General features: G+C 45.7%; 6 protein-coding genes across 14 annotated transcripts; 2 read left to right on the top strand and 4 right to left on the bottom strand.

Moving 5' to 3' along the window:
* Nucleotides 1–52,494: 52,494 nt before the first annotated feature.
* PPARA (peroxisome proliferator activated receptor alpha) lies at nucleotides 52,495–92,483 on the top strand. 3 transcript variants are annotated; one of them, XM_055000307.1, is made up of 8 exons: nucleotides 52,495–52,697; nucleotides 57,457–57,571; nucleotides 76,223–76,471; nucleotides 78,244–78,404; nucleotides 80,509–80,647; nucleotides 82,838–83,040; nucleotides 84,795–85,242; nucleotides 87,818–92,483. In XM_055000307.1, exons 3-8 carry the CDS (start codon nucleotides 76,234–76,236, stop codon nucleotides 88,063–88,065), a joined length of 1,437 nt encoding a protein of 478 aa, XP_054856282.1. In that variant the 5' UTR covers nucleotides 52,495–52,697; nucleotides 57,457–57,571; nucleotides 76,223–76,233; the 3' UTR covers nucleotides 88,066–92,483. The 3 variants fall into 3 exon arrangements, with proteins under 3 accessions (XP_054856282.1, XP_054856284.1, XP_054856283.1); XM_055000309.1 differs by lacking the exon at nucleotides 52,495–52,697 and adding an exon at nucleotides 55,785–55,812; XM_055000308.1 differs by lacking the exons at nucleotides 52,495–52,697; nucleotides 57,457–57,571 and adding an exon at nucleotides 64,173–64,262.
* Nucleotides 92,484–99,992: 7,509 nt separating this feature from the next.
* CDPF1 (cysteine rich DPF motif domain containing 1) lies at nucleotides 99,993–144,265 on the bottom strand. Of its 5 annotated transcripts, none has more exons than XM_055000325.1 (4): nucleotides 144,170–144,265; nucleotides 108,165–108,286; nucleotides 104,038–104,149; nucleotides 99,993–100,726 (listed from the first exon to the last, which is right to left on the bottom strand). In XM_055000325.1, exons 2-4 carry the CDS (start codon nucleotides 108,275–108,277, stop codon nucleotides 100,568–100,570), a joined length of 384 nt encoding a protein of 127 aa, XP_054856300.1. In that variant the 5' UTR covers nucleotides 108,278–108,286; nucleotides 144,170–144,265; the 3' UTR covers nucleotides 99,993–100,567. The 5 variants fall into 5 exon arrangements, with proteins under 5 accessions (XP_054856300.1, XP_054856302.1, XP_054856298.1 ...); XM_055000327.1 differs by lacking the exon at nucleotides 144,170–144,265 and adding an exon at nucleotides 143,961–144,001; XM_055000323.1 differs by lacking the exon at nucleotides 144,170–144,265 and adding an exon at nucleotides 112,954–113,187.
* PKDREJ (polycystin family receptor for egg jelly) lies at nucleotides 119,705–126,940 on the bottom strand. Its single transcript, XM_055000817.1, has 3 exons — nucleotides 126,709–126,940; nucleotides 126,043–126,135; nucleotides 119,705–125,592 (listed from the first exon to the last, which is right to left on the bottom strand). Exons 1-3 carry the CDS (start codon nucleotides 126,938–126,940, stop codon nucleotides 119,705–119,707), a joined length of 6,213 nt encoding a protein of 2,070 aa, XP_054856792.1.
* LOC129344254 (polycystin family receptor for egg jelly-like) lies at nucleotides 132,635–144,386 on the bottom strand. The gene is made up of 3 exons (XM_055000818.1): nucleotides 144,170–144,386; nucleotides 134,733–140,289; nucleotides 132,635–134,696 (listed from the first exon to the last, which is right to left on the bottom strand). Exons 1-3 carry the CDS (start codon nucleotides 144,384–144,386, stop codon nucleotides 132,635–132,637), a joined length of 7,836 nt encoding a protein of 2,611 aa, XP_054856793.1.
* On the top strand, nucleotides 144,346–178,878 carry TTC38 (tetratricopeptide repeat domain 38). Its single transcript, XM_055000321.1, has 14 exons — nucleotides 144,346–144,408; nucleotides 147,620–147,697; nucleotides 148,393–148,474; nucleotides 157,114–157,285; nucleotides 161,293–161,466; nucleotides 162,460–162,535; nucleotides 163,333–163,452; nucleotides 165,514–165,573; nucleotides 167,717–167,755; nucleotides 168,611–168,692; nucleotides 172,894–173,059; nucleotides 173,251–173,410; nucleotides 176,292–176,365; nucleotides 177,738–178,878. The coding sequence occupies exons 1-14, from the start codon at nucleotides 144,385–144,387 to the stop codon at nucleotides 177,829–177,831; spliced, it is 1,401 nt and encodes a 466-aa protein (XP_054856296.1). The 5' UTR covers nucleotides 144,346–144,384; the 3' UTR covers nucleotides 177,832–178,878.
* Nucleotides 178,879–180,239: 1,361 nt separating this feature from the next.
* Nucleotides 180,240–227,571, bottom strand: LOC129343921 (zinc finger CCCH-type antiviral protein 1-like). Of its 3 annotated transcripts, none has more exons than XM_055000318.1 (14): nucleotides 227,219–227,571; nucleotides 218,029–218,161; nucleotides 215,350–215,599; nucleotides 215,098–215,229; nucleotides 214,204–214,341; nucleotides 213,616–213,726; nucleotides 209,026–209,149; nucleotides 202,134–202,302; nucleotides 200,260–200,380; nucleotides 199,755–199,848; nucleotides 197,255–197,342; nucleotides 188,766–188,896; nucleotides 186,140–186,291; nucleotides 180,240–181,457 (listed from the first exon to the last, which is right to left on the bottom strand). In XM_055000318.1, the coding sequence occupies exons 1-14, from the start codon at nucleotides 227,533–227,535 to the stop codon at nucleotides 181,177–181,179; spliced, it is 2,241 nt and encodes a 746-aa protein (XP_054856293.1). In that variant the 5' UTR covers nucleotides 227,536–227,571; the 3' UTR covers nucleotides 180,240–181,176. The 3 variants fall into 3 exon arrangements, with proteins under 3 accessions (XP_054856293.1, XP_054856294.1, XP_054856295.1); XM_055000319.1 differs by lacking the exon at nucleotides 227,219–227,571 and adding an exon at nucleotides 221,906–222,320; XM_055000320.1 differs by lacking the exon at nucleotides 214,204–214,341.
* Nucleotides 227,572–287,766: the final 60,195 nt, after the last annotated feature.

A 287,766-nucleotide genomic window follows, 5' to 3' on the forward strand; every position in this document is an offset into this window, starting at 1 on the left:
GAGATGTGGTAGTGCAATGACTCAGAGACTGGCCTGCAAATCAGGAAAGGAACTCTCGGTTCTCATTCTATCCCAGCCCCCACCCCAATATGAAGGCTAATAATAACCTGCCAACTTTGCTGGTTGCAAAGATTGCCAAGATAAATATGAATTGCTTGGAAATGTTTGAATGTGCTGTAGGTATTTTACCTGAATTGGTCTCCTTGTGAGTAAGAGAATGAGGGGGGAATTATTTATTTTATTACACTTCTAGACCACCCTCCCCGTCAGACAGGCTCAGGGCGGCCTGTGGCAAGGAAGACAGCTATACAGGAGGGGTAACTGTGGGATATCTCCACCAGTGTTTACGAGGTCCTTTCCCCAAGGTAGCAGATGAGACTGGTGCTTTTAGGTTCAAAGAGCAATCTTTTATTAAAAGAGGAAAATGCACATGCACACAGGAGTAAATAAAATGGTTACACACAGAGAGAGTCCTAGGAAGCGAGGCAGAAGGTGGAATAGAGTGAGGGGAGGGGAAGTATATTTACCGATCCTAGAGAGGAGAGTAGTCCATGGAGGAAGAGAGTAGCTTCAAACGTCCTGCGTTCTCAGCCAGGAGAGAGAGGCTTAGGGAAGTGACCCCAAGGGTACAACACTCAGATCTGGAGGCGTAGCATGCACAGTTTGAATGGGGCAAGAGTCCTGGTTCTTATAGGGCAAAACATGTCCTGAGGCAGGAGAGCCCTTCAGCTGTGTCAGTCTCAGGGAATTACAAAGGTTTGATTACCTTGATTACTTGCTGCTGGGGTGTGTGAAAGAAAATGCAAAGTGTCTCCTGGAACTGCACAAACGGGGCAGTTTGCTAATGAAGGCCACTGGAGCTGAGTTGATGAGTTTAGATATGAAAAGTATGGGTTCCAAGAGAGAAATTAACTTATTGATGCTGATTGATTGCTCACAAGCTTGGGGTGGGAAATATAATCATGGGAAGAGGACATCGGAATGTGCGAATGGGGTGACGCAGCGAGACCCTTGATTGTCATTATCTCATGCCAGTTGCTGGGAGGACAGTAAATTCAATCATTCCAGTCCTCTGCATTGTATCTGAGTCAATCTGCATGTGACTCAGTCTCCTGGGCGGGTCTTTGCAGTGCTTTGCCCAGCTGGCTTGGAATTCTCTCGATGTAGATCAAGCTGCATTAATTCAGAGGCCCTGTGATTTTTATATCACAGGCCTGTATTAAAGGTATATTAAATATGGCAGAGGCCAGAGCCGACCGCTTACATGTATATACAGTTCTATTATTCTACGTCCTATAACTCTTCAGATTTTAAGAGGCTCAGGGAGGAATATTAGACTGTTCTGATACTTCTAGAAAATCTTTAGTAAATTTGCAAGTGTCACACTTGTTTCCATTACCAGTATAGACAAAGGACTTTGATCATGCCTTAGAAGTTAACAGCGCATCCCAAACATTTCTGACATCCCTTGTCATGCCTCATATTACACTTTGTTCCTAGTGTGAAGAAGTAAGTGGACTGTTTGCTGGAATATTGGCCTTTAAAAAGTATTATTTATATGCAGCAATCAGGTTACATAGCACTTCACAGGTTAAAATAAGAAACCAAAAAGACCGGCACCTATTTGGGTGTTTATTTATTTGCTACATTTTTATCCCCTTCTTCCTGCAGTGACCCTCAGGACAGTATGCATCATCAATCTGCCTTCATTTAAATTTTACAACAACCCCGTGAGGTAGGTTAGTTTGATTCTGTGACTGGCCCATGATCATCTGGTTAGTTTCCATGGGAGAATGTGATGTTTAACCTGAGTCTTCCAGTTCCAGTCTGACAGTGCGACTGCTGTCTGAGGGCCAAATGAGATGTGCTTTGGGAGACTTGCGTTCAGGACTTCCCACATCTTTTCTCTTTGTTTTTGCTCATCATCAGCTTCTTGCAATTGCTCTAAAAGTGGTTTAGTGGTGTAGTGGGGGACTGTTTTCTCTTCTGATGTCTCCCCAATCTAAACCACCCCCTCCTGAAAACTGCAGATACTTGGTGAGGAAAGGGAGCTGGTACCTGTCTTTTCTGAGAACTGGTGTAGCGTAGTGGTTAAAATGTGCAACTAGGATCTGGGAGACCCCAGTTCAAATTTCCACTGTGCCACAGAACCTCAAGGGGTGACCTTGAGCTAGCCACGCCCTCTAAGCCTGACCCACCTCACAGGGTTGCTTTGTTGTGGTGAGGCTAAAATGAAAGGGGGGAATGATGTTGTAAGCCACTTTGGATCCCCATGAAGAGAAAAATGGTTAAAAATATGTGAATAAATTAAAATTAAAATAAAATCCCACCCCCTGGAGCTAATTGCTATCTGAAGGAGAGAGGAGACCAGGGTGATATAATTGGGAAGGCTAAAAGCCATGATCTTTACAAGGGCATCCAGAAGAGGAGGTAGAACTGTTGAAGCAGAGGCTCCACTTCCAGAAAACGCCACCATACAGGTGACACTCAGCTGGAGTTGCCAGCTTCAGATTGGGAAATTCTTGGAGATTTGGGGACACAGCCTGCAGAAGGCAGTGTTTGGGGAGAAGAGGAACCTCAGCAGAGAATAATGCCACAGAGTCCACCCTCCAAAGCAGCTATTTTTTTCAGGGAAACTGATCTCTCTGGCCTGAAGATCAGATGTAATTCTAGGTCATTTCCAGCCACCATCTGGAAGTTGGTAGCAGGGAGCTGGAGCCTTCCAGGAGCCCAGAGAGGGCCAAGGGCCTCTTACCTGAAACTGTTCTTGGATTACTTTCCCAAGCCATTGTTACTCTGCTGCATCCTTTTCCACTGCAGTTGATGTGAGTCTTTTAATGTTGCTCATTTTTGTTGCTGATCTTCCCAGTTAGTTTTTAAGTCATTTATATGCAGGGCTTTTTTTCAGCTGGGACACGGTGGAACGGAGTTCCGGCACCTCTTGAAAATGGTCACATGGCTGGTGGCCCCGCCCCCTGATCTCCAGACAGAGGGGAGTTGAGATCACCGGTGCAGAGGGCGATCTAAACTCCCCTCTGTCTGGAGATCAGGGGGCGGGGCCACCAGCCATGTGACCATTTTCACAAAGGACGATTTAAACTTTAAAAAACTCCCCCCTTGTTCCAGCTGACCCAAAGTGACGTCATTGTGCCTGGGAGCGTGGGAGCGTGCGCGCACTTTGCACACCTGCATGTGGTACCAGGGGCACTACCTCCCGCCAAGAGTTGCCTCCTGTGCTGGCAACCCACTGAGTTCCACCACTTCTTTTCCCAGAAAAAAACCTCCTGCTTATATGTATGCATTTCATAGAAGACATTTGACACAGGGCAAAAGAGTACAGCACAAAAATAAAGTTGACTTGGGGTCTGACTCGTGCAATGGAGAAGCGAGATTGAAAGAAGGGTTTGGGAGTCAAAACAGCCTGGTTGCAAAATCCAGTTGTAGCACCCTTACTCTGCTTGTGCAGAAAGGCCTGGAAAGAGGCTGAAGTAGCAATTCTTGCCACAAGACCACCTCAGGGCTGTGTATTCAGATCCGTAGTCAGGAAACCAGATGCTTAGGATTGGCAGTGGGCGGGATATACTTAGTTTCCACCCTCCATCATTCCTTTCTGCATCTGAGCATCTGAATACTCTTGCAAGTGATTTGATCAGAGCTTTCCACACAGCCCCATCTAGGAAGGAGGGAGGAGCTTTGGGAGAGGGAGTAACTTCAGCAAAAAGCCTCCATTTTTCTGTGCGTTTCATAGCTGACTGCCATAACAGTTTCCGTGTTGCTTCCACTGATGTAAAATTAGAGCCTTCAGCAACGGCATCATGAATAATTGACTCTAAGAATAGCAAGCTGTTGAATACCTTAGCAGCAGCAGCAGTGAGCAACTTTCTTTCTCCCACCTTGAAGCCTTTATTTCACCCCATTAATGAAGATTTCAACTATGTAAAAGCTTCATACTGTGATGGTTGTTGGGGGTTTTCCGGGCTGTATTGCCGTGGTCTTGGCATTGTAGTTCCTGACGTTTCGCCAGCAGCTGTGGCTGGCATCTTCAGAGGTGTAGCACCAAAAGACAGAGATCTCTTAGTGTAGCACCAAAAGACAGAGATCTCTTACAATGCCAAGACCACGGCAATACAGCCCGGAAAACCCCCAACAACCATCGTTCTCTGGCCGTGAAAGCCTTCGACAATACATCGAACACCTCTACGGGGAGGAAACATTCCAACAGACACTAAGAGATCTCTGTCTTTTGGTGCTACACCTCTGAAGATGCCAGCCACAGCTGCTGGCGAAACGTCAGGAACTACAATGCCAAGACCACGGCAATACAGCCCGGAAAACCCCCAACAACCATCGTTCTCTGGCCGTGAAAGCCTTCGACAATACATTCATACTGTGAGTTAAACACACACAATGTCCACTTAAAAGTAAACAGAGCATTACAAAACACATACTTAAAGCAGCATCCGATGTGTGTTGTATTCCATGGAGTGTGTTGCTCTTCTTTTCCTCCAGAGGAATGAGTGTCAAAAGTTCTGGCACAACTTGAAAAGACCACACTCGTCTCCTTGAGCCAGTCCACTCCTGTGGTCCAGCTCCTCTTACGTCATGGTTGTGGTGCTGCAGCGATATTTTGCCAGCCACTAAGAGGATGGTGGTGTGTTATTTAAGAACTGTTGTCTGATGAGAGCTGGAGAGATTTGGAAATAGCAACCATACAGCTAATAGTTCGAAGACTGCATTCTCAAGTCAGTTACTAAGTAAATATGCGTAGGATTGTGCTGTGAATTTGAACACTTCTCTATCTCTTTGTTAACCCCAAGACCAAACTGATTCTGAAGGCAAAAAATGTCCAGAGGATTATATAATTTCCTGAATCTTTCTGCTCTGAATTCCATTTCCCCCCATCCCTCCCCAGCTCAGGCTTTGCTTTGAATTGTTGTTTAAGGAAATTGTTTTTCATCCTCAGCGTGATTTCCCTCTTTCCTTCTCACCAGGATCCTCATCCATACCAAAAGTTGGCTTAGTGCTGACTTCCGAGCTCAAAATATCTGGTAGCCTCCTGTTGAGATTACGGAAACAGAGGCCAGCGGGAACTGGTTCTGCAACTCCCTGCCTGAGCTGTGCAAGTCATTTTTGGCTGCCATGTTAGATGTGGGCCGAAAGCCCATTGGCATGAAGACAGCAGTGCGGCAGAGAAATACAGGTAAAAGGAATGCTGGGAAACCATGACAGCCCTCTTCAGAGGTCTTGTTCACACAGAGGAATGAATGGGAAATTAAAAGTGCTTAGCTTGGGCAGGAAGCAGCCTGTCTAAACCTACTCGCTTTTTGGTTGGCATCCCTCCACCTTCAGTTAGATGGTAAATTTGTAGGTTTCCTCTGAAGAGGGGCTTTTCTGTGGCCTGCTGCAAAAGCCTGGGCAACATCGAGATTCACACATGCCCACCATCTGAATTCACAGTTGGGTGATATGTTGCATATGTACCATGCGTAAAAGAGCTCGGCCTCTCCAGGGCTCCAAAGCCTGCCTTCTTACAGGCAAGGAAAGCCAGTGCAGTTTGGGATTAAGTTCACAAGAATAGGACGGTGACTGGCTATGTTTATGTTATCGTATTTACTTTATATAAGAGCCCTGCTAGCTCAGACTTGTGGTCTATATAATCACACAGTGGCCAAACAGGAAGGGCAAGAACAGGGCATAGAGGCGGAGACCTTCTCCAGATGTTGCCTCCTGGCACCTGTATCCAAAAGCTGACTGCCTCTGAATGTGGAGGCTCCCTTTAGTCACCATGGCTAGTAGCCGCTGGTAGATTTATCTTCCATGTATCTGCCCAGTCCCCTTTTAAAGGTATCTATGCCTGCAGCCATTGCTACATCCTCGGGCAGTTAATTCCACATCTTAATCACTCATTGAATAAAGAAGTATTTCTTTTTGTCTGTGCTGCATCAGTTTCATTGGATGCTCTTGAGTTCTAGTATTATGGGAGAGGAAGGAAAAGTTCTCTGTCCACCCTCTCTGCCCTGTGCATAATTTTATACAGCTCTATCATATCCCCTCTTGGTCGTCTCTAGAAAAGGGTTGAGGACTTTTCAGTTTAGAAAAAACTCTTCAGCCTTTCCTCATATCCCTCATCCTCTTGACTGCCCTCTGCTGTCCTTTTTCCAGCTCTGCAGTGTCCTTTTTGAGATGCAGTAACCAGAGCTGCACACTGTATTTCAAACGAGGCCACACCATAGATCTATAGAGGGGAATTATAACATGGGCTGTTTTATGTTCAATCTCTTTTCTAATAATCCCTAGCAAAGTGTTTGTATAGAGTTTATAGTCCACCTTTTCCACAGAGATTCAAGGTGCATTACACAGTAAATATGATCAACAGCTATTAAGTTTCTAATCCTGACCGTTGTGAACTCTGGGGTTTTATCTCCCTATTTTAAAATATTTCCTATTATATAACAGAAACCTCTGGCTTTCTGCCTTTTAAGAAAAGGCTGCTGAGGTATTTATGAGCATGAGTTCCAAGGACTCCAGGCATTGTCCACTTACTGCAGAAACGGGGTGGGGGGATTGGCAGAGGGATATCAGCTCTCCTGCTGTGGAACAGACCTCAGATGGGGTCTTTACATGCCATTCTGGTTTACTAAGTAACATTTTAACAACTTGGAATAAAATTACAAGCTCTTATAAAAACTAAAAAGTAATTGGTTTTCACCCTTGAGCAAAACGTTTCATAACAGGCACATAAAGCATTAATGTAACCAACTCTTTTTACTGTTAACAACCGCAGGACCATCAGGGTTAAAACTAACAGTTTGTCATTAATATTTATGATGGAGCTTATGACTCACCTGTGAGGCAATTAAGTGCTACTTTTGCAGAGAGAGAATCCAAGATAAAAGAGCCTTCCTCTGAACACCCATTTGAATCTCCTGTGATTAAGTGCGTCTTTGTTTAAACACTGGAAATAAATATATTTGGAATTGCTAAGATTGTGGGGAGGGGGGCGTGGGTTAAGACTGCTATAGTAGGATGTCTGTAGGCAGCATCTATACATCCACAAGGATCCAGATTAGCTAAAGCTGATAGATAATATAACATTCAATTTATATACTGCCCTTCAGGACAACTTAAGGCCCACTCAGAGTGGTTTACAAAGTATGTCGTTATTATCCCCACAACAAAACAACCTGTGAGGTGGGTGGGGCTGAGAGAGCTCTGACGGAGCTGTGACTGACCCAGGGTCACCCAGCTGGCTTCAAGTGGAGGAGCGGGGAATCAAACCCAGTTCTCCAGATTAGAGTCCTGCAGCTCTTAACTAGAGATGGGCATGAACAGGGGGGAAAATGAACATGATATTCGTTGTTCATTGTCATCCACAAATAGGGACTCACGAACAACCACGAACATGGCCCCCTTCACAAACATGTTCGTGGATGGCTGTTCTTGTGGGCCAGCAGGCTCTCCTCCAGCAATCATCCAAGTTTGGTCAAGATCCCTACTGCACCACTCCCAGAAACCTTACCTGAGCAGGCAGCAAGAAAGGTACCAATAATAAATAATAGCTTGGCCCAGAGCCTGTCAGCAGCCCTGGAACTTGAAGGGGTAGATCCCTCTCCCACCACACACAAAGAAAATTCAAGCTCCAATGCACTTTATCAAAATGCCAACAGCAACTGTTTCTCTCCCTCTCCACTGTCTGGAAAGTCAGAGCTGGGAGCCCCTTTCCTCCTTGCTCTTTGCTCCCTTGTTGTAACAAATTTGGAGCACCACACTTGAAAGGAAGACCTGCCTATCAAGCTAAACTGGGCTTAGATTGGGGTTTCCAGGGCAACAGCAGGAGTTCAGACAGAGTTCAGACAATCCCTGCCTAAGTTGCCAAGGGAATTGATTGCAGGTGCCAGACTGTCTGGCTTGATGAGCAGCAACGAACGAGGCTTGCAATGACCACCTGTTCGTTTAGAAAGGGGCCCCAAGAACTGCTTGTTCGCAAACAGAAGATTGGGCTGTTAGTGGCTTTTTTTTGGTTCATATTGCTGTTCATGCCCATCTCTACTCTTAACCACTGCACCAAGCTGAAAAAGTTTATAAACACATATGTGACGCTACATGCTTTCTGCAAACCTGGAGCTGCCAACAATTTGTCCCCCTTTCCCCCCAGAAACATGTAATCTTATTGAGCTCATTCCACAGAGTACTTCCCTGCCCTGCCCCCAACATGGGCTACCACACTAATAAAGTCAGTTCAGTTGGAAGAGGTCAGGGTGGCTGAAGACAAGGTCAGTGTTTGGGGTTGTCATGTTTTTTACAACATGTAATCTGCCCTGTAGATTACCCAGTAGACCATGCCATCTTATTGAGGCATCTGGAGGCAAAAGCCGGTATCATAGGATGTGCTTTGGGCTGATCTAAATCGTTTCTCGTGGAACAGACTCAAAGGGCCGCTGCTGGAGGCCAGAGTGGGGATTATCTCCAGAGTGGGGATTATCTTGGGGGCTTCACCGTGCACAGTATTATCCCCAATGATATTCAACCTCTATGTAAAGCTGTTAGGAGAACTCATTCATAGCTATGGAATTGGATGCCGTCAATATAATGATGACACCCAATTCTCTATCTCACTGTCCAAATTACTAGAAGGTGCAGTAGAAAAACAGGGTTGCACCAACCTGTAACTGTTGTTCATCGAGTGTCCTGTGCAGGTACACGTGGGAGCTGCAGGCCTGTGCAGTTCCCATGTAGGACTGCAGAGAAGTGATGACGATGACAGCCGTGGTCAAGTGGCTGAAGGTAAACACGTTGAAATTGAATCCAAACAAAATGGAAGGGATGCTCATTGGGAAGGCAGAGACCTTGAAGGACATGGTACTTCACTTTCAGTGGAGTTTGTCTGACCCTTGCAGGCTCAGTTAAGAGCCTCAGGGTTATACTGCTATTGCTAGAAAAGCAAGTTAAGGCAACTTCAAAAAATGCTTTCTACAATCTCAGTCTAGCCTGGACGATGGCCCTCGACCTTGACGCAGCCCATCTGGCCACCTAGATTCATGCCATGGTAACACTGAGACTTGGTTACTGTAATGCACCATACACAGATCATCCCTCTAAGCTAACTTGTGGACTCCACTTGGTTCAGAACACTGCAGCTTGGTCATTATCAGGAGCTAGGAGAAGAATGAATATTACTCCCATTCCGCAGTCACTCCACTGGCTGCCTATCAGTTACTGGGTCCAATTCAAGGTATTGACTATTACACACAAAACTCTTCATAGCCTTGATCTGGCCATACCTATGGGATCACCTGCCTCCCTATATTCCACCATGGCAGCTTCACTCATCTGTACAGGTCCTTCTGCCGGTCCCACCTTGCAGTGGGGCAAAATTAACGGCTGCCTGTACATGTGCATTCACTGTAGCGGTCCCCACTTTATGGAACAGGCTACCTGAAGAGGTCAGCAGAGCCCCCACTCTCCTGGCTTTCTGCAAGCTGTGCGAAACTGAATTGTTCAAGAGGTCCTTTTAACTCAGGTATAGGAGGGCTGTACTGTAAGGAAGTGGTCTCAGAGGGATGCATCAGCAGAGGGATAAGGACCATAGACTTTACTACTATGTGCTACTGGGTGCTGTCTGCTGCTTTGGATTTGATCCTACTGGATAGTTCTATGTTGTTTAATGTATTCGTCTTAGAATTGCTTATGTTCTGTCTCAGCATTTTTTCAACTTGGTATTAGATTTCTGCTGGTTTTAAATCCTTGCAAATTTGCATTTATAGACCTATTACATTGTTTATTTAAATGTCCTTGAAACTGACTGTAACTCATACTGTGTCAGTCAGTCAATCTTTATTACGGTCATAGACCACACAATAATAGCATACAACCCAGTCATGGTAAGTCATATTATTTACAAATCTATTCACTAAAATTTCAGGGTACAGAGTCTTAAATATTTAAAACCTTAAAACCTGAGTGCCTAAGACCAAATTATTAAATATTAAAATCCTTAACATTATAAAATATTTAAATATTTCCCCCTGTAAAATACTTCCTAATCCGTATGGCTTGCACAGCAAAATTTGCCACCTTTAATGTAATTTCATGGTCCTTATCGGCTAAAAGCTTATCTAGATAGAATCTGTCATTTCTACCTGGGAACCGATTACAAATTGGAGTTATAAAGATTGCCCTAATATTTTGATAAAGCTCACACTGGAAGAGTACGTGTCCCCTAGTTTCTATCTTTCCAGCCCCACATATACATACTCTTTTCTCGAGTGGTTGTTTTGCATATCTGCCCTCCATGACCGCTGATGGTAACGTGTCCATTCTGAGTGAGGGCGATCTGGCTGCGACATCTGTCACCCCATTGATCGCCAGGGTTGATTCGACTCGTACTGTGTAATCCACCGCGATTCTCAGTGTGAAAGGTGAACTATAAAACTGCAGTTTTATTGTGGTTGGTGACTAGGCAGTTTAAGTTGCTTATAGATTTACATCTCTTAACTTTTCTTAACTGCTATTTATTTACATTTTCCTTCGCAGATGAGGTCTCCAATTTCTATTGTATCTTTCTTGCTCTACGAAGAAACATCAATAAGGAATATGTACCCCTCTCTCAGAATATACATTGCCAAAATGAGGAATAAATCCAAGGCAACAAATCTCCAAAGCGGTAAAGTAACAAGTCATAAAACCATTGGAAAGACCGGATCCTTGGATGCATTTCATGGGGTGGGCGGTATTGGTAGTCCGGTAGGCTTTGGAGTTACATAGAAGACGGCCCATGCATACTGGCCTGGTGTCTCCAGTTCTGGGATCTGAGACCCTCCGAGCCAGATGTCAGTAAAGATTGACAGATGTTGGGGCCCAACACGTATGCACTGTTTTTGTCTTTATGTACTTCTGGGCTCTTTTTCAGACTGTCTCATTGTTTTGGGCCCAGGGTGAACCTCACAGGAATGGAGAACCTTTAGATGATCTTTCTTAGAACTTATTAATTGGGGAGGTTTGCATGGTAGGAGAGTTTTCTGAAGATACATAAAGATCTTCTGTTGTAGCATCTCAGTTGGAAGCACCATTAGGCCAGTGGCTGGCTGACTGACGGGCGGACTGTAGATGGGGGGGGATCTCAGACATAGTGGGCGTTAGGGGTGGGATAGAGACCTGAGAATCCAGCAGAGCCACAGCCCAGCCCAGTTGGAAGCCTACTTTCTAGACCCTGGGCCTGGCTCAGTGTAGCACATCCCACAACTGTGTTACCACAAGGGGAAATGTGCTGTGGCAAGCAGCCACCTCTGTTTCCTCAACTTTCCATTAGCCCCTTTGGGGAACAGACCCGTTTGGTCCTCTAGGGGTGCCATTTGGGGCATTCAGGTGCAGAGCCTTTTCCTAATGCACACCTCATAGCCACGGGCCCCTTGGGCTCTTTCCAACATTCAGCATTTGCTGCCCTCTCTGCTATGTTAGCTGACTCCATTCCCATTTCCTGCACTGACACAGTCACTCCCAGTGGATCCAGAGGAGTTAGCCATATTAGTCTGTAGTTGCAAAATAGTGAAGAGTCCAGTGGCACCTTTAAGGCTAACCAACTGTATTGTAACATAAGCTTTCAAGAACCACAGCTCTCGCAGCTCTCCACTACACTATCTCGGGCTCTTACAGCTGCTCATTCTCCAACATAATATATGCTGTCATGTGCCAACAATGCCCATCTACTCTGTACATAGCCAACCAGCCAACCCCTGCACAAAAGAATAAATGGACACAAATCTGACATAAAAAATGGCAATATCCAGAAACCAGTGGGAGAACACTTCAATCTACCAGGACATTCCATCAAGGACTTAAAGGTCACCATAGTTCAACAGAAATATTTCAAAAGCAGAATCCAAGGGGAAGCTGCTGAATTGGAATTCATATGTAAATTTGACTCGGTCCGACTTGGGTTGAATAGAGACTCTGGGTGGTTGTCTCATTACCAGAAGTAACTGCCTTCAGGCATTCCATTCCATTCCATTCCATTCCATTCCATTCCATTCCATTCCATTCATTCATGCACCTGACAAAGAGAGCTGTGGTTCTTGAAACCACACACACAGACACACACACACACTCCCACAGCCTCCTAGCAGTGCCCTACCATGTCTTGCCCTGCCTGCAGAAGTAGAGCTTAGGACCATCGTCACTGGTTTTTACACTCCTTGGGTTGAATCCAGTACTTCCCTTCCTCTCAGCAAGGAGCCTTCCCTTCAAGAATGACTCCTGTTGAAGGAAGGACTCAGGCCTACCTTGCAAGGCATCTTCCTGCAAGAGACGCTTCCTCACTTAAAGAGAGGAGTGTGTGGGATCCAGTCCCTTAGCCCGAGTGTAAGCCTCTCTTGGGGGTAAAGAGCAATAAAAGACAGAACACAGCCAGCACTGAATGAGTTTTGGCCAACATTCCTTAATGTTCGTGTCATGTCTAAAGGAGTATCATGCTGATTGGCTGATGCCATGTGAGGTATCCAGTTCAGAACCGCTCACTGATTTCTCTAGAGACTTTTTGTCTTTCAGGTCACTGAGCAGCAGCCCCGAGAACTGTGGACCTACTCAGAGACAGACTGCCCTTTGGGGTGAGGTAGTAGGTTGTATTGTTTTAGGGTGATCCCCTGCCTGTCAGATAACTATACAATCTACTGTCTTTCCTGAAGTGGCTGTGAGAGCGGCGCTGGACAGACTGCCCACCCCTGGAACAGGAAGCGGCACCTAACTGTTGTTACCGCAATACCATTGCATAGAGGTCTTGCCCCGTCAGCAGTGTGGCCATTGACTTTGGGTGAACTGTTTAAACTTTGATTAAACAAAGCCCCAGTTTGAAACAATCAGGCGGCTTCTTTGACCCAAGCAAGCACTCTCCCCTTGTATTTTGCCGGCAGGTCTCTAAGTCCGGAAGTGCATGTTTTGATGACAACAGAATGAACTTTTTTATTCTTTTGGAGGAAAAGTAATTCTTGTAAAAAAAAGATTTAGAAGAAGAAGTTCATTAGCTGTCAGAGATTTATAACGTGGGGGGGGGTAGACCCACTGGATAGAAAGTCACAAGCACTGGGTGGCTTCTGCTGTGACTTGTGGGTTTCAATTTACGCAGGTGGGGAGGGGGTGCCAGCACTGGGCGCCTGCATTCAGTTGAGTGTTGCCTTTTGGCTGCTGGGAGAGATTGGAGCGCTAAAGGAGGTGGCTGTTTAATTAAGTTTATCCTTGCTTTAATGCGAGGCCTTTTTTGTGGGGGGTGTCAGTGGCTGGATATGCAAGCAAGCCACCCGGGCAACAGTGGCCAGAAGCAGGGCGTGGCTAAGATTACCACTCTAGCTTTTGGAGTGCCAAAATACACAGAATGGGGGCTACTGAGGATTTAACGTTCCCAGACTACAATGCAGGGTTCCCATGAATCGTTTCCATGAATCATTAAAAGTGGAATACATCCAAGAGCTGTCATATCTGCATGGGCCCCAGCCCCAATCAATGAGAAATACCTGCATTTGCTTTACAATTCAATCAATGTCTCTCATGAGAAGCTGTTAATTTTACCCTTCAGGCTGGAGGTGGAGGCATCCAAATTAACCATGAAGGCCCATTTCCAGACAGTGGAATGGCGAGTGGGCGGCAGGGGGCGGGTCTTTGCTTCTGCCACTTACTGCCAGTGGAGGGAGGCAGGATGGGGAGCCTATGAGCTGGAGCTGCAGAGTGACAGAGTTGCACACCACTAATACACAGTGGTGGTTCCTGAAGGGTCGCATGGTGCACTGAGGCTTTGATGCTTCCTCCACTGGAGGGTGGACAGTGGCCAAGGGGCCATCCAAGAGGGCTTCTGGCCAGCAGGAAGGAGAGCTGGAACCAGCATGCCGTGGTGCCTGGCCAACATGTGGGCCAGTGACATCAGCCCCCATAGAGTGTCCCCAAAATACTGCATTGTGGCTTCTGGACCCAGACCCCCCCCCAAGTCAACACCCTGGTGATTGCTGTCTCTGTCCCCCTCCCGCGCTGCCACAAACCACCTGCATTGTGGGATTCTGAGTTGAAGAAGCAGGTTCCAGCAACATGTGATTGTTTGGCAGGGTGAGGTAGTAGGTTGTGTGGTTTCAGGGTAGTGATTTTACCCCCGTCAGGAGATAACTATACAACCTACTGCCTTCCCTGAGAAGCAGCTTCACAGCATGTCCAGAAAGCCAAGATCCGGGTGCAGCAGAGAGCAGCTCTCCACTAAAAGCTTGTGTGGGTTCTAGAGCATGGCAGTGTCGTCGTGTGTCCCGAACTCTCCTGGGAATTCTACTTTGCTGAGTATAAGAAACGTTCTTGGGGAACGAGTTAAGAATTGTTTGCACACACACTTCACTCCATAGTTCAGAAACGCCTATAGAGGATTTTAATGTTCTCATGAACACCAAAGTAAACTTATCTGTAAGTATGTCTATCAAAGCCTTTATATGTGTGTATGTGTGTGCAATTGTGTGCATGCTGTGTATGTATGTGTATAAGTGTGTGTGTGTGTGTATCTTAATGCTCATTTATCTCAAAACTTCAATAAAACATGTTGCCTTTTGACAAGTTTGGCTTTTGTATTATTTGAACAGCGCAAAATTGTCATGATCTGCAATTGGATGTTCATTTTTGCACAGCCGCTACCCAGCTTTTAACACCGTCTTCGCTGTTCCTGGAATCCCTGCAGTACACAGAAATTAACAAGCAACAGAAGACTTGATGCAATTTTGAGTTTTTGGCACACAGAGAGATGATTCTGAAGGGGGTTTGATTTGGTTTTTGATGTTTTGTATGTTGCACTGTGGTAGAAAGTTTACAAATGGAACATTCTTTAATCAAGCAACTCTCTTAGTTTTAAAAATACATGATAATTCTTGAAGAAAAACTTCCCTGTTCAAAACATTCTTTTTTCTTGCTGGAAGACAAATGCAGCAGAACCCGAGGCCAACTGGAACTGAGGGAATCTGCTCACAGACTGTAAACACAGCTCTTGACTCCTTCCAAATGGCCACAAAAAGCATACCCACCTCCTTGTCTGTATTGTTTCACTTTAAATGTGGCATGCTCCCTCCTTGCAAAGAGGGTTGGGGATTATCATTTGCTGAAGGTGCTGAAAATGCTGTTAGCAAAGCCATACCTCCTTGGCCATATTAGAGTTCCTTGGGTGGAAGGGAGTGATGGTCAAATGGATCCAAGTCTGTAGGTTAAGTAACAACCCCAGAAAACTTGAGCTCTCTTTTAATAAAAAAAATGGATTCCCCCCCCCTTAAACAGGTGAAGCAACTCTTGGGTCTACCACTTCAGGTTTCACTACTTAGCTCCCTACCATGCCCTTGGGCCATCTCAGAGCCAAGCTACAAGTGATGAATTACACTTGCCTGGCAAGTGAACAGACTCACGTGTATTCCTCCCTGTTCACTTGTCCTCCACTTGCGCTCTACTTGATCAAGTAGAGGGCAAGTGAACAGGGAGGAATACACGTGAGTCTGTTCACTTGCCAGGCAAGTGTAATTCGTCACTTGTAGCTTGGCTCCCACTCTGCCCCCATTTTGTAGAAGCACGAGTGGCTTTCATTTAAAAGATGTGCGAATTGATTTTTTTTTTTAAGGATGTGCTTAATTAACCCCCGCAAATGCAGGCCGATTTTGCAGGACCTGAACATCTCCCTGCCTTACCAGAGTCCTGCAGGTACACAAAATACTACAGATGGCCTACCAGATTAGTGAGAAGAAAGAAACGTTAGTGCAAGCAGCACCCAAGTACATTTCTAAGGGCAGTTTAAAGCCTTTGCCTCCAAGCCCTATTTGAAGCTTGTCCATTTACCTTGTATAAAAGCTGAAGCCAGGCCTGGAAATCTTGCCTGCCTTTAAAAGAATGTTTGTAAAGAGCCTTGGTCACTTCATAGCAACTTACTCTACAGGGTGGGAGAATAGCCCTTGGTCCACCACGACCCCTCACACTTGGCCTCTATTATTAGTGCATTATAAGGATGAAAAGGTTACTCCTGCTCCCCCACCCCCACCAAGCTGACTGCGGTTCACCTGCTATCTCTGGCAACCAAGCAGGGCTCCAGTTCGAACACTTCTGCTGTCCACCTGCCTGAGATGGCCCCATTGGAGTGATCAAGTCCTGCCAGTTAGGGACTGAATTCGTCTGGAGCAGCTCTGCAATATCCCAAACTGATCCCAGGAGTCCTCGAACATTCAATGAAGTTTCTAGTTCCCAGCAAGTCATATGATATTCAGATGAAATTGCAAATTGAAAACACCAAGAGGCTTCCAAAAAGCAGCAAATGACACCAGCCGCACTCTCTGAAAGAAAGAAAGAAAAATAGGAGACTCAAAAGCAGGAAAATGCGTAGTTTCAAAAGTATTCATTTACAGCAGAAATCTCTTCTTTGCATTGTGATGTGCTTTTTTTTAAATATTCGATTTATATTACGCCCTCCCCACACCAGCAGGCTCAAGGCGGATCACAACCAACATACCATTTAAAATTACATTAAACAATGAGTACAGTTTAAAACCATAAACAATCAATTTACATAGTTAAAATACATATACACATATATAGCGGCACAATAATCCAAACGACCACCCTTTAACCCTCTTCAGAGCATCGTTGCAGGGAATATTTAACAGATGGGGGATGAGACTAGTAGGGACGGCATGTTCTATACTCAGCCGGCCAGGGGGCTCCACCTAGCATCGCCCGTACGCCTGGCGGAACAGCTCCATCTTGCAGGCCCAGTGGGGAGAGAAGTCCCACTGAGCCCTAGTCTCATTGGACAGAGCGTTCCACCAGGCTGGGGCCAGGACCAAGAAGGCCCTGTCCCTGGTCAATGCCAGGCAGGCCTCCCTGGGGCCAGGGACCTTTAACAGATGTTTATCACTAGAACAAGGAGTCCTCTGGGGTTCATGTGGGGAGAGGCGGCCCCGCAGATATGCCAGTCCCAGTCTGCATAGGGCTTTATAGGTTAATACCAGAACCTTGAACCTGATTCGGTACTCCACTGGTAATACAGCTGACGCAGTATTTATGGCACATTACTTTTGTGGTAAGAAATGTGGGTGTAAAAGCTTTCTCAATAAATATAAATGTTTTCCAGCTCAGCGTGCTCTGGAGAATGCAATATAATCCAAACAGCACATCCATGTATAACATGAGCCATGGATAGTGTTCTTGGAGCCAATAATGTCCCAAATACTTGTGTGAGGCTACCAAATATGAATGCCCCCCCCAACCGACCATTCCTGGCAGCTTCCTTCCAAAAGCAAGACCAGTGTCACTTCTGTCCAGTGTGGGGGGCAGTGTCAAATTTTGCCTGAGCAGGGGCAGAGGTGCCCTGTGAGGCTGCTGAGAAGGCAGCAGCTCCTTTCTCCTCCGAGTGCAGGATGGCTGATCCACTGGGCCCATCTCCTGTTTGGAAAGGAGACCTGTTTGGAAAGGGGGCCTCGTCCCACTGGGCTTCATGTGAAGGAAGGTGCTGGACATGAGAAAACCTTAATCCACCCTCTTCCAGTTGGGTGGCATGTCCAGAGTCCAGTGCTTCCTTCTGCACCAGCAGTAAGCAAATGCACTCCATGAGCCCAAGCAGAGGAGTAGGGAAGGTGCAAAGCAGCTTCATGGGCAGAGTTGCTCTTAAAGCAGCCAGAAGAAGACAGCAGCTTGCCTGTGCAGACAGGCAACGAGCATGCATGGCTCTGCAATACCAGGATTTTCAAGGTAAGCATCCGGCTGCTAAGATAATTCTCCCACAAGGTCATTAACCGCACACCTAAGTGCTGGCACTGTTGTTATTCACAGAAAGGTGCTCTCCCATCATCCTCCCACATTCTATCACTACCACACTCATGTGACCAAGAAAAAGAACCCCAAAGATGCCTGGAGAGAGGCTGGCTTGGCTCCCTCAGTACAGCAAGCAAGTTGACCTGCCAGTGGTTTCTTGGAGGGCCCCTTTGGAGTGAATTCAGTCCTGCAAAGAAGACTCGGGTGCTGAGGTGCCTGCCTGCTCTATCCTCACCGAACACACCCACCCAGATGGTAATTGGCACGTGGCTTGTGTTATGCAACTGCTTGCAGGTGATGACGTTTTATTCCAAGTCTACAGCCATTGTTTCTCTGCTGATTTCCACCTACTCCTCACACATGCTAAATATAATGAATCCCATCTGTGTAAGGAATACAGCCAGGGATAGACGCAACAGTGACAGGTGCCACTAGCAGGGGAAGAGTTAACTATCCCATTTTTCTCCTGTCCATTTTCTAGTTTTCATTTATTTGTTTACATTTATTTATAGTCAACCTTTCTCATTAGAAACTCAATATAGACTCAAGTAGGGCTTTTTTTCAGCAGGAACGCAGAGGAACGGAGTTCCAGAACCTCTTGAAAACGGTCACATTGAGCGGCCACCGAGCGGCGCGGAGGGCCATCTCAACTCCCCTCTGCCTGGAGATCGGGGGGCGGGGCCACCAGCCACGTGACCATTTTCTCCGAGGGCAACCCACTGAGTTCCACCACCTCTTTTCCCAGAAAAAAAGCCCTGGACTCAAGCCCTGGATACAATCCAAAGCTAGGACATTGGATAAGCCGTACAAAAGAGTAAAGACTGCAGAAATTTGAAATCAAGCAGAATTCCAATAACAGAGCGGAAACAAAATATAAGCAATTTAACATGACACATTAAACAACCCAGAAACTACCCAGTAGGAGCATATTTACAGCAACTGATGGTACTCAGTAGTATAGTCTGCAGCCCCTTTACCAGAGGATCTATCTGAATCATTTCCTTACAGCACAGTCATATATTGCCTGTGTAGAAAAGCCTTCCTGAATAATTTTCTAGTGCAGAGACCACCCCTCCCAAGGTGCTTTGCAATGTTGGTGGGGCTGTGACGCTGTCTGCGGACAGCTGCTTGGACCTGAAGTGTCACCAATCCAAAGGAGCTTTGTTAGGAATAATGGCACCAAAAGCCCTGCTGGATCAAACTGCAAGGGCCTTTCTCTTTCCACTGCGTCCCACTAGAGGCTTTCTGGAAGCTCCCAAGCAGGCCCTTGACCACTCTTTATCTCCCAGCCTCTGGACACGCAACATCCACTTTGCTCTCCGTCCCTGGTGAATAGCCATTGCTTGTAGAAAATGGCAGCAAAAATCTGAGGGGGTCCAAGTCTTTTGTTCCTCTCTGTTGCACTTGGGCAGTACCTTATCCAGCTAAATAAACTTCAGATTGGCTTTGTGCAATGCAAGTGAGAACAGATTGTGGGGAGGGTGGCCAGCAGACCCTCTGACATTCCACTGCAGGCACCCGAAAACGCAAAGGCTCTGTGACCCATGAAGCCACATGCTGGAAAGGCAGCCGACGCCTGGCTTATGCACTGGGCCCCAGGATACTTCTGCATGAGCACCAGCCCCAGATGACTCCCTGGCCCTGTTCTCACTGATACAGCGCTGGGAGGAGGGTTGCACGACTTGCAGTGTTTCCCTGTAAAGAAAAACCCCTCCCCACAGAGAGTTAGCATGTTAGGAAGAGGGGATCTAGACTCCACTGAGGCTGTTTTCTGCCTGCGGAGTGCAGGTTGTCTACGGGAGCATCCCGTCACGTCACGTGGTCCCTGGCCGGCAGCCTCAAGCTGTTGCCCACGGACAGGCCCGCCTCCTCCGTGCTGACTAGGCCATTGCCGAAAGCTGCTCACTGCCAGTTCTTATTTATTCTTCCAGCCTTGCCTGGTACTGGCTCCTGAATTAGAGCTTGTTAGTAGATTAATAATAGAAGTTTCTTAATGTTTATTATTTAAATCTTCCAGTGGATCTGGCAAGTTGCAGCAACTATGAACCAACCCCTTCAGCAGCCTGCGCTTACCTGCCTCAGGCAATGATGACACAGGGAATGAAGGGGAAGTCCTGAACTAGCATTTGGTCAGGTTAGGTGATTTACAAGCAGGAGGCATTCGTGGGATCGAGGTGGGGCAGCTGCCTGAGGCGCAGGGGCCGGAGCTGTGCTGAGGTCTGATACAAAGATCCAAACAGCTACGTGCAAACAGAGAGGCTTGGATGTAAGCAGAGGCCTTTCTTATATTGGGCACAAACTTGGTCCACCTGCAAAGAGCTTCCCGAAGCGCTATCTTAAGATGTCACATCCGACATCACATCCTTTCACATCTTCTTCCCAATCCTCCCCCCTTTAAATGTCACACCCAGCCAGAAGAAGAGTTCTGAGAACCTCAAAAGCTAGCTTACAGCTTTGGGACTGTGGTGAATATAGCTAGAACTATAGGGGACCATTGCTGCATATGACCAAGGAAGTTATTCAAGACACCTCTGTGTGTGTGATGCCCTCAAGTCATAGCTAACTGATGGTGACCCCTGGTGGGGTTTTCATGGCAAGAGGCTATCCTCTGGTTTACCATTGCCTGCCTCTGCAACCCTGGTTGCCTTCAGAGGAAAGGTGTGCAGCCACCCAGAGGCAGGGCTTTGTCAGTAGCGGCCCCTCACTTTTGAAATGCCCTTTGTTTTGAGGTTCGCCTGGAGCCTACTTTGCTTTATTTTAAACTGTCCATGGCCTTTGTTTTTTATGCTGGGCTATTCCTCCCTGAATTTTTTAAAAATCAATTTATTTTAACGTTCTGTTTTTATTATTTTTACTTCGTAAGGCACCTCGGGCAGGTTCCTGGAGAGGCGGCATTAAAAAAATTTCTAAATAAATAAATAATATAAAATAAATACAATGTCAGTGTACACCCAACATGGCACAACTTGTTCCCTGTGAATGCAGCCCTTTTGGTGTGGCATGATGGCTCCCTAGGGCTTGGCAAACCCATTTTTTCCTATCTGCCTGGACTGGTTTGGCTACCTGGCAAAGCCATAATCCATGCTTAGTGGGCAGCATTCATCTTCAAAAGGGCCAAGACGACACCTCTGCCACTGTTTCAGTGCCTCTCACAGCAGCCCATCGCACAGAATGGTGCAGGTGAAGTTTTCCCAAGAGCCATTCCAGGAAAAACTTCACTTCCTAACTAGCAGCACCCCGGAGAAGAAGGGTAGGTGCATGCCTCATGCAGAAACGATTGATGGCAGGACTATGCCTTCCACTTGACGTGTGCACAGAGACACCTGCTGGTTGATGGCTGGGAGCTGCTTTTAGAATATCATTGCTTTGCAAAAAACATGACGCAGGATTTAGGGACAGGAATATGTGGATCAGAATCTCTGCATCTGGGGGGGAAATATTTATTTTATCATTCAATTACTCACATTTCAACTTTAAAAGCTGTCAATGTGACTTACAAAACTTTAAATGACAACATTAATTAATTCAAAAATTTAAAATGCTGGGACAGAGACAAAAACACAAAACAGCCATCAATATTGTTAGCAGAGGGAAATATATATTTTTTCTTTTGTAGGCGCCAGGAGAACAAGTGGCTGGGAGTTCCAAACCCACAACTGAAGACAGCCTGTTCCCCACACCCGAACCAATCTCATTTCTGAGATCTGCTGTTCAGATCTTAAGGGTCAGGGAGGGGTTTGGGAGGGAAGGCGTTCCCTAGTGAAGTTATTTAGATAGGTGGCTTATATCCAGAAGATATCAAAGTTACATGTACAGAAACTAGTTTTGGAATTTGCTTAGAGACTTTTAGGTACCTTAACACATTTTTTTTTCTTTTGCATTTAGTCTGTTTCTTCTTCCAGTAATACTTTGTTTTGTTGATTTAGGATGTTTATTGCCTAATGATTTCACTTGGTGAATTTCTAGGGCCCCCTCCCTCACTAGTACAATCAGCTGAATCTGCCTCCTCTGTTATTCTACAGATTTACAGTGGTTTTTAAGGCAGGAAGGACATGAGGAAATACAACCCTGAAGGGCTCAAAGACATAGGCTGAATCCACATTACAGGTTTTTTCCCGCGTTTTGCCCACCTTTCTTTCGTATTTCTGAGCACCATTCACACCACCGTCATAAAGTTCCGGTTTTCTCTCGCATTCCTCACGGTTTCCCCTTAACAGATTATTTGCGGGTTTTTCACGGGGGACATGAACGCCTCGAAGCGGATATTTCGCGCCTTTTTTTCAAACCTTCCTTACCTCCGTATCTCCGGACGATCCCTGCATTCCGATTGGCCAAGTCCGCTAACAAGCGCTCCATAAACGCCGATTTACCATCCACTGTCCAATTCCTCTGCAATCCAAAATCGTACGCTTCCGTAACTGTGATCATTTCACGTCTTGACTCATGATTAAAATAATTGTTTCGGTTTGTTTCTGTAAACTTTTTAAATTTTTTTTTTGGAAAATTAAATGTCATATCGAAATTTCACCATTATGTTCTATCGGAATAAAGATTTCAACGACAGCTACTGTGCCTTTTCGTGTTGTTCGGGGGGGAGGGGTGGGGTGTTTTCAAGTTTTTTTTGACTCGATAATTTGGTATAACGATAATATGATAAATAGAAAAAAAACAGAAAAAAATGGTTCCCCCTCAGACTGCGGCTTTCCTGCAATTTAACAACGCCTGTCCAGAAGAAAAAGTTAACATTGCCATATCACGTTTGAGACATGTTGCAGTTTTGAGGCACCATGCTTTGAAAAAAATCACGGCCCTTACATGAATGCCCAGCCTAGATACAGTGAGCTCGCCTAATCCTTCTCTCAGCCTATCAATGGTTTGATGGTACACCGCGCTGCAGCAACATGCTCATTCTTCAAAAGTGCATTTGATGTTTGGAGACCTGTCCCTGTGGGGGCAAAAACATGAATCCAGCTCTGAAATAGTGTGTGTTTAATTGATGAAAACACAGCAAATTAGTTCTGGGCATAATCCTGCAATCCTGCACATGGACAACAATGTGCAGAGTTACTCATGTTGGGCTCAATTGGGAGCCCAACACTGGTTTTCCATGATGCGCAGCTCCCATTATGATTGTGCTGTGGCTTGACTTAGCTGTCATCCAAAGCTTGTTTGTATGTTTCAGCATGAGGACTCAACAGCAAGATAAGTGGAATAAAAGGTGTTTTTTTTTAAAAGATGAAGCTTTCCACCCAAACATAAAGCCCAGCACATGGATTATATTGCCATGTGTTAACCTTTCCAAGTATGTTGATGTAATGCTAGTGACCATGCTCTGATTCCTGTAAACAAATGATCTGGAGATTAAACTTTGTGATTGTGGTTTGTCTTTTCAGAGGTGCATTGAAAATTGGATAAAGAAATGTGAACTCAGGTTTAACATGAAATGTCCTCTAAGAGCACCTCAATGATACCCCACCTCCTAAAAATGTCCAGGATAGTTGAATATATAAATGCTCAGCGTTCAACCCAATAATTGTATGGATTCACCGACATGTATGAATTGTGCAAACCCACATATGCACACCAATCATGAGATATGATCTTCTCTAAGCCTGTTTTGGGGGTGTTATTGGCTGTCCTCTGCAGCCCTCGAAAACAAGCTCGTTGTTAGGTCTGAGAGGCTAACCAGGGTCAGCAATTGTGCATCACTTTATGTAAGACCTCCACCCAAGATCAGGATTGCAGAGGCGGGACATGATCAACCACCACCATTAACCCAGTGACATGCAAACTATGCCAGGGATCGCCATAAGAGGGCTATGAGTTGAGTTGACTCTCAATTGCCAGTAGCTATGCTTCAGGCGGCTTTACCGGTGAGGCGGAAACAGCAGAAAACATCCACTTGTTTCTAATTTTTCATTGACAAGTTGTGGAAAAATGGCCCCAACTCACAAACTCCTTCTTTCCGAATTAACAGATGAAAACTATAAACAATCCTCAAACAAACTAATGACAGTAAGATGTGCGGCTGTGAAATTAAAGGCATCCAAGGCACTGCTCAAATTAGGGTGAGTCAGATGGGGGGTGGGTCTCTGAGCCCAGATTGAACGTCATTGCCACTTGTCTATGGGGGCCCGCTTCTTCCAGAGAGAAGTCTGACCAGGTGCTTCAAATTTTTACATTAGGATCAATTTTTTTTTAAAAAAAATGATCTTCAAACAGCACAGCAACCTTTGCATGAAGAACATCCCGCTTGAAGGCCAGAATTGACACACTATGTGAGATGCTTATGTGATTCTTTCCCTACAGGGTTGTGTCATGCTGGCACATTCTGATTCAATGGATGTTTGAACCACATGTCCTGGGGGATGTGTCCTGTTTGTGGAGTGATGTGAACACCTGGGAAGGGGTCCACAAACAGCTGCTCATTTGTTTACATGACTGCCAACCCTTTTTTACTTGGATTTCGATTGTGGTTGCAAAATGAAGAGGTGATGGGCAAGAGGTGGTCCACATCCAAGAAATGAATTTTTATTTTTTTTACAAACTGGTTAAATTCTCAACAATCTTTACAAATGAGCTATGGAAAATCAAAGGATTTATTTTCTCAACTTTTTTGAAATTTGAAAAAACCACCTTCGGAAAAGATTTTTATATGTGACTCTTTGAGGCATGCCCCGAGGCGGATGCACGCTCATGCTGCCGCTCCCGACGTTCCATGGCCGTCATTCGTCTTCCAAGCCTGCTAAGACGACCCTCAGTGCGTGAAACCCTCTCCTGAAGGCTGTTAACTGTGTGTGAAAGGGGGGAAAAAAATTATGAGCTCCAAGGGATTCTCTGCCAGTGGTGGATCCACATGTTATGCACTTACTTGAGGATCCCAGTCTCTCTTCCATCCCCTCCATTGCCACCAAAATATCATCCACTGTTTTCCTTGGGGCTCGGGCTGGAGGGGTTTCCTGCCTGCTGGTGGATGGAACCTCCCCAGCGTGTTGTCGTTGGCTTGTTGTTTCACCTGTTGAAAAAAAGGGGGGGAAATAATCGTTCTCTATATGAGAAATACAGACGGTTTGCTGCAGAGATGGGTGCCCTTTTCGCATATGGTCCCACAAAGATTCTCTGATGTTAAGTTAAAATTTTAAAAATACTTGTTATTGCCAAAAGACTGATGGTTGCCACTTTTTCGTGTCCTTCTTTCCAATGATGGCAAGGTCTATCTCCAATACTCAATGGCAGAAATAGGCCTTCCTCTTCCTCAATTCCCCCCCCCACAAGGTTACTGAATACGGGCCCCCATGGTTGCAAAATCTACTGGCGTTCTCTGTATGTCGATTAATGGGATGAGGGGAGATTTCATGGGGGCATGCATGGCGCTCCTCAGGAGTTGTCCGCTGGACAATGAAGGACTACCTGCTCTCGCTTGCTCACTATTGGGACTTGAAAGGAGAGGGACAAAGAATCACTCACGACTCACCGGAGGGAGAGTACCCCGAGTCTTGCACGGTATCCTCGGCCATTGCTTGCTCCTCTGATCCTGCGGGCTGCACATGAGAGGGCCCAGGCTCTCCCTCCTCTGCACGGGCACCGGTCTCTCGGCCACGCATGAGTGCTGTTTGGAAAAGGAAAAAATATTTCGCTGTTTTGCCCCTCTGGAGATGATCCTTACATTTTACACACAATTTCTCCATTCAAATCGATTAGATGCGTTTTCAAGAGGAGAGGGACGATGGCTTTTTACATTTAAAGTATATCTTCTGTTTGGGTGAATGGCACAGGTGGCAAAACTATGTTATTTTGATAACGTTCTATAGAGTCATTAATTCTTTGTGGCCATAACGTTCAGTCGGACCATAGAAGTGTTTCCCAGACATTAATAAGAGGAATTCACCGTTAGCCAATGTCTCAGTGCTTTCAGATTGGGATTTTTTAACAAAAAATAAAAAATTTTAAAAACTAAAGCAACAGCTTACCTGCATGTCGCCTGGCTTCCCAGCTGGGTTTCCCGGCGAGATCCCAGAGGCGCATCATCGAGGCAAAATAAGGGGGCTTCCCACTTTGGCGAGGGATGCCCTGCCATGCCTCCAGTGCTCCGTAAAATGCCGCCTTAACCCTTTTGAATTTTGAGCGGCACTGCTCCGGGCTCCTGCTGAACCCGCGATCACACATCTGCCTTGAAAGTCGATGAAAAATCAGCTTGGTGGGCAGATGTGTGCTCTTCATCACACGCTCCGCTTTACCGGAGCGTGCGACCAGGTCCAGCAGGGTCTCCACCTCTTCATCTCGCCAGAAAACTCCTTTGGCTTTGGAGGCCATCCTATCAAAAAACCGGGATACCGAAAATGTGATCGGCAAGGGATGAGCACGCTCTGTTAACTGCCCAGGAAATTGAACAGCAAAATCGTCTGTGATTGGACAAATTCAAACTTTGTGTCCAATGGCTGTTAAGGTTTTGTTATTGGCGGGAAACTAATTTTCCTCCCGGTATTTTTTCCTCGTTCTTGATAAAACGTCCAATTCCTAAACGTAAAGATATTGACCACGCTTTTAATGGCTCGACTCTATTTAACATGCCTAAATTGTGTCACATAGTGACGGAGAAAGGGGCTGGGTGAAAGCTTGAATCAATTATATGTTGGTTAACCCGGGATGGGGCATTAACACTCCGATTCGCCTCTTGGACGCATAACTTCACTTTCTGGTACTCCTGAAAATCAGACCCATCATTGTCCTTCCACCTGTGCCCCGTGTCAATCAATCGCCTGGAGAACATTAAAACATCGATGTTATGGTTCAATATTTTTTTGCTATAACGAAATTTTGATATTTAAAAAAATTACTTGAGAACGGTTTGCAAGTTGTGCGCATGCCACTTACCACTCCAAACCTCCGGCAGGATTTATTTGCGCGCTGCCATTTGAATTTGGTCCGGACGCAGAACGCGGAGGACTTTCAGGACTTGCTTCCAGTTGCGTTTACCCACGAAGCGTGGAAAAAGGCAGAGACAATTCTTTTCAAAGGTCGGTAGAGGAAATTTTCAACGCATTTCACTGTTGAGAGATGGCAGGCGTCGTTCACTGTGTTCCTCGCTCTGCAACATGGAGGGAACGCGAGGTGCTAGACCTGCTATCTTTCTGGGGGGAGGAGAAAATCCAAGAAGCCCTTCGAAGTTCCCACAGAAACTTGGATAACTTTGAAAAGATTGCAAGACAGATGGTCTCCCGAGGGCATCGTAGGACAGCTGTTGAGTGCCGCAATAAAACGAAGTCCATGAGACTGGAGTACAAGCGTGTGATTGCACATAATGCAACCTCCGGAAATGCTCCCATGACATGCCCATATTTCCGAGAGCTGGACAGTATTCTCAGAGGGGACGCAAGTGTGAGACCAAAACGGATTGCGAGAAGCATAAGCATTGATTTCTGCCGCCCACAGAATGACGGTAGAGCAATGGTGATGGAAGGATCTGAGGAGCTCTTTACTCATGAGTATGTCACCATAGATCTCGCCCAAGTGAGGAGCTCCTCACCTGCGCCCATGGGAGAGCGTGAGTCAATTTATGAACTTTAAATTTTCATATCTACATAATGAGCTCTCTTTCCTTCTCTCAAAGGAAGCCTTTTAAACAGCCCTAATTTGTTTTTTTTTTCTTTACAGAGAACAACTCGTCCTCATCAACAGACACTACGGTGGAAGACCTTGACCGTACTATTGATGGCCTTGAGGACAAGGGTGAGCATAGATTGTCATTAATACCAAGCCCACTTGACGCGCAAGTATTTGCGCTTGCAACAATCAAGCCTTAGTTAACATGGCAATGTAAAAAAAATATTTTGTGTATTTCGACTGGATCTTAGGATGAAGGCTTTCCAGTGTACAGCACCCTATGCAAGCTTTTACATATGCAAATTCATGTTGCGCAAGTAGGATTTGTTTTGCACGACAACTCACATGAACCTTCCCCCCCCCAGAAAACGACGGCGCACGTGCCAACATGGAGGAGGATGCTGACAGTGACTCCGATCTCCCATTGCACCTTCGCAACAGAGGCGGTGCAGGTACGTGCTTTGAATATCTTTGACTTTCGAAACAAGTTGTAGAATAAATAGGAAATAGACTGGCATCAATTTCCTCTCCCTCTGATTGAAGAGGGAGTTGCCCCCCCTCTTTCTTAAAATTGGCGCCTTGATTTATGGGAATATCCGACTTTTTTTTCCAGGACAGAAGGAATGGATGTTTGTTCCGGATCAGGGCATGCGTTCTGATTCTATTACTTCAAAGCCCTGTGGTGTCCTTTCAGGGATATTTTTTAAAAAAATTTTTTCAAAATGCACACAGATGGAGTGAAAGTCATGTTTCCAATGCCTCAAAATTTATGACTAAATTGCAGAATGCCTCTAATTTTGATTTCCAATCAATTTTGCAAACCCATGTTACACTTTATGCCCCGTTGAGAGTGGCATGAAAATAGATTTTGCAAGCGTGGACACACCATTATAGTGCCAAGTAATCACCATTGCAGCATAAATGTTGTAAATTACAAGAGGTGCACAACAACCTGTCAAGCGACTGGCAGTAGAATTTGTGGTTTTAACATTTCCCCCCCCCAAAACATTCATGCGTGGCATGGACCAACCAGTTTTTAAATTGAGTGGATCACCTTTTCTTTCCTCTTGGCATGCAGGAAGAAGCAACACTTGCCTTGCAGAGCTTTCTCCCGGGACAAGGCTAAGCAACATAAAGAACAGGAAGCGCAGGAACGCAGCACTTTATGGTGTGGCGGATCAGATGATGAGCCGCTCCAGGGAGGAACATGAAGCGCACCTTGCTCAATGGCACGTTGACCGTGAACTCATGTGTGGTTGGAAGGCAGAGGAAAAGAACATTCAAAAGGAGTTTTTGGAGGAGACGAGGAAGGAAAGGGAAAATTTCTCCCAAGCATGGAAACAGAATTTTGAGGTCATGAGTGATGCAGTTAAAACACTAAGAGCACTTGGAGAAATGCTTGCCCAGCAGCGACAACAGAATGCTGTTCACACCAATGATGTCCAGAGTGCTCCATCCAACACACCAGTTGTTTCCAAGTCTGCTTCTGCCCGGCGCTCATGTGTTGGAAAAGCAAGGGATAGGCTGACACTGTGATTACAAACCGTAAATCTTGGTTTATCAAAATGCTTGATCCAATTGTGCAGAGAACCAGTTCTACATAAATCGCTTGTTTTTCCACGTTAGTTCCTTGACCATACTGTGATTCTCCGTCTAGTCTTTTCATGTTAAATTACCAGTTTCAATTACCACATTACAATTGTTTTTTGTGACAACCACTTTTGAATGATGTTTGCAACATCACATGTATAAGCAGAATTCATACTTTTTTAAGCTGTCATAATTTTCGCACATCTGCTGAAAAAATGCCATGCCAGAGACCTTGTAAATGATCGCTTTTGGAATAAACCTGTTCTCGTTAACGATGAATTTACTTGATTTGTACGTGTCATCTCAATGTTGCAATGACATTACAAATGTGAAAATTTTGATTTGAGTCAAATTTCAATTGGTGTTTCAAATCATGCCCGAACGCGCAATTCTTATTTTTCCCAATCACAATTTAATAATTTCTATGCCTTTTTTTTTAAATCGGATGTCTGTTGTTTCCAGGAAATCATCGAAAAAAAATTAAAAATAAGGGAAGACATCCACAAACCAACAGCAATCGTGAGTTGATGAACACGCAGACTAACAAACAATTCTGCACACCATTATTTGAGATCTCAGAGTTGATAACTGTGCCAATCACATGTCCTCCCCATGCTATCCACCCCCTTAGCTTATGACTGTGTGGAATAACGGGTGATGCAGAGCTACTGTACTCCCAAGATTACTGGCTGCATCTTCAAACAAAAGATGCAGCCCACGGGAGGACCCAAAACACAAGTCCTTTGTCAGGACTCAAACGCACCAATTTTTTTTTATGGTTTTTCATAAATGTAGGCTTTGGGTGATGAGCGGTGATAGACGGGCTCATAATAAATTCCCATCACAGACCGCCAGACCCTTGGGCAGCGGTGCCTGTAGTCTGTGACTTGCATGGCTGCTTTTGGACATGGACCCTTACCACGAAATTCATGCTTAAAAAAACCATCAGAGCTTTGCAATGGTTGTGGAAATGGTTGTTGTGGGTTTTCCGGGCTGTGTTGCCGTGGTCTTGGCATTGTACAATGCCAAGACCACGGCAGTACAGCCCGGAAAACCCACAACAACCATCGTTCTCCGTCCCTGAAAGCCTTTGACAATGGTTGTGGAAATGTCAGACTATTTCCAACTTGATATTGACTGCTGCCCTTCTCGAAATGACGACCCTTTAGCAAAGTGTCAAGGAATGAAAAGTCAAAGGAATCATTGTTGTGCTGGGGTGGTGTAGCACAAATTAGAAACTGAAACTGAAAATAAAAGAGAACAATTCCCTCAGGTTCATCTCTATGAGGTGTCGATGATTTTTTTTTTCCTGAATCAGCGAAGTCCAGTTTCCTCACCACACCAGCACACTATGCTCTGAATCTTTGTAAAAAAAAGGAACACTGTGTCTTACATAAGGCACCCATTCGATAAAACATGCTTGATGATGGGTTCCTTTAAAGACTGGAGAAGCGGTATTTTATCTTGTGGAAAAAAATTTTTTTTATTAACATCACAGTAGTGGAAAACAAAATAATGCACACTAAAAGCAATTGGAGGTATGTTATCTAGACAATCAATGCCCAACCACCACATGACAGTAATCCTTTTCCAATGCAGGGTACTTCAGATCTAGTGCAATACATTGGTGCCATGCATGAATTTTGCAAGTGCATCACGCACCATCTTTCCCTCTTCCAAATGGTGGCGGTCGGTGGTGCTCTGTGGCTCCTCGAGCTGAGATAATAGAATGGGCGCCGGACTTGATCCTCTTCCAATTATTGGGTGCCCTTTGGTTTCACAAAGATTGTGCAGCACCACACACGCTGTCACAATGGTCACCACGTTTTGTTCCCTGACCTGCAGTCTGTGACCCAGGGACCTCCATCTGGCCTTCAGCCGGCCGAAACTACATTCGACCACGTTCCTTGCCCGTGATAACCTGCTATCAAAGTGACGGTGGACTGTGGTTGTGGCTGAACGACCATAAGGCTTCATTAGCCACTTCCGCATTGGGTAGGCACCGTCGGCAATTACCACTGGCGGAATGCGTACCCCATCCACCACAATGCATGGGTTCCCTGGTACCAGTGTTCCTGAGTCCATTGCTGCGCAGAATGCGGAGTGGGCAAACACGAAGGCATCGTGGTTTTTCCCACTCCAGCCCACCTCCGCATCCACAAATCTGCCCTTGTGATCCACTGTGCCCTGCAGTAAAATCGAAGAAAAATTCTTTCTGTTGCCATACTGGTCAGGACGACCACCTGGAGCACAGATCGGGATGTGTGTGCCGTCGATGGCACCCACACAATGTGGAAAGCCAAGCCTTGAAAAGCCATCCATTATCTGTTGAGGAGAAAAAAAGGGGAGATTATCAGATAACAGGTTTTCAATTTATCAGCACAATTGTCATTTACACAACCTCCACATGCACCAACTGGTCATCCCTTTGGAAAACAGTTGAAATGATGTCAATTCAACTCACAACAGAAGGTTTTGTTAATGTAGGCACCATTTAATGCTTTGTGTTATTGATTGTATTGTATTTTAATGGAAGGCCTGTGAGCTGCCTAATGCTGTTGAGAAATAGGGTGAAAATATCTTAAGCAGCAGGTAAATCTGTTTCTGTTCCTGATGCTTCCTTTTTTTTTGTTAGGTCCAGGAAAAATAGTTAAATGCATTTAATAGAGGCACATTGTGTGGAAAATGAGCAACCGAAAATTTTCATTTCACGTGGGCAAATTGCATCCCATTGCACCTCTATTAAAGGGATAGCACATTTTTTTCTTGAAGTAGATGTTGACCTTGTGCATAACATCCCTTGGCAACATATGCGCAGAACGCCCCCCCCCCGCATTTTTTTAACTACCAGGAAAAAAAAATTGTGATCCCCCTGGACTCAAATTATTCTGCACCAAACATTGCAATAGACAGCTGATGGTTCATTCACATGTATCCTAAACCTTTACTTGCAGGGCAAAAAGCAAATAAAAGTCCACACTGACATGACACACAGAACCAATGACGAATGCATTGAAAGAGGCTTTTCCCATAAGCATGGCAACCTGCATGAACAGATTCTCTAGCAAAGCATTATTGTGTTTGACAGAACAATGCAGTGTTATAACGATTTTATGCTTCATCTGTGTTAAACATACCTCGCCGATAGCACCTCCGAAGGTAACGGTCCTTGAAAGGAGCTCCATCTCTACCGCGAGGCAGAACTCCACTACTGCCGATGCAACGGTGGATTTCCCAATACCGAAGAGATCACTAGCCACCTGGTAGCTGGTCCCACTTGCTAGCCACCAAATTGCCACTGCGACTCTTCGCTCGACTGATATTGGCCTACGAAGGCACGTTGTTTGTCGCTGAAGCCTCGGTCGTAGAGCCTCAACAAGTTCTAGAAAGGTGGTTTTGGACATCCTAAACCGACGCATCCATCTACGGTCGTCCCAGTGCACAAGAACAATGTTTTCCCACCAGTCTGTGCTGCGTGGGTACACCCAGTGCTCCCTCGGCTCTTCTATCTCTGCCAGCAGAAACCAACGATGCATGCGCTTGCGCCTCCACCTTCTGAAACGTGCCAAGGAATAGGTATTATCGGCAGTAGAAAACAGGATTCTGGCAGCGACACGACGCCTCTGAATATAGTATCGCCTGTAGGCGAGCATCATCTGTGCAGTGCACTGCATCATGATCCAAATCACATTAGCCATCAGAGAAATGATAGGATCCATGACTCTCGAAACACCCACTGCCACCAACAACTCCAAAACCAACCAGCCACAAACACCCACAAAATGAATAGTCGCACAAGCACCCATTTTTATAGGCATTTTAAAAACCCCGCCAGAAAACGCGAGCCAATCGTAATGAGAGCGAGCACGTGGTATATCGCTTCAATTATCTTCCCCTTTATGGTTAAATCGAAATTACGGAAAACTTCCCCTTTAAAAATTTTTTTCAAATAAGGGCGGGAACTGATCCGCCCGGTGGAATGCTTTGGCTAATAGTTTAGATGGAATTCTTTATATGGCTGAATCGAAATAACGGAAATCTGGACAGGAAAAAAAAGGGGGGGCGGGGAATAACGGATCCACCCACTTAAACGGCTCTTCCGGAGGTAATGTGAACGGTGGATGGCACAAGATAAACGCATTTCTGGACTGAATGTGAACGGGGAGGAGAAAGTTGCGGATGAGAAACACACGGATGTTTTCCGTTTAAAAAGCGGAACATTGGTGAGTGTGGATTCAACCATAGTTGTGGTGAGAGCTGAACACTGTACGATGATACAGGATTTCCCTTTCTGTACAAATTCCAGTCTCTGATGAGGTTCATTTGTTTTTGCCAGCCCTAGTCAATATACTGAAGCACATGGATCTAATCTTTCTAGCTGAAAAATGAGAAAGGAAGAAGATTTTCTGTCCCATTCCTCAATGACCATTACTCACTGGCATAAAATCGAGGAGGGTGAATCTCCCGCCCCTCGACCTCCCTTCGACCACCCCACAGTCACCCTCTCCTGGTCACAGAGGAAACAAACTTAGAGATAGAAGATTTGTTATTTGTTTAGATTGTTGTACCCTGCTGGATATAGCTATAGATAGACCAAGGCTTATCTGCTAAAGGTGTACATTACATAGAGCATGAAGAAAGACAGGATCAGGACCCTTGATAACAGATGAGGGAGTGTTCCCACTCTTTCTGAGGAGCTTTCCAAACTGCCAGAAATCTATAGCAACCCTAAGAGGCGGCGTAACTGTGAGAGGTGAACTTTGGTCTTGTTCACAGGGATGGATTTGAATGGGGAACCCAGCATAGAACCTGCTGCGAGGAACTGTTGTGACAGTTCTACTTGAGGCTGAACGCGGGAAAGGGATCAGTTAAGCAGTGCAAAAGAGCCGTAGGGTGGAAGTCGTGTGAGAGGCCAAGACTTCTGACAGGTACACCCAGGGCTTTTTTTCTGGGAAAAGAGGTGGTGGAACTCAGTGGGTTGTCCTTGGAGAAAATGGTCACATGGCTGGCGGCCCCGCCCCCTGAGCTCCAGACAGAGGGGAGTTGAGATTGCCCTCCGCGCCGCTCGGTGGCGCGGAGGGCAATCTCAACTCCCCTCTGTCTGGAGCTCAGGGGGCGGGGCCGCCAGCCATGTGACCATTTTCAAGAGGTTCCAGAACTCTGTTCCACCACGCCTAGGGTACGCCTAGTCTGTGGGGTAGTGGAACACAAGCTCCACTGAAGTTAAGTCTCTTGTGTGCTGGCTTAGCATTGCTGGAGCACTCTGATTCTGCTCCACAGCTTTCCACCACAGTCCATTTTTCAGGCTGTTTTTTGCTAATGTGGGTTAACTTCTCCTCTCCAGTGCCAGGTTCTTTCCCCTTCTGTGGAAATCAGTGTTGAAAATGCACTGGGGTGAAATACTGCTGAGAAAACACTGTCAACAGGACAACAAGGTTAATTTATGCACTTCCAATTGAAAGGTATGCTATTATCCTTGCTTCAAAGGATATAAATACAGATACTTTTGTCATGCAAGGCAAACATCAACCAAGGGGCTGAGGATGAGATGTGTGGCTGCTGAAGGAGGTCGGATTCCAGAGGCTCTGCAAACCTTGGGGAACAGATCTGTGGGACGGCCAAGGTTTGTTTTCAAATGATGTTTGGGCTGGGTCTGGTATTGCCGGGGAGACCTAGATAAGGATTTTCTTTCTGGGGGCCTGTCATGACTCTTGGTAGTCTTGGTGGGGAGGAAACATGGAAACATAAAGGGGGCAGGGGGCCAAGGGTCATCTAGTCCTACGCCCCGCACGATGCAGGAAATTCACAGCTATTCCCCCCACCCTTTAACTACCCTAGTAACCCCTGGTGTATGCCCAGAGGAAGGCAAAAAACCTTCAGGATCCCCAAACAATCTGGCCTGGAGGAAAATTCTTTCCTGACCCCACAGTGGCACTCAGCATTATCCTGGGCATATAAGAAAGCGTCACAAGAGCGTAGCGCCGGCTCATCCCTTCCTGCCCTCCCTCTCTTGATCTCTATACATTCATATTGAGTCATAGAATCATGATGGCAGTCAGGGGGCATCTAGTCTTTTCTTAAATGCCTACGAGAGAGGAGAGCCCACCACCTCCCGAGGAAGCCTGTTCCACTGATGGAACGCTCTAGCTGTCAGGAAGTTCTTCCTAATGTTTAGCGGAAAACTATTTTGATTTAATTTCAACCCATAGGTTCTGGTCTGACACTCTGGTGCAATAGAAAACAACTCCCCTCCGTCCTGTATGTGACAGCCTTTCAAATACTTGAAGAGGGTTATCATATCATTTCTCAGTCGCCTCCTCTCCGGGTTAAACATACCCAGCTCTTTCAACCTTTTCTCATAGGACTTGATCTCCAGACCTCTCACCATCTTTCCTTGCCCTCCTTTGGACACATTCCAGCGTGTCAACATCCTTCTTGTGCCCAAAACTGAACACAGGACTCAAATGGGGTCTAATCGAACACAATAAAGCAATACCATACTTTGAGTGATCTGGATACAACCTAAAATCACATTTGCCTTTTCAGTTACCACATCACACTGGTGACTCATGTTCAGTGTATGACCTACTAAAACCCCTAGATCCTTTTCACACATACTACTGCCAAGACAAGTTTCCCTATCCTATAATTATGCCTTTGATTTTTTTCCTACCTAAATGCAGAACTTTACATATATCTCTGTTGAAATTCATTTTGTTAGTTTTAGCCCAGTTTTCCAGTCTGCCAAGATCACCTTGAATTTTGATTTTTCAGTCAATTTAGTATAGGGTTTCCAGCCTATACTGGAGATCTCCCAGACTTACAACTGATCTCAAGGCAACAGAGACCACCTTCCCCTGGAGAAAATGGCTGCTCTGAAGGGTAAATTCTATGGCATTATACCCACTGAGGCCCCTCCCCTTCCCAAACCCCGCCCACTCCAGGCTCTAAACTCACCCCCAATCTCCAGAACTGTCTTAGCATCCCCTCTATTCCTTCATCTAAATCATGTATAAAGATGTTGAACAACACAGGGCCCAGGACAGGTCCCTGGGGCACTCCACTTGTCACTCCTCTCCAAGAGAATGAGGAACTGTTTACAAGTACTCTTTGGGTAGAATCTGTCAACCAGTTACAAGTCCACCTAACACTGGTAGGATCCAAACCACAGGAGCCATGTTTTGCCTAATAAAATGCAAAAGCCAGCACCACCAAGCAAGCAGAACAGCATGTAGCTGGTCCCATAGACTCTGCTGTGGGAGCTCTTCTTCCAAAGATCAGCTGCTGCTTGAGATGGCTCCATGTTGCGAGGAGGCGCTTTGCCTGTGGCCATTACTACATTTCTTTATCTCTTCTCTTACTGAACCCTGGTGCTGACAAAGGTTCTGGAGCTCTTCAGCATCCCAGGAGCAGCTTGCCAGATGCAGTTTTTAAATCAACTTTATTTAGCAGGCGTCTGCATTTTTGACATCCTGTATGTATGGTGCTTGTGTGTAAAGCACATTGCGGAAAAAATGCAGCGCAAGTCTGGACGTATCCCAACCCAAACCTCAGGTAATGACTTACAGTGCAATCCCAAACAGAGGCAAATGCTTCTAACCCCAAGGTAACTCTTACCTGTAACTCTGTTCGAATTGCACTGTTAGTGAATCTAAAGAGTCTTCCTCTGGCTAAACTTAAGTATTTGAAAACCCATTTTATAAACAAAAGTTTAGTTAGCAATCAAAAGCAGTGAACCCTGCTCTTGCTGTAATTTTGTGTTATACACACAACTCCCAAAACATCACTCTTTGTGTTTCCCTGATGGTTAGCACAGTTTTAAAATAACAAGAACAGAAGTCTTTTTCATTTTTTCTTACAGTGTGATCATTTTATATAAAAATTATACTTAATAAAATCAGTTCCTTTTCCCCTTGGCAGTTGTAAATATTTCTGTTTTAACTTATTCTCCTTTCCCCTTAAGAATTGGATTGCAGCACAGTTCATTTTCATTTTCTGGAGTCCTATTTGTATCAGCTTTGATGTAAGCACCGAACCACTTGGTTTATTCTTAACTCTACAACGGAAGAGCATAAATGAATTATGCCGTTTGAAATCTCAGAAGAAAGATTTGGCTAACATTCTGGGACAAACTCCATAATATTTTCTTTCACAGAAGTGGCTTTCCCCTCCAAATCTCTCTAGCAGAGAGAGAATTTTGTACCATCGAAAAATAAGCACAAACTAAAATATGTTCCGTTCTGTCAGGCAATGAGCATTTCACATTGTCACTGAAAGCAGAACGCTACTGTGTGATAAGCTGAAAAACTTCCATCACTAACCAAGATCCCCTAGTGGAATCAGCTGCCTAGGGAGGTGGTGAGCTCCCCCTCAGTGGCAGTTTTCAAGAAGTGGCTGGATGAATACTTGTCAGAGATGCTTTAGGCTGATCGTGCACTGGGCAGGGGGTTGGACTAGATGGTCTGTATGGCCCCTTCCCACTCTATGATTCTATGATTCTATGATCTTTTCAGTGCCAGTCATTACAGCCCGTGTGGTGTAGTGCAAATAAACTCAAAGATCAAGGAGAAGAGTAGTGTTTATTTAAATATTTTGCCCCACTTTCCCTCACATATTCAAAGTATAAAAACTACTCCTAAATCTACTTACCTGTTGGGGAAATAGGAAGTGCAAAATACTGCTGTAAAGACATTTCTTTTGCAGTAGTTTGTAGCATAGTGGCTTGTCACAACAAATTCAGTCACAAAGAATTGTTCTACAGAGACATCCATTATCTGTATTTTATAGTTTGAATTTACTGCTTTTTCTACGAGGCACCATATCTCATGGGAAATGCTACCAATTAGGATTATTCAAGGACCATTCTAAATATTGTAAATCTAACCCTTGATTAAGGTACGAATTTTTAAGATACAAATGCAACTGACTCTATACAACCTATAGCCAGTAAACTTTGAGTGTGTATGCACTATGGAACTACTTTGCTGCCGCCATCAAATATCTTTGAATTTGCAACTTCTGTTTGCTCTTCCTTCATGTGACCAGATGCTAGTTGCTCTAGGTGGTTTATTTGGCAAAGTGATAAGATCATATGGGAAGACTCACGAAGCCCACATGAACAGACACGAATGAATCAGGCACACATCTTTCTCGTGCTGCAATGAAACAGGTTACAAAAGTAAGGCAATGAACGCTTAGGGGTGCCACAGCCATGATCTGAATTGGGCCCAGTGTGTGGGAATGGAGAAGAGCCCATGCATCATGCCTGATTGGTACATGGGTAGGGTTGCCAGCTCTAGGCTGGGAAATTCCTGGAGATTTGGAGGGTAGAGCCTAGAGAGGGTGGGGTTTGGGGAGGGGAGGGGCCTCAGCAGGGTATAATGCCATAGAGTTCCCCATTCAGAGCAGCCATTTTCTCCAGGGGAACTGATCTCTGTGACCTAGAGATCCATTGTAATTCCAGGAGATCTCCAGCTACTACCTGGAGACTGGCAACCCTATATATTGGGGACACGGTGGGGGACTTGGAACCCAGAGTGTGTGCTCCACACTGTGTAAAGTTGTTCAAGAGGACACTCAAGCCTGGATAAGGCAACTGGCCTTTGGGGAGATGGCTCTCTGTTTTTCCTGGCTATGATTAGGGTCATGGATTCCATTTAGTTGTAATTTTTCTCTGCTTGATTTAATATTGGGAGACACTTTGAGTTCCATTTGAGTCTTGAACCTTCCACACTTGACCTGTCTTCATTAAGAAACACAATTTCAGCAGAACAGTCTATGGAACCTATTATTGCCAGTTTGGTGTAATGGTTAAGAGTGATGGGACTGTAATCTGGAGAACTGGGTTTGATTCCCCACTCCTCCACTTGAAGCCAGCTGGGTGACCTTGGGTCAGTCACAGCTCTTTCATAGCTCTCTCAGCCCCTCCTACCTCACAGGGTGATTATTGTGAGGATAATAATGACACAATTTGTAAACTGCTCTGAGTGTGGCATTATCCTGAAGGGCGGCATATAAATTGAATGTTGCTGTTGTTGTTGTTGTTGTTATAAAACTCCTTTGCTGACCTCTGTTTCTTTATCATGTCCAGTTTCATGTGGCAGCTCTAAGCATACCTACAGGAGTTGCATGGAACTCAATGGGATTTACTTCAGAATAGACAAGATTGCTTTGTTCCTTGGACACTATTTTTCATCTTGTCTTCTTTCCAATACTTTTTTGCTAACTTTCTTATATAACTCTGATCAGGGCTTTTTTTCTGCGGAAAGAGGTGGTGGAACTCAGTGGGTTGCCCTAGGAGAAAATGGTCACGTGGCTGGTGGCCCCGCCCCCTGATCTCCAGACAGAGGGGAGTTGAGATGGCCCTCCGTGCCGCTTGGCAATCTCAACTCCCCTCTGTCTGGAGATCAGGGGGCGGGGCCACCAGCCACGTGACCATTTTCAAGATGTTCCAGAACTCCGTTCCTCCGTGTTCCCGCTGAAAAAAAGCCCTGACTCTGATAAACAACATGGTCCTAGACACCTACACAGGTTATCTGCCCCGAGTACAATGCTGTTGGGGGCTTTTCCTGCATGCTCACAGCATCATGGTGCATTTGGGTACCTCCTGGCTTTCCTCTGATCTTTGCTCTGAACTTGCTTTGCTCTGAAGTTTTGGAAAAGATCACGGGACAGCCCGGATGGCTGCTAGCTGGGTGGGGAAATTCAGATTTTGAGCCCTTATCCCTGACGTCATCCTTGCAGTGGCCATATCCTACCCACCACCACTAGAGGGCAATTACTATCTTTATATCCATAAATTGTTACCACAATATGTGTAATGAACCTAAATTCCCAGCTATCTTTTTTTTTAAAGGCATGTTTTTAGACCCTTCATTGCAGAAATTTAAGTGGAAAGGCCTTCAAAAAAGAGGAGCTAGAGATTTACTTTTTTTTTTTTAAATGAAAGCTAGAATTCAGATTGTAAAGTCTTCAGAAATGAGGCTGCTTCCAAAGGGGTGAACAAAGATTTATTGTAACTTCCTGGTTAACAGGAAAAACAACAACTGCAGTTGCAGAGAGAAAAAGCAAAAACCACAGAGAGGGCCTAGTAGAGCGGCTCAGCCTAACTGAAACCTGAGCTCCAGCCCACCACCTAGGGTTCCCAGGTGTCCGCTGGGGGAGGGCAAACTCCCAGGAATTTGCCCCCTCATCTGCCGATCGCTGGGTGATTGGCAGGAGGGGCAAACTCCCAGAGCTTGCCTGCCACTGGCAGGCACCTCAGGAGCACGTGCTGCATGCGTGCTCCCACCTGGTGCAGCGATGTCACTTCCGTAAGTGACGTTGTTGCACCAGCTGCGGGAGCATTCTCACACTTGGTTTGGGGCTGATTTGGGCCTCAAATGGGCTGGATTGTCCCTGCGCAGAGTATGGGAGCACTCTTGCCTCCAGCGTGACAATGTCACTCATGGAAATGACATCACCATGTACCTGGTGTGGTGATGTCACTTCTGTGAGTGACATCATCACGCTGGCTCCAGAGCGCGTGCTTTGCGCGTGCACAGGGAGTAAATGAGAGCTGGCAGGAGGTAAGCGCCAGGTCCCACTCCTCCTGCTGGGAGGATAGAGGGACTTGGCAACCCTACCACCACCTATGGTGAGCCAAGAGGGCCAATACACTCCCCCCTTTCCCCCTAGCTGACACAATCCTGCAGATACCTTGGGCGAACCCAAGGAGAAACTCTGGTAGAGGACAGAGAAAAAGCAGACAGGCTTAATGACTTTTTTGCCTCGGTTTTCTCCCTGAAGAACTCGAGCCTATCTAGAGATAGTAGTAGACATGACAGGACACCTGGGGGGCTAGTTGACATTGACATTGACACCTGGCTGCACTGGATGAATACAAATCCCCTGGGCCGGATGGGGTGCACCCAAGAGTGCTGAAAGAACTTTCTAGAGAACTTGCAGAACCCCTGTCCATCATCTTCAAGGCCTCCTGGAGGACTGGGGATGTGCCACAAGATTGGAGAAGAGCGAATGTTATCCCAATCTTTAAGAAAGGGAGGAAGAATGACCCGGGAAACTACAGGCCAGTCAGTCTGACTTCTGTGGCTGGGAAGATATTAGAGCAGATTTTAAAGGGATCGATCTGGAAGCATCTGAAGGACTTACTGGATCGTGGGAACTCTGTTGACGTGATTTACCTGGATCTCAGTAACGCTTTTGATAAGGTCCCCCATAACATTCTAATAGGTAAACTGGAAAACTGTGAACTGGACTACAGGACAGTCCGGTAGATAGGGAACTGGTTAGAGGACCGCATCCAAAGAGTGGAGGTCAATGGCGTTTCATCACATTGGAGGGAGGTGTCCAGTGGTGTGTCACAGGGCTCGGTTTTGGGCCCGGTACTTCTCAATATTTTTATCAATGATCTGGATGAAGTGGTAAATGGGCTACTCATTAAATTTGGTGATGGCAAACACTCGATAGAATTAAAATTCAACATGACCTGAATACTCTGGAGAAGTGGGTGGTTGTGAACAGGAGCAATTAAACATAAATAAGTGCACAGTATTACATCTGGGCCACAAAAATGTGAAGCAGAAATACAGGATGGGGGATACACTTCTGGGTAGTAATGTATGCGAATGTGAGGATCCTCCCTCACTGGCGCCCTCTCCTGACGGCCTGCCATCCTACCAGCTCTCCAGGCAGGTGTCCTCTGGCCTCAGATGGGCAGGGAAGGGGGTAGCACCACCTTGTTCCTTCTCCTGCCCTGGGAGTAGCAGCATGCTCCAGCTGCCTCTCCCTGCAAAATCCTCCTCGGCCTTCACAGGAACCTGGATATAGCCTCCCCTGGCCCCACCTCCCTGGCTCTGCCCCCAGTCGTCACCCCGTCTCCCTGACTGGCCCTGCTCTCAGCCTATCTGATAGGAGGGCTGGGTAGACTCTGCAGTCTCCTGGCCCCACCCGCTCCATCCCCGCCTAGGGTGTGGTCTGCATTTGGTCTGCTCTCTGCCTGGGTCAGCCCTGCTGCCTCTGAACCCTCCCCAGTGGTTCCCTTGGCATCTTGGGGCCTGCGCCTGGCTGGCTTGTGCTGATGGCAACCTCCTGTGAGCCTGGATGAAGTGGAGCCACCTGGGCAACTGCAGGAGACAGGTGAGTCTGCTGAGTGGCTGCAGGCTGTTCCCCAGGGTTGTGCCTGGGCGTCGGCTGCAACTGGCCTAAGGGTGAGAGAGGCCTGGAGGCCTGAAGAGGCTTCTGCAACTGTGCTGCAGGACCTAAAGGGGGTGCCTGCTGCTGCAGGGCTGGTGGTGAGGGTGGACAAAAGGCCGGCGTTGCCGGACAGCGAAAGAGATCTTGGAGTAAGAGTGGACTGTAAACTAAATATGAGCTGTCAGTGTGATGCGGTGGCAAAAAAGGCAAACTCAGTCTTGGGTTGTATCAAAAGGGCCATTGCATTGAAATCGCAGGAGGTCATAGCCCCTCTCTATACTGCCTTGGTCAGGCCGCACCTGGAGTACTGTGTGCAGTTCTGGAGGCCTCACTTCAAAAAGGACGTGGACAAAATCGAGAGGGTGCAGAGGAGAGCGACTAGGATGATCAGGGGTCTGGAGACTGAGCCCTACGAGGAAAGGCTGAGGGCCTTGGGAATGTTTAGTTTGGAGAAGAGGAGGTTGAGGGGGGACACATGATCACTCTCTTTAAGTATTTGAAAGGCTCTCATTTGGAGGAGGGCAGGGAGCTGTTCCAGTTGGCAGCAGAGGGTAGGACCCGAAGCAACGGGCTTAAATTACATGCACAAAGGTACCGGCTGGATCTTAGGAAAAACTTTTTCATGGTCAGAGTAGTTCAAAGGTGGAATCAGCTGCCTAGGGAGGTGGTGAGCTCCCCCTCACTGGCAGTTTTCAAGAAGAGGCTGGGCAAATATTGTCAGAGATGCTTTAGGCTCATCCTGCATTGGGCAGGGGGTTGGACTAGATGGTCTGTATGGCCCCTTCCAACTCTGTGGTTCTGTGAACCCTAAAATGCTGTGGGTGACCCTGGTTCTGTTCATGGGATGGTGTAGCCTCTGCTGTCCCCTCTGATGTTCCTGTAGCCCCTGGTTCATGTTGCAGTTTAGGCTCCACAACAACATGTCCTTATACCATCTTCTGAGCAGGATTCAACTCAATCTCCCCTGCTGTGGGAGCATCATTAGCAATTCCAATGGGAACAGACGCCCGAGGCACATGACCCCTCATTTGGTCCACATGTCATCACAGCACACAGCTGTCTGGTGTCTCTGTCCGGTATGATACTGGCCCTGTAGCTTGCGTCACCATAGCAGAGATGCATGCTGACCCTGAACTGTAGTTCTTGACATAAACAGCATCATCTGGAACAAACATAGGGACAGGCCTTTGAACTCCATCCACGTCATCTGGTCAATCCTCAGTTAAATCGGGGTGCAAACGATCTAAAAGAGTTGTTAGCCACCTGTTCATTAACATCTCCACAGGACTGCTGCCTGTGGTCGTACACGGAGTAATGTGCTGTGTCAACAGAAAACTTGCCAGGCGACAATCCGAGTCACCCTCGACAATTCATTTTATTGCATCTTTGGTTGTTCTTACCATTCTCTCAGCCTGTCCATTAGTTGCTAGATGAAAAGGAGCTGAGGCTACATGACGAATCAGACCCTTAGCAAGGAATGTATGAAATTCCTCTGATGTAAACTGGGGCACCTGTAAAATTCTGGACTCTAAACGAGGAGTATTGTATTATCTCATCCAGTGGAAGTATTTTCCTAAAAGCCAAGCTGAGTGAGTCAAATCAACTAACGTCCAAGCTCCTAAATTAGTAAGGAACTTCCACAAGAAATATCCGGAGAAATCGCAGGGAGGTCAAATTTTAGGGGGGCAGGATGTCAAATACCAGCAGCACCTGCCACCCTCCTGCCTGAGGGCTGGGGGCTGGGCCTGGATATTATGATCATCTGTACAGTCAAGTTGTGCTGTAGGCTGTTCCTTCACGCTTGCAGGATATGAATCTGTTTGTTCCTGAACTTCTCTGTCCTGGACTATGCTTGCTCCTAGCCTCTGAGACAGGAGCCCACGTAACCTTGAAACCCTGTGGGTCATCCTCTGCATAGATGTTTCCCAGCAGAATTAGCCAGCCTCTAGGGAAGGGGGCGTGGGGGGAATGCTAGCCTGTTAATGATATATGTTCTTGATACTTGCTTGTACCCCATTCCTAACAAAGAATCCAGTAAGATCATGATATTAGCAACTTGTCAAGAAAGCTTTACTAACCACAGTGGAGTCTTTTGGGAAGTCACTTGGCAGATCCTTACAGCACCATTATCTGAGAAAATAATGTCTGGCAATCCATGTGTTACAAAAAGTCGATACAGTATGTCCATCCCCACTGAGTCTGCCTTGCTGGTTTGGCGCTCCACCGTGGCACCCTCAGCCCCGCCCAGGGTAAGGCAGCCTCCCTCTGCCTCAGAATTGGGTCAGGGAAGGTGGTTGCTCCACCTGATTCCTTCTTCTGCCCGGTTGAACGTGCCTCTCCTCCACCCAGACCACGCCAACCACACTCCTCCCTGACTTCACGAGGAGGCTTGCCCTTATAACCATCAGTGCTATTGCCCCCTCTGTCCCTTCATCAACCCTCACCCTCCTGAGGGCCCTTCCCTTTCCTCCACCAATCACCTCCTGCCTTCCAGTAGGTCCCTGGTTTCCTCCTCTGGACAGGTAGGCTTCCCCAATATCCGTGGGATGCCACTCAACTGAGTCAGGCCCCTCCCCTAGCTCCAAATCCACCTCCGGCTTCTGCATCTTGCCCTCCCAGCCGGCGCCTGCTGTCCAGGTAGCTGTCCTGGCATGTCCCGCCCTCACCGCCAAGGGCCCCGTGCTCTGCAGCTGTGCTAGGTCCTGGGAGCCCGGCTCTGTCCACCCAGGCCCCATGGCCTGGGATGCTCCTGCTCCTGTGGGCGAGCGGGACTCCTCTGGTGGCTTCCTCCATTTCGGCTGCATGCCCACAGCTCCCGGCACTGCCTCAGCTGATTGGCGGCAGGGCAAGGCAGCGGCTGCCCTCTGTGGCATTCCTGTGGCCCTGGCTTTCCACCTCCCCACCTGCCTGGGTAAGAAGGTTGCTGGGGCAGGAGAGGAGAGGGGGGGGGGTCTGTGGGATTGAGTGGGTGAACAGCGGCTTCTGCAAGTCCGGCGTGGAACCCCACACCAGACACAGTGCTTTAATAACAACACGAGACATCACTGATGGCACAGGAATAACTTCCAACCATTTGGAATATGAATATCAATCACTATCGGAAAACTCTGGCCCTGAAAAGGACCAGCAAAGTCAATATGAAGCTGTGACCTTGGGTTTTTTGTTGACTCCCATGGAGCATGTGGTGGAGCCACTTTCCTAAGTGACATAAGTGACGTCATCGCACCAGCCGTGGGAGCATCTCCACGCTTCATTTGGGGCCGAATTGGGCCCCAAATGGGCTTAATCACCTCTGCGGCCTGCCCAATGACCTCACTTACAGAAGTGGCTTTGGTGTGTGGTCAGCATGGTGATGTCGCTTACGAAAGTAACGCCATCACGTTGGCACTGGAGCATGTGCGTGCACACAAAGAATTTTTTTAAAAAAGGAAGAGGCAAGTGCCAGGTCCCAACCCTCCCAGCAGGAGGATAGGGGGACTTGGCAACCCCAGGGATCCCCCACCCCCAGCAGGGGAATTGCATTGATAAGTGGGTGTGAGGTGGCTGCCGCAGGGGGGCTGATGCAGAGAAATCTGCCATGTGGATGCCCTGTTGGTGCCACACTGTATCAGCAGCCATACCAGAATCCGAGAAACCACTGGAGTCTGTTCCCATGTGGAAAACACCTGGATCAAAAAATCAGTACAATGCAGCCAGTTATAGTTTCTACAAATTTGCGGAGTGAGTGAGATCCAGGTTTGTAGGAAAATATTAAACTAAAAAAAAGAAGGGAATAAAATACAATTTAAATTGTAAAAATCTCGCAAGATGGCCTCACAAGATCTCAGTAGCCATTTTGGATTTCCTAGGTAATTAAAAATGGCTGCTGCAGTTTTATTTTGAAATATGAATTTTGGTGGGAAGAGGAGTAGGCAGGCAGGAAATACAAGGAGGATCAAGCTGAGAGGGTAGAAAGTGAACCTAGAGTGGAGAAATGTGGGAGGAAACAAAAGTGTAACACAACGGAGGAGATTAGACCTGGAGGGAGGGAAGGAAGGATTGGAGGGCAATTGGCAGTTACGGGTGGACTGAGGTAACAAGGAAGGAAACTCCCATTGTCACGCCCATCAAGGCCAACAGGACAGTATGTATCTGCGCGGACTATAAGTGCACCCTTAATAAGGCACTGCAACAGCATGCTTATCCCCCGCCGGTAGTGAGTCACCTCCTGGCATCATTAGCAGGGGGCAAAATATTTGCTAAAATCGACCTGGGACAAACGTACCCAGCAGCTTCCAGTAGATGATGCCACCACAGAAGCACAGACCATCGTGACTCATCGAGGCACATTAAAGGTAAAGCGGCTACAGTTTGGGGTCAGTGTGACACCTGGAATTTTGCAAGGACTTATGGAGGGACTGCTCAAGGGCATTCCTGGTGTCATTCCATACTTTGATGACGTCCTGATCGTGGGAACATCCGCTACAGAACTCGCCGGCTGTCTGCGACAGGTACTTCATCGCCTGCAGGATGCTGGACTCAAGGTTAAGAAGGAAAAGTGTCAGTTCAGGGTGGCTCATGTAGAATTACTGGGATTCATAACTGACGCCGACAGCATCCACCCTACAGCCAGCAAGGTGCAGGCAATCTGCAGTGCACCAGTACCTCGTTCCAAGAAAGAACTCCAAGCATTACTCGGGCTCCTGAATTTCTACCACTCTTTCCTGCCGCACAAATCATCACTGGGGGGAAGTGACCATGTCCTCCTTGAATTCCAGTTGCTGTGGGGGGCCAAGGAAGTTCGTCGCCAGACTCGTAGATTAGATTTTCGTAGGGCCGACTTCGATGAACTCAGAGGCTTGATGAGAGTCATTCCGTGGGGGAGTGTGCTGGAAGGGAAAGGAGCAAGTGAAGGGTGGGCCCTTCTCAAACACGAGCTTTCGCAAGCTCAAGCCCTCACTGTCCCAGCAAGACGGAAACATGGTAAGGGCTCTAAGAAAAGGATGTGGATGTACAGAGAGCTCCAGAATAAGCTAAGGGAGAAAAAGGAAATGTTCAGGAAATGGAGAGAAGGACAGGCCTCTAAAGAGGAGTATATGAGGGTTACTAGGCACTGCAGATCAGCCATCAGAGAGGCCAAAGCTCAGTATGAGCTGGGTCTGGCCAGGAGGGCTCGCTACAATAAGAAAAACTTCTCCAGATATGTGAGAAGCAAATGCAAGGTAAAAGAGGCAATTAGACCACTGTTGGGAGTAGATGGAGAAACTCTAATGCAGGACAGAGAAAAAGCAGACAGGCTTAATGACTTTTTTGCCTCTGTTTTCTCCCTGAAGAACTTGAGTCCATCTAGAGATGGTAGAAGATAGGAAAGGACACCTGGGGGGCTAATTGACATTGACAGAGAGGTTGTGGAGAGGCATCTGGCTGCACTGGATGAATACAAATCCCCTGGGCCGGATGATGTGCACCCAAGAGTGCTCAAAGAACTTTCTAGAGAACTTGCAGAACCCCTGTCCATCATCTTCAAGGCCTCCTGGAGGACTGGGGATGTGCCACAAGATTGGAGAAGAGCAAATGTTATCCCAATCTTTAAGAAAGGGAAGAAGGATGTGCCGGGAAACTACAGGCCGGTCAGTCTGACTTCTGTGGCTGGGAAGTTATTAGAGCAGATTTTAAAGGGATCTGTAAGCATCTGAAGGACCACTTAGTGATCCAAGGAAGTCAACATGGTTTTGTCCCCAACAGATCTTGTCAGACCAACCTGATTTCCTTCTTTGATTGAGTGACGAGCTTACTGGATCGTGGAAACTCTGTCGACATGATTTACCTGGATTTCAGTAAAGGTTTTGATAAGGTCCCCCATGACATTCTGATGGGCAAACTGGAAGACTGTGGAGTGGACTATAGGACAGTTCGGTGAATAGGGAACTGGTTAGAGGACCGCACTCAAAGAGTGGTGGTCAAAGGCATTTCATCAGATTGGAGGGAGGTGTCCAGTGGGGTGCCGCAGGGCTCAGTTTTGGGCCCGGTACTTTTCAATATTTTTATCAATGATCTGGATGAAGGAGTGGAAGGGCTGCTCATTAAATTTGCTGATGATACCAAATTGGGAGGAGTCGTAAACACCCAAGAAGATAGAATTAAAATTCAACAAGACCTGAATACTCTGGAGAAGTGGGCAGCTGTGAACAGGATGCAATTCAACATAGATAAGTGCACAGTATTACATCTGGGCCACAATAATATGAAATACAAATACAGGATGGGGGATACACTTCTGGGTAGTAGTGTATGCGAAAGAGATCTTGGAGTAAAAGTGGACTGTAAACTAAATATGAGCAGTCAGTGTGATGCGGTGGCAAAAAAGGCAAACTCAGTCTTGGGTTGTATCAAAAGGGCCATTGCATTGAAATCACAGGAGGTCATAGCCCCTCTCTATACTGCCTTGGTCAGGTCGCACCTGGAGTATTGTGTGCAGTTCTGGAGGCCTCACTTCAAAAAGGATGTGGACAAAATCAAAAGGGTGCAGAGGAGAGAGACGAGGATGATCAGGGGTCTGGAGATTGAGCCCTACAAGGAAAGGCTGAGGGCCTTGGCAATGTTTAGTTTGGAGGAGACTGAGGGGGGACATGATGGCTCTCTTTAAATATTTGAAAGGCTTTCATTTCGAGGAAGGCAAGGAGCTCTTCCAGTTGGCAGCAGAGGATAGGACTCGAAGCAACGGGCTTAAATTACATGCACAAAGGTACCGACTGGATCTTAGGAAAAACTTTTTCATGGTCAGAGTAGTTCAAAGGTGGAATCAGCTGCCTAGGGAGGTGGTGAGCTCCCCCTCACTGGCAGTTTTCAAGAAGAGGCTGGATGAATATTTGTCAGGGATGCTTTAGGCTCATCCTGCATTGGGCAGGGGGTTGGACTAGAAGGTCTGTATGGCCCAACTCTGTGATTCTGTGAAGAGCACTGGAACTGACGGGGTCCAAGCATGTGTCTGAGTTGGAATGGTGGTGGGCGTTGGAACCAACAGAGTCCAAAAGGTGTGGCTTGTCCCGAAAGACCTGAAGCCGAGGGAGCCAACAGTGTCGGAACCGAGGTAGGTTGCGTTGGTTCCATATCAGATATGCCAAAAGAGGGGTCAAAATCCCCAAAGGCTGTTGCCCTTGTCTTCATGATGGAGCCTCGGAGTGGGCGGAGGAGAGGGAGGAGGCGGTGCAGCAATTTTCTCCTCAGGGATCAGTGACGGGGTAGAAGGCACGGAACGCTGCTTGTGATGGGAAGATGTAGAAGAAAGTCTTTTAGGATGTTTGGATTTAGTCTTAGCCTTCTTAGCTGGCGGTTCAGAAGAAGCTCGTTCTGACCGGCCTGGGTCTAGGGAGCATCTCTTGGTAGATTCGGTCTTGTGGGACCAATGCTTGGACAAATATTGTCCAAGCTGGATGAATATTTGTCAGGGATGCTTTAGGCTCATCCTGCACTGGGCAGGTGGTTGGACTAGAAGGTCTGCATGGCCCCTTCCAACTCCGTGATTCTGATTCTGTGACAACTTCATCTTCCAGAAGGTAGAAAAAGAAACAAGAGAGACCTGATTCTCACCAACAGGAAAGCGCTAATGGCTGAGGTGAAAGTAGCAGGCACCCTGGGAAGTAACGACTATGTAATTTTGGAGTTTAAGATCTTGGGTAAGGGAAAAGCTGAACGTAGTCAAACACATAGGCTGGATTTTAGAAAGGCTAATTTTAAGAAGCTCAAACTTATGCTGGGTAGAATCATATAGTTACTCAAGAAGCAGAGAGTTCAAGATGGGTGGGAGTGTTTCTAGAAGTGAGATGTTGAAGGCACAAGCACAAATTATTCCAATTAAAAGGAAAAATAGGAGGAACCTAAACAAGCCAGGATGGTTCCATAAATACCTTTTGAAAGATCTGAGAATTTAAAAAGACACATTTAAGATATGGGAAAAGGCTGGGTAACCATAAATGAATGTAAACATGTTGCCAGTACTTGTAGAGTTAGAAAGGCTAAAGCTCAGTACAAGCTTAGTATGAGCTTTAGCAGGAGATGCTAAAAACAGCAATAAAGGGTTCTTTGGTTATATTCAGAGCAAGAAAAAGACCAAGGAAGTGATAGGCCCACTGGAGGGAGAGGGAAGTGGAATTTTAACAGGTGATAAAGACAAAAACCAAAACTAAGGCTATCATACTTTGGTCACATCATGAGAAGATAAGAGTCTCTGGAAAAGTCAATAATGCTAGGAAGAGAGGGAGACCTAAAATGAGATGGCTTGACTCAATAAAAGAAGCCACGCCCTCCAGTTTGCAGGATCTGAGCAAGTCTGTTAATGATAGGACATTTTGGAGGTCTCTCATTCATAGGGTCACCATAGGGTCAGAGGCGACTTGACAGCACATAACACACATAAAGAGAGGGGCAGAACTGCTCGATTCCTACTTTGCCTTGGTCTTCTCTTGCAAGAGACACTGTGTTCAACCTGGTAAAAAGAGAAAACATGAAAGAAAGCACACTCTGCTTAGCTCCTGATAGTAAATGAGCTGGAGTCTCCACGCTGTTTTTTGAGGGGAGACTTATGCAGAGTGCATTACAGTAGTCTAGTCTCAATGTTACCAAGGCCCATCATTTCCAGCTTCGCTGGATTCAGTTTCAATATCTTTGCTTTCAGCCATTTGACCACAACCATCAGGCGGTGATTCAGGACTAGAGTTATCCCAGAAGACCTGGACTGCTGCTTTCTCAATAACTTTGCCCAGAAAGAGCAGATCAGAGACTGGGCAATAATTGGCCACATCATTTTTGTCTAGGGATGTTTTTTAATTAGTGGGCAGATAACCACTTGTTTGAGCCGCAGGGGCGGGGAAAGGTGCCCGAGTTAGTGACGGGTTTATGATAGACCTCAAGGGCTAATTTACATGTCTGCTGAAATGGGGGGCCAGCGAAGAAAAGGCCAGATTCATATTCATAAGCCCACATCATTTTCTGACATCATAGAAAGGGCTCATTTTTAGCCCTCCTGGCCAGAGCAAATTTTCTTCTTCTTTTTTCTGGCCTTGCCCAGCTGCATGAGGCCCAAAAGAATTCGACAGGGGGAGCTGCCAGTTTTCCACCTTTCCTGGTGAAGCCCATGCAGGTGTTTTCACTCTGGGAACGGAAGTGCCATGGGTTGAATTTTATTTTATTTATGTATGTATGTTATTTATAGCCCGCATTTCTCACTGAGACTCAAAGTGGATTACACAGAGTGAGATTAGTGCAGTCAGTATCAAGGACATTTCCATGAGCAATGCCTTAGGGTAAATAAATGCAAGTTTACAAAGACTTACAAAGACATAGCATTAGCAGGAATCCAATACAGAGTTGAAGAAATGCTGAAACAGAACATAAGCAATTCTAGGGTTGGCATTAATTAAGATTAACAAATTAAGGAGAATTTATATTTTTATCATAAGTAGTGAAGAAGATATACTGAAGAAGATACATAGACCCACACACGTGTACCGTTTGTTGCGGATTATTGTAATTTTTTATATTCTGTTCAGATTTTATTGTGATTCTCCTTATATTGTGGGTACAAACAGAAGGTCTATGGTCCCTAACTCATTAGCAATGCATCTGAGACCCCCTCCCTGCAAATGGCACAATTTGCCCTTAACACAGATGCGCAGGAATCATTTCTATCCTTACACATTTTCTCCTTTGACAGCTATTAATAGCACTGAGGCTGGAGGGGGTGTGTGTTTTCCGGATATTTTTGCTAAATGGGGCCAATTTACTTTGGTGGTGAAGAGCGGGACTCTAATCTGGAGGACTGGGTTTGATTCCCCGCTCCTCCTCTTGAAGCCAACTTGGGTGACCTTCGATCAGTCACAGCTCTCTCAGAGCTCTCTCAGCCCCACCCACCCCACAGGGTGATTGTTGTGGGGATACAAACATTGTAAACAGCTCTGAGAGGGTGTTAAGTTGCTCTAAAGGGCGGAATATAAACCGAATGTTGTTGTTGTCCCCACTGCCCGGGCAGGCAGCAGGAGGCTTGCTCCCTCCCACCACCGCGAGGCAGCCCCGCTGGCTCCCCTGCCCTAGCCGGGGACAAGCGAGGCGGGCGCCCGCCGGATCAGTGTGCCGCCCAGGGGGCGTGGCCCGGAGGAGGCGCGCCCCTCCCCTCCCCCGCTACCGCCCAATGGGCTGCCGGCGCCGCGGGGGTGTGTCGGGAGTGGGCGGGGCAACGGCGCGCCCTCCCTCGGCGGTGCTTCACTTCCGGTTACCTGTCAGCGGGCGCGCAGCCTGAGGGCGCTCCGTGTCGTTTCCCTCCCCTGCGGCCGGCGGGGGATGCGCGCGCAGCCCCGCGACTCCTCAGCCGCGGCGGGCCTCGACGGCCCCCCGACCCCGCGCGGAGGGATTTCGGCGCGGCCGGAGCCGCTTCTGCGTCGACCTCCCGGGGCCCGGCCGAGCAGGTGCGCGCGCCGCCGCCCCGCGCCCGCCCCGCGCCCCGGTGGGGCTTTCCCCGGGAGCGGCTCGGCTACCCTCAGGTGCGTCGCCCGCCGGCCGGGGCCCCACGCTGGGAGGGCGGGAGGACTGCGCCGGACGGCCGCCTGCGTCTGCTCTGGCGAGGGGGAAGCGCCGCCGCGGGAGGGCTGTGCCGTCGGCTCTGCAGGTCGCCCGGGCGGGGTCCGCCTCTCTCGGCTGGGGGCTGCCCGGCGGGGCGGCGGCTTGTGGCCCCGGGGCGCCTCGGCGGGGGCGGCGGAACCGGCAGGAGGGGCGCGGCGCCCCTGCCTCCGTCCCGCTCCCCGGCGCGGACTTCGTGCCGAGGCAGGTCAAGGCGGGGAGGAGCCGGGCCAGGCTGCCCGAGCCCCGGGGCGCCCGTCGGACTGAGCAGCGCCGGGGCGAGGGAGGCGCTCGCGGGACCCCCGCCCGCGTCTTCAGGCGCTGCTGGGCTCGGGCTCTTCTCCGCTGCCGCAGGCGAACAGGGCGGCCCGCCGGCGCTTTCCTGAGCCTGGGCTCGCCGCTTCCGAGGCAGCTAGAATGGGAGTCCGTCTGGCCTTATCGCGCTACCTGAAGAAGCGAGCTGTGACTGAGGCAAGCGCCTGCCCGGCCAGAAATGTTGGTAGTCTCAGAGCCAAGCTACAAGTGAGGAATGACACTTGAAGGGCAAGCGGACAGACTCACACGTGTTCACTTGCTCTCCACCTGATCTCGCAGTGAATAAATCACAGCTTTAGAAGCTCCACTTGATCACTTAGCGATCAAGTGGCGCACAAGTGAACAGGGAGGAATACACGTGTGAGTCTGTTCACTTGCCCTTCAAGTGTCATTCCTCACTTGTAGCTTGGTGCTTAAAGGTGCTACTGGACTTTTGCTCTTTTGTACCGAGGGGTTGTGGCAAAAAGACCCCCCCCCAGCAAAGGGGCCAGATCCAAGTGGTGCCCAGTGGTAGGAAGAGGAATCGCGAGCAGCCTGGGGGGCACTGGAGTCGCTGAAGGAACTCTGCAGATGGCGATTCGTGCCCGGTGCCCGGGACCGTCTTTCTTTGGCGTTGCGTCGTCGTGGACGGGGGTTAAGTCAAGTGAGCAGCGGGGGAGGCCCGTTTCCCCTCGCGATGCTGGTTGGGGTCAAGGAGGCTTCAGCCCTGCTAGGAACCGTTGCAGCCGCCTGTCGGTGGTTCGGGAAGCTACTAACGCTGGGATTTATTTCGATGCCTTGACCAGAAGAGTGGGGTTTTTTTCTTCTTAGCAGACACGTGTTCTGAAAAATGCCTTCAAGGAAAAGTATCTTCAAGAGGATACTTGATTCAGAATTACTTGGTACTCCTGCAATTCTCGTGTGACTTCAGAATGGTCAGCTGTTGAGTTGTGTTCCAGTTACTGTTTGTGTGTTGGCTGGGAATGGTGGTGGAAACCACAACGGACATGCCGTCCTTGTCAGGCGGCGTGCTTCTGGTTTTTCCGTTTAGCTGCTGGTTGTGGCCATCCTTGTAGGTGGCTCCTCCCCAGAAATTGGTCTCAGGCTGCTGAGCTGTTCTGGGCATGCCAGCTGAGATGAACTTGTAGCTAAACGTGCAGGATTGGGCTGTGAAAGTATCTGCTTACAAATGTGCGTATGTGGCTGCACCCCTGCTGGTTCTTGGTGGTCTCCCTTCCCTCTGTGGCTTTCTCATCCCACTTTTCCTACTGGGGGTCTGATGTCGACCTTGGTCTCTGTTCTTGCTTCCCATGATGTAAGTGCAGTGGGGGCCCCTTCCATTTCCGGGATATGTAGCACAGTTTGGGGGCAAGGATGTGGAGCAGGGAAGTATCTGGCCAGGCTACTGTTGCCCTGCATTACATCTTATCCCTTGCTGTAATAAGATTGAAAAAGGATTTGGGAATTGAGGATTTGCAGGGATACAGGCAGCTTGCCTTGCCTTTAAAAGTTAACTCTTTGTTCCCCTTTTACCCTTACTTTTCCTTTTCCCTCCAAATAATTAGAGTGAGTATTGGAAAGCTTATGCTTTTAATTTCATAATGTGGCTTAATAAAGTTCTTGTTGTGTTCAAATCTGGGCTCCTAAATAGAAAATGTTTTGTTTTTCCAGTTGTGTGTCAGTCATCCCCATCCCTCTGGGGACAGGGTTTCATCAGCCAGAGATAGGTGTGTGTTGGTACAATTCCAAGTGGAATACTTTGCTACAAAATTACACTTTATTTATTCATCTATTTTCTTTTAACTGCTGAGATTTAGATCCAATGTGAAGAAAATTATTTAGAGGGAATGGCAAAACCCTTAACATGTTGTAGCAAGTAAAGAAAATAAAGTTTCAAATATACTTCTTTAACATGTACTTGGAATGGAATTAAATGTAATCATCTTTCTGTTGCTAATTTAGGATCTTATAGCTTATAGCTTTTGCTCCCTTGTCTTTTAAGCCTCTGTTTCCATTTGTTTTTCCCTTTGGGGTGGGTGTGTAAGGGAGTAGATTTAATCAGGTCATTATTTACTTTAACATAATCTTTTGTGAGTAGGGTGTGTGTTCATCTTAAAAGGAGCGTTTTAATGTATGGAAATGAAATGCCTACCTTAGAGGTGTGACTGAAACTGCAAACAGAAGTTATGACACTGCTTTATTTGCGTGCAGAACACCAACAGAGATGTGGAATGCACTTATTAATCTTTTGACTGCATTTGTGAGGAACAGTTTTTGGATATGGAAAAATATTGGTATTTCCATAAAGACAGTTTTGAGAAGTAAAACTGTAAAGGATTAAGTGGAAGTCATACTGCATTGTATATAGAATAGTTCAGGAGAAATACTCATGTCATGTTTTATTTTTCATAGCTTCTGGAATTATGAAACAAAATGATATTTTCAGCAAATTAATCTGTTTTGCATAGAGTTATCCTTTCTGTTGTAGCGGTATCTAAAGCTTCATGCAGCTCTGTGGTATGTTTTTGCCCTGCTCTCCCTTCCAAGGAGCTCTGCATGATACATACAATCCTCACCTCTTCTGTTTTATCCTACCACAGCCCTTTGAGGTGGGTTAGGCTGAGAGTGTGTGGTTGCCTCAATGACACCCAGCAAGCTTCTATGGCAGAATGGAAATTCAAACCGGAGTCTCCCAGCTCCTGATCTGACACTATAAACACTACACCACATGGTCTGTCAAGTCAGGTGTGACTTTGTTAAAAGGAATGATTGCTGCGATGTAGATACAACAGAGAAACATACAGAGTGAAACAGAGAAATTAAGTAGTACCTTTAAGTAGTACATCCGATGCATCTGACGAAGAGAACTGTGGTTCTCGAAACCTTATAAAGTTGGTTAGTCTCAGGGCTTTTTTCAGGGCGAATGCGGGGGAACGGAACCTCTTGAAAACGGCCGAGCAGTGCGGAGGGCAATCTCAACCCCCCTCTGTCTGGAGATCAGGGGGCGGGGCCACCAGCCATGTGACCATTTTCTCCGAGGGCAACCCACTCAGTTCCACCACCTCTTTTCCCAGAAAAAAAGCCCTGGTTAGTCTTAAAGGTGCTATTGGACTCTTTACTATTTTGCTACAACAGACTAACACAGCCAACTCCTCTGGATCTATGACCAGAGAAATGAAGTGTATTGTATAGAAGTAGTCACCATTTTCCGAATTGCAAGGAATAACACCGTATGGCGCAAATAAAAGATTACAATAGTTCCACATGCATGATTTCGGCTTTAACTATCTAATTATGTCAGTCGTTAACCTCTCCTTAAGCTTTGGAGCAAGCCATGGCATAATAATTGGGTGTTTTGTTTTTTAAGCATTGTCTGACAGAGGCTGCAACCCTATGTCACATGTAAACTCCATACAGCCACGCACTGGTCTCTGAAATGGTTAGCATTCCATTAGTTGCACTGCCACTGTGTTGTTCTTGCTCAATGCAAGAGCTGCTCATCTCTTCCCTCCATCTTGTCTCTCCTGTGTGCAGTTTGCTCAAGCTGCCACCTTTCCTTTCTGACTGTGCTGCTCTGCCTTTAACAGTTAAGCAAACAAAATTTGTCCTTTGTATAGAAGTGAAGTTCCTAGTGACCTGCTTAACGTCTGTATGTCAAGTTATTGTTGGAGGCACAAGAGCAGGGCTAGGCAGAGGGGGAGGGGGAGTTTGCTTCATTTTGGACACCAATATCTGTTAGGAACAACCGAATACTTGCTTATTCTTCCTAAATGTTACGCAGCTTGTAGACTCGGCCATGGTCATAATTGTCGTTTGACATTGTGGCTGGGGGAACAGCAACTGTGACTTGTGCAGGAAAAAAACTTTCTGAGGCTACCTTAAAAAGAGGGGAAGAAAGGATGGTGAACAGTTGTCTCCTGTGTATACATCTTGTAGGCACTGAGTGCAAAGGAAGAAAAAACGACTGCTTCCAAGTTATGTTTTAAATGATTAGAATATAGAAATGGTACTTAAATGCCTAGTTCTTTAAAAAAAATCTGTAAAATATTACTGCAAAGCTTTTAAGTATCCAAACTTTGCAAAGGCATCTGACACAAAGATAGATAAACCAATACTATAGCCTTGAACAAATGAATAAAAATGGACTGGCCCTTGATATCTGCCATTGAGATCTAAATGAAAGGAGCAATTCATTTACTTACTGATTTACTTACTGATCTAATCTACATAGGCTTGTTAGGTTGGTGCTAATCTACATAGTTTGCCAAAGGATCTTGGGAGGAGAAGCAACAGCCATGAAGAAGTTTTAATGTAGCTTTTCTTAGCATTTGAAAAATCTCTCTCCAAGCTCTGTTGTGCTGATTTCTATTAATTTGGTTTTTTTTAAAGTAAAAATACCAGCAGTCCAGAATTCTTGGTGAATCTGGTCATCGGAAATGAAGGTGTCTATGCAAAGGAATGCAAGCATATTTTGGTCCAGATTTCACTTCCAAGATCAGAAATGGTAAGTAAAATTTTGTATATTCAACTAGGCTCTTGGAACAGTAAGGAGGGAGGGGGCGGACACTCTTGAGAAGAAACTTGAAAGGAATGAAACTGTGAACCAGCAGGGCGTAAATTAGCCAAGTATCATCTCTGTATCTATCATAACTTGTCTCAGTCAGTTCATCGCATAAGTACAAGGTTTTGAATCTAATTTATGTATATGTTATTAAGCCAAGGGACAGTGGCAAAATCCAAGGAAGCAAAGGCAGGCTTTGATACGAACCATGAAGGTCAGATGTCTGGGATGCCAATTCTTGCTTCAGAAGCTGCCATCTGTCCTTATACCTTGAGACTGTTCCCTGGGACTTCTTGTCACTGAATCAGCAGATTTGCTGCTGGGTATCTGAGATCGCAGAGGGCCTGTTGCTCGTTTCCCAGACTGGGCTTTTGTAGCACAACCCTCCATGTCAGCAAGCAGGTTGTGGTCCTACTTGAATTATCATGGGCAGGAGGGTGTGGGGTAGCAGAGTGAGAATCTCCACTCTGCAACATGGCACCCAGGCAGTTCAGGCACAGGGCATTCTCAATCCTCGTTGAAATTGAGAAGAACATTTCCTGCAGGTTAGATTGACCCTGGCCTTGGGGTGTGTGTTTTGCCTTCCTGTGCAGCATACGGCTTGGCTTGTTTGTGTGAGCGATGTGCATGGTGAGCAGCTTGCTGTAGTGCCTCTGCTGTCTTGCTTCTTACACCTCATATTGTGTCGAGAGCCAGGGTGGTATAGTGGTTGGAGTGCCAGACTGGGATATTGGGAGACTTGGTTCAAATGTCCACTCTGCCATTAAGCTTGAGCAGTCACTGCTGCTCAGCAGAATCTCCCCCGCAGAGTTCTTGTGAGGATAAAATGGGGAAGAAACCATGCACACCGCCCTGAGCTGCTAGGAGGAAGCAGGAAAATGTGCTGGGTGGATTTTATAAGAGTTGGCGGTTGGATACTCTTGATACAGTGTCTGGAGGGATAGATGGTCTTTTTTCTGTGCTGGACAGCAGTTCTTGAAAATTGGCTGTGCCCGCTTTAGAAGTGGCATGATGACCCTAGGGTTGCTGTGATATTTCTCAAAGGCTTGAATTCAGAGGGGAATAGGAGTGCCCTAATAGGCTCAGGTGGGAATGAGATCCTGAGCTTTTCCAAAGCCAATTTCCACATCCTACTCTTTCTGTTTGAAAGAGCACCTCATCACTGTTAGGAAGGAAGCTACAGTTCAGTATGAAGTCTTAATGAAAAATGTCCCCACATATTCTCTTCTAGATCCTGTGTGTATAAAAGTCCTGATTAGATGGGGTTAGATAATACATATTTAAAGCAGCAGATAATATGTAAAGCAATATAGTGATGAAGTCTGTGGTCCCTAACTCATTAGCGAAGCATCTTCCCTACAATGCAGCCCTCCCATTTGAGTAAAAAGCCTTTTTGAATAGTTCGGTTTTGCTTTGTTTACGAAATGCCAGGAGAGGGGGGGCTCTTCTGACTTCCTCAGGCAGGTCATTCCACAGGATAGGGGCAACCACAGAGACAGCCCGTGTACGGGCAGCTGCTGACTTCACCCGTGTGCAGCCTGGCGCCTGCAGGAGACCCTGTTCAGATGAGCGAAGCTGCCGTGGAGGAACATAGGGAGGGAGGCAGTCAGGTAGGTAGGCCGGACCAAAGCCAAGAACTTTGTATGTAATAATTAATGCCTTGAACTGAGCACGGTAACTGATGGGTAATAATCAAGTTGCTCTTGATTATTAGCAATTGCGAAGGAAGGAAACATTTCTGCTATGTAGAAATATATAAATGAAAACATAAACCAGCTATAAAGTTTCTAGAGTTAGAAGCCCCTAATATAATTAATGGATGACAAGCTAGTCTAGATAAGATGGTTTCTGTGCCACATTTACTTCATTACCTGAAAAGTGACTAAAATGTAGAGCTCACTGCCAGAGGACATAGTGCTGGCCACAGGCACAGGTGGCTTTAAAAGGGGGTTAGACTAGATTATAGGTCGATCAGAGGCTGCTCGCCATGGCGACTAAAGGGAACCTCCCCATTTAGAGGAAGTGAACCTCTGGATCCCACTGCCAGGAGAAAACTTCAGGGGAAGGCCTCGGTCTCTATGCATTCTGGTTGGCCTTCCACAGTAACTTTTTGGCCACTGTGTGAGACAAGATGCTGGAGCAGATGATCCAGGTCTGATCCAGCCGGGCTCTTCTTCTTTTTGTGTGTGTGTGCAACTAACTTCTGTTCACCCTGCCGATGCAAAGAGTACATAACAATACAACGTGTCAGACTTAGAAGATTTCATACTTCTGCAGTTTATATTGTAGACGCTTTAAGTGTTCCAATAGCCTTTTTTTCATCTATCCTTGTTGGCCTAATGGAGAGGCAGAGAATTCCCTTTTTAAGGACTGGAAATTGAGCCTATGAACATGTAAACATGTTCACGGAAACCAGAAGACAGTAGCACTTAATCTGGTAGACAGTGGGGCTGTAGTCACTGTTATACTGGAGGCTGTTTCAGCAGCTAGGAGATGGAGCATACTTTCCTCCATTTTCTTCAGGGCCTGTCTTGAGGTAAGGGGAAAAGAAAAAGGATGAGAGAGGCAGTTAAATGCATTTGTAGATTATTCACTGACTTTTGTTCATGGTGAACAGTTTTATGTGAGAGCGTGATCTGTGTCATTTTACATTGTAAGTTGCCATCAGCAAATTAAAGTGGTATTTATTTGCATGACGATCAGAAGTCACAATTCTTCATAAATTACTTAAATCACTTTTTAAATTTCCAGCTTTTCTTTAGTGATAGGATCTGCTGCTCTGCGTTGACTTCTTCCTGCTTTTAAGGCCTTAATTACGCCACCCCTGCAACTTTCTAGTACTGGGTGCATCACAAATCTTCTGGAGATGAAATGTGATTGTTTATTGAAGGAACGATATGTTGAGTCAGTGAGGTGCCTGCACTGCCTTGGAAGTTTTTATAAGGTTTTTTTAACTTCCACCAAAACAAATACTGTGATACAGAGTGACCTTGTGAATTAAGAATAGGGAGAAAGGTCAGACTCCTGATCCTTCCTCCTCTCTTGCCAACTGAGAATGTGTAGCTACAAGGCAAGAGAGTGTGTGTGGGGGGGGGGGGGCGGGGAGTAAGTGTACCTTACCAGGGTTTAGGGGCATGTGGCTCTGGCTATATGGTTTTTATTTTAATATGGTGCTTTATGCCTTTTTGGAAACAAAATATTTTAATGACTTCTGAAAGAGCTATATTTGTTATAGGACTGCAGGGGGGCTGTGTTACAAACTTGAACTGGGCCCATATTCATGGCTCTTAACCATCAAGTACTGGCTGCAAATACGCTATAATCCCAACCCCGCCCCCCCCCCCCCCAGTCTTATTTTCCATGTGCTGTTGGAATCCAGATCTTCTCATTGCAATTGGAATCTAGATCTTCTCATTGCAATTGGAATCCAGATCTTCTCATTGCCTGCACTGAGAAAAAGCTCAGTACCATTGGCCTATCCTCAGACGCACTATCTATGCTTTCGCAAGCAGAGGCTTTTAGAATGATCAAATGCAGAGTTCTGGATGTTGAATTACAAAACCTTCATAGTGCTGCTAACAAAACTTACTCTCCCCTGAGGCTAGGGATTTCATTTAAAATAGGGCACGTGGCTCCTCGCTTTTGTTATTTGCGCAGCCCCCAGCAGCGCAGCGCCTTCCCTCTGGCTAGATTCAGCGTCATGCCTTCAGCATTCTTACATGGCAGATTCCAAAAAATAGCCGACTCTGCTAGATTCTGTCAGTGTGAATTGAAATGTATCGAAAGAGTCCCACATATCCTCTTTTATTGTCCCTTTTATGCAAATATTTGTTTAAGTATCTTGACCCTATTCTTGGAAATAAGATGGGCCTGTCTGAGCATATTAAAGCCCACTATTATATCTTGAAGGACACCTCTCCTGGTCCAACCGAGAAGGTTGCTTTGTTGCTCCAATATGCCATCAAGATCTATCATGATAGGACAGCGTGATGATCCGATGTTATACTTGAATTTTGACTGTACACATCTGCAGTGAAGAAACAGATATGTAGCAGAATACATATTCTGGCATATTCAAGAACGAAGCATTGTATGGCGGTGCCATTTTATGGGCTAGAACCTACTTAAATAGCTGCAAGTGCTGATCTGGAAATGTGCAGGTGTTTGTGTAATACATATGCATTGTTTTCAAGAAAAATTATTTTCAAAATGTAGTAAAGAAAATGCCGATTGTGGTACATTTTCCACCAGAGGGCATTTGCTGTTCGTTCTGCGTAACACACACAACTGATGCCTTGGCTTGTGTACCTATTGGCGCAATAATGGGTTTTTGACTGTATATTGTTTTGAGCTTGGTTTTATGATCAAGGGATATGTACACTTTGTAAATAAGCAAGGAAGAAGAGACTGTCCTGTGAATTATTTTTTGAAATGTGCAATTTCTTGCCCTCCAAGGTTGTAAGTTCATTGTCAGGAAAAGCAATGCCCATCAAAGGACAAAATAGTAAAGAGTCCAGTAGCACTTTTAAGGCCGATTCCAGATGACTAACCTTAAGGCGCTTCATGCCGCCCTCTTCCGGATCGCGATGGGGAAAATGCGAAATATCGCGTTTCCTCGCGCGAGTTTTGTGCGACGACGTGCAAAACTCGCGCGAGGAAACACGATATTTCGCATTTTCCCCGTCGCAATCCGGAAGAGGGCGGCATGAAGCGCCTTAAGGTTAGTCATCTGGAATCGGCCTAAGACTAACCAACTTTATAGTAGCATAAGCTACTGTTTTGCAACTACAGACTAACATGGCTAACTCCTCTGGATCTATGACCATCAAAGGACACTGTACCATTTTCCTCTTGGATAGAGAAAAACTACATATTCAGTTTTTTCCTGAAACAGATATCGATTCTGTCATAGTTTTTCAACTTATAAATAATTGTGTTTTGTTTAGATCATATAATGAATCCTGCAGGATGCTGCAGCTGTGCAGATGCAGGAAGGGCTGGGAGCACAGAGGTGGGGGTGAATTCAAGATTGCTCTGCAGGAGCAGGAGAAAGTGGCTGAGAGGAAAGACAGAAATAAATAAATGGACAGACAGAAATAAATAAATTTCTCCTTGGCAGAAATAAATAAATGGAGCTGAATATTGGGGCTAGGAAAGAGTGGATATTTTGGACATTGAAGAAACTAGGTTGAATAATACATATGAAGATGCAATGAACTATGGGCAGGAAAAAATCATAACAATGGCTTCTCTCCCTTTCAGTTCTGAATCTCCCCCCCCTCCCCCCCACACACACCTGATATACTTGAGGAGTTGGGGGGACAGGGTGGGATGCTGCTTGAGAGGAAATTTGCAAAAATCACCTTCCTTTCATCTTGCACAAACTCATCCAGAAAAGGCACGTGTGTGTGTGTGTGTGTGTGTGTGTGTGTGTGTGTGTGTGTGTGTGTGTAGGGGGGCGTGGTCTGCTAGGTCCGTTTCCTGCTGCTGCACCCATGCTGCATCCCATTCTGTTCTTGAGGAACTGCAGCTCTTTGAGAGGGGGGTGTAGGAGGTTGCGGTGAGTAAGTAAGTAGGAGGTTGACACAGTTTGTCAGATCCCACCGAACCTGCCTGCTGCATTTCTTGAAATGATGGTCACTCGCAGGCCAGATAAGCAGCATGCAGGGAGAGCACCTCTCCCTATAGATTCATTTATTTTTCTGGCTGCAGCATCACCTCTGATCAAGAGGCAGGCCACTATTGTGTAGTAGTTACAGTGCCAGACTAAGCTCTGGTAGATCTGGGTTCAAGCCCAAACACTGCCGGAAAAGCTCCCAGGGGCAACCTTGGGCTAGTCACGTACTCTAAGCCTAACCTATCTCACAGGTTTGTTGTTCTGAGGATAAGATGGAAGAAAGGAGAAGGGTGCCAGCCGCTTCGGGTAGGAAGAAGCAGGGCCGTTTTAAAGACAGCTTCTCTCTTCGGCAGCCGGAGCTTCTGTGGTGGCAGCAGCTGCTGAGGTTCTGTTCACGTGTTCAGCTCTTGCCTGTGCTTGCAAGCCCTTTGGATTATAATTTATCCTGTATAACCACACTTCAGAAACTGACACAGTTAAAGCACTAATGGATAATTATCAGCTGGTTGGAAATTGGTGAGGCAAAACCAGAACTGCATTACTGAACTATTTTTGAGAGTGAGAGAGAACCAGAACTGTACTAGATACATCAATAGGATGAGCTTAATAACCCATTTCTAGATGGGTAGAAGATATTTCTATATGGAGTATCTGAGGAAACCTGAGTCTCAGAGTAGTGTGGAGGCTGAAGCATAAAGCTCCTCGTTTCTTGCAGTTACATAAAAATAAAAAAGTGGTGGTGGGGGGGAACCCTGCCTCTGTGTGATTTCATACAGAATGCTGCAGTTCAATCTTTGTTAGTGGGACTGTTTTGTCTTAAGGTCAAAAGTCCCAGGCTACAGGTGAATGTTTAACTACTCTTCCAAGGACAGCGTGCAATCTTTCTTTAATAGGACATGAGATTAGAGTGACAAAAACAACAACTCCAGGGAGCTACAACTCCTGGCATTCAGTTGGCCAATACGCAGCCTGGAAGTTTAGCAGATGGTAATAAATGGAACGCACTCTGAAAAGCGGGTGAGCATATTTGCAACTTTTCTTGGATGTAGACCGTTCCTTTTGAAATGTTAGCACTGGAATGATTGTCCTGAGTGTGGAGAGACAAAGTATCTGCTTAAAAAAACACTTATGAGTGTTAGGAATGAAGCAGCATGTGCAGTCTCAATATTAGTGATGTTAGAGCAATAATTCTTGACGGTGGAATCAAAGACATAGGAGGGTTGTGGGCTGCCCTTCAGAGGGGGTGGTCCTCAAGCAAAGGCCCTGACAACCACTTGTCAGAAATGCTTGCCTTAGATTTATTGCCCTGAGGAGGGGGTTGGACTAGATGGTCCGTTTCAGCGCTAGCAGACTTAATTTCTGCTGTTAACTGTAGCAGTGCCAGACAGTACATGCTTCCTTGTCCTAAAATTTTACAACTTGAGAGCTACTTCTTATGTACCCCCTTTTCTGGTGTGCACCCAAAGATATTTGTAAGTGAGCATCTGAACATGTTAAGTTTGAATGTAGTCAGTATTTTTGCAAGTTTGTGTGTCAAAGAAGCATGTTTGTTAAAGAGCCAGGATCGCCCGAGGATCTCTGTTGGATGTATTCTGGCAGGCAGTCTTTGATCAAGAGATCATTAGAACAACCAAAGAAACTGCTTGTGGTGAGGGATTTTCAGTAAGTGCTGTGCTGGAGGTCCTGACCGAGGTAGTTCTGAACCTGTGAGATCTACTTTGAGAACTTAAAGGTGAAGGTAGTCCCCTGTGCAAGCACCGAGTCGTTGCTGACCCATGGGGGGATATTGCATCACAAAGTTTTCTTGGCAGACTTTTTGTTATGGGGTGGTTTGCCATTGCCCCCCCCCCCCTCAGGTGCAAATTATCTTTGCCTCTTCTTTAATTTCTCCTTGCAAAAGTAGGAATGAAAGCAAACTAACTTGCAGAGTTTGGGTTGAAAAGAAAAACCTGGGTTTTTTTGAAAAAAGAAAATACATTAATAGCGTTGAATGGTTTTTGTAATCAGCTGATTGGCTGAATAGTTCTGTCATTCTTGTGATCTGGCTTGAGATTCGGTGAGAAAAAAGGCAGATTGTAAACAAAAATAAATACGGAAACATAAAAAGAAATCTTACATTTTTGTGAGTGTATTTTAAAATGCTAGTGGTGATGTGATCTTAACAATCGTACTAATTGGCAACAGTAAACAACTTAACATTGCAGTTCTTTATGAAATAGGCCTTTAGAATAAATAAGAGCTCATTTATTTTGTTTATTTACATTATTTATAATCCACCTTCATTAAGACTCAAAGTGGATTGCGCAGTGTGAGTCAGCGCAGTTTCAGAGACATTTCAACAAGTAATGAAATAGGGTTTATAAAATGCAAGTTATTTGCCAGTTTGCTGATTGGAATATTTAACATTCTCGTGTCTCTGGACTGGCACAATGAAGAGTAACTTTCAGGACAGAATCAAGAAGCTACATTTATATTTTTGTTGGTTTTAATTCTAATAAAGCTCACTGGGTTTTCACGTTCTGGTGTGCTGTTATATTCACCTTCTCTCTGAGAATGCTTTCTGAAACATGTTGCGTGAACATACAGGGTTTCTTCACAATCCATTACAAATTTTGGCTAAGAATGGGCTTGTGGCTGCCATTTTAACTCCCTTTGTAGGAGAACATAAGTCCAACTATCTGGCAAGGCTGTTAGTGTTGTTTAGATGCTTAGTAATTTTGACAGCTTTAAGACATAGTTTTGAAATAATGTAGTAGCAAATGACTGCATTACCACTTTGCAAAATGGAAGCTTTTCCGTTCACAGTGGAATTTCCCAGCTGTATTCTGTGATGTTTTGGTTCACGTTGATTATTTTGCATCTTGCTTATACACATTTTCTTAGTCCTGGTTTCTGTATGAATTGCATTATGTCAGTGTACGCTGTGCCTCTAGTTGTATGGCTGGGTTTACTTATTTGACATCTGACTAGGTCAGTTTCTGCTCCCTACCATTAACATTTTTCTTATTGCTAAAATTATGCTGTTTCAGAAGTCTTGAAATCATTGATTTATTCAGTAGTTTACGTTAGTAGTACATGATCTTTCAGTTTGATCTTGGTATTGGAGGCAATATGTACCAAACTGATACTGAGATTGTTTATAATGTCACACACAGTCTCACCAATTTATGTTTTGCTTTAAAAAGATACAGTTACCAATGTCGAGCCAGCACCAGTTTTGGTCAGTAACGATGACTGTTTCAGGATATCCGTGCACATAAATTAAGAACACTCTTTCACTGATATGTTTTCTTTATTCTGGATCACACGGAGAGGTCTTCTTGCAGTCACAATGAAGGAATTCATCACAAGAGCATCATCTCTTCTTAGAGGGATGTCAGATAAGGTTGCCAGCTACTGTAGTGTCTCTCACCCTGGCCCCTTTCACTTAGGCTAGTTAACTGTGGACGCATGACTTGTGTATGTCCTCCAGTAGTTTCCGCTCAATAGGCTTCCCTACTGCAGCGCTGAAAGAATACTGCTTGGGTTGAGTGGTAAAGGATCTGCACCTTTTTTTCTTTAGTAAACAGCTGCTGCCTTTCATTGTTGACACTGGTGGCATTGCAGCAACAGAAAAAATTGTCTTACTAATTTAGCAAAGCCGTCCATTGGGATTGCTTCTAGTGCTTTTGCTAGATATGTAGATGCAGAAATAGTATTCCTAGCCTGCCTTTCTACCTGTCCCAATAAAAGTGGCTGTATATGTGGTGAAGAAGTGCCTTTTCAGGAGCAAGAATATTGGCAGTCATGTAGACGGCTATAATCAGTGGACATGCCAAAAACGATCTGAAGTCCCACAATTCCAGCATTTTGATCAGTGAGAATTGTGCCACTGTCCGAAGACAGGTTCAGAATTTTCTGATATGAGGGGACAAGGACCAGGCCTCCCAGATAATTCTTGCCTTCTAGCCATGAAAGCAGGGATTTTGTAGCCCAGTAGGCCACAGAAAGTTAGACATTTTTTCCTAGGCATTTAACCACCACAATTTATGGGGCAAAGGTCCCTCCCTCACCAAGGCAGCTGAATAATTTTACCTTGGAATAACCACCTCGGATGTACATTCTATGAGGAAGCAGTTAATCCCCGGAGGTCATCTAGCTGCTGGGCCTTTGTTCTCCATTCCTGTGTGGTTGACAGAACATGATGATATAAATGAGTGTTTTTGCAACTTTTCCAAACCCAGGATTCAACTTTAACCCAGAGGCAGCTGCATGAGTTCCACTGGGCATGTGGCAGGAAACCACAGGACATCAAAGTCCAGTAGCGCATAGTTACACATCTCCATTGGCAGCAGGGCTTCCAAAAAGCAGCAGAAAAATGGCAGCAGCTCACTTGGTGGTTCTCGCCCTGGGTTGAAGACCACTGATCTAAGTGACAATGATGGCAATAAATGTTACCTTTATAAACCTCTCACATATTTCTAACAAGTTTAAAAATATGGACCAAGAATATAAAATGAACAAAGCATGTTTGACACATTGATACTTTTGCTATAGTGTTTCTACTATTTCATTACATGTTTGTACAATAAGATTTATGGGTGAAACTAAATATGTAGCCTTACTGATAGAAGTTGCTTTACTTGTAAGAGTGGGGAAACATACAGGGAAACATACAAATTCATTCAAATGTATAATAAAAATGAGTTTTTCTCCTTTTTAGCGTGAAGTCATCAAATCTTTTGGGCTTGTGACATATATAAATGCAGGGCTCATTTCAAGGGGGAACACGCCGGAACACCATTCCGGCAGTTCTCCAAAGAGGTCACTTGTCTGGTGGCCCCACCCACCTGATTTTCAGCCATTCTGGACCCGTTTCAGCCTGGATTTGGGCCGAAACGGCCTGAATGGGGGCCAAAAGGGCCTGGATCAGGTCCGTGCTGGGCACGGGAACCCTCCCCTGCCTGGCACCAACCTGGTCCCAGCCGTTTTGGTCCTGATCCTGGCCCAAACGGACCCAAAATGATGGGCTCATTTTGGCCTGGATTGGAGCCAAAATGGCCCGGATTGGGGCCAAAATGGCCTGGATCGGGTTGCTGCCAAGCAAGGGATGGTTCCCCCACCCGGCACCGACCCAATCTGGGCCGTTTCAGCCCCGATCGAGGCCCAAAAGGGCCCAAAATGGCCACTTTCAGGTGTTTGGGCCCATTTCTGCCAAGATCGGGGCTGAAACGGCCTGGGTCGGTGCCGGGCGGGGGAAGCTAATGTTATGCTAATGAGTTCTTGCAGCTCTTTTTCTACAAAATGACTCCTGTATAAATGTATCTTAATGCACACTAAGCACTAAGTAACTTTACAGACCTAGTATTTCCACCTATACCAATTCTTTATTCCTTACATGTATGCTAGTTTGCTAAACCCTATATACTTTTCAGTTAGAGAGCAACACAAATACAATGAACAAATACAATAGGGTTTGGGATGCAGAAGTTTGAAAACAAGAGATGGGACATTGCTGAAGCAAGGCATAACATGACATCTTTAATGATGCAGAAACTACCCAATAGGAGCATATCTACATTAACAAACAGTGCCCTGTCCCTTACCAAGGCATCTCTCAGGGCCATTTCTTACAGCACAACCTTACTACCTGAATAAAAAAGCCTTCCTGAATAATTCAGATTTGCATAGTTTGTAGAAAGCCAGGAAAATGAGAAATCTCCCACCTTTCTCGTTCCATAAGGTGGGGGCTGCCACAAAGAAAGTATGTGTACAGGCAGCTATTGATCTTGCCCAACTGCAAGGTAGTATCTGCAGATGACCCTGTTCAGATGAGCAAAGCTATTGTGGAGAAACATAGGGGGAGAGGCGGACTTGCAGATGTGATAGATTGAGGCCACGAAGAGCTTTGTATGTGATAATCAAAACCTTGAATTGACCCCAGTAACTGCTGGGTAAGCAGTGGAGGGTCTGTAGAATGGGATTAATATGTATGCTCTCCCTAGTTCTTGATAATAAATGAGCTTCAGCATTCTGTACCAGCTGGAGTCTCCAAGTCAACTTTGAAGGGAGACCTATGCATTACAGTGATCTAGTCTAGGGGTGTGCACTTCAGGTATCTGATTTGGGTAAAATACCCGAATCGGGCCTGATTCTGAAAGCTTTGATATTCCGAATCGGGGCCAGCATGCACAGCCCTTTGGAAACAAAGTGGCAGAGAAACAGCAGCAGCTTCCCTGCCACTTTGTTTCCAAAGCGCTGTGCAAAACCTTGGATTTTTTTTTCTCTTTGCAAAGCCTGAAACATGCCTTGGAGGAAGAGGAAAGCAGCTATCCTTTCCTGGGTTTTAAAGCCAGGAAGAAAAAGTGCAGTGATGTTGCAATGTTGCTATGCTACCATGTTACAACGTTGCTACACTTTCTTGCCTTTGGGGGGAAAAAGAGTGTGTGCATATCCCAAAGGAGGGAGGGAAAACCAGACATTTAGTCCTTCCTGGCTTTTAAAGCCTGCAGGGAATAAGCAAACTTCTGCAAATATGGGAAGCAGAACAGCTGGCAGCTTTTTTCAGCTGATAGGGATTCCCCTCCCATCAGCTGAAAAGCGGCTGGCTTTAAAAGGGGGAAACCCGAAGTGCACACCCCTCTTCTGCAGACCTTCTGCTGCTCCGGAAGTGACATTTTCACGAGCCACATGAACTGGTTTGGGAACCGGAGCAAGTTCATGAAAGTTCATGAAACTGTACGAACCTCGAACCTCCCGCTTCATTTATTTTCGGTTTGTGCCCTTGTCTACTAGGCACTGACAAAGTAGTAAGTTTACCAGTGTTATATTTGCAGTGCAATCCTAAGCAGAGTTACTCCAATCTAAGCCCATTGCTTTCATCATTGTCAGTGCCTTGGGTGTGGGAGGAATACAGAATCTATCCATTAGCTTCAAAGAAATATAATTTAGCATGTGTCTTGAATACATGTATATAAATGGATACGTGTGTGTTCTTAGTGGTGGCAAGATATTGTTCACGAGCTGTAAATAACTGAAGCCTGACTTTATGTCTTTTGGGCCATTCAGAAATCATTGTTGCTAAGTGTGCACACATTGCGCACAAGACAAAGACATGTTAACATTATTAATTTTCTGAGCAGGAGGTCTGTAATGTGTGTATGCATATTGGTTGGAGGATTTAAAAATGTATTGCAAATTTATATCTAAGTTGTAACTTTGGGGATCAGGCAGGGTAGAAAAATGGGCTGTTGAATAACAAATGTGCACCCGTCAGATCACTTGCACTTCTTTGGTCTTCCTTCCCCCCCCCCCCCCACAGTGTTATTTGTTTATTAGCTGCATACGGCAACAATTTGGGCATGGTACCTACAGGCTGGGAGAAATTTAACCTGTACAAGTATAAAGTCAAACAAGTATTTCTAAAAAAATGTCAAGGAGGGTTCTAAGGAGGGTTAGTAGCAGCTTTTGTAATATTGACCTATGTATTTGTCTATTCTGGGGATAATAATTATTTTCATCTTCCAAATCTTATGGATGCTACCATAGCCATTTAAGAACTAAAGCAATATATTATTTGCATAGAGGTGAAAAAGTGTATGGTACTTTAAGAGGTCAGGATGGAATATAGATCAAGATGAGTAGCCGTGTTAGTCTGTCTGTAACAGTAGAAAAGAGCAAGAGTCCAGCAGCACCTATAGGACTAACAAAGTTTGTGGTAGGGTATGAGCTTTCATTGAGTCACAGCTTACTTCTTCAGATACAGCTAAAATGTGAGTCCATCTGTCCTTATATCACTCAACTCTTCAGGATATAAGGACAGATAGGCTCACATTCTAGCTGTATCTGAAGAAGTGAGCTGTGACTCAATGAAAGCTCAAATTTTGACTAACAAATTTTGTTAGTTACATTTTGTTAGTCTTATAGGTGCTACAGGATGGAATATGTATTCCTATAAAGCCATTGGTCCATCTAGACCATGTACCTCAAATTCATTTCACTACAGATGCCAGGAATTAAGCCATGGGTGGGGGGCTTCTGCATGCATTCAGCGCGTAAACACATGATTTGAATGTGCCCGCTATATATCTTTCTATAAAGCACGGAATTTGATGAGAATCTCTGGATAAAGGATATAGAAAGAGAATATGTGATCCAGACAACCTTGGTGCCTCAAAAACAAACCAAGAGATGTGTTTCACTGATGGTTGAATGTATACTTTGATCTAATGACTTGTAGCAGAAGCATTTGAACAGTCGCTGAGTTTCCCTCCTTCCCTCCCTTTGGCCTCCTGTCCCCGGGAAAACTCTCTCTGAATTGTGAGGTGCTGGCCACCAGGCCAAGTTGCACGGTGGGGAACCTGGAAGGACTTGTGGTGCCTCATTTACCCTGTCTCATCCTCCCCACCTTTTTCCTCTTTCCCTTACCCTGGCAACTCCAATATCAATCAGCTTTCCTTCTTTGATTCTCATCCACCATCTTTGATTCTCATCTACCAACCACCCTTCCATTTTCCTGCCCCCATTTCTGCCACATTTATTATTTATTTACTTTCTCCACAATGGGGACCCAAACCAGCTCACATCATCATCTATTTTATCCTTACAACAACCCTGTGAGGTAGGTTAGGCTGAGAGTGTGTGATAGGTCAAGGCCACTCAGTGAGAGACCTAGTTCTCCGAGATCCTCGTCTGAAACTCTAACCCAGTGTTTCCCAACCTTTTTTTCATGACGGAAACACTAAATTAATTTTTCAAATCCCAAGGAGCCCCTGCCTATGAAAACATCTACAAGCCAGGAAAAGTTGATGTTAGGAAGTGCAGTTCAATTACTGCTAACTTGCTTTTTAGAAAATTGATTTGTAAAGAGCTATTATATAACCTTAACCTTAATAACCATGATATTTCAGGAGTTTTCATATTTCAAAAAATTTATTTATTCACAAATTCTTTTTTAAATTTTTTTTATTTTATTCATAGAATTAAAAGCCCAATAAAAAGGGCAGAAAGCAAAAATAAAAAAGGATAATAAAAAGCTTACAAGAGAAAGAGGAAAAGACAGAACTTAGAAATAAAAGAAAACAATATGTATTTCATTTCCGTTCTTCTCTACAACACTTATCTTTTTTTAACAAACATCATACTTAAAATTTAATCTCTCCAAAATTTTCTTTTCCACTACTGCCTCCCTTCTGTTTGTTTTTTCCCAGATTTATCTTCTTAAAAATCAAAGCCAAAAATCATCAAATCATTTTTTCCTTATTTCACGCAGAAAGTCAGTAAGGGGATTCCAGTTAGCCAAAAAGTAGACAATGTGTTATCTCTGATCAAAGCTGTAAATTTAGCCATCTCCGCTAACTCCGTCATTTTCACATAGTCTAATCTTCAGTTGAAGGCAATTCTGTGCTTTTCTATTTTTGCGCATATAAAAGCCTAGCTGCTGTAGTCGTATACAAAAATAAAACCCCATGCTGATTTTCCAACTGTTTGTCCATTAATCCCAACAAAAACAGTCAGTTTATGTCAATGGTTTTCCTGTGGGGCTTTGAACATGACAAGAATGAGTTTGAAAAAGAGCTATGCTTAAATGATGAACATGTTATTTCTAAAATGTATTTAAAATGTATTTAAATGTCTTTAAATTTTTTTGTATTATCATATGGATTTGAATCCAAAATTTTCTAGCCTTACGGCAAGCACACCAGAGATGATAGAATGTTCCTTCTTTTTTCTTACATTTCCAACATTTATTCGACATACCTGTACTCATTTTAGCTAATTTGTCAGGGGACATATACCAGCGATACATCATTTTATAAATATTTTCTTTAAGTCTAACACTCAAAGTAAATTTAAGCCCCTTTATCCACATACCTTCCCACTGATCCATCATTATATTATACCCAACCTTTTTAGCCCATTTTACCATACAATCTTTCATAGATTCTTCTTCTGTTTCAAATTTCAGTAACATTTTAGAAATAACATGTTCATCATTTAAGCATAGCTCTTTTTCAAACTCATTCTTGTCATGTTCAAAGCCCCATAATTTTTTTATCTAATTTGAATCTTTCTAAAAGTTGAGCATAGGAAAACCATTGACATTTATAACCTTTAGCTATTCCTCCCTTTTTCTTCAATTTACAATCTCCCTGTGAGAATTCTAGTAAATCTCCATAAGTCAACCATCCCTGTTTGAAAATCCTCTCTCTTCTATAAAATGCTTCTTGTGTTGAAATCCAAAGTGGTGTCTTCTATGTTAGTGTCAGTTTATATTTGGTCCAGATTCTCAAAATGGCTCTCCTGATATAATTTTTTAAAGTCTGCATTGACCTTTACTTTGTCGTACCACAAATAGGCATGCCATCTAGATCTCAGGTCATGACCTTCCAATGTTAGGAGTCTCTCATTTCTCAAAAGCTTTTGGTGCATTTATTCATGAATTCTTGCGGAACCCCTTCCAATGTCCTGCAGAGCACCAGGGTTCCACGGAACTGTGGCTGAGAAATACTGCTCTAATCACCGCTAGATTTTTGTGAGGTGCCTGGGTCAGTTATACAAGTTATGTAATGTCAAGTCAATTTTAAGCCAGACTGTGACCTATTAAAAATCAAGAGCATCTTAAGAACTTAATTCTTCAAGTATGTTTCTCTGAGTTAGATTGTTTGCTCTATTCTGTAAATTAAGAGTATGTATTTTAAGCAAAGGGGTCTGTAAGTCCATATCTGATTCTTTGCCTTGTCTTAGGAACATGTGTCTTTAAGGAAAGGTGTTTGGGAACAAAAGCTCCATCGCTGCAAGGATATTTGCTATCTAAGAGGAGAGATGAGCACAGAACAAAAAAAAAAAACAACGAACCAGGAGGTTCGTGGGTTTCACGAACCATGATCCACGGAACTGGACCAGTTACGAACCAGTTTGTGGTTCGTGGGGTTTAAATGCCCCTTTCCGGCCTTAACAGCGGCAGGGAAAGGGGCATTTAACCGTTTAAAGGGCCCTTTCTTGCCTTGCAAGCGGCAGGTCCCTTTAAACTATCAGCTGTCAGGCAGCGGGGGGGGGTATCCCAACCTCACCGCCTGCCAGCTGATAATTTAAAGGGACCTGCCAGTGGCAGGGCCCTTTAAACTGCCCAAACCCCAGCCCCCCAGTCCCAGCCCCACACTTACCTTCCCCTATGGCGCAGTGTTCTTCCTCTCCTCCCGGGAGGGGCGGGAAGGCCGTTTTCAGCCTCTTCTGTTGCCCTGGGGGCCCGTAGGGCAGCAGAAGAGGCCGAAAACGGCATCCCTGCCCCTCAAATGGTTGCTGCGGCAGACATTTGAGGGGCAGGGATGCCGTTTTTGGCCTCCTCCACTGCCTTGCAGGCCCACAGGGCGGCGGAAGAGGCCATTTTCAGCCTCCCTGCCCTTCAGATGGCCGCCGCGGTGGCTATTTGAGGGGCAAGAAGGCCAAAAACAGCCTCCCTGTCCCTCAAATGGCCACCCCGGTAGCCATTTGAGGGGCAGGGAGGCTGTTTTTGGCCTCTTCCACCACCCTGTGGGCCCCCAGGGTGGCAGAAGAGGCCAAAAACGGCCTTCCTGCCCCTCCTAGTAGGAGAGGAAGGACGCCGCGCCGCAGGGGAAGCTAGTGTGGAGGTAGGGGGTAGGGGGGCTGGGGTTTGGGCAGTTTAAAGGGACCTGCCCTTGCAAGTCCCTTAAAGGAGCAGTTTAAATAGGCATTTAAACTGCCCCTGTAAATACGACCCAACGAACCAGTATACAGTTCGTGGAAGTTCCGTGGAAAGGAGCTTCCACTAACCCTGGTTCGCAAACCCCGAACCGGCCTGGTTTTTTGGGGTCACATTTAGGTTCGTGCCCATCTCTATTCAAGAGCTCTGAAGCTTGGGCTCTTGAGCTAAGAAACTTGATAAGAATAAAATTTGAAGCCTTAGATGTCGTGCGGAGGGCAATCTAAACTCCTCTCTGTCTGGAGATCAGGGGGCGGGGCCACCAGCCATGTGACCATTTTTAAGAGGTGCCAGAACTCTGTTCTACTGCATTCCCACTGAAAAAAAGCCCTGGTGGTGGCACTTCTTTGAGCAACTACCATGGTGGGAATTGGGTTCCTAGTATAAATCCCACTCCTACAGAGGCTGTGGTTGATGCAAATGCCTCCACAAAAGCCAGTCCCAGCCAGAATCATCGTAGCAACCACATGTAATCTCAGGATAGTCATTTGGGCGCTCCTGTGATAACTAGCTGACTTTCACCCATTTCTTTATACAAATTAAATTAAATATTAAATTGATATACTCTTGATTCTCAATTTTATATTTGTTTAGGCGCCAGGACAAATGCATCTTTTAACCCAAGTGTTTAATAACAACAACAAGAACATTCGATTTATATACTGCCCTTCAGGATAACTTAACGCGCCACTCAGAGTGGTTTATAAAGTATGTTATTATTACCCCCACAACAATCACTCTGTGAAGTGGGTGGAGTTGAGAGAGCTCCGAAAGAGCTGTGACTGACCCAAAGTCACCCAGCTGGCTTCAAGTGGAGGAGTGGGGAATCAAACCCGGTTCTCCAGATTAGAGTCCTGCCACTCTTAACCACTACACCAAAGGTGTTTCAATCTTCCAGCTTTTTTTAACAGTCTGCTGTGGTCAGAGGTCTTGTTTTATGGATGGTTGTGTGAGGTTTCTGTCCCGTGATTTGCTAAAATGGCTTGTTGTTTTATATATTTTTATTATTTTAATCACAAGACTCCTCAAGTGACAAGGCCTCATAAATAATAAACAAAGAAGGTAGGACAACCCAGGTTCCAATCCCTACTCAAGCCATGTAGCAGGAGGGGAGTCGGGGTGGGCACGTCAGAGGGGAAGGGAGTCAAAGTGGGGAGTCAGAGGGGAGGGGAGTCGGGGTGGGCAGCACTTTGCGCTTGTTGGAAAAGAGAAGCAATACAGATGTGAGAGATAAATTGCTACCTTTGCCTTGCTAACAGAGCGGTCTTGCTTTCAGAGATCTCATGAATGCCAACTGACATACCCTGCCTGACCAACATGGTGGAGACAGAAGGCTCACTTTGTCCCCTCATTCCCTTGGAGGAGGAGGATCTTGAAAGTCCTTTATCTGGAGAATTTTTACAAGATATGGAGAACATAAAGGAGCTCTCTCAGTCAATAAGTGGGGATAGCTCAGGAGCATTGAGCATTACAGATTTTCACTCTCTGGGAAATGGACCTGGATCTGATGGGTCAGTCATTACAGGTGAGAATTCTGTTATCCAGAATGGATAAGTCCTTATGGCATTTATTCAGATTTTTATATTGGTTTTTGGCCGTTATCTTTTCTTTTGTGTTTGTTATATATCTGGTTTAGAATATTTCTAAATTTGTAATTTGACACTGTCCACTATGTAAAACTAATGATAGTGTAGAATTGGACTCTACTGACTACGCAAAACAAATGATGTTAATGCGGTAAATAAGCTCATTAGATGCTTCAGTTTGATTCAAAATTCTTGTGTGAAATTTACATTTGACCATTTGACACCAGTTCTTAATTCAACAGTACACTGCAGCTTGAAGAACATTTTGGATTCCCTTAGACTGTATGTCTGCTCCTGACAACTATATCTCTAATTGTCCAATGCTTGGAATTTTTTGGAAACAATTTGATGATGGTGGCAATGTACAATAGAGAGTACAATAAATATACAAGGATATAAATATATAAGGATAGGAAATTCATTAACTTGTTTGTGGGTGTCGCAAGCTGGTCAAAACCATTATTAGGGTAGCAAAAAAGTTGCTGAGCACAATAAACTCATACACTATGGAAAGAAGGTAAATAAGATACATTCTTTTAATGTAGATTTCTAGGATTTAGGGACTCCTACTGTGTGGGCTAGAAATGAGTAGCAAGCAGATGACCTTGCACCAGTGGGTCAGTGCCTAATTTCTTTTGGACTGCCTAGCACCAATCAAGGTTGAGATTCTGACAAAGAATGCTGGACTCAGTCCAGCAAACCACTTAAACGAGACCTGCTCACTTGGAATCATTTAAATGCTTTAAGTTAAGTTTAAAGAATTCCATAATTCTTAATAAACATAATCAAAATACTGGCTACAAGGACGTTTCCGAGGGATAACAGCCACGCCCCCAAGGTATTTCCTGTTACCCCTTTGATCCCCCCAAATTTAGTAAAGTAAGGACAAGTGAATTCCTGAAGATGTGTCTAATTAATCGTTTGGTCCCTTTCTGCGACAGAAGATTTGGTTTTGAAGGAGTGCCACCGAAATTTGAGAATGTCAAGCAGGACCCCAGGAATAGGGAAGGGGGGGTGGGATGTCTCTTCCCCTTCTCTTGCTCTCCACAGCCAGGATCTTCTTTCTCTTTTGTCCTTTTGTATTGTGTTATTACAAATGTGCACACTTCCCAGACTTCCAGTTCATGTTCCTAATCTCCAAGCTGCTCCAGCAAGTGAACTAATTCACTGTATACTGTCCTGGCACCATATATTGAAAATGACATTGACTTAGCCTTTCAGCAGCTAAGAAAGCCTCAGTCTGTTTTATTTTTAATGCACTGGGAGAGTGCTCAGTGTATTAAGCATGGTAGAACATAATGCAAGGTTTGTCATACTGCTCATCAGAATCCAATCCAGCAAGGAGTCCAGAAAGGAGGAGAGCTAAACCCAGTGATAAAATGAGATAATGTTGGATTCTGAGGCTGTTGCTAATATGATGGTGTTATAGCATGGCTCAAAATTATTTTTCCTGAGATTGCCCCTCCCCCTCCCTCCCTTATAGGTTTCTGCTTCAGTTCTCCTTTTCTCACTAGGAACGGTGCTTCTAAGGCTATCCTTTTAAAGTATGCTACACTTAAATATTTTATTTCTCAAAAGGATATCACATGATGATTTTGTAACCTCTGAAAAGTAAGGTTTTCAATGCACTTATTTGGATAACCTCTGGAATACTGGTAATTAAGAAATTGCATTCTGTAGTATTTGCTAATATTTCCATCTTCCCTGTCAGATTCTCTCTCACCAGCATCAAGCCCTTCGTCTGTAAATCTTCTGACAGTTCCAGGTAGCAAAGACGAACCTCCCGGTACAACATTAAACATTGAATGTAGAATATGTGGCGATAAAGCTTCAGGCTACCATTATGGAGTACATGCTTGTGAAGGTTGCAAGGTACTATCAGCAACATTCAGAAGCTGAGACATGTTGGAGAATAACAGCTGGTTTCAGTGTGCTTGGAGTGAGTAATTCTGGGCCGATTCCAGACGACTAACCTGAAGGCGCTGCATGCCGCCATGTTCCGGATCGCGATGCGTCGCGATCCGGAACATGGCGGCATGCAGCGCCTTCAGGTTAGTCGTCTGGAATCGGCCCAGCTTTGGATTGTCCCACGTTTGTGGGCTTCACAAGTGTGTTTCTCTTAAAGAAGGTCTAGCTGCCTGATTTTTAGAAAGTACTGTCTTTTGCTTGCTTTTTACAGAAACAACGTGTAACCAGAGTAAGAACCAAAGTAAGCCAGGGTGGGTGGGTGGGGGGGCGGGATTCTAAGAATCAGCTGTCCAGGCCCAGATCAAGAGAAGCATGTTTGCGAAGACCAGCTGTGCAGTCCTATGCAGAGTTACTCTAATGGGAACTCACTCCAGTCAAGGGTGTGGCTTTGCATAGGATTGCACTGTTAGGTGTCTAACATTTTACTTGGAGAATGGAAATCAATAAATGTGGTTGGAGTTGTAGCAAAGGATTTTTGTACGTGTCTCTTCGCTTCATTAAAACTTGATAATAGGACATGATTTACCTGGATTTTTGTTCCTGAAATGTGGTATAAGGTTGTATTGCTGTGCTTAGTTTTATTTGTAAACTGTAAATTAGAAAATGAAAACAGCCTTCCTGCAAATACTCATTCTGGAATAGATATAGAGGGAATTAGTTGGGAAGCCAGACTTGTGTATGTTCCTATATCTGAAAATGCCTCTCTTGGATGTGTCTGCAATTTGCACAATGGTTTCAATGTGAATAAAGCAATTTTTGGCTTTTTTTTCAGTGTGTTCACATTTTGCTGCTGTTGTTATGAGTGACTGTGGATACATTCAGTTCAATTATCAAGTTCTTAAATGAGTGTTGGGAGAGTTTTGTTGACAAAACTGGTTACAAGAATTGGCCTAGGGCAAAATAACAAGGTCACTCCCTGGAGCAAAGCCCTGATAGATAAAGACTGGGAATTGGAGGTCCTTGCAGATCCATTGCTAATAAAAACATTGGGAAAGATGAGAGACGAGTCCTGTCTTTATCTCATGATGAGTTCCTGCCACTCATTCCTTCTGTGAGCATTGAGATCAAGCTACTGAGAATCAAATTAAAAATTTTAACTTTACATTGTCAAAATTTGTTGCATGAGGCTTGGTTGTAATTGGATGTGGATTCACCTATATAAAGCTGGAAAGCAGCTCTTTTGATGGCACTTAATAATGTGGACTCCCCATACAGGTGTCCAACATCCCAGTAATATCAGTTAATACAGGCCTTGACAAACTTTCTTAATATAACCCCCCCCCAGTACAATCTTAAAGAATATGATGAATCACAAGGACCCCCTTGTGACCCAGGGCCACAGATTGTGAGCCGCAGGCCTTAGGTCTAAGGGAAGAGAAAAGGAACCCTTTGGCTTGTGGCTCTAAGCAAACTTTGATTTCAAATTCCTGCAACAGAAGGGAGGGAAACTATAAGAAAAGCCCATGGAACCTATTTACCAGATGTGATAAATATAAACGAGCAATGATCCACCTTTCAGTCTGCCTTGAACTATTGGGTGGGGGGCGGAAATTGTGTGTTTACAGTTTGAAATATAGTAGCACTCCAGAATAGCATCTCTACAAGAATTTGGATTTTGAGAACTGTGACATGCTAGATTTTCTTGCTGCTAAGTGTGTTTCAACCAAAACCTCTGTCTGCCAGAGGAAGTTCACATGTGGTCCTTTTTGGACAGCGCTCACAGCCTTACTGGGAAAGGTGTACTTTAAACTTCAGGACTGTTTTATCAAATCACACTTGTTATGTAATAGGTATTATGAGGATACATGATCACATACCCAAGAAATAATCACTATAGTCTTTCATGACATATTTATACTTATATTTTGCATAAGATTTCTTACTGCTACTGTAATTTCATGTAGATAAATGGTGCATCAAAGAAAAGCAACTTGTCTAGATAAAGTTTAATAATAAGCTTTTAATATTGAGTAGTGTTCACTAAATTTATTTCTTCAAATTTTCATAGGGCTTTTTTAGGCGAACAATCAGACTAAAGCTAGTCTATGATACATGTGACCGCAACTGTAAAATTCAGAAAAAAAATCGCAACAAGTGCCAATACTGTCGTTTTCAAAAGTGCCTTTCCGTTGGAATGTCTCATAATGGTAGGTAAGAGTGACTTTTTTTTTTAACCTCTACCATTATCCAGTTGGAGATGGTGGGACAAAATAATTTATGGATTGTCTTTAAAAACAATATTGGTGCCCACTTAAGTATAGTGCTAAAGCATATTTGGTTGGATCCCAAGATGTCCTTCCACCTGAAGGTGTCTTCCATGTGTAGAAATACTGTCATTCTTTCCAGTCTGTTGCCTGAGAAAAGCTGAAAATTAAATTCCAAAATGGTCTTCCACTTCCCAAACCTTTCAAGCAGGGCCGGATCGGGGGGGGGCAAGGGAGGTAGTCTGTCCCTGGTGCCACCAAGGAGGGGGCGCCGGGCACAGCTGCCAGCCGCCGGGAGCGTGCAGGCGGCAGCGCGGTGGCCTCCCAGCCCCCTGCGCTGCCTTTCGCCTGCCCCACAGGACAGGGGGCAGCTGGCTTGCTGCACACCCCCTGTCCTGCGGGGCAGGCAAAAGGCAGCGAGGGGGGGGCAGGGAGGCCACCCACACCATTCGCTTGCCCTGCAGGACGGGGTGGCCAGCTTGCCACGCGCCCCCTGTCCTGCACAGCAGGCAAAAGGCAGCGCAGGGGGGCTGGGAGGCCACCCATGCCATTCGCCTGCCCCGCAGGACAGGGCACCCAGCTTGCTGCGTGGGCAGCACATTCCGCTCTGTGCTGAGGGTGCGCACACTAACAGCCAGACTTGGGTTGCCCAGGGCGCCGGCAACCCTAGATCTGGCCCTGCTTTCAAGTGAAAGATAGCTTCATATGAAGTGTTGCACACATTTGTGTACAAGGGCTCACACAACAGCACTAGTGGCTGTCATCCTCCTGCTCTCTGTTTTCCATTATTAGGAAGATTTGAATTTCAGGGGTAAAGATAAGCCACATTATTTTTGTTTATTGAGCAAACCCAGCCCTTAGTGAGCAGCATAGATGCCTCAATTCCTTGGTATGGCAGGAGAAAACAAAAGGAACAGAATAATGATATGAGACTTGGAACATAAAAGTGTTAAGACAAAACCATCATGAAAAGGGAACCCCTTTCCATCTCCTATTTCTAAACACTTGTACAAATGGGAAGGTCTTACTAATTCTGCGGGACACCTGGGTTTCGGCTTTGCTGCAGTTCAGGGGCAAGGGGCTTCCAGAGCTGGGGACGGCCTTCGCTGCACGGCTGCTGCCTTCATTGTTCTAGGAACCATTTTCAACAGACTGGAGATCACAGTGAAACTTTTAGGCTACAGGTAGTCTCAAATTTAGGATACGTCCAAGCTGTTTTTACCGGTTAAAAACTGCATGTTATTCCAAAATTCTTGCGCAGATATCAAGCTCAGGAAAAAACCCCCACAGAATCCACGCTACTGAAGGAGTCTCTGATACAGGCGTTCTGTGCCGTGTGTGCCGGCTACACCAGATTAGGAAAACTGGTACAATTTCTACCATGTGCCTAAATCTTGAGAACAATTCTAGCTTGCATTTATTTATTTAGAAAATGTTGGTGCCACCTCTCAAGGAACCTGCCTGAGGCAAGTTATAAAATACAACTAATAAAAACAAAACATTAAAAGGTATTAATTAAAATCCATCAGTAAAAAGCCCAGCCCAGCATAAGGACATACGGCATAAAAACAGACTACTGACAGCTAAAAATAACAGACTAAAGTTGGCTTTAAGAATCAACCCCTTAATTAAAAACCTGGACAAACAGAAAAGCGTTGGCCTGGCACCTAAAAATGCATTCCACAAGCAACGGAAAAGAGACTGGGAAAAACCCTGTCTCTGGTTGCCATCTTCAAGATCTTAAGTGGCAGGCTGGATTGTACAAGAGTGGACAGTCCTTCAGGTACATTTTGGGCCTGATGTTATGTTGACTGGGCTAGGAACCTGCTGTGTTCTCACAACGTTACATAATATTAATAAAGAGTCCAGTAGCACCTTTAAGACTAACCAACTTTATTGTAGCATAAGCTTTCAAGAACCACAGCTCTCTTCGTCAGATGCATCTGATGAAGAGAGCTGTGGTTCTCGAAAGCTTATGCTACAATAAAGTTGGTTAGTCTTAAAGGTGCTATTGGACTCTACTGTTTTGCAACAGCAGACTAACAGGGCTAACTCCTCTGGATCTATAATATTAATGTTTTAGTTGAAGAACAAAAATATACTGTACAGTTTGTGTATCTGTTTTCCCCTCAGCCATCCGATTTGGACGTATGCCAAGATCAGAGAAGGCAAAATTGAAGGCTGAAGTTCTGACAGGTGAACACTGCGTAGAAAATTCTGAAATGGCAGATCTGAAATCACTTGCCAAGAACATTTATGAAGCTTATTTGAAGAACTTTAATATGAACAAGGTGAAAGCCAGACTCATCCTTGCGGGAAAAACCAGTAACAATCCAGTAAGTATGGGAAACTGCGGGTGAACTGAAATACATCTAAGACAAGAAATAAAATTCTGTTTTCTGCTAGAGAGACATTGTGCTCTTCTTGCTGTTGACGGCAAATCAGAGCAGATTTGTAACAAGTAGAATGTTCAGTAAGGTTAACCATTCTCATCTGTAGCAGCTTGTCAACCGTTTTGTACCCGGTACAAAAGCCCGTCCGTAGTAGTTGTGGACAATAAAGGGAGTGTGTGTTGCAAAACAGAAGAAACCCATTTATCAGAAAACTAGGCCTTAACCACAGGGTTTGACTAACTGGTCCAATTAATTGCAGGAAACAACAATATATATATATATGTCCTTTAACTATAAGTACTTTCGAAACAGCAGAACTCAGCTGCCCTTAGAGGTGTTTTGCCGTGTCTCACAAGGAAGGAATGCCTCGTTTAACACATGGTGCCCTTTTAACATGTTTTCAAGATTAGTGTTTCATTCATGTGTGCCTTATTGTAGATTTAAGCAAATAAACTATTATGCAATTTATCTGCTGGCTGCCCTGTTTAAAAAAAATAGGCAAAAATAGAAGGTTTTCTGGGCACTTGTGCTATAAGCTTTTCTTAGGACTGACTGTATGTGAAGTTTGGTGACACTGGCAATGTGAGCAAATGTGCAGATTAATTGATTACCACAAAGCTGGATGTTTGCAGAAAAGTCACCTGCTGTAATTGGGAAATCTCGCAGCACCTATTTTGCCAAGGTCCCATTAAGACAGACTTGGAAAGAGTGTCCTTTACATGCCTGCAATTTCCTAATTCCTCCACTAAGTTTCCTGGCATCTAGTTCAGAATGGGATGAAACGATATTTCTGCTTTGTCGTGTTCCTCTGTACTCTTAACTGTACTTACTTCAAAACCATAACAGGAGTGGGTTGGAACTGTCTTGGAATTGTTGTAAATTTTTCCAGTGATTCTGTTTTCTTATCTGTAATATAGCCTTAAAGATTATTGGTCTTTAAAAAAGAAAAGATTAAAATACATCATATTCATGGTAATTCAAATGCATGTATATCTATGAAATTATTCAGGCAACAATTAACTATAATCCAATCAATGTATAAGTGTTCTGTGGCTGCTTCCCCCGCAGTTGGACCACAAGTGCAGCATTGTGGCTGGATAGTGGCCTGGCTGCAAAGATGTGCCGTTAGCTCCATGAGCCCCAGGGGGTCTAGAGATGTGTGTTCTAAGAGCAGCCCCCTTCTCAATGCCAGACGGTGAGCTTGTTTGGAAACAGAAGGGGGTAGCTTGTGGCTTTGTTACATCTGTTCAAAGTATGAAAAAGCCTGGCTTCTGCTGACTGAAGGGTGCAAGCAGGTTGGGTGAGCCTGAGCCAGCTCCTCTGGTCCCATCCGCTATCTCCTTTGACTTCTTAGCAGTCAAGAAGTTTTAAGGAATGTGGAAGAAATGGTTTCCCCAGTTAGCCAAGCTATAAAATGCAAAGTACATTCCCACCTTCAATAGCAAGCAGGTAAGACTGTGTTCAATAAGATTGTGTGAGTATGTCTGCAAGCAAATGCATGAGTTAAAAAAAATGCACTGGAGGTGTCACTTCTGTTTCTTAACACTATTGAAATTCTAGATGTTTCTTGCACAGTTAATGTTATGAGTCCCCATCATATTAAGTTCTGTAGAGAACTCTTTTAAGAAGGGATTTGATGCGTATTAATAATAATGAAAGTACAGTCTTAAAACATTTACAAGCATCTTTCTTTGTAGCCATTTGTTATACATGACATGGACACGTTGTGTATGGCAGAGAAGACACTGGTGGCAAAGCTGGTGGCCAATGGAATCCAGAACAAGGAGGCAGAAGTTAGAATCTTTCATTGCTGCCAGTGCACCTCGGTTGAGGCTGTAACGGAACTTACTGAATTTGCCAAATCTATCCCTGGCTTCTCAAACCTAGACTTGAATGATCAGGTGACGCTGTTAAAATACGGAGTTTATGAAGCCATTTTTGCCATGTTAGCTTCTGTAATGAACAAAGATGGGATGCTAGTAGCCTATGGAAATGGTTTTATAACTCGAGAATTCCTCAAAAGTTTAAGGAAGCCATTTTGTGACATTATGGAACCGAAGTTTGATTTTGCAATGAAATTCAATGCAATGGAGCTAGACGATAGCGACATCTCTCTCTTTGTGGCTGCTATAATTTGTTGTGGAGGTAAGATTTAAATAATAATAACTTTTAAAAACTTTTAAAACTTTTTATATCCTTCTCTGTCCACCAAAGGAACTCAAAGTAGTTTACAGAGAATTCAAAAGCAACATAAACCACCACCACCTTTGCACAGCCCCAGATGGTCCTCGGGTGAGTCGATGCCCTTCTGAGCTGGCACCAGGAGCTTTGCACCCTCGGTGCCAGCCACGTCCAGCCTTTTGCCTCTTCTGATGAGGTCATACGCCTTCCACTTTCAAACTTTTTTACTTATCTTAAACAGTGCAAGAACAATTGGCTTCTGTCCTCATGATCGTGTTAGCTCTCTGCTTGTAATATAACTATCTTCAAACTTAAAACTTTCTGTTTAGTATGGTTAAGCGTTACAATCTAAACAAAAGTATAGCAATAAGTGGCAATAGGGGATAGGTGGTAAGAGGATGAAAAACATATATTGTGGGTTAAAAGCTTATTTGTGTTAATATTGGTTTTGTGTTGTATTTCCCATTTTAACGTGTTACATTGGACAGAATTTGTTCATTTTTTAAAGTTGTTATAATGTGGGAGAATAGGCACTTACGTGGCTCCAGATCAGGAGTAGGCAACTTTTTTGACCCAAGTGCCAAACAAAATTGCTGTCTACCTGTGAATACATTGGTATGCTGGTAAATAAAACAGGGAGAATGCAGGTTGCACATGGCCAAATGCGTGGAGCAAGCCAAGCCCCAGAGATCCTGCAGCATCGCAGGACCTGGCTGATAGCTATGCAGGCTTGTAGCGGGTATGAGCCATGCCCTGTTGCCTTCTCTTGTACTACTGGCCCCTGCAGTGCTTGGGCAGAGATCTGGCCCTGGACTCCAAGCAGAATGGCCTGGTGTGCCACATTGCCCACCTTTGCACTAGACTGTGGGGCATAATTCAACATTATCTTACCAAAATGTCCACTGAAGACTATGTGTGTTTGATATAGTGATCTCCTATTAAGGCACTGCAATTAAGAGGTTATGTAGAGTGATTTGTTTATACAGCGCCCACCAGCTAACATTTTCCTCTTTTTGGTCACTCTCCTTCGCCTAATTAACTTGTATTTAAAACACCGTTCTTGTTTCGGCAGGCGGCTGATCTCTTATCATTAAGTCATTTTGGCTCTCAGCAGCACAGCAACCTTTATTGGCATAAAAATTATTAGGCTATTATCTGTCCAGGGCCCCAGAGCTGTGTTTATACTAGTGAGCATCTGAGTTCACTGCAGACTTCAATGATGTTTGACTACATTGTTAAAACAATTACAGTTCTCTTGAAGTTGGGAGGATATTCTAGTAAAAAAATTCACTTTAGCTGGATTATGCCCATTCTCAGAATATTTTGGTGCCATTGACTTCATTGAGAAAGATAAGGCGGTGCTTAAATCTCTCCCACTCAAACAAAGAGGACAAAAAGTGTGCAATTGTATCCATTGTAGATACTTTGGGTCAGGTCCTCTAAGCCTTCCTCCCCATCCTCGGATCTCCCTAACACACCCAATGGACAGAGTGGCACAAGGCCACTCTGGAGCAGCAGTACGGAGGAGAATTGGGAAATGCCTCCCTTCCCATTCTGTCTGTTGATCCAGAGGAGTTAGCTGTGTTAGTCTATAGTTGCAAAATAGTAAAGAATCCAGTAGTATCTTTAAGACTTACCAATTTATTTGTAGCAAAAGCTACAAATATGCATCTGACGAAGAGAGCTGTGGTTCTCGAAAGCTTATGCTACAATAAAGTTGGTTAGTCTTCAAGGTGCTACCGGACTTTTTACCATTCTGGCTGTGTTGGTGAAGGAAGCTCTGCAGGTGAAGAGGGGTCTTTTGCCCAGCTCCCCCTTCTTACTTGCAGCCAGTAGTGGTCTGAGAGGGGGACAGCATCTTTTTGCATCAAGGGGCTAATAATGGAGTGATTAAAGAGAAGTGAGGTAAGAGATTGGATGGACTGTGCCCAGAATTATTTAAGGGATTTAAAATCACTGCAGTAAGCAGTTAAAGACCCAGCCAGGGACAAACTTGCTGAAAAGTAATTGCCATGGGATGTTAGTCTGGAAATAATTCCTTTGCAGATGATGCAGAATGAGCCTGCATTTCCCTGTTCTTCTGTGATATTTGCAGGGGGGGTTTTCTGGGAAAAGAGGTGGTGAAACTCAGTGGGTTGTCAGCACAGGGGGCAACTCTTGGCAGGAGGTGGTGCCCCTGGTACCACATGCACGTGCGCAAAGTGCACGCTCCCAGGACTACACAATGATGTCACTTTGGGTCAGCTGGAACGAGGGGGGAGTTTTTTAAAGTTTAAATTGCCCTCGGTGAAAATGGTCACATGGCCGGTGGCCCCGCCCCTGATCTCCAGACAGAGGGGAGTTTAGATTGCCCTCTGTGCCATTTTTAAGAGGTGCTGGAACTCTGTTCCACTGCATTCCAGCTGAAAAAAAGCCCTGGATATTTGTATGTTGAGGCTACAAGCCCTCAGAGCAAGCGGGGGGGGGGGCTTTTATGATTCCTTGTTGCGAATGAACAGTTATACACTCATGTGATGTGTGTTTTTGTTTTTGAAAACAGATCGCCCGGGCCTTGTAAACATCGGACACATAGAAAAGATGCAGGAGAGCATTGTGCATGTACTGAAACTTCACTTGCAAAACAACCATCCTGACGACATCTTCCTTTTTCCAAAACTTCTGCAGAAAATGGCAGACCTCAGGCAGCTTGTCACAGAGCATGCTCAGCTTGTTCAGATAATCAAAAAGACTGAATCTGATGCCCATTTACATCCTTTGCTACAAGAAATCTACAAGGATATGTATTAAGGCTTTGGGGTTTTATATGATATATAAAGACATTAGCAATATTGATGGGTGGGAACAAACTACTTTGCACAATTACTTCTGCTGTGCTTTGATCTCAAAACACAAGTGAAGCTAAAATTGAGTTAACTGGAATTTATCTTGCCAGAGGTTATTTTCGTATTGAAGATTGATTGTAGAGTGCTTATGAATACGGCAGTAATCTGGTCTGACTTTAAATTTGGGTGGCAGTGAGTCATTAATTCTGTTGAATCTGGAACCTGCCAACAAAGTGGTCTTCAACCTCTCCAGATCCACGTGGCAGCGTGGGCCTCACTGGTCACATGTCATAACAGCAATGTGACATGTCATATGATAGGAAGAGGAAGAGCCAGCCAGTATCAAGGTCAGAGCCATGGGTAGCACTTCCATCCCCACAAGGTACTCTGTAGTAAAGAACAAGTCAGCACCGGTGGGTTCAGAGAGAGACACACCCCTAACATTATCCCTTGCCTTCTCCCCCACCCCACCCCCATCCAGCTAGGTGACCTTTCACTCCAGGTGCTCCTCCTTTCGGCCTCTGGCATGGAGTCCCTTCCCCCCCCCCCCCCGCCCCCGTGAAAGATCAGTTTGATTGGGGAGAGGAGGTTCTACCGGGTGCAGAGCGTCAGAGGACTGACGGGTGGGAATGACAGGGGAAAGAGAAAGAAAAGGCAAGGGGAAACTTTTGTGGGGAGGGGGGCTCTCTGAACCTGCTTTAACTAAAGATGAATCTTTGCCAGCATGGCATGCATCCAAGCATGGGCAGGGGGGTGGTGCTTCTGCTGTGTCTTTGTGAGCACTAATAGAGGGGCCCTCCAATCAGATCTACAAAAAAGCAGCTCTGTGGGGACTTGTGGCCCAGTGGGTGGGGCCTCCTCTGAGGGTTGAATGCCACTCTATCATCAAAGAGTTCTTTTGAAATTTTCTGCTGTTTAAAGCCTTCAGCCCTTAATGTTTGCTTCTGCAGGAAGGCTAGTGATTCTGGTTAGGGATACCCAAGAGGGCATTGGACGTACGTTTCTATAGCAGCAGTACCCCACACTGCATGGCAAACTACACTTGAAACTTGCTCAGAAGTGGATCTAACATGATGGGATGCTTAAAAAGTCAAATATGCCATGGGTCACACGCAATTTGCTAGGTGCACCTACAGTAGTTTTTTGGATCTTGGCTTCTATCTCTGTCTGAAACCTATGCATTTGACACTAGACCTAGTGTTAATAGATGCTACTTTTTAAGCTTTTCAGCCCTGCTGATGCTGTCACATAAGATATATTTATGCTGCCTATATCTATGAAGTTGCTTAATAGTCCTCCTCTCCCCTATGAAGAACCCTAGAAACTAATTCTGTGAGAGTGCCTTTGAATTTCTAAGAGAGTATTCGGCTCTCTGACCATACTACAACTTCCAGTATTCTTTGGGGAAGACATGAAAGTGACCTTTAAAATGTAGGTATGCCTCTCGATCTCCTTGTGCCAAACGTGCCCTCTGTCCACTCAATTATTTTTCAAAAGGGCTACATCATGCATTATATTTTTGATTGGTCCATATTGGAAGTGCATGGTGTATAGCCCTCAATGCTGTAATATTTGAAGCAGCTACATGGTGGTTGTGAGTGTGTTTTTAGTGCTCATTACTGTTACAAACCAGGGTGTTTTTTTAAGATAGGACAAGTAGTTGTTCCAGATGGTACTGCTCTAGCAGAACACATGTACTACAATCTTCACTTTGGAAGTTCTTTATCTTCAAGGCCGACCTGGTCACCATCTTCTGTAAGTGTCTGTACAACTGTGTTGAAAAGAATTGTGAAACTTATTTATTTTGTAAAGTGTCTTACAGAATCACAGTTTAAATTATTGCAGATTGTAAATCAATATTGATTTACCTTCAGTTGGCTATGCCGATCTGATCTTTCATTGTCTTTCAGTAAGATATCTGTGTGTTGGGGGGCAGGGGCGGGGGCTTAATTTGGTTAAAGAAAAGAGTGGTGGGTTTTTGCAAGATAGCCCTCCCCTTTAATAAATCAATGTGCCTTCTTGATTGATTATTTAGACAATAACCACTATATACCAAAAATAAACTTGTTTTCTCTAGAGCCCCCCAAAAGATTTGGTAATTCAAAAGCTCCATTGCCATTGATGTATTGTGGTTAAGACAATTTGAACTTATGTCTGGAAATTGTTGGCTCGGCATGTTTGCTCAAGATACTTACTTTGATCCAGACTTAAAGACCAGTGTTTTTTTCAACCATTTAATGCCACATTTATTTTTTAAAATCTCCATGTTCTATCAGATTCTAATTGACTGGGCTTTCTTCTAGTGCTTTGCTGCCTCATGTGCCCTTCTCTGCGGTGCCCTTGTTTGCAGCCCAAAATAACCTAGAATGATATGGAATGCAATCTGCAGAGTGTCCACCTACTTTTGGTTGGCTGTCAGTCCAGCATCTTGCAGTTCTTAGTTTTGAGAGCTTGTAGAAACTTCAGTGATAGGTTAGTGGGTTTTAGTAGATGTGCTGGAAAAGCGGTTTGTACTATCATACAAAATAATCAGTTTGGGGCAATAATTCAAGCACCAATATTGAACAAAAGTTGTATTTCTCAATTATGTTTTCCAAAAATGAAATCTTCTACCTCTATAGATCATGGGAATAGAATTCTGCAGATTAGATTCTTCAAGAAATGTACAGCTTATATGAAAGGGTCAACGTGGCAAGCCATAATGAACCGCAAAGAGGTTCTTGCACTGATTTTTGTAATGCAAAAGGAGTTCTGAGATGAAATAATTTTATTGTTTAGTAGTTTAGAAAAAACACTTTTTTGCACATTTTAGCCAATATTAATGGCTGCAGATTTTAGTGATTAATTTCCTGAACATACTTTAATTGAAACATCTTCCAATATGAATTTGAATTCATTAAGTGTTCACCTTTGTAAGTGGAAACAACCCCAAATGTCATTCAGATGAGACGTGGTAACTAAAACTTCCCCAAGCTTGGTGGGCCATTTTGCACACCACCTTTTATAACTTAGGGTATCCTTGCTTTAACCAAGACTCCCCCATGTGTGTCCACGTCCCCATTAATATATCCAGAGGATTTGCACTGAGCTTCATTTTGGATTTGCACTGAGCTTCAGCTTTCTATTTAGCCACACAATTACTACACTTCACAATCCTGAATGGCTAATCGTTACACCGAACCCCATATTGTGAGAGGGAGCGCTCCTGTATTGCAGGGACGCCTTGCATAAGACCTGAATTTTATGGCCTCTCCCCCCCCCCCGCCCCCCATACCTCAGCAGGGGGTCATCAAATTCAACTTGTAGCTATGGGCAAAGTCTCACTCCCAGCTTTTATTCCTTTGTTTCATTTCCTCTGGTGCATTCTGGGAGTTGTAGTTCCCAGAATATATTGGGGAGGAAGAATGCATTCTTCATGCATTCTGGGAATGTAGTTAGTTAATGTCAGTTCTTGGAATTAACAGTTCTCAGAATATACTATCAAAAAGAAGTAGAGAAATAAAGATGGAGAGTGGCACTGGAAGAACTTCCTTCTCAGTGGCTATTGCATTGCTTCCCATCGACAGGGCGGAGGAAATTAAGCTTCTACTCAAATATGTGCTCTGAGAAAGAAAAGAAATGGGTAGCAAGGAATCTTAGCTGAGCATCCAAGCCAAAGAAACGTTTTCAGTATCTCTCAAGGGGGGAGGAGAATTCAGACCCTGCAGTGCAGAATCTCTCTCTCTCTCTCGACGTGTGCCTGCGCTGTCTTCTGCAGCCGGGCTGCCTCCCCCCCCCCCGCCCCCCCTGAAGTCCTGTCTAGCTGGTCACCATCACCTGGGAACAGAACGTGTGCACGGGATTCATTTGGCTAATGCACTTTCTACGGCTCATAGCGTGTAACATATTCCACACAGCAGAGAGAATAGAAGGTATAAAACTAGGTTACAAATAGCTGGGTAACAAGCAACCTTCTTAATAGACCACTTATGTTGATTTCCCTACAAAAGACAGAAAAGGCAGGGCAGGTACTGCCAAGTAACCTGAGCAGTTACAGTTCCTCTTCCAGTTGATGCCTGCTTTTGAGGGAAGGCCTGCTTCTGGTGAGACCAAGGAAGCTGCCTTTTGAGAGCTGTCAGTATGCCTGCTTGCCTTACTGAACGTCTTAACTTCGACCCTCAGCAGTCTGGGCAGAAATTGCATCACCTCAGGGCTTCAGCTGTGGGAAGGGGTAAGGTGTCCCCCTCCCCAACCCAGTCGCCAATAGCTACTTTTCCACAGAAGCTGAAAAGAGCCATTGAAGGCGAGCCCACTTTTGCCTGTATAATCATATGGACTTTGTTTGCAGAGTCTTCTTTTGGATTTCATTTCTTGGCATTTCCGTGTAACACGCCCTCCTCTCTCTCTCTCTCTCTCTCTCTCTCTCTCTCTCTCTCTCTCTCTCTCTCTCTCATATGAGATGGGTAAAAGATAAACTGACAGCATGCTGCTACTGTGTAGTCAAATGTAACAGGGTATTTCATCCATTTTTTTGTTTCATAAAATATCACCTGGAACAAATATGTAGAGAGTCTAAAACAATACAACTATGATAACCATATATTCAAATATTGTCAATCATGTGGGCCACCTTAACAGGTGCAAAAAAAATCTTAGGGGGAAATCAGAAGTGTATGATTGATGGCTGGCTTTAGAGCAGCAGTCTGCAGCCCTTCAAGACTTTGGGGGGGGGGCACCTTTAACCACGAAGCTCCTGACTGCTTGCCCCGTGACATCAATGTTGAGAAAGAGCCAAATTCTCAGAACCTGCCTGTGCTACAGACAAATTTTCTCCACTGTTGCATGGCCTCACCCTGCCCCCCTCCTGCTGCTTGTACATGTGCTAGAAGAGGCAAGAGATGGTGCGCCCCTTCTAGCCGCACAAGAGCTCTAGGAGCAGGTCTTCCCCCCCCCCAAAAAAGGTGCTTCTGTGGAATGGTCGGGCCTCTCTTGACTGAGCTGAGGGCCTGGACCTACGGGGGGAATATCACTGCTTTAGAGAAACATTTGCCATTGAAGTGAACTACGGGTACTCAGAGTAGTAAATGCTACTGTAATGAAATTGTTTACAATTGTTCAAAACCTTATAGGCTTGAGAAGATTTGGTCTCTAGATTAATAGGAATTGTTTGACCTACCAGGTGACTTTCGTCACTGTACATCTAAGTTATTTATGCACAGAATTCACACTGTGTTTGTGGGGTTCTGCCCCAAACACCACAGTACAGAAAGGGGGTTGCAAAGCACCAGGCCTGGGTGGGTTTGAGCCCTTTAATGATAACCTTCAAGAGTGGCGCATGTGTAGAGTCACTTTGCTGAGCACGGAAGTGGCAAGAGCCATCCAGGGGCTTGGCTGTGGAAACAGACCTCATTGAGATGGCAATTTGAAGGTTTGATTTGGAAGCATTCTGAAAAGATGGGCAGTGTACACTACTACTTTTACCCATGGATGATTGTAACCAGGGCTTTTTTTCAGCAGGAATGCAGTGGAACAGAGTTCCGGAACCTCTTGAAAATGGTCACATGGCCGGTGGCCCCGCCCCCTGATCTCCAGATAGAGGGGAGTTTAGATTGCCCTCCGTGCTGCTCGGTGGTGCGGAGGGCAATCTCAACTCCCCTCTGTCTGGAGATCAGGGGGCGGGGCCACTGGCCATGTGACCATTTTCTCCTAGGACAACCCACTGAGTTCCACCACCTCTTTTCCCAGAAAAAAAGCCCTGATTGTAACATATGGTTACATCTTGAGTTTATCACTAGAGCAATTTTAAAGCTGCAGAACAGGTTACTTGGCTGAAGAGAGCCTGTAAGTTTATTTTTCTGCACTGTTCTTTTTCTGTTCTGAGGCAACAATAACACTAGACCTGAGAAGAACAGTCAGATGTATCATACTGCCCTGTTAGCGTGTTTCCTGTTGCTTTGCCTCTGACTCTGTTGTGGCCCTGAGTCATCTTACATTTCTTGCAATGTTTGTTGGATCACAGTTGGGAATTTTGCAAAGCAAGACTTCTGTGGACTCCAGGCTGAAATGTCACCTCTGCCTAGTACATGCTTAGAGCAGTTTCCACAGACTGTGGCTCTAGTTTGAGGGATTGTATGTGATCTAAACGTTTAACGTGAGGACTTAATCATCATTTTAGTCCTGTAGACTCATTAAGACGCGTGTGCAAGCTCAGTGCAGTCATGGTAACCCCGAGTGTGTAATCTCAGTCTTTTCCGGTGCAGTGATTTACATAAATTTGGAAATCCTCATTGGCCATATGTTGCAAAATGTTACATGAGTCATCTGAATGACATCAACATGTTAATTCTCCCGAGACAGAAAGAATGTAGAACTGGGAAAATGTTGATTTAAAACATTACAGCATGCTAATTGTATAACAGATCCTGGATCAGGATCCAGAAGCTGATTGGAATGACCCTTGTTTTTAAGGTGCGAGGCTTAATGAACGGCGCGTGTCTTTGGGCTCCGCCTTACCCCTTGCAGCACGGTTGTGTCTTTCACTTGGAAGGAAGCAGAAGGCCCTCCAATTCAGCCGGCCGCCTTGCACTTCAGTGTACTCTTTGGCAAGGCAGCCTTTGAGGAACTTTACGGCCGGTAGTCCAAGAAGCAACTCCAGCCCCAGTTTCATATGGCTGGTTCATATGTGCAGTCACTTTGGGGACATGGAGATGGGCTGGCATGGCCTGGCGGGTCACGTGGAGGAACTGATGATGTAAAGGCATTACAATTTTAGACTAAAAAGGAATATATAAAATGCAAATGACAGAAAACAATGGTAAAAATAACAAAAACTAGTTTAAAGGAATGGAGTCAAAATATGAAAGGAGAATTTTAGGCATTCAGATACGTGTTTTTGAACTCAATCGGTACCTCCTGATGCTGCGTGTCCCTAAGTTTCTTGAAGAGGAATGAGAGGTCTATTTTTCAGGCCAGCTTTCTGCACTCACACTTGGAGGGAGTGAAAACCAAACCGTCTGCTCTTTTCAGAGTTTGGAGCACTTACGTCCACGATAGGTGGAGATGGATAGAACCACTTGGAGATAGGAATTAATTGGCTAGTAGTATAGGTTCCCTTGATTGTGCTGGAGAAACCTTTGTCTTCTGTATAGAGAAGAAACATTAACTCAGGTTACGTTTATTGAAACAGCATCGATATTTAGTAGTGTTATACATGAGGGTGAAATTGCTCAGGTAAACAGAATTTCTAGAAGGGTGTAAAAGTTGAACTTCCTTCTCATTTTCAAAAAGAAAGGTGATAACATTTTTAACAAAGTAATCTGATCTATGCATGTTCTAATGACCATTAACTGTCAATGTATTTTTCTAACTTTTGATTTCACATTAATTTTCCTAATCAAATAATAAGGGATTAGATAATAAAATGTATTTAATGACTGGGATCTTGTGAGAACCTTTGTGCACTTCAAACTCTTCTGTAAGACTGATGAATGTATGTAAAGATGGGTAATTTCACAATGTGATTTTTGCCTTAATGTGTTCAAATAAAGTATTTCTAAAAAACTGTATTTTTAATAGAGTAGCAATATATGGTTTGTCTCTTGTAATACAAAGAGAAATCATGAGAAGTTCAAATAAGGAAGTTTTAAAATATATATACACCATTTGTTACCCTCTGGTGGCAACATTTAACAATATAATAGGATATTTTGGTTCAATAAGTGTCAAACTAGCTTGCTCAGAAATTATTGCAAACTTTCACTTAACTACTTTTAACATGTTGCTAGCATCTCAGCTGAGGTCTTTGCCTAGTGCAGACTCTCTCTGAGTAGGCATAGATTCACCACCCAGCATTCCCACTGGCAAGATTATGCTTTACACTCATCTTCTTAAGCATTACATTTACAGTAGAGTTGGTTTAAATTAGTTCTTTTAAAAACCTATTTCTGTTCCACACCTCACCCCCAAATAAACCACTGTTTAATTACAACTTTGCATTGTGAGTGACTCAGAGTGACACAATGCCAATAGGATTTGCATTGTGTGTGACTCAGGTTTGTGTTCCCTGTGATACAATACGGGAACTAAAAAGACAAGGCATATGGACCCTCTTGAAGCCTTTGCACACAAGACCCAGGGAAATGAATGGGTAGCCGTAACAGACAATTTCAGTTCACTGGAGTTACTTCATCTACAATTTACTTAGAAAACTAAGTCCAAAGTTCAGCAATATGATCTTATTTTGCAGTACTGTTATCAGAACTTCGTGAATGTTTTTTCAACAGCTTTGTTTATGATGTCTGATCACTTAGGACTAACCACCTTAATTATTCCCTTAAAACCATACTGAACCACAACTTCCTTAAAGGAAACTTGTAATGATCCAACTGTCACCAAGGTCTTCAGTGTCGTAACAGCCCATCCTGAAAGTTGGTACTTGCAGACCTGGACTCCACCCGTTCACCGCCCCTCAGACTAGGCCTGAAGGCTGTTACTAACCGAACAGCAGTATAACTTGCATTTTATTGTAAGTCTATTTAAAATCCAAAGGCTGAAGTGTGCGGGATGCATGTCTCCCCCTTCCCATTCTCAGCAGTTGGTTGTGGATATGTTTGGGAGGTGGCCATGTGATGTTCTGGCTAGAGCATCATGCTTGGATTCGGGAGACCAAATCCCTTCTCTGCCGCAGAGCTATGGGGCCTTGGGGTGTGAGCGTCTCTCATCCTAACCTAAATAAAAGGGGGAAGGGAGAACTGTATATGGTGTTCTGAGATTCTTGGAGAAAAGGAAAAGAATTACTGGACAGCAAGAGGCAGGAGTGTGTGTGGTTTTTTTTTTTTAATAAGGCTGATTTTTGTGTGTATAGAAAGAAAGATGGGAAAGAGGAAAATACTGGCCTAAATCTGGATTTTGAGATGACTAAAAAGAAAAGGAAAACACAATTTTAAGAAAATACATAAACCATTTAGCAATTCCTTTTCCCTTGAAACCTATACCGGAAAAGCAAATCAGTTTAATTTACCCACAACTGGAATGTGAGTGATAATCTGTATAAATGGTAAATTAGCACCTGTTTAATATTTTTTGATAGATTGATTTTGATGTATGCATATTTTACATTCAAAGGAAATGAGATTTCTTTGAACAGTTAGCCCCACCCCACATCAGGATAATTTTTCAAGTGAACACGAAAACAGTTTGGAAACAGATTGTAATAATCTAATAGAACCATATAATTACAAGACGGCATGTTTGTATTCTGTCCCTTTCCAAGCAGCTTGCCTGCTCCAAGAAAACTGGAACAACAATTGCAAAAGTCTTGCTCCTGGCGGACGCCAGTTTTTTATCTTCCTGTGATGGTATTCGGAGCACTCCATGGCCAAGCCTAATGTTGGAATATTCATAGAGAAGCACTTGTGCACGGCAGTTAGTTAAAAATTAAGCAGCAAGTTTTTTTTTAAAAAAAAAAGGCCTGCCAAGTGATCTTTCCCAAGAGGATCTTCCTTAACAACAACATTAGATTTATATACCGCACTTCAGGACAACTTAATGCCCACTCAGAGCGGTTTACAAAGTATGCTATTATCCCCACAACAAACACCTTGTGAGGTGGGTGGAGCTGAGAGAGCTCCGAGAGAGCTGTGACTGACCCAAGGTCACCCAGCTGGCTTCAAGTGGAGGAGTGCGGAATCAAACCCGGCTCTCCAGATTGGAGTCCCGCACTCTTAACCACTACACCAAACTGGCTCTTAATTCAGGTGCTGTTGCTGAGACAAAGCTGTATTTCTGTCCGAGGAGCTGACCTCGACGTGGTCACTGAAGCAGATTCCCAATTCTGTAGAGAGCAAGGATACATGTAGAGCTTGGGGTGGAGCAAAGCAACTACTTAATTTGCATGCTGCGAGGAGTGTATGTAGCTAGAGTCTCTCTACGCAAGACATCTTACACAGGGACACTCAAGTGTAGGGAGATGCAATGTTAGCAAGAAAGGGTAGTTTAAAAAGACAGAGCTGGCTGAGATCAGTGCTCAGAGAACTTGTTAATTTCATCTGCCTCCCGAAACGCTCTGTCAATTTCACCTCCCCTTCTGGGAGGCAAAGATGAAATTATAAAACCCTCTGAGGAGCAATTTCTGCCTTCTGTCTTTTTAAACTACCCTTCCCAGCTAACATTGTCTCTCCCTACACTGGAGCATCCCTGTGTAAGATGTTCTGTGTAGAGAGAGACTGTGTTCACTGTAACAGCAATGGGTTGTGGAGTATGAGGGCTGTTTTGAACAGAGAAAGGAGAACAAGGGAAGCTTTTTGAAGCTCTTGTGCTTGCTCCAAGCAACTGTAATATTGCTGGAAAAGCCTCAGTAGAAGTAGCTGCAGGCAGGAGCCAGGAAAAGAACAAGTTTGACAGGATCCTTCAGGATTTTGATGCTGAACTCATTTATTCTAGTACAGGCCTTTTCTCCAAGCCTCTCTTTGCTGAACTCACTTCCTGGGTGGGGTGCTGAGCCTCAGACTAGGGGTTTTTGTTGGGGGGTTTTGGGATGAGAGTTGGTTGCGTCTGGTGTGCCCTCCTAGTCTGCTGGCTAAATTCACCCCTTGGGAAGAAATTGGCCCTGGAACTCAGGACATGTAGCGTGGTTCAGATTCTGCAAGGAAACCTGTGCTTTTAGGATTGTAAGGCCCTGGTTTGATGGGGCTTTCATCCTGGGACTCTGGGCCTTCGGCGGGGGTTTTCCATATCCAGCTTTACATGTTCTGTTTATTTATCATAGTTATTTATCTCTCATAATAAAAACAGTTGCACTTATACCAAAGTACGTGAGCACAAAGCAGTGTATTTTAAGAAAGGAGACCCGGCCTAGACGAACTCACCTTGGATTACAACTGGGTTTCATATACACATTCCAGGATGAAGAAATTGCATTATTAGCTTTTATGTTTTTTGGATGTGCCCTGAAGTAACTTGCACGAATTCTACTTGGTGCAAGGCTGGTTATTTGATCATGCCAAAAAAAAAAAAATCTGGCCAACTGCCTGGTTGGCTAATAGGCTTGTATTTTAAACATTTTTTTAGTTAATAAATGCTAATTACAAAAACAATTTTGTTAACTGTCCTTGTAAAGTGAAGCAAATTCATTTTCAATGGAAATAATTATAAAACAGCAACTAACTGGATGGCATTTTTTTCTCCTTGGATTGTGTTCTACATCCCCAGGGCTAGCTTGCAGTTTAAAATCAAAACAAAGTGATTTTAGAACATTTTTAAAGGCAGTGGAGCCAAGCAAAATCGCAGGCCAATTCTTCCCCCAGGTGACAGCTGCAACTCCACTAGATGGCCTGTAGGAGGCTGCTCAATCTGCCCCAGAATGCAATGGGGCTGGGGGGGCAGTCGTTCTCGCCCCTGCCCCTGCCCCCCCAGAGGCCCACAACAACATACCAAGGAGAAGCTGCCAGCTAAGTTTTGTTGTTCTTGGCATCTGAGAATACAACTGAAGCCAAACAGGCGGTCAGCATGCCAAATGCAACAGGAGGGAGGGATCTACTTGGGAGCCATTTGTAGATATGAGATCTTCTTTCGGATCAAGAGAAAGCAGGTTCTTTCCAAGTGCCTCTGACTAACGGCTGCTGATGCTCAAAATGCAAGAGGGCCTGTATGTTTCTTCACTTGTCAAACATGACTGCAGTGGAGAAGCTCAAAAACACTAGATCAGCCGGTGTCAAACTTCGGGGAAAACTGGCATCCCTTCCCTGCCACAAAGCCCAAGGAGCAATATGTGGGCCAACTGCAGCCAACCCGCCCTCATAATGTTGCTGTGAATATATTGGGGAGGGGGCATGTGCCACCCTGAGCATGGGGAATGGAGTTTGGTAAAAATGCAGCCAGTGGCAGCTGTCTCAATAAGCCTTCAACAACTCTGGCTGTGTTAACCATTTCCTACTTTATTCAATAAGGCTAACAGACAGCAATTCATCAATCATTGAAACAAACAAGGTCAGTACGTTGTACGACAAGAAATACCTTGAAAGAAATGTTCTTTCCAAACCTTGACAAGCTCAATCCCGTAATATTCATCAAAATGCTGCATACACAGAAAAAAGGGCTCTTTTTGTGAACTAAATTCAGATTTCTGGGAATCTGAGTTACCACTAGAAAGCCATGTATGACTGCAAAAATGTGGGTAAGATGTAAGAGGAAGGGCTGCAACTCGCTCTGTGGTGCATTTTGGACTGTCCCAAGACCTCTGTGCAGACACATCAAAGCCGCCAGAGCCTGGCCTTGAACGGTCAAGGTGTGGGCAGAAGGGCTGTTGCCCGAGGCAGCGACAGCACAGGCAGCTGCCAGGAGGTTTCCGGGCACAACTCCAGGTGCCAGTTTTGATCTGTAATTCAAATTTTGTTAAGGGAACACAAATGAAGCAAGTTTCCGTCGTTCTGCTTTGCTTCCCTCGCTATCTTCTGCCCTCTCGGTAGACTCTGGTTCGGGCTACAGCAATTCTACTTTTTCTTTGCTTCCCTGGAATCTCCTTTCTGTGAAGACTTGGATTTGGACTGAGTTTTCTTCAACAGTTCTTGCTTTATTTCCGGAGGAAACTCATCTAAGTGTGAGTTAGCACATGGGAGGCAGAATCGTTTTGTGTAGAAAAGACTACAGTCCTGAAAGATAAAAAGGTTCTTAATCTACATACTTGTAAGTTGTAGGCATATGTCAGATGACGCCCTCTCTCAGTGGCACACCTGGACAAAAAGCTCCATCTTCATTTTGGGCAGGGCTTTTTTTTCCGCAGGAACGCGGTGGAACGGAGTTCTGGCACCACTTAAAAATGGTCACATGGCCGGTGGCCCCGCCCCCTGATCTCCAGACAGAGGGGAGTTTAGATTGCCCTCTGGGCTGCTCTAGTGGCATGGAGGGCAATCTCAACTCCCCTCTGTCTGGAGATCAGGGGGCGGGGCCACCAGCCATGTGACCATTTCTCTGAGGGCAACCCACTGAGTTCCACCACCTCTTTTCCCAGAAAAAAAGCCCTGATTTTGGGTAAATTTATGGTTCTGCATTGCCTGACCTCTTCCAATACAATTCAATCCTATGCAGCATTACTCCAGTCTAAGCCTGCTGAAATCCATGAGTGACCCCAGAATAATCCTGCACAGCATTGCACATTGCATCCCACAGAAAACAGCAGAGGAACCAGCTACTTACGGGTCACTTAAGTCCCCTTACTTTCAATGCAGGTCAGTCACACAACTAATTTCAGCTGAATGTATATAACTGATCTGGGTTACAAGTGCCACGCTCTGACCTCATCACTTTTTAAAAAGGGTCCCGCATCTTCCATCTGCTGCCCCAACAAGAGATGGAGGGGAGGGGAGAGTGCAATGTTTCAACTGCCCCTCCCAAACTGAGAGGCTCTTCCCCTCCACCGGTAGAATTAAAGGTGCGGATCCAGACTAAACTGGCAATTTTCACCAATTCCCCCTTCCTACTGCAGACCGCCCCCATCTCATTCCTCACCCCATAAGCCACACTTCATGGGGATCAGTGGACTGCAGGGGGAAGGGGGGAGGAAGGGAGGCTCCATGCTGCCGATAGAAAACCCCGTCCACATCCAATGCTCTATGCTGAGAGCAGGGGTGTTTCCCCCCCTTCAAGCGGTGGCTCTCCGCCCCTGGCCCCAGCACTCCTCTCTCGTCACACTCAGGCCCGAGGAGTGCTTCTTTACTGGCCACCCGGACTTTGCCTGGTGCTCTAAGATGAAGCATCAGACAGCGACGGGGAAAATGGAGCAATTTGCCCCACTAACAACCGCAGCAGCCACCTGGAATTGTTTGGACTCTGTTTCCAAGCTGTTCTCAGGTTCCAAGCAATATTCAAAAGGACTTTGAGACTGGCCAAAGGCAAATTTATTGTTTTTCTTTGGATGCCTCCTTTGACACTTACAGCAATGAAATACAATTGGGGATGCTGCTTGGAGGAAAGGTTCTCAGCTGTGTCTGAATCCCAACCTGAGGGGCAGGATACTGACTGCCTGTCTCAAATTACCCCCGTGACAGCAGTGGACAGCAGGGCGTGTGTATGCGTCTGTCCCTCCCCCCCCCAGATGGAGCTGGGTTTGCAGACCCATGATGAGCCCCGAAAAGGAACACACACACACCCCGCCACCATGTTCCCAGGCCGCAGATGTGTGGCTCCCAAAAGAGGGCTCTAGCCTTCAAATGTTGCTAATGCACGGAACGCATTATGACCTCCCCAGAGGCCTGGATTTGGCCACTGTGGGAAGTGGTCTGGTCTGACCCAACGACACTCAGCCTGTAAGCACAGATGCTGCAGGAGCCGAAAAGGGCTCTGGGGCCACATCCCCATTCCAGCGGGACTGGGTGTGAAAGCAAAGAGTTGTGAGTCCAGCTCGGTGGCTGCCCGCTTTGCCCAGAAAATCCCATGGGATGCGATGAAAGAACCTCTCCACGGCACAAGCTGGTGAAACCCGTCCTTTCCTCCAGCCCCTGTTCAGACTGTCATGATTCAAGCTGCAGAGCTGTTGGCTGTGTGTGGCTTCATCAGAACAGAAGCAAAGAAGAACACCTGGCAGGGACTCAAAGGGGGGAAAGAGCTTTGCTGGGCTGTGCCTGAACAGACAACAATCTTGGCGCTGGCCTTACGTACACTCCCCCTCCAGTGGCAAGCAAGTGCTTGGCTGAGGCAGTCATGAGAAGGCACCCAACCCTCAGGCACACGCGTACCACAAACCAGTTTGATTAGAGTCAGTTTGAGAGCCAGTCTGGTGTAGGGGTTTGTGTGCTGGACTGGGATTTGGGAGGCTCCACTGGGACTTTGGGAGACATGGAATCCTTGCTCTGCCATGGAAGCTTGCTGGCAGCCCTTGGGCCAATCACACACTCTCGGCCCAACCTACCTCCCAGGGGTGTTGTGAGGTTAAAATGCAGGAGAAGAGAACCATGTGAGCTGCTTTGGGTCTCCACTGGGGAGAAAGGTGGGTTATAAATTAAGTAAATAAATAAATGTAAATGTTCCCATTCTCCAAGAAACAGCAGTTTAGGGATGGGTGCCGAACATCAATGACACAGAATTCACAGTACAAGCTGCATTTCCTAGAATCAGAGGAGGAAGTCAGGGAAGTTAAACTGGTATTATCAGTTTTTAATGCAGATATGTCTTTTATGGCTCAGGTTAACTGATATGTGGGTTTGCATAAAAGGACCTTGTTCTATTCCGTGTCCAAGCATCCAAAAAGTTACCAGATAGTCCAGATCACTCGTGACCTATATACAGCACATCTCCTGAACGAATTGAGTACTAAAAGCATATTACAACTGAGCTCCCAGGCTACATTCCAGCAGCAATGACACACTCCAGACTCCGATTTGGCTGGAGGTTTTCCATGGTGTCCTCAGAGACACTCCTCTCCTTGCTCAGAGATTGGCTGGAACGAAGGGGTGTGTGATCATTTGCTTCTGTTGTACAGAGCTCGGTATGACTCAGGCAATAAAGTCGCAATCTTGTTATGATTACCAATTTTAATTCAAAGCTGTCCTATAGAACAGGTCAATACTGAGCAGCTTGCTTAATATCAGAACATTACACATGTCTACACATCACTCACATGCCCCAATTAAGCTGATGTGACGTCATCGCATGTTCAAAAACACTCCAACAATTAAGAAGGAAGGCTCCATTCTGAAATGACCAATAAGGCATCTGTTGGAGAAAAACTCTATCTAGGGACAAAAATAACTCTGTACTGTCATCAGATGAAGAAGAATGGTTGGCCAAGCATTTGTAATGTAAAAGAACCTATTCTGTGGGATTATATTGTGGCAAAGAAGAAAAAAGGTTGCAACCGCGCTTCCAGAGACATGGGGGAGAATATTCTCTTGTTTGTTCTGAGGCCACCGCCTTGCATGAAATTCACGTCAGAGCCATAAATGACCAAGCACCACAGGCTACTTACTGTGCCAACGCACACACGCTTGCTACACAAACTGCACTCAGATCCAAGGATAAGGAATTTGCCCTTGTCAGAGGTGAACGGATCTCTCATGACGTAGCAGTTCTCCAGGAGGCTGGGGAAGAAGAATGCCACGCTTGAAAGACAAGTTGCAAAGCTCAGCTTGACCCAGTTCATGTCCACAACAAAAACTGCGGCTGAAATCAGCAACCCACATTTAACGGGGGCTGTCATTAGGGCTGCCAGCTCAGAATCACTGGCCCATTCCCTTGGGAGAGGCATGGGCAAAGGGCCCTTCCACCCACAGTGTGAGAGGCCAGGGCTGACTTCTCTACTCTTTTGGCCCTCACCGGTCCACCAAGGCAAAGGGGTCTTCGGCCTCTCCCCTGTTCCCCATGAATGGGAAGAGGGGCTTCGGAAGAGCCTTTTTGCAAGCGGGGTGGGGGGGTGCTATAGCAGGTCTGGCCAGCCTTTCTCGCGACTTGAACTGGCAGGGAGTGGGGGGGGAGCAAAGCCCTCTGCTCATCTGGGATAAAGTTGTTGGGTTGCATGCAGGGAGGGATATTCTTGGCACCAGGATGTGTTCTGTGGGACAGAAAGAACCTCCCCCGGGCCCAGCCTGAGATCCCAGGCTGCCATTTACCTCTTCTATCATTTTTAGCTACTTCTTGACTTAATTTTTTTTTCCTTACGGAGTTAACATTTACATATTCCTTTGGGGCGGGGGCCGTAAGGAACCCAGATTTAAATAGGCTTAGACCCACCAGGGGCAAAACAACCCCACGTGGTTTTCGGGATTGCTCTGCCCACAACTCCCTAGCCTCTTCCCACATCTTTCCCCTCCAAATCAGGAGGGAGTCAGGCTGACCCAAAGGAACGGGAGCCAGACTTGTTCATAGATCCAGAGGATTTTATGCTGGGACTGATAACTCCCCCCCACCCACACCCACCCCCACCCTAGTACTGCTGGCCCATTTTGTTCCTGTCACAATCTTAGACGCCACCTGCCAGCCACCAGCTCCCAATGCCTTTAGAGCTGCCATCCCAAATTAGGATCCAGGGCACACTTGGCACGCTGAGAGCAAGGCCCGAATGCAAACACCCCTCTGTGGTGCACCCCTCTGGTTTCTCTACCTTCCAACCAGTATCCGGCTAAGAGGAGATCATTTTGTGGCATTAGATTGCTAACCACTCCTGATAGAGAGAAGGCAGCAGAATTTTAAGCACAATTACATGGAAGTAAGTCCTATTTAACTATATGGGGCTTGATTCTAAGTAAGCACAGTGAAGATTAAGCTGCATAAGTTAAATATTGTGGGAAGGAAGCATGGCGTGTGCTCCTAGTATCTGGGGGATGTTGTCTTTGAGTTGTTAATTTGCTTCTACAGCAGAATTCAAGACCAGACAAGCCTCTGCCTGTTCCTGCAGTGGTGTTGTGACCTCTCCAGGGAATGGCCCAGTGTTTCTAAAGGACATTCTTACATTTCAGACAAGCCCCGAGAAGAACCTGCCCCCCCCACTCACTCTCCTCTTGCCTCATGCTGAATGATCCCAGAGACCAAAATAGATCTTCTCACCCTGAAACCAGGACACGAACCGAGGCCGAGAAATATTCGTGCATCATCGTGGAGTAAAAGCAGAGGTTTTGTTCTGCTCAACACAAAGATTTAAAATGAGAATGACTTTTCTGCCTCTTGGGGTAGAACTACAGATCCCATTAAACCTCAGGACCCAGGAAAGTGCATCCAAGAAAGCCTGACAGTAGATTTTGCCTCATCTGCACCACGTATTTCAGTGCCTGCAGGTACTGAAAAGGGTTTTAAAACCTTTCCTCCCTCCCTAGGAACTGAAGTATTGTGAGACGGGTGGGAAGAACAGAGAACTCTAGCAGAGATTTGTCAAGACACTTGCCAAACTACAATTCCCATCGTGCTCTGAGGGAAGCCACGGCATTTGAATAGCTCTGAAATAGACCTCTGGGATATTCAGTGCAAATGAGGGTTCCAAATGGGGGGGGGGGGGGAAGCTGCTTCTAGAGAAATGCAGTTCACAGGTTTCTCGGGGAGCCACCTGCATGCACATCCCTCGTGGGAACCCTTTCCTGGGAGTATGTCCCATTAGACATACCTGAGTGTGATGCTGAGGAGACCTGCATAGGATTGCTCTCGCGTTCGTCCACCTTGGCAGTCAAAGGAGTCGCTCTAAGGCTTCAGAAGAGGCAGGAGGCCGGGTGTCAGTCCACAGGACAGGACACACAAGGGAGCTTATTGGCAGAGGGGTTTCAAATCTCAGAAGTTATTGTCACCCCAGGGAAATGCACACAGTGTGATCTGGGGACAACTTGCACAAGGCTTCCTCTTCATACGCATGAAGCTGCTCACAGGTTAATTTCACTTTGCATAACCATCTCCCCGCCTCAGTCAAAATACAACCAGGAACCAACGCTGTCACTTTCCACTTCATGCATCTGATGAAGTAGCTTCTTTCTTGCTTCGCAGCCACAACAGCTTCACATGTTACACAGATGGCTTCAGGTGGATTACCAAATTGGTCTGCAGATCAAGCTTCAAGTCCAGTAGCGCCTTAAAGACCAACTAGAGTTCCCAGGTTATATATTTTGAGAATCGAGCTCCCTTTGCAGATACGAGTCCTTCTCTCACTAAAGAGGCTCATTTTCTGCGTTTCTTTCCCTGCTCTCATCAAGCTAATGACATTCTCCCTTGTACCTCCACATCCTGTCTTAGTTATCTCCAGCAACCCTCTCACCTTCTGACTGGAATAAAAAGACTCAAAGATCTCCATTCCCAACTTGCATCTGACAAAGAGAGCTTGATTCTTGAAAGCCTGTACCTTTGAAAGTCTTTTTGGTCTTTGAAGTGCTACTGGACTTGAACTTTGCTCACACATTATACTATAACAAATCTGAGTTTCACACCAAGCGTGGCTCAACAAGGACCTGCAGCTGATCCTGGCTGTCTGGTGGGTGTTTGCCACATCTGCATTTGACACGGGTGGGTGCACACTTCCGTCTTTAATCAGCCACAAGTCCTTTTGTACCAAGTGAGAGTAAGCCCACTCAAATTACAAGTGCGCTGAATATTGCATAAAGAAAACTTTAAAACCCAAAGGCCCTCCAATGTTTCTGGGTGTGTACTTGGGTTTAAAGATTTTTGGGTTTAAAGGTTTCTTTATGTAATATTCAGCGCGCTTGTAATTTTTACTCTATGGAAAATAACGCCAAATGAGGAGCTTTGTGTGAGTGCAATCACCATGTGAAGTGATCTATGGCATGCTGCAATAATCTGTATCACATCACACAATATGAGAGGTAAAATTGGTTTAGTGTTTTTCCAACAATTTTTTACGGTAATTATTGGCATCATTATAATTTGTTTTTTAAAAAATTCTTCCTCCTTTCTCCTTTTGCATTTCCAGATCAGAACATCAGGAGCATTTTCATACACACTGTTTTCTGGACGTGTGGGTTTGTGTGTTTATTACAAAAATTGTATGACTAACCACTGAAGAAGGCCCTGGGGCTGAAATGCACATGATCTGGTCTGGTTTAGTGTTGGTCATTTGACAGTATTGCATTTGGAGAACGTTATACACCTATGTTAAGCACATGTGTGCAGCCTCCTATTCAGGCCCGATGTTTTTAATTTGAGTACTGTGTACACTGTATAATAAATGCTTATTTTGAATATATTTTAAAGGTTTTTAGCTTGACCCTTGTAGCATCTGTCAAGCAGAAAAGAGCCTGATGAAGTTCTGCCAGAGGCTGGGGTGGGGTGGGGGGACGCAGTTCTATGGGCCTTGCAATGCACCTGAGGATTGCCAGGTGCTTGGAGGGAAATCCAGTGGACAGCATGCAGTCGGAAAAGGTTGGGAAAACGAAGGGTTACGTGAGCACAGATGTGCATGTGCACACACACACACACACTCCCGCTGCTTCTCTTCATAAGTCACTCCTCTCCTTCCATCACAGCAAAAAACCAGAAGCTGCAGTCCCAAGCTCTGCTGATGCTATCAGTCCCTGGCATTGCTTGCTGAGGTAGAGATACAATTATGGCTATACAAAATTCCACAGGTAACAAATGGTAGACCGGTGACATGCAAAATATACTTACGTAACAGAGTAGGTATTTGGAGGGTTGCACCCATAGTAACTGTACGGGACACGTAATCCACACAGCTCACATTCGAAAGTGCCCAGACACGGGGGCTCATTGCTGGACTCCATCTTAAAACACTGCAAGGACAAAAAAAAAATCACTTTCTGTGACTATGGGGAAGGAGCACTGTGAGGGTCCAATCTAGCAGAGTTGTATGATGACTTGGGCTGGCCTTTATATCCCACTGGAACTGAATGCTAAATTCAAGCTAACACACCCACCTTATTCTGGCCTCCTAATTCTAGATCTGCTCAACATGGGTACCAATTTTGCAGCATGTCAAAGCAGCCAGTGTGGAGTTAAAAAAGCATTTTATATGCTTAAATTTGTAGAAATCATGTGGCAATTATCTCTATTCGTAACCACGATAAGATTACCTACACAGAACATGTCAGCAGCCCATGTGAGAGTTCAAAGCACTTCACATTCATTTTCTGGTAATCATGAACAGTGGCCCACCTTACAGGGCTGTTTCCATGTTAGCTAAGGCAACAAAGTAAGCGCTTGCCTAATTCCACCAGCGAGTTCAAAGCACAGCACTCTGCCATGTACAAAAACCTTCCATAATTTTAAAAATCTCTCGGAGGAAACGATTCTGATACAGGGGGTGCTTCACTAAAAAAAAAAAAAAGTCAGAAGGGGAGCACTTGCACACCCGTTTCCCCCGCGCTTCTGAGTGAAATTCAAAGCAAGTCAACCATGGCTAGTGGGTGGCCTGACAAGTTTTCACAGTGAAGACGGCTCCTATCAACTCTCCTATCAATTTGTATATAAAGTAACTCAGACTATTTATTGCATGACTGGTTCACACACTCACCCACCTGAAGAATGGCATGCACATGGCCGTTCACGCACGCAGCATGGATGCTGCGCACTTAGGCCCAATTTATTTGAGAACGAAGAATCAAGCAAAAACATCACGCAAACCAAACAGTGCCTGCCTGCATGGTGATCTTACATTAACTGTGGATGGTGGTAGCAAGCCGACTTTGCCACTGTGCAAGGAGAAGCCACACAGATGAAAGAAAACAAGCTTGAGGAGGAGGAGGAGGAGGAGGAGAAGCAGAAGGCTTCCTCTTGAAACCCAAAAGTTTGTCTGTCCACAGCATTCCAGAAGCACACACCGCCATCCCAGCAGCAGAGCAAGGGGGCCAAAGAAAACCAGACAGGTTTTCTTTGCCTCTTATGCAAGTCCATACAGAGCCTGGTTTGATGCTGGCTTCTTAGTTATTGGTTTGAATACCAGGAAAGTATAAACAAACATGCTCTGTCCAAACAAGTCCAAAGCAAAACTTGAGATAGTATCATCTTGAGATTTTCCACGGACACGCCTTTAATCTGACCAAATTAAATCTGTAGTGGTGCTTGCTGGGGGATTTTCCCCCCTCCTGCAGGGTGTTCTTGTATCCTTATTTTGATATTCAAGTCAACAGAATATTAACCACACTGGACGGCACTCGCTGCCAGGAGGAGGCTGCCCCCGATTCATCTTGAATACCAGGCAAACTTTGCTGTGCTAGTCTGCAGCAGCAGAACAAAATTAAGAGTTCAGCAGCACACGAGAGACCAACAAAATTCTCTAGGGAATAAGTTTTCATAAGTCAAAACACCGGTTAAGGAAGCTTAATGACTAAGGCTAGCAATATCTTGTCTGATGAGCAGCCAGATGCTTCTGATGGGCAGCTGAGAATCAGAACCGTGTTTGAAAGTTTATCTACAACCACAGTTGGAACGTTGCATTTGGTGCCCCGTCTGGTTGGACATCTTAGCTGCAGCTGATGCTCCATCTCCAGATGCAGCCTCACCCAGGGACAGGTGCCACATCCTCTCCTTTTCCCCTGTGGAGCTAAGAGCTCCTTTAAAGAACAGAGGGAGGGGTATTTCCACCCAGGAAACTGTGTGGGAAGAGAGGCATACATATTCATGTGCCAAGGCAGTATAGGATGCAGTAGTCTGTAACTCTCTCATGCAAGTACTGAGTATATTTGCAGTTTAGCTTGCAGAAAACGAAGACATTTATATTTTAAAATTCCATTAATATACCAATTAGTATAATTTTATACGCTAAGGTATACATGATGCATTTTATGTTTTTTAAAGCAGCAAAATGAGTTTAGATTTTATAGGAAAGCATTCCTCATATTTCAGTGCCCCCCCCGCCCAATTTCTGTTCCCCACCAAAATATTTTTTTAAAAAATTATTCCCCGGCTGAAAATCAAGATGGGTAGCCATGTTGGTCTATCTGTAGTAGCAGAAATGAGCAAGAGTCCAGTAGCACCTATAAGACTAACAAAATTTGTGGTAGGCTATGAACTTTCAGAAATGAAGAAGTGAGCTGTGACCCTACCACAAATTTTGTTAGTCTTATAGGTGCTACTGGGCTCTTGCTGTTTTCCAGGGGTCAAGAAATTTCTCTCTCCACCACAAGTATGCACTTACTTAGCCTCTTAAATCATCTCCCCCAGTCCCAGTATTGTATATGAACTGCAAAGACCTGCATTCTTGTGACACGTGGAAGAGACTGACCAAAAATTAGTCACATCTGGGTCCCAGAAAAAAGACACCAATCCCAATGAGCCAGCGACTTTCAGTGGGAAAAGCAGCCTTGAATGAGAGTGACAATTTGTTTCAGGTGAGACTGGACTCAAAGGTTGCAAATTGTGTTGATTTCTCTTTTGAGTGAAAAGTGGGCAGAAAACCTGAAATATAAGGGGAAAGGCCTAGCCCAAAGGAGTCTGAAACGGACAGTTCAGCCAGCCAGTTCTAAGCAAAAGGTCATTTATCATCATATTTCAGAGCACAACAAAAATTTCAAAACTGAGCCTATCTGGTCTGTTTGTTTCCTCTTCCATTAGAATTTCTGCTGTCCCTGATGTGTTTAAGTGAATAAGGCACACACCCACAAACACGCAGAACCTTGAAACAATTCAGGATCCATGCTGTGATTCTAATGATGTCCTTGCTTAAAAGCATCAGTGCCTTGCTGGATCTGGTGGAAGTCAGCCTAGTCAAGCAACCTTTGCAAGATCCCTGCCACCAGCAGCGGATGTTTCAGGGGTCAGGATCCGGTGTCACATGCAAACATGGCTTAGACACCCCGTTTCCGTCCACCCCAAGCAAGTTAGGTCATTAACACTGGCCCCAGCACCACTCCTGGGGGAAGTCACTGCCCCCAGCCCCGAGCCAGCTCCTGGCCCCTCAAAGGCCCAGCCGGGCTTGCAGCAGTGGCTTCTTGGGAGCCCCAGTAGGCAGCATCTCTGGCATTTCTCCCATCCAAAGCTGGCTGGCATGCAGAAAGAGGCAGAGCTGTACAGACCCAGCATATGTCCTGCTGAGGAAGGCACTCTTTTAGAATATAGAAACACAGAAATATAAAGCTGGAAGGCACTCCCAAAGGTCATCTAGTCCAGCCCCCTGCAAAGTGCAGGAAATTCACAGCTATTTCCACCCCTCACCTCCCTCAGCGACCTCTGCTGTATGCCCAGAGGAAGGCAAAAAATCCCCAGGATCCCTGGCCCATCTGGCCTGGAGGAAAATTCCTTTCTGACCCCAAAGCGGCAATTGGCATCACCCTGGGCGTGTAAGAGGCGGCCGCAAGAGCCTAGCACTGCCCTCCCTCTCCTGATCTGTGAACATTCATATGAAGTCACAGCACCATCATAGCTGTCAGGAGGCTATCTCGCCTCGTCTGAAACACCGCCAGGAAAGGAGAGCCCACCCCCACCCCCGAGGAAGCCTGTTCCACTGAGGGACCCCTCTCACTGTCCGGACGTTCCTCCTAATGTTTAGCGGAAAACTCTTTTGCTTTAATTCTAACCCACTGGTTCTGATCCGGCCTTCTGGGGAAACAGAAAAGAACTCCACTCCATCCTCAATATGACCGCTTTCAAATACCTTAAGGCGGCTCTCATATCACCTCCGAGCCTCCTCCTCTCCAGCTCTTCCAGCCTTGCCTCATAAGAGGGCATCTCCAGACCCCTCACCACCTTCGTTGCCCTCCTCTGGACACGCTCCAGTTTGTCAACATCGTTCTTAAATTGGGGTGCCCAGAACGGAACACAGGGCTCCGCGAGTCATTGCCTTGTGAACGAGAGGGCGAGGGAAGTTACACGGCGCGTAGGGAATCGGGGGCAGCTCGCGTTGCCTTGCGGGGCACTGGCGCCTGGCGCGCTCCTCGGGGCCATCGGAAAATCATCACGCGTCGAGCAGGCGGGCACAGCCGGGCTGTGCTCAGATTCTTGGGGGGCACCTTTGGTCCTTACCTGCTTCTGATAGTGTACATTTAAAATATTGAATTATATGTTTGCATGGCTGACTCGGGACCCGGTCAGTGTCGTTCGATAACCCCGGTGTCGTTTGCTTTCCAGGTAGGGGGGAGTCCCGTGGTTCTCCTTCGTGCTTGTTGCCACCCCCGGGAAAGGGCTGCTTTGGAGGGCGGGCTCCGGGGCGCCGTCGCCGGCCGAGCCTGCTCGCGCCCGTCCTCCAGCCCTGCCTTCTCCAGGCCCCAGGGGCAAAATCTCCAGGAATTCCCCGCCCCGGAGCTGGCAACCCGAGCTGGGAGGCGTGTCGCCCCGTCCTGCGGGCGAAGCCAACCGAGGCCGGGAGGAGAGGCTTCTTGGGCGCCCGCCCCGGAAGCCGACGCAGGCCAGCCACGCCGAGGCCCGGCGCGCCCCGCAAGCCCGAAGGCGGCCGCGAAGCGAGGCGGGCCCCGCAGGGAGGCCGGCGCGCCCGCCGCGTCCTTACCTGCCGGGTCCTGCGGCGGGCGGGCGGCTGGCCCGGTCGCGCGCACTTCCGCGCACGTGGGGGTGCTCGGCCGCGTGTCCCGCTGGAGCCTGCCTCGGCGGGGCGGAGTCAGGAGCGCGCGGGCCGTCCCCCCCCCCCCCCTGCAGATTTTATGCCTTCGGACGAACAAACACCAGACAGCCGTTCATGCATACGCTTAACAAAGCTACGCGTTACGGGCGGCGCAGCTCCTTCCTGCAGCCAGTCCTGGGGAGGAAGAGGTTCCGTTGCAGATTCCGAACACCCCCGGAAGGCAAGATTGACACGCCAGCAACGACATATGCGGCAAACAATGCAAGAGAAAAATTTTATGAAAATGTTTTCCAATTCGATTTTCAAGAAGATAATGATCTTCCGAGACATGAATGGGGTAATGGATCTTAAAAAAAGATGGGTGAAAAAAAAAAACAAAAGGCAAACTTTCCAAAAATGCATTTAATTACATGGAAATGTTAAAATTGGAAGATGCTTGGAGGATCAAAAATCTGAATACTTTCTTTCCTGACAGACACCAAACACATTCAAGGATTGATATGTGCTGGATATAAAAAAGCCTGAGTTATTTATATTGTTTATTATAGTATATGTTTATTATAGTGTATGTTTACTCTTTTCTTTTGATGTAATTATAATTATGCTATAGTTTTTAATTGTCTTTTTTCTGTTCTGCTTATATTTATAAAAATAAATTTTATATAAAAAAGAATTTATATACTGCCCTAAAATACCTATGGGTATGGCCCACACTAAGTATGGCCCACACCCGGGGAACTATGCAAGAAAGAAACAAATGCAACAATACTAATGTGAGGAGACTGTATATAAATTTATAAACTATTAAAATGCAAAGTGTTCAAGTGCTATAAGTCAATAATTACATTAATAGATATCCATCATTCACAATAAATAAGCATTATACAAAGTTTCAGATTCTCTCATATGTAATAAGATGACAGCCAACCTATAAATATCAATAAATATCAAAGTCCACTAGCACCCAAATAAGCAATATAGCTCTCAAATAAAAAATAACCATCTCTTGTGGGTGCACAGGAGGTGCTCCAGAGAATCCAGAACGGACGAGTGGGTAGGTATGACACGTTCAATGCTCATAAAAAATTCTTGTTCCGGTTATTCTTTAGGTGGACCCAAATACACTAACAGTGCAATCCTATGCAGAGTTACTCACTGCATAGGATCACACTGTAAATGATTCAGCAGTGGCCCAAACAGAGTTTGCACCTCACTGCCAGTTGGGAAGAGAGGAAGGGAAAAGGTGAGAGAACATGAAGAAACGATACTGGGAGCCAGTTTGGTGTAGTGGTTAAGAGCGGCAGGACTCTAATCTGGAGAGCTGGGTTTGGTTCCTCACTCCTCCACTTGAAGCCAGCTGAGTGACCTTGGGCCAGACACAGCTTCTAGGAGCTCTCTCAGCCCCACCCACCTCACACAGTGTTTGTTGTGGAGATAATAACATACTTTGTAAACCACTCAGAGTGGGCATTAAGTTGTCCTAAAGGACGGTATATAAATCGAATGTTGTTGTTGTTGTTACTGCACTTGCAAATGGAAAAAGTGTTTATAAATGTTGAAAGAGAAAAAAGCACGCAAGCCGCTGTAACTCCAGTTGGAACTTGCTAAGGCAAACGCAGCCTTTCCAAACATAGGAGGAAACCCATTGATAGAACCACAGTACTTCCCCAAGTATACAAAGGACTACCGTGCTCAGTTCAAGGTATTGGTTATCACATACAAAGCTCTTCACGGCCTTGGCCCAGCATACCTCAGGACCACCTCCCTCCCTCCCTCCCTATGTCCCTCTACGGCAGCTTCGCTCAACAGAACAGGATCTCCTGCAGGTGCCAGCCTGCACATGGGCAAAATCAACAGCAGCCCGCACGCAGGCTTTCTCTGTGGTGGCCCCTACCCTGTGGAACAGCCTGCCTGAGGAGGTTAGGAGAGCCCCCACTCTCCTGGCTTTCTGCAAACAATGCAAAACCAAATGATTAAAAAAGGCTTTTGTATTGTAGGGAGGGGTTCTCAGTTGCTCCGCTAATGAGTTAAGGACCAGAGACTTCACAACCATGTTGCCTTACATACTACCTGTTGTCTTAAATGCGTGCTCCTATGAGCTACTTGTGCTTCATATGGTCTGATGTCAGCCCTAGAATTGCTTATGTTCTATTTCAACATTTCTTCAACTCTGTATTGGATTCTTACTAATAATCTGTCTTTGTAAAATTGTGTTTTTTACCCTACACCATTGTTTATGGAAATGTTCTTGATACTGACTGTACTAATCTCAAACTATTTAATCCTCCTTGAATCTCAACGACATAAATAAATAAACATAGAGATCCTCTTTTACTTCCTTTGAAGGTGACCACCTCTGCTCTCCCATCCAATTCCTAACGAAGGGCAACCCAACCCTGCTTAGCTTCTGAAATCTGACAAGATCAGGCTCTCCTGGGCTATCCAGGAAGAACATAAAAAATTCTCTGAGAGAAAGTTTGGCCCTTGCCAGACAGCACATGACCAAGGATCAGGAAAAACAGAACCACTGTTATGATAAAAGTGCATATTCCAGAGAGTATAAGGAGGGAGACCAAGCAACAATCTTAAAGCCTCTCAAAGCAAATAACTTAGATGCAGCCTGGGAAGAGCGCCCAGTGAGATCAGCCACCTCACTGACCACTCACTCATGGGACTCAAGCCCAGGGTGCACCATGTGAACTCCCTAAAACCTTATAAGGATTGTTCTGACAGGGGTTGCCAGTCTCCAGGTGGTAGCTGGAGATCTCTAGGAATTACAACTGGTCTCCAGGTGACAAAAATCAGTTCCCCCGGAGAAAAAGGCTGACTTGGAAGGTGGATTATATGGCATTAGACCAGCTGAGATATCTCCTTTCCCCAAACCCCATCATCCCCAGGCTCCACCCCCCCCCCCCCCAAATGTCCAGGAATTCCCCAACATGGACCTGGCAACCAGCCCTTCATACAGAGCAAACAGGACTTACTTAGGGACTTGCAAGGGGCATGTTTGCAGAAGGGAGGACTAGGAACCCTCAGACTAGAGGCTGCCCTCACAGATACGCAGATCCAACAACTAGAATCTTTGCTCCAAAGTTTTGATGGCCTCTCTTCTAGCAGGCCTTGGAAAATGGAACTGGCTAGCCACTCCATTCACACAGGCAGTCACTTCCCAAATGCTTCTCCATCCTATCGTGTTGTGGGGAAGTGTACAGAGGACTTGGAGCAGGAAGTGCAGGATATGCGATCTCTGGGGTGATCACTCCTTCAAAGAATTCTTGGGCCGCCCCTGTCATGCTAATTCCAAAGCCCATTCATTTCTGTTTGGATTACCAGCTATGAATTCGAGATCAAGCAGGGACAATGTAACTGTGGATGCCCTATCCAGAAATCCTTCCTAGTGTAATGTAATGCATGGTTGGACTGCAAAGACTATGGAACACTAACTATATACATTGTTTGTTGTTATTCTTTTATAAATTGAATATTGTTGTTATTATTTTAATGATATAACTGCATTTTAGTGGATTTTTGACAGGACAACTGGTTTGGGTGAGGAGTTACAAGGGAGGGCATCAGGATGTAAAGGTACAATGCCGCATGACTAGATGGGAGCAGGGCTTTTTTTCTGGGAAAAGAGGTGGTGGAACTCAGTGGTGGAACTCAAGACCGCAGAATGACGTCACTTTGGGTCAGCTGGAACAAGGGGGAGGTTTTTTAAGTTTAAATCACCCTAGGCAAAAATGGTCACATGGCCGGTGGCCCCGCCCCCTGATCTCCAGACAGAGGGGAGTTTAGATTGCCCTCCGCACCACTCCAGCAATCTCAACTCCCCTCTGTCTGGAGATCAGGGGGCGGGGCCACCGGCCATTTTCAAGAGGTGCCGGAACTCCGTTCCACCGTGTTCCTGCTGAAAAAAAGCCCTGCTCCTTGCAAACATTTATCGACTAAGTTTATTTTTAAAAAGAGAATCATTTTTTTAAATTTTCTTTATTATGAATGACTCTGTAATTATGGCATGTTCTAACAAAGCTTTGTAATAGACTCCTCCTGAAACTATATGGGAGAAAACAGGGACCTGGAGGATTGGTGGTGCGGGGGAATCCCATCCTTCCCGTCCTTGCCTCTGGGCCAGCCACTCTCTGTCCAGTCAGCTCACGTGGAATGAAAAGTTCTGTCAGTCCTGGTCCCCCACCGCCCCTGCCCACCTGGCTCACGTGTTTAGGAGTCAGTGTCTCCAGACAAAACGGCAGAAATGGCTAAAGGTGTCTCAAATAAATGTTGGAAATGTGAACAGCATGAAGGAACATCTTTGGTTTACTTGCAACAAAGCGAAAAAATTGTGGTTACAATTACATATGTCAATGCAGGGAATCTTAAAGGTTAATCCAGAGCTTAAATCAGAGTTCTATTTATTGTGAATTATGGATAAAAAACTGGGAAAAGAGTATGATATTTTAATTCTATATATGGTGTGGCGGAACGGGCGCTGGCTCTCAGTCTGGGCAACTGAGCCGCCATCAATGGCCTGCTAGCCCCGCTATCCACCTCCCACCGTCCCTGGTGGGCGTGGCTCACACTCTTCATCGCTGCCACCACTCACTGAATTGTACACCGCCTGACTGAGGGGCAGTGAGACCCCTCTGGCTGAGGTTCCTTACTGGGAAGTGAATTCCCCAATCTTTGGGTGGGCCCTGGAGAATTGGCAACCCACCAAGGTCTGGCCTGATCAGTTTCTCCTGGGCTCCCTCCCTTCCTGTAGCGTGCCAAGTGGGGGAGGTTACGTAGTCAGAGCACCACAAGGTCCTTTATATTCCAAAAAAGTATAATTTATTAACTATATACAGAGCACTATATACAAAGCAGGTAAAGGCACCACACGTAGGGGTAGACCCCGCCCCTGTCCAGAACTCACAGGGCAGAAAATCACACTGAAGAGAACCGCCGTCTGCTTTCCCTTCCACACTGTTCCCTACTCGACCTTAAGGGGCTGGTGGTCTGAGGGAAGAAGGTTCACTCTTTTTATTTCCCTTCCTGCTGCCTCCCAGGCCCTCCACACTTAGGGCCCAGGCAACCTGGTTTCACCCCGCAGCAGGAGCCTCTCCTCCTTCAACCAAGAAGGAGCCTAACTGACTTTTTCCCCCTCAGGATCAGCCAAGTCCCTCAATTCAGGCTCCACCCCTTATTTTTCCCGCCCTTTCCTGGCCCGGGGCAGCTGGGAGTTGTAGTCCAGGAAGAAGGGCGTCCCACACCAAGACTCCTGCAGGCCTCTCCCTGGCCCCACAGCCCATCAACCCTCAGGGGGAACATTTCCTCCCCTTTCTTTAAAGACAGATGAACAGCAACTGGCACTCACTTCACCCCTGGAAACCATTTCGTTACATACGGTAACAGCGGCACAGCCTTTATATGCTCAAAAATGGAAGTGTAAGGATCTACCATCCTTGGAAGATCGGATAGGAAAGATGATGGACTTAGCTGAGATGGCCAAACTTACAGCATTAAGCAGAGACAAAACATTCTCTGTATTCATGGCAAATTGGAAACCCTTTAAGGACTATCTGCGAGAGACAAAGATGAGATATAGAAAAAAGATATTAATTAAACCACAAGCTGATTGATACTAAAAGAGGAAGTGTTGTAGGCAAAAAACTGTAATGGATTATGCTTATTGTGCTTATTATGCTTTTTACTGTTTTTTTTTTTAAAAAACAAGTAAGTGGCTCTTGCTCCTCCTCCCCTGCCCACCCCCCTGCAGAGGCAGGTATCAGTGGAGTATATAAATCAAATGTTATTGTATTATTAAAGCAGGGATCCTGCTTCTCCTCTCCCACCCACAAACTGAGGAGAGGTAGCAGCAGCAGGGCTGGAAGCAGCAGTGGAGGGGGGTGGGCAGTAGCTCCTTCCTGTCCCACCTCCCCTGCCTGTCCATCTGTCTACCTGCAGAGGTGGGGCAATGGGTCTGGGATCCATGGCAGGCTCTCCACTGGTTCCGTTTGGCTGGGTCCTCCCCCTCTCCTTCCCACTCAGCCGGTTTGCATTTGCACAGGCAGCATGCATCTGTTTTGGGGTGATAACCCCCACTTTGTTTTTTGGAGTTTTCACTTTTTTCTGCAAACCTGAGGAATCTCCCAGGTCTGCAGAAGACTACCCGCCCCGCCCCCCTGACCCTCTTCTCTGGGTCTATCGATCTGCATGGGGGCCATGCCGCTTTCCCTCTCACATTAGATCTAGGATGTTGTTAATTAAAAAATAGCAAAACAGCCCCATAAAAGTTACCGTGTATTTTTACTTAACTGTTTTTACTTGTCCATCTGACAAAAGGGAGTTTAAGACAGATCACACACACACACACACACACACACAATTTGGATAAGAAATGTGTTCAGATAACCAAGATCTCTTTGGGGGGGAAAAGAGGCATATACAGTGCAGGTCACACACATGCAGGGCTTATTCCCCAATCGACTGCTATGCATTTGTAATACTTGCTATGAATGCTTGCTGTTAATTCAGTATAATTATTCCTTGATAACATGGTACAAAAAAACCAACTCAAACTGCTTCATTTGAATTGAGATTTAATTCCTAATTAGGGCAATTCCTTTTAGTTTTTCTTTTAACTTACAATTTCATTCTATGTTTTCTAGTTCAGGTGATCGCGTGCAAGGCTAGCAAAGAATCAAATGACAAGGTAAACCATTTTCTGGCCATTTCTTTTCCTGGCTTTGAGTCCTAGATGACGCAAGTTTCTCCTCTCAAAATGCCCATATAGAACTGGAATAAAAAATTCTGTATCATTTGCAGATGGTGTCCTACAGGTTACAAACAACCATATCCTGCGGATCTTATGAAACAGAATATTGACCACTTCTGCTTCATCGGAAGGCTCTTCATAGACAGGCTGTTTCATGTCATCATAGGCAGACATAATAACTGCATGAAATAAATTGATCAGCACACAAATCATGGCCATCATAAATGAAGACAGAAAGAAAGTTCCAAGCACCCTATTGGATGTAAAGGCCGTGTCTTTAAAAGCTGAAACACAGTAAGAGAACACTGTCTGAGCAGAATGAATCATTGTATTGTAATTCCATTCGTATTGGCCAAAGATGAGGTAGCCAAAGGCCATGTAGACCAAGAAGTACACTGTCACGACCAGAGCCATAGAGCAGATGCCGGGGAGCGCTGCTACGATGGAGCGTTGAGCCAATCGCACATCATAAAAGAACCTGGAATATCTCAGTGTTTTCAAAATGATAAGAAAGATCAAAAAACTCAGAGTAATCTTTATTGTTTGATCCACATGGGAAACTTTATGGAACGGAATGAATTCATTTTGATGAAGTAAATAAAACTCTATTAAGCTAGAAGCCAGCTTACATTTGAAGGAAAAGTGAAAAAGGAAAAACAGAGAGACAATCTTTATCCCAAAGTTAATTAAATTAGAAACATTTATAATGTATTTTAGTCTCTGTTGTTCCAACATGCGAAGTTCATCAGTGATATAAAATATGAGAATAAAAACAACAGCTACATACACAAACGTTTGTGTCTTGCTTAGCTGCTTGAAAACTGGGAGTTTGTATGAATGGATTGACAGGCTTTTGTTAACAGGACCTAAGAAAGAACTCTCAAAAATAACTGAGATACTGCAAAATAAATCTACACCTGGGTTAAAAGTTGTTAGCTCCACTATTAATGCCCAGGTATTTTCATCAAGCCATCTTCTCTGTTCTAAAAAAGCTATTCTTTTCATTGAACTGGGCTGTTGTTCTTCCGGATAAAAATTAAACGTATACCCTCCTGCTCCGTAAGTATTTAGTTCTCCATATGAATTATATTTCCATTGTTCAGTGTCCGAATAGTAAGTATAGCCTGAAAAATTGCTGAAAGTATTGGAAACTGATTTATTGGCAGGGTTTGTCCATGAACTGAGGTAATCTTTTTGATCTTCTGGGTCATGTCCATACTTGTGAAGGCAATGGCTTTGATTAATCACAGATCTACTTACAAAACTGTGTGGGCAAAAACATTCTTTTGACGTATTTTTTGCTCTTATTTGCCGCATTCTGGGCAAGCCCAGGATTTTGAGCCAGGACTTTGAAAGATACGTTGGCTGGTACTTGTTGTGGATCAAGGGTAGGAAGACATTCCCCAGCCATGGGTAGATGTGCTCTAACTTGGTTATAGCGGAGAATTCCAGAGAGAATTTGTTATGAATATCTCTATTGTTGTAAAAACAAGTCGTATTTTGCATGGAGTAGGCAATATTTAAAATAAGAATTAAAAAGGCAAAGTGACAAATGACATCCCTTAGGAAAACAAAAGCTTGGCGTTGAACCTTCTGCTTTTTCTTTAAAAGTATGACTTCATCCTCTTCCAAAGGATGGTACTCCTTAGTGCCTCGAAGTCTGACCAGTTCATAATGCAACTCCCGCATCGCATCAGCATCCATAGTTATATTGTCCAGTTTAATCTCTAAGTAGGTCTCTTTGCTTGACCATGAGATGCTTTCACAATATTTTGGACAGAGCGTTCTGCAGGCTGAAAAAAGAATGACATTCAAGGTTTGAAGAAAAAACACGCTCTCACAAAAGGAGATGCAAGATGCTAGAAGCCACTCCAAAGAAGTTGGATAGTCGTAAGACAGACCATAAACTGTGATAAAAAATGATGACACTGTAGAAGTGACCAAGACCAATATCCACAGAACATACACATACCAGCAGGAAACTGATCTTTGTGGGCTTTTATGAAAGAGCATTATGGGACTCTTGAGCAGTTTTACCTGAGGACATGGACCTTTCTCCACATTTCTGTTATTAAAATTGTTGTTAGCATTGGCATTGTTGTGAACCACGTCCTCTTCCGTTGCAATTATATTTGCATCACCTTCAGAAATAGTGCAGTTGGTCCATTTTTTTGCTGCCTGCCCCTGGCTTCTTCTGTTTAGCTGTTCCAGGCTGTACGAATCGAGAGCACTGGGAGGTCTCTTTTGGAAACTATAGCCTGGACCCTTTGAAGCAGTTTCTACACAGTGCCATTTCTGTAGACGTTCCTTCCAGTTCTTAAGATTTCCAGACATGAAAGCAGAATGTTCTTTAGGCTGAGTTGTTGATGAGTCCTGTGGCAAAGGCTTCTCCTGGGAGTACCTGAACAAAGCAGTTATGAACATCTGTAAGGGGAAGGAAAATAAAGCATTTTGAAAACCAGTCATTAGGGATCTCAAATACCATGGCTGTTCAGAAACCACTGGTTGATCCCTGTCAGTGCTGAAGGACAGAATGTTCAAAAGTAGGACATACAGAAATATTGCTAAGCAGGAAGACAGTCTATAGAGCCTGTTCAAAGAACCTGTGCCGATGGGAGCAAAAACAGAAAGCCATAAGTGAGTTTCTCCCAACTCACTGGCAAGATTTATCAAGAAGAAATCCATTTTGCTTAAAGGTGTCGTTGGATGAGTAACAACAAATGACCTCTCTATTAGACCATCATCCTTATCAAGTGCAAACCATTTCTGGCATATGAACAGCCAAGAATGTTCGGTAAACACATTTTGCACTTTGATTCTACTCAAGAACCAATTAGGAGACAAGCCTGCATTGTTGTGCCATGCCCGAAAGGAATAAATATCTCCAAGGTCATTCTTACTAGTCAGGAGAAAAGTGTTGATGGCTCCACGACCAAGAGTTGGGTATTCAGGGTGTCTTAAGCAATGTATGTCACTAGCACCATTGGGGCCTATCAGTTGAATAAACACGTTGGCTGTTGTTCCTGCTCCAAAGCGACTCCCTGTGTATACGGTGACCAAGTAACATACTTGGTCATAGGGATCGTTGTCTGATAAGACTATGACATGGTCTCTGCTTTCCATATCAGCTCTGTCTTTTCTCATTGTCCAAACAGCCAAGCAAATGTACATGACAAAAATGAAAAGTACAGTCACAATTGTTACTGGATTGTTCTGGATTTGGACACTTTTCTTCATGTCTACTGGATCAAGGTCTGCATTGATTTTGCCAGCCAAGAATTTTATGTCATTTTTGGAAAATCTCCTTGGTTGGGAGCCAGGTGTCCTTGAAGTACGTTCTTTGGCTATGCAGATGCAATGCAACTTCTGCCAGCTTGTCTGAGGACCAAGGTTGCAGACGCCTTGTTTCCATTGTCCCTGGAGTCCATCTAGGTATAAGCAGTCAGCAGTGAAAAGTCCAATACCAATGACCTGAACGTTTGGGTCCCACGTGGAAGGGTCTGATTGCAAAACAATGTAGATTCTCAATTCTTCTGCACTGTTACCATGGAATATGGATCTGAGCAGCGAGTGGGAAAGACAAAATATATAAGGGGCTTGAGCTGCACAGCCGCGAGCCTTAGAATTCTTTCCTCTTGATACCGTATTCTTGTTATGGAAAGTGGTAAAAGACGCGATAGGTAGATGACTGGCACTGAGGCCTAGGTAAACAAATACCTGGAAAGCAAGCTTCAGTTCAGTCACTATTTGGATGAAAACCTCTTTGGAGTTCCTCTGTACTTTGAAACTAAAACATCCAGTAGTTTTATGGAGTTTTCTGTCATGTTCAATATTCAACTCAAAGATGGCAGAGCCCTCATCTTTTCTACTCATGATCATTTCAGCTACTTCAGGTGTGATCCCTACTATGTCGCCATTAAATCTAGTTCCTGTCATCTTGAATCCAGTCACTGTTGTGCCAATGTCTTCTGAACAGGGCAACCAGAGGAAAGGATTTGTTTGAAACTCAAAAAGGACACTGGAGATCTCCGAATCTGCTGGCAATTCATCGTATGCCTCTGGATTTATTTTGAAATAAAAGCAGTTCTTACAGACTCTTATCTTAGAGAAAGTATCCAAAACAACCCCCTTTTCATCTTTCCTTAATGTAACAATCCAGTCACTGGTCTCCATAACCGTTTCATTTTCTCCTGGGACTTTACCTTGTAAGATTAGTTCTGCTAAAATCTCAGCGACAAAGAGAGTTTCTTTCACCCCACTTACATGGACATTTCTGTGGTTTAACAAAGAGGCTTTCAAGATATTGGACAGCCCTTCAAAAATACCAGTGCTGAGAACTTCTATTTCCTTGGATCCTATGTTTTTATCTCTGTACTTTTTCAGTTCTTCACCCAGTTCTTTGAGTTTTCTGACTGCAAGGAGTTGTGACTTTCTATTTACTTCCATAACTTCCAGTGTTATTTGAGAAATTCCTAAAATCATTTGATTTATTTCCATTACACCAGTTACGGGGATTCCTACAGACCTGTTAAGAAGGCTTTCCCGTAGTCCAGTCTTAGAGTAGTGAAATCCTTGCAAAGCTTCAATATTATTTAAACTAGAAGCCACCATGTAGACAAAATATCCTGCATTAAAATAATCCCCACTTTCAAGGAAAGATGTTATTGGCGCTTTTGGTCCACTGGTAAAACCATGTAATTCATTTAGAATAACATTTGCTTGCTTATCTTTGAATGGACCATGGACTGTTGCCTGTAAGGTGAGCTGAGAAAATGCTCCAAGTGCATCATATACCTCGATATATAGTGTCAAGGCATACTGCTTAGATGGTATGCCAATGGGTAAAAAAGATGGTGGCATTTCAGACTGATATCCAGAATACACAATTGTCCCCAGGGTACTGTTTTCTATAGAAAATGTTCTAGTAATTGTTAGTGTGGGTGATGCCGCTCTGACTTTATATGTAAGAGGCAGATGTTTATCTTTAAACCCACTACAGTGAACAATGAATTTTGTTAGAAATACAATTCCTGTTGTAGGCTTAAGCAAGCACTTTCCAATCTGAGGGGGAGAATTTACTAAAAATAAATAGCTATAAACTGACGACTGGTATCTCCAAGTGCTTGCTTTTAGAGTAAGTACGTATGTTTCTTCTGTCATATTTACAAAACTCAAAGATTTTATACATATGTATGGACTCGACCTTCCGGTTGTAGTCTTGGCAGCCCAATCAAAATTTACTTCAGTGGAATTTGCTGTGAAAAGTGACCAATGATAGCGTGGTCTGCTCAATTTCCCACAGTTTATGCACTTGCCAGAAAGACAAAATCTTTCTGTGGGCGTGACTGACCTGCCACAGTTTTCAATACACGTAATGTTCAGAATTGGTGCAGACCTTGGCTGCACGTATACTGTTTGTTCAGCTCGAGCTCTCCTGCCACCATTTTGAACCATGAGGCAAAAATAATAAAGAGCATTTTCTTGAAGTGTTTCAGGATGCACTGTTTGAACTGCATCAGAAGATGTTGTCCATTTCAAGTCCACCTGACCTGGATGACATTTGCCCTTCAAACCTAATGTCATGGATACATAGTCTGATTTTTGTTTGGTGCAGTACCAAGTAAATGTGAGCCTTTCAGAAGGAAAGGCTATATCATAGGAATAGGATCCGTCAAGGGTCCATTGATCATAAAATCCAACTGTCCGGAAATTGCCTCCAGCAATGACAGCCACAAGACTACCGGACCCAATCTGGACGAACACAGAAGCAGAGCCTTCCACGCTCACCAAAGTATCCCTTGGGATTAATTTCACTGTAAAATTGAAGAGATACAAGCCATCATTTAAACTAGAACCAGGAACTTTTAACACAAGAAGATTTTGCTTTCCCAGTCCAGGTGGGTGAAAAGGTTTTGACCAGTCAGGAGTCGTCTTCACATCTGAAACCTTATAGATTTTCCAGATGTTGTCTCTTTGTTTAGGACCTGGGCAATTCATCTGTGTATCAGCCGACAGAGTAAATGAAGTCCCTTTACTATACTTTAAGACACGGTTAGAAAGATCAGGTTGCCATATATTAACTTGCTTAATAAAACAAATTCTTTGATGACAAGCAACTGTGGCGTGTATTTCCTTGGACGCATAAGTGTTAATTGTGGTCTTTAAAATTGCCCTCATCTGTCTGCTTCTCATGCAATTTGCTTGTGCTACAAAGCCAGTATATAAGACAGGATTGAAAGGTAAAGCAGAACGGGGAATAAAACGGGTAGCATTTTTGACACGGTCCCTGTAAGTGTAAGTATTGTTCTGTATGAGGAACTCTTCTCTTGAATCGAACAACTGCAACTTGAAGGCCCCCCCATTCTGCAGCAGTGGATGTTGTGTAGGAATGAACCACACAATATAGATCAAACTTTGTAAAAAAGGACTACTGTTGAAAAAATGAACTTCTATATTTTTCTCTGGAAAATACTGTAAAAGGGCTCCTTTCCTGTTAAGGTATAGATGCACATTGAACTTGTACCACTGCAACTGGAGAAACTCAATGGTCAGTAGGTATGAAAGGCTTTGTTGTTGGTAGAAAAAATAGGGCTTGCTGGAGGGATCACCAGGAGCATTTCCATCTTGGGTGGAATAGTACAATCCCTGCGTAGAGCTAAAAACGTAAGTGCCCATCTTGATTTTGTCTGTGTTGAAAGTGAAGCGAGCAGGCAGCTCACTTTTAGAAGTTAGACTTAAGGTGGCGTGAGAATACCCTAGTTCCCCTCTCAGTTCCTCTGTTCCCCTGCCATCAGTACAAAAGTAGATGATGGCCACTACCTTTATCCTGGAATGCTGTGGAATATGGCCAACAGAGTAGTTGTTCTGCAGAGCATATGGATTGCAGGTGGTAGACCAGAACCCTGCACTCTCAACATCCAGCAGTCGGTAGGCCTTTCTCCTGGGGCTTACAGGTATGAGACTCCAGGACAGGCTGACAGAGCTATGACTGATACTGAGCCATTTGGAATGGATGCTAAAAATGTGTACTAGAATGGGTTTCACTTGCACGTCCAGGCTAAGATCGACTTGAGATCCATGCTTAATGCGCAGGGAAGCAATATGTAAACCTTGGTGGGTATAATGCACAGTCAGGTGATAGTTGAAATAGGAGGTGCACATGTGGTGCAATGCACCACTATGGTAGTAAGGAGGTGGTGGAGAATCTGGGTGATAGCCAGTGGGGAGGAGCAAGGCGACAGGTTCATCTCTTTGACTACTGTAGCGGGAAGGCCATCTTGAACCACTGAGGTATGCACACCAGCCCAGCTGCGCTGGTTGTAGGTCATGGATGGGAGGTATAAGTGGCCAAAGCAGGAAAAGTTGAACATCCTGTCCAAACAGGTTACGTTGAAGGCATGTGGGTGCTCTGCAGGAAAGTAATACACACCATATAGGGATGCAGCTGGGGTCCCAAGGCAAGTGTGAGGTTCCTCTATCTAGGCTGGAGCCCAGCTCCCAGCAACGTGACCAGAAGATCATACGGCGCCCCAAGGCCCAACCCCAGTACCGACTACAATGAGGGAAAGGTCGCAGATCTGTCCGTCTCCTTTTAATTCTGGAAACCATCCCTGAAGTTCTCAAATAGCACAGCTTGGTGCATCCATCCCACAGACGTGAAGTCCAAGGAGTGTAATTTTGCTGCTTGGTTTGTTGGTCCAGGCAGGTGACCCACAGGGGTGGTGGCAGTAAATGAGGGGCCATAGCTGCTGGGTACTGGAAGCAGCCCCAGTACCAGAACAGGAGGAGGGGGCACAACATGTAGTGCATTTTAGGGTGATGCAAAAGATTCCTGTCTTTCAACATCCCCAACTGCCACAGAAGGAATGTTTCCATGGATTCTAGAATTCCACGTATCCCTGGGCAACCAGTGTGCGTCCTTCCCCGGCCCCCTCAAAAAGCAATATACCTGGCCCATGACCCTCTTTACAGTCTTGTATAAAATATTCCTCCTTATCTCTCCTCCACCTGATACCATGTCCTTATTCATAAAAATGGAATACGAAGCCCGTTTACATAAGCATGTCATTAGATACGTGTGTGTGCCTACTCGTGCTTTGGAAGGCATTCCCATGAACATTTCACCCCCTTTTGCAATAGACAGAGAAACGGGTAGACATCTGAAGCGGCTTTCTACTGAGAGCTAAACCACAGGAGATGAGTTACACGAGGATGCTCAAGCTAGGTGGGAAGCGTAGTTTGAATTTCACCTCTCTACAGAGCTGGCTAGATCTCTCCTTAGGGAGTTTGTCAATTTCACCTCTCTACAGAGACAGCAAAGATCACTCTTCAGAGGGTTTGTTAATTTCCTCTTTGCTTCCCTGTCAATTATTAACAAACCCTCTAAGGAGCGATCTAGCCCGCTCTGTAGAGTTCTTACAAATTAGCGCTGCTACCCTCCCTGGCCTTAGATGAGCCAAGGGCCCGGTATTGGTTTTGGAACCATTTTGTTTTAAGCGCCAAAGGCAACTTATGTTTTAGATGTGTTTCTTGGTAGTAGGATACCAGGACGTTGTTTTACTAAGATGGAAATAATTCATTTAAGTTTAACAGAATTATTAAGACTCCTGCAATTCAGAGAAATTACCTTGATTTTATCTGCCATGATGGATAAATAAACAAAGCTTTCAAATATAGGTAAAGAACTATAAAGACTTGAAATACAAATTTAAACATCAAGTTGAGTTCTTTTACTATCAAGTCAAAAATCTGATTCTCTACAGTACAGAGAAGTTTAAATAGCAAACAGTTGCAATCCTTGACAAAGTTAAAGTTAGAACAGAACTCTCCCAACCACCTACCACCTCCTTTAACCCTCCCACCCCTTACACCCAACTTCCCCGTAACTTCCCCCTCCCAAAAAAGGAAACAAAAACAACAAACAACCTAAAAAAGAGGAAAAGGAAAAAGGGAAGAAAAAGAATACACACACTTTAATTTACATGTGCTCTATGTCCTCGCAGAGAGGAGATTCTCCGGAATCACTGATCCCACAGGACAGTGAGACAAAAAGGGGGAAATTTGCTCTCACTCTGGAGGCCCCTGCCTTGTTTTAAGGGGGTAGTAAAGTCCAAGCTCCCCTCCCCTACTCCAGTCAAAATGCTTCCATTGATATCCCGCCAGAGTACAAGAAAGAGAAAGAAAAAGAGAAAGGAGATAAAGAGTGTGCCGTGCATTTGCACGTGGCCTGCCCTGACAGACAACTCAGAAACTCCGGGCAGCACAGAACGCCACAGCCCAGGCACTACTGGGCACCGTGGAACCTGCTTCTCTTCTGCAGATGCTTCATCGGCTACGGATCAGTTACTAGGTTCAGTTCAAGGTTCTGCCCGTCACGTACCAAGCACTTGAGGGCATTGGACCAACACACCTGCAGGACTGCCTCCCTTGCCAAGTTCTGCTGCAACAGCTCCGCTCATCAGAGCAAAGTCTCTTGAAGGTGCCACCTTGCAAACAGGGAAAATCAGCACCTGCCCGAGGTTATTAGGAAGGCCTCTACGCTTCTATCGTATCATAACATGTACAGAATCGGATTGTTTAGGAGGCCATTTTTGTAGAGGGATCAAAATTCAGTAATTTATGGGAAGTGACAGGCGGCACTGGCTTGCTGCAGGGAAGGTGCGCCTCAGTCTTGTCCAGAAATGCTCCGTGGCTGAGGTGGTCTCCCACCCCCAGAAGAGATGTCACACAGTCTCCAACAGCCACCTCTCCGTGCCTCCTTGCTCTCCTCCAGTCCCCCGGTATTGGCCTCCAAGATCGCCAAGGCCTCTGAGAAGGGGCTTCAGATTCGCTCCATTCCTTCTCCTCGATGCCAGGGTGCTCCCAATTCTTTTGCTCTCGTTCTCCCTCACTCTCCACCAGCTTGGGAGAGGAAGCGGCCCCGCCCACCTCTTTCTTGGCCAGGGCTGTGAAGTGTTTCAATAGGCCCTCCCAGGTCCAACCCTGCCCCTCCCAGGGCCAGTCAGCCTCTCCAAGTCTTCCTCATCTCCTACCCACCTGGGGCTCCACCTGGCAGTCCCTCCTGCTGAGCCAGCTATGCCGCAGAGGCTTCACTTTATGGCCCCAAAGGGCTACTGTCTAGCCCAGGGGGCATGTCCCACAAGCCAGCTGGGCTGCAGGGAGTGAACTGCCATGATTGCCTCTCATATGCCTGTCCCTGCCAGGCAGCTAGGATGTGGGGGAGTGCTGCCCATATTAGCCAGCTGGGTCCTCTGCCAGGGCTGCAGTTGGAAGCTTTGCTGAAATAAGCAGGGGCAGCATCAGGGCCAGGGTGCAGGGGGGCACCCTACCCAGTCTTGGACATCACCGCCACCCCATCAGGTTGGGATAAGCTTCCTTCTTATGCAGGCATGACAGGAAATCTGTGTTGCTGTAAGCACTGAAAGGTAGCAGAGAAATTTACCATTTTAAGTGTCTGGGATTATGATCCTTAGCAGCATGTAGCCAGTTCAAGGAGGGAATGGTCTGTGACTAAAATAAAGTGGCTATTGAGAGGAAATACTGGAGCCCGTGTGGCGTAGTGGTTAGAATGCCAGAGTCTCTTTACACGAGACATCTGAAATGTGAAGAACATGTGTTGGGAGATGCAATGTTAGCCGAGAAGGATAGTTTAAAAAGACAGAGACGGCAGCAGGGCAAAGGCTTTGCTACACACTGGAGCTGTGTGAAGGGGCTGCGAAATGCCAGAAGGGAAACTTCAGCCCATTATAACCTCTCCAGGTCCAAGCCAGGCTCTGGAAGGCAGATCCAGCCCATTTCCATTAGGAGATAATGGAGGAGAACAATATGAGCCATGTTGATCCCCTTCAGAGAGAAAGGTGGGGTATAAATAAAGCAAGTAAATAAAAATAAGGGCTCCTACAGCACACTTAATGGCTAAGGATTCCCTCTGGTGGCCAAACAGGTTCCTTTCTGTGCTTGCAGTTCCTGGCTGAAGCACAATACCGTATCACCTTCAAAGGCCATGCCATTCATTCTGGATTGTGGATATAATATTCAAACCCCAGTACAATCGCAGAGCCCAACAACTTTTTCATGGACTTGTGCTGACAGATTTTGCAAGAGAGTTGCAGGGGGCTGGATCCAATAGTTTTCTTCTGCTAACTGATGAACTTTCCTTCTTTTTGAGGACACAAAGTTCCTTCCTTCCATGTCCTTCCTTTTGAAGGAAGTATTCCCACAACAGAAGACCTCTCCCTTAGTGGAATCCCAGCCAATGTTGTAAACATTCAGAAAAATCTCAGTGAAAAGAGAAGTAAATAACTAGTAATTAGTGGAAACTGAAGAGTTTATTCAAACAAGCAGAAAAAATATAAGCTTTTCATCTGGAGGGTATATGAATTCTCTGTTCTTCAGATACTTCTTTTGGATTAATTTAAAAAAATAACATCACAGTGACTCAAGTCTCAAACACAAAAAGCCCAATAAGAATATGAAAAAGTGGGGAATAACTGAACAAAAACTTCCAACTTTATCATCATGTAATAAGCTACATGTGAAAATGATATTTGAAGTACAACCCCCACCCCAATTATGGGGGAATGATTAGGAAAGGACTTAGAGCAGGTAAGAACAAGCATTTTGCACAACATTGCTATAAACCTGATCAAAGCTTAAAACAAAATGTATTTTGTGTGTTCCATTTCCACCAAAATTCTCTACATACTATAATGCCTAGCATATGAGAGGAAATCCTGCTTCTTAATTTCTAATTGAAGCCAGTAGAGCTGGCACAACACAGGATGGATATGCGCTCAAGTTCCTGTAAGAACATGTGCCGCTATGTTCTGGACCAGCTGTAGCTTCCGGGTCAGGCCTAAGGGCAGCCCGGCGTAGAGTGAATTGCAGTAATCTATCTTGGAGGTGACCATGGAATGGATTACTGTGGCCAGGTAATGAGACAGGGCGCCCGTTGCCTGGCCTGTCAGAGATGAAAAAAGGCAGACCTGGCAACAGTTGTGACCTGGGCCTCCACTGAAAGTGTGGCATCCAAAGTCATACCCAGGCTTCTCACCGTCAACAAAGGCTTCAGTTGTACCCCATCGAGGGTTGGGAGCCGAGTCCCCAACCCCATTGCTCCATGACCCAGACACAGAACCTCCAATTTCAGGTGACTGATGTAGCCATACCGTCACAGCCTCAAGACCCTTGGCCAAGGAATCCAGAGCACAGTCAAACTGGTTGTCCATCAACAGATAGAGTTGGGTGTCATCCACATACTGGTGACAACCTACCCCAAAATTGCAGATTACCTGGGCAAGGGGGTGCACATAGATGCTAAACAGCATCAGGGAAAGAATTGCCCCCTGAGAGAACCCATCCCTGTGACGAGCCTTTGAATCAAAGCAAGGGGAACCCACATAGCCTCTTTAGATACTGGGGGATCAGGCTCTTTTAAATCAAACCTCCCCCCACACCTCTCTTCCTCAGAGTATATGGTAGAGCGTGCAAAAGTGGTAGGGTTTGCCGCTGTGAATAAGCTTTGTTGTGTGCAAGCAGGACACTGAGAAGGCAAGGTTTGAAAAAGAACCACAAAGGGAATTTCTTTATGTACAGAAATTTCCTCATGGTAGCCATAGGGAGACCATCACATCTAGTTCAGCCCTAACCCTCAAAAGGACGCACAGAAGAAGTTCACTATGGAGGCACAAGTTTAAAAACTCAATTTGAATCAGGAGTCATATGAATAGCAAAAGTTGAAACAGTTGTAAAGCCAAACAGAGAGCAATGGAATATGACAGCAAATTCTGAAAAATTCCATGGATATCAGTTTAGAGAAGAAATATGGAATTTATTCAAATTTTAGCAATGTCTCTCTTAAATGGAAAGATAAACCGTTTTCTTGCCTTCCACTTGTTTTCTCTTGAGTCCTAGATGCTGACCCTTCCCTCTCACAGGTTTTCCAAATATTATACTATCCACAAGTTCACTGTCACTTGAGGAAGGTGTCTGATGGGTGATGGAAAACCATAGACTTTGGATTTTATGAACTACAAAGTTTACTGCTTCTGCTTCATCAGAATGCTGTTCGTAGGTGGGTTGTTTCATTGATGTGTAGGTAAAGATAATTACAGCACGCCAGAAGTTGATAAGAACACAGATAACTGTAAACATAAATGAAACTCGGAACAAGATCCCCAACCATGTATTGGACGGAAACTCAAGTGATGCGATATGAACACAATATGAAAAAACAGTCTGGGCAGAATAAATCATAGAGTTGTAATTCCATTCGTATTCACCAAATAACAGGTATCCAAATGAGAGATGTACAAAAAGGATCAGACCAGTTAGCACACTCAAGGAAACAAACTGTGGGAAAGCAGCTGCCATGGATTTTTCTGCTAGGCGGACATTATACATGAATCTGAAATAGCGATAAGGCTTTAAAACCAGAAGAAAAGTAAAAAATCCTGCAACTATCCTATAGAGTTGGTCAATTTGAGACACTACATGAAAAGGAACAAATTTTTCTGGATTAAGCAGATGAAATTTCAGTAAGGTAAAAGCCAGTTTGAATTTGAGTGCAATTAACAATATGAAAAATATACAGATGGTCTTTATTGCAAAGTTGATTAAGTTAGTTGCTGTTTTTAGGTAGCCTATCCTTTCCTGGCGCAACATATGAAATTCATCGGCAAGATAAAAGACCAGAATGTATGTCATCACGGCATACGCTGCTATCTGGGACTTGGTTTGAAGATGGAAAAGAGACAGTTTGTAAGAATGAACTGACAAGCTGGTGTTAACAACCCCTATATCAGAAGTCTCAAACATGACCGTGATGCTGCAGTATTGATTTATGTCTGGATTAAAAGCAGTCAGCTCAAAAATCACCACCCAGGTCCTCTCATCAAGCCAATTGTTTCTTTGAAGATCATTCAGCCTCATTGTTGTATTGGGTCGCTGTTCTCTAGGGAAAAAATAAAAGCTGTATCCCCCAGGTCCATATGTGTTTAAAACACCGTAAGACTTATACTCCCACTGATCAATGTCGGGCTCATATGTAAACCCTTGGAAACTGCTGGAGTGTTTCAAAGAGGATTTATTGGCAGGGATCGCCCACGATCCTATATAATCAGCTTCATCTTCCAGAACAGTTCCATAGCTATGATGGCAACGGCTTTTATTAATCAGAAAACTACTTACAAAGCTGTATGAACTGAAACACAATTTTTCAGTAGTTATGGCTCTTATTTGCCTCATTCTGGGCAAACCAAGAATTTTAGACCAAGTATCTGAAAGATAAGTTGGTTGATAATCATTATGTATCAGTGGCACAAACACATTGCTCGTCCATGTGTAGACGTCCTCCAGCTTCTTTATTTGGGACAGATTGAGAGAGAATTTATCATAAATGGCTTGACTGTAATAGAAGCTAGTGGTGGTATCTATTGAGTAAGCAATGCTTAAAACACAGGATGAGAAGACGATGTGAACAATAATATCCTTTACAAAAATGAAGGCTAGGTGTTGGGCCCTTGTTCTCTTCCTCATAATGATGACTTCATCCTCTTCTAGGGGCTGGTATTCCCGGGATCCTCGAATTTGTACGAGTTCATGATGCAGTTTTCTTGCATCTTTACCATCTACTGTTGTTTTCTCCAGTTTCATCTCCTCATACTCTTCTGAGCTTATCCAGGGGATATGTTTACAGTATTTGATAACTATAGTACTCATAGCTGAGAAAAGAACCATCTTCAAAGTCTGAAGCAAAAACACACTCTCAAAAAATGATGTCATGGATGCTATAAACCATTCCAATGATGTAGTGTAACCATAGGTCAAACCATATAAGATAATGAAAAAAGATGCGATTGTAGATATTAGAAAGACCAGTGTCCAAGAGACATATCTGCACCACCATGGAAACTGCGGTCTTTTAGAAAAGAAACGCCACACTCGGTGTATCAGCTTCCTTCTTGTTTTATTGTCTGTGACCTTCTCCACTGAGTGATTGTTACTATAATTGGTGTTTGGCAGTGACAGACACTGGGCATTCCAGTTTAAATTGCCATTTTTCTCAGAGTTCTCAGACACAAAAAGAGAACATTTCCTTTTCTCACACCAGTCTGTCTGGTGTTTCAAAGGCTTTTCTTGTGAATATCTAAATAAAATTATGATTGTCAAATGCACAGGGATAGAAAACAAAGCACTCACAAATCCAATGTACATGGATTTCATAATACGTAGCTGTATTGAAAAAACCTGTTTTTCCTGTTCACCACTAAAAAACATGATGTTAAATAATAGGTTGGAGAGCATTATTGCCAAGCAACAAGATATCCGCTGGACTCTGTTGAAAGGACCAGTGACAACCTTGGCAAAGACTGAGAGCCACACATGACTGTCTTCCAAGTCTTTGGCAAGTTTTATCAAGAAGTAATCCATTTTTTTTAAAGGTATGTCTTGGTTCCTAACAAGAAATGACCTTTCTATTTTGCAATCTGCCTTACCAAGACCAAACCAGCTTCTACATAAGAACAGCCAGGACTTTTTAGTCTTTACATTTTGTACTTTAACTCGGCTTAAATACCAGTTAGGCGAAGAACCACCATTATTGTGCCAGACATGAAGGGAAATAATATCTCCTAAATCTTTCTTGGTGGTTAAGAGAAAGGTGTCAACAGCTGCACGAAAGAGGGTTGGAAAAGTTGGATGCTCTAAACGATGTGCATCACTGACAGCATTTTGGCCTATCAACTCAATAAAGACATCCGCTGTGGTTCCTGATTCCAGGCGGCTTCCCGTATATACGGTGACCAGGTAGTAAACTCTGTGAAAAGGGTCATTATCTGGTAGAACAAAGATTTTGTCTTTTCTTCTCATATCAACTTTATCTTTGATCGTGGCCCAGATAATTAGAAAGATGTAGATTGCAAAAATGAAAAAAACTGTCAATAATGTAACTGGATTTGTGTCAAATTCTGCTAAAAGAACCTTGTTTATATCCAAGGGATTGGGATAGATCTGAAATGTGCCGATTATAAATCTGACATCAGATCTGGAGTTCTCTGTCGACCTGGGGCCTGTTGTTCCTGTGACACTCTCCTTTAATTTGCACGTGCAATGTATCTTGGACCAGCTGGTCTGAGACCCAAGACTGCATGTTCCACCTTTCCACTGATTCTGAACTCCCTCTAAGTCGAGACACTCTGTGGTAAAAACAGCGATGCGAACCATCTTTGTGGTTCGCTCTCTCACAATAGGATGGGATTGTAAGACAACTGAGATGTTCCATTTGTCTGCCGTGCTGTCTTCCACTGGAGACCGAAGCAATGACTGAGGAAGACAAAGGATATAAGGAGCCTTAATTGCACAGTCACTAATATTAGAACCCTTTCCTTTTAGCACTGGAGGTCTGTCAAAGTAAGCAATATAAGAAATTATGGGAGGAAGGTTGAAATTGAGCCCAAGGTAGAGAGATACATTGAAAGTAACCACTAGGTTACTCATAATTTGGATGAATATGTCTTTGGAGATTCCCTTCACTTCAAAATTAAAGCCACCTGTTGTCTTAAGGTGTCTTTTATCTGGCCCTACCGTTAGACCAAAGGTGGTGGAATCCTTGCTTTTTATGTCCATCATCACTTCTGCGACCTCTGGTGTGATCCTTACGATGTCACCATTTTGTTTAGCTGCAGTCATTCTGAATCCAGTCACTATTGTGTCACTAACTGCTGTATCCATAAGCCACGGGAAGGGATTCTCAACAAACTCATACAAAACAGTGGAAACCATAGCATCTACTGGCAAGTCAGTGTCATTCTCCTTCAGTTTGGGATAGAAGCAGTTCTTACAGTTTCTTTCTCTAAAAGTTTGAGAAACATACTGTTTCTCATCTTTCCGTAGATGAACGGCCCAGCTTTTGGCTTCTAGATTAGTTTCACACTCTCCAGGAACTTTGTCCTGTAAGACTACCTCGGCTAGCATCTCTGTCACAGCAATGGTTTCTTTAACTGAATTTACATTGATGTGTCTATCCTTCAATAGAGCAGCTGTTAACAGATTCGATAGCCCAGTAAATATACCATTGACAAGGATTTCTGTTTCCTTAGAACCCAGATTGTTGGCTTTGTGCTTTTGTAGAGCTTTGCTGGCTTCTTTTAGTTTTTGGACTGCAAAAAGCTGTGATTTCTCATTTACTTCTTTGACTTGTTGTGTTATTTGACAGATACTTGAGATCACTTGCTTTATTACCTCAATCTCATTCATTGGAATCTCTGCAGACACATTAAGGAGAGTTGCCCGCAAATCAGTTTTAAAGCCATTAATAACTGGTGACGCCTCAATATTGTTTAATACTGAGGCCACCATATATACATAGTAACCTATATTAAAGTAATCTTTCATTTCAAATAAGATCGCCACGGGGCCATTGGGTCCAGTGATTAAGTTGTATAGTTCATTGAGAAGATCATCAGTTGGCTTATTTTTTCTTGGCTCATGCACAGTTGCTTGTAAAATTTCTTGAGAAAATGCTCCAAGAGCATCGTACACCTGAACACACACTATCAAGGCATAATTTTTAGATGGTACCCCAACAGGAAGGAAAGAGGGAAGAATTTTATGTTGGTGACCTACATATACTATTGTTCCAAGTTGACTATTCTCTATAAAAGATACTTTACTCATTTTCATTTCATCAGAATGTGCTATGATTTTATATGTAAGTGGTCTGTTTTCATCTTCAAATCCACTACACTGAACAATAAATTTTGTAAGGAATGCTGTGCCTACCCTTGGATAAATGCTACATTTTCCTTTCTGAGGTGGAGCATTAATAGAAAATGAATACTTGTAAGTAGCTTCTTGTCTTCCTTGTGTGCTTGCTCTGAGGAGAAGGGTATAAAATTTGTGTGGCATAGAGCTGAATGCCCAAGAATTGATGCTTAGGTAAGGGCTTGACCTTCCAGTTGAAGTTTTGGAATCCCAGTCAAAAAATATTTCATTGGAGCTTGATGAAAAAAGAGACCAATGGTAGACAGCTGGGCTACCTTTACAGTTTAAACATTTCCCAGACAGAATTAGTCTTTTAGCTGACACAATGTTTTTTCTACAGTTTTCAATACAGGTGAAATTCAGCACAGGAAGGGAATCGGGCAGTACCTGAACTGTTTGATAAGCCTCTGCGGTTTTTTCATCCTTACTAATTCTGACAACAAAATAATATATATTATTCGGCAGAAGTGTTTCTTGTTGTACTATTTGAACTGGATCCTGGGAATCTGTCCATTTCAAAGTCTCTTGATCGGGATGGCATTTTCCATCTGTACTGAGCATCGACTGTAAAAAATCTGATTTTCGCTTGGAGCACCACCAGTTAAATAAGAGTCCCTCATGGGGGTCGACTGAATCAGGATCGGAGGAAGCCGACGCATCCAAAGCCCAACGATCAGAAACACCGACTGTCCTGAAAGAACCTCCGGCCACAATGGCCACCAGATCACTTTCCACAATGCGTATGGTAACTGAATCCGACTCTCTGAGGGTTACGCTATATGCCGGTAGATATACTGTCATGATCATTCTAAGAAGATACAAGCCAGGCATTAAGATTTTTCCAGGCATATGAAATCTGACTCCAACTGTTCTTATCCCGCTAGTTGCTCCTGATGGGTCTGTATTATGAACACTAGAGATTTCCCAGACTATATCTATAGCCGAACGTGTCCTACACAATGCCTTTGCTGTTGCTTGCAAGGTAATTGCTGACTGTCTTGTGTAGCTTATGATCTGGTTAGAAGGATCAGGTTTCTGGATTTTGGCAGTCACTTCATGACAGAAACTTTTTTGACAAGGCACTGTTGGCTTCAAGACCTTTGATGCATGAGGGTTGACTGTGGCTTTTAAAACAGCTCGAGCAAGTCCAGTGCTTCTGCAATTCACTTCTGCTACAAAACCTGTGTAGAGTGCAGTTTTGAAGGGTAAATGAGAGTGAGGGAGAAAACGAGCAGCATTTTGGACATGATCCTTGTAAGAGTAAGTATTGCTCCAAAGAAGGTGGTCATTCTTTGAATCAAAAAGTTGCAAGGTGAAGGCCCACTGGCACTGCAGCAGCGGATGCTGTACAGGAATAAACCACACAATATAGACCAAATTTTTATCAAGCGAATGACCACTGAAAGCATGAACCTCTATATCTTTTTCTCCCAGAGACCTGAATAGAGTCCCCCTCCGGTTCAAATACATGTGCATGCTGAATCGGTACCATTGCAACTGGAGAAATTCAAGGATGATCAGGTAAGAGAAGCTCTCCTGCTGGTAAAAGACGTAGTGGGAGCTCGAGTTCTTGCCAGTGGCACTGACAGCATTGCCTTCTTGGATAGAATAGAAGAGTCCCTGTTCATGGCTAAAAATGTACATACCTGTCCTTATCTTCTGTGGACTGAGAGTGAGATGAATTGGATTTGTACCCCTTGCTGTGAAAATCAGGGTGTCACCTGAAAAATCAATTTTTCCTCTTAGTTCTCTAGATACCCTTTTGTTGGTACAGAAATAGATGCTGGATACCACCTTCTCTCTGGAATGTTGTGGTTTGGAAGCTGTGCAGAAATTACTTTGTAGGGCAAATGGATTATAATTGTACGAGTGATACCAGTCTCCCAGCCCCTGCTTATCTGTCAACATGAAAACTGTTATTCTGGAGCTGAGAGGTCGGAGGGTCCAGGAAAGGTTGAGGGTCATGTGGGGGATGCTAAGCAGACTGGAAGAGGCACTGAAGACGTGAAGCAGGGCGGGTTGCACATGCAGATCCAGGCTACGGCTCAATGGAGGCCCATTCTCGATGTGCAGTGAAACAGTGTAGAATCCACGCACAGGGTACCTCACAGCCATGTGGTAACTGTAATACGATTCACAAACTTGGTGCAATTCTGCATGGGAATAAACAGTGGATGCAGCTGGTTCACTGTGCTGGTTACTGGGAATGAGGTGGTCTGAAGGACTTCCCCCTTGACTCCTGAAGTGGTAGATCCAAATAGAGCTCTTAAGGCGCGCGCACCAACCCAACTGCACTTCCTGCCATTCATAGATGGGAAGCTTGCGCGGCCAAAGCAGGAAAAGACGGACATCCTGCCCAGTCATTTCAATGCTCAGATTGTGGTGAAGACATGTGGTCCCATAGCACAAGGATGAAATACACTGCACAATGATATTAGTGAAGGCCCAAGGTGGAGGGGGACCTCTACTAACTAAGCCTGTGCCCACCATCAGTTGACCAGACCAATTATTTGTACTGTTTACCAAGAGGGAGTCTTGGTACCAGCGGCAATGAGGAGGGGGCTGCAGATCTTTCTCTTCTTTCTTGGTACCTGGAACCAGGCCTGGAACTTTTGAATACTCCAGGCGGATGTCCCCATCCCATAAGCATGAGACATGGCGTTCATTGTCCTGCCTCTGATAGACTCGCCGTAGTGGGTCTGAACAGGTGACTGACAATGGGGGTGGCAGGAAAGAAAGGGGCACAACTGCTGTATACGGAGAGCCATACCACAAGAGGAGGGTAAGGAGGAACACAGGGCAATGCATCTTTGAGGTGTGTTTGTTGAGGAGCCGCCACTCCCAGGAAGCAGCCTGGCCTATCCGAGATGCAGTAATTGTGTTAATTCTAGAACCTTCCAGCTGTTGTCCCAGGCAACGAGAAGCAGCATTTATTATAATGGAAACATTTCTTTCCCATCCCATATTGAAGGGTCACTGACCCAATGATCCGTAGTCATGTATATGTAAAATCATTATTCTGTGGGTGTTATACTTTTTTAAAATGTTCTAAACAACAAAAGAGATACAGGAAAAAAAGATAAGGAAAAACAGAAATACTCATTACACTGAGGCAGGGCTTTTTTTCCTGGGTGGAACTCAGTGGGTTGCCCTCAGAGAAAATGGTCACATGGCTGCAGTGCAGAAGGCAATCTAAATTCCCCTCTGTCTGGAGATCAGGGGGCGGGGCCACCAGCCATGTGACCATTTTCAAGAGGTTCCGGAACTGCATTCCCCCGCGTTCCCCCTGGAAAAAAAGCCCTGCACTGGGGGAAGATTAAGATACTCTTTACACAGATTATCTAGAGCATGATCACCATATCATCATTTGAATATTATGTTCAAGCCCACAACATCCATTCCCAGAGACATTTCCTCTCTCTTCTACTGTATCTTGCTATTGAACCAAAAATATTATTATGAAGTATTTAACAATATTTACCGCTATACCCCTTCCACCTCCAAATCAATAGCACAGAACACACCATGATCTATACATTTCAATTCTGGTATTACTATACTACAATGCACCAAACTATACTAACTATACTAAATTAATCAAGTTAAATAATATATGTTTCCATTTCAGAAAACTTAAAGCCTATAATAAACAATATTTCAATAACCTCTGTCAATTTGAGCTCCTATTCAAATTTACTTTATTTACAGTATTTATTCCTGTCTTTTATTTCTTGTCTTTATCTACAATGGGCAAAGTAATTTTACCACTGCTTTTCAAATTCTATGATAGGTCTTCTATTTATATAATCTGTTAATTTTGCCATTGCCACATATTCTGTCATTTTAACTTTCCAGTTTTCTTTGGTTGGGCATTCATTGTCTTTCCATTTACTTGCCGTTACACCCCTTGCGGCTGTTAGCATATAGCTCAAAGATTCATATAGTATTTTTCTCAGTATTATCTGGCATTATTCCCAACAGCGTAGTCTCTGGTTTCATTGCAAAGTCCATTTTTAAGATCTTTTGAATCCCCGCATGAATTTCTTTCCAATTTTTTTTGTTTTTTTGCACATCCACCACATGTGATAAAAGGTGCCTTCTACTTTTTCACACTTTCAACATAACCCTCTGTATTTCTTATTCATTTTTTGCTATATCTTTTGGAGTTGTATACCACCGATAAAACATCTTGTACCAGTTTTCTTTTAATGTTTGGTTTGCAATAAATTTCATAACCTTCATCCTTAAATTTTCCCACTTCTGGAATGTTATATCACTTCTCCAAAATTCTGCATCCATTTTGACATACACATTTTAACTTGTTCTGTTTCTGTATCATAAAAATATTAAGTAATTTATATTACCTTGCATGAACTGCTGGTTAGTAACTCCTGAATTTTGGAAATTCACCAGAGGGCCAATTTATATGTGTCTGCTGTAGCCCTGTGACCAGCAAGTTCCATGCTTGGAATGTTCAGATGCACGGGACCCAAACTGGACTGGGCCCATAGTGCATCGAGAGAGATGGGGGGGGTGAGCCCTGGGGGCTGCTATTTGCTCCACTGGGGAAAGATACGTGTACCAATGAGTATACGAAGTTTCCCCAGGGGGTCAAATGGGATCTCCCTGGAACCATTTAATGCCTGAGAAAATGTTGCAGGTCAGCAGGGGGGTGGGGCTGATGCAGCCTCTCCCTAAATACCAAAAGAAAAAACAATCGTGAAAGCTTACTAAGTTATCCAATTAAATATGAGTAAACATTTAATAAAGCATTTAATTCAAAATTGTGTCTACCTCATACATTTATGTCATGTAGTATCATGTATCAGAAATGCACATATGTGAAAACATCCACTGAGTCAACCTCCAAACAGTATGAAATTTACTTGCAATAAACCACTCTGTAACAAAGTGCTGGTGCTTAACTTCCAATACATTTCATAAATGCATCAATAAATAATTGAATATTGCACTGGTCCATATATTGTCACAGTCCTGAGGCCCAGAACAGCATGCTGTGGAATGTACGTGTTAAAGATCCATATTTCCTTCAATACATTCAGAGGATCATATCAAAGTTCAATTTCAGCTCCAAAGCTCCTATTGTATGTTTTAAAGCCGATTATTTCTTTCTTTTCATGAGGCTGCAAAGCTCATGCAGGAGCTTTGTAACACTGTTTGGATGTTGACTCAGGGGCTGTTTCGACATAAGTGCATTTCTGATACATGATACTGTGGTGGAGAGTGCCCTCAAGTCAGAGTTGACTTATGGCGACCCCTGGTGGGGTTTTCATGGCAAGAGACTAACAGAGGTGGTTTGCCATTGCCTGCCTCTGCAACCCTGGGCTTCACTCGAAGTCTCCCGTCCCATCCAATCAATAACCAAGGCTGACACTACTTAGCTTCTGAGATCTGATGAGGTCAGGCTCACCTGGGCTATTCAGGCCACTACATGACATAAATATGAGGTAGACACAACTTTGAATTAAATGGTGGTTGTTGTGGGTTTTCCGGGCTGTATTGCCGTGGTCTTGGCATTGTATCTCTGTCTTTTGGTGCTACACCTCTGAAGATGCCAGTCACAGCTGCTGGCGAAACGTCAGGAACTACAATGCCAAGACCACGGCAATACAGCCCGGAAAACCCACAACAACCATCGTTCTCCGGCCGTGAAAGCCTTCGACAATACTTTGAATTAAATGCTTTATTAAATGTTTACTCATATCTAACTGGATAATTTAGTTACATTTCATTACTGTTTTTTCTTTCGGTAAGCTCTTAATCGTGATTCTCCCTACAAACCACACAGTTCCAGGGCAAACCAGGCCATGTGCCCCCTGGGAGTTCCGCCCCCCTCGCACAGAACAGCTCACAGAGCGCATCTGACTGGGAAAACGCAGAGGAGGACTTTGTAACACGTACATTGATTTAGATGATCAAGATTTAGCTTAAGTAGTGTCTTCAGTGGATCCTATGACTTCACATGCGTTTGCACACGCATACATATTACTTCTTTTACATGTTACAGAGACTTCTATTAAAATGGCAGCGTGAACGGGCTCAGAAAGCGGTTGCCCGACGAGGAAGAGCTCCGACCTTTCCCCCAAACTTTCCCCCCACAGCGCAAAAACAACGTGGGATGGGAGCGTTTCCCCCTTTCTGCTGCCAGGCATGCACACAACACCTCCACGAGGAGCAGCAGAAATGAGGAAACGTCTCCCCGCCACACTGTTTTGCATGGGGGGGGGGAAGCTGGGGCGAAGGCAGGCGCTTCCCTTCCCGGCAGCAGCTTTCCCAGCCCATTTGCATGCTTTTTACAAAAGGCACAGACGGCAGTCCCCGAGGTGATGCGTGTCTGCGCAGAGCACGGCCCGGCCCGGTGGAGACCGCCTGCAAGGGAGAGCTGCGGAGAGGGACTCACGCGCAAGGGTTGCCCTCAAAGGCTCCTTTTCAGCCCCCGCCTGCCAGCCTCTCTGTCTGTCCGTGGCAGCCGATGAAAGCTCAAGCCCCGCGGCGCCTGAGACTGATTTCGCGAGTTTTCGGAGCCGGGGGGGGGAGCGGGGGCGCTTCGTTTCCCTCCCCATTCTTGGGGCTTCGTCTCCGCAGACAAGTGCGCGGAGAAGGGCCTACCTTGCAGGGGGGAACGGGCAGCGATCGGCAGCCGCCGCCGCAACGCCCTCCTGGCGCCTCCGCGTGTCTGCCTGGGCGGGCGGGCAGGCGGGAGGCGCCTCCCTTGGGCCGGGCCGCCGGCTGGGGCGGGAAGCGAGCTGGCGGGCCAGCTGGGCTCTCGCACAGCTTCCCGGAGCCGAGCCGAGCCGAGCCGAGCCGGAGGGCCGCAGCAGAGCATGGCGCCTTGGCGGGACTGCAAGGTGACCGGGCCGGGGCTCCGGGGCGCCAGCTGGGCGCGGGGGCTTGGCCGAGGGGAGGGACGGAGGGCTGCGCTCCGGACTGTGCCTCGCCCGGCGGCGGGGCAAAAAGCCAAGCGGGGCGTTGGGGCGAGCGTCGGGTCCCGCCGCCTCGGAAGCCCTCCGGTTGTCTGCTGGCCGCTGGGGCGCCTCTCCCACCCGTCGGGGGCCCGCAGAGCCGGCGCCCGGGGGCAATGCTGCCGTGGCCTCGCCGCCCTGCCCTCGCCCGGCTCCTTGGTCTCGGCCGTGGCCCCTCCCCGGCCTTCTGCTCGTTCCCGGCCAGCGTCCCCCCGGAGACCCTGCGGCCGAGGCGAGCCTGCCGGGGCGGGAGAGCGCGCACGCCCCCTCCCCTCTTGGGTGCAGCCGGTGCGCGCGCGCCTGGTGTCTTTGGAGGGGCTCTCTTTTAAACGCCCCCCCCCCGGGTCCAGAGTGCACCGGGAGCCTGAGAGCCAAGCTACAAGTGACGAATGACGCTTGCCTTGATCAAGTGGAGGGCGAGTGAACAGGGAGGAATACACCCGAGTCTGTTCACTTGCCAGGCAAGTGCCTTTCGTCGCTTGTAGCTTGGCTCCCAGTGACTGAAGATCCCTGCGGAAGACGAGCCCTGGAAGAGTCTCTCTAAGCAAGACATCTTACACGGGGATGCTCAAGTGGAAGCTCTTCGGCTGGTTCTCCCATCGGGGATACACCTGCGCTGCTAGGGAGACGGAGCACACCTGCACGTAAGGCCACAGTCCCTTGAGCGTCCCGTGTGAGATGTCTTGTGTAGAGAGACTTTTAGTCTGTCTTGGCAAAATAAAACAAAACTCCAGTGGCACCATTAATTTAAATAGGAAACCTCACACTGAATAATGAAATCAATGGAGTTAGCCTGTAAGGTTCCACACAGGCCTTCTGTTTTATTTCAGATCTGGCCTTGCGTCTGTGAACAAGCTGTGCCTGCACAGAAGCCTCAGTAAACCTGTTGTATTTTATATAGAAAGTTAACACGTGTGTGTTGATTAAAAGAGCCCTGATTTTCCCCCGTTTCACAGGAGTAGACTTCTGTTACACGAGCTTTGCAGGACTTGCTGGCTGCTTCTTGTTAGGTTACAGGTAATCCGCAGGGTGAATGATCGCAGGGAAACAAACTTGTTCATCCACTTTAACACCTGCTTGATCTAGCCTATATACTTTTTTAGAAACTGGATTTTAAAAATCTGATATCGCTTCCTTTGCAAGAGTGGCTTATGTGAACAAATGCAATTTGTTCTCATGTATAACAGTGCTCACGTATGACCTCACGTGTAACCGTGCTATGTTAGGCACAACCCAGTTCCTGCTTGCTGCGGAAATACTTCTCTTAATGCACTTGTAGGGAGGCTGCCTGAGATTCGTGGATTTAAAGTGAGGTCTGCTGGAGATGATCGCTGCCTGCACTTTGCCCTGCTTCGAGAGGTGTGTGTGCAATATCCAGCGCTGTTAAAGGGAAAGGACAGAGTCCAAACCCCGCTGCCAGCAAAAGATGCCTGAGAACGTTGTGAGAGTGTGCAGCCATTCGTGGGGCTCTTCAGAAGCTACTAACAAGGCAATCCTGCACGGAGTTACTCCAGTCAAAGCCTGTTGACTTCAGAATTACTGGAGCAACTCTGTACGGGTTTGCCTTGTTGGTAGCTTCTGAAGAGCTTGACTTAATGCTCAGGGTACTCAGGCTAGAGATGGATTGTGCCATTGATGCAGGCAGGGGCAGCTGGGAGGGGGCAGGAAACAGCCCCTGGAAAAGGGCTCCTCCCAAAAGAAAGGCGAGGCTTACTTGGGCAGCACAAAGCAGGAGGTTACAGGCCAAGCCATGCAGGCGAGTGGGATGAGGAGAGGCTGGCCAGACCTGTCCTGCCCTGGGTGGGGCAGGGCTGGCAGAAGCCAGGCACACTGCCCATGGCTTGTGGCACTGCACTGTGCATGCCCTCCTCTCTGGGCTGGGGAGACCCTGGCAGAGGCGGTCGGCCCTGGGCTGGGGCGGCCCCAGTGGGAGATCAACCTGCCAGGACTTTTTCAACCTGTGTAAAGCTTAGTGGTCAGGAAAACCACATATGGATCCAAGGGGTAGAAAGCACTCAGTCTTGAGTACAGACGGCTTCCTCAGACAATGAATCCGGAGTGCCATTAAGGGTAGCAAAATCCAACACCACGGTCTGTGTAATACGTTTTATTCGGACCAACCAGAATAACATAGCACGTTATGCAAGCTTTTGATTTCCACAAAACTCTTCAGCAGGCTGGATGTTAAAACAGAAAGGGTTGGGGAGGAGAAGAGAGGGCCTCGGGGTTGCTGCCGCTCTGTGCATATGATGTTTAGCACACTTCAGTGGGCACAGGGCATGACTAGCTGGCACCAGGCTGCACCTTGGCATGTCAGGAAGAAGAAGAAGAAGCAAAAATGGAAGCCATCAAGTTGAAAATATAGTGAATATTAGTTACCAAGTGTTATTTCAGAGGGTAGGAGGATACAGTGGAATTTATTTCTGAGTAAACATGGATAGGGCTTGTTTTTTTTAAGTTGCCTTTCTTCTTGGAAAATGGCCTTTGGTAAAAGAACAGTGACATGACACCTTTTTGAGGGGACGTGCAACATTGCATATTTTGCCCCTAGAACTGTAATCATTGCATGCAACAATAACCTATTTCCGGCTAGTGTATCACACAAAATACGCACATGCCGGTGAAGTGGCATGGCCTGTGGCTCCCTGCTGCCTCCATACATTGTGACAAAATCACCTCGGCTTCCAGAGGTAACCATACAGTTTGTTTGGGCTCTCCAAGGGCAAGTTTGCGCTTGGCTTGAAGCAGTGCAGCACTCCCTCAAAAGTGCTTTATGATACTTTGTGAAGTCTCCTACGCTTGTCAAAGTACTCATTCACATAAGAGATGCTTTCCTCTACTTTCTCTTCCACACAAACAGTATAAACAGCAGTGGCTCAGAGGCAATAAAAGCCTCACGTATAATAATGTTAGGCATAAAACATCTCATATTTGTACATTAGTTTTGTATGTATTTTAATTTCCACCACATTTCTTGTTTTGCTTTAAACGCAGATATGCATATTCCCCCCTCCCGAACTGGTTTCATAATTTCCAGAAATGTTACGTCTCTGCATTAGAAATGCAATAAATATTTTCTGATTTATGTCTTCGGTAGGCCTGGCAAGATGCTGGACTTGTCCTTTCCACCACAAGTAATGAGGCTTGTAAAATGTTTGATGCGGCACTTACTCAGGTAGGGATTATGAAAAATCATTGAAGAACTTTTTTAAAGAAACAACAACAAAAACAGTGAAACAAAAATCTTTGGAGAAGTGAACAGGCATAAAAGGATTTGTATTTGGTCCCCCCAACTGTTGGTATTCTGTGTATGCCGGATGCAGGTTTCTCCATGTAAAAGGGGAGGGAAGGTGACCTAAGAAGAGGTGTCCGTCTCGTGCATGTGACATCCAGAACGTGTGAACTAAATCACGGCAAATAAGGGAACCTAGAACGTGGTGGAGCTACTTTTATATTATTTATTATAGAGCGAGGATTCCTTTCTCTTGCATGGAGCTTCCATGAGTTTCTGGGCCAGATTCCTGATGAAGGGAATACTTGTGTGGTTTTCTTTATGCTGTAGCATCTGTTGATCCCTGAATCAAAAATGTTTGATGATAATGAAAGACATTCTTCTGTGAGCAGTTGTAGAAAGTAGTGTCCTCCCTTTAACCACAATAATTACTGTATTTGAGGCTGTGCAGTGGCCATTAATTCTTCTCATCCACCTGAAATGACCTTGTAAATGCGATCCCAAAGATGGCATAGTTGGATAAATGAGCCAGGAAAGGGTTCTTAAGAACGTTCCCTTTGATTGCCGCATGTATTGAAAGCTGAAAATGCATTTTCCGCACAGATTCTTAGCCAGAGGCATTCTCTCTTTTGTTGCAGTACGTGACGTGGACAAATGATAGCAGTCTAGGAGGCATTGAAGGATCTCTTTCAAAATTACAAGCGGCTGATCCAAATTTTAGTAAGTAACTCTTCGGATGCAGTGAAGTCATCTGACATGCACATTTTGTTTTCTTCTGCTGTGATATGTAAAGATCAAGCAAGAAAAGAAAGATTATTGGCTCAGTGGAGCAATTCTTGTATTAGGGCTACCAGCATTTGCAATGCATGATGGAGGCTTTTGGTGGGATAGCACGTGTCTTCAGGCTGGACGGGCAAGTAAAGATAGTGAAATGTGTGGGTGTGGCTCAGAACTCAGAGATGTTATATCCTGTGTTTACCAGAGGAGTGTTCCAGTATTAAAATGATACAGAAGATAAGGCATGAGATAACTTCTCAAAGTACACAGAGGCATGTGTAGATAAGATTCTGTTTGAAAATATAAAATAAGGCATAAACATCTCTCTCTCGGAACAATTGGCTGGATTCTAAGGCAGAGCATCAAGCAAGATTAAAACAGCCCCCCCCCCCCGAACAATGACAGGGGTTCTCGCAGTTACTGGGTTATCATACGCTCTGCAGCCTTGACCCAGACTCCCTCTCTCTACCCCCCTCCCAAGTTATTTTGTGAGAGAATAAACTTCGGAGGGAGGAGACCCTATTCCTGAGCTCTTTGCAATATAAAAAAGTTTAAAACGGTTTTTGTTATGGGTTTGGTTGGTTCTAGCTATTTTTCTGTGTCTGAGAAGAATCAGATCTAGAACATTCTAGAGCGCTAGCTAAAGAGCAGTCACAAAAACTCTCTCCTCTAGAAGGAAGGTCTTAAGCAACCATATGTTTATGTAGTACATTTTCCTTCTGCCCTTCCTCCAAGAAGCCCAGTGTGGGGAACGTCGATTGGTCTCCCCTCTTCCATGTTACTCTTGTAACCACCCTGTATGGTGGACTGCTCAGGGTCACTCAGCGAGACTCATGGTATAGGGGGGACCTGAACTGGGTTCTCCCAGCCGCTATTCCAGCACTTTGGCTGCTAAAACAAGCCGCCTGTCCGCTTGCTTCGAAGTGTGGGATGAGCGCATTCCCCCTCACTTCCCATTTGCTGTTGCAGATACGCGTTCTCCATATATCTCCTAACAACTCCTCCTTTGGCTTCTCCTTCTTTGGCTTATTCTGTGTTTACTGCAGGAGGACAGTGTTTTCCCTTCGCGGGGGGGCGGGGTGTAGCTTTCCCTTTCCCATCTGCTTGCTTCTGGCACAGTGAGTATCTTTTAAAAGAGGCGACAGCTGTGGAGGCAAAATTCAACTCTAAACAAATATGAGGGGCATAACGTTGACCTCTGCCCAGGGCCGGATTGAGGGGGGCAGGGGGGTAGCCTGCCCCCGGCGCCACCAAAGAGGGGGCGCCGGGCACAGCTGCCAGCTGCCCGGGAGGCTGAGCGCAGGGTTGAGAGACCCTCACCAGCCCCGCCGATGGGGTGGTGGGCTTGCCGCACGCGCAGGACCTCCCAGCCCTGCTGCGCTCAGCCACCAGCACAGCAAGCCAGCTGCCCCAGCACACACCCTCGCCGCCGCCAGCTCCGCGGCTCACCGTGCGCTGCAGCGGCCGGCTTGCCATGCGGGCGGCACAGGGCAGTGGGGCACGCGAACTGCGCGGAGGGCCTCCTAGCTCTGCGCTCAGCCGGCCGCGCAGCACGCCGGCCACCCCAGCACCTGGTGAGCCGTGGAACTGGCAGCAGCAAGGGCGTGTGCTGGGGCAGCTGGCTTGCCATGCGGGTGGCTGAGCGCAGCAGGGCTGGGAGGTCCTGCACGCATGGCAAGCCAGCCAGCCGCCCCAGCGCACACCCGCTCTGCCGCCAGTTCCATGGCTCACCGGGCGGTGGAGCGGCTGGCTTGCTGCGCACGAAAGTGATGTCATCATGCAGAGCTGGGAGTGCGCGCTGTGCACACACATGGAGCGCCCAGGCAAGGTTTGCCCTGGGCGCCTGCACGCGTAGATCCGGCGCTGCCTCTGCCTCACCATCTCAACCCTACTCCCGGCCCTGTGACTGTTTGGGGCACAAGCCCTTTTAGTGACAGTTTTGGGCCAGCTGGCAGAGTTGTTGGGAGCACTCTTGTGAATCACCCGTCACTACTACAGCTGGATGGATGCTCCAGGTTGTATTCTGCTTCTTAAAATTCTGTGAGTTGTGGAGGGGAGAAAATGGATCTGTATTGAATACTAGAACTGAATTGCCAAAATCAACAATCCTAGGTTGGTTACTAGTTCAGGAGAGCACAACAGAAGTGTAGAGGTTAAGGTTGCAGTGTGGCCCCCTGCCAGACTTCATTTGCGTAAGGCTCGTATATTTTGGGATGCGGACCTGAGATTCTTTGAGCTAAGCTACATTCTTCTGAGTAAATGTCTGCAACAACATTCCCAGTTAGTGTGTGTGTGTGTGTGTGTGGCAAGGGTCATGTAGCAAGAACAATATGTTAGCAGTCTGACCTCTCCTCATACTAAAAGGGCAGTTTATGGATATGAAATATCATAAACCCCTTTCCAGCAGTCCCAGGCACTGCCTAGCAAGGCAGTGCAGCTGCCAGGTGGCCTGGAGACTGGAAAGTTACAAAGACTTGAGTCATAGGGGAATGAATGAATGAATGGCCCCCACACCCGGGAGAGCAGCAGAGATAACGAGGCTTCTAGAGGAGGCTCCCAGGTTAATCTCATCAAAACCTTCCTCCACCTTTCCCACTTACCTAATCAGGGCTATTCAGCAATCTGATAGCCTTCCTATCTGATACTTATCTGGTTATTAAGCTAAATTTTTACCTATAGTCCAGCCCATATAGTCATATCACTCCTTTCCCAACTTATTGTCCTACCTCTGGACAAGCCATTAAGCTATTGTTTTGGGGCAAAGATATCAGTTTTGCTACAGGGTACATTCTGCACTATAACTGGGATGTCTAGCCATGTGCTCTGTGTGTGTATGTTTTGGCACCCATTCACACGCCTTCAAGTTTGCTCCTCTCTGTGAAACGTTGGTCATTTTGCTGCTCCTCTGCAGATCTCCTCCTTCTCTCCAAAGACTGGTAAATATCACCCTATCCTAATTACTCTCTCCCATTTTCCTCCCTGTTTTCCTAGTTAGCTTTGTGTATATGCTATCTGTATTTTCTGTGTGCTTGCCCTTTTATTGTTCTGTTAAAAAAGAAACCTTCCCTGTAGAACATCTGCCTGTTTACTTGAGAGTTCTCCAAGGGAATGTCCTGGTATTCATTGGTGGAGATTTCCTGGTTACCCCCCCTCTCTGTGTCTCCTTGAATGCTAATTCCTCCAACTCACAAGGTATTGGTGGATTTAAAGTTGCAGAATTTAATATTAGTGCTGTAGAAAAAGGTAGACAGACTACTGTGGGTTTAGGACTAGAAAAATACTTTTATTACATATCAGGGCAAAGGGTACATTGGTTAGAAAATAAAGAATAGCTAACTAACTACATCTTGATGATCAGACTAGAAGACTGGGACTGAACAAAGAGCAATAAAACCTTAGTATACGTTGCCAGTTAATTGCCCCCAATAAACTGGTTCATCCAATAGACAATCCCAGATTCCTTCATTAAGACTAAAGACTCACCTTCCTATGGCAGAAACTTTTACTTGACAGCTAAGTGGTCCTGTGTTAACTAGCTATCTAACTAAACAAATAGAACAACGATTTAACGCTTTCATGACTGAATATAGGACACTTGCTAAAATCCCAACACAAGGAGACACACACACACCCAATTTGGGTAACAAATATGATTGTTGTGATTACTCTTTACACATTACTTCATGCCCTGCTGTTTGAGAGACTTCAGTGCTTCCTCCGTAGTCTTCCTCATAGGTTCTGGTAAGCAATGGGGGAGCAAGCAGCAGCTGCACAGATTGTTCTCCTGCCCCATTTCTTGGGTAGCTCCTACACTCTCCTTAGTAGAATCCAAGGAAAGGTTCAGCCCAGCTGTATTTGCCAGCTGCAGCCACAAAAGCAACCAAAAGAGTTTTGCTGTGAGCGCCATTTTGGGGGTTTTTTTGCCGAAGATTGTTGGGCTTCCTGGCCAGTCTTTAGTTCCACTTCCTGTCCTAAGCTGGTACTAGAGTTTTGAACTCTGGACTTGGCACTAATCTTGTAACTATGAATAGTAAACCTGATATAATTGTTCGCTACATAGCAAAAGCTTTTAAAAAGCTGGCACTCCCTTTTCTTAAGCCTGAAGTGGAAGACTTCCAAACTCACCGTCTTCTTTGACATCAACGGTGGATTCTCCAAGCTTTTGAGATTTTGTCTGTATGTTATCTTACATTTCCTTCCAAGGACCTCAGGCTGGTATACATGGTTCTCTTCCCTCATTTTATTCTCACAATAGCCCTGTTTGGTAGGCTAGGTTGAGAGAGAGTGGCCCAAAGTCACCCACGTATTGCTAAGAGGAGATCTTAACCCAGACCTTAAGCACTGGTACACTCACGAATACACCACAGTGGCTCTGCGGAAGCGTGCCGTGTAGTGGTGAGAAGATTGAACCAGTGTCTGGGAGACCCAGGATAAAATTCCCAGTCAGCTGGGCGGCCGTGGGCCAGGCACACACAGTCAGCCTAACCCACCTCTCAGGGTTGTTGTGAAAATAAAATGGAGGAGAGGAGAATGATGTGAGCCACCTTGGGTCCCTGTTGAGGAAAAAGGTGGAACAGAAATGGAGCAAATAAATAAATAAGTGGACCAAAGGAGAAGCCACAATAACTGACCCTGTACACCAAATTGAAAAGGCCATTGTGTCATGTGATGGCTTAGAGTCCACATTAGCTCAAAGGTATCAGGCACCCATCCTAAAATACTGGCTTTGGCACAAAAAATTCTGACGAGCATCTGGTAATTACCAGCTTTTTTAAAAAAGGGGTTTTAGCTATCCTATTTGCATAAATAAAATGTAAAAGATACAGCAAAAAAGGCTTTGTTTTATTGCAAGCAGCCTTAAGAACAATATCCTTGAAATGTGGATAAATGAAAATCTGAAATAAAGAAGCAAACTCCCCCCATCTTCAGTTTCTGTAATTCCCAGTTCCATGTATAGGTATAGACAGGGCTGAAAGACAAGGTTTCCTCGCTATCTGGATCACAGGTTACTTATGTTTTTTTTTTTAATCTTTCCTGAAGTCACAAGGTGGGGCCGTGTGTGGCCTATTTGTTTATTTAAATGTTAAAATGCCGCCTATAGCTGGATTGGCCTACTGGCCAATCTAGTTTGTTAACAATTGTAATTTTTTTTTATTTCAAGCCTACAAACTTGGATGAATTTCCTGGCATCTTTTGTCCTTGCAACGAGAAACATGGAAAATAAGTTAGACAGAACCAGGGTTTTTTTCTGGGAAAAGATGTGGTGGAACTCAGTGGGTTGCCCTCGGAGAAAATGGTCACATGGCGGTGGCCCCGCCCCCTGATCTCCAGACAGAGGGGAGTTTAGATTGGCAATCTAAACTCCCCTCTGTCTGGAGATCAGGGGGCGGGGCCACCAGCCATGTGACCATTTTCAAGACGTTCCAGAACTCCGTTCCACTGCATTCCAGCTGAAAAAAAGCCTTGGACACAACTGTAATGTTCTCTTAAGTACTTCTACTTCATTGAAATACACCAAGTAATTGTTAGATCTTTTGCCATGCTTAAATGCAGAGCAAACTATTGATTTTAACACTTTGGAAACAATTCATTGTTGACTCACAAAGATCAGCACATGGCAGGTTAAAAGCAACACTTCAGCAGTAAACCAGTTTCTTACTTTATTCATGGTCTAAAGCAGCGATCTCCAGTCTGGTGCCTGCCACTGTGTTTTCTGGTGTGTGCTTGTTTCTTGGGAATAAAATCCAAGTGGACTGGGTTTCCTACCAGTTCACTGACCATCAAAACACTCTGCTCATCCCAGGTGCACGTGTCACATCTGTGTACCCTTGTCTTGGCCATAAACACAGACTTTCTTAGGTCTCCAGGATTGGACGTCTCTCCCTAAGGCTGCACAGGAAGGAAACCTTGCTCATTCTTTATAAATTGAAATCAAATACCCTTTCCTTCCCAAAGCAAGAAGCTGATCTCTCTTGGCAGCCATTTTGATCTTTCCCCATTGCAACCATTTTGTGATGGCAGCCGTTACCTGTTCTCAAGGATGTAAGGATCATGCCAAGACACGTTTCCAAAAGTCTCCACAGGATTTGTAAAGCTTTATTGAACGAGCCTAGTATCATAATCTTACGATGGACATCCTACGATGGTCTTTGTCCAGAATAAGGCACTACAACAGCATAGACACATAAACCCCTCTGGGCTGATGCCACTCACGGGGTCCCACGGCATCAGAGTCCCTTCCATCAAGTTCCTATAGTCAATAAGCTGCCAGGAAACTCCTGTGCAGAGCCTCACACTAGCACCAGCTCCAGCCAAGGCTCCCATGTTGGGCTCCTGCGTTGGGCCTCCATATCAGGGGAGGAATGTTCCCAGACTTGTTACAGTTGGTCGTACCTCCAGAGCAGCCAGGGAACCCGGCCGACCAGCAACTGCTCCTCCCTTCCCTCCACGGACAAGGAGCCCCCACGCCTCTGGATCAACAGTCGCCACTGGGTGGGCGGGCGGGCCCCAGTGGGGCTACCTGCACAACCTGCACCTCCTGGTCTGGCGCCGCCCCTCCAGTAGCCACCAGGAGGGCCATTGGGGCTGCCTGCACAACCTGCTCCTCCCGGCCCAGCACCGCTGCCTCAGCTGCTGTTAGGCGGGCAGGTGCCGTTGGGATTGCTGGCACAACCTGCTCTTCCCGGCCTGGTGCTGCTGCTCCAGCTGCTGCAAGGAGGGCCAATGCCGGTGGGACATCCTGCACAACCCGTTTGCCTGGGACCAGCACAGCCACCACCCCAGCAGTGGTGGGGCCAGAGGAAGTAGAAGCCCACCTTGAAGGAAACTCCGAGGAGTTAGGATACTTTTTGGTGCAAGTGGCCGAGTTCTTACAAGAATGAGGTGATACTTTCCCTGATGAAGAAAGCCGGGTTAGCTATTTAGGGTCCCGGCTGGGGGGTGGGGGGACGCAGCAAAGTGGCATGTAATGCTCTACTCTGCTCAAGCCCCGGAGATCCAGACGTGAGAGCTTGTCTGCAAGCACTGAGTGTGCAATATGAAGATTCCCCTGGAGGGGGAGAGGGCAAGAACTAAACTGAAATGCATGCAGCAAGGGAAGCGGCCAGTGCGTGAATATGCCACCGAGTTTCGAGCATATGCGGCTGAAGTCCCAGATTGGTCTGAATCCGTGAAAGTGGAATTATTTCGTGCTGGATTGAACCCGGATTTTGTAGCTAAAGCAATGATCCACATATACAATGGAAGGCAGGGCAGTTATGCTTTCTGGCAGAAAGCATAACTTCGGGGCCCTACTCCCTCTTCCATGCTGGAGACGGTGCGCCTAACCAAGGAGGAGCTTGCACAAATCCCAAGTGCATAACATGATTTAAATCAAGTCTGTGCAATGGGAAAAAAGAGGGAGGAATCTATCTGGACTTCTTCAGCCTTTGGAGGCTCCCTCTAGACCTTGGGCTACCATTTCCATGGATTTCATCAGAGACCTTCCCCCATCCAAAGGGAAGACAGTAATTCTGGTAATGGATCTATTTTCTAAGCAAGCCCACTTGTTTGTACAGCATGTAGTTCGTTTACATTCCTTTCCCAACAAGGTAATCTCTGACAAGGGACCCCAATTCAGTGCCGCCTTCTGGTGGGAGTTACTAAAAGTAACTGGAATCGAACAGGGACTGAGCTCCTCCCATCATCCAGAGACTGATGGACAAAGTGAAAGATTAAATCAGATTTTGGAACAATTTTTAAGATGTTATATCAATTACCAACAGGATAATTGGGTGGACTTTCTTCCATTTGCAGAGTACTGCTACAGCAACAGCGTACACAGCTCTATTAGAGCTACTCCCTTTAAAGTTATGCAAGGGTTTCAAGGGAAACACGTGCCCTTCTGAGAGACTGACTCAGCGGGGGGGGGTGATTTACAGCAATGGTGGACAGACATCGTAAAGCAATGGGATGTGATAAAGCAAACCTTGGAACAAGCTAAACTGGACTAAAAACATCAAGCAGACAAGAAAAGATCTCCCCCCTGGGACTTAAAGGTGGGGGATGGTGTATACATTTCTACCAAACATATGAGAAGCAATTAACCAAGCAAAAATTTGGGTGGAAGTTTGTAGGACCAAAGTACAAAGTACATATACAAAGTATATATACATCTCACTATAACACTCACTTCATTAATTCACTTTCCAGCAATTGACATTTCCTTCACACAGAATTTTGCAACTGTGTAAGATACAGTTCTCTGACTATCCTCTAAAAGATATACCCAAAGGGTTTCAGGACTAAAATCCATGTAATACTATAATGGGGGAGGAATACTAACCTGGGAGGGATTTATATGTCTATGCTGTTGTAGTGCCTTATTCTGGATAAAGACCATTGTAAGATGTCCATCGTAAGATTATGATACTAGACTCATTTAATAAAGCTTTACAAATCCTGGGAACGTGTCTTTGGCATGATCCTTACAAAGGACAGGCCAGTTTAACAAAGTTGAAGACCTCTGGCCTACAACTTTTGAATGTGAAGAGCCCTGTGGTATTTTGCATAACGATTTTTTTACTTTTTTTTTTTTCTTGCAGCAATGGGGCAGGTGATTACTCATGGTTTGACTCTGATTGGTACGGGGAGTTCAGTGCGGCTTGACAGAAAATTAGATGATGCAATTAAGAAAATGTCTGCACTGTCCCAGTCTCAACCATTAACTGAGCGGGAGAAGTTGCATGTCGCTGCGCTGGAGCTTTTTGCTGATGGGTAAGGGAATATGGCCGGAAGCTTGTATGTACGTATGTATGTATGTATGTATTTAACTTACGTACTGCCTCTCTGCCGTGTCTGGTGCTTGAGGCAGTTTACAACATACATCTAAAATTCAAACATTAAAATTAATAACACAATATTAAAATTAAATGCAGACATTAAAAACCAAGAACATAGTAAAATACCAACATTAAAACCCATACATCTAAAAAATATCTAAAAGAACAGCACCATTCCTAAACCCCACTTGCCCGTCATTTCTAATAAATCATACGGAGTCAAACCAATACACATATTTGAATCAGCCTCCAAATGCCAGACGAAACATCTCTGCTTTGCAGGCCCTCCAGAATTTCACCAGAACCCAAAGGAAGCGGGTCTCCTCTGTTAATTCATTTCAGAAGGAAGGAGCCACAACCATAAAAGCCCTCTCTCTGGTAGAAGAGAATCAAATGGCCTTAGGGCCAGGAACCACTCGCACACACTGTGTGTTTTGGATTGTAGGGCACGCAGGAGGTTATAACAGGAGAGGGTGCCGTACGTATGAGGGTCCCAGACCATTAAGGGCAGCACCTTGAATTTGATTTGGAAGGCAACTGGAAGCCAGTCCAGCTGCTTCAAGATCAAAGTGATATGCGCTGACCTTGATGAGCTGGGCAGCAGTCTAGCAGCTGCATTCTGTACCAATTGGAGCCTTGGAAGCACCTTCAAGGGTAGCCCTACACAAAGTGAGTTACAGTAATCTAGACAAGAGGTGACCATAGCATGAATAACTGAGGCAAGGTCAGACTGAGACAAATAAGAGGATAATTGGCAGGCCCAGTAGGGATGGTAGAATGCCAGCCTCGCCACCATGGACAGTTGCCACGCTCCCAAACTCCTGTCAGAGTCCACCGCTATAAGCTGGACTCCATCAAGTGATGGAAAAGCAGAGAACCACTACCACTGTGAACTGAGCCAGCCACAGAACTTCCTTTTTTAATACATTGAACTTCAGCCAACTGTTCCTTCCTCACCCACTTCCGGTTGTAGCAGTGTTTTCCCGATATCATTATGGTTGTATAGATGTGGTTCATATTTAAAGATCACAAAAATCACCCATTGATCTTCAACTAAATGCTACTGGATGTGTCTCACTTACTTTATTCTTGATTCTAGACAATGTTCCAAGAGTCTAACTTTAATGGCACGCCTATCGCTTCCAACATATAACAACTGGCACTTAATAACATATACCACTCTCTTCGAATTGCAGTTGGTAAATTGTAACAACTTAAGAGTCATTACCATGCAAATGATGGAACCCCTTAATCTCCATCACCAAAGGGCATATGGAGCACTTCCCACATTTAAAGTGCCCTGTAACACTCAACTTCTCTTTATATAAACATGTAAAATCGGATCTGACCACCATGCTTCTGATGTTTTTCATTCTTCTAAAAACTATATGAGGGGGGATTCCACATGATCAATTTTGATCGGACTTTCTGAGCAGTCGTGCTTCAGTGGAGTCGTACGAATCCACCGCTCCCCGATTCCACACTAAGGCTTTTGTTTCGCATTGACATTTCATTTCATCATGCTCAAAGTCCATCGTGCGGAATTTGCCAGTATAAAAATCTATTCCTGATTGCTTTTTCCGGGGGCTGTGTTGACAGACATGCGTCTTCTTCATTTAAAAAAAATCCCCCCCCCAAACGTTGTTATATATAAACATTGCATCAAACAAACACATCTGATAGGTCAGCATTTCCCAATATCGTGGAATGAGTATTGGTTATTGACATTTGGAGGGAAAATTGTTACCGATGACCCTGCTTTCCCTCTGCCTCAAAAGTTGTCAGCTGGCAACAAGTAACAAATTTGGAACTTTGAAAAATGGACCCGTTATTGGTCAGCTGTCGTTACATGACACAGGATATGTTTCTGCATAGACTTGTAGAAACATTGCAACGTTTTTTATAATTTTTTTTTTAAAAAACGAGAGGAAGGGGAAGGTAGTGGGTGTGGCTTAGAAAATGTGATTGGCCAATCAAATTAAGTTGATTCGAAGGGCAAGTGAAAAGGTAAAGGGTGGGGAGAACATCGGATAAAGAATTTCGCATGATTAAAATCCCTAATCTGCTGCGAATGGACAAATAAGTCGGAGAAAAGCAGGATGGAAAAAAAACGGACAAAACCTGCAGTGACTTCAAAGCTGCTGCTAGGGTTGCCTTTCCATGTGTGGAAGCAAAGAAAATTGAGGTCATTTGGAAGCTGAACAGCAGAAAACCACTAGTGCAGAATCACCCGAGGTTTATAAGAGCAACCTGGTACATGAAATGTGAGGTGCCAGTATTTGTGGATTATCCTCCTAATCAGGGCTTTTTTCTGGGAAAAGAGGTGGTGGAACTCAGTGGTGGAACTCAGGACCGCACAATGACGTCACTTTGGGGTCAGCTGGAACAAGGGGGGAGTTTTTTAAAGTTTAAATCGCCCTCGGCGAAAATGGTCACATGGTTGGTGGCCCCGCCTCCTGATCTCCAGACAGAGGGGAGTTTAGATTGCCCTCCATGTGGCACAGAGGGCAATCTAAACTCCCTTCTGTCTGGAGATCAGGGGGCAGGGCTACCAACCATGTGACCATTTTCAGGAGGTGCCGGAACTCCGTTTCACCGTGTTCCTGCTGAAAAAAGCCCTGCTCCTAATACCCCCAGAAATATATTGAAAAGCACAAGTGATGAAATTGATCACTTGATTTCTCTTTAAAGATCTCTCTTTAGTTAAAACTTCACATTTAACAGGTTGGGCCCTGTTTTTTTGCTGCTTATATTACCCTCAAGGGGTAACCACGATTCAAAAACTGTTTTTGCCTTATAGCACATCCATGTTCAAAATCATGTACATTTGTTGTAAGCTCAAAAGATTAACCACTGGGCAAGTTATGCCTTAAATGTAAAGGGTAAAATGAACAAAAATGTAGGAAAGAATTCCTCTCAGTCAGTTTCTTAAAGGTACCTACCTACCTACCTACAACCAGTACATTATTAATTTTCCTATAGACAACTGTGTCGAAAAAATTAATAGCATTCTTATTGTACTGGTATGAAAATTTAATAGATGCATGAATTGTGTTCCCCTGTTCAAAAAATCCTAGTACCCTATGCTGATTCACAAAAATAATTTTTAAAAAATCATCGAAAAAAGGATTATACTGCTGATTACCAATCATTCCCTTTTCTATGGAAGTCGTAAATAAATTAGACATGCTCGGTGCAAAGGGGCTCCCCGTAGCCATTCCCTTTGTTTCACTTAAAAGTCCTTATCAAACCTGAAATAATCCCTCTCCGTTCCTGTTTTCCAGTCCCACCCCTTTCAGTTTTTAACAACTGTTTAAAAAAAAAAATTGGAGATGACTTTTCATCCCTTGCCAAATAGTCATACCTTCTCTCGTGGTAAAGCTCAGTGGTTTCTTAACTTTCTTTGTAAAAAGGAAAACAAGAGGCTAAGCTTCCTTAGCCTGCTTTTCATTGTTTGAAATTCCTTCTCCTCCTTGTAGTTTCTGAATTAGTTCTCCCCTCCGTGCCCCTACCCAACACACACATCGTTTCTAGACATTCCCGTTTGCAAGTAAATATAAAATGTTTTGAAATCCAGTGGTAGGAACAGTTTTCTTTGGCTCCTTCAGTTACTTTATGGTTCTTATAGTTAAGTCAGGTCTGCTCATCTTGTGACCCACCAAAACAAAGCTCTTGGTCCACCAGCCACCCCATTGGAGCTGTTACCCACGAATCAGCTCTGCATGGCTGTGTTTGGCTTAGTGGATCACAGGCTGTGTTGGCCTAGGGCTACCAGGTAAAGAAGATTGCTGGCCTCTCTGTTTGCATGTTCTGTGTAAAAGGGGGGGGGGGACCCCAATCGTCTCTGCCTGGTTGCCTGAACGAAGTACTGCAAAGGGGCTAGGCAAGGGGCTATCAGCGAGCTTGGTGTGAACGATAATCTGTGGGTTTTCTCCCCTGTAGGGAGCTCCCTAAAGCTTGTGATACATGGGATCAAATTCTACAGAACCATCCAACTGACTTGTTAGCTCTTAAATTTGCACATGATACGTACTTTTACTTGGGACGTCAGATACAGATGAGGGATTCCATTGCCAGAGTGTATCCCCACTGGACACAGGACCTTCCTCTTAGTAGGTAAGATACTTTTGCTTCTGCTACTGTCTGCACATGCTGTTTTCTTAAACTGAAGAACATCGGCAGAGGTTGGATCATTTCATTGTTCTTTACTGAATTTGTAGCCCTTCAGAATGGCATACAAGTCAATATAAACTGGATTCAGAGACCTTCTAAAATCAGCTAAATTTCACAGAAGTTACTTCAGTATTTTCCAGTATTTATTTAAAACATTTTTATTCTGCCTTACCTCCACAGACTCAAGGCAGCAATCAAGCTGCTAGGGCATAAATAATAGTCCAAGTAACAAAATTAAACAGATTAAAACACACAAATCAACAATTAGAAAGTATTCAGGTTTAAAACACACAGCAAGCTCACAGCCAAATCGGATGGCACAAGTCACCCTCCATCCAGTATCTTTGACAGTGCCATCCTAGGAACACCCTCCTGAGGCTGTGATGTGAGCAAGATTCTGAATAGACCCGTTTTGGATTCTTCCCTAACAGTCCAGAACAGTTAGCCTGTAGTTGCAAAACAGAGTCCAGTGGCACCTTGAAGACTAACCAACTTTATTGTAGCATAAACTTCCGAGAACCACAGCTCTGTTTGTCAGATGCAACCGTGATGAAGAGAGCTGTGGTTCTCCAAAGCTTATGCTACAATAAAGTTGGTTCGTCTTAAAAGTGCTACCGGACTCTCTACCGTTATTCTCTAACAGTGCAGCCCTACTCGGTGGGGTGAATGAAAGCATTCTTAAGATGATGCTGTTAGAGAGTAGGTGGGTTGCTTACAGTTGAGGTGAGATTGTTTGCTGATCGCATTCTTGTACTGACGCTGCACTAGCTGTTGAATGAATGCTGTACTGATTTCCTGAACTTGGTAATTTCTAGGAAGACCCTTTCACAGATACTAAGATCGTACATGATGAGTGTTAGATTGTAGAGTAGAGTTATCTTGACTGGAATACTGAATATTCTCTGGCTCTGAATGGATTTTTCACTCTTTGCTTAGTTACCTGAAAGGCATGTACTCCTTTGGGCTCATGGAAACCAATTGCTTTGATCGTGCGGAGAAGCTTGCCTATGAGGTAAAAAAAACCCCCAAAGGCTGACAACTGGCGTTTTCGATTGGTGTGTGGAAGTGCTGAGTGAAGACAGTGATTGGTAATAACTTCCAGCCCATGAAAAAGAGGGCCGTTTTCCAGCCTCTTTAAAATCTCCTAGCTTCACAGAAGTTCTCTGCTAGGAATGGAGAGCCCGGAATGCACTCTGTCCCAGCTTTCTTCACTTACCAGTCTGCAGGGCTTTTTTTCTGGGAAAAGAGGTGGTGGAACTCAGGACATCACAATGACGTCACTTTGGGTCAGCTGGAACAAGGGGGGAGGTTTTTTAAGTTTAAATCACCCTAGGCAAAAATGGTCACATGGTCGGTGGCCCCGCCCCCTGAACTCCAGACAGAGGGGAGTTGAGATTGCCCTCCGACACTCCAGCAGCGTGTGGGGCAATCTAAACTCCCCTCTGTCTGGAGATCAGGGGGCGGGGCCACCGGCCATGTGACCATTTTCAAGAGGTGCCGGAACTCCGTTCCACTGCGTTCCAGCTGAAAAAATGCCTGGCCAGTCTGTAAGTTACTGTATACTTTCCTCCCCTCGACTCTGTTTCCACCATTAGTCTCCAGCTCCCTTCCTTCTGGCAGACCTGTTTCCCACTCTTCGTAGCCATTATTTCTCTCAGGCCTGGAATGTTACTTGTCATTTTGTCCACACAACAGAAGCAAGCCTCATGCTACGTGAGACTTTTCTTAAAAAACAGAATGAATAAGAAGGCAGCTCTTGAGTTAATCTCCCCCAATGGGGACTGTTTTTCTCCCCCCTCCCCCGCTTAGGCTTTAGCTATCAATCAAACGGATGCGTGGTCTGTTCACACAATCGCTCATGTGAATGAAATGAAAGCAGATTTGAAGAGTGGACTGGAGTTTATGAAGCAAACTGAAAACAACTGGAAGGTCAGGTCCTCTTAACCCGTCTGTCAGAACTTGCTGAGTTTGCACTGTCACGCATTAAATGCAATTCTTCCACAGGCTGTGCGACATGATAAGCCACCGGATGAACCTCTGCTTAAGAGTGTTTTGAGGCAAATGCAAGGAGTGGGAGCTTTTTCAGTGGTGGCACCTCCTCTGTGGAGTGTAGGATCTAAGAGCTCTGAGTGACATCACAGAGATCAAGCATCTCTGTCCATCTGTTCAATTCAAATGGCATGTTTTTGAAATCTGATTCCTCAGGCTGTGCAGGGAGGAGAGAATCCTTCAACTTCCAGTCAGTTTCACAATTTGAAACTGGGCTGCCCACTTTGTTGTTAGCATTTGAAGGGGAAAAGAGATGTGTATTTTGTAGTAATTCAACTTGCCAGCACCACTTCTTTATGCTTTTTAGAAAAATGGCTGAACTTGGCTATTTCAGAGGACTTTTTGGATAACTGATTTGTGTTGTGATTAGAGATGGGCACAAACCAGAAAAAAACTGAACCATGTGGTTTGTGGTTCATCAAATTTCATAAACCACGAACTTTCATGAACCTGCCCCCTGGTTCGTGAACTGTTTGTTTGGTTTGTGAAAACATCACATCCAGGTCACAAAATCATCACTTCCGGGCCAGCAGAAGATCTGCAGGAAGTCCATCCCCTATTGTCTAGGAAACTGATTGATCGGTACCAGGCTGTCTGCAGTGACGAACCAAAAAATGAACCAAACAAACCAGCCTAAAGTTCGTGGCGGTTCGTCAGAAATGGGATCTGATGAACCACTGGTTCGTGAACCGTGAACTGGCCTGGTTTGTCATGAATTTGGTTCATGCCCATCTCTAGTTGTGATGACTTCTTGTTGTCTTCTTAATAGTTTATTAATAATTAATAATTTATTATCTGAAACGGCATTTTTGGATTTTTATTGTAGGCTGTTTTAGAATATAAAGCTGAAAAACGAACTGATTAAATGAGTAATCCTATGCAGGTATGCTCAGAATCAAGTCTCATTTTATTCAGTGGGGTTTACTCCCCAGAAAGTTCTGAGCCTTAGTGTAGCAGCTAAGAGTGTAATTTAATAAATTACAATTGTATTTGTATAAACTGTTTTGTAGGACTGTACTGGAAAAGTTATGTCTTTTATTAACTAAGGTAAGAGCCATGAAGTCCAAGCTCTTAAGAAATATATTCCAAATATCATATAGTGGTGTAACAATCTCTCAGGGGTTAAAATAACTGCCGAGAAGAAGACTTGAAACGGGCTTACTCTGCTGGCCTCCCATCGCAGTTACCCCTCAGTGCTTACCTCATACTTTTGGATTCGGATCATTGTACAGAACATTGGGCTTTATTATATTTATTCATCTGTACCTCCAATAATTACGATTTGTGTTACTTGGTTACATGTCAGACAACGAGTTTGTCAATTTCAGGCATTAGCACTTTGTAAAATTGAGTTTAGCACTTGGCACTTTGTTCTTTGCTATTGGCATATGAATGTATTTGCACTTGGCACTTTGCATTTGCCGTTATACTTCTTGTGAGATGTATGTATCCAAGCTATAACGTATGTATAGTTTATGAGACCCCTGAGAGATTGTTACACCACTATATGATATTTGGAATGTATTTAAGTGACTATTTAAAATTCTTCAGTTAGTTGATCACGTTTTTTTCCTGTTGGGTAGCTGCTTTTACCGTGATCCTCTCCTTTCCACATTTTGTATGAAGTCCAAGCTCAGCTGAGCCATTAGTAGACTCACTGGGGCGTGCAAGCTGCTGTCCCCCCCTCCCCCACATCCCATGCAGAATTACAGGGATAAAAATGCCCTGCATGGATGTTATAAGAATAGGAATCAGATGCTATTCTGGGGGGCACACCAGAAGTGTCAGTGGATTAAATTGGGGACCTTGGTAACTTCCCCTCTATCCCACCAGATTAAAACAATGGCCTCCAAATGGCCCTTGTGCTCTTTTCAGTTGTACGATGTTTTAATTTAATTTAATGTAAAAAAATTGCTTTACTTCCTTTTTCATTTCTACCAGGGTAGTGATATGCTTGCTTGCCATAACTACTGGCACTGGGCTTTGTATTTTATCGAAAAGGTACGTGAACATTTCTGCAACTTTGTCAGTATTTGCTTGAAAATCCTTGAAATAAGGTTGATTTTTTTTCCTGCTGTGCTTTCATCATTTCTTTCACTGAATTTGGTTTGCTCATTTGGATGTATTTGATGCCTTCTATTTCTTGCACACACAATTTTTTTCACAGTACCTCCATAAATGCCCCTCCCCTCCTGGGCCCTCGGGCACTTCTCCATATATGAAGAAGAAAGCACTTTTGCACTCTGAGTGTAAGTTAAACAAAACGGCGTGTGGAATGAGACAAATTCCTTTGCAATGCACGCCATGGTTGAAGAGGTTAGCTGGTTAGGACGTGTTCCCAGGGTTGCTCTTGTTTGAGACATTAACTAGATTAAGTAATTTCAAAGCCACCACACTCTTTAGGCTAACTAATGAAGGTTTCCTTGGTTTCATTTTATTCCCCTTCCTATTTCCAAAAAATCTAGTGGAAGAGCAATTAATTTATCTAAACAAACAGGCTCTAGAATATGGCCTCCGGAGGGCCGAGCTGGTGGGCCGGCCTTCCTGGGCCTCTGGAAGACCACACCAGCATGCCGGGCCTCCCCACTGCCTCCATGGCCGCAGAGGCGGTAGGGAGGCCCGGCACGGTGCCTCTCCCAAGGCCCTGCAGTGATGGAGAAGGCCACCGCTCCGGCGCAGCACCCCAGAGGGCTACTTGGGAGGGCTGCACCATGGAGGCCTTGGGAGGGGCATGGTGCCAGGCCTCCTCACCCCCTCTGCAGCCGCTGCTTCTCTGGGCTTAGCCTGATGCAGGTGCAGCGAGTCATCAGCAACATGGGTTGCCTTTTATATATTAGAGATGTTGGCCACTTTTCCATTCAAGTGCTCAAGTGCTTTTCCATTCAAGTGTCAAAACAAGCATACATTAAAAAAAAACTTTAAAATACAAGAACACCAAGTGCGACACTGTACAGCGATGTGAGAACTCATTTTCGTCTTTCATGGGCTCATTGGCAAGGTTGTGGCTGCGCACGCTCAGACTGCCTGCCTGTAATTCCTGTGCATTGGCCTTTACTGAACTCGCCTCGGGAGCGGTCTGCAGGCACCCGATTCTGCAGCGTTGCTTTAGCTAAGCAGCTGTAGACTTGGCCAGTCTCTTCGCCGTGTGCCTGATGTAACAGCACAGTGAATAAATGCTTTCTTTTAATGTTGCCACAGACATCAGCCTGTGTGTGTGTGTGCAGCAAAGTTACCTGGGTATATGGGGTTTGACCCCTGATGTGTGGAGTGGTGTCAAGCCAAACGTTCATGTTGGAAGGCTGTATGAAGAAAACAAAAATGATACACAGTGTGGCAATGGCAGTACAGACAAAACACTGTGGAAACTGGGTAATCAATACTACTGTTTGCACAAAGTGTTTTATAATATAACCGTTTGAGCAATAAAAAATAATTAGTTCAATTTACAACACGTCTATAATTGGTTATAAAGTACTCTTACATCCAGTATTACAGTTGCCAACACAATGAAGTATCAAGTCGACAGGACAGTCGGTTGCTACCGACTGATAGCTTAAACAATAAATTCCAACATAGAACAGATTGTGCTGTCGGAAGAAAAAGTATTGGAGGACAGTGTTCCCGAGGGAAATGGTCTGTTGCTTTAAACAGGTGCTCCTATGAGCTACCTGTGGCTCATGTTGTCTAATGTCAGTCCTAGAATTGCTTGTGTTCTGTTTCAGCATTTCTTCAGCTCCATATTGGCTTCTTGCTAATGTTATTGTGTTTGCAAACTTGTATCTTATTTACCCAATAGCATTGTTTATGGAAATGTCCTTGAAATTGACCGTACTAATCTCACGCTGTGTAATCTGCCTTGAGCCTCAGGATTCCATACAGGATTCCAAATAGATAAGGTTGTCTATTATCCCCAAACCTGCAAGAAAACAAGTTATTTCAGTTTACCAAAAATGTGGCCACAGAATTTGAGCTTACCATCTCTCTTCACACAGTCCTGTTCCAGATGCATCCCAGCCCACGATAATAGCAAAATTTCCTGTGGGGGTGGGGTGGGGGAGGCAGTGGTGACCGCCTGAGTCTTGTCCATGCTTATTGTTACCAGATCTGTAAAAATCATCGCGTGAAATCCTCTTTGCTTTTGTAGGGTGACTATGAGGCTGCGTTGACCATTTATGACACTCACGTAAGTGCAGATATTTCCTTGCTGGCAAATGATGCTGTTCTCTGCATTCCCGCCTGGCTCTGTTTCGACTCGATGGTAGAGTAACTGCAATTCCTTGCTAAGGAAAGCTGTGGCCTGTAGGTGCCACTCTCTTTGCTTTCATACTTTTCACTGCCGTCCTGAGCAGAGCTGCAGCCTTCTAAGCTCAGCGATGCCCTGGCACTTAGAAGGGAAATCACAATTGAAACAAAAATGCTTCTTGGTGCCAAATACCTCAGAAGTCACTGCGTTCCTGAGAACTGATCCAAAGGTCAGCAGGCATTAATCAAATTAAAGTTAACAGATGGAATGCCAGGCCTCTCACTGTAGAGGGGGAAATGATGGGGGGAATGGAAGTGACATGGTAGACGCTCTAGCATTTTACAAAAACTCCCTGGTAAAACCATAGTGTTTTTTGCAATTGCTAGCACATCTAAAGATGTCACTTTGGTTTTTACCAGAGGTGACTTCTGTGCACCAGAGCACCAGGCCCCACTCCACCCTATGCAGGTTGACATGTATTGGTCCCAAGATGCTTCACTTATGAACAAAGGTGTTAACCACATGGCAGTACAAATATCATCAAGTCTTCTCACACTTGTATGAATCACACAAACACTCAAAAATGAGTATGACCTGGCTTACTAATATAGAAAAGCTGATTTATAAAGCAAATTTATAAAGAGAGTTTAATTTTTAGTCTTAAAAATTAGAAGAATACAAGAGAGGGACCTGAAAGGATTAATGGGGGAGGGGAAATCCCCCTCATTGCCTCCCCCCGTTTCTTCCCTCTTTCTTTATGGTCAAGCCAAGTTCCATCTGTTCTGTGGCTTACAGATTGCTCCCCGGTGCCAGACGAACGGGACCATGCTCGATGTGGTTGACAATTGCTCTATGCTATATCGGCTGCAGTTAGAAGGTACAGAATTCCTTTCTGTTTGTTTGTTTCATGGGTGTCATTCAGAAAATGATGCTTTAGGCTGAGTCATAAGTACCTCCCGCTTTTGCCTTCACGCAAATCTTTACAAACAGCTCCTCTGTTGGGGACCCAGTTTAATTTTGTTAAAGGAACTGTTTGAAAAGCGTCAGTGAAATACACACCCTGCAGTGATCATTAACACGTGTCTTCTCTTAGTCAGCTGGTAGGGGAGCAGGCAGGAAGGGAAAAACTAAAGCCATCCATGTGGTTCCAAAAGCAACAGCCATCAAACAGGAGAGAAGAGCCAAGGATCTTCCCAGTTTGGCTGTGCCTGAGAGTGGATTCTGAGACTAACAAGGATTGGGTCACAAAAACCACCCAACAGCAGATTCTGCAATTGGTCCTTCTCCATTAGACGGTGCTTCAGATGGAAGCCGGCCCTATGGAAGATCTGATGAGCAACCCAGAGACTTTTGGGCGTGTGTTACCAGAACTGCTCTTTATTATAATGGGGAATTAGCTGTAGCAGTCTGTAACTTAAAATTAAGCGCGGATCATAACCTACGTATACGGAGGTCCCGATCCCAGACACTCTAGTGAAAAAGAGGCAGACTACAAATAAGTTCCAAACACGTGTATTTAGTGTGGCGTAAGCCTAAACTTGCACAAGCATACAAGAGAACATACAAGATCTAAGAAATACAGAGTAGGAAATACAGAGACGTTCACATTAGCGGGTTCCCAACGATGATAGGGGGAATACTCACTTATCCTGGAGCGAAGCAGAGACACAGCAGCGAGGGTGGCCCAATGCCAGCACTGGGACCACAGACGGACTGCAAGGAAGTCTGGATAGGAATGGCCTAAGCACCGAGTGGTCTGGGAGACCAGCTTAAATACCCCAAAACGTACCCTGGGGCTGGTGCTGTACTTGGTGGTTCTCACAGATTAAAACAAAGGTTCTAATGGGCTACTGAATGGCTTGGATGGGCCACTTTGGTAATCAGATTGTGATAAGTGACACCTCAGGAAGAGGGGACAAAAGAGGGAGGGGGAAATCCAAGTGGGCTGAAAGGATGTTCCAGCGGACAGGGCTTGTCCTGATGTCATCAGCTCTGGAATGCGGAGGTTTCTTTGAGATGCATTCTCTTAAGTGCTTGGGATGGTCGGCACTTAGTTCTTCTCCGGGGCGGCTCCTAAGATATGCAGAGCGGGGCGAGGTGCTCTCGCTGCGGACGTGGTGTGCCCGCTTCGCCGAAATGGCTTCCCAAAGCAGTCTTCCTCTCAGGGTCTTCTGGCTGCCTGAGAACATGGATGCCGGCTGGGCATAGCTGGGGCTGGTTTGCAGGTTGCCCGGTAGCGAGGGCAAGTCCGGCGGCCGGCTCGCGGGAGGCTCCAGGCGGGAACTGACCAGGGAGCGCCTAGCCAGGCTCGCTGGAGGTTTCCCCGGCAGGCGCCCGGCTGCTAGCAGCGGCTTGGGCCCATATGAGGCAGGCTTCCATGGAGGCAGGGGGAACAGCACTTTAAAACACAGTCCAAGGTAGGGAACAGGCACGGTCCGTGGCAGATGGCAATGCAGGCACGGGGCACACTTGTAACACAGTCCAAACACACACTGGGAATTCCAGATACAGGTCAGGGCAGGGCTGCCCAGAAAGAGAGTCCTTTTGTGCAGTTAGCCAAACATGGAGTCAGTAAACTACACAGTCTATTACAGCAGCAGGGTAATTGACACGCAGGCAGGAAACTGACACGTGTATCAGAGCACACACGTGCAAAGCAATCTTTGTGCAGCAGTGAAACAGTAATGCAGGAAACTTTAACACAGTTCATGGCAGGCTTTAAAGCAGGGGAGGGGGCCTACTTGGCAACACGTGCTTGTTTCCTCCTCCTGGTTTCTGCCTGATGTCCACAAACATTGGAGATTTTTTTTCTTTACATACCTCTAGATGCACACTTTGGCATCCCAAGAACAAGACATGTGTATGCAAAATATAAGGGAAAAACAAAATGGAAAGAATGTCCTTCAAAATTAGCCTTTTGTGTTTAACCCTGCCCCCCAATTTTTAAAAAATATTTTAGTTTTTTTGGTGTGCAGAAGGCTGCTTCGGAAAAAGTTTCTGTTTTTTGTTGTTTGTTTCTGTGGTGCACTGCGCTCTTCTGTACCATAGAAACGAGCAACGAATAATAATAGAAAACTCGAGAGTAGCTCTTCAGGTAGCAAACAACATTTTTTTAAACTTTGGGGAACACCAGGGGTTAGTTTTAAAGGGATTTCTTTATTTGCTTGTTTTTCTGGTGCAGAAGTACAGAACTGCATGCTTCTCCACTACAGGAAGGGAAAAAAACCCCTTTAGAACGACCCTTCTGCATTTTGCTGTTTTTCGTTTGTGAAACATGGCTCCAGTTTTTAAATTGTAGGCTGCCTAGAGTGAGAGTCTAGAGAAGAAGCACTGAAATCTCTTAAATAAATAATTCTTTCTGGGGCATCCCTGATCCTTGGGACTGTGGAAGGGCGCACAGATGACACTTTAAAAACTCCTTTTGTCCATCCAAGGAAACGGGAAGCAGCTTTTTTTCCCCATTAATCCTCAAGTTCTTGTCCTCCAAGTTCCACATAATGTAACTGAAGATTGTCAGAGTGAAACTCCTATATTGTCTCATCTCTTGCCTGAACCAAATTTAGTTGGGTCTTCTCAGTTGTCATCCTCTACTCCCCTCCTCTTTCCCTGACTCTGTTAAACAGAAAGAAAAAGTGACCAGAAAAAGAAAGAATAAGTGACCAAGTGCCGCCTTGATTGTACTATGGCTTGGCAAAGGGAGACGTGCCATTTTCTCCGCGGCCATCATTTTCTGCATACGCCCATCCCCAGCATCTTGTTCTGATGGCTTAGCTGCAAATTCTAGCTATATTAAGATAGAGGCGCCCCCTCATGAGAATGGTGAACAGGTGGACCCATATTTACTTGAATAAAGAAGTTATATTCTACATTTTTGTCCGGGATCTGAGGCTCAGCCCCCGGACTTATCAGGAGGAGGGGATGGGAGGCAGTTGAGGGACAGCCACCCAGCCACTCCAACAGGCAACCAGGACCAGAACAGACCAACAACTGAAGGGGGGAAGGAGGTATCCCAGCCACAGGAGGGCATAGAAGCACACAAGCCATCCCAGCTACAGGAGGGCAGAGAAACATCCAAGCCTTAGAGAGTCAGGTGAGACAGGTGGAAGCCAGCTAGCCCCACCCTCTAGTGGGGGGCCAGGCAGGGAGAGTGAGGACTCCCAGTGGGGAGTAGACCTGAGGGAGGAGGTACAGGAAGCAAGGGCAGTCAGCCAGCACCCTTACCAGTCAGGGAGGAGAGGCAGCCAAAGCAGCACAGAGCTACACCGCAGCCTGCAGGCCAGCTAGAAAGCCTCGTCCAGGCAAAGCTGGGAGCAAAACAATCCGAGATGGAGCTGCCTGAGGCACTCTACAGGAAAAGCTTGGCAGCCAGCCAAGAAGGCACAGGTGTGCCTGCCCCAAGCAGCCAGCTCAGTAGAGAAAGCTTGGCAGCCGGCCAAGGAGGAACAGGTGTGACTGCTCAGGGCAGCCTGCAGAGCAAACCCAGGTGCAGCTGCTGAGTCAGCCAAGGCCGTGGCTAGGGTGCCGGAGGGGGGCGTGACTGACAGGTGGAGCAGGGAATTGGTGAAGGGATAAAAGGGAAGTCCACCCATAGGGCATGGTGGGTTTTGTAGGAATGTGGCAGAGAGAATGAGAGAGCAACGGAGAGAAGGTGGAGGAAAGAAGATGAAGAGGAGGAGTAAGTCCAGAGGAGGGAAGGGGCCAGCTCTCATGGAAGGCAGCCAGGACTCTGTCAGGTTGAGCAGGCCTGCGAGAGGTGCAGTATACACCCCTCCTTCCACAGAGTGGGAGCCTGCATAATCCCTGGTCCAAAGTCAGGCGGGAGTGCGCATAATCCCTGGTCCAAAGTCAGGTGTGCCGGCACCTCACCGGGTGAAGCCCAAGGCAGAACCTGATAGTTTTTAAAAGCATTCGATAACTAATAGCTTGATGCCATGCACATTTGCTCCAAAATCAGTCCCAGAGTGTTCAGGTGAGGGCTGCTCCCAGGTAGCAGCACAGAATTGCAGTCCAAGAAATTTTTATTTTTATTTTTTAGAACACAAGCCGGATGTTCTAAATATGTGGCACTTGTCTTCTAGGTGTGAATGTGGGTGACAGGTGGAAAGGAGTAAACCATCTGACGAAGAAACATGCTTCAGATCATGTCCTGATCTTCAACGATGTTCACATTTTGATGGCTTCATTAGGGGCTAAGGACCAAAAAACGACTCATGAGCTCTTAACGACCCTCCAGGAACTGGTCCAGTAAGCTGCAAACAATCTTATGAGTACAGATATCTTGTTCTTTTTTGCTTGGTGTTCCCTTGGAAGGGGCCTGGTTCTAGTTTTCTGCCTTGGTTTTCGTGATCCAGTGCTACAGCTGCACCAGCTAACGCAGTGGTTTCTGAATGTTTCAGTTGGCTGTTGTAGCTTCTCCTTCTCTTTCTCTTCTCCAGGGCACCTGGTGAAGCCTACGAGCTAAAACTGGGTCCTAGGCTGAGCCTTCCTCTTTTGCAAGCATTTGTAGAGTTTGAGAATGGAAACTACGACAAGACGGTGGAGTTGCTTTTCCCCATTCGCTACCAAGTGGTCGAGATAGGGGGAAGCAATGCTCAGGTAAGGGGGTGGGGAAGGGAAGGGCTTTTTTTAAAATGGAGACTTGGCTGGCTTTGTTCTGTCCAGTGTGGGTGCCCCAGGAAAGGTGGAGGCTGACTGGAGAGGAAGTGCCACCAGGAGTACGTAAGGCCATTGCAAAGGTGTGGCTTCAGCTGTGAAGAACAAACAAGAATCAGAGAGGTGCCGAGTGTCGTTGAGTGGTCCCTGTCACACTTGTTCCGTGCCTTGCCTGCTGCTGCTGGGGGCAAGCGCCCTCTTCTGGTCCCCATGAAGGGTGACAGAACCATCTTCCCCTTCCAAGAATTCAGGCAGAGCAATTTTCTCTTTCTGCCTTCATGTTCACAGTCCTGTCACTTTTGGTGAATCTCCTCCTGGAGTTTATCCGCTCCCACTTCCTTTGCAGGCAGGGCAATCCAAATAGCTGTGAACTTGGACTCATCAAGTGCCAGATTCCAGCTTTGCAGCAGGAGGGCTGACAAAGTTTCCCTACCTTTTCCTGGCCTCATATGGCTGCTTCCAGGGCTTTTTTTCTGGGAAAAGAGGTGGTGGAACTCAGTGGGTTGCCCTCAGAGAAAATGGTCACATGGCTGGTGGCCCCGCCCCCTGATCTCCAGACAGAGGGGAGTTGAGATGGCCCTCCGGCGCGGGGCAATCTAAACTCCCCTCCGTCTGGAGATCAGGGGGCGGGGCCACCAGCCATGTGACCATTTTCAAGAGGTTCCGGAACTCTGTTTCCCCGCGTTCCCCCTGAAAAAAAGCCCTGGCTGCTTCATTCAAGCTGCCTTATTTCCCTCTGCTTTTTCTTTTACCCAAGAGCGTGAGTGAGAATGGAAGGGAATTGGAGCAGTGCTTTTTGCAATGGCTTTTTACAGCAGCTGCTCATCTTAGAAACTCTCCAATGAGGTTGACCAAGGAAACCAAACTGTTACACCTGAAGAGCTGCGTGGAAAATGACCAGCTGTAGCCCCAAATAGGTGCATGGGCCCTGTGCAGAGAATCAGGTTCCCTTGTCAGTCTCCAAGCTGTGAAAATCAGCTCAGCAGGAGAGCTCTAAGACTCTGGAGGCTTCAGCCATGGGACATCCAGTTCCCAGTTAGGTCTCCTTAAGTCAAGGAAAGGATGCAGCAAGCCGCTCTCCTTCTGCCGACCCCCAAATCAAAGGGGATTTGCATCAGCCAGAATTTGCAAATGGGTAGTCCTTTTGGTTCAGAAGAAGCTATGCAGTTCTCAGGAGGACAGTGTCATGTTAAAAATCACCACTAGTCCAGTAGCACCTCTAAGACTAACAAAATTTGTGGTAGGGGATGAGCTTTTGTGAGTCACAACTCACTTCTTCAGATACCTCTTCAGATACTTCTTCAGTCTCATGATGAAAGCACATACCCTACACACACAGACTAACACAGCTACCCATCTTGATCTGTCTCCATGTTAAAAATCAGTCCTATTCCCAAGATCAACACACAGTTCTGTGGGGGCAAAGAGTTAGTATTGTGTGCCTACACATTCAAAGACCAAAAAATAGTGTGTGAGATACCCTCAGAACACTGAAAGTGTTCCTGAAATCCTACAGGCTGGATGGTTTATTTTTCTGTGTTTTCTCTCTATCTAAGATGGGGAAGAATGTCTCCAGGGCTGCATTAAGTACATGAATAAAGGCAGCAGGCCTTTCCCGAGCTTTCAGCGTTCGGGTTCCCAGGACATTTGTGTTTGCTTTTGTAAGATGGCCTGCACCCTCTTCCATAGTAACTGCAATTAGAGGGGCTCCAGCCTTCTCCTTCATATGAGGCCTCCATTTCTTTTGACACTGTGTTTAAGAGAGGAATTCTCCGGCTAACAATGGTCCATCCAGTAGTTCTGCATCTAACTTGCCATGGAGGAGAAAGGAATGTTGAACTTGGGTTTGTTTAATTCAAACTAGCCATTGGAGAGGCCTTGCCTAAACCTCCTTCCCTCTTCCATGCCTGTTCTTTGGGCAGGGAGTTGACTGTCTAGTTCTGTTCATGTTTTTGGCACTGGAGTGAAGTTTTTCTCTCCTGAATCACATCACAAAGCTCTTTGGATCTGATGGAACCAGCCTGGAAGTTATTTGCCTAGCTCTGCTTACGAAAGAAGTGAGAGAATGAACCCATTCCTGGATTGCCTTCATCAGTTAAAGGGAAGGGACTCTCACAATCTGGTGAGAGCCAGTTTGGTGTAGTGATGGGACTCTAATCTGGAGAACCAGGTTTGATTCCCCACTCCTCCACTTGAAGCCAGTGGGGTGACCTGGGGTCAGTCAGAGCTCTCTCAGCCCCACCCATCTCACAGGGTGATTGTTGTGGGGATAATAACACACTTTGTAAACTACTCTGAGTGGACTTTAAGTTGTCCTGATGGGTGGTATAAAATTGAATGTTGTTACTGCCTTGGCAAATCCAAGGCACAGAGGAGTTGCCTTCGAGAAGGAACTGTGGGGTGCAACATACTTTCACCTCATTCTCTGAGAATCTTTCCCTGGCTTCAGTGATGACTTCACAATCCCAGTTCCTCTGAACAATCCTCTAAAATCAGTGTTCAGGATAGGATGTGGGGGCCTCACCACTCCCAGCTGAACTGTTACAAATCTTTCCTGGCCCTCTCAGCTGGTGATGGAGGCTTCAGACGGAAGGGCCGGCATCTTTTTTTACTGGTAACAGACTTGTAAAAGTTTGACACTGATACTGATTTGTTCTTCTGTAGAGGTTTAAAGGGACAGCCAAATTAGCATGTGGTGGGAATTGCGTGAACTCAGCAGCACACCTTCCCTGCCTATGTGTTTAAATCACTGGCAGTCAAGATTTCCCCCCTCCTTACACAACAGAAACATTTTGAATTTTATCTTGCACTTCTGTCCCCCCAGAGAGATGTTTTTGCCCAGATGCTGATCCATGCCGCTTTAAACTGTAAATCCAAAGCTAACCAAAAACTTGCAAGGTGAGTATTGCTTTCTAAAAATGACTTCTGTATTTTGCTCAGCTTAAAAGTAGGGATTTATTCATAAACATGGGTGTGTGGCAGCTTTCTCTAGCCATCTTACCCCTTTTATGCTGTGGTTCAGGGGTGAACAACCGTGTTTGGCGCCTAGTGGTACCCAAACACACTTTCCCTTAGACCAGTTGCCTGTCAGAAGCCTCTAAGCTGAACTAATGTTTCTGTTGCGCTGCAATCTTCATACAGACTTTGGACAGGAGTTGCCTTTGGAGTGAAATACTACGTTGGCAGTTGAGGCCAGCCTACCTTCTTTGTGTGGTGTTTGAATAGTGCATTGAGTCGTAGTCCTGAGTCTCTGGCTAGTGGCTGGAAAGGTTTTTCAAATTGCTTAGTACAGTCGCTCCCCACCCCTTCTAAAGGAGTATTATATTGGAGGAGAATGAGAAAGTTGTTGATCCTTGGGAGAATGAAAGAGCTGGAAGAATTCCATCATTGAAAGGCAGCATGAATTATTGTACACAAGAGCCTCTTTGGGTATAATTGAACATGAAAGTCAGTCCCAATACTTGATGCACCAGGAAAAAAATTCCTACTATCCAACCTAGTTGGTGTCACCATTTCAGACATGCTGGAAAAGCACTAGGGAAAGGAGCCTGGGCAGCTAACCCTTTCTCTCCATATACATTTCCCAAAGCAGGCAAATGTATGTTCTCTGTATAGATACTGGCAATGCAGAGACAGGGCATGCGCCTTCCCCTTTTTGCCACATTCTGCCTCTCCTGCTTGAAGAGGTTCTGTATCAGTGCCCCATCAAAACCCATTTTGTTGTGCTGGGTGTATCAGCACTACTGTACCTGGAATAGCTGAAGAATGGAGTTCTGGGACTGAATTGGCTTTTGCATAGTTGGCCAAAGGCATTGTGACGTTACTTTGACTTCCCGGAACCGGCTTCTCCAGGGGATCTATTGTACATCTCCGCTGTTCTCTAGAAATTGCACCTGATCCACATTCTGCCCTAGGAGTATTTCATTGTCCGTACGGTTGGAGTGCTATTGATTTACATAACAAGCTGAAAATGATTGCTATTCTGATATGGGTATTGTATAAATTTGACTTAAATATTTTCCCAAAAAACTGGTGAGGACCCTTGAGATTAGGCTGCAGTAGCTTGGGGGCTGCTTTTCTGTGGCTTCATCCCTAGTACTATTTCAAGGCCAGTCACTGTGAAGGCTGGGCCTGTTGTGTGGGTCCTTAGCACCCCATGGTGGCCCAACATGACAGAACTAACACTTCCAAGGACGTCACCCCTCTGCAACTAAAAATGAGTAGCTTTAAGAGAGTGTTCATATTCCCCCCCGCCCCTTCTTTCTTTTAGGTGCCTCCTGATAGAACGCGATGAACTGAGACCAAATGCACCAATGACTGAGCGACTCATGCGCAAGGCCTTTGCTGTTCACACCCTGGGATAAAACTTGCGCCTGGCGTGCTCAGAAAGTTTCTAGTCCGCATTCTCACTCCGAAGCTTCCCGTTATGGCAGCAAGCCAATCTCTGCCAAAGTGCAATGAGGACGTCTTGCACAGAGCTTAGATGGATTAGGCCTTTGGTAATTGCAGTTACAGAGATTCCTTTTCAATCCTGGGCTTTCTGGAATGTTTTTTAATCTTGCCAAGTTTTGATGAACAAATCAAACAGAAATATACCAAATCAGTTGCTTTCTTTACATGTCTCACTTGTTTAAAATAAGATTCCACTGCAGAGTTCTGATATGCTAGAACACCATTGGGGGATTATTTGGTATTAGGATAAATGGAAGTGAGCAAGGTGTAGAACATGATGTGGCTGTGTGGAATGTATTGCGATATGCTGAGATACACAAGCAGCATTAACAAGGCATGTATTTTGAGCAGTAGTGGATTTTTGCCTTCTTAGAAATAACGTACCCTTGGGTGGGAGACCAAGTCCAGGGTTGCTACACAGAGGCAGGCAATGGAAAACCACTTTTTGTCTCTTGCCGTGAAAACACTGCTGGGTCATCATTAAGTTGGCTGCAACTTGAAGGCACTTTACATGCCTACACACAGAGTTTAAATATCCACAGATCTGTTTCTGCCTCAGGGTACCCTCTCTGGGACAGGATCTGTTACAGGTACTGGAATCATGTGGGGTTGCCTTTTTTGTGTTAAGGATTCTGTTGGAGCAGGGGAAGCCGTCTTCCCTCTGTCTGCCTTTAAACAGAAGGGGGCAGAAGGGGGAAGGGCCACAGGTGAATCCAGGAGAGCTCAGAGAACCAGAGGAAGTGAAAACATTGTGATGGACTGGAGAAGAGGTGGAGACAAACCAGTACAACCCACGGAGGCAGAGGAATTTTTCTACAGAAAATTGTTAATGTTGGCACACAAACCACAGCACTGGTCTATGATAAGATTTTCTTAAAACTCAGGATGATTGTATACATGCATGCTTCACACAAAAAATTGCCAGTCCACTTTTAAATACATTATGTAGAGAATCTTTATACTCTGTGGCCGTGTGTTCCTTGGCCTTGATGTCTTGTGGCATTTGAGTAATGATCTCCAAACAGTTGTTTTAGTTTCCTCCATAGTTCCTCCTCCTGCAAGCCAGGAGGTGCTGCTACGGTCATGAACAGCAGAGACTGGCTGTTGCACCTGTGAATGCCTTGGGGAGGAACACCTGACGCACGAGTGCATGCTAGCCCTGTGTGTGTGAGTGAGAGTGAGTGAGTGAGTGAGTGAGAGCTGGTCATGCTGTGTTGCAAGCATCCAACGGGACCACGAACCCTCCCATTTATTCATTGCTTTTGGTTTTGATACAGCCACTCTTGCATTCTGATAATAGAGTCATTCTGGCTACAGTGAATGTGTGGAGAGTGAAAGACCTCTGCCTCCTGCAAAATTGCTGGGTGCTTTTAATGACATTTGAGGGGAAACAGCAGGATGACGCGGGCCTGATTTAAATTTGGGGTACAGTGGCTATGAAGATCTTGCCCAAGTGTGATGTAACTGAGGTGCAACTCTCTTCTCTCAGGCTGCTGAGAATGCCCGGGGAGGGGGCTTTCTTTAGCCTCCCCCACTTTAATTTGACAAAACAGCAAGACCAGCATTTAAACATGGACTGTACTTTCATTATTAGTAAATGTGTTTGAAAACTATCTTTGGTGCTGATAAGAGGAAAAGGAGGGAAGGAGAGATTATTTTGGGAGGAGGAAAGGAACTGTAGGCTCCCAGCCCCATTGCTTGAGCGCCACTCTAGCACAAGGCGCTTCCAAGGGGAGACTAGGAGCGAAGGAGATGCAAGCTCAGGCTACCACACTGCAATTGTGAAACTCAGTGTGTGTGAGTTGGGTCAGCGGCACACACTTGGTGATTCTGCTACCAGGAGCTCTATGCATGGAGGCAGGAACAAAACTATTCAAGATCAAACATCTGAACCACTGGTCTGTTTTGTGCTCCTGGGATGAAGATGAATTATGCAACCTGTATAAATTGTGCCAATTTGTGCAATTCCGATTTTTAAATCCCACCACTTTGTGAAACTTTGACTGACGGGTGGGGGTGGGGGTGGGGGGTGGGAAAGGAGCTGTGTTCGGCAACAGTATTATTGAACAGCCCTTCTGGATTTCGGCAGACATTGTCCGTATACTTCCATCCACAAGCACATACTTTCTGTTCCCACTACCCCCCCCCCCTTCTGCTTTTTCTGGTGCGTCTGTGATGTTGCAGAATCCAGTACTTCTTTCAGCTAAGCAAATAACTTCTCTCCAGTTTTGAGGGGGTGGGGTGAGAATAGAAAGGGTGGAATGAAAATTCAAAGAATTATTTGAGAGTTGACGTGTTTTTTAAAAAAGCACAAATTGCGAACTTTAAAATTTTTTACTTAATTCCCCCCCCCCCCCAAAACCGTTTACAGAAACATTAAGCTCCCCGCTCGGCTATTTTCCCTACTTTGCAACATGGTATATGGGGAAAGAAATTGAAAGGGTGTGGGGGGTCCAAAATAAAAGTGAGAACAGCAGCAATTCATCACAGCATCCTCTAGCAACACAGACGCAGTCTTATTAAACGTCCTTGGATCTTGGGTTTCTCAGGGTGGCTACTCCATCCCCCTACGCCGCAGCAACTGGTGGCTATTGTTTCTCAACAGTAACTACATTTAGAACCTTTGCCCAGGACAGCTTGATCCAAATATTGTTTCCCATAATTATCCAAAACCAAGAAGTGTATTCATGGAGTGGAGAAACATCTTGGAGCCAAGTTGTCTCACGACCAAAAGCCTTGTCGCTTGCCATTAACCTGTCATTGTAGACTCTGCTATGGAATACAGATGATCAGAAACAGATAAAAATGTCGCGTGCAACAGAAACCTATTCAGTACCAGGGTCAACAGCTGCCTCTTTTGAAACAGCCATGCTGAATATCTCCCTAGTACAACGAAAATTAGTATGCGTCAAGTAGGACATAGAACATAATCATCTATTTATCTGTCCTACATCGTTTTATGGGCACAACACCCATCCATAGAACTCATACAGCATTACGGATCACAGTCCACAAATTCTCAACTTTTTAAAATCACTAGTAACAAACTTGTTCGTTTTTCACCGAATGATCCATCGACGATTGACTTTTCCTTACTGTATTAATGTATTAACCTTACCCATTGTTAGAATTCAGAATATATAGTTCCTAGCTCCCTCAACATATATCATTTTTGGGAGGTAGATAATAGCTGCTTTAAACGTGAGCGGTTATAAAAGCTTATAAAGTAGGCACAGGAATCGCTGCTTTTTTGTCATTTATGCTACAACACATTTTTTTTCTTCGGTGTAACTAATTATATATGCAGGGTAAATCTGATACTTCTCAAAGATGACGAAGATGGACGGGTCCAACATCTTGTCCACACAGCTGTCGTAGCAGTTGGTCAGGCCAGCAGATTTTGCTGGGGGGCGATTGTAAGTGGCATGGCCTACCACGAAATCACCAACGAGAACCCGAGCCACAAACATATTCTTCAACTTGGCCTCTGCCTGACAGTACTTGTGGGAATACTGCGCATCCCTAGCAAAGTAGCTTCCTAGGAAGAAGCAGGAAACAAAAATCAAAAGATTGAGCTTTGCACATCCACAAGAGTTCAATTACAGCAAATTACTGTATGTATACCTGTGCACAACTGCAAGATTCTGCCCCAGAAGTTGTCAAAAACATTACATTGTTAAGAAAAGACAACTCTGGGCATTCGGACTTCTTGATTCTCCATAAAGCATTCTTTCTCCCACTAAAAGACAAGCCAGGATCCCCTGGGAAGTTGTTCAGCACAGACCCAGTAAATCCAGAGAATGGATCTGCACTGCATTTAAGTAAAAAAAAAAGGTGGAGCGGACAGAAGGAGCACAGGACAAATGAATGTTGACCACAAAGTGAGCAAAAGGTGAATTTGGGGAGCGGATTGCTAAAAACATTAAGACAAACAAGCATTTCTTCAACTATATCACAAGTAGGAAACTGACTATGGAAGCAGTTGGACCTTTGGATGAGAAAGAAATTAAAGGATTGCCTGAGGGAGATGAAATTCTCCGTTTTTTAGAAACACTAGTAACGAAATTGTTCATTTTTTGCAGCATAATTCATTGACGATCAACTTTTCCTTACTATGTATAAACATGACTCATGGTTAGAATTCAGAATATATGGTTCCTCGTTCCCTCAAATTTCTTACTCATTTTGGGAGGTAGATTGCTGCTTTACGCCTGAGGTATTACAAAAGCTTACAAACTAGGTATGGGTGTCACTACCTGTAGCTGTAACTACCTGTAAGTACTCGAACATGCTTTTCCCTGAACTGTAACTAATCATATATCCATGGTAAAATCTGAGGCTTCTGAAAGATGGATGGATCCAATATCCTGTCCCCACTGACTACATCTGTGTTCTCTGTGGAAAGTGTACGGCTTGTAACTATAGCAGACCAGGGCTTTTTTTCAGCTGGAATGCAGTGGAACGGAGTTCCGGCACCTCTTGAAAATGGTCACATGGCTGGTGGCCCCGCCCCGATCTCCAGACAGAGGGAAGTTTAGATTGCCCTCCATGCCAAGCGGCGTGGAAGGCAATCTAAACTCCCCTCTGTCTGGAGATCAGGAGGCGGGGCCACCGGCCATGTGACCATTTTCGCCGAGGGTGATTTAAACTTTAAAAATCTCCCCCCTTGTTCCAGCTGACCCAAAGTGATGTCATTGTGTGGTCCTTGGAGTGTGCATGCACTTTATGCACAAGCATGTGGTACCAGGGGCACCACCTCCCGCCAAGAGTTGCCCCCTCTGCTGGCAACCCACTGAGTTCCACCACCTCTTTTCCTAGAAAAAAGCCCTACTGGGAGTCTGAACAGTCAAACTGAGATGAGAGATGAACTTCTAAGACTACTGGGCAAATTAAAACCCACTGTGTCTTCAGGTCCAGATGGCATACACCTCAGGGTTTTTAAGGAACCCAAATGTGAAATGGTTGATCTACTAACCAGTATGAGTAAAATTGCTAAAGGCAGCTTCTGAACTGTAATACTGGAGAGTAGAAAATGTTATGCTCATTTTTTTAAGGGATCCAGAGGGGATCTAGTGAATTACAAATCAACTATCCTAGTATCTTTTCCATGTAGAAACTATTACTAAACTTAGAAATATTAAACACATCAAGGAACAATCCGCACGGCTTCTGCAAAGGGAAGTCCTTCCTCACCCACCCTCTGGAGTTCTTTGAGCAGAGTAATAAGCATGAATGAGTTGGCAGGCATGACATACTCGGACTTCCAAAAGGCTTTGGACAAGGTCCCTCCCCGCAGGCTCTGCAGTCAGATTAATCGTCACAGGGTAAGAGGGAGGGGCCTTTAATGGATTAAAAATTAAGGAAGCAGCGTAGGAATAAACGGACAGTTCTTGCAATGGAGATAAATGAGCAGAAGAGTCCCACAAGGATCAGTATCGGGCCTGGGGCTATTTAATTTGTTTATATAGGATCTGGAAGTGGGGTGAGTAGGACAGTGGCCGAGTTTGGAGATGATACCAAATTATTCAGGATGGTGAAAACCAAAGTAGTTTGTGAAGAGGTATAGGAGGATTTCTCTAAATTGGGTGAGCAGGCAACGGTGCAGCAAATGAAGTTTAATGTTGGTAAGTGTAACATGATGCGCACTAGAATAAAAATCCTAACTTTAAATGTATATTGATGAGTTCTGAATTGGCTGAGGCCAAGAGAGAAAGAGATCTTGAGGTCACAGTGGATGCCTCAATGAAAATGTTGACTCAAAGTGCAGCAGCAAGGAAGAAAAGCTAACTCCATGCTGGGGATTATTAGAAAAGGGGTTGAGAATAAAACAGCTGATGTTGTAATACTCTTGTACAGAACAATGGTACACCTACATCTGAACATTCTATACAATTCTGGATGCTGTATCTCAAAAAGGATATTGCAGGGCTGGAAAAAGTACAGGAGAGGGCAACCAGGACGAATATAGGAAAGCCTTCCTATGGGAGAAGACTGAGGCGTCTGAAACTATGTAGTTAAAAAAAAGGGTTGGGGGGGGGGAAGAATCATGTAAAAAGATGTTGGGAGGGGGTGGATTCTAAAATTTTGCCTGGCGTAGAAGAAGTAGACAGCTTTTCCTCCCTCTCCTGTAACACTAGAATGCAGAGGCACCTGATAAAGTTGATGGGGCAACAAGTTCAGTACAGACAAAAGGAAATACTTCTTACTTAACAAGTAGTTAAACTATGCAGTTCATTGCCAGTGGATGGAGCGATATCCAGGAGTACAAGTGGCTTTAAAAGGGTATTAAGACAGATTCATGGAACAAAGATCTACCAGTGGCCACTAGCCTTGGTGGGTAAAGGGAACCTCCATAACGAGAGGCAGCAAACACCTGAAACCCAGTGCTGGGAGGCAACATTGGGGGAAGGAAGGCCAGCCTTGGCCCCTCTGCTGTTTGTTGGCCCTCCAAGGCAAGTGGTTAGCTGCTTTGATGGATTAGACTCGTTTCATCTTGCAGGGCTCTTCTTTTGTTCACATACTCATGGGGTATGGAATTAACTGTAGCTGTAAAGCCCAACATTGCCTACTCAGATAGGCCTATCTAAGCATGCACGAAAATGGATGCTCAGCGGGTGCGTCCTTTGATCCATCTATGGATGGAATCTACTACGGTATAAACAGTAAGTTGGACGACCACAGAAGAAAGCACAACGGTTAGGAAACTACTGCTACCCTTGATGGAAGTGACACCAATGTGGATTTAGTAGAATTAAGTACTGAATTGGGGCTGAGGAGATATGGGTTCACATCCCCACTGGCCCTGTCACCAGATAATCTAACTGAAAAGGTTACAAAGATAAATCAAATGCCCCTTCCTAAGCTTTCTGAAGAATGGATATGATCAGGGCTTTTTTTCTGGGGAAAGAGGGTGGTGGAACTCAAGACCACGGCGCGGAGAGCAATCTCAACTCCCCTCTGTCTGGAGATCAGGGGGCGGGGCCACCAGCCATGTGACCATTTTTAAGAGGTCCCGGAACTTCGTTCTACTGCATTCCCGCTGAAAAAAAGCCCTAGATATGATACAAAAGATAACTGCTAACAGGGGTTTCTGAGCCTGTGGGCATGCTTGAAATTTTGAGAAAGGGCTGTGTATGCCACCGCAAAATGGCTGTCAATCACAATATGCTGTCTAGGGGAGGAAATCATAAAATGTGGGGGATTCCAGGCCAAATGTTGTTCTATGATGAAAGCAGTTATTTCTAAATAATTGCTTCCTACAGACTCCAAAGTGATGCATTCTGGAGTCCATATTCTGCTCCAGTGAGGTAAACAAAAACTAAGACTGGTTTCTTTGCTTTGGGCAAAAAGCAAATGGGAGCCACCGTCTGTGGGTCGCACGGCCCCTATGTTGAAGATTGCTAACTAATAATTGCAGGAGTAGTTTACCTGACGTGCAATTCTGGATTGCGCATTTTCCCAATAAACTCATCAAGGAAAATTTAAGAGGGAAATATTTCCTTATAGTGCAATTAAATATTAAGTAGTAGAACATGAATTTATTCAAAATTTTGAACTGTGTCATCAGTTCCGTAACCAGGTTCTCTGGTTTCTTCTCTGTACAGAAGCTAAGAAAAGCTCTTCTGATTTTGCACCCTGCATTTCCCTGTACAGATTACCACCCCTTTAAAGAATGAGCATAAACGTTCTAGTAACTGATTCCCCCACTTGCAGTTCTAATGTAACGTTTGCTAAAAGAAGTTGCGACCTCAAATGCATGCTCAGTCAATAAAACAATTAATTCCAATTGGTCTTAAACTCTTACCAGTTTCTTGAAATGATGACACAGACATTTTATGTTCACCAAGGAGACATTTTTTCACAGTCCCTTTTTTTTACAATTTGAACACTGGGATTCCATCTTGGGGTCAATTTAGTGAAATGTGGGAAGTTGTGAATGTCGTTCTCCCGCCCTTCTCCTCTCTTGGAAGTCACGGGGAATGGCATGTTGGCAAGCTTTTCTTCTTTTGCAACATCCAGTGCAGAACAATTTTTCTCATAAAAATTATCATCTACCTGAACAATTTCCTTCTGCAGTAGAAAGACCAATTCTAGTTTTTTCATCATAAAATAACCATCAATTGAAAGAGAGAGCCCCTCCCTTCAAAATGAGCGAGGGGACTGTGGGCTTTTAGCTGTTTTACAGAAAGATTATCAGGGCCACCTTCATATCTTACAGACCTTTCCCATAGACTGTTCCATTGGTCCCACAGATTCTCCAGTCAAAGTTGTCATTGCAGATGGCTTCCAAATTAGACCAGCCGGTCCCGTGAAACAGGAGCTTCTCCTCGATGTCCTGCCCCCCTTTCTTCTTCTTCATTTGCTCCTTTTGCCTAGTATGAATGGGGGAAAGAAATTCTGCATGAATTCTGGACAGAAACGGTGGGGCTGCTGCACATGTTCTTCATTCTATCAACATTTTATCCTTACAACAACCCTATGAGGTAGATTAAGCTAAGCCTGGCCCAAGGTCACCTGGCAAACTAACACAATAACCACTATACCACCTTGGCTTTCAGCTTTCCCTCCTTCCTTTCCCTGGGAAAAGTCAAACCAAACTGCAGAAGCCACACAGTAGCAAGTTGCTTGGGGGAGTTGTGGGGTGGCCCCCGCTGGGCCCACCAAACTAAAAAGTTGCAGGGAGCATTTAATTTTCCCCTGTGCCCCTCCCACCACTTTGCACCATCCTTGACAGCCCCCAAACACTCTTCCTCCTTTCCTGTTTCCTTCTCTTCTTTCCCAAGTACCTGTCAACACCTCGCCAGCCACTATCTGCTGCTGTCTCCATCAGGTTTCCCTCCTCCCCTTCCCCGGCCTTTCCCTAGGAAAAGTTGGGCTCAGTTGTACGGCGGTCCATTCAAGGGCTGTTTTGACCTATATCCCTGGCTCCCCCCACCCCCATGGCTTTGTTTTACAGAAACTGAGGCTTGGGAGGATCAGCAATATTTTTGTGGTTGCTTAGGAATCTCCAAAATGGTAACTGAGAGCTCGGTGAACATTGTTTTCTTAAAGCTACAGATGTTGTTTTGATTGCTTTGCTGAGGAATGTATTTTTTTTCGTTTTACATTTCAGATTTCTCTGCAAACTTATAAAGAAATCTCCCCATCTGTCCCTAGCTCCATTTTGTGGATCTACTGATCCACACTCTATGGCCAAGTTCAGAATCAGATATATGATAACAATATCCTAGCAGCCTCCTTTTTACTGTTTGTGGAAGAGAAATAACAGCAACATTAATACAGCATAGCTGCAAGAAACGTATCTTGTTATTTCAATATGTAACTAACGCTACCAACAATTTACCGTGACGGCACACATGTACTTCCTGGCTAGCGACAAGTATTCCCCCACTAAAAAGCAAGGCACGGAGAGGAGGTTGGTTCATGAACCCAGGCAAGCAGCCAGTCGTCCTCAATTGCTGGGTCTCTTGCGCAAAATGAGAGCCCACAAGAATGAGATATTCTCAGTTCTAGGATATTCCCAGAACACAACTGTTTTTCCATGAACAGAAAAAAAATATGCACTGCTCATTTCATATTCATAGATGAGAGGAGAAAACTATGGTGATGGACCGATGGAGCACTTTTGGAGTTCAACTTGTAATCTTCAGAACAATTCCATTAAAAGTTGGTTAGTATCATAATAATCCCTCTATGCCCAGGGGCAGGGACGATAACAACAACATTCAATTTATACACCACCCTTCAGGATGACTTAACACCCACTCAGAGCTGTTTACAAAGTATGTTATTATTATGCCCACAGCAACAATCACCCTATGAGGTGGGTGGGGGTGAGAGAGTTCTGAGAGAGTTGTGACTGAGCCAAGGTCACCCAGCTGGCCTCAAGTGGAGGAGTGGAGGATCAAACCTGGTTCTCCAGATTAGAATCCCCTCGCTCTTAACCACACCACCAAACTGGCTGATGAACTGAAATTACCTAAAGCCATTCAGTGAGTTATGGCTGAGATGAGATTCAACCCAGGGATCTTCCTTATTCACATCAAATCTTTTACTCAAAACCTTATACTAGCCCAATTTCATAAAACTTTGATGGGCTAGATGTTATAATGTTCACTTGAATGGTGATTTGCACCAGTGAACCAGCTAGTGACCATGGGAACACATTCCCAAGGTTCTGGGGAAACTGAACTCAGAGCCCAAGAATCCATCCTGTCCTTTTCTTCCTCCTGTTGAACCACGACATGCCCAGTGCCGTCCGTGCAGAGTCTGGAAAACAAGTGGCTCCTTCTCCATCTTCGTACGTACAGGTCAGAAACCAGAGTAAGTGAATTGCATTGTTTGAGGTGTCCATTTTTTGCCTTTGGAGACTAACAAATCTTTTTTTTATTAGGAAGCTGACAGGGCTGAAAGAGCCTCAAGCAGAGTTCAGAGACGCTGGTGAAGTTATCAGTGGCAAACGAGGCGTTACCGCGGATGTGTGTCAACAGTTTCCCTCACCTTTTTGTTTTCTACGGAGGTTGTAATCAGGAGGGAAAGACCTTTTCCCTTCTACTTTTCTTTCTGTTTAAAACCTCCCTCAAAGGGAAGGGATTCTCATACCATCTCCCCACCCCCCTCCCCCCGTGAACTTGGGAGTGTGTGATTTTTGAGCCAGAATATGTCATAAAAGTTAAGGAGCTCCTCTCCACGGCTGTTCCTCTGATCTAACTGGCAACCTCCTGCAGCTTTTCCATTAAAAAAAACACCTTCGTGAGTCTGTTGATGCAGGTCCCGTTGACCGCTCTGTTCAACCGCCCCCCCCCCCCCGAATCCCCTGAATAACATGATAAAATGGGACACAAACCACTGGAAGACTTGCCACAGGGACGGGTTCTGGATCCTCTTGATGCTGACGATCGTGTAATCATTCATTGTCTTCTGAAAAAGCTTCTCCATTGTGGTGTATTCTGAAGAGGCTTTGCTGACTTCAATAGACTAAACAGAAATGGTGTGAAAAATGTATTCCCATAGGCTCAAATCGATTAGATTACACTTGTGCTTCCCTTGTTTTATTACCAAAATAAAGATTTAACATTCCCAAACGTGCTCATCTCAGATATGCATAAGGTCCCTTTGAGAAGGTGTTATCTGTCCCTGTAACTTAACAGCCTACAAGTCATACATCAAGTATTTTATAAGTAATTTATAACTTCATGGATAAATATGGCTGTATCACATGTACTTTTTTTGCTTGCCTAACAGCAGGATCTTTAGTTTCTGTTGTTCAGTCATATTCTGTAGATGTTCAGTCCAGGGAATAATATATTGATTATGAAGTAAATTGTAATGGGAGCGGCTTAAAAGGATATGGGCAATTCAGACAACTTGATCCGTGCAATGAATACAATGGCACTTCTCGGGGGGGGGGGGGGGTTCTACTAAAACGGCCCTTCACCTCAGCAGAAGGTAACGCACTGCATATGAGTAACATGAAAGAGCGTTAATATTTTGGAACTGTTAAGTGGAAGAGATATTTAGCTGGTCCAAACATTTTCTGATGCGATACTGTAGATGCAAATAAATTGGGGAGCATTTCCGATTGACTCCGAATTTTAATATAGCCCAGTCTTTTTTCAAATAATGGAATTTGTACATCTTGCAAAGATTTTTTTAGTAAAACCCTACAAAACAAGGTTGGGTTTAATATGGCAAGTTTTGAATAGATTGGGCTAAGCCAAATTTTGAACCAAGAATCAGCTGTTACTAGTTGCAGTAGAGATAGTAAAGCATTAGATTCATGTAGAACAGCATAGAAAGCTGCTGTAGCACAGTGGTTAAGTGGTTTGACTGCAAATCAGTACTCCGCTGTAGAGATGGGCACGATCTGAATTACGATTTCAAAAAATGCCCCGATTTTGGCATTTTCACCCTCGTGACTCAGCTGATCGGTTCTGCCCACGGCAACCGATCCAGCCGTCGGGAGTTTGCTGGTTCGGCACTTGATCGGATGGGTCAGTTTCAGTTCGCAATTGCAGACTGTCTGGCGCTAGTAATTAATTCCCGGGGCAATGGAGCCAGGGGGATGAGCTGTGTTTGCCCTCCTTCTGTCGCCCTCGAAACACGAATGGAAGCCCAGCTTTCCTTGATTAGCAGGCTTCCTTCCAACCACGGAGCAGCAACCCAGGGGAGGGAAGGGGAAGGGGGTGGGCAAAAAGGAAAGGCAAAAGGCAGCGCGGGAGGCTGGGAGGCTGCCCGCGCCGTTCGCCTTTCCCCAGGACAAGGGGTGCGTGGGCAAGCCAGCCGCCCCTTGTCCTGGGGAAAGGCAAAAGGCAGCGCGGGAGGCTGGTAGGCCGCCTGCGCCGTTTGCTTTTCCCCAGGACAAGGGGCGTGCAGACAAAAGCTGGCGGCCCCTTGTCTTGCGGGGCAGGTGAATGGCGCGGGCAGCCTCCGAGCCACTCGCGCTGCTGCCAGCTCCGCAGTGCACCGGGACAGCCGGCTTGCTGCATGGGCAGGGGCAACACAGGAGCACGCGCACATGCAACAGCCTGACTACGTTTGCTCTGGGCGCTGGCCACCCTGATTCCCGATTTTGGACCGGAAATGAGACTTGATCGGTAAGAATCAGGAACCTGCGTTCAGCAGCAGCCCTGATCCACGATTGTCTTGATTGGGATTTATTTTTGGATCATGCCCATGTCTACTCCACTGGTTCAAATCCCACTCCTGCCATGAGCTTAGTAGATGGCCTTGGGTAAGCCACTCCTCTCAGCCCAGCTCCCCAGCTGTATTGTGCGGATAATAATAATGCTACTTGTTCACCACTCTGGGTGAAGCACTAATCTGTCTAGAAGAGCAGTATATAAGGGCAGTTGTTATTATGGGAAGAATTATGGTTTTAGATAAGATTAACGGAAGTGGGATGAGTTGACCACCTTAGGTATAAAAGAATTTCTTAAGAATAATTAATGTTGTTTTGGTCTTTCCTATGACAGATTTTATATGGGAGTTCCAGGTCAAATCATAATTAAACATCACACCGAGATATCTGAACTAACTTCTTCAATTATTTCTCCATGAATTTGCCAGGGGTATACAGAAGGTATTACCATCATTATCATCATCATCATCAGTAGTAGTAGTAATAGTATATCCAGGGCTTTTTTTCTGGCAAAAGAGGTGGTGGAACTCAGTGGTATAGCGTGGGCTGCCAGCATCCAGGGCAACTCCTGGCAGGAGGTGGTGTCCCTGGCACCACATAAATGTGTCTTGTGTGCACACGCTCCCAGGACCGCACAATGACATCACTTCCAGGAAGTGACATCATTACACATGGTGTGGCCGCCCCGGGAGTAACTCGGGCCTGCTCGCCTCCCTGCCCCTTACCTGGCAGTCCTCCGCTGCAGCTGCCCGCCCCCTGGGAGCACTCCTGCAATCTGGGCCCGCTTGTCTCCCCGCCCCTTAACTGGCAGCCCTTCAGTGCAGCTGCCTGCACCACTGCCACCACCTCAGCATGCTCCTCAGCCAGCAACCGCCGTTGGCGGGCCAGCTCAGCACCCAGTGAGCTAGCTACCCCATCAGCATGGCAGGCGGTGCAGGCAGCCTCACACGAACGCAGCACAGGTTCTCCTTGGCACAGTGCCCCCTAAAAATTTTGTGCCCAGGGCAACTGCCCCTCTGGGTCCACCTACACTACGCCTCTGGCCCGAGCAAGCTTGGGTTGCCTGGGTGCAGGGTTGGAGAAGAGGAGTGCCGGGAAGGGGAGGCACTAGTGCCTAGTCTCAGCGCCTGGGACAGGAAATCTCCTGTGCCGACTGGCCATGCCTGCTGCTTTGCCGCCCGGTGCGCCCTCGTGAGAGGGGAGGGTCCCTTCTGCCTCCAGTCAGGGGGAACCGCTCGAGGAAGCAGCAGTAGAAGCAGACCCTCCTCAGCAAGCCGGGGTGCTGGGCCTGCTCATGTTTTGCCACTGCTGAGGCTCAGCATGCCGCGAAAGAACCGGGTGCCTTGGGCTACATGCAGGGAGGAAACAGGATCAGGGGGGTGGGGCCACCAGACATGCGATTACTTTCGAGAGGTGCCGGAACTGCATTCCACTGCATTCCCACTGAAAAAAAGCCCTGATTCTATTTTCCACAGTTCACCAGATATTCAGTCTAGAATTTTTGGTCCCTTATCAACTCAGATTTTATCCAATAATCTAGGAATCAGTGAGATACACACCTAGTACTCCTATCACTACTGGAATTACTGTTTTATGTTCCCCCCAGAGACGCTGGAACTTCAAATCTTAGATGTTGATATTTTGTTATCAATTCGAGGGATTGCAACATCAGTTTGACCTTCTTACTTTCAACCACAGTAATATCCAGAGGATTGTTATAGCTTCTTATTTTATTATTATTTTTATTGACATTACTGATAATCTGCCTTTCTCACTGAGACTCAAGGCAGATTACACCATGTAAGTCAATATCACCAACAGCAGGGATATTCAGTAAACAGTGCAATAGAGCAGGGTCCCCAACATGGTGCCCAGGGGCACCATGGTGCCTGTCAACACTTTCCCTGTTGTCAACCAAGTGTTTTTAGAGAGTGGGTGGGGCCAAGTGGGGCTCTTGCCCGTAGGGCTTCTGACTGGCCACTGAAGATTCAACTGACTGTGCAGATTAAAATAATGTTGCTTCAGTGGCAGCTGCCACCACAGTGCAGGTTTTATTCTCTCTCATTCCTCAACCCCGGCATATTTTTAAAAGGACCCCTCTTCTCCCTACACGTGGGCTTCCTCTGTGTGGCTGATGCCTCCTCCTGTGGCAGCATTCTGAGGCTGGCCCCACCTCCTGGCACAGCCATTTTGTCACTGCACCCACCACCCTGTGTCAGAATTCCAAAAATGCCCCCAGGCTCAAAAAGGTCGGGGACCCCTGCAAAGATTTGATCACAAGCAGAACTCTGATACAATGCTGAAACAGAGCTTAAGAAATTCTAACCCTGACCTATTAAACAACACAGAGACTACCCAGTAGGATCACACTTACAGCAATGCATGCATGCGTATGTGCCATCAAGCCACAACCGACTTACGAGGACCCACTTTCAGCAACAGACAGTACGTATTAGTATAGTATTGTCTCTCTACCAGGGCTTCTCTTTGAAACCACTTCCTTACAGTACAGCCCTCTTATCTGAATAAAAAAGCCCTCCTGAATAATTCTGTTTGGCATAGTTTGTGGAAAGCCAGGAGAGTGGGGGCTCTCCTGACCTCTTCTGGCAGGCTGTTCCATAAGGCAGAGGCCACAACAGAGAATGCACAGGTACGCGATGGCAAAATCTAGTTCCAATGTTGCCACGGCATGGATTCAGGTGACCCGATCAGTCGTGTCAAGGAAGGGAACCATCTTCCAAACTAGATGGGAGTTTGAAGAAGACGTTTTTTGCAGCTGCGTTTGCACGTTCCTCTAGCAACAGTGCTAGATCCAGTATAACCCCTACCCTCTTACCCGAGTCTGCAAGGTTTCAACTGAACCCCCAATGTCCTTCAATGCCTCTGGCTTCTCAGCCAGCAGCACTTCCATCTTGTCTGGTTTCAATTTCCATTTGTTTGCCTTCAACTTCTTAATCACAGTTGTCAGGCAGTAACTCAAGACCTCTACTGCATTACCAAGAGATTTGGATAGAGAGATATAGAGCTAGGCGTCGTCTGCATATTGATGACATCCAATTCCATAGCTCTCCTAAAGAGTTCTCCTAAAGCTTCACATAATATGTGAACATGTGAAGAATAATATGGAAGATACGACTATGCCCTGTGGAACTCTGCAAGGTAATTCCCACATGGAAGATTTCTTGTCTCCCACAGCAACCTTTTGAGTCTATTCCATGAGGAATTATTTAAACTAGCCCAAGGCACTTCCTCTGATACCTAATTCTGCCTCCAAATACCTCAACAGGATGGCATGTCCCATTATGTTAAAGGCTGCAGATAGATTCAGGAGGAGCCACAAAGAAACAAGTCTACATTCTGAAGGAGATCATCTATTGAAGCCATCAGAGCCATCTCTGTTCCATAGCCCTGCATGAAACCAGACTGAAAAAGGTCCAAAGCACCAGCATTATCCAAGACAACCTGGACATGGTCTACTACTGCTCTCTCAATCAATTTGCCCAGAAGAGGCAGATTAGAGACTGGGTGTTAACTGGCTATATCGTTTTTGTCTAGGGATAGTTTTCTTAGAGTAATGGGTGGATAACAGCCTCTTTGAGGGGCTGAGGGAAGGTGCCTTGAGTGAGTGATTGATTTATGGTAAGACATCAAAGACTCATTTATGTGGTCTTTACATGATTTTAGCAAGGGTCTAGTGCACAAGTGGTGGCATTTACAGACGCCAGGATCCTGCCAATAATCTATCACTGTAACTGGGCCAAAACAGTCCCTAAGCAGACCAGGCAGTGTATTAAACATTTCTTCTGCCTCACCTATATTATAGCCGGCAACCAGCTCTATTCACGCTATTTTGTCAGAATTTTTTTTTGGTGTGTGTAAAAGCATCAGAATTAATTGACTATGCCTGAGCTGTAAAAGTTCAGGTTTAGGAGCCAGAAGATGCTGAAATACCTGGAACAGCAGGGATAATCATGAACCAGCTGATGCAAAGATTGCAGAGAAATAATTTTTCTTCACTGCTATCACCACTGCTTCCTAAAAATAGTTAAGGATGTACTGCTTAGAATAATGGAGAATATATATTTGTTTTAGATAGAGGAAGCTAATAAAAGTAAGGGAAAGGGGACAAAGGGTTGGAAAGCTGTTGGAAGTCAACAAAAAGGGGGGGGAAAGGGAGGGGGTTAGAGATGAAAAAATTGGGGAAAATTGAATGTAAATGTAAAAATAATGGATTCTAACCCAATAAAAAAATTTTTCAAAAAAAAAAACAAACCACTGCTTCCTAAGTTTTCCAGTGGGCTCTATAACATATTCTATCAGATTCAGTGTGAGACTTCTGCCAGTATCTTTCTAGACCTCTTTGACCCTTCTTTAGGCCTCCCCATTCTGCAGTAAACCACGAGGCTGGCTTCTGCCTCAAGGGTGGGAGAAGGTGACAAGAGGCAATGTGGTCAAGGAGCTTCAAGGAGCCTCACGTTCCAAACTCCTACCACAGCTTTAATAGAGAATGTGTGAGGACTTCTAAAATCCTCTAGAGCATTTTGGAATCCAGAGGGATCCATGAGCTTCCACGGGTGGATCATTTGAACAGCTCCCCCGCTTTGGTGTGGTGTTGGGGCCATATTCACCCTTCCAAAGGTAATAGTTCAGGCCAAATCTATAATCCTGAAAGAAAACCTTCCCTCAAAGGCACAGTACAAAAAATTAAGTCCAAGTTGTGGTCTCTTTCATATGTTGGTCCTGTCATCACTTGAGAAATGCCCAGGGAAGATAAAGAAGCTGTAAAATCCTGCAGCCTTGCCGAGGAGCATTCAGCATGAATGCTGAAGTCATCCAGAACAATCTGTTTAGGTGTCTGCAGGCCACATCTACCAAAGGTAGAGACTAGAGACAGATGGGCAGGCAGACGGATAAGGCATAAAGCATACAATTGGGAAAAAAGAGGGTGTTCCATGTTTTGGCTGGAGTTAAACATGGGTCCGAAATCTGGAATGGCTGCTAGGGTAGACTGCCACAAAGTTTGCCTTTCCTAAACCTGGACAGCTGAGGCAGAATGAACTCTAAACAGAATACAACCCAATCCCCTTCTGTTAAGATTAAGAGCGGAACTACAAGTGACAAAAGGCACAGGTTGGACACTTGTTCGCTTCCCTCAAGTTTTGATGGGAAATGTAGGCGTCCTGGTCTTGCAGCTTGGCTCTCCGACTGCTGTCCAATGGACTTTTCAACTGTCACTTGTTCAACATTCCGCCAAGCTGCCTACATTTCCCGCCAAAACTGGAGGGAAGCTGGCAAGTGTCCAACCTGTGCCTTTTGTCACTTGTAGTTCCGCTCTAAGATCCCACAGCTACAGAAGCAGGGAATGTCTTAACTGGGAGGGAGGCACAACCTAAAGGAACAAAAACAAGCTAATGTATTGAGGCAGACGCTCCACAGGGGAGCTGCATGCACAACAGCCCAAACTCTAGGGCTCTTCCGCCTTCTAAAAAGAGAGGGAGAAACAGCACAAACTGGACCATTCTGTACTCGGCAGACGGAGGCAACAGGAATATGCAGACAGATCACCTCCATAATACTTCGTAATACATCAGTAGACCACCAAAATTTTATTTGAATTTTGATCCAGTCAGTGTTGTTCATTTATCACTTGGTTTATATTCCGTACTGAAGTTAGATGATGCTCCCATTGGTTTCAATTTTAAAAAATCCACCAACCCTGGGGCGGGGGGGCAGTCCTAACCAAGTGCGATGATGTTTGCAAGACTATACCCTTCACCAAGGGATCTCAAACTTCACACCAATAGGAGAAACCCTCCCTGGTTATAAAGGCAACGAGAGGCACAAGACATTTTCAGTGAGTGGGAAGGTCCAAAGAAGAAAGAAAGCTAACGCTGCTAGTCTGTGGGTTGGATCTGTGTGCTCATTGCAACTGGACGGCAGAAAGGGGGGGGAGGGGCCAGTTTGAGACCATAACCTCTCAAAGAGAAATCCACCTATGCCAAGTGAGTGAGGACCACTCCCAAATTTGGAGAGACAGAGTAGGATAAACAGAACATCATCAGACCTAATCAAGGATGTGAGAAGCAGAACTAATTGATGGGTTGAATCCAGCCAGCTTTTAAGCTCAATCTCCCCCAATGCCCCCCACCCGTGTCCCACAGGCTTTTGTCCATGCAGGTCACATGTGTCAGGGTTGAAGTGTATGTATGTAACCAAAGAGACTCCATATTAATTCTTTCAGTATTCTAAGTGCTTTGTTCACAGGTGCCAAGATGTTCCCAGCAGCTATCTCACGGAAGAGGATTGTTTTGGCTATCGCTTTTCCAGCCTTGGGAAACTTTCGCTTTCTCAGCTTCTAAGGGATTGTTTTGAGAACTATGGGGGGAGGTTGGGCCTGCTGGGTTCTGATACTTTGTAACTCATGCTTTGCCTGTCATTCGTAACAATACACGTGTACCAGCCTGGATATTGTATCTGGGCCCGTGGACTATAATGAATTCTTTCTTCAGTAAACTTTTGAAAACAACGGACTTTTGTCTGATTGCAGAAGGTAGTCTGGAGTAGAGACATTATCTAGCCACAGTTCTGACAACATGATCCCCATCATGGTCTTTTTCGGATGGTCAGAAAAGCTGTATGTGTTCAACCCATCATCCACAAAGGATCACCTCTCCAAATATTAGTAAATCATTTACCTTGTATCCAATTACAGGTAGTAGAGATTTATCCCACTCTTTGGGATACTTTGGTTCTGGAATAGATGCTGGAGACTGGTCCTGGTGGCTGTTACATACCCAAAAGAAAACCACAGGTGAGAATATATTTTTATTGTCATCCCCTCTCAATCCTCACACCAACACATCCCTTTGCTGGTTGTTGTGGGTTTTCCGGGCTGTATTGCCGTGGTCATGCCAAGACCACGGCAATACAGCCCGGAAAACCCACAACAACCATCGTTCTCCGGCCGTGAAAGCCTTCGACAATACATCCCTTTGCCTTGCCGGAACCATTGTTTCAGGGGGGTGGCCATGTTAGTCTGCCATAGAAGGGCAAGCTTCAAACCTGGTAGCACCGCGAAGCCCAACAAGCATCAAAGCTCCCTTCGTCAGGGGAATGTTACTTCTCGGCCTCAATTTGGCTAGCACAGTGGCATAGACTAGAGTTTTGAGGAGGGGGTCTACCTATTTTAGCCAGCCGTTATTTGTGGTTCTGATCAATCCCTCTCTACCTGAATCTTTATTTTCTCCTTTTTGTTGGGCATCAGCAGATACACTAGCCTTGCTGCCTCTGATACCTCCTGAAATAGCCTGGCAGAAAGAGAGAAAAAATCACCATGCATTTCTTCCTCCTCCCCCAAGTTTCCCATGACGGAAATAATAGGTATTCCCCCTCCAATACCTCCCCCCGCCCAAATGCCAACAACATCCCTGCAAAAACTCAACACAAAAGAGATCTGTGCTGTGCTGGGGGGGGGGGTTTGCTACCGCAGGCTCCTCTCCATCTCTGGAATTCTGGTCTCCCCCCATACCCCTGAAGCCTCCTCCACTCCTTAGAGGAGGCTGCTGCAGTGCCCACAGTCAGAAAGCAAGCAGGGAAGAAGGCTCCGCCACCCACCCACTGCAGGCTCTTCTCCCAACTCATCCAGGAACTTCACCGTCCTTTCAGAGATCTCACCCCACAGTTTAAGAACCTTACTGGCATTGCAGTGGGAAGCTGCTCATAAAGAAAACTACAGAAGGGCATAACATGGTTGGTATAAAGTCCAATGAACCACCTGGAGCCCACTAATAAAAATTATCAATGTAATGAATGTATACAATTAAGATGACAAAACCATTAATAACAATCACTATAATACTGCACTAAATTACTATATGCAAAATACCCATGAAAACAGTGAACAAAAAATTAAATACATGGCAAAATCTATCAGTAGTCCACAAGGCAAAAGTCCAGAAAAATTATGGTTTATCTATTCAGTTGTAATCTATTTAATTGTGTTCACTATTTTCACACCTATTTATATTGTCCAAGGTGGTTTTACTGGATGTTTCCACCACCTTCTGTACTTTTGGCTTGGCACTTAGAAAAGTATTCTTTTCTTTATGGGTGCCCCTACCAGCTTTCCACATTGGCAGGAGCACAATAAGTTGGCCATTCCTGTCTAGGGGTGTGCACCCTGAAAAACATTCGGAAATACCCAAAACCCAAAGTGGATTCGGGTATTTGAATCACTTCGGAATGCTCTGTAAGATTCGGAGCATTCCAAAGTGATTCAGGGGACTGGGTTTTCTCCCAGCAACCCCCCCACCCCCAACCCCCCCACACTTATCTCCCCCTCCCCTCCAACCCACTTACCTGGCCCTTTAAAGATCCCTTTAAACTATCAAATGGCCACGGCAGCCATTTGAGGAGGAAGGGCCAGAGGAGCCCCCCCCCCACCTCCAGCCGGTTGGGAAGGGGGAGACTGAAGCGAAGCAGGTTCCAGGAGCAGCTTGCAAGTCGTGCTGGGAAGCTACTTCGCTTCAAAGTCACCCCCCTCCTCCAGCCCGTTGGGAAGGGGGAGACTTTGAAGTGGAGTGCCCAGCAGGGAGGTGCAGGCTTAAGGCTACTTCCCCACCGCCCGCTTCACCCACTGATGACGGGGCCACGGAACTCCCTGCCCCCGTCAGCAGCGGGTGAACGGAGTGCCTGGTGGGGAGATGCAGGCTTCAGCCTACTTCCCCACCGTTTCCTTCACTTGATGCAAGAGGGGCAGGGAGAATCTCCTCCTCCCTCTCGCACCAAAGTAGATACAGAAATGACTCAACTTATTTCTGGGGTGATCAGTAACTATAACAACAACGACAATATTCAATTTATATACTGCTCTTCAGGACAACTTAATGCCCACTCAGAGCGGTTTACGAAGTATGTCATTATTACCCCCACAATAAACACCCTGTGAGGTGGGTGGGGCTGAGAGAGCTCCAGAGAGCCGAGACTAGCCCAAGGTCACCCAGCTGGCTTCAAGCGGAGGAGTGGGGAATCAAACCAGGCTCTCCGGATTAGAGTCCCGCACTCTTAACCACCACATCAAACTGGCTCTCAGTTTCAGCTTAGATAAAGCAATGGCACATGACCTCATCAATACACACTATTTCATACAAGGAATGGTCTTCAGAAGAGAAAAGATAAAAGCTGATGATACTCTACCCTTTCTTTTTCTTTACATCTTCAGGGGAAACATATTTTGGGCGCCTTTGGACCTCTCTCTGAGTTTGGTAGAGCAAGTTTCTTTGGATCATATCTTGAAAAAATAAGATACATGTTCTTTCAAAGCAGTGCAAACATTTATGGGGTTTATTCACAGAAAGGATCTACTAAAGTCTTGATATGAAAACTGATAAAAACCACCTCATGGAATGATAGGTGAATCTCAGACCTACGTCGACAGGACCCGGTTTTGCTCTATCTCCACTTCCCCCCAGGCTGCTGCAAGCCAATTAAAGTAAAGTCTCACGACTTCGTAAAAAGGCAATTCCAAGCACAGAGACCCAGAACATTTGTCTATGTGCCGTGGCAAACCTGACCTGCTGCACCAATAGAAAATTCAAAGGGTCTATTCTGGTCCACCCGGACATGACCGGAGGTGGAGGCAGTTTGGGCCTACAGGAACTTTGAACTTATCACAGCCTGTTGGAGTAAACAGGTACCGTACCTTTAAAGTTTATTTCATATTGTTGGGAGCCTGCCTGGAACTGGAAAGTGCCATCTGGCTGTGACAAGAATAAATTCTCCAGATCGTCAGAGCTCAATGAGGAGCCTTGGCGCTGTCCGTCCTAACAGAGGAAACAGGAAATGGTTCATATTGTCTAAAGTCGTATGTCCCGTGGTCAGTTCTGCACCTACTGCCAATCAGCTCCACAGTATAGTGAGAGTATAAGAAACTTCTCTCTTTACACACTGACATATAGTGCTACTTTAATACAAATGCTGGTTTTTCCCCTTGTAACAAAACAGTACAAAAATGCACTAATGCTGATTTTAGAAACAGTGAGATGTCATTGGTACAGTACCTCGTACACTTGGATGACCTATAAAAGACCAATCTTTTGGCTTCCCACAACCTGATTTTGCCAGTGACCCACGGCAAAGACATTTCATTTAATACCCATATACTGACCCTTGCTCTAAGGTCTTCAGAGAAGAGTTTTAGCCTCCTAACATCCATTCTAGTTAAGCTAGCCTCAGAGATATAATTTACATATACCATCACATGCTTTTGAAAAACTTCCTCATTTGTTGTATCCAAAGTGCAACATTTCCTTTAAGCCAAGCTCTCAGTCTGCCATGTCAGAACACCAGAAAACTGAGTATGTACTTCATGGATCCCTGGTGTGCTTATGCTGCCTGCACAGAGAAGGCAACGTGGCATTAACAAGATGCCAGCCACATACAACACTGAAACTTTTCTGTCTGGAACTTCTGGGGCCATGTTTCACTTAGGCCTAAAAGAGGGGGAGAGAAGCTCACACAAGCAAGAAACGCACAGCGCTTTCATCTTCCCCCTCCCCCCCCCAAGACCCAAGAAGGTGCCAGAGAGAGATAGAGGGTGGCAAACAGAAAAGTGGCACACAGTATCTCTCAGAAGACAGGATTTGACCTGCAAACGTTGGCAACCCCTTCAACACACAATGCCACAGGCTGCAAAAGGGGGAGAGGGTGCAAGATGGGACACTGCTAATAATTTACTTTTGGCCCTTTTTTTAAACACCCCTGACATCTTTTTCATGCAATTTCCCTTCAACTTCTAACCTGAAAAAAGTACTGAATGGCTAACACCTCCTTATAACAACAACAACATTTGATTTATGTACCGCCCTTCAGGACAACTTAATGCCCACTCAGAGCAGTTTACAAAGCATGCCATTATTATCCCCACAACAGAACACCCTGTGATGTGGGTGGGGCTGAGAGAGCTCTGAGAGAGCTGTGACTAGCCCAAGGTCACCCAGCTGGCTTCAAGTGCAGGAGAGGGGAATCAAACCCGGCTCTCCAGATTAGAGTCCCATGCTCTTAACCACTACACCAAACTGATCAACATAAAGAGTTTCTGTGGTTGATAAGCGAGATCCAGGGTTGATCAGCCCTTTTTTAGGCCTAAGTGAAACGTGGCCCCAGGAGAAAGAAAAGTTTCAGTGTATATGAACTACATAGCAGCCTAAGCTTGGGAAAAGGTTTTTACATACTTCACATATTTTTGGAGGTCAGTTGTGACAACCAGATATATAGAACAGTGTAAGAGGGGCCTCAGCCATGCTCCTCTCAGTTCCTCCTGAAATCCCCAGACATCCAGCAAGGGATTGTTTTTCAGGGAAGAGCTATTTGACACAATTTCCACAAAGGTGCCAACAACGTATAGGTGGTTCCAGTCAGGAAAATACCAAAATAAAATCAATGCAGGACAGTGCAGGTTGTAAGGTACTTTCTTTTGTGACTCAAGTGTCCTACTAGAAGATAATACTTGATGTTCAAATATGAGGAAAAGAGCTGCTCTTCAGGGTATTGGAAGACAACCAACTACACACTGACCTGTTGCCCATATTCAACCCACTGGTTCAGGTCATTCTTCCAGTACCAAAGCCACTTGGTTGTGAAGATAAATTTAGCAGGCTTTGTCACAGACGATGGTGTGGACTGGCGTCGAACCGGGTTAGTATAAGACATCATGGTCTTGAAATTTATGGGCGGATTCAAAAGACTACGAGAATGAGAGAAATCAACCATGCATGCGCTTCAACTACAAAGAACAAACGTTATCCCTTCTAATCTGTAAATAATTGATCTTCCTTATGTATCAACTGCTAGTTCCCAACTGCCACGGTCTCCCAACATTTCATCACAAAACACAGAAAATAGGGTTGCACTTACTTGTAACTGTTGTTCATTGAGGTCTTCTGTGCAGGCACACATGCGCTTGTGCAGGCCTACCAGCCAGAGGATTTTTAAGCTAAATTTTCCACTAGAGGGCACTCAACGCCTCCCAGAGTGCCGGCGCAGCTGTTTTCCCACCTAAACAGCCTATACCCGGGAGGCACGGCACCCTTTGCCCTCAGTTCCTCCTCTGCCGCCGTCCCACACACACATGAAGAGCATAAGCGGGGAAGGAGGGAGGGCATGTGTGCTTGCACAGAAGACCTCAGTGAACAACAGTTACAGGTAAGTGCAACCCTGTTTTCATTGTCGGTCTTCTGTGCATTCCCACATGGGAGATTTACAAGCTTCTTACCTGGGCGGTGGAACTTGCTCTTGAATGAAAGATGGATTGCAAAACAGCTGTGCCCCACTGATGTCTCCCGTCTATTGAGGACGTCCAAGGCATAATGTCTCACGAAGGTGTCCGCCGACAACCAAGTCACCACCCTGCAGATGTCCAGCAGAGGGACTCCTCTCAGGAATGCCGTTGACGTTGCCTGCGACCTCGTGGAATGTGCATGGACTCCCAGGGGACAAGGTTAAGTTAGCATTTAAATAACATGCCTTTTTTTTAAAAAGAATTTTTATTGGATTAGAAACATATAATAACAATTATAATCACATTCTTTAATTTTTTCTAATTCTAACCCCCTCCCTTTCCCCCCTTTTTATTGACTTCCAACAGTTTTCCAACCCCCTATCCACTTTCGCTCTACTCCTTCATATTTATTTTATTTGTTTATTATAATATACTTTCAGATTCTTCTAAGCACTATTTCCACTTCCTTTCACATATAAATTGTCATATAAATTGTCATATAAATAAAATCCTCTTAATCTATCTTCTTCATTAAAACTACTAATAATATTCATTTTGATAACCTGTGTTTTATCTTACTCCTTCTATTCTCTTCAATATGGGACAAACAATTTGCCCCCCTTTATACATCAATTCCAATACTTCTATACACATACTTATTATACACACTTGTTGTTGAATTTACGTATGTATGTATATATTCACTCTATGTTATACGGTTATCTTTCCAAAAAATATAGATTAGTTAATTTCTATCCCATTAATTCTCATAGTATCAACGCTATTGCTACTTAATATAATACTTAAAAATCATATAAAGTTGCTTAGAATTTTTCCATTAACTCTCCACCCCCTCGGTATAGTCACTTCTCTCCTCCTGTGTACCTCAATAATTTTCAAACTGCCACAGTTCTCCTCCCACCTCCCATTTTTTCACCAAATATTGTTTCAGCTTTCCCCAGTCCGTGTTAAACTGCCCTGGATCAAGGTCTCTCAGTTTTCTTGTCATTTTGTCCATCTCCGCCATGTACAGCAATTTGTAAATCCAGTCCTCAGTAGTTGGCACTTCTTGTACTTTCCACTTCTGCGCATACAAAAGTCTGGCTGCTGCCGTCATATAGAATATCAATGTCCTATGTTGTGCTGGGATGTCTTCCATTCCCAAGTTCAGTAGCAGGAGTTCTGGGTTCTTGTTAACTTGAAATTGTAAAATCTCACTCATTACTCTTATTATTTCCCCCCAGTACTGCCTAGCTACCTCGCAAGTCCACCACATATGATACATTGATCCCTCATGTTTTTTACATTTCCAGCATTTATTAGACATATTCAGCATTTAAATAACATGCCTTGATAGTCTGCACCACCCATCGTACAATTGTTTGAGCGCTTGCTCCTTTCCCCTTTTTTGGGCCTACATAAACAAACAAATAAGTGTCTATCCACTCTGACCGTCTTAGTCCTATTGTGGTAAAAGAGTATGGCCCTCCGCACATCCAATGAGTGGAGGGGCCTTTCTGCCTCCTCCACCAGGTTAGGAAAGAAAACAGGGAGAGACAGTTCCTGCATCACGTAAAAACGTGATACCACCTTAGGTAGGAAGTCTAACCTGGACCTCAAAACCACCTTCACAGTATGTATCTTAAGGAACAGCTGATCCATCAAGAGGGCCGCTATCTCACTAACCCTCCTGGCAGACATCACCACAAGCAACGTTGCCACTTTCATAGACAGTTCCCTCAGCCTTAGAAGTGGATCCTGAGTACAGGTACTGAAGGATCTTGTCTCTGGGTTTGGTCTCCAATGATGTAATGTCTCTCTCCAAGGCTTTAGCCATCCTCTGAAGCAGTTCAGAGTAGGACCGAAAGTTATCTGTAGGAGAGGCTTCGCCTGTCTCACCCAGGGTTTCGTCCGGAGAAGGGTCAGAGGGTCCACTCAGGCTGACTTCCCTCTCGTAAGGGTCAGGTTCGGGGTCTCAGAGTTGAAATGACATTGCTGACTCCAGGATATAATGGGGCCTCCTCCCAAAATCCGACTAAGTCATCTGAGAGAATACAGAGTGAGCATGGAAGGGCTCCCCAATGTTTACGTCCAAGAAGTACTGCGGAGAGTGACCCTGGGAATAGGAGCGCTCTGAGTACTGATGGCGTCTGCTCCTTTTAGATGATTGCTCTCGTAGAATCACCCTCCCCCATAGAGGATGTCACTGAGGAGGAACGGGACCTCGGTGAAGGGGTCCTCGGAAGATCCAAAACTTCCCTCTCTGAGATGTTCTCCTTTCTTGACCAGGCCCTGCTCGGTTCCTTCCCAGTCAGGTGCTTAGTCTTTGCCTTTTTTTCCTTAGGCTGTTCCAAGAGAACTGGCTTGGATGTCGGTTCCGAGGTTTGGGCTTGAGCCAGTGTGGGTGTCGATTCCATAGGCCCAGACAAGTCTCTCGATTCTGCAGGCCTGGACGATTCCCTCGATTTTGACCATCGGACCTGAATAAGTGATGCATCAGAACATGCTGGCGATCTCGGTTCTGATTAGCGTTTTTGGTTCTGACCCGAGTCGGAATGGCTGGACGGTTCCCTGGAGGGAGCTCGAGTCCCCGGTGGAATAGGTTCCGACTGGGACGACCGGGGCGCCGAGATCAGAGTTGGATCCGGTTGGCCCTCTGTACCTTTGGCTCAGTTTGCCTCAGCCAACTTAGGCCCCAGGCTTAGCACTGCCACTGTGGCTTTTTTCCAGAGTGCCGCTTTCAGGCAAAAGGATCGGTCTGCTCGCCCTTTAGGGGTAAAGGCTCTGCAGATCTTACAGGCCTGGGCATTATGAGCTTCGCCCAAACGAAGGAGGCAGAGAGAGTACCTGTCGGTCTTAGCCATTTTTAAGTTGCATTTAGAGCAACGTTTAAAGAGGGCTGTATCAGCCATACTCTCACTCTTCTCTTCCAGAAAGCACAAAGCGAAGAGGAGGAAAAAGAGCACCAAGAAACTCATGACAGAACTCCAAGCTATCAAACTTCTCATGGTAGCAGCAGAAGAGGAATTGAGGGCAAAGGGCGCCGCGCCTCCCGGGTATAGGCTGTTTAGGCGGGAAAACAGCCGTGCCTGCGCTCTGGGAGGTGTCGAGCGCCCTCTAGTGGGAAATTTAGCAAAAAAATCCTCCGGCTGGTAGGCCTGCGCAAGCCCTGATTGGTTCCTGTGAGTGGGCAGTTGCCCCCTTAGATTTCAAGAAGCTTCTAGGCAGTTTATCAGTTTGCTGCCTTGCAGCCTTAGCTAACCTCCTACAATGGGGGAGAGAGCGCTTTTCGGCTCCATGCCGCCTCCAGGATGCCCAGAGTAAACCGGCATGGATGGACTTTGGCAAGATTGATCAGCTTGGGAACCAACTCTCGGAATGCCGAGTCAAATCGCCAGTAGTATTTTTGCTAGTTACAACATACATAACAGCAAGTTGTTATTTGTTTTCATGCCTTGCCTAAATGCTTAAGTGCGGTTTCTGCCTTGCATGCGCTCCTATGTTCTTTCTTTAATAAACTCCAATAATATATTATACCTGCCTGTGTCCAGTATTGCTTGCCAAGGAGGTACACGCACTCCAAAGAATCCAGGAAGCCGGGGGGGGGGGGGCTTCAAAACAAACGACCAGAGCTCTTAGTGGCTCCTAGGGAACCTGAGTGGCTAGGAAAGCCGTCAGGAACAGGGGATGAGAGTCTCTGGGTCAATGCACCTCCCCGAGTTAAGAAGAAAACCTCCGGGGAAAATGACACATAAAATCTCAGGATAGGAGCTGAGAGCCCAGATGCCCCTGCTCCAAGCATCACGGCAGCCCTGGAAGGCGGCTGCCACAAGAAAGCTTTACAAAGCAAACTCGGGAAGATCATTTCCTAGTGCACTAGCAGGCAAGCATCCTTTATTAAGCACAGGGAGCACCTGGCAGACCACCCAGACCATTATTTGCAAGAACCTCACTAGGAAGTTCCAGGCGGTAGTAAATCTTCTGGAAGCCAGCCAGCCGCCCATGTCAGGAGCACCGTGCGCTGTCTTCTGCTCAGCCCTGCTGCAGTCGGCCTACGGTGTCTTCGCCTCCCCCCACAACCTTACGGACTGGGCTGTCTCCCAGGGCAGCGGTAAGAATGGCTGACATGGTGTGCTTATTCAAACAATTGAAAGCTGAAGTGCCACCTTGGACTTGCTTGCATCCACTGTTGAATGCGGAGCCCAATGCTGTCAGGTGGTGGCAGCAGATCCAGGGAGAATTTGGTCTAAGCTGCAAGCCAGCATGTTCCCCCCCCCTCCACACACCACACCACACCCACACCCACACCCACACACCCACACACACCCACACCCCCCCCCACACACACAATCCTTTTGTTGAAACAAGAATAGACTGTCTTCAACCTGGGGAGTGCTTAGCCCTAAGGAAAGTCAGCTCCTACTGGACAGCATCTGGGAGGAACAAAGGACAACTACTGACAAAGCCTAGTTCGTCAGGCTTGTCTAAGAGAGGGCTATGCGAGGCACCCCACCATGTAGTTATCCACCTGTGCGCACCATGAGTAGGAAAGGGAGAGTTGCCACTTGGACTGGCTCACACAGTGGCTTCTGATCTACTAACAAGCACTTCTGCTTTATAAAGTATGAACATCTGTATTGCAGAATTAGAGTCATGCCTCTATCACACCTTCAAAGGTACATATGAATGAATAAGATATGTATTTATGCAGTTAATGTCAGACTTTGACTGGGGAAACCTGGGTTGCTGCTCTACTAAAAACAACTTATGCCAGTGGGCTTAGAGTAAATAAAAGATCTTTTAAAAAAAGATTCAGAACAACGTAATATAGTTGTTAGCACTCCTCCACTCAAAATGCAGGAGCGCCCAATTATACTGACTGATAGTTGGCAAAGACGAGCAGAAGGAAGTGTTCTTTCACAAATTGTGCAACTGATTTATGAAATCCACTACCACAAGGTGGGGATTGTGATAGTTTTACAGAGACAAATTCATAAAAGAAAGGTTAATTAACCGTTCTTAGCCATGCAGGAGTGGACTGGGACATTAAAGCAACCCAAGAGAAACGAAGTGGCAATCCTGCAGGGACTGTGTCCTCAGGCGGCGGCTGGGTCACGGCGACCCTCTGAATTGAAGACCTTGAAAACATCCTCATTAGCAGCCTTGCTTAGGTCTTGGGGCGGGGGGAGGGGGACATCTTACTGTTGACCTTGGCCTGTCACTGTCTCTCAGCAACCTCACAGGGTTGTGGTGAAGATAAAGGGGAGGGGTAACCATGGCTACCATCCCCAGAGCTGCTGGAAGGAAGGATGGAGCAAAACTCAAACAAATAAATAGATCTTAATTAAGTAGCATATTGCAGAGCCTGTCGTTTATTTATTTATTTAAAACCACCCTCTCCACTACTCCTGAAGGCATTTATTGTTACATCTGATGGTCTGACTGGGCCCGATCTCTGGGTTTTGTTAGTGAGGCAGCAACGCCTCTATCCCTGACAGCAGCGGAAACTTTGAATTATAAAATGGCAACTTAAAAGAGCTTTGCAAACAAGCCAGTAACAAAGCTACACATTCTGCGGCATGTGACAGGCAAGCAGAATGTAACCAGCAAAGAAAACAGAATTCTGAACTTTGCTGCTGGCTTGAGAAGCAGCTGGGCAGGAGCCCTGAAACGCTTTTGCTCTTGGGGAACGGACCGTGTTTAGAAGATACGTATTCTCTCTCCAGGTGCCTGCCTATGCCGTTGGGCTTAATGTCCACGCAGACATGACAGTGCGGCTGTGCTGTTCTCGCCAAACCGCAAGGAAACCAATCCCATTAACGGCCATTCCCTGAAACTTCTTGCCACTCAAAACAGTCAAGGGTATGGATGCCAATCCCCAGGGAGGCAATCATCCTGTGCGATCTGTACTCAGAGGTCCCCTCAGAGATGTATAAACAATTTTGAATCCAGTTCCCAAGAATGAAAGAGGAGAACGTGGAGTTCATGTTTTTAAAGCACAAAAGCCACCTTGTGGAGAAGCCACAGCAGCACACATGGGGCTGAGGAAGGCGGCCAGTGGAGAAAGCACCAGCACTGCCAACTCCCTTTAGAAAATGGAACGGAGATCCACAGAAGGAAACCGGAGTTCCCCTTCTATCAGTGCTACAACTGGAGCTGTTCCCAGGGAAGGAGATGTCGTCTTTATACCTTGTAATGGTGGGATCACAATAGGCTTTTTCAATTTCCTCCATTTGGGACAAGTCGTTCCAGTTGGTTCCAGTATACACTTGCCATCGATAAGGCAGATGGTAATGGATCATGTCACAATTATCTGTGAAGTGAATAAAAGGAAAGGCTAACCAACAGGAGGGGAGTGTAAATTCCTCTCCGCCACTTGGGTCCTGCGTTTTCTGATGAAATCAATGGATTGGTTCTTAATAGGCCCAAAAGAGCGAGAGAAATTGGTCTATTGCTAATTTATAAGTTAAAGTTCACACACTTGTTAATTGTCCCACACTTGGCATTACCAGGCAGCCTTTGAGTGTGAGTGCAATATGTGCAATGTTTAGTATACACACACACTTTGCACTTCAGTTCACAAAGGTTGCCGGCAGCTACTCACTACTCTAAACCTTTTTTGCTAGTCTGGTGGCGATTCTTACTTACCAAAGGCAATAAGCAAGCAGCATTTCATAAGTCTGGTATATGTGCCTGCATGTTTATAAATAAATATGTATCAAACAAATTATGTCCTAGCATGCACTCTGTCTGCTTCAGAAATCTTCCCACTCCAAGGCTGATGCAAGTCTTAAGCCACAGCCCCTGTTCCAGCCTGCCAACACCTTTCCTGGTGCCCATAAAGTATATTTAGAAAATAGGTAGGGACCAGGTGGGGCACTTGCCTGGCAGCGGTTCTAACAGGCCACAAGAGATCTGATTTGCTGGGCATGTTAAATTAACATCGTTCAGCAGCAGCTGCCATCACAGTGTTGGTTTTATTCTTCCTCCCTCCTCTTTGCAGGTGGTTTTTTTTTAAATCACCCACTTTCTCCCCTGCTCTTGGGCTTCCTCTGAGCATGTGCCTCTGCCTCTTGCTGCTACTATTCTGCGGTTGGCTCTGCCTCTTGCGGCAGCCATTCTGCGGTTGAATCTACCATCCTGTGTCAGAATTCCAAAGGTACCCACAGCCTCGAAGAAATGGCGGATCCTTGATCAAGATTCTATACGCAGCGGCTGGTCTCCATCAATAACAACATTCTATTTATATACCGCCCCTCAGGACAACTTAACATCCACTCCGAATGGTTTACGAAGTGTGTTATTATTATCCCCACAACAACAATCACCCTGTGAGGTGGGTGGGGCTGAGAGAGCTCTGAGAGGTGTGACTGACCCCAGGTCACCCAGCTGGCTTCAAGCGGAGGAGTGGGGGATCAAACCCGGTTCTCCAGATTAGAGTCCAGCCGCTCTTAACCACTACACCAAACTGTCTCTCAATATTTTTTGTGTCATCTGTATATGCCTAGACAGCACAAGTTATAGGGAGGGGGGTAACCCCACCTCTAACTTGTCAGATGTTTCTGCACAGAACATCTTCCTTCATCCCTGGGTGGCTCCACCGCGGGCGTTCTCGGACCCGGACAGCTGGCTCTTCTTGGGAATCAGAGATAAACTAAAACGATGCACAGAAGCTGAGTGAAGGCACCAGTGTCTGGAAGATGAACTGCCTACGAAGCCTCTCTTAAACAGAGAGGGGAACATTCTTTGTGAGGTGGCCAGGAGCTCTATGCTGAGGGCCACACACCTAAGGAAGCTCTCCTCTGGCCCTTCCTCTTGTTTGAAACACTGGCCACAGCCTCCTTCCCTTCTCAAGGAGCAGAGAAAGCGGCGTTCCCAAAGGAGCCCTAGGGCGGTCTGCTCCAACTTCATCTTGGCTAAATTCATTGTGCCAGCCGTTTCAGGAGCCAGCAGTGCCATACTTTGGAGAGGGAAAGGCCAAGGCTCTCCCCAGGTTATGTTAATGAGTGGCTATAACTTTGGGTGGGAGATGGGACATCGGCATGCCTACCCATTGCCACAGGGGCTTGCACCCAGCTAGACCTAACAATGTAATCTCATCTGCAAAGACAAGTCTTCCTGAGCACCAAATCTGATTACCATCAAGGATCCAAATGGGTTTGATTACTTGTACCGGCCCTGTCTGAACATCCTCCTATCAACCTGCCACAGGCAAGGGGGGAGTCTCCACCCTGCCAGCCCCTTTTGCAACCTGTCAGCCTTTTTGTCCACTCCACCTAGAGGCAATCACCTTTTTGTTCCCTTTCTGAGAAACCTTCTTTCTAACTCATTCAAATTCAGGAAATTCACATATTCGCACATGGGGTTCACCCCAAATTCTTGCATGTTACAATTATTTCTTTGGAGATAGATCAAGATGGGTAGCTGTGTTAAGTCTATCTGTAACAGCAGGGAGGGAAAGCAAGAGTCCAGTAGCACCTATAGTCTTATAGGTGCTACTGGACTCTTGCTCTTTTAATTATTTCTTTGATATTCATTTGTGCAGGCTCCTAAAACTATTGCTGTTCAGCTAGCCAACGGCAGGCAGCCTCAGCCCCTCCGCTGGCTCAGAGGCTGCCCACTTTCCTCTTCTCTGGAACCAGCCATCCTTTTCCTTGGGACCATCGGAAGCTCTGCCTGAGGTCCTCCTCTCTCAATCTCTGGACCATCCAGGCAGACACCGTAGTCTACCGAGCTCAGACGACTGAGGGTAGGTCAACTCCTTCTCTGTTCACCCCTTTCCTCTGGAAACTTTCCCCTTCTTTACATCTCTCTCTCTCTCTCACACACTTCTCCCTGAGGCCATTCCCAGGTGCAGAATTCCCTCTCAGCCAGAAACTTGGGTTTCTTTCACGCTCTCTTACCTCACGTAACTCTCCATGTGCAGGTCCCTCAGAACACCACAATGGCACTATTCTTATGCTCAAGTACTTTTTAAAATTTCTGCACCCTCAATAAATTCTAACTTTTCCAAACTTTGCTTTGGAAAAGAGCTGGTTGTTTTGTGGTTACTGGTAGCACTTGGAGCTTGCCTGCCCATTATCCAGGTGAAAGTACCCTAAATCACATGTTCTGCCCCCCTAATTGGCAAGTGTGTAAGTTTTCCAAGCTAGCCAGGCTGTGGAAGTGGAAAGAGATTCCCCCCGGACACTGAGCTTAATTCCTCCAAACTGGTTGCTGTTCTGGGTGAAGTCCCAGACCCAAGTTAGAGAGTCCACATGTGTCTAAGGAAACACATGAAAGGAGCACATGTGGTAACAATGCCCAAACACACACTGATCTTTTCAAGGGGTGGAGTGGGGAACGAGGCTCTGGGACAGCCTTTTTCACACTCAATCAAAAACAGCATCAACCATGAGTCCCCCTTCTAGTCTGAACCACTGATTCACTGAGTTTTTCCTCATGTACAACACACACACACACACACACAATGGACCCATAGAAGGCAAGTGTCGGCTGGCGGAGCAGTGCAGTGTTCTCAAGTAGGAGCAGGGCTTTTTTTTGGCCGGAACATGGTGGAAGGGAGTTCCGGAACCTCTTGAAAATGGTCACATGGCTGGTGGCCCCGCCCCCTGATCTCCAGACAGAGGGAAGTTTAGATGGCCCTCCGCGCCACCATGCGGCGCAGAGGGCCATCTAAACTCCCCTCTGCTTGGAGATCAGGGGGCGGGGCCACCAGCCATGTGACCATTTTCTCCAAGGGCAACCCACTGAGTTCCACCACCTCTTTTCCCAGAAAAAAAGCCCTGAGTAGGAGAGAGCTCCAATACGGGCAGTGCAGCAACATTTTTTTAAAAAACTGCTTCATGTTTATGTTTTTCTTTTTTTATAGGGCTAATAACTTTGTGTTCTGCTGCTGCTTATTGCTGCTACGTTCACTCATGCTTTGTAGTTTTGTTTCCAACTTCCCACAATGAGCGGTAATTCCAAATCCTTCCTTTTTATGGCTGCAAAATGGGGCATTCTTGCTGCCAATCTTCTCCATCACGCAAGGGCAGGCAGGCAGAATGACTGGGTGAATCCTCTTCCTCCTACCCAAACAGATCTATGTTTTCCCCATAACCTTTTCTTTTGCTCTGGGGGCAGGCAGAATTGTTTTTGAAAGAGGTTTGCCATTTAACTCACAAAGAGAGCCCTGAAAGACTACGGAAGCAATCCAAAACAGGTCTACTCAGGTGTAAGTCCCATGTTATTCAATACTGCTTACTCCCAGGGAAGTGCCTTTCGAACTGCAACCTATGACTGAAGTCTTCCTTCCAAACGTTTCCAAAGCTGATGGTGGGGGGGGGAGGGTCTCTCCTTGCAAGAACCCGATTGGCAGCGAGGTAGAGAATGCCATTTCCTGGGTAGTGATGAAGGGGAGAGGCATTCATATGCATCGGTCTCACTGACCCTTCCCAGCAACAGAGTTAATGAATAACGTAAGGTCTCTCTCCCCTTGGGATCTGACTGGTGAATGCTGCTCAGGAAAACAAGCTGCTGCCCTGCCAGGAGAGCCCAGGGCCTGCCTGCTGCTGGAAGGTACAAACTGAAACAAAACACGCGGACTTTTTGGCGGGAGGGACTTGTTAAAATTTTGTTTCCCAGATTTGGTGCAACGTTCCAAAGCTGCTTTAACAAGCCAAACCAGCGAGTTTTGTGTGTATTTCTGGTTCATTTATTTCTTTATGCACACCCCTAGCCGTTACCCCTAAGTAGTCTAGATAGAAAGTCTGTCCCAGCTTTCTCTGTTGGGCTTACTTTTTCTTTTGCAGAACTGCCAGACGTAGAAGAGACAGATCTCATTATTTTTCTTTTTCTCTTCATCCTGGGTAGATTTAGGAGGTGGTGGAGGAGGAGCTGCTTTTACACCTGTAGGAGAAAAGAAAAAAATCAACACCTAAGAAAAGCCACAAGGGCTGTTGGCACAATAGGGATGCAGGAAGAGGGTCCCCTAATACCGGACTTCAAACCATTGCCAAATAGGATGGCATCCACAAAATGCCTTTCAGCAAAGTGCTGGTCTTTCTCTGGCAGGTCACGACCCATCACTGAATCGCAAGGTTACCGGAAACAGACTGAACCAGTGATGAGACGCCCGTTTCCCGGAGAGAGAAAGACAGAAGGAAGGGGGAAAGCCGACAGAGAGAAGAACCCTGGGAGACGCAAGTCTCTGTGTTCACATGTGAGGACACCAGGAGCCTCTAACAGAGAACTCCCGGCACCGGCACCAAAGTACTATGCCCAAGACACTTGAGGGAAACCGTAACAGCTAAACTGATACAGCAGCCAGTCTGTAGCGTAACTTTGACCTGAGAGAGAGGAGGATATACATGTTATGATGGATACCTGAAATCTGGATCTGTTTCACTCTGGCTTCTGGCCTGGGCATGGGAGTCAAACTGCCTTGGTCACCATAACGGCTACTCTTCACTGGGAACTCCTGCCCCACTCCACGGCTTTTGAGATCACGGGTGGCGGGCCTCTCTGGAACGGAAGGCAGAGGGGTGTTGGGGGCCACTGCGCTTCAGCGGTTCTGTCCCTTCCTGGCTGACCACGATCCGGAGGCAGTGCTGGGGAAAGAGCTGTTTGGACCCAGGGCACCTGTGGCGGTGGTTCTTCAGGTGTTTTCCTGCCCTAAGCCCCCCTGGGCATCTTTATTGTATTTATTTATTTACTTCATTATGCCCCACCTTTCTCCACAACGGGACCCAAAGCAGCTCACCTCATTCTCCTTTCCACCATTCTGTCCTCATAACAACCCTACGAGACTAAATAAACAACAGACAAGGCACACAAATATGGAGACAGTCAACAGTCAGACAGGACTCCAGACACTCCCGGACAAAGTTTGTGAGTGTCTGAAAATACGGATATATCCCAGTACATACCAACGGTTGCCTAAATGAGACTGTCAGCATTCTGCTCTGGGCATCTCAAGAGTGGGGAGATCAGCTCTGCCTTTATCCTTCATCAAGGATAAAATGGAGGAGAGGGGAATGAGGGAGAATTACACAAGCCACCTGGGGTTCCAAACGGGGAGAAAGGTGAGGTATCAATGAAGTAAATAAACAAAATAAACTTCACAAAATTCAGCTGGGATCATCAGCTTGCTGAAAAGTATGCCACCGTTCACTAAACTAAAAGCAGGCCCCCATGGTTCAAGCTGGAACTATGGCTAACTTTTGCTGCAGAAACACAGAAGTTATTTTGGGCTTTATGTGAGAAAGTAAGTCGGCTCACGTTGTTGAAGATGGTCCATGAAAACATGCAGAAGGGAAGCCTGGTCAGGTGATGATTTGTGCTCTCCCTCAATTCCGACGATATGTTTCTTTTCTTCTCCATGTGTAGAAACTGTGGGGTTTGAGGGATGTACTAAAAGGAGAAAGATGATATTTTGTGACAGATGATAAGGAAGGATAATTCTCAAAACCAGAGTGCAGGAGAGGGATTCAGCTGGCTCCACCTGCTTGCAAAACATCAATAAACACTCACCTTTCTGTGATCCCAACTCTCTAGCCAATTCAGCAGTTTTGTGATCACAGATTGTCTGGATATTCCAAGCCATCTTATCATCCACACCTCCTGCAAGCAGCAGCTTCAGAGTATTTGGCTGCAAAAGGTTGTGGGACCTTTTGCATTTGAGGAAACGACATTTTCCTCTGAGAAAAAAGCGACAAACATGAAGTTTGTTGCAATTATCTTGTTGGCAATTTCCTTCTCCTTTGTTGTAAAAATTGCATACCTGGAATAGGAGACAAGGAGAACACATGAACAGATTTTAATCTAGATCACGTTAGATGACACTAAGCTACACATACAGAAAGCAAATATGACAGTCTTTGCATCTATTTTACATCCAGTATTGAGACCTGGGCCGATTCCAGACGGCCCTCCCCATCCTGAAACATCGCGCGTCATCGCGCGGAAAATGCGAAATATCGCGTTTTCTCACGCAAGTTTTGCGCAACGTCACGCGAAACTCACGCGAGAAAACGCGGTATTTTGCGTTTTCCGCGCAACGATGCGCGACGTCTCGGGACGGGGAGGGCCGTCTGGAATCGGCCCTGGACATAACTAGCATTGCACTCTTAAGCACCATTGCATTTTAAAATGCTATTGAGCCTTTCAGTATCTCTTACTTATGGTGCCAAGGCTATTTCTATCCAGCCTGAGTTGCGTTATGCTTATTCTGCAACATGTGTATGCCGCAATGACATGAAAGCACAGCAGAGTCACAGGTACCTCCATTTTTGTTGTTGAAAAGGAGCAAGTTCGTAGCCCTTATGGTCATCAAGAAAATGGCTACTCTGGAGGGTAGACTCTATGGCATCATAGCCAGCTGAGGCCTCTCCCTTCCCCAAGCCCCTCCCTCTCCAGGCACTACCCTCAAATCTCCAGGAATTTCCCAGCTCAGAGCTGGCAACCCTATCATCAAGACAGGCTGGGAAGTGTATATAGGGATTGCATAGGGCCATCCCAGAAGCCAGAAAAGTTGCCACACGGGGTGCCAGAGGAGCAGCTGAGAGCTGATGGAAGGGGAAGGGAGGTAGGACTAAGAGAAGAAGGGTGCTGTGCTGAGATTAAGAGGGGGGCCCTGACAGGAAGGGTTCTGAAGTATAAAAGGCATTGCAAGTGAACCTCAAGTGGCCAGCCCATTGCCGTGCCCAGAAGTGCCTCTTGCTATCGTGCACAAAGACAATTCCCAGTTTGATCAAGCACCAATCCATCCGCATGGCAAAAGGCAGCTGCTCCAGTGAACGGGGCTTTGTTTATGCCACACAATTCTAGCTTGTAATAATCAACTAGAAAGGGGAGGTTGCTCAAGCTCTGAAACACTTGCATTACAGATGCTCCCCCCTCCGTCTACCTGAGGCTGCCTCTCTCTTCCACGAGACTCTCCTTTAAAATGGTCAGAAAACCCTGGAGTTTCCCTTGCTGGGGGACCAAGACAGAACTAGTCCGTTCAGCAGCACCAAGCAGCGAAATGTTTTCTGGAACATACCATTTCAAGCCACAGGGTAGCAGCAATGGTAATCCAGTATGCGAAAGACATGCTCAAAACTAGCATCCTCCTGAACGTGCCAACTGTCTGTATAGAAGGAGCTCTCTTCCCCCCTGCGGCACCATTCAAACAAGCTATCCATATGCACACAAATTAAGATCTTTGTTATTTGAGTCTACTGGACATACTATAACCTGGCACAACCGCTAAAAATAACTCTAATCTGAAGAACCGGGTTTGATTCCCCACTCCTCGGCTTGCAGCCAGCTGGGTGACCGTGGGGCAGTCACAGCTCTCTCAGAGTTCTCTCAGCCCCACCCACCTCACAGGGTGTTTTGCTGTGGCGATAATAATGACATACTTTGTAAATTGCTCGGAGTGGGTATTAAGGCATCCTGAAGGGCAGTATATAAATTGAATGCTATTATTATTATTATTATTATTACCTTTTTATCTATAGCGTGATTCTGAGATAATGTAAAAATAGCACCACAGATCTGTTAACATGGTCACTTTAGACAAGAGAGAACCTTATTAGTTCTGTCTCAGTGACTACAAGGCCTTATCATATCCCTTTTAAAAAGCCCTCTCATAGCACTAATCCTGTAATAAGGGACCCCTTGGTTGATATAGAATCATCGAATCATAGGGCTGGAAGGGACCTCCCGGGTAATCTATTCCGACCCCCTGCACAATGCAGGAAATTCACAACTACCTCCCCCTCACGCACCTCCAGCGACGCCTGCTTCCATGCCCAGAAGGTGGCAAAACACCCTCAGGATCCCTGGCCAAACTGGCCTGGGGAAAATGGGCTACCTGACCCCAAAGCGGCGATCGGCACCACCCTGGGCATTGAAGGAGGGGCTGTGAGAACTGAGCACTGATGTGACCCCTCCTGCCTTCCCTCTCACGATCTGCCCAGGCTCACAGAATCAGCACTGCTGCCAGGTGGCCGTCTAGCCTCTGCTTAAAAACCTCCAAAGAAGGAGAGCCCACCACCTCCCGAGGAAGCCTGTTCCACTGAGGGACCGCTCTGACTGTCAGGACATTCTTCCTACTGTTTAGCCGAAAACTCTTTTGATTTAATTTCAACCTGCTGGTTCTGCTCCAACCTTCTGCGGCAACAGAAAACAACATCTAAACAGTGCTATGGGATCAACACAACTCACGTCAGGCAACAGGAAAGGGTCATTCTGGAGAAGCAGAACACGCAGCTCATCTTCATTCAGGCCAGAGAGTTCATGATTCTTCAAGACTTTTCGGTTTGTCTCTGAGAAGACGTCATGAGAATATTTACAAGACCTGGGAACAAAGGGGAAGAAGAGGAAATCATGAACAATCGGCCTCACACAACAATCACCCTGTGAGGTGGGTGGGGCTGAGAGAGCTCTGATGGAGCTGTGACTGCCCCAAGGTCACCCAGCTGGCTGCAAGCAGAGGAGTTGGGGGGGGATAAAACCCGGCTCTCCAGATTAGAGTCCTGCCGCTCTACATCAAACTGGCTCAAATAAGAAGAAAAACATCTAGACAGGATGTTGTAGGCAAGGTGTTTGCAGGTGGGGCTGCTAGATTTCCAGAGGCTCAAACCCTAAGACTTGTTTGGGGGGCAGAGTTTGGGAGCTACAAAGCCATGCCCCACAGATCAGGAAGAAGAACTGAGTGGTTAGGGCATCTGGAGATTCACAGAGCAGTCTAGCAATGATTGGTGGCTCAGGACCCAGCTGGATGGATATGGGAGTGGAACGAACGGCAGAATCCTTCAGGTTTCCTCCTCTTGCTTCGAAGTCTGCCCCTGCCCCTAGAGACCGTGAGTCAGGTCAGCCTGGAGGCCTGGCCATCTGACATGCAGAAGGTTCTGGATTTAATCACGAATATCTCCAGTTAAGAGGAGGAGTAGGGATTTTCTCAGCCCTCTTACATAAGAATAGCCATTTCTCTAGCAAAACTACTGCATTTACAACATAAAATTAGCATATAAAATGGGTCTGTGTGTCATATTTATGGAATTTAAAATATGCCTCATGTTTTGACAAACAATGGACCGGTAAGATGATCCAGTACAAGTTCACTCCTCCTGTTCCTAAATAGCTTGCAAAGGTTAGCCAGACCAACAGGAAACAAGGAAGTTTTAATGCAAGTCGCTCCAAGCTCAAAGCACTTTCTAGTCATTCAAAATCTCAGGCCAAGTGAGACAAAATTAAATAATCAGGACATTGTCAGGAGTTGCATAAGAAATTGTGGAATAAATAAATACAAATTTTGAAATACCATGAAAAATTCTGAATAATTTAGCAGTAGCTTAACTGTGCTCCTTGCCATCACTTTTTTTGGCTTGTAAACAGTTTCATAGTCAGGAGTTCTTCAGGATTTAAAAAATTAATTTAGGGGTTCCTCCATGTAAACACGCCTTAAGAAAGCCTGCCGAAATCTCAAAATTCAAAACAGTGGCTGAGTAAGATTTTTAGTGGTTAATGGTGGGGTGTCATGGTCCTTGCTCTTCCCATGAATAGCAAAAACAAATTAAATATCCCATGACCAGCCTTGATTCTGAGAGAGAAAGGAGGGCTACATAAGTATGCAAAATAGCAAAAATGCAGGATAAAGAAAAGTAAAATAAATTATGCAAATGCAAAGTAACAGAACCTATCTATACATTTTTACAGGTCACAGAATGCATCTTTTTTGGGTGCAGGAGTGGATTGCCCAAACTCAAAATGTTACCGTATCAGATTCCACACTAAAATGAAGAGTCCACTTTGACACACACTGACTTACTATGCAGATTTCTCGCCCCTGGAGGCCACCAGCTGGTACATTCAGTGCCCCCCTGGCAGTTAATAAGCCACAGGCAGCAAGTCCACCCAAGACCCCCCCTCCTTCATATGTCCTTCTCCCAAAGACAGACCACACAAAATGTGCACTGCAATTGTGCCCTCCCCCCCCCCCCAAGCCAGCACTGCAATTGTGCCCTCTGAGGAAGGGGGCTCTAGTCAACCAAAGCAAAAACCTTTAAAGTGCCACAAGAATCCTGTTTATTTTTGCTGAGATAGAGTAACATGGCTACCCATCTGGAGATAACAACAAGGACTCCTGAGTTTCCTCCCCACCCCGTTAATACCTTTGCTACTCATTCTTGCGTGAGCGACAACTTGCAGCTACTCTGACCAGAAAAAGAAACAAAATCATGTAATACATTTGAGGCCAACCAAACTGACACAAAACATTGTACAAGCTTTCACATTCCACAGAACCTTTCATCAGGCAGATGTTCCAAAAGCTGAGGGAGGAAAAAAGGAAAATTTCCAGGTCCCAACCTCAAGACCCTGTTGCGCCGGCCTTTGGTGCTGACAGGCTCACAGTTGATTGCTGTAGGAGTTAGAGCGGAACCACAAGTGACAAAAGGCACAGGTTGGACACTTGTCAGCTTCCCTCAAGTTTTGATGGGAAATGTAGGCAGCTTGGCGGAATGTTGGACAAGCGACAGTTGAAAAGTCCATTGGACAGCAGTCGGAGAGCCAAGCTGCAAGACCAGGACGCCTACATTTCCCATCAAAACTTGAGGGAAGCTGACAAGTGTCCAACCTGTGCCTTTTGTCACTTGTGGTTCTGCTCTCAGATTACAACCGCTGCATTCTGGGAAGAAGAAATCAGTCCCATTGTGTAAAAATGCGTATCTTCCTGCCCCTATTTGTACCTGCGGTCCCTTGCAAGTATCTTACTATTCAACTTCATGTGTGCTTTAGCCCACGAGAGCTTTTCAGTCGCCACAGGGCTTTTATCATTTTCTGCTGCGACAGACATGTCAAGGTTACTTTTCCAGAATTCTACCACAGAGATTTCAAAACCAGCTCAGATTTCAAAGCTAGAATCCAGCACAGGGCGAGGGGGGTACTTATGGCTGGAAGCAATTCCAGAGGAGTCAAACTAAGACTTCAGCATGAAACTGCTGAATTAGAGAAGAAGTTTGATACCATTTTCTGAGAACGTAACAAAGGCCTTGGATTCCTCAGTCATTCCAGGAACCTGCCTAGCAAAAGTAACAATATTGTGCCATGACCAATTACTGTTATTGTGAATCATCATAGTATGTTCTCCGTTGCATTTGAATTTTACCTAACTATTATCCTATTTCGTACTTCTGGCATTCCATGGCCATTTACAACTTTTATTCTTCATAACCTTGTACATATAGTGAGGGCACACTACATACAACGGGCTTTAGGCCCTAAAAACTGTGCCAGAAGACTCCCGCGTACTTAAACTTGGATAGTAGTTTAATTCTACAAACAAAAATCTCCCCTCAAAAGATGATGTCTCATTCCATGGAGCTCATGAGCCAACAGAACTCTTCACATTTTAAATTTGTTTCCATGATGGGTGGCTGTGTCTGTCTGTCTGTAGCGGTAGAAAAGACCAAGAGTCCAGGAGCACCTATAAGACTAACAAAGATACCACTGCATCTGAAGAAGTCAGCCGTGACTCACGAAAACATACCTTACCACAAATGTTGTTAGTCTTACAGGTTCTACTGAACTCTTGCTCTTTTCTAATTTTATTTTATTTATTTAGATTCCAGTGTTGATCATATTGACTTCTACTATGTAATCCGCCTTGGGGTTCAGTGAGTATGGCTGACTATAAATAACATAAATAAATAAATACCCCATGGGACCCAGAGCAGCTTATAAAACCATTCTCCCCTCCTACATTTTATCCCCCCAACAACGGTGTGAGATGGGCTAGACTGTGTGAGTGAGACTAGCCCAAGTTTCCCCAGCAAGCTTCCATGGCAGAACCGGGATCTGAACCCGGGTTTCCCAGACCTTGGTCTGCCACTCTACCCTTATTCTCTGCTGGCTCTCCACACGAAGCCCTTCATTGTTGACTTTCCTCTCCCTTCCCCTCCCTTTCCTTGGATAAGCACCCGCTGAGCTTTGCGCAGGCCTCTCCTCGCCTGGGCGCTGGCCACCAAACCTTTGCTCGCTGCCGGACCCACGGAACATTTCACCGAGGCAACAAGCTGCCCTCTCCTTCCTCCTCACTCACCCTCTGCCACTGGCAGGCCTGTAGCACCGGCCCTGGATGTAATTCTTGCAGATGTGGAGACAGTCACAGCCTCCACATTCATTCCTCAGGCACAGCCTCACGGAAGACACCGCCAGCACTCGGCAGGAAAGGCCCTGGCGAGCGACCAGAAAGCGCTCGTTCCCGGCCTCCTGCAGGATCCGCTCCAGCTGCTGGCCCGGCAGCTCCAAGTGCTGGGGGAGCGCCTCAGAGGGCACACCCCCTCCTTGAGCACAAAGGATCTTCGTGATGAAGCTACACACAGCAGGATCGGACATGTTCCCTCTCCAGCCTGTCTCCGTCTCGGGACAGAGCTCAGAGTCCTCAATTACGGGAGCAGATCCGGCTCCACCTCCTCTCCTTCAGCTTGTAAGAGAATCGAAACTGAAGGCAAACACAAACACAGCCACGCCAGAGAAAAGACAAGCAGATCAGCTGCAGGATTAACAGGCTCACCTGATAACCAGAACTAGGCATGCAGGCTGGCTAGCTTAAGCTGACTGAATCCCGGCTGCTGGGCTGTGCTCTATAGCCTGCTTATCTGTTTTAGCGGTTGGTGTTGCTTTTTCATTTATATTTTAAGTTGTGCTTAACTTGCAAATGCAATCAGTCTTAGAGGTCCATTTCTGAGCCAAAGGTGGAAAAAGCTGCTGTAGCACAGGCGTTGAGTGGTTTGGCTGCAAATCAGCGCTCTACCGGTTTGAATCCCACTGCTGCCATGAGCTCAGTAGGTGGCCTTGGGGAAGCCACTCCTCTCAGCCCCAGCTCCCCAGCTGTATTGTGCGGATAATAATAATACTACCTTGTTCGCTGCTCTGGTTGAGGCACTGATCTGTCTAGAAGAACGGTATATAAGTGCTGCTGCTGCTGCTGCTGTTATTAAAAAGTCATGCCCCGCTATCCTCAGGACACAGCAATATATGTGGGAGGAATCAGTATGCACACACAGCCATGCAGCACAGCTCGCCAGCCCTTACTTGCTAGAGGAGACCGATGTATGCCATCCAGGGGCACATGCAGAAGGGAAGAAAGTACAACCAGGATCCACACAGATCCTCATGGATCCTATGTTTTTTTTAAATAGGAAAAACACAAATGAAACATCTAATCACATATCACAGCCAGGTCTACAGACTGAAATATAAAAAACACAGATCCAAAAATATTTGGCGCTGCCACGGTGAAAAAACATGAATCTGAGACGCCGATCCTCATGAATTCATATGATTTTTATACTGAAACAAAACAAAAAGGCTGTCATATTTTAGATCATGATCGAGTCTACAGAGAGCAACAAAACAATCAAGCATCCATGAATCCGTGGCGGTGCCATAGCACAAAAACATGCTCAAAAAGCACAGATCCTCATGGATCCTCTTGATTTTTACATGGGGTCACCCAAAATCCACCACACGGTACCAGATCATGTCCATTGCCACAAATGGCAACCAAAAATTCAGGCATTCACTGCTTCGTGGCACTGCCATGGTGCAAAAACATGCATAAAAAGTATAGATCCTCATGGATCCTCTTGATTTTTATGTGGGGCCACAAAAAATCCACCATACAATACCAAATCATGTCCACCGTGTGTTTGCGCCATGGCGGTGCCACGAAGCGGTGAACGGCTGAATTTTTTTGTCGTATTTGTGGATATGGACATGATCTAGTATTGTATGGTGGATTTTGGGTGGCCCCATCTAAAAATCAAGAGTATCCATGAGGATCCATGCTTTTGAGCCAATTTTTTGCGCCGTGGAGGTGTCATGAAACGGTGGATGGCTGATTTTTTCTGTCCCATTTGTGGCAATGGACATGATCTGGGATTGTATGGTGGATTTTGGGTAGCCCCACGTAAAAATCTAGAGGATCCATGAGGATCCATGCTTTTGAACCACATTTTTGTGCCGTGGCAGTGCCACGAAGCGGTGGATGGCTGAATGTTTCTGTCCCATTTGTGGCAATGGACATGATCTGGGATTGTATGGTGGATTTTGGGTAGCCCCATGTAAAAATCTAGAGGATCCATGAGGATCCATGCTTTTGAACCACATTTTTGTGCCGTGGCAGTGCCACGAAGCGGTTGATGGCTGAATTTTTTGGTCCCATTTGTGGCAATGGACATGATCTGGGACTGTATAGTGGATTCTGGGTGGCCCCATGTAAAAATCAACAGGATCCACGAGAACACGTGTATTTTACGCATGTTTTTGCGAAGTTGTGGTTCCATGAATCTGTGGGTGTCTGATGTTTGCGGCACTGGATACGATCTGGGATTGTATGGTGGATTTGCGGTGGATTCACATAAAAATCAAGAGGATCCATGAGGATCCATGCTTTTGAACCACATTTTTGTGCCGTGGCAGTGCCACGAAGCGGTTGATGGCTGAATTTTTTGGTCCCATTTGTGGCAATGGACATGATCTGGTATTGTATGGTGGATTTTGTGTGACCCCCACATAAAAATCTAGAGGATCCATGAGGATCCGTGCTTTTTTAGCACGTTTTTCTGCCATGGCAGCGCCACTGATTGGTGGATGCATGATTGTTTTGCTGCTGTCTGTAGACTAGGACGTGATTTATAATATGACAGCCTTTTTGTTTTGTTTCAATATAAAAATCGTATGAATTCATGAGGATCCGTTTAAAATCATCTGGATCCGGCTTTTACTCACTCCCATGCAGAAGTTACCACGTACACAGAGGAAGGAAAGAGGGCTGCATTGAGCCTTAAATTTAACCCCTCCTAGGGGCAGACAGAGGCTCTGGCCAAAAGTTGAGGACAGTCTTAGCAGCTAGACAGAGTATGTTTTGCTACTGGGCTCAGTTTAAAAAGCCGGTGCCCACAAGGAAAATGAAGGAAATTATCTTACAGGAAGAAAGGCACTGTGGGGTTTTCACAAACAGGACACAGAGGTTAAGTGCTTCCCCTCATGCTATCTCCAACCACGGGGGTATTCAGAGGCGATTGGACTGAGGGTCTCCAAAGGCCTAACCCATAATATGCAATACACAATGGGCAAAATCCACAGTACGCAGAATGCCCGTTGTCAGAAATAAAAGGCTTCAGGTGGATCCCTTCAGCAGTTCCCAAACCAAAAGAACAAAAAATTGGTTGCCCCTGAAAAAATACATTCCAGTCACCTACACTGAACAAATATCGTTTACTGTTTTTGTATTTCTAATTTTTAAAAGACCTGTAAAAATACATGCAGATTGAACAAACTAGCCCAGATACAGGAGAACAAACATAAAATTGTCCTCTGACACAATTTTCCTGCCATCCCCTCCATGGTCAGACCCTAAATGGACACTCAGGGCTGACAAATTTGCTCCTTGTTTTCCCCCCTCAGCAATCTAACTTTCTTTCCTTCATCACTGGTTGTTACTGCCCATTTAAAACTTAGTGAACCAGGACTAGTACATCACGGAAAGATGGGCAGGACAGCCACCTGTCCATCACTCCCCCAATCAAAATGTATGCATTTTCCTGCATTCATTTTTATGGGGTCTAACAGACTCGCTCCAGTTACATCTAGAGCTCTCTCTCTATATATATATATTTTAAATCCTCTGATTTAAAAGGAAACAGTGAGTGGAAGGAGGCTAACAACCTCATTTTATTATAAGCCTTATTTTATTATAAAAAAATACATGAAGTGGCACAGGTTAGGAAGAAACTGTTACCTAGTTTGTACCATTCAGGGAATAAAGATTGGAGGGGTACGGGTTTTTTTTTTCTTCAAAAAAGAGTACCATTATGGGGCTCTGTAAAGACACATCAGTCTTTTCTCTTTTAAAGAATGAATTAGTTGTTAATGTTTAAAATCAATCAGCTTTTGAGCACCAGGGAACTCTTGGCTCACACCACGGCCGCCATTTTGTGGTTCATTGTGTGGTTCAATGAGAAGGCAGCCATTTTTATAGCTGAGCAGTGGTACAAAGCATTCAACACAGAGACAGATTTATTTGAAGCAGACAGCCCAGCCAAGCCTCATCTTGCCAGATCTCGGAAGCTAAGCAGGGAAGGCCTTGCTTAGTAATTGGGTGGGAGCCCTCCAGCAAAGACCAGGGCTGCAGAGGCAGGCAAATGGCAAGCCACCTCTCTTAGGCCCTTGCCTTGAAAACCCTATGGGGGCGGGGAGGCGGTCACCATAAGTCAGCTATGACTTGATGGCGCTCTCTACTACTAAATAAAAGTCCTGGTCATGATTTAAAAATGAGGAATTTTTCTGGTGACAAACTTGTTCAAAAACAGGGTTTCATTTGGTGAGGTCAAGCCAGCAACCCAATCCATCCCCAAGATTGTTATCTCCTTTTTTGTGTGTGCATAGTGGTACTCACCAGTACCAAGTATGGCACTTTTTGTGGGGGAGGGACTGTCCCAAGTAATGAGGGGGGAACTGGGGGAAATCAGTGCAACCTTAAGAGTCCCAGAATTTTTAAAAACCCAGAAAAACAAAAAAGCGGTAGTTCTCTGGACCACCAAACAAATCAAGGACCAGAGTCCAGGGTTGTTCCTTCACTGGCAATATTGATCTTGGCACCAGGAATGTTTCTAGGATAAACCAGGGCAGGGGATGCCCACTTGCAAAGACGACCTCCCCCCTTTCTGTGCTATCCAGCCACTTGCATTCTCTCTTTCCACATTGGGGTCGGAACGCACAAGTGAAGTCACGCAGGCCCGTGAGAAAGGAGCTCTTTCATCTTAAAAAGTTTGGAGAAGTGGGGAGAGAGGCCATGGAGCCAAGCGGGGCAACACCAGAGGAAACACCAAACTAACATTTGGGCTGCGGCTGCTCTCTGGCCAACTTTTTAAAAAGCGCAAATGCCTTTAAACTTCAAAACGACCATCGAAGTTTCTCTCGTCCCGGCTCCAACTGGGAAGTTTCCCAACAAAAAGGCAGCGCCTAGAGAGCCGCAGTCCAGCGGAACCTTTCAGAGTTTGGCTTCCAGGCCATGTCAGGGCGGGAAGCAGAAGAGAAAGGCGGCCTCGCTCTGGACACAGGCTGGCTACGAGGGAGGCCGCCGCCACGAAGCGCGGATTCCCCAGAGAGGGCTTTGATGCCGCAGCCGAATCAGTGGGAGCCAATCGGTTCGCCGTTGGTTGGATCGCGCCCCTAACAGTTCGATTCTTCCCTAGCCACCCACCGGCGCGCCCGCCCCTGTTGCAGAGCAGGGCAGGATGACTTTCCCCGAAGGAAGCCAGGCGGCCGGCCGGCCCCGCGCCGGAGCCTCCTTCCGCGCCCGGGCTCCTCCGGCCCCCTGGCCCGCCTCTGCCCGCCAGCTTTTTACCTGACCCGACACCTGCCCAGTAGGTTGAGCTTGCAGAGGTGGAGCCGCTCGCAGCCGCCGCCGCACTCCATCCGCGGACACAGGCGCACGGCGGAGACGGCCAAGACCCAGCGGGCAGGGGCAGGGGAAGAGGCCGCGCCCGCGGCGCCCGCGCCCCCGGCCTGCAGAAAGCGCTCCGGGGCGCCCTCCTCCAGGATCTGGCGCAGCTGCTGCTCGGGGAGGCCGGCGACGTGGCCGGGCAGCTGGCCCCACTCCAGGCGGCCCTGCTGGCTGCACAGCACCTTGGTCAGGAAGGCGCACACGGCCGGGTCTGCCATGGCTGCGGCTGCTGCTGCGCCCAGCGGCTCGTCGGCCAGAATCGAAACCGAAGGCGAGCGGGCGCGCCGGGGGCTGCCCTTCGCCGGCTCTCCTCGCCAATCAGCGGCCGGCGCTCCGCCCGAGCTCCACCCGCGGCCGGGGCTGAGCCCCGCGAGGAGAGCGGGCGTCTCCGGGAGCCCGGCGAGGCCGGCGTGGCCCGGCGCGCGGGTTTGCGCTTGGCGCGGGGCTGCCCTTTCCACGTCCTGGGTGCTTTTCGGCCGCTCAGCCCGAGACCTGCGCCCGGCGCTCTCCGCGAAAAGAAAGCCCCCGCCGAGCCCGCGAGCCGCAAAACGGCCCGAAGAGGATGGGGAAGCTTCGGCAAGAAAGCGGCTCCTGCCCTTCCCTCCAGGGCGGTGAAGGAGGCGCCGTCCCAGGGAAGCCCCGAAGGCGCCTGGGTGGGTCAGAGGCCCCTTGCCGGCTTTTCCAGGGCCGCCCTCCGAGTCTTGGTGTCCGGGAGTCGCGCCACACAAGACACCTTACAGGGGACGGTCAAGTGAAAGCTCTTCGGCTGGTTCTCCCATTGCGGATACACCTGCGCTGCTGGGGCGACGGAGCACACCTGAAGGTCAGGCCGCACAGAAAGGAAGCCGCTTGAGCGTCCCCCTGTGAGATGTCTTGGGTAGAGAGGCTCTAGCGGATCAGCTGGGGATGGTTTTTGTAAGTGAATAAGTAACAGGTGCAGGCCTAGCTGACCTGCTGCCAAGTATCAGCCCTGACTTCAGCTTCCTAGCGTGGTGACCACCTCCAGGGTTATCTCGGGGATGCAGGCAGAGCAAGCCTGTGCTGATCTACTCTGGGAAAAGTCCCAAGGGATTCAATGGGGCTTACTTCTGGGTAAATGTGAATAGGATTTTTAGGTGGAAAGTAAAACGCGGGTCCACACAGATCCTGATGAAGCCTTTCGGTTTTTTTAATAGAACACTCATGAATCTAATATCAAATCATGTATCACTGCCCCCTCCACAGACTGAGCCATGAAAACTCAGATCCAGAAATATGTGGCATTGCCACAGCGCAAAAATGTGAATCCGAGGCAGGGATCCTCATACATTCATACGATTTTTTACCTTGAAACAAAATTAAAACCCCATCATTGTAGATCATGGCTTAAGCTATAGGCAGCCCCAAAACAAACATGCACCCCCTGCTTCATGGGGCCACCACGCCTCAACCACAGACTGATCCACAAAAATCTTGCACCCATAGATTTGTCATATTAGTAAATCCAAAAAGGGGGACTCGTGCAGGTACAAGCCCTCATAGACTCGGGATGTTCCCGCGATATTATGTCAGCCGCCTTAGTAAATGGACTAGGCCTGGAAACCCACGAACTAGAAGGCCCCATTGTCTTTGAGCAGATGGATGGGTCAAGCATGAGCCATGCCCCCTATGAAACGGAGCTGGTGCCAACCGGGATGGGAAAACACTGGGAAGCTCGCACCCCAAGGTAGTCAGTAATGTAGCCAAATACCCCTTCATTCTGGGTAGCCGCTGGCTCTGGGATCACGACTCCTACATCAAATGGCCGAAGGGGATGATCACCTTCAAAGGGAATCAGTGCAGCGCGCATGCGTGGACGAAGAAATGGGATGGGGCCGCGCCTTCTCCCTTAGATGTCATCCTACTAACCGAGAAGGAGGTGGGAGCCATCCCCCGCAAGTACAGGGATCTCCGCCTGGCTTTTAGCGAGGAGGAGGCGGACGAACTCCCCCTGCACCACAACACTGACTGCGCTATCGAACTAGTTCCCGGAGAGAAATTGCCCAAAGGCAAGCTTTACTCAATGAGCCCGGCGGAGCGCCAGGAACGAAGAAAGTTCATAGATAAAAATTTGGAGCGAGGCTTCATTCGACCAGCTAGCTCCCCTTGTGCCGCCCCCGTCCTATTTGTCAAAAGGAAGGATGGAGGCCTGAGATTGTGCACAGACTTCCGAGGCATTAATGCAGTGTCAATGTCGAGTGCCTACCCGCTCCCCTTAATTCGAGACCTACTCAGCGTAGTGGCCCAAGGCAAAAAATTTTCAAAGTTGGACTTGAAAGATGCCTACTTCTGAGTAAGGAAATGGGAGGGAGACGAGCGGAAAACCACATTCAACATGCCCTTAGGACAGTTTGAATACCTGGTCATGCCTTTTGGCCTCAAGGGCTCCCCAGCCGTGTACATGACACTCATCCATGAAGTCTTGCACGAATTCCTGTACAAAGGGATGGTGGTGTACCTAGATGATGTGCTTATTTATTCGGTGGATAAAAAGTCACATGTTGAACTAGTCCAGAAAGTGTTGAACGCCTTAATAAAGTACAAGTTGTCAAAATGCGAATTCCACAAGGAGGAGTTGGATTACCTGGGTTATCGCATTTCCAGTCAAGGGCTTAAGATGAATCCTGCCAAAATCCAGGCACTAGAAGGGTGGGCAGCACCCCAAACAAGGCGACAACTGCAATGCTTCCTGGGTTTCACCAATTTCTATAGGCCCTTCATAGAAAACTTTGCGCAGATAGCTCTACCCTTAACAGACTTGCTTAAAACCAAGGGTAAGGATTTGCAAGAGAAAAAACCACAAGCCAAATTACAATGGGCTATGGAATGTCAGCAGGCATTCGATCAGCTAAAAAGCACATTTGTCTCAGAGCCGGTGCTACAGCACCCAGATGAGAACCGCAAGTTCATTGTGCAAGTCGATGCAAGTGATACAGCGGTGGGTGGGGTATTGTTGCAACTGGACGAGGAAGGAATGTTGCGCCCCTGTGCTTACCTGTCCAAAAAGGTTTCTGAAACTGAACGTAACTGGAACGTTTGGGGAAAAGAAGCTTTTTCTGTTAAACGCACCCTCACTACATGGAGACAGTGGCTAGAAGGGGCTAGAAACCCATTTGAGTTCTGGACAGACCATAAAAACCTAGAAGCACTCCAAACACCCCGGAAACTGAATGCAAAGCAACTCCGGTGGGCTGAGTTCTTCTCCAAGTTCAACTTTACACTGAATTACCTCCCGGGGCGGGCCAACTTCCTGGCAGACGCACTCTCATGCATGCCCCAGCATAATAGCCAACGGGAAGAAATCATTGACACAGTGTTCTCGCCCGCCCAACTAGGAGGGGTGGTGGCGACACGCAGTAGGGCGGCAAAGATGCAAATCAACCAGGAAACAACTCTCAGAGTGGAAGGGGAGGGTGAAGAGCGAAGTGTAAAAAGAAGAAACCGCGCCCAAGAGCGAGCTTACACAAACGGAGACAGGTGAGTGGTACAGAGGCAGTAAACTCTACATACCACTCAGTTTGCGGAAGGAGATTCTCCAGCAATGCCACGACTCCAAATTAGCTGGCCACTTCGGCTACCTTAAAACCCTCCACCTAGTGCAACGTCAGTTCTGGTGGCCCAACATGAGACGGGATGTCTCCCAGTACGTTTCCTCCTGCCCAGTCTGTGTGATGGGAAAACCCAGGAGGGGGAAGGCTCCAGGGCTGCTGCAACCCCTAGAAACCCCGTCCAAACCCTGGGCAGTGATCTCAATGGACTTTATCACCGACCTGCCGCCCTCTAAGGGGTGCACCTGCATTTTGGTAGTAGTGGACCTATTTTCCAAACAAGCCCATTTCATCCCTTGTACTACCATTCCCACTGCCAAAAAACTGGCTAAACTGTTCATGAAACATATAGTAAGGCTCCACTCTTTTCCCCTCAAGGTAACCTCGAACCGGGGCGCACAATTCATTGCCAACTTCTGGCAGGAGCTCCTCCAAGTTGCAGCCATTGAACAAGGATTAAGCTCCGCCCATCATCCTCAAATGGATGGACAAACGGAACGAACTAATCAAGTGCTGGAACAGTTTCTGCGCTGCTACATTAATCACCAACAAGATAACTGGACCGACTTTATCCATTTCACTGAATACGCGTACAATAATGCGGTACACAGTTCCACAGGAGCCTCACCCTTCAAGGTAGTACAAGGATATGAGGGACAAGCCCTACCGTTTGCTACCAATCCAGAATCCCACAAAGCAGGGGACCTAGGTGAATGGTGGTCCACCTTAACAGCTCAGTGGGAAGTCATTCAAGAGACCCTAAAGAAAGGCAAAGAGGATTACAAAAAATATGGAATCACACAGAACAATGGAAATTACAACCTGGAGACAGGGTATATGTCTCCACCAAAAACTTTAAAAGTGAACAACCATGTAAAAAACTAGGACTAAAATACATGGGCTGCTTCCCAGTTAAAAGAGTGATCAATGACGTGATGGTGGAGCTAGAACTTCCAAAGAACCTTTGCCAGATTCACTCAACATTCTACTTTAGCCTTCTGAAGAAAGCCCCCACTCCTGATGAGTGGCACCCAGAGATGGGAGTCCCACATCCTACCCTGATAGATGGACAAGTCCACTATGAGGTGGAGGAAATCCTGGATTCCAAAATGAAGAATAAAAAACTCTATTACTTAATCAAGTGGAAGGACTTTGACGAAGCATTCCGGGAGTGGGTCGAATGCTCCCATGTCAATGCTCCCCGAGTTATAACCAGCTTCCACAAGAAATACCCCAACAAGCCAGGGTCTGGGGGGTGAGAGGGTCTTGGGGGGGCAGAAATGTCAGGTCTGTTGCCCACAGTCCCTCCATATTGCCTACTCTGAGTATATTGCAGTATGTTCTCATGTGTCTGTTTTCCACAGTTGCTGTCTAGTTCCCAGGACGGCTGAGCTCTTATCTGGGATGGCTCGCCACAGTGGCCTTGGGACAGCTCCTTCCTGCTCTCCCACTGACTATATCCAGCTGGATGGGCACCGAGGGTGGGGGGCCTGTGTTGAGGGATAGATATATTGTAACAAGCACTCAGTACATCATTCTCAACAAGAGACCTGTGTACAGGCAGATGCTTTTACTTGCCTCTGTGTAACCTATGGACATATATATGCTGAAGCTAGGATATCTCATTAAAGAACCTTTGACTCAAGAGAGCTTGGATTTCTTGCTGCAAGGGGGTAGGAGTCAACTTCAATGTATCCGGGACTGCTGTGGAAACTGTTAATTGTAAAGAAGTTATACAACGGTCTTACCTCTTTGTCCATGCTGTTCAGGTCCCTTGCAACCATGTTGACAGGACTGAAGTCATTTTTCCAAACTCTGAACTGAAAAAAGAAGTTATCCTAAGATTTTGGCTCATCATCTATGTTGTTCAAATCTATTGCAGCCATATTTAGTGGACAGAGGGATTGTCTGCAAAACAGGATCATTACAGAAACTATTCATTGTGAAGAAGTTATCCAAAGATCATACCTCCATTCCCGTGGTGTTCAGATCCCTTGCTTCAATGTCCCGCACCTCGTAATGGGCCGGTTTTGGGCTGAATTGGGCCTGTGGGAGGGGGGCAATTCAGCCCTTTGGCAAGCGCGGGGCCACACACCAGGCCGCCCTTTGACCTGTGTGATGATGTCACTTCCTGGAAGAGACAATGAATACTGTGGAGGGTAAATGCCAGCCTCCCAGTCTCCCACCGGTCCCTGCAGACAGTCTTAATTGTAAAGAACTTACACAAACTGTTGCCCTCTTTTCAGTGAGGTTAATGTCTATTGGAGCCACCTTTAGGGGACAGAGAGCTTTCCCCCAACATGGGACCACTGTGGAAACTACTAACTGTAAAGAAGATATCCAAAGGTCTTACTTCATTTTATAGTGTCCCTTGCATTCATGTTGAGAAGACTGAGGACTTCTCCCCATGATGGGTCCCTTTGGAAAGTCTTCACTGTAAAGTATTTACCCAAAGGTGTTGCCTCTTTGTTGGTGCTCTTAAGATCTATTGGAGTCACGTTTAGTGGACAGAGGCCTTGTCTCCAAAATGGGACCACTGCGGAAACTATTAATTGTAAAGAAGATATACAAATGGCTTACTTCCTTGTCTGTGGGAATCAGGTCCCTTACACCAAGTTTACAGGATTGAAGAGACCCTCCAGAAACTCTCAATCCGAAAAAGAAGGTGACCAAAGGTTTTAACTCCTTTTCTGTGTTTGTTAAGATTTATTGCAGATGTATTTAGTGGACAGAGGGATTGTTCTCAACATGGGACCACTGCTGAAACTATGAATTGTAACGAATTTAGCAAAAAGTGTTACCCCTTGTCTGTGTTGATAAGATGTACTATAACCATGTTTAGCGAACAGAGGGCTTGTCCCCCACATGGGAACACTGCGTAAACTATTAATTGTAAATAAGTTATCCAAAGGTCTTACCTTCTTATCTGTGGTGTTAAGCTCCCTTGCATGCATGTTGACAGGACTGAGGGCTCCTTCCTATGATTGGACCCTGCGGAGATTCTTAATTGTAAAGCAGTTATCCATGGGACTTGACTTTCTGTCTGTGTTGTTAAGATGTAATGGAGCGGACTGAGGGTTTCCCCCAAAAATAGGACTACAGCAGAATCTGTTAATTGTAAAGAAGTTACCCAACGGGGTTCAGGTCCCTGGTGTCCATATTGAGAAGGCTTAGGGTATGTCCCCAGAGTGGACCCTGCGGAAATTCTTAATTGTAAAGAAGTAATCCGAAGGTCTTACCTCCTTATCTGTGGTGTGGAGTTCCCTTCATCCATATTGACATGATTGAGAGTTCTGGGAGAAGGAGATGATGGAGGATGCAGGGGGTGAGCAGGCCAGGTTGAGCAGGCCAGCGAGTGGATTGAGAGGGAGTCAGGGTGAGGTATACCACCCCTCCTTCCACAAAGCAGGGTCCTGCAGCATCCCTGGTGCCCCTCTGATGTCAGGCCCTGACACTGGGGTTGGTCCCTGAGCAGATTGAGCTGCGGTTGCTCTCAGTCCCGGTTGAGCTACGGTAACTCGTTCCGGAGGGGAAATAACAGGTTGGACTTGAGCTGGGGTTGCCCCTTGTCCACAGGTGCCTGGCTGAACAAAATTGGTAAGAGAATTCTGAGGATTTCCAGGGTTTCCAAAAGTTGGCACACAAACAACTACAAACACATGCACAGGGCTGGTGCCTCCATTGAGGCAAGCCTGGTGACTGCCTCCAGCACTGAGGCGCCGGAGGGGGCGCTGGGGCTGGGGGCATCAGCGCGCGCCGCAAAGCTGGCAGCAGCAGCGCGCAGGCGGCTGACTGGGATGGATGGGAAGCTGCCCACGCGCTGCCCTGGCTGCTTGCCATGCCTGGCCATTAATGCAGCCTCCCAGCTCTCCCGCACTGCTGCCGCTACCACCAACACATGCCCCTGGCCAGGCGCGGTAGGTGTCCGGGGCAGTGTGCAGAGCAACAGAGCGGGATGGCTGGGAGGATGTATGGGTGTGTGTGTGTGTGTGTGTGCATGCGCGCACGGCCAGGAGCAGTCCTGAAGCTGCCCCCCACCCAGCCTTAGGCACCAGAAACCCTCACGCTGGACCTTCATACGCATGACAAGCTAATGCAAATGATTTCTCAAAAGAGCTTCCCTTCCCAGAGCAGCTTCCCCATCCAGATTTTCAATGTGACCAGGACAGGCCCCCTCTCCACTCAAACAAACTTTCCAACCAACAGGAACAAGCACACACAAAAGGGGCAGGATCCGAGACCACCAAACGTAAGGAAAACAATTTCAGAACAGATTCTTAAGACAGGGCTTCGGAACAAAACAAACAGTTGTGACAAACAGTCACAACAGAGTTCAAGCAGCTTCACTTCTCAACCACACGCGCCCACCACACCCACCCCAGCTGGCAGTCAACACAGACAGTTTAATCAGGATTCGGTTTCGTTTTCTCGGCCATGTCGGACGCTCCTCTCCGCAGGTCCGGGAGGAAGCGCCCGAGCACCCTGACCGGGCAGCTGATCTGCGAAGATTAGCCCCCAAGACTCCCAGTGAGGGAGGCAGGGTCCAGGATGCTGTGGGAAGAGCCCCCCGAAAATCAATGCGGGGGGGTAAATTGCCCGTTTGTCCCTATGGAGGCCGGCAGACGTGCGCGGCGCCTCGAGTGCTGCCGGGCCATGGAGAACGGCAAAGAGCAGAACTAGGCGGAAGCCTGTAAGTAAGCGAATCCCTTCTGTTATTACAAGCGCACGCGAAGGAGTGGTGGGATCTGAAGCTAAGAAGGCTCGTTCTTCCCCTTCGCTGAGTTTCAGAATCTGGCTGGCGCCCCCCCCCCTAAAATGGCAGCAAAAAAACAAAGTCCCGCTCTGGGCAAGTCAATCTCGGCTACCCTGCAGGGGAAGGGAGAGTCGCTCGAGGAATTGGTGCGGAGGGCGGTTATCGAAGCCATAAAACCCTTTGTTGACAAGCTGAACGAAACAGATCAAAGGGTGGGCTTAATTGAGAGTGAAGTGAAAACCATTAAGGAAGCAGCGGGGGGGGCAGAGAAGTCTGCTCAGGAAAGTGCGTCACTTGTGAAGGCTATGAATAAAGAGTTAAAGCTGGTGGAGAACCAGCTGATTGGGCTACAAGTGGAACGAACACAGACAATTTTGCGCCTCCAGAACGTGAAAGAGGAGGAAAATGAGGATTTATGGGGTCTGGTCTCGGAACTATTGGCGACACCCGCGAAGGCAACTAAAGAAGAGGTTAAAAGCGCCATTTTGGAAGTCCGCCGGGCTTCTTCAAAATATGCAATGAAGCGTCAGCTGCCTCTTGAGATCATCATCGATTTTTCATCTAAAAGGATCCGAGACACTATCCTATACAATTCATATAATGCGGATCTGGACTTTTTGGGTAATAAAGTTAAGATACTGAAAGACGTCCCATTTTTAGTTCGGAAAAGACGTTTTAAGTATAAAAAGCTCGCAGCTCTTCTGAGGGAACGTGGAATAAAGTACAAATGGCTATTTCCGGAAGGAATCTGGTTCAGTTACAAAGATCAAGCTTACAAGATATTATCAGAAGATCAACTAAGGGATTTTGAGGACAAAAATCCAGAATTTCAGCGCACCAAGCAAGAAGAAAAGGAGAAGTCTGAGGGGGGGGGGAGGAAACGAGCACTGCGACTGCAGTTGCTCAGAGAGAACTGCGTCCGGGACCCAGGAGGGGGAGGAAAACTTAATTTGAATTTGAATTGTAACTTGCATTTTGTAAGGTCAACCACTCCATCAATACTATACAAAGCTTTAATTTTTTTTAATAATGGCAGTATGAAGGGAAAGCATTCTGTGTAGTGTAGTTGTTATATGTTGTTGTTGGTTTTTTTTTCTTTCCTTCCCTTGTTCCCCTTTCTTTCCTGTGTATTGTTAGTTAATGTAGTTAATAAAAAGAATAAAAAATCTTTAAAAAAAACACAGACAGTTTAATCAGACAATACTGGCGGACAAACAGTTGCAAAACAAATTCAAATTCAAAACAATTCAGAACAGGTTTCAGAGTTTGCAGGCTTCAAAATGCAATACAGAATATTTAAGATGTTTTATGGTTTTAAATTGTATATACTGTGAAAATGATTTTAAACTTGGTTGTAATTCGCCCAGAGCCTGCTGTTGTGGGGAGGGCGGAATATAAATTGTAAATAAATAAATAAACAAATAAATAAATAAATAAAAATACTGTGTCACAGAGAAACGCAAGAGGGGAGGAGGCTCTGCACCCGCTAGCCTGTTCAGTCACAGCAGCTGCTCACCAGGTACAGAGCAAGGAAAAAGGGGAGTGGACAAGAAACAGGAACTTTATCGGGCCAAACAGTGGAACACAGACAATTCATTCACAACGCATGCTCAACACATCCCTTTCTTCCAAAAGTTGTATTCCACACCCTCTCGTGGCCGCAGTCAAAACAGACAGTTTTAAAACGGAGAAACAATTGCAAAACAAATTCAATGCAATTCCCAGAACAGATACAGGTGAGCGCTCTCAGAACAGCTCGGAACCTTTAGCGTGGCCAAGGCCGGTTCCCTGGTGGTGGGGTCGGAACCCACACTGTGCCTGTGTGGAAAGGATGAGCTAATGCTATGGCCATCTCAAGTATCACTAGGGTTATTATCAGTCCAGGTACAGGGCATCTTGAAACTGTTAAGAACAGGGAGTCAGGGCACCAGGGTCAAGGAATGCCCCCTTGAAACCACCAAGAATGGGGAGTCAGGGCAGCAAGGTGAAGGAAGGCTCCCTTGAAACCACTAAGAACGGAGAATCAAGGCACCAAGGTCAAGGAAGGCTCCCTTGACACTGCTAGGAGAGGGAGCCTGGGCACTGAGGTTAGGGAAGGGAATTTAGGCCGTGTCACTTTCTGTCTCCTTAAGCTTATTTTGAATCACTTTGACTTCCATTGGTATTCGTCCTTGAGCCTGCTAGAGACTCAGGTCGTTATGTCACTGCCCCTTGTTCTGACTGGTCACCCACTCTTACCCTGTTGCTTTTGGAAATACAGGATGGTTCAGCCAGCTCTGTCTTTGCTCTCAGACTGGCCTTCAGATGGAGTGTTGGCCCTTGGCCACTTTGATCTTGATCCGCAACAAAAGCAGAGCCCCGCAAGGAGACCTTAAACACTACCCGGTGTCAACCAAAAATAATTATATTAATTCATTTAGATTACGTTAGAGAATCAGAGAGGTTATGTGGTTCTTTCATTTCTAGGGGCTATCCAATGCATGTTGTTCAAAGAGCTCTAGATAGAGCTGAGCTGACCAAACTCCCAGAGGGGATTTATTACAACCTAAAAATAGAAAATAAGGTTACAGGAATCTCCTGAGCAACTGACTTTTCACCACTGTCAAGTGAAATAGTGAAAATTATTAAAACAAATTGGCACATTGTTTTAAGATTTACCAGGGTGTAATGGTATACCGAAAATTGGTTACAGGAGAACCAAGAGCTTAAAGGACCTGTTGGTGCATTCACATTTAAAGATACAACGCCCCCTGGGGAATTGGCCACATGGTCATTTCCCTTGTGGCAGATGTAATGTTTGTGCGCTAAGTACTAATTTAAATTCTTTCAAGCACCCCCGTACAGGATTTCTCCTTTATTCTAAAATATTTTCTACTTGTACAACGGCTAATGTAGTGTATATTATTCAGTGCACCTGCACTTTAATGTACATTGGAAGCACCACAAGCCCCATACGGACTTGAAGCCAAAATCACCTCTCCAAAATTCGAACAAAAAATAGAGAGGCACCTTTAGCACATTTTGAGGCTCACTATAAAAATGAACGTGAATTTAAATTTTCAGTGTTGGAGGAGGTAAAATATATATAAGCTGACAATATAATTAGAAAATTACATCAGGCAGAGTCACAATGAATATTTAGAATGGATAGTCTTACCCCCAGGGGTCTAAATAAAGAAATAGATTTCACAGTGTTTATATTTTATATTCTTATTGTTTTATATTTGTATGTTTTATTTTTGCTGTACACCGCCCTGAGTCCTTTGGGAGATGGGCGGTATAAAAATTCAATTAAAGTTAAAGTTTTTGTAATGAAATGTTTATGTTTGACTTCTTGCTGTTCCATATTGTGATAATGTAACTCTCTAACTGCATGATTAATGGTATCAGATCTCTTTAATTCATAATAAGATGATGATGATCTCGTTGTTAAATGTGGTATAGCTAATAGGGGCAGCACACGTCAGGAAATTGGATGGCTACCATGCCGTATGAAATGCATAACGTGGAAGAAAACTGTAAGGCCGTCGTATTGACAATATACTTTATCAATGTTTGCTTTATTAATGTCTGATTAAGGATGGCTTGATAAATGGATAATTACAATTGTAGATATTGGTCGGGACGAAGATACATCGAAACGAGCAGGTATCACATTTCAGCAGGCTCATTGCCAACTGTCGGGAGCCTGTGGCTGCCATAATAGAGAACTGGAAGTGGCATTGCTCCACGAAGATATCAGCGATGTCATCCACCTGAAAGGAAGGGGAACAGGATTGACGCTCATAGACTGTTGAATCTAATCATGGACTTCACCATATAGAGTATGGACTAAGCTATACGGAGTATGGACGAAAATTGATAAATAATTGTATATTATTCAAAATTGAGCAATTGCTAACTAATATAATTATTTTGGGTTGACACCGGGTAGTGTTTAAGGTCTCCTTGCAGGGCTCCGCTTTTGTTGCGTTGACGGTATTGGAGACCTCCCTGTTTTTGTGTATTGAGTAATCACTTTGATCTTGATGCCTGAAGTCTGGACAGGACTTCTGGCTTGTGCCTATTTGAATCTCCAACCATGCTGGATGCTGGAAACCGATGCTGGGCTTTGCATTGAAGATCAATTACTCTGGCGTGTATGTTTAGTGTAAGAATATTTAGTTTTCTTATTTTCTCTTTCCTTTATGAATACTTCCTAATATAATATTTTATTCTCTTATTAGTAAAGCAATTATATTTTATATCCATGTGGTGTCTTTGTGATTCAACAACTTCAATCTGAATTCAGCGCCTAGGCCAATTTGGCCTGTGCTACCGGTTGGTTGGGACTCAGCTTGCTGTTTCCCAAGTACAGTCTGGTTGGGCCAAGGTCTGGTTCCTGCCTCCGTGCCAGGACTTTGATAGGAACCTGGTGTTGGGCTACTGTTTGTTTGGGCAGGTGGACCCTGGACAGGCTCCCTCTGACCCATGAACCCAGCAGGGTTCCACTATTTCCATAACTTCAGATGAGAGAGTGGCTGGAGTCAGAATTCTTGGAAACAGACTTGGCCAAATTCCTGCCTCAGGCTTAACATGAACTTGAAACGTGAAGTAATACTAAAGAGCACCTCTGGGCATGTATAGAGTGCCTTTAGTATTGAGTGTTTATAAACCACTTGTCAGTCCCTGCCAGTTAGGTCCCTTCAAGTTCTCCACAGTTAACACACACAGGTGTTCCAGTAGAAGCAACTTTATTAGAGATCCATACAGTCCAAGGTGTTCACACAAAAGTAGCAATTGGCAGAAGTGACAATTCAAACAAAGGCGTTACTAATTATAGGGAAACTTCCTGCCCTTCGGGTTCATTGACATTCTGGCGCGAAAACCCAAAGGAGTTACATAACTCTGCTACTGCCCCGACGTTTTTGCTGCCTGCACCCTACACTAGTTGCCTCTCCATAGTGGCAGAGATGTTATCCACCATGTACACCTTGTTGAGAACCTTGGTGGGGAGCAAAGCAGACCTGGTGCCCATAAACTCAATTTCAGCAATGTCATGTTGTAATTTTCCTTTGAAGTTTATTTATTCTTTTGTGAAGAGACTGATCTATTTGTCAATTGCAAAGAGTTGAAGGGCATTGCTGACCCTTGCTGGCATATATAGTATTAGAAGATGCAGGCGGATGTGAGGGGCACAAACATTAGAAAAGAGAAACACAGCTGAAATGGGGTCTTTGCCAATAGAAAGGACCCTTCCCTTTGCCATCTTCAAAAGCAGGACATTGCAGTCAGATTGAGGTGATGAGGGAAGAGGTCCTACGACTGACAGACAATTTAAAAACTAACAAATCACCAGGCCCGGATGGCGTACATCCAAAAGTTCTGAAAGAACTCAAATGTGAACTTGTGGATCTCCTGACAAAAGATATGTAACCTTTCATTAACATCTGCCTCCATTCCTGAGGACTAGAAGGTAGCTAATGTCACCCCCATCTTTAAAAAGGGTTCCAGAGGAGATCCGGGAAATTACAGGCCAGACAGTCTAACATCAATACTGGGTATGTTGGTGGAAACCGTTATTAAAGAGAGAATTAGTAGGCACATTGATGAACAAAAGCTATTGAGGAAGACTCAGCATGGGGTCTGTAAGGGAAGCTCTTGTCTTATGAACCTGTTAGAGTTTTTTGAGGGAGTGAACAAACATGTGGACAAGGGGGAACCAGTAAATGTTGTCTGGACTTCCAGAAAGCTTTTGATAAAGTTCCTCATCAAAGGCTGCTAAGTAAGCTCAATAGTCATGAGGTAAAAGGACAAGTCCTCTTGTGGATCAAAAACTGGCTAATGAATAGGAAGCAGAGGGAGTATAAATGGGCAATATTCAGAGTGGAGGGTGGAAAGCAGTGGGGTACTGCAGGGCCCAGTATTGGGTCCGGTGCTTTTTAACTTGTTGATTAATGATTTGGAGTTGGGAGTAAGCTGTGAAGTGGCTAAGTTTGCTGATAACACTAAATTGTTCAGGGTGGTGAGAACCAGGGAGGATTGTGAGGCACTCCAAAGGGATCTGTCGAGGCTGGGCGAGTGGGCATCAATGTGGCCAAGTGCAAAGTAATGCACATTGGGGCCAAAAATCCCAAATATAAATATACAATGATGGGGTCCAAACTGGCAGAGATTGACCAAGAGAGAGATCTTGGAGTCGTGGTAGTTAACTCACTGAAAATGTCGATACAGTGTGTGACAGCAATAAAAAAGGCCAACGCTATGCTGGAGGTTATTAGAAAGGGAATTGAAAACAAATCAGCTAGTATCATAATGCCCCTGTATAAATCAATGGTACGGCCTCATTTGGTACAATTCTGATCACCACACCTCAAAAAAGATATTATAGCATTGGAAAAAGTGCAGAAAAGGGCAACTAGAATGATTAAAGGGATGGAACACTTCCCCTATGAAGAAAGGTTAAAGCGCTTGGGGCTCTTTAGCTTGGAAAAATGACAACTGAGGGGTGACATGATCGAGGTTTACAAGATTATGCATGGGATAGAGAAGGTAGAGAAAGAAGTATTTTTCTCCCTTTCTCACAATACAAGAACTTGTGGGCACTCAATGAAATTGCTGAGCAGTCGGGTTAGAACGGATAAAAGGAAGTACTTCTTCACCCAAAGGGTGATTAACACATGGAATTCACTGCCACAGGAGATGGTGGCAGTTTCAAGCATAGACAGCTTAAGAGGGGACTGTATAAACGTATGGAGCAGAGGTCCATCAGTGGCTATTAGCCACAAGGTATAGATGGAACTCTCTGTCTAGGGCAGTGATGCTCTGTATTCTTGGTGTTGGGGGGGGGAATCAGTGGGAGGGCTTCTCGTGTCCCTTCCCCACTGGCAGACCTCCTGACGACACCTGGTTTTTTGGCCACTGTGTGACACAGAGTGTTGGAGTGGATGGGCCATTGGCCTGATCCAACATGGCTTCTCTTATGTTCTTATGTTCTAACCCCAAAAGGCCCCTGAACAGTGAACACATCTAAAATTGAAGCAATGAAGGCGAGACACCAGGCTCTCAAGAGAGAGCCCAGACCTTCCTCCTTCCGCCAATGGGAATGAGAGCCAAGCTACAAGTGACAGATTACACTTGCATGACCTGTAATTCGTCACTTGTAGCTTTGCCCTGAGACACACATCACAGGAGACAATTTCAAGCGCTGGTCACAAGGTGGGGCTGTTGAAGTGCATCCAGCAGGGATGTCAGGCAAGGCCACACAGTTCTCCGGTGTTTCAAGTAGTTGAATTGGGCCAAACCTGGCTGATGCCAGGAGAGGTCCAGGATCAGAGCTCCTGTTTTAAACAAACTGCAGCTCTGTGTATGGTGGGCGGGAGGGAGCAAAGAAGTGGTTCCAGGCCACTCTTTCATCCTTGTCCAGCCCTTCTGTGGCTACTCTTAACTTAAAAGCAAAACACTGCAGGAGATCTTTTCAGGCCGGCAGGTACAAAGTGCAAAGCCCCTCTGTGTACTAAGCAGAGATGCCAGCCCTCGGCACCGGGAAACCTGGCCCACCCTGAAGAAGGCACCCATTACTCAGAGGTAGCAGCTGTGCTTTTTTTCAAGTTCTCACTACCTGTTTATCTCTCTAGAGAGCTCAGAATGGTCTCCGGTTCCTTTTTCCTCTGTTTTTTCCTCATATCCCAACCCTGCGAGGTAGGTTAGGCTGAGAGAAAACAACCTGTCCAAGATTCCTGGTGAGAGGGGTGTGGACCTGGGGCTCCGTGGTTAGGGTCTCATACTGTAGCTACTAGACCACACTGGTTCTGCATGGGCATAGCCCACATTAATTTTACATTTCCTTTTTTGCCAAGCCTGCATGGCACATACCCCAAGAAGGGGTTGTGGATCAGTGGAAAATCCTCCATATGGGACACAGAAGGTCCCCATTTCTGTCCCCAGCATCTCAAGAAGACAGGGCAGTCTAAACAGTTCTTTCTCTGTGAGAGGTTATCCTCAGCCAGTTATATCTTCGGCAATGATGAGGGCTGAAACAACACCTCGTAATGAGTCGCTTCAACCAAAAACTCGGCCAGCAGATAATAAAATCAAATGGGCTTTGGATTATACTACCCTGGCCCCGTCTATAACTAGAATTATAAGACAGCACTGGCATTTAGTTAGTGATATTGAGGGTTGTGAAGTGACCCCATCAATAGGGTACCGACGCACCAGAAGCCTTAAAGACATACTGGTGCAATCGGAATTTAACAGCAAAATTCACACCAGAGAATCACCTAAAGGGCATTTTCCCTGTGGAGCTTGCAATGTTTGCCACTTGATGGCAAAATTGGTGGAGTTAAATGTCAATAGGGAGAGAGTGCAGTTTCCTAGAGGTCTCTCTACTTGTAAAACATCCAATGTAGTGTACCTCATCCAGTGCAGTTGCCCCTTAATTTATGTGGGCAGCACGACCCGCCAACTAAAGATCAGAATACAAGAACGTATCTCCCGCATAAGAAACAAAGTAATGGAAGCCCCCCTAGTTGAACATTACTGGGCTAATAATCATAATATGAGGGACCTAAGAGTCTCAGTAATTGAAATTGTGGAATCGACTTCTTCTTCAGACCAAACTAAAAAGTTATTACAATTGGAAACCAGATGGATATTTGAATTGAACACTTTGGTTCCGAATGGTCTGAATAACGAAATTGATTACTCATGCTTCTTGGGATAGCGTGTGTCTTTAGAAGTAATACAACATTATGGGTATTTTGGATGTACACAAGATGGAAAAGTATTATTGTGGATTTGTAACATGTAACGTGTATCTCTTTAAGTGGTCATGAAGATGTGAACACAGTAATTAATTAGTCTCGTTAACTGAGGGTTCTTAGGAGTGTAGACCACAAATTGTATTATGGTGGAACTCCGTCATTTGCCAACTGTGTGAAGGGAGAAATTGAGTTTGGGTGACCAGTGAGTATAACATTGTAACAATATGTTGTAAATATGTTAAAACGCATACAATAGAGGGCTTATATGAAATATTTTATTATAGTTTATGAAGAATTTGCCTGTAAAGAAGTAACACCTACGAAACGAGAATTGGAAATATGTGAGCTAAAACCCGTCGGCTGCATGATAAAAAGATTGTTCAGCTTTAGTTCTTCTCTACAATGGTCTTCTACCTGTGGACGAAAGAAAAAGCCAATGAAATTGACTAATACTCTGTTTTTCACTGGTTGGAGTTCTTGAAAAAATGAATCTGATCCTTATGAACTTATGATCTTATTTATTGTATTTATTCATATTTATTGTATTTGCACTTAACACTTTGCACTTTGCAGAATTTAAAAATTCAAAAAATTGCCAGAAGTTTTTGTGACTATTTGTTAACTGTCTTGTGCCCCGTTTGTGGTTGTAGTTGGTTAACATGCCCGAGTTTTTTCCCCTTGTTTGTTGTCTAGCCTCCAGGTGGTGGCTGGAGATCTCCCGGAATTACAATTGATCTCCAGACCACAGAGATCTGGTCCTCTGGAGAAAATGGCTGCTTTGGAGGATGAATTCTATGGCAATCCTGCTGAGGTCCCTACCCTCCCCAAACCTCACCTTCTCCAGGTTCCAACCTCAAAATCTCCAGGCATTTCTCAGCCCGGAGCTGGCAACCCTACGGCAAATAACCTGGAGTTTGCCTGCCTCCAATGGGCACCTGGGAACTCTATCTACAGTCTCCACCTGGAGTTGGGTTGCCATCCTCCAGGTGGTAGCTAGAGATCTCCCAGAATTGCGACTGATCTCCAGCCAATGGAGACCAGTTCCCCTGGAGAAAATGGCTGCTCTGATGGGTGAACTCTAAGGCATTATACCCCACTGAAGCCCCTCCCCTCCTGAAATCTCACCCTCTCCAGGCTCCACCCTCCAAATCTCCAGGAATTTCCCAACCTGGACCTGGCAACCCTCCTGGAGGCTGACAATCCTAGACGAAATGGAGAAAAAGAAAAACAAACAGCACAGGTCAATTAATAAAGCCTGACTTAGTGAAGAAAGAACAATATTTATCAGGACAAACATACAGGATTAAGGGAATTAGTGGCCCGGAGTTTGAGGTGAACTTGGCAGAACTCCCTATTAGGTATACACGATTCTGAGAAAATGGATTATGAGAGTGTGAGGAGAATTGGATCTTGCCATTTTTTTAGGAAATGACCTGGCCTCATAGGTTAGGGTGGTTAAAGCAGTGACCAGGAGTAGGCCGCAAAGTCAGGCTTCAAGGCAACAGACTAGGCCTGAGATTCAAGGGTAGGGTTACCAGCCTCCAGGTAGTAGATCTCCCGGAATTACAACTGGTGTCCAGGCCACAGAGATCAGTTCACCTGGAGAAAATGGCAACTTTGGGGGGTGGACTCTGGAACTATGCCATGCCAAGGTCCTTTCACTCTCCAAACCCCTCTTTCTCCAGGTTTCACCCCCTATATCTCCAGGAGCTGGCAACCGTATTCAAGGGGTTGCTATGGATTCTGGCAGAGTGCAAATAAAGCAGATAAGTTACGCTGTGCTGATTCAAGAAGCTTAAAGTTTATTTAGGAAATATATACTTGATAGTAAAGAAGAGAGATAGCAATAGGTCCTCCTCACTATCTGACTACATCTTAGAGAAGAGAGATATCAGAAGAGAGAAGAAGCAGGATATTGCCCTGTTTAGCCCAATAGGAGACAAGACAAGGAAATGACCCCCAGGAAACAAGAGAGATGCTGCTCTTAACTGCCCCCTGTGTGGAAGGCTCTTCTTCCCTTCTTGCTGCTGCAGTACACCAGACATTGCAATTTCCAACAATGGATACCAGTCACAGCCACCTAGCAGAAGGATTGCAAACTGAGCCTAGAGGGATAGATACAGGCAGCTTGCTTCGGGGAATCCATGCTGCAGGATTCCTCCAGGAGCAAAGGCAAGATGAAACGTTGCCAGATTGGTGGCAGAGGGCAGAAACCTCTCCAGAAGTGACTATTGAAAGTCTGTCTATTCAGGATCCTAGAACAGAGATATGGTTGCCAGGTCCCTATACCCTTCTGCTTGGAGAGTTGGAGCCCTGGCACTTACCTTGTGTCAGTGGCGTGTTGAATCTTCACATGTGCTCGAAGCACGCTCATGCCCCAGAGCTGGCATGATGACATCACTTTAGGGTTGCCAGCCTCCAGGTGGTGGCTGGAGATCTCCTGGAATTACAACAGATCTCCAGGTGACAGAAATCAGTTCCCCTGTAGAACATGGCTACTTTGGAGAGTGGAATCTATGGCAGTATGCCATTCTGATGCCCCTCCCCTCCTCCAACCCTGCACTCTCCAGGCTCCACCCCCAAAATCTCCAGGAATTTCCCAGCCTGGACCTGGAAACCCTACATCACTTCTGGAAGTAACGTCACTGTGCTGCCCGCTTGAGTGCTCCTGTGCACCGCATGGAGCCGATTCGGCCTGTTTGGGGCCCAAATTGGCCCCAAATGAAGCGCAGGAACACTTCCGCAGCTGGCACCATGACGTCATTTCTGGAAGTGACATCGCCTCGCCAGTTGGGAGTGTCGCGCAGCATACATTCCTGAGGTGCACAGGCAACCTCTGGGAGTTTACCACCTCCCACCGACCACTACCGGGGCAGCTGCCAAGGTGGCAAATCCCGGGGAGTTTGCCCAGCATCAGTGGGCACCTAGGAACCCTAAACAGAGTCTGTATAGAGTGTCTATGAAGTGTAAATGTGCTGCTATCTTGGATAAGCAGCTCAAACAGCTAGTGCTCCTCAGGGAATACAGGATGCAACTTTTACAGCTGGCCCGTGAGACACCCATGGCAGGACATCTAGGGATCAGCGAGACCAGAGATAGGTTGCAAGCCAAATTTTATTGGACCAATATGGGAAAAGACATCAGGGCATTTTGCAAGTCTTGTCAGGCCTGTCCGCTAGTGGGCAAGGCACAAGGCCAAACGAAGGGATGCTTACAGCCTGTACCACTTGTCTCAGAAGCATTTTCTAAAATCGGAGTGGACACTGTCAGGCCAATCTCCAGAGCAACCCAGCAGGGGAATAAATATATTTTGACCATAGTGGACTATTTATACTACAAAGTACCCAGAAGCAATACCTTTAAGGGACATTGAAGCGAAAACCATAGCAGAAGCCTTACTGATGGTGTTCACCAGGCTAGGTTTTCTACGGGAGATGGTTATGAATTTGGGAACCATGTTGATGTTCCAAGTGATGCAGGAGCTGTTGCAGGTTTGTGGAGGTAACCCAAAGTAGCATGATTAGTGAGGTGCATTTGGCACTTACCCTAAAGAACAGCAAAGGCATGTTAAGGCTGTCTTAACGGAATATCAGACTATCTTTCCAATTTCGCAGGGAGAACACAGTTAGCTCAACACAAGATCAGTACTAGAGATGCCAGGCCTATTGCTCTCCCACCTTATAGAGTGGTGGTGGTGGAGAGTGCCTTCAAGTCACCACTGACTTATGGCGACCCCTGGTGGGGTTTTCAGGGCAAGAGACTAACAGAAGTGGTTAGCCATTGCCTGCCTCTGACCTTATAGAGTAACTGGCCCAAATGCCATCAGTACTGAGAGGGAAGTTGAAATGTTGAACTTTGGACTCATTGTTCATTCCGAAAGTCTTTGGGCCTCACCACTTATTTTAGTCCCCTGACCAGATCAGACAGTGAGATTTTGTGCTGACTATTGAAGGTTAAACAAGGTTACAGCCCCAGATGTATACCTGATGCCAAGGGTGGATGAACTGGTGGGCTGCACATTTCATTTCCACCATGGATTTAACAAAAGGATATTGGCAAGTAACAATGGATCCTAAGGACCACCCCCAAACCACTTACTGTTTGGTCTTGGGAATGCCCCAGCCATGTTCCAGAGGCTGATTGATAAGTTATTAACAGGCCTAAATCCTTGGAGACTCACATGTGGCCACTCACATGTGGCCACTCACATCCACCTATTGGCTAAAACTCTTCAACCCAATGGGTCTAGCACCTTTTATTCTTGTCAATAGTCACTGCTCAATCTGGCAAAGAGCAATTGAGGGGAAACTCCAGGAGCATGATCTTTCTCCCCAAGCCTTATTGCATCTTGGGTACCAAAAAGCAAAAGAATGAATCAAACAGCGGCTCTGGGATCATGCTGTACAATCAGATAGGGCACAGATACAGAAATACTCAATAATTCTGCAGCATACCAACTGCTTCCAACCAGCAGATTATCTTAGATCCCTTGAGATCTCGAAATATCGGAGATCCTTTATCCTTGCACACTTCAACCCTGTACCTTCAGCCCTCCTGGAAGGCATATACCATAATGTTCCACTCCCTCAGGAGCTCTGCCTGTGTCATACCATACAGGGAAAGTAGAGTCTATCGAACATGTTCGTTCCGCTGCACTGCCCAATTTACAATGACACCTGATCTCACTGTATAGCTCCAATCTTGCCAACTTTCCCAGGAAGATCTGAACAACGTTATGTCTCCCTCCTTCTTGCAGACTCTTCCCAGGAGATTAACTAATAAAGTTGCCAAATTTTGCCTTCGGGCGTGTGGGATATGCAAGCGGTTGACAGAACCTCAATAACTCACTTCCTTGTCTGAGGAAGATATCACCTCTCTGTCCCCCCTGCAACCTGCGCCCACAGTTCTGTGCACATTGCAATACATGTGCCCTCCCTATCCTTATTTTTATTGTTTTTATTCTATTCTTCTGTTACTCTCCGGAGCTGATTCTGTATCAAAATAAATTGATTGATTGATTGAACAGGGCTAAATGACTTTGCTCTTGCCCATACAGATGACATATATACGTTGAAAAAATAGAAGATAAACTGGTTATGAAGCACTGGGCTGCTTTGTCTACCCCAAGGAGCCCAAGACTTCTCATCTGCATACACAAGAGGGGGAGACCGGTGGCATGCTGTCTCTCACCGGAGCCCTGAGCAGAGTCGCACTCTTCCAAGCCCGTTGACCTCAGGGGCCTTAGAAGGGTGCAACTGATTCGGATGCCATGCTTATGTAGCTGATGAGTCTCATGGGCTCTCTGGTGTTTGCGTGTACAGCTCCTTGATGCTCTCAGCTGCATGCATGAACTGCTTCCGTTTGAAAAGCACTGAATTTAATTTGGTATCAGATAATGTGAAAGTTCAGTCTCTTTGCCAACGGAGAGTCAAAACTGAAAATACTGACTGGAACTAGAGTGGTGCTTCCTGCTAGAGTTGCCAGATCCAGTAAAAAACAAAAAACACCTCAGACTTCCATAAGAGGAGCCCATCAGCTGTTGGGGGGGGGGAGGGCATGGATTGTCTTCTAGTAATCTCTAGAGCATAAAAATGATTTTCAGCTCAAGAGACATTACTTATTTGGCTGTTCGTTTCAACCATTTCTATCTCACCTTTCCACTGTTTAGGTCTTCAAGATGGTTGGCAAATATACCATATTTGTTGGGGACCTACTCCTAACTGTCCTCTAACAGAACCCCTCCCCAAGTTTTATGAAGATTGGACTTCAGGAAGCCATTTTATGTGTACAGAAAAGCCATCAGTGAGAAAGGCAGGCTATAAGTGAAGTAAATAAATAAATGGAGTGGAGAGTGCCCTCAAGTCATATGACAACCTCTGGCAGGGTTTTCATGGCAAGAGACTAACAGAGGTGGTTTGCCATTGCCTGCCTCTGCAACCCTGGTCTTCATCCAATTACTAACCAAGGTTGACCCATAAATATGAGAAGCAAAAAACAAAGGACTCAGTATTCAAAATCGCCCGAGATTAAATGGCTTTTTATAAAAAGTCAATTAATTCATTCCATTTCCACTAGATGGAACTGACAGACCATACCAGTTGGATAGCCTCAGTCTATTGTAACAAAACAAAACAGAAATCCAGTGGCACCTTTAAGACTAACAACATTTATTCCAGTCCAGTTGAACCAACTGGATTCCCATTTGGTATAGGCTTTCAAGAGTCAAAACTTGTTTTATCAACACACCAGACACTGCCTATTGGGTCTGTCTGTCTGTCTGTAGTCTGACTTTCTTACTGAGATCCAAGGTGGATTACAACAGTGCAGGTGACAATAGGATATAAGTGACAGCTAGGACATTCACTGAGCAAAGTATAATAGTGGAAAACAGTTAGGACATTCAGTGAAATAAGTACAATAGGGAATAGTAGCAGATAGCAGAAAGCGAAGCACAGAGATAAAATTTATCTGAAACAAAGCATAACTAATTCCCATGGCATGTTTAGGAGTGTGGCAAGTTGTTAGCAGCTGCCCACCTCACAGGGTGATTGTTGTGGGGATGATAATAATAACATACTTTGTAAACCGCTCTGAGTGGGTGTTACTGTCCTGCAGGGTGGTATATAAATCGAATGTTGTTGTTGTTATAATCAGTCCTTGCTAGTAGGTGCATCAGATTGTATCCCTACCAAGGGATCTCTCTGAGCTATTTTTTATGACATCATAGTCCTGTAATCTGGGTAGAAAGCCCTCCCGAATAATTCAGTTTTGCATAGTTTGTGGAAAGCCAGGAGAGTGGGAGCTTTGATTGATTGATTAGATTTTTAGCCCGCCTTCCCCGCAAGCAGGCTCAGGGCAGGTTACACAATCATAAATAAGGTACAATAGATAAACCAATAAAATAACATCTCAGTGCAAACATGAATATCAGCATTCCAGATGGGGTATGAGGTAAGAAAAGGGTGGAGGTGTGGGTTGGTGAAACTCTAACTCCTCAAGCATGGGGAGGCAGATGGACCATATGCTCCCCCCCCACACACACTGGCAGGAGACCGGCAGGGAGGCTAATTAGATGGATCCAGTGCTGGCCTCAACCATATGCCTGGTGGAACATCTCTGTCTTACAGGCCCGCCGAAAAGATACAAGATCTTGGCGAGCCCGAGTGTCTTCCGACAGAGAGTTCCACCAGGTTGGGGCCAGGACAGAAAATGCCCTGGCCCTGGTTGAGGCCAGCTGAGCCTCCCTGGGGCCAGGGACCACCAGTAGGTGTTTACCTGCAGATCTAAGAGCCCTCCGAGGTACATATGGGGAGAGGCGGTCCCTCAGGTATGCTGGTCTCAGTCTGTTTAGGGATTTATAGGTCAGAACCAGAACCTTGAACCTGATCCGGAATTCCACGGGGAGCCAATGCAGCTGCTGCAGAGTTGGAGTCACATGTGCCCTGAATGAAATTCCTGTCAGGACACAAGCAGCAGCTTTTTGGACCCACTGCAGTTTCCGAGTCAGGCCCAAGGGAAGCCCTGTGTAGACTGAGTTACAGTAATCTAATCTGGAGGTGACTGTTGCATGGATCACTGTCGTTAGGTCATGGGTTGAGAGATAGGGGGCTAGTCGCCTGGCCTGCCGAAGATGGGAAAAGGCAGTTCTGGCAGCTGCCTTGCCCTGGGCCTCCATTGACAAGGAGGAGTCCAGCGTCACACCAAGGCTCCTGACTGATGAAACAGGCACAAGTGGTTCCCCCTCAAAGGCCGGGAGCTGAATCCCCAAATCTACCCCCCCCTCCATGGCCCAAGTACAGGACCTCAGTCAGGCCGTTCCACAAGGTGGGGGCTACCACAGAGAAAGCGTGTGTTTGGGCACCTGCTGATTTTGCTCCCAACTTTAGGGTGATATCTTCAGAAGACCCTGTTCAGATGGGCAAAGCTGCCATGGTGGAACATAAAGGGAGAGGCCGTCGCACTGAGTATGAGGGGACAAGGCCATGAAAGGCTTTAAATGTGATGGTAACAGATGAGAAGCCAATGGAGTGACTGCAGAATGGGAATGATATGCACTGGGAATTTTAGTACCTTCCTGGGAATCTAGAAGTGACCATATGAATTGATTTTATTCCATTCAAAAGCCAAAAAGGAACTGATTACTGAGAAATTGCATGAATTATTTGAATCATTAAATATGCATACTTATTTGCTACAGTGCTATCCGCTATTGGTAGTATTACCAAAATTTATCCATTCTGTTTCAGAGTTTACTAAGCCCAAAATACCTCCCTGCCCCTCAGGAATTTACAATACAAACTGGACAATTGAGGAAACAGCCTGGGATGGGAGAAGGATGTCAGTGGAGCCTGCAGACCCCATAAAGTCCGTTGCAATTGGGAATGAAGATGGTGGGTGGGATGTCAGTTCTTAGGAATGATAGAGCAGCATGGATAGAGCAGTTTTGTGGCCGACTCCAAAAGCTAGCGAGGTGAGACAGAGGATTCCTTTGCTATTACAGCACCCTGCTCCTAGAACCAGAGGTGATTACAGTATTATGAGGGCCATATTAACCCATGGCCAGGCCCTGAGGCTTTCAGGTATTCCGAGGCCCCTCCGGCACCCCACTACAGCTGACAGCCTGACCCTGGTACAGGAGGTGTGCATAGCCCTGTATCCATTTTGAGGGGCTCCTGAAGAATTCTATTCACAATTTTTAATGTTGTTTTTGCATGAATAGAACTCTTCAGGAAAACACATTTTGGGGGTATAAATGTTCAATAATGTAATATTTTGAATTAAAGTGTTATTATTTATTAAAAATATATAATTTATGGACAATTGTTTTAATATAAGAGACCATTTGTTTCACTCCAATAAAGAAGCAGTTAAGTATCTTATTAATAGAGGAGATATAAGAGAATCAATTAATTGTAACTGATGTGGGGGTACTTCAGCAAAAAAAATTGAGAGCCCCCTAGTCCCTGCAGGGCCCCTAGGCTTCGGCCTTATGAATAATACGGCCCTGAGTATTATGTTGTAAGAGGCGTTGAGGTTTTATCTGGCACTCCAAAGCAACAAGACTTCCCTTGGGACCTGTTATTGCAGGTTTTGGCTCCAGCACGACTCCTTTCTTTCACGCCCTCCACCTTCCAGACCTCTCCCCAGTTTCATAGATTTCCCTAGAAAAAGGCCCAGGCAGAATGCTATACTTGCCACCTGTCTGTTATAAAGCAGACCTGATACCTGGCAGGTGTCCCAAATGCAGATGGACACTTTCACCTGAGAATCAGTCACATTCAAATCCCATTGACTTTTCATGCTAAAGTCAACAGGAACTTATCTTCAGATACTCTTTCTTTATGTCCCGAAGCAAAACTTTCAACCACTGAATGTCACATGGGAAAACAAATAGGAAGCATAAATATGGGGTTGGGGAAACAATTCATCCTATTCCCTCCCTTTCCTTTTCTTGGGTCACCAGCTCCCTCCCCCTTTCCCCCCTTGGTTTTTACAGCATGTCAGCTTGGATTGTGAGTTGCTGAGGATAATTTAGTTTGGGTTAACATTGCATAAAACATCTAGGATAATTAGTATTGCATTGTTACCGTGCCCCAGAGGCAGCTTGAAAAGGGCTGTGTGGAGAAAAATCACCTGTTTGGAATTATTAAGAGCCCACTGGTGTGGGGAGGGCGCAGGGCCGGCGCGCCCATGGAGGCCAGGTAGGCGGTGGCCTCGGGCGTGCGGGCTTTGGAGTGGTGCTGGAGGGGGTGTCGGGGGGCGGAGGCGCGCACAGTGAAGCTGGCATGACTGGGATGCAGCTACTGCTTTAGCCAGCCAGCCAGCTCCGTGCTGCTGCCGCCACCGCCACACACCCCAGCTGGCCGCAGCCTCTGGGCGCCGCCCCAGCAGCAGCTCGCGGCTTGTGCGCCCAGCTGGGGTGCGTGGCGGTGGTGGCACGGAGCTGGCTGGCTGGCTGCAGCAGCAGCAGCAGCTGCAGCCAGCCAGCCATGCCAGCTCCGCTGCGTGCTCCTCCACCCCAGCCAGTCGCAGAAGCCGAGAGCTGTTGCTGGGGTGGCGCACGGAGCAGCCTCCGCGCCCTGCCCCAGCGGTGGCTCTCAGCTTCTGCGCTCGGCTGGGGCATGTGGCGGCTGTCAGACCTGTGGCTAAATAACAACTGTAATCCAGACTACCTTCTGCAATCAGACAAGAGTCCGTTGTTTCCAAAAAGGATTTACTGAAAAAGCAATCATTATAGTCCACTGGCCCAGATGCAATATCTGGGTTGGTACACATGTATTGTTACGAATGACAGGCAAAGCATGAGGTACAAAGTATCAGATCCCAGCAGACCCAACCTCCCCCCATAGTTCTCAAAACAATCTCTTTGAAGCTGAGAAAGCGAAAGTTTCCCAAGGCTGGAAAAGCGATAGCCAAAACAATCCTCTTCTGTGAGACAGCTGTTTGGAACATCTTGGCACCTGTGAACAAAGCACTTAGAATACTGAAAGAATTAATATGGAGTCTCTTTGGTTACATACTCAGGAATAACATTCAAACCCTGACATTCTGCCCCCTCTAAGATGCTCCTCCCCCAGGTTTATGTGGATAATGATTATGAAATGCCTTGATTAACCTAGGAGCATGAACATGTACAGAGTGCACCCATTCATCAAACCCAGAGTCAAAGTCTTTCCATCTGATAAGATAAAACAGTTGATTTCGTTTAAGCTTAGAGTCCAGAATTTGTTGTACTTCATAATGGGTTTGATCATCGATCAAGGTTGGGATAGGAGGGGCTCGAGTGTGCCATTGGTCTGCTGGTGGGGCCCTCTTTAAAAGGCTGACATGGAAGGTATCATGAACATGGCGCAAGTTCTTTGGCAAATTTAAGGCAACAGTTACTTTGTTGATTACTTTGCGAACAGGAAAGGGTCCCAGAAATTTCAAAGCTAGTTTGCGGCTTGTTTGAGTTACTTTCAAGTTTTTTGTTGAGAGGTAAACAAGATCTCCTGGTTGTAATTCCCATTCGGCCACATGATGGCGGTCGGCGTATTTTTTGTAATCCTGTTTGGCTTTGTCTAGATGCTTTTTAATTAGAGTCCATTGTTGAGCAGCTTCCCCCCACCAGTCTGAAACGTCCTTGGTTGCTGAAGTAGGAGGGGGAAGCGCTTCAAACGGGAAGGGTTTGAAGTGGAAGCCATAAACGACTTTAAAGGGAGTTTCTCCAGTGGAGGCATGTACACTGTTATTATACGAGAATTCTGCTAGGGGAAGCAAATCAACCCAGTTGTCCTGTTGAAAATTAATATAACAGCGGAGGAATTGTTCTAATATTTGATTAGTTTTTTTGGACTGTCCGTCGGTTTGAGGATGATGGCTTGAACTTAAACCTTGCTCAATTCCCATAATTTGTAGAAGCTCCCGCCAGAAGTTGGCAACGAATTGCCCGCCGCGATCCGAAATCACCTTTGATGGAAAAGAATGCAGTTTTACAATGTGTTTTAGAAAGATATCCGCCAGTTTTCGAGCCGAAGGTATAGTGGTGCAAGGTATAAAATGAGCTTGTTTGGAGAATAAATCCACTACGACCAAAATACAATTGTGACCCTTGGAGGGGGGTAGGTTGGTAATAAAATCCATGGATATTGTTTCCCATGGTCTGTTTGGCGTTTCTAAAGGTTGTAACAGTCCCGGCGGTTTGCCTTTGTGGGATTTGGCACTAAGACAAATGGGGCACGACGCTATATACTGAGAAATGTCTTTGCGCATGCCCGGCCACCAAAATTGCCGTTGTACTAAATGGAGTGTTTTTAAATACCCATAGTGTCCAGCCATAGGGGCGTCATGACAGCGTTGTAATACTTCTTTCCTTAAACTGCTGGGTACATAAAAGCGGTCTCCCCAAAGCCATTCTCCTTGTTCAGATTGTTGTAATTTTTCTTTGGGTACGTTCCCCCCCTCCTTTTCCACTTCAGCTTTCAGTTTTAGTCTCCACCCTTGGTCGGGTTGGGGAGGTTGGGTTGTGCAACTGCGCGTTGTCACCACTCCCCCTAATTGTGTAGGCGAAAAGACGGTGTCTATCATCTCCTCCCTCTTGCTCTTGTGTTGGGGCATGCGCGATAGAGCATCGGCAAGAAAGTTAGTTTTGCCAGGCAAAAAATTTAACTTGAAATTGAATTTAGAGAAATATTCCACCCAACGCAGTTGTTTAGCATTTAGTCTTCTGGGACTGCGTAAGGCTTCTAAATTTTTGTGGTCTGTCCACACTTCAAAAGGATGACGGGTTCCTTCCAGCCAGTGCCTGCAGGCGGTGAGTGCTGCTTTTACAGCGAACGGCTCCTTCTCCCAAACATTCCAATTTCTTTCAGCTTCAGAAAATTTCCGAGATAGGAAGGCACAGGGCTTAAGTTTACCGTCCTCCCCCCTCTGCAAGAGGACGCCTCCAATCGCAGTGTCGCTGGCATCAACCTGTACTATGAAGGGGCGATTTTCATCGGGGTGTTGTAGGATGGGTTCAGAAACGAACTGAGTTTTAAGGTGATTGAACGCCGCTTGGCACTCCGGCGTCCAGGACAATTTGGCACTTGGTTTTTTGGCTTGGTCCCCCTTGTCTTTGGTTTTTAACAGTTCGGTTAGCGGGAGTGTTATTTGAGCAAAGTTCGCTATAAATTCTCTGTAGAAGTTGGCAAAACCCAAGAAGGATTGTAATTCTTTGCGGGTAGTGGGTGTTTGCCAATTTTGTACGGCTTGTACTTTGCCCGGGTCCATTTTCAGACCATCTTTAGAGATACAATATCCCAAATAAGTGAGTTCTGTTTTGTGAAACTCACATTTAGACAGTTTAATGGGTAATTTGTTACACATTAGAGTAGTCAAAACTCTCTTCACAAGCTCTACATGTTCTTCTTCCGATTCTGAATAAATTAAGACATCATCTAGGTACACTACTACTCCTTTGTATAAGAATTCATGCAATACTTCATTGATCATGGACATGAAAACCGAAGGGGCCCCGGCCAGGCCAAACGGCATAACCAAATACTCATACTGGCCAAGGGGCGTATTAAAAGGGGTTTTCCATTCATCACCTGCTCTGATACGAACGTGGAAGTAAGCATCTTTTAAATCCAATTTTGTAAAGATCTTACCTTGCGCCACGACGTTGAGTAAATCTCGGATGAGTGGGATGGGGTAGGCATTGCTGGAGGATACTGCGTTTAGTCCTCTAAAGTCTGTGCAAAGTCTTAGTCCCCCATCTTTCTTCTTAACGAAAAGTACTGGGGCAGCATGCGGCCTATTAGCGGGTCGGATAAATCCTCTTTGAAGATTGGTGTCAATGAATTTACGGAGTTCTTCCCATTCGTTAGGGCTCATGGGATACAATCTGCCTTTGGGTAAAGATGCACCCGGTAATATTTCCACGGCACAGTCCGTCCTCCTGTGGGGAGGTAAAGAGTTGGCTTCTTCTTCAGTGAAAGCTTGGGTGTAAGCCCTGTACTGTTTGGGTATTTGGTTGATTTCTTCTTGAGTTAGAAGGGCTTGCTCAATGAGGGTAGGGTTGTTACCCCAATTTTGATTCCAACGGTAATTTTTACAAGTATCATGGGAAAAAGTGATACTCCCAACTGCCCAGTCTATGTAGGGGTTGTGATCCCACAACCATCTGCTTCCCAGAATCAACGGATATTTGGCGGTGGCACTAATTACGAACGATCTTGTCTCCCAATGCTGTCCCATGCCTGTGATGACTGGCACGGTTTTGGTAGTGACAGGATTCATATTAGTGCCATCCATTTGTTCAAAAATGACTGGAGTTTCCAGCTCTTTAATGGGGAGTACTAATCCATTTACTAGGGCCGGTGCAATAATGTCTCTAGAGCAGCCCGAGTCTATGAGAGCTTGAACGCGGACATGCGTTTTTCTTTCTGGATTAACCAAGGTTACTGGTATGAAGAGTATGGACCCATGTGGTCTGTTCAGGGTAGGAACTGACTGATCTTTGATCTGCCGTTTGGGTCCTTTTACGACAGATCCATTTCGTTTCCCGAGGCAGGACTCTCTGGGTTTTCCTCCCCGATTAGAGCTGTTGAATCATAGTCCATAATTTCTTCTAACTCCAACACTCTCTCGGGAGGATTTCTACGAGATGTCCCTCTGCCCCTTGTTGCTCTTGGAGCTGGTGTCGGGCGAGTTGGTGCAGGTAGAGCGGCGGGGGCTGGACGCCTTAGTTGGAACGGAGTTCTTTGCACAGGCCGGTATGGACATTGCGCCACAAAGTGACCGCTTTGGCCACACTGCAGGCACAATCCTTGTTGCCATCTAGCATCTCTCGCTCCTCTGGTAGCATATCCAGCACCCCTACTCCCTCTCACCAGTACTGATGAGCGCCTTTGTCCAGTATTTTGCTGTTGCTCAACTAAGCGCACTTCGTGCATGTGATTTTCTACTTCACAAATTAACTGAATCCACCCCAAGAGGGTGGGGGGATTATCTTGCATGAGGGCTCTGTCCAACAATTTGGGATTCATGCCTTGTTTGAACAGAATTATTTTGGTGGACTCCTCACGCCTTGGGCATTTGGCGGTCAGCTGTCAGAATTTTGTAACATAGTCTCTAGCCGACATGTTGCCTTGCCTAATGGACTGCAATTCGGTCCTAGCTCTCGTTTCCTCTAAAGGATCTTTGTATTGGGCTCGTAGTGCATCTACTAGCCCTTGCAGAGTATTTAATTCGTGGGCCCCTACATCATAAAGGGCTACATACCAATCTGCAGCCTTCCCTTGAAGACGGGATCCTAAGTGTTCGATTTGGTTGGCTTCATCTCCAAACAAATGTCCCCATTGATTAAAGAATTGTAAGGCTTGCACAAGGAAAAATCCTAACTTGGAAGGATCTCCATCAAACGTAGCTTCCAGTTTTACCCAACCCATCGGTAACTCCTGCGGTCTAGCACCCGGCGCTGGCGCCGGATAGTAATCGAGTGGTATTGGTTGTGGCGGTGGTTGAAAGGGAGGTTGTTGGGGTCTCGGTTGTGGACGCCACGGAGGAGGGCCCCCCGGAATTGGTTGTGCTGGTGGTCCTCTCGGAATAGACTGGAGAGGTGGAGGGGGTCCTCTTGGTATGGGTAGCACTGGGGGAGTACCTCTCGGCACTGGCTGTAGCGGTGGAGGGGGCCCTGGCGTTAGATGTGGTCGTGGTGTAGTTCCCCGAGGCACGAGTCCTGGCAACGGAGTCTGTCTGGGCATGGTGCCTCTTGGTATCAGTGCCACAAGCCTCGCAAAAATGGTTGACCTCCCGTTTGAGTTATGGTTATCGGCACTATTTGTAGCGGAACTGTTGTCGGCGTGACAAGAGGTGGCCCCTGAGGTTGGCTCGTGGTCGGTATGACTGTCGGGGTCCCCCCTGGCGGAAGCTGAGGAGTGCCCCCCGATTGAGTGGTCGGGGTGGCTGGAGGCTCCATTGGTTGTCCCCCTCCTCTATCCTCCTCGGAATCTTCCTCCTCGGAATCGGACGACTCCTCATCATCTTGTTGCGGAACCGGGTTAGACGGTTGCTCGACCGGGTCATCAGAAATCGGGGGGGGGGGGTTGGCTCGGGCCCACCGTCTCTGTCTGAGGAACGATTTTCTGTAGATGTGCCAGGCTTTGACTGATGTCTGCAAACCTGCAAGGGCTGTTTGATTCCCTTCTGTTCCTCCAACCACTAGCACAGAGAGTAGATGAACTGCATGGGCCAAACTTTCTTCCATGCTAGTCAGTCTCTCTTCTAAAACCTGAACTCGACTCGAGTCCGCTGCGGTGGCTTCGGTCCCCGCACCCTGATAGGGGGGTTCACCGGGTCCCTGCGGGGCCTCTCCATATTCGGTATAGGATTCCGCACAGGTTGCTCCGGGCCAAGGTCTTATTTCTCCCATGCATTGGGTCCCCGTACCTTGCTCATCTTGCGATCTCCCTGCCAGGATTCCTTTTGCTAATCCTGTGACCGCAGAAATTCCAGCATCTACCGCTATGGTTCAACTTTGTAATTGTATCCACGAGTGTTCATTCGGATCTTGGTGTCCCGTCCACGGAACGACCTCCTCATAGTCCCAGCTCATCACATCGTGGCGTGACGTTTCCCAGGTGTGGGTGCTCTCCGAGGCCCTGCGATCCCACTCCAACTGGTCAGCCTCTTGATTCCAGTAATACCAGGGTTGACTACTGGAATGCTCTGCAATCACCTCCAGGCTCCAACGGCCTTCCATCGGAGCTTGCATGAAGACCGTACTTGCTCTCCTCTCCCTCACGTCCCGTGGCCTCGATCCCCACTGTGTTGGTGTCGGCAAGGAAATCAGCGGGTCAGCGGCTGCTGTAGGCCGGGTATCTGTCCTACTGGGCATGAGGGTGTAGATTGTAGTAACAGAGGACCCTGTTCCTCTTTGAACGGGTCCTTGAGGTTCCAGTCCTTGAGAGCCGGGGGAGGCATATGGATCAAACAAAGGGTCCCTGTCGGGTACAACTTTGGAATCCGTCTTCTCCGGCTTAGGCATTGGAAAAATGTGATTCGTAACAAAATGTCAGACCTGTGGCTAAATAACAACTGTAATCCAGACTACCTTCTGCAATCAGACAAGAGTCCGTTGTTTCCAAAAAGGATTTACTGAAAAAGCAATCATTATAGTCCACTGGCCCAGATGCAATATCTGGGTTGGTACACGTGTATTGTTACGAATGACAGGCAAAGCATGAGGTACAAAGTATCAGATCCCAGCAGACCCAACCTCCCCCCATAGTTCTCAAAACAATCTCTTTGAAGCTGAGAAAGCGAAAGTTTCCCAAGGCTGGAAAAGCGATAGCCAAAACAATCCTCTTCTGTGAGACAGCTGTTTGGAACATCTTGGCACCTGTGAACAAAGCACTTAGAATACTGAAAGAATTAATATGGAGTCTCTTTGGTTACATACTCAGGAATAACATTCAAACCCTGACAGCGGCGGTGGCACGGGGCTGGCTGGCTGGCTGCAGCTGCTGCTGCAGCCAGCCACGCCAGCTCCGCTGCACGCTCCTTTGCCCCAGCTGGGCGCAGAAGCCGTGAGCTGTTGCTGGAGCGGCGCACGGAGCAGCCTCCGTGCGCTGCCCCAGCAGCAGCTTGGAGCTTCTCTGCTTGGGGCTCCACAAGCTGCCCAGCCCCCCCGCGGTGCATGATGACATCAGTGATGATGTCATCACGCAGTCAGTGGCGCACGCGCACGCGCAGAGCACACGCACGCCGCCTCGGGCACCAGAACCTCTGGCACCGGCCCTGGGAGGGCGGACTATAAATTGAAATTAAAATTAAAGCAACCTTAAGAGGCAGAGTGCTCCCTCTTAGAGGGGTTTTCTTTTGAGTAGCTGTGGGGGATCCAATTCAGATTGGGGTCCAGGTGAACCCCTCCTCCCAGACTAGTGTCCCAGGGCATGTTGCCACCCCCACCCCCAGCTGTTAATTGATGTACTGGCATCAGATCACGCTTCTTTCAGCTGTATGGCAATTAAAAGCTGGGAGGGACAGTTTGCACTGGGAAAACGGCATGGGAGGGATGAAGGGGTAAATGGGCTACTCATTAAATTTGGTGATGATACCAAATTGGGAGGAGTGGCAAACACCCAAGAAGATAGAGTTAAAATTCAACAAGACCTAAATACTCTGGAGAAGGGGATGGTTGTGAACAGGATGCAATTCAACATAGATAAGTGCACAGTATTACATCTGGGCCACAATAATATGAAATACAAATACAGGATGGGGGATACACTTCTGGGTAGTAGTGTATGCGAAAGAGATCTTGGGGTAAGAGTGGACTGTAAACTAAATATGAGCAGTCAGTGTGATGCGGTGGCAAAAAAGACAAACTCAGTCTTGGGTTGTATCAAAAGGGCCATTGCATCGAAATCGCAGGAAGTCACAGTCCCTCTCTATACTGCCTTGGTCAGGTCGCACCTGGAGTATTGTGTGCAGTTCTGGAGGCCTCACTTCAGAAAGGATGTGGACAAAATCAAGAGGGTGCAGAGGAGAGCGATGAGAATGCTCAGGGGTCTGGAGACTGAGCCCAGGGCCGGATCAAGGGGGGGCAGGGTGGGTAGTCTGCCCCCAGCGCCGCCAGGGAGGGGGCGCCGGGAGCAGCTGCCTGCTGCTGGAGCACGCAGGCGGCAGCATGGGCAGCCTCGCAGCCCCCCGCGCTGCCTTTCGTCTGCCCCACGGGAAAGGGGGCAGCTGGCTTGCCACACACACCCTGTCCTGCAGGGCAGGCAAAAGGCAGCGCGGGGGGCCGCATGTCCGCCCATGTTGCCTTTTGCCTGCCCTGCGGGGCAGGGGGTGCGCAGCAAGCCGGCTTCCCAGCCCCACACGCTGCCTCCGGCGCCCTGCGTGATGACGTCACCAAAATGATGTCATCATGCCGTGCCGGGAGCATGTGCATGCACGAGGCCGGACTAGCGTTGCCCTTGGCGCCGGCAACCCTAGATCCGGCCCTGACTGAGCCCTATGAGGAAAGGCTGAGGGCCTTGGGAATATTTAGTTTGGAGAAGAGGAGATTGAGGGGGGACATGATTGCTCTTTTTAAATATTTGAAAAACTGTCATTTGGAAGAGGGCAAGGAGCTGTTCCCGTTGGCAGCAGAGGATAGGACTCAAAGTAATAGGCTTAAATTACATGCAGAAAGGTACCGGCTGGATATTAGGAAAATCTTTTTCACGGTCAGAGTAGTTCAAAGGTGGAATCAGCTGCCTAGGGAGGTGGTGTGATCTCCCCTTCACTGACAGTTTTCAAGAAGAGGCTGGATGAATATTTGTCAGGGATGCTTTAGGCTCATCCTGCATTGGGCAGGGGTTTAGGGTTAGGGTTAGAGAACCTTATGGGTGTTTAGATCAGCAGTAAATGAAGCGGGGATGAGGAAGTGTTTATCTTGGACTTCCGACATATACCTGAATGCAAGAGACAATGCAAGTTAAAAAGATGTACAGCTACCACGCCACAGCAGAGCCTCACAGAGGGGCCTTCCATGGAATGTTCTGGAAGACCTGAAGAACTTGAGATATTGGACTTGCTTTTCTCGATTCAATGAGCAGCCAGGTCCCAAGACCTGCCATGTGGCATGTATGTCTGTACCCATCCATCCATGCCAATTTTGATTCTAATGCTTAGTGCTTGATGCTTAGTCTAGTTATTGTAAACAGGATCTTGGTGTAACGCAATTTCCTTTTGCTAGTGTTCTAACTGTTTCTCAGGCTTTCACAGGTGGTTATCTGTTGGACTCCAGTATTTATGACCTTGTACTTCCTCTCAGACTATGATATGTCTTTCTTCCTAGCAACACATCATGATATCACAAATACGTAAAATGTTCTCACAAAGAAAGAGTGGCAAAAGATTGTTTATAATTGGGAGGGGAAGGAAAAGTGGACTAGAAAAGAGATGTATCTCTCACATGTCATTCCTGTCAATCTCTATTTGAGCTGCTTAGAGTCTTGTCTTATTCCTAAGTAGACCTATGGACCTGAATATGGAAATGATCTGATTTCTGAATAAAAGCCATTTGACTAAGTACTTGTGTCTTACTGCAAATGGGCCAGAGATCTGTCTGCTGTATCCTGTCATCCACAGCCTGACACCATGCTGATTGCTGGTGCAACACTGGTGCAATACTCTCCCCACAGGAAAACTCTGGACAGGAACATCGCAGCCTAAGTCATAGCAATGATAGGGGATCCCATGACATCAACGCCTTCCCAACCTGGCATGTTTAAGCAACCCTGGCTTAAGGGTTGAGGACCTTGGAAAGGCTGAGGGCCTTGGGAATGTTTAGTTTGGAGAAAAGGGGACTGAGGGGGGACATGATCGCTCTCTTTAAATATTTGAAAGGCTGTCATTTGGAGGAGGGCAAGGAGCTGTTCCAGTTGGCAGCAGAGGATAGGACTCGAAGCAACGGGCTTAAATTACATGCACAAAGGTACCAGCTGGATATTAGGAAGAACTTTTTCACGGTCAGAGTAGTTCAAAAGTGGAATCAGCTGCTTAGGGAGGTGGTGAGCTCCCCTTCACTGGCAGTTTTCAAGAAGAGGCTGGATGAATACTTGTCAGAGATGCTTTAGGCTGATCCTGCATTGGGCAGGGGGTTGGATTAGAAGGTCTGTATGGCCCCTTCCTACTCTGTGATTCTGTATGATTCTGTGATTAAAGAAAGCAATGCATTGGCATGGAAATAAACATGAATAAGAGTGATACATTAGTATGACAGCCCTCCCCTCCACACACACACACATACAACATTGTACAAACCAAACCAGAAATCATAGTTGTCAGGAAATCACACAGTGGTCCTCATCTTAGGGTGTGCACAAACACATACAAATCTGGAAAAACTGGATATCGGATTCAGGAATCCCCCCCAAAATGGGTTTCCCAAAATCTAGTAAAGATTATCTGAACCGGCTCAGACAGATCAGAGAAATCCAGGTTTAGCCGGCCATTATTCCCTATAAGGAAAACTATCCTAGGGCTACCTACGGGCTGGAGGCATCATTTTTCAAGCAAACTCCACCACATTTTCAGGCAACCTACTCCTGATTGTTCTGTAAAGACCAATCAAGTTTCAGGGATATTGAACACCAAGGCCCAATTCTATGGGCCCCTGCAAGGTGCCCCCAGACATTCTATTGTTTCCAGTGGGGGAAAAGTCAAAGAGGCTGACTTCAGCTGCAGAAAAACAATGGGGCAAGGCTGCCTTGGATAAGGCACACTCCCAAATGCAAGCACCACACACAGAAAGCCTAAGGGAACCAAACTGAAGCCCTTCCACTACTGAAATGCCCTTGAACAAGCTGCCCACAGCCACTCTCCATTCTTCCATATGGTGAGAAAAAAACCTATCTTGATTCTCAAAGGACCTGTAACTGCTGTTATTTTTTTCATTTCATTTAAAGACCAAAATTAACTTTATGTACCAAGCATCTCTATGACAGAGAATATGAGTTATACTAGCTAAGAATGGAGCCTCCATGGTTGGAGGCAGAGTAACTTCAAGGGCAGAGAGCAAGTCCCCTCCAGCTATTGCCAGTCTCCGTTGCTCAAATTGATCTTGCATCATCAACCACAGCTGAAGTCATGCAGCCAAGAATAATCTAGAAGAGTTTCTTCATGATCTCTTCATTACTGACACTCCACGTGAACTGGATCCCAAAGAGTGATTGAGACATCATGGGAGTCTCATCCTCCATGCCAGAGTTTTGCTGATACCATCATGGGCTTGTGCCTCTGGCTGCCCGTTTTATCACCAGGTCTATCAAAATATGCGTAGATAAGATACACTGCTGGAAAATGTTGACACTTCGCTATTGCACTCCTTTGCTGTAGGGAGGAAACCATCAAGAGTGCAGACGGAGTCAGCACAGCAGTGCTATGATCATTTCTGGTAGTTACAAATCAACTCCTAGGGATAGATACAAAACAGTTTCTAGAGTCAGTTCCAAAATCCCAGTTTCCCAGTGTGTTTTGGTCTTCTGGGAAATGATTAATAGAAAGAAGTATGGTTTACAAATTTTATCTAAGCTATAAACAGTACACATAAAAGATAAAAAACAATATAAAAAAACTACACTAACAATACATATAAACATGAAATAACAAACAAGACGAGCAGCTAATAACAATAAAAAGAAAATACAGTTTAGAAAGATAAGAAAAAGACAAAAACCTAAACCACAAATCGAGTTCCAATTTTCTCCACAACAACTATATAATTTCCAAAGTCTCGCTTATTCTATGTTAAGTATAAGAGCCCTCTTTTTTCTATTGTTTGTGATTCTTAATCCATAAATCCAGATATCATCAAATCATTATTATCTATTTCATGTAAAAAGTCTATAAATGGTTTCCATTCAGCCAAAAACGTAGATAATGTCCTTTCTCTAATCAGTGAAGTAAGTTTTGCCATTGATACAAACTCCAAAACTTTTGATGGTTGTTGTGGGTTTTCCGGGCTGTATTGCCGTGGTCTTGGCATCGTAGTTCCTGACGTTTCGCCAGCAGCTGTGGCTGGCATCTTCAGAGGTGTAGCACCAAAAGACAGAGATCTCTCAGTGTCACCGAGGTGTAGCACCACGGTGACACTGTGACACTGAGAGATCTCTGTCTTTTGGTGCTACACCTCTGAAGATGCCAGCCACAGCTGCTGGCGAAACGTCAGGAACTACGATGCCAAGACCACGGCAATACAGCCCAGAAAACCCACAACAACCATCGTTCTCCAGCCGTGAAAGCCTTCGACAATACATCCAAAACTTTTATTCACCGTTCCTCCATTGTAGGCAGTGTGGGAGTTTTCCATTTTTGTGCACACAATACCCTTGCTGCCACAATCATATATAAGAACAAAGTTTCAAAACTTCTTTCCAACTGGCTGTCCATCATTCCCAACAAAAAATTCTCTGGTTTCAACTGGATTTTAATCTTCAAAATCTTCTGAAACCGATTTTTGTATGTGCAACCAGAAACTCTTTGCTTTCTTACATGTCCACCATATATGACAAAATGTCCCTTCTTGTTTAGCACATTTCCAAAGTACATTTGAAGCATCCTTGTACATTTTAGCCAATTTTCCAGGAGGCATATAGCAACGATATGTGGGAAAGTAATGTGTTTAGGCCTTTCTAGGCTAAAAACATAAATCAGTTGTGTATAAAATGGCTCCTCTGTCCCTCTAAGAATACTAGTAGTTGGTGAAGAGATTCTGGATTTGGCTCACAGTGGACACATGAAGCTGTCTTATTATACTAAATCAGACTATCTGTCAGTCTTGCCTACTCAGGTGAGCAGCAGCTCACCAGGGTCTCAGGTAGAGGTATTCCACATGACCTACTGCCTGGTCCCTTTAGTCTACCACTGAGCCATGCCCCCTGGGGAAAGGGAATGGTGGTCAGAGCAACAGATCTGCCTGGTGTTTCTGTGGTCTGCCAGAATTTGCTAACCACTCTTCCCACACTCATGGAAATTGAGGTGAACTGGATGTGCTCTCTAAAATATTCTTCTGTCAGTTGTGCCTGGGGGGAGAGCAGGCTCCAGCCCTGTGCTGGGAGCTGAAAGAAAAGAAGGTGCATTGGAAGAGATGGGTGGACACTGGCCTTACTGCAAAAATGTGCCAGGGAAGCAGGTGGCCGGGTGGAGGACTCTTACTGAAGCCTCAAAGCACCAACCATGGTGAGAAGAGCCCCATGGGAACTGCTCCATCCCTCCTCAGATGTTGAATATTCCGCCGAGATTCTCTGAATACATAATGCCTGTATTTGATATTCTGTGTTACCCGATACATTTTTAACAGAATGCAATAGCTCTCTTGTAATCTGAATTTAGTTTTTGACAGCTGAGAACTTTGGAGATTACTCATCTGGTGCCTGCTAAAAAAAAAAAAATCAAGAAATGCCAGAAAATCTAAACCGCACATTTGAAAGTAAAATTTAATGGCTGTCAAAACTCTACAGCAAATTTAGAAGTTTTGAACATTAGTAAATATCCTTTTCAGCTCCACATAGGATTGTGTCACTGTACGTCACCACTTGGAGCAAAGGGCTCTCATTGTCAGATTCAAAGAGACAGTTGCTTGAGTCCAAACATTGTGTAGAAGAGTGAATTTCAGGACTTGCAGCTTCTGCCTCCTCCTGCTGTGTACATTGGAAGAACCTGCCAGAATCCTCCTCTGTAAAAGCTCCCTTTAGGTTGCCATCCTAAGCTGGGGCTTCAGGTGCCAAGGGAACGGTGTGCAATCACCCCTTGTCCTCCTCTTGTGGTTGCCTCTGGACTCCCAGCAGCCCTGGGAGTTCTCCTTGGCTTGAGCTTTTGATTGCTATTGGTCAGCCTTGCTTGAGTTTATCCTCACTCTTCTTCTTCAGTGTCCCAGACAGCCTTACAGACAGGCATGCTTACTTTGCCCTCCCCGGGGTTCCTGACTCAGTGGGTCAAGGCCAGCCACTACATTGTGGCATGGCACCTCCAGGACCCCATCTTCAGGGCACATGCCTATTCTGGCCGCTCGCACCAGCTTGTGCTAACCCCAACTGCTACTAAGGGAGTAAAAGTTGGCTTGGGAATATCAAAAATATGAAATGAAATCATGCCCTCAAGTCATAGTTGATTTATGCGATCTGAAGAGAAACCAGAGTATATAGTTGATTTATGGCATCCCCTTATGGCATCTGTTTCATCATACAGTTTTTTCTTGCTCTGTTTCAGCGTCATATTGCAGTAACATTTTGATCATATAACCTATGAGAAATTATATGATAAAGAAATGTGATCATAGAACCTATGAGTACATGTTGGATAAACAAGGGAAAATAAAATCCTTCCTGAACTTTTTTGACTGATAGCCAAGATCATTACAGGGTGGAGACAGAAGAAGGAAAGACAAGTTCAGATAAGCATCAGGGTTTGGAGTTTTGATTCCTAGCAACAGCTGCTAGCTTTCAGTTTTGTAACATTCATTATATCAAAGTTTATTGGTATAATACAGGCTTTGATTGTAATCCTGCCCCCATTTATGCGTATTGCATCCCACTCAAATCAATGAGCGTAAGCACCTGTAACTAAGCATGACTGGTTGGGGGGGGGGGCGTTATGGTGGAAGGAGGCAGAGGGAGAGGATGTGATTTGTGAGATACATAAACAGGGCCACAGAATTTATTTTCTACATAATGGCTTGTGACGATGCTTTACTATCACAGAATGACATTCAGTACTGAGGATAAAGCATAAACACTTGACAATTGGTGTGTACGTGTGAGAGAGGCTTCTCTCACACATCCCTGCTTGCAGGGAGGATGGGATAGAAGTTTAATAAATAATTTAACAATAATAAATACATTCTTTTATTTTGAATTTTTTTTATTTAACCTGTAAAATACATTATTAATAAATTCAGATAAACAAACATAACACAGTCATTAATCCATATGATTACTAAGCTAAATATTACCTATCAGATCATAAATATCTAAAACATCAATTAAAGTATTATGAACTACCTACCAATGAAGATAACATATAATATAGTCATTTGACACAATCCATTAGCCAAATCAAAACAATAACCATTTTTAGTAAAAGGGATTGCTTGGTAAAACTTCCTACAACATCGAATATTAAAATACACAATACCACGTCTGCATGAACTTTTCTACTGAGTTATTATTATTTGGCATATCTAAATTGACCACGATTTTGTGCATAATTAAATAATCCCAAAGACGCATTCTCCAGTCATTAACTGTAGGGGTACGACTGTTTTTAATTTAATTTAATTTAATGCAATTCCAACACACGCAACTGCTAATAATAGTTAGATAACTTCTAATTTTGTTTTTATACAAGTAGAAAAGGGCCAAACATCCCAGAGTGCCATTGCTGGAAGAAAAGGTAAGTCTTGTTTAGTAATCCGAGAGACTTTTTCAACAGAAAAAAAAGCTTTTACAAAACTTGCTGACTTTTCTACATGAGTCCAGGAGCAGGAGCAGGAGCAGGCAATGTCAACGGATTCTCAGGGAGCTCCTTCTGAATCTTAGTCCATGGCTGGCCCAAGTCCTGGCAGAAGTGGGAGCAGTCGCTAAAGGGGAAGGGTCTCTCAGCATGGGAGGGGGCTTCTTTCTTTACTGTACGTCAGAGAAGCACCGGTGACTCGGTCCTGAGCCACTGAGTAACTATCACTGCTTTATGCAATCATTCAAGCTCGCAGGTTCTCCCTTAAACCAGAGGAAAAGAGGCTTTCCCCTCTCCTGAGTAAAGAGAGACAGCAAGGCGGAGGGGAAGATGAGTTCTTTATGAACTGGGAATGACGTTGTCTGGATGTTCTCTCTCATGTGGGGAGGGGCATCCCTCTCCCCAGGCAGGAAAAACTGCACCTGGCTTATTGAGCCCAAGATGCGCTCTGACTTAACAGCAGCTGTCCAGGGGCTCAGGCAAAGGCAGGCTCCTAACTAGAGAAGCCAAGACAAGGTCTAGAACCTTCTGTGTGCAAAGCACATCCTTGGCAATTGAGTTCTGGGTATTTCCCAGTGAGGCACTCATGCATGCCGGTAGCTACTTGATGCTGCAGTTGACACATAATGAGCTTTTGTGTGGGAACCAGCCATTAGACAAACTCTCAGAAATGTTTCCGTGTGTCTGTGTATTTATGATGTAGTTAATGGAAGAGTTAAACATGAGAACACTTCACTCAGAGGTGCAGGGAAATGTGTACAGAATGTGTTGAACGCATTAGCAAAGGACCTGGAGGACCTGCTGCACGTAGAGAAGTTGATCCAAACTGATTGGGGGATGCCATTTGCAGGGGGGAGATCCCAGTCCCATTTCCTTACAGCACCGCTTCAATAGATTGCATCTTCTGGGACGTCCTGTACCTCCCCAAATCTGACAGCTCTGGCCCCCATCCTTTGATCAGTAAGAGGCAGACTCCATCTTAGGGAAGAAATGTGCAGGAGCACAATCATTCCTCCTCCCGTTTCATGCTGCGACCTTCCATTTTTGCTGAACTATCGAGTCACATGAGTGGTCTTCCAATTTTTTTTTCAAAGTAAAGATTTTATTTAAAAAGAAAAGATGTAACAATAGAAAGTGCATAGAAACTTATACAAATACTCAGGGGTTGCCCTCGGAGTAAATGGTCACATGGCTGGTGGCCCCGCCCCTTGATCTCCCCTCTGTCTGAAGATCAGGGGGCGGGGCCACCAGCCATGTGACCATTTTCAAGAGGTTCTGGAACTCCGTTCCACCGCATTCCAGCTGAAAAAAAGCCCTGCAAACACTACATTTGAATTTAATATAAGCTAATAGAAAGATACATTCAGAATGTATAACAGCACAGCTAAAATATATATATTATATAATGTATATAGTCTTCCAATTTTATTAAGAATGTGGGAAGCCCTTCTGAAACCTGTGTCCAGCTGGTGTGTGTGAATGAGCACCAGCTGTATCTGCTTCCAGGGAGGAAGAGACAGCTTCTCTAGGGGGATTAGTTAATGGAGGGAAAACTGAAGCTTTGCAGAGTCCACTCAAAGTGTTCCTGCTGTTGACTGGCAAAAGGAGCGTCCTCCAGGATGCCAGGTTGGGCTGCCAGGCTGTGCTGTTGCTGCCATCCGAGGCAGAGCTATTGAAATCCAGAGAAGAACAGCTGCTTCTCAACTGTCATCTCACACTGTATGGAAATGGCCTTGATACTGATGGTACTAATCTCACACTGTGTAATCCATCTTGAGTCTCAATGAGAAAGGTGGACTATAAACGACATAAACAAACAAACAAACAAACAAACAAACAAACAAATATTAGCAAGAAACAGACCGTATGCAAATCCCACAAAGCTCTGGTCAGTTTTCTTCACAAAACTGACCTCCAAGGACTGTTTTTAAAAACTTTCCTCGCTCAAGTCAGGGTGGTGTGTGAAAAATAAGTTACAATGGAAATTTTGCTTCAGTTGAAAATCAGAGTTGCTAAGTGGTGGGGCTGGAGATCTCCTGGGATTACAATTGATCTCCAGACAACAGAGACCAGTTTCCCTGGAGAAATCAGCTGCTTTGGTGGGGGCCCAAACCCTTCCCTCCCCAGACTCTGCCCCCCAAATTTGCAGGAATTTCCCACCCCAGAGTTGGCGATTCTACTGAAAATGCTTGGTAGTTCTGCTGCAAGATTTTTTATTTAATCCATGCATTCTAATGTTGAACAAGAAGGTGCAAAGTGACATTTCTCCTTCCTCCCCCCTTCCATTTGTTCGCCTCATAGATAACCATTTGCTTTCCCCAAATCATATTTTCCCCTCCCCCAGCTTTGGCATCCTGCCCTGGGCAATGCTGCGTTTCCCCCCCTCTCATCACCATTGCTGGTTGAGAAATTAGCTTTCAGAAGGGAGGCAGCCAATGGCCTAGTTTGAGAGCAGGATGAGTGTTATAAAGAATTTAAAAAATGGGAAGTCACCAGGTTTAGACGGAATTACAGCAGAATTTTATAAAATGGTTGGGACATTAATAGCTCCGGAACTGCAGAGCCTGTTTAACAGGATACTGAGGGGAGGGAAAGCCCCAGATTCCTGGAGGAAAACTGAAATCATGACCATTTGGAAACAATTGAGGGACCCGGAGGATCCCAACTCTTATAGGCCTATTAGTCTGGCAAATCAGGACTATAAAATTTTTGCAAAAATATTAGCAAATAGACTTGAGAAAATACTTCCAAGTCTAGTAGGAGAGGATCAGTATGGCTTTGTAAAGGGGAGATATATTGGTCACCCTATAAGGAACGTGATTAATACTTTATATCATGGAAAAACTGAGGGAAGGTTTGCCCTTTTGAAATTGGATGTTTATAAGGCATTTGATACGTTAAATCATGGGTATTTATTTCAAGTACTAAATAAATACGGGTTTGAAGGCCCCTTTTTGAATGCATTAAAGGAAATTTATAGGGAAGGGAAAGCTATGATTAAAGTTAATGATGACCATACTAAGGAAGTACTGATACAGAGAGGAGTGAAACAGGGATGCCCTCGATCCCCAGTGTTGTTTGTTTTAGCTATGGAGCCCTTAGCTGATAGAATTAGGAACAGTATTAGAATTAAAGGGTACAGGGTAGGGAAGGAGGAAATTAAACTAAATTTATATGCAGACGACATATTATTAGTGTTAGGGAACTCTCTGGAAGCTTTGAGAGAATTAATGATAATTTTAGAGGATTTTAAAGCATATTCAGGTTTAGGGATAAACATTAAGAAATCAGAAATAATGTTTAGAAAGATAGATTCGAAAGAACGAAAAGAAATAGCAAAATTAACAGGTATGAAATTAGGAATTAAGAGATTAAAATATTTGGGAATAATAATAACAAAGAATATTAAAAATTTGGTGGGGACGAATTATAAAATAATATGGAGAAAGATACAAATAAATTTAAACCACTGGAGTAAAAGATATTTAAATATTTTAGGAAAGATAAGGGCAATTAAAATGTTTATAATTCCTAAGATGTTATACCTATTTCAGGTACTACCAGAGTGGATCCCCAAAAAGCAATTAGTTACATGGGATCAAGAAATAAAAAATTGGGTGTTTGGGAAGAAAAAAGCTAGAATTTTGAGAAAGGTGATATACTCACCACAAGAAGATTTAGGATGGGGTATGCCACAATTGGAAAGCTATTATGAAGCGTTCCAAATAAGCATGTTGATGGAAATTGATGGAAAAGGCTTGGATAAATGGGTGAGATGGGAGGACACTATAAACAGAGGAGCAGGCAAATTTGGAATATTTACACAGAAGGTGAAAAATGAAATTAAAAATACAATAGGCCCAAGACAAACAGCATTAAAAGTCTGGGGGAAACTGCAAACTAATTGGATGCCAAATGGACCCCACTAGAATCCTTAAGTGAGGAATTTAAAAATGTTGAGAAAACATTCTGGAAGAAGTTAAAGGAAAAGGGTTTTTTCAGAGTGAAGGATTTATACAATACTCAGGGGATATTGATACCAGTACAAGAAGTATTAGGGAAAGTGGGAGAACAATATTGGCTAAGGATCATAGCTTTTTTTTGTGCCATATATCAAAGGAATTACTGATCAGATGGGAAAGCTTATGAAAAAGCATAACCTTCAAGCAGTATTCAGACCCACCCGAAAAATACAACAGATGCTACAATCAGCAAAAGACAGTAGAGACCCCCTCACCTCTGCAGGAGTATACCATATACCCTGCAGCTGTGGACAAGTTTACATCGGGACCACAATGCGTAGCATCCAGACAAGAATAAAAGAACATGAAAGACACTGCAGACTTGGACAACCTGAAAAATCAGCAGTGGCTGAACATAGCCTAACTCAAACAAGGCACAGTATCTTATTCCAGGACACCAAAATACTGGACAACACTTCCAACTACTTTGTCAGACTGCACAGGGAAGCCATTGAAATTCACAAGCATAAGCAAAACTTCAACAGGAAGGAAGAAACCTTAAGAATGAACAGAGCATGGTTTCCAGTTCTGAAAAACACCAGGCTAACAAAACACTCTATACTCGACAATAGCCCTGCAGAGAAGATTAGCACATCAAGCACCAATCCATATGCAAAAGAACCTCCTCAGGATACAGTGAAGCCTCCCTCCATTAGCATTCCACACCCTGGGAAACTCTTACAGGATGACTCAGCTCAACCCCACCCCTCCTGAGTAGATACAAATGACCTGCCAACATCTTTTCCACACTGTGACACTGAGAGATCTCTGTCTTTTGGTGCTACACCTCTGAAGATGCCAGCCACAGCTGCTGGCGAAACGTCAGGAACTACAATGCCAAGACCACGGCAATACAGCCCGGAAAACCCACAACAACCATCGTTCTCCGGCCGTGATAGCCTTCGACAATACATAGATCATGGCTTTATATAATATTTTGAAACAGAGAAGGCATTGTAGAATACTAAATAAGGAGGATACTCCGCTCGAAAAGATATATTGTATTAAAGAGGGTATTAAGAAGGGTATTGCAAGGAAGATATACAACTTAATGAATAAAGACAAAGATTATATGACTGGGATAATACAAACTAAGTGGGAAAGAGAGGTGAATTTGACAGTACAGGAGATAGATAGACTAATGAAAGGAATATTGGAAATAAAAATAGAAAAATTTAGAGAATTGGAGATGAAATTAATATTGAAATGGTATAGGACACCTTCCCAATTGTCCTATATGATTAAGGGAATGAATTCAAATTGTTGGCATTGCAAGAAGGTAAAGGGATATTATGTTCATCTTTGGTGGGAATGTCCTAAAGTAACTGAATTTTGGCAAATGGTTCTGGAAAAGATGGAGGATTTATGTAAAGTTAAATTAGAATTGACAGGGAAGGTATTGTTTATGGGAGTTCTGAGGAATAATAAAGTAGATAATTCTAAACAGGAGTTGTTTAAAACAATGATCATTGCTGTACATGCAGTCATAGCTTATGGCTGGAAGGATGCGGCAAAGTGGACTATGGGTAGATGGAATCTGTATCTATACCAAATGATCCAATCAGACATTCTGGCCATATTAAAACAAGAAAAGACATGGGAGGATAATATGTTAGAGATAAGGAAGAAATGGCTTGGGTATATAAATTGGGTAAGGGAAGGGGGGCCCAACGAAGATACATTTGACAAAATACAAAGGGTGTGCTTATGGTTGCAAGTATAAAGTATTATTTTCCAATTGGTCGCTTACGGGAGGGGGGGAGGGTAACAAAAAGGGGGAAAGGTTGTATTGATGTAGGATTATGTTAATGTAATGGAAGTGACTATGTATGGCTATGTAAACAAAGACATCAATACAATTTTTTAAAAAAAAGTTTGAGAGCAGGAGCCGGGAACTGCATGGTTCAGTCCTGCCTCTGACTCACTTCATGGCCTCGGGCAGCCTATCTCACTTGTTTTCCCATAGATAAAATGGGAGGAATACAAAGGTAGTTAATAGTTTCAATTACTGCCTTGAATTGACTTTATTCCTTTTCTCATCCCATTGGACTTAAAGGCTGGGAGGTACCTAAGGAGGTCATTCAGGCCACAGGTTTCCTCAGGTCAAACCCGTTATGTTTTTAACCTCTTAATACTGATAGAGGATAGCCCAGGTGAGCCTGATCTAGTCAGATCTCCAAAGGTAAGCAGAATCACAGAATCACAGAGTTGGAAGGGGCCATATAGTCCAACCCCCTGCCCAATGCAGGATGAGCCTAAAGCATCCCTGACAAATATTCCTCCAGTCTCTTCTTGAAAACTGCCAGTGAAGGGGAGCTCACCACCTCCCTAGGCAGCTGATTCCACCTTTGAACTACTCTGACTGTGAAAAAGGTTTTCCTAAGATCCAGCCGGTACCTTTGCATGTAATTTAAACCCGTTGCTTCAAGTCCTATCCTATGCTGCCAACTGGAACAGCTCCTTGCCCTCCTCCATATAACAGCCTTTCAAATATTTAAAGAGAGCAATCATGTCTAGAGATGGGCACGAACAGCAATACGAACTAAAAAAAGCCACGAACAGCCCAATCTGCTGTTTGTGAACAAGCTGTTTGTGAGGCCCCATTCTAAACGAACAGGTGGTCGTTGCAAGCCTCATTAATTGCTGTTTGTCAAGCCAGACAATCTGGCACCTGCAATCAATTCCCTTGGCAACTTAGGCAGGGACTGCCTGTCTGAACTCCTGATGTTGCCCTGGAAACCCCAATCTAAGACCAATTTAGCTTGAGAGGCAGGTTTTCCTTTCAAGTGTGGAGCTCCAAATTTGTTATAAGAAAGCAAAGAGCAGGAGGGAGGGGGGCTCCCAGCTCTGGTTTTGCAGACAGTGGAGAGGGAGAGACAGTTGCTGTTGGCATTTTGAGAGAGAGGGAGAGTGCATCGGAGCTTGAATTTTCTTTGTGTGTGGTGGGATAGGGATCTACCCCTTCAGGTTCCAGGGCTGTTGCCAGGCTCTGGGGCCAAGCTATTATTTATTATTTGTACATTTCCTGCTGCCTGCTCAGGTAGGGTTTCTGGGAGTGGTGTGGTAGGGATCTTGATGGCTGGAGGAGAGCCTGCTGGTCCCCATGAACAACGAACAACGAACATGTTTGTGAACAGGTCATGCTTGTCAATGTTCGTTGTTCGTGGATGGCAATGAACAACGAACACCATGTTCAGGTTTTTTCTGTTTTTGCCCATGTCTAATCATGTCCCCCCTCAATCTCCTTTTCTCCAAACTAAACATTCCCAAGGCCCTCAGCCTTTCTTTGTAGGGCTCAGTCTCCAGGCCCCTGATCATTCTCATCACTCTCTTCTTCACCCTCTCAATTTTGTCCACATCTTTTTTGAAGTGAGGCCTCCAGAACTGCACACAGTACTCCAGGTGCAGCCTGATTAGGGCAGTATAGAGAGGGACTATGACCTCCTGCGATTTCGATGCAATGGCCCTTTTGATACAACCCAAGACTGAGTTTGCGTTTTTTTGCCATTGCATCACACTGACTGCTCATATTTAGTTTACAGTCAGCTCTTACTCCAAGATCTCTTACGTACACTACTACCCAGAAGTGTATCCCCCATCCTGTATTTGTGCTTCACAGTTTTGTGGCCCAGATGTAATATCTATGTTGAATTGTATCCTGTTCACAACTGCCCACTTCTCCAGAGTATTCAGGTTTTGATAAATTTTAACTCTATCTTCTTGGGTGTTTGCCACTCCTCCCAATTTGGTATCATCAGCAAATTTGATGAGTAGCCCATTTGCCTATTCATCTAGATCACTGATAAAAATATTGAAAGTACTGGGCCCAAAACCGAGCCCTGTGACACACCACTGGGCACCTCCCTCCAATCTGATGAAACGCCATTGACCTCCACCCTTTGGGTGCAGTCCTCTAACCAGTTCCCTATCCACCGGACTGTCCTGTACTTCAGTCCACAGTTTTCCAGTTTACCCATTAGAATGTGATGGGGGACCTTATCAAAAGCTTTACTGAAATCTGGTAAATCACATCAACAGAGTTCCCACAATCCAGTAAGCTCGTCACTTGGTCAAAGAAGGAAACCAGGTTGGTCTGACAAGATCTGTTGGGGACAAAACCATGTTGACTTCCCCAGATCACTAAGCGATCCTTCAGATGCTTCCAGATCGATCCCTTTAAAATCTGCTCAAATATCTTCCCAGCAACAGAAGTCAGTGTCAGTCTATGGAAGACAGGGTACGTTGAAGGTGACTCCCAACCCTTGTAGCAAGAAATCCAAGCTCTGTTGAGTAAATGAGTCTTTATTGAGATATCATAGGCTTCGCCATACATATGTCCGTAGATTACACAGAAGCAAGTAAAGGCGTCTGGCTGTACACAGGTCTTCTGTTAAGAATGATGCATTGAGTACGTGATACATTATATCAACCCTTCCACATGTCCCCCAACCCCTCTGGTTCTCCCAGCCGAACACAATCAGTAGCAGGACAGGAAGGAGCTGTCCCAAGGCCGCTGTGGTGAGCCATCCGAGATAAGGGCTCGACAGTACTGGAATCTGGAAAGCAACAAGGGAACAGGTGCACGAGGCTATTGCAACGTATCTGGAGCTGGGCAACAATATGGAATGACAGTGGGCAACAGACCTGACAGTCAGACTGACCGGCCTGTAGTTTCCCAGGTCATCCTTCTTCCCTTTCTTAAAGATTGGGATAACATTCGCTCTTCTCCAATCTTGTGGCACATCACCAGTCCTCCAGGAGGCCTTGAAGATGATGGACAGGGGTTCTGCAAGTTCTCTAGAAAGTTATTTCAGTACTCTTGGGTGCACCCCATCCGGCCCAGGGGATTTGTATTCATCCAGTGCAGCCAGATGCCTCTCCACAACCTCTCTGTCAATGTCAACTAGCCCCCCAGGTGTCCTGTTGTGTCTGCTACCATCTCTAGATGTGCCTGAGTTCTTCAGGGAGAAAACAGAGGCAAAAAAGTCATTAAGCCTGTCTGTTTTTTCTCTGTCCTCCATCAGAGTTTCTCCTTCCACTCCCAACAGCGGTCCAATTGCCACTTTTACCTTGCGTTTGCTTCTCACATAGCTGTAGAAATTTTTCTTATTGTAGTGAGCCACCTGGCCAGACCCAGCTCGTACTGAGCTTTGGCCTCTCTGATGGCTGATCTGCAGTACCTAGTAACCCTCATATACTCCTCTTTAGAGGTCTGTCCTTCTCTCCATTTCCTGAACATTTCCTTTTTCTCCCTTAGCTTATTCTGGAGCTCTCTGTGCATCCACATCAGTTTCTTGGAGCCCTTACCACGTTTCCGTCTTGCTGGGATAGTGAGGGCTTGAGCTTGCAAAAGCTCGTGTTTGAGAATGTCCCACCCTTCACTCGCTCCTTTCCCTTCCAGCACACTCCCCCACGGAATGACTCTCATCAAGCCTCTGAGTTCATCGAAGTCGGCCCTACGAAAATCTAACCTACAAGTCTGGCTATGAACTTCCTTGGCCCCCCACAGCAACTGGAATTCAAGGAGGACATGGTCACTTCCCCCTAAGGTCCCCACCACCTTCATCTCATCTACCAATTCTTCCCTGTTGGTTAATATTAAATCTAGTATGGCCGAGCCCCTTGTAGTTTCTTGCACCATTTGAAAAAGGAAGTTATCGGCCAGGCAGGTCAGGAAATTGCGTGGGTCTTGTCGCTTTGCTGAGCTTGTCTCCCAGCACACATTGGGGAAGTTGAAGTCACCCATAATTATAAGTTTCTGATGTCTGACTACTCTACCAATCTGTTCAAGGGGGGCAGCATCCATTTCCTCTCCTTGGTCAGGAGGTCTGTAGCAGACTCCATCAACAATACCCTTTGTCCTTACTCCCCTTATTTCCACCCATATACTTTCCACTGGGCTATCAACCACATTCTCCAGAACTTGCTGACAATCAAGCCCTCTCCTCACATACAATGCCACTCTGCCTCCTCTTCTACCCTTCCAAAGGGGAGTCAGCCTTGGTTAGTAAATGGATGGGAAACCTATGAAGATCAAGGCTGCAGAGGCAGGCACCTCTGTTACGCTCTTGCCATGAAAATCCTTCCAGGGGTTGCCATAAGTCGGCTATGATTTGAGGGCACTCTCCACTTCTTAGCCCTGACTTGGATATCCCAGGTGAGCCTGATCTTGTAAGATCTCAGAAGCTGAGCAGAGTTGGCCTTGGTTAGTCATTGGATGGGAGATCTCCAACAAAGATCAGGGTTGCAGAGGCAATGGAAAACCACCTCTGTTACTCTCTTGCCATGAAAACCCCACCAGAGGTCGACATAAGTCAACTGTGACTTCTTTTCAATACTGATCCAGAGCAATTTCACCTGTAAAAATCTCCCAGGGTAGAGCAGCCCAAAGCTGTTAGAGTCTCATCATGGCAAGATCTGTGTACACTTACATCCAGAGTCATGAACAGAAAAGGCAATCATTTCTACAAACCTGAGAAAAAAACCAAGTTTGCAGAATAAACACCCCCCCCCCGCCCCCCGCAAGCACCGTCGGGTTAAAACTAATAGAAGCAGCACCTGCAAGTTTAAGGGGGAAATATCCTCTGTGGACATTGCTATGCAATCACAACACAATTGCCAGTTTAAGCCTGGTTTCTGTCCCTAAAGAGGGGCTTTCCTGGGCTGCCTTTGAAGGAGGGCTTGTAGGGGCCAGGCCCAGCGGTTTGCTAACAGCAGCCATGAAAAGCACTGTGGTGTAGTGGTTAGAGTTTCAGATCAGAATTTCAGGAACCCCTCCCCCCAGTCTGCCATGGAAGCTCACTGGGTGACTTGCGCTCGTCACAAACTCTCAGACTGACCAACCCCACAGAGATTTTGTGAGGACAGAATGGAGGAGAGAGGAATGATGTAGGAAATAGTGTGGAGAAGAGAATATGGGGGGGGGGGTCCTTGCGGGTTCCCTACCAGGCTTCTTGACCTGACCTGGTGGCTTGCACCACACACCTGGGCCATAGATTTCCTGGGTAAGGATGCCGAGGGAGGGAAAGATGGAAAGCTGAAGAAAGGCAGGTTGGTAGGTTGGCTGGTTGGTGGGAAGAGAGAAAAAAGAAGGAGAAGGAGACGCTATGGGGGCCGTCAGAGAATGGAAGAAGAAAATAATGGGGAAATGCAAAATGAGATAGCCCCCTACAAGTCCTTCTCCCACTTGTTTCTAGCAGATGGTTGATTCACACATTACAAAGGTTGCACAAACTGTGTTTGGTGTATCCATAGCACCAATCGAAATTGGGCCCTCACATGCCTGGGAAAAGACTCCCCAGCACAGAACTCCAGACAAACGCCTCACTCAGTGTCCTCATGACAACCATATGTCTTCCATGTGGACTTTGCAACAGGTCAGCTCTACAGCAGTTTTCAGAGATCGAGGAATGCTGTCTACATTAAAATGGTGGTGGAGAGTGCCCTCAAGTCATAGCTGACTTATGGCAACCTCTGGTGGGGTTTTCAAGGGAAAAGACTAACAGGGGTGGTGTCATATATGCCTGTCTGCATATCTGCCATGAATGTATTCTGTGTTCTGTACTGGCCCTCTGAGGGCATGAGAAGTTTCTCATTGATATTAAAGCAGTAGGTTCTCTCTCAAGTATTTACTTTCTCTTTCCCTGCTGCTTCCAGAAGTGTCCTTGAAGGCTGCTTGCGGCCAGCTTGAAATGTATCTTTCTTGGGAACGTAGAGCCAAGCTACAAGTGACGCCTGACACAGGCTGGACACTTGTCAGCTTCCCTCAAGTTTTGATGGGAAATGTAGGCATCCTGGTCTTGCAGCTGTAATGGAGAGCCAAGCTGTAAAACCAGAATGCCTACATTTCCCATCAAAACTTGAGGGAAGCTGACAAGTGTCCAACCTGTGCAAGGCGTCACTTGTAGCTTGGCTCTGAGATGATTTCATTCTTTGTTCTGTCTAGCCTAAACCTAGCTTCTCCCTTTCACCCCCCGCCCCCCGGCCTCTTCCCGCCCAAAGCTTTAACGGTTCCTATTCTGATGGCGGAAACTTTGCCTATAACTAACACTACTGACTCCATCCACGTCACTTCTGCCAATTCAGTTGTCTGAGCACCTTGAACTTGATGGATCTCTAATACAGTTACTTCAACCAATACCCCTGCATGTTTCCTGTGGAGAACTTGGGGATTCTACCTGCCAAGGACTGACTGGTTGTTTGCCATTGCTTGCCTCTGTAACCCTGGTCTTCCATGGAGGTCTCCCAATTACTAGGCCAACCCTGCGTAGCTTCTGAGATCCAATGAAATCAGGCTCACCTGGTCTAATACCTGTCAAGTAAGTCCTGTGTGCCGGCTATGAAGCTCCCGTGCATTGCAGGAAATTCTGGGAAACGTTCTGGAGCTCCTTGCACTTCCCAGTCATGTTAAGCTTTATTGTTGTCCTGCACAGGCTGGAAGTATCATCTAGAACATCGTGTGATGCTGCCTTGTGCACACTGGTCAGGAAATTCTGACAAGCATTCAATCCAAGGAAGGAGCTCCTGCTGAGCTTCCCAGGAACCCTGAGACAAAGACAGGCAGGTGCCATCTGAAGTTGTGGGAGACCCTGTTCTGGAGGCCTCTTTCAATGCTTGTGAATGAAGCCCATAAGTAGGATCAAGTTTGCATTTCAGGTATTATGTGAAATTGACCCTTGGGAGCAACATTTCCGGACTCTCTCTCTCTCTCTCTCTCTCTCTCTCTCTCTCTCTCCCTCCCTCCCTCCCTCCCTCCCTCTCCCTCTGTGGGGTGGTGGGGTGTTTATTTCCATTTTCCAAATATATTTAGCTGTGCTGAGAAAAAACTGCAGTAGAAGAGATAAGAAAAAAACAGAGAGGAAAAGAGATAGAGGCAGAGGAAAGGAAGAAAAGGCAGTCATGGAACCACAGAACTCAGGACACTGGCAATACTTTTCCAGAGTCCACAATTAGTAAGGTATGGAAATCAAAGCCCCTCCAGATGTGCAGTCTCCTGAGGTCTGTGTTTTGGTTCTCTGTACAACAGCTATGCATCTAATCTTGATGTGTGGCTAATAACATTGTCCAATAAAATAATTTTAATTATTCATTATTGCTTGAGTGTTTGCTGTACTTTTATTCTAATCACTGCTATTTTTTACATGGTTACTGAGAGTTTGATGCTAGTCATTTGAATTGCTTTTATATTGTTTTTAATTGTTATGTAAACTGCCCCAAGAGTCTCTGGCTGGGTGAAGTAGAAATTACTAGAATATGTAAGAAATAAAAAAAATACTATGACAAGTCTTTACATTATTTTTAATTAACACATTGAGATATGATTAAATCAGAATCTTTTATAAAGGGCAAAACTTTAGGATTTTTTGGTTATATTTTAAAAAATATTTTAACCAAGAAAACATTAAAATTGTATTTCTTTTTTATTTCAGAGGAATTGTCCAGACTGCCTTTCCCAGTCTCATTTATAATTCCAGTCCCAGAGCCCCAGTAGTATAGTGGTCAGAGTGCTGGACTAGGATCTGGGAGTCCAGGGTTTGAATCCCCACTCGGCCATGGAAGCTTGCTGGGTGACCTTGCTTTTAGCCTAACCTACCTTGCAGGGTTGTTGTGAGCATAAGATGGAAGTGAGAACAATGTGAGCTGCTTTGAGTCCCCCACTGGGGACAAGGAGGGTATGAATTAGTATTTTGGAGTGCTTGGAACTGCCAATACCATTGTGCCTAAACTCACTTTAAACCAATACAAATATTATAAAATAGGGCCTTCTGTATAGCATACATGGCCACAGCTGACCTAAGCAGTTGAGAAATGTAGCACACAGTGAACATTCCAATCTTCAAAGGAGCTTTGAACATTCCCAGTTCATCTGGCTTTGAGCACCTTATTAAATTTGCATAAAAGGAATCCCATTTATTTTTTTGATGGTTCTCAATCCAGAACCATTGCAGACATTACTTGTTTGATTGCAGTTAACAGATGGTGAATGGGTTGCAGGATCAGGCACTGCTTCTCTCAAGTCCTCTCCTTACCAGAGTTAATCCCCCCCTTCTGCCTTTACCAGTTAACCAGTATTTCAACTCCTGTGTCCAACGCCAGTGCCAGCTTTGCCCCTCTGTTTGAGTGGAACTGTCATGGTACCAGACAATCTCAGCCGTATCATCAAGGGCTCATACATCAGCCCTTCTACTTATGGGATCTATTTCACCATTTCCTTAAAATAGTTTTATTCTGCCTTTTCATGCAATGCAGAACCCAAATTGGCTTATAGAATAAATCCAGAAAATTACTATGTAAAGCAACAATACATTTGCCATTTGCGCAGGTCCGAAAGAGCAATCCCTGTGCAAGAAAATGTGCCTTTGTGTGGAAAGTGCAACGAGTCAGATCCCTGCTGGGCATTTCAAAGCAAGAATTGAACGGATGGGGGTTGCCACTGCCTGCCACACAAGGAGATGTACGGGTGCCAGTTGGGCATTTAAACAGAACATTTAAACAATTGCTCAGAAGCCACAGGGAGCATTTCCACCAGGTCTCAGGCTGTGCTTGGCAAACAGGTAGAGCAACCTTGCAGACCCTAAGCGAGACAAAGCAGGGCTCATTTCGAGGGGGAACGCGCCGGAACACAGTTCCGGCAGTTCCCCAAAGAGGTCACATGTTAGGTGGCCCCGCCCACCTGACCCTTGGCCATTTGGGGCCCGTTTCAGCCTGGATTAGGGACAGATCGGGCCTCTGACGGGTGGTGGATCAATCTGCCACTCAGCAGCGGCCCGATCCTGACCATTTGGGCCCATTTTCAGCCATTTTCAGCCCCTTTTTGCCATTTTGGGCCCAATTTCGTCCCTGAATGGCCAAGATTGGGTCCAAAACAGCCAGAACAGGTGATGTCAGGGGGTGTGGAATATGCAAATCAGTTATGCTAATAACACACTGCCAGTGATGGCAAGGGGTGTGGCATATGCTAATGAGTTATGCTGATGAGTTATGCTAATGAGTTCCTCCAGCGCTTTTTCTACGAAATGACCCCTGAGACAAAGCATCTGGATGAGAGATTGTTGTTGTTTATTTATAGTCTGCCTTTCTCACTGAGCTCCAAGGAGGATTACATGGTGCAAGTGAATACAATATAATCAATAGCTAGGACATTCACAGAGCAAAAATACAATATGATTAACAGTTGGGAAAGTCAGATACAATAGGGTATGGTAGCTGCAAATTTGAAAACTAGCATAAAGCCAAATATAGAAATGAAACCTTTCTGAATTAAACTGTAAGGAATTAACACGACATCTTTAGCAACATCAAACTACCCACTAAGAGCTTATCTACCTCAGCTGATAGTACCCAATAGCCTAGCGCTATTTCTGAGCAACTGGGGCAATCGCAATGACTTAGGGTCCTTTCACACCATTCTCAGCAATTTCAATTTAGCCTCTTATGATTCTTTTCAGACCTGCCTCAAAGCCTCTGTTCAGTTTTGGGCTTTAGGGGCATTGCAGTACACGTCACTTTTTAAAAAAAAAATATTTGAGCATGCGTAGTAATGTTTCAACGTTACTACATCTTCTAACCGACAAGGCTCCCCCCCCCATGCCCACCCTTCAACCACCCACCCCCTCCTCATTGGTCCCAGTAATAAGGCTGGACTTCCCTTTGCACAGTGGGGGGAGGAGGTGAGCAGACTCATACCCAGCCCCAGCTCAGCTGAGAGGGCTGCAAAGGAGGAGAGTGGCCGGGAGGGCTGCGGAGCAGGAGAACGGCTGCCCCAGCTGAGCCCCAGCTCGACGTGTCTCAGCTGAGCTGGGGCTGGGTACGAGTCTACTCCCCCTCCACCATGCAAAGGGAAGTCCTGCCTTACCACTGGGAACAGTGGGGTGGGGATGGGTGGTTAATGTAAGGGAGGGATGCAGAGCAGGAGAGCTGCCACCCCAGCTCAGCGGTGGTAAGCCCTCTCTGCTTGCCTGGGAAGGCTGCAGAGCGGCCCAAAAATGGCGGAAAATGAGTTCAGAGAGCTGACTTGGGCGGGTGTGGTTAATTTCACACAAACCAATCAGCTCCCAGGGAAAAGGAGGAGGGAGAAGAGTTGCAAAAGTGGTCACACGGACATTAATTGGCCCAGCCCTGACTGGGCAGCTGATTAAAAATTAAATTGCAGTATGTCTGCAGGGAGAAAAATCAGGGTGACGCAGACAAAGAGCAGCAACGCATGCCATGACTAGCTTGCAAGTGTGAAACCCCTGCAAACATGGGGCGTGGAACAGGTACTGAAACGCTTTACAGTACGAGTGTGAAAAGTACCCTAGTCTACAGTCCTTGTCCCTTACCAAGGCCTCTCTCTGAGCTATTTCTCATGATGCTGCCCTATAATCTGAGTTAAAAAATCCTCCTGAATAATTCAGTCTTGCATAGTTTGTGGAAAGTCAGGAGAGTGGGAGCTTTCCTGACCTCCTCAGGCAGTCCATTCCACAAAGTGGGGGCGGCCACAGAGAAAGCCCGTGTGTGGGCAGCTGTTGATTTAGCCCAAATGCAGGGTGGAGTCTGCAGAAGGCCCAGTTCAGATGAGTGAAGCTGCCATGGTGGAATATAGGGAGAGAGGTGGTTTTGCAGATATGAGGGGCTCAAGCCATGAAGGGCTTTGAATGTAACAGTCATGACCTTGAATTCAGCCCAGTAAGTGATAGGAAGCCAATGGAGTGACTGCAGAATGGGCGCGATATGCACGCGCCATCTAGCTTCTGAAAGTAAATGGGCTGCAGGATTTTGCACCAGCTGGAGTATCTGTGATGACTTTGAGGGAAACCTAGGTGGCGTGAATTACAGCTAGTCTGGTCTTGATGTTACCAGGTGGCCAGATCAGATCTCCCTTCTGCTATCTTGAGCTGCTTGTGAGAAAGGCAAGATGTCAGCATAGCAAGACAAATCTGAAAACTACAATACCAACAGCAACCTTCAGAAGACCAACCCCACCAAAAACGTGCTGAATTAGACTTCTCTAGCAAAGGTGACACTGTAGGCCTCACGGCTCTGGATGACTTGCTCCTGGGCGTGGCTTCCTCCCTCCTCTGGGGCTGCTTGTTTATGCTCTGCTTCTCATTATGCCTGCTCATCATCGCTAGCATCTGACAGCTGGGAGTGGATCACGCCCACACTGATTGGCTTGGAAGAGATTGGGCTGGTAGCAGCCCGTTGTGCTTCATGGAGGGCTGGACACACCTAGAAGCTGCCTCTTGGCATGACCTTGACCTTTTGGCCTCACTTTGGAAAATGTATATAAAATATCTTCTGTCTCTGCTTATTGGTATACCACCCTGCCTGCTCCAGGCACCTGACAGAGCGGGTTCGTTCCCCTGGAAACACATGCAGCAAAAAAAATTAATCTTTTATGGGGTTATGAGACTTGTTTTTTGCTGCGGCCAATCAACAGAGAGAACCCTCTGAAATGCTAATGGCCATTCAGGTAACCAGATTTTTCATTTAGCCAAGATTCTCAATCCACTTTGAACACTGGGAGATAATACCAGTTAAATGGAAATTTAATTCACCCTTCACCCCATTTTGGTGGTTAAGAGTGCCATCCTAAGAACCCTCTCCTGGGAATAAGGCTCATTTCATAGACTCTGAGATGCTGCCAGTTGACTTCAAGGAACGTAAGAAGATAAGATGAGCTCTGCTGGATCAGACAGGTGGCCCATCTAGTCCAGCACGTCCTGTTTCACAGAGTGGCAACCAGTTGTCCTGGAGGGCCAAGAACCGGGGAACAAAGGCCAAGACCTTCTCCTCATGTTGCCTCCTAGCATTGAGGTTATGAATATGGAGCTTCCCTTTACTCATCATGGCTCGTAGCGATTGATGGCTCGATCCTCCATGAATCTGTCTAACCCCCTTTTAAAGCCATCTACGCTCG

The sequence above is a fragment of the Eublepharis macularius genome, chromosome 16 (assembly GCF_028583425.1).
Source record: "Eublepharis macularius isolate TG4126 chromosome 16, MPM_Emac_v1.0, whole genome shotgun sequence".
Taxonomy (NCBI): domain Eukaryota; kingdom Metazoa; phylum Chordata; class Lepidosauria; order Squamata; family Eublepharidae; genus Eublepharis; species Eublepharis macularius.

What these genes read in the sequence shown, in the direction of transcription:
- CDPF1 (XM_055000325.1), bottom strand. Translation starts at nt 108,277, where the DNA reads ATGGAGTCCAGCAATGAGCCCCCGTGTCTGGGCACTTTCGAATGTGAG. An exon ending in CCAAATACCTACTCTGTTAC is followed by an intron (nt 104,150 to 108,164) that starts GTAAGTATATTT and finishes CTTCTTCCCCAG; the next exon opens with CCTCCTGGAGAACTGCTACG. An exon ending in AGCGTGTGTGCGTTGGCACA is followed by an intron (nt 100,727 to 104,037) that starts GTAAGTAGCCTG and finishes TTTATCTTTCAG; the next exon opens with GACTGTAGTCTTTTCTACAC.
- LOC129343921 (XM_055000318.1), bottom strand. Translation starts at nt 227,535, where the DNA reads ATGGCAGACCCGGCCGTGTGCGCCTTCCTGACCAAGGTGCTGTGCAGC. An exon ending in GCAGTTCTGCAAAAGAAAAA is followed by an intron (nt 209,150 to 213,615) that starts GTAAGCCCAACA and finishes TTCACTTCACAG; the next exon opens with ATAATTGTGACATGATCCAT. An exon ending in CTGTGGCAAGTCTTCCAGTG is followed by an intron (nt 186,292 to 188,765) that starts GTTTGTGTCCCA and finishes CATTCATACTAG; the next exon opens with GCAAAAGGAGCAAATGAAGA.
- PPARA (XM_055000307.1), top strand. Translation starts at nt 76,234, where the DNA reads ATGCCAACTGACATACCCTGCCTGACCAACATGGTGGAGACAGAAGGC. An exon ending in CGTTGGAATGTCTCATAATG is followed by an intron (nt 80,648 to 82,837) that starts GTAGGTAAGAGT and finishes TTTTCCCCTCAG; the next exon opens with CCATCCGATTTGGACGTATG. An exon ending in GAAAAACCAGTAACAATCCA is followed by an intron (nt 83,041 to 84,794) that starts GTAAGTATGGGA and finishes CTTTCTTTGTAG; the next exon opens with CCATTTGTTATACATGACAT.
- LOC129344254 (XM_055000818.1), bottom strand. Translation starts at nt 144,386, where the DNA reads ATGCTCTGCTGCGGCCCTCCGGCTCGGCTCGGCTCGGCTCGGCTCCGG. An exon ending in TGCCCGTTCCCCCCTGCAAG is followed by an intron (nt 140,290 to 144,169) that starts GTAGGCCCTTCT and finishes CTCCGTATACAG; the next exon opens with CAGTTGTGCCCCTTTCTTTC. An exon ending in GACAATAAAACAAGAAGGAA is followed by an intron (nt 134,697 to 134,732) that starts GCTGATACACCG and finishes CTTTTCTAAAAG; the next exon opens with ACCGCAGTTTCCATGGTGGT.
- PKDREJ (XM_055000817.1), bottom strand. Translation starts at nt 126,940, where the DNA reads ATGTGCACCTCCTATTTCAACTATCACCTGACTGTGCATTATACCCAC. An exon ending in AAGCCCCAGGAGAAAGGCCT is followed by an intron (nt 126,136 to 126,708) that starts ACCGACTGCTGG and finishes TGCAGAATGGGG; the next exon opens with GGGCCTTCAAGTTGCAGTTG. An exon ending in CCGTGTCAAAAATGCTACCC is followed by an intron (nt 125,593 to 126,042) that starts GTTTTATTCCCC and finishes TCAATTTTACAG; the next exon opens with TGAAATTAATCCCAAGGGAT.
- TTC38 (XM_055000321.1), top strand. Translation starts at nt 144,385, where the DNA reads ATGGCGCCTTGGCGGGACTGCAAG. An exon ending in CTTTGTATTTTATCGAAAAG is followed by an intron (nt 165,574 to 167,716) that starts GTACGTGAACAT and finishes TTGCTTTTGTAG; the next exon opens with GGTGACTATGAGGCTGCGTT. An exon ending in ATATCGGCTGCAGTTAGAAG is followed by an intron (nt 168,693 to 172,893) that starts GTACAGAATTCC and finishes CTTGTCTTCTAG; the next exon opens with GTGTGAATGTGGGTGACAGG.